This window comes from Durio zibethinus, chromosome 13 (assembly GCF_047325235.1).
Source record: "Durio zibethinus cultivar Kanyao isolate XHJ-2024 chromosome 13, ASM4732523v1, whole genome shotgun sequence".
Taxonomy (NCBI): Eukaryota; Viridiplantae; Streptophyta; class Magnoliopsida; order Malvales; family Malvaceae; genus Durio; species Durio zibethinus.
In genome coordinates this window covers 2,675,311-2,950,861 of record NC_143174.1, presented here as the reverse complement: position 1 = coordinate 2,950,861, position 275,551 = coordinate 2,675,311, and the positions used below count along the sequence as shown (strand labels likewise).

The 275,551-nt window shown below is 31.2% G+C and overlaps 22 protein-coding genes, 1 long non-coding RNA gene and 8 pseudogenes across 47 annotated transcripts; 19 read left to right on the top strand and 12 right to left on the bottom strand.

The window, feature by feature from the left end:
- Window positions 1-6,409: 6,409 nt before the first annotated feature.
- On the top strand, window positions 6,410-10,966 carry LOC111303798 (very-long-chain aldehyde decarbonylase CER1-like). Its single transcript, XM_022900242.2, has 10 exons — window positions 6,410-6,490; window positions 6,696-6,922; window positions 8,204-8,436; window positions 8,682-8,901; window positions 9,024-9,399; window positions 9,499-9,606; window positions 9,799-9,999; window positions 10,078-10,173; window positions 10,272-10,445; window positions 10,640-10,966. The coding sequence occupies exons 1-10, from the start codon at window positions 6,431-6,433 to the stop codon at window positions 10,802-10,804; spliced, it is 1,860 nt and encodes a 619-aa protein (XP_022755977.2). The 5' UTR covers window positions 6,410-6,430; the 3' UTR covers window positions 10,805-10,966.
- A 1,247-nt stretch (window positions 10,967-12,213) lies between these two features.
- LOC111303797 (alpha/beta-Hydrolases superfamily protein) lies at window positions 12,214-15,980 on the bottom strand. 2 transcript variants are annotated; one of them, XM_022900240.2, is made up of 5 exons: window positions 15,672-15,980; window positions 14,520-14,773; window positions 13,815-14,026; window positions 13,414-13,681; window positions 12,214-13,099 (listed from the first exon to the last, which is right to left on the bottom strand). In XM_022900240.2, exons 1-5 carry the CDS (start codon window positions 15,760-15,762, stop codon window positions 12,809-12,811), a joined length of 1,116 nt encoding a protein of 371 aa, XP_022755975.1. In that variant the 5' UTR covers window positions 15,763-15,980; the 3' UTR covers window positions 12,214-12,808. The 2 variants fall into 2 exon arrangements, with proteins under 2 accessions (XP_022755975.1, XP_022755976.1); XM_022900241.2 differs by lacking the exon at window positions 15,672-15,980 and adding an exon at window positions 15,403-15,566.
- Window positions 15,981-25,874: 9,894 nt separating this feature from the next.
- ATC (centroradiali) lies at window positions 25,875-27,569 on the top strand. Its single transcript, XM_022900915.2, has 4 exons — window positions 25,875-26,146; window positions 26,246-26,307; window positions 26,722-26,762; window positions 26,876-27,569. Exons 1-4 carry the CDS (start codon window positions 25,946-25,948, stop codon window positions 27,094-27,096), a joined length of 525 nt encoding a protein of 174 aa, XP_022756650.1. The 5' UTR covers window positions 25,875-25,945; the 3' UTR covers window positions 27,097-27,569.
- A 32,816-nt stretch (window positions 27,570-60,385) lies between these two features.
- LOC111303796 (zinc finger protein WIP3-like) lies at window positions 60,386-63,805 on the top strand. Its single transcript, XM_022900239.2, has 2 exons — window positions 60,386-61,135; window positions 62,922-63,805. The coding sequence occupies exons 1-2, from the start codon at window positions 60,500-60,502 to the stop codon at window positions 63,357-63,359; spliced, it is 1,074 nt and encodes a 357-aa protein (XP_022755974.2). The 5' UTR covers window positions 60,386-60,499; the 3' UTR covers window positions 63,360-63,805.
- Window positions 63,806-66,922: 3,117 nt separating this feature from the next.
- LOC111302680 (poly ADP-ribose polymerase 3) lies at window positions 66,923-70,299 on the top strand. Its single transcript, XM_089742671.1, is given in 13 exon segments — window positions 66,923-67,088; window positions 67,220-67,504; window positions 67,604-67,799; window positions 67,884-67,997; window positions 68,065-68,122; window positions 68,217-68,286; window positions 68,555-68,729; window positions 68,811-68,944; window positions 69,032-69,269; window positions 69,355-69,482; window positions 69,564-69,640; window positions 69,720-69,880; window positions 69,962-70,299. Coding segments are annotated over 12 exon segments (1,884 nt in total). The 5' UTR covers window positions 66,923-67,088; window positions 67,220-67,223; the 3' UTR covers window positions 70,214-70,299.
- A 1,205-nt stretch (window positions 70,300-71,504) lies between these two features.
- LOC111303795 (beta-1,6-galactosyltransferase GALT29A pseudogene) lies at window positions 71,505-73,432 on the bottom strand (annotated as a pseudogene). Its single transcript, XR_016327022.1, has one exon. The product of XR_016327022.1 is annotated as a beta-1,6-galactosyltransferase GALT29A pseudogene (transcript).
- A 4,020-nt stretch (window positions 73,433-77,452) lies between these two features.
- On the bottom strand, window positions 77,453-78,631 carry LOC111304368 (zinc finger A20 and AN1 domain-containing stress-associated protein 3 pseudogene; annotated as a pseudogene). The gene is made up of 2 exons (XR_016327021.1): window positions 78,474-78,631; window positions 77,453-78,234 (listed from the first exon to the last, which is right to left on the bottom strand). The product of XR_016327021.1 is annotated as a zinc finger A20 and AN1 domain-containing stress-associated protein 3 pseudogene (transcript).
- A 7,122-nt stretch (window positions 78,632-85,753) lies between these two features.
- On the top strand, window positions 85,754-92,047 carry LOC111303794 (protein SUPPRESSOR OF K(+) TRANSPORT GROWTH DEFECT 1-like). Of its 2 annotated transcripts, none has more exons than XM_022900235.2 (8): window positions 85,754-86,411; window positions 87,862-87,967; window positions 89,584-89,782; window positions 90,485-90,553; window positions 90,641-90,715; window positions 90,856-90,954; window positions 91,100-91,255; window positions 91,655-92,047. In XM_022900235.2, exons 1-8 carry the CDS (start codon window positions 85,928-85,930, stop codon window positions 91,778-91,780), a joined length of 1,314 nt encoding a protein of 437 aa, XP_022755970.1. In that variant the 5' UTR covers window positions 85,754-85,927; the 3' UTR covers window positions 91,781-92,047. The 2 variants fall into 2 exon arrangements, with proteins under 2 accessions (XP_022755970.1, XP_089598796.1); XM_089742670.1 differs by having other exon boundaries at window positions 90,856-90,974.
- Window positions 92,048-92,595: 548 nt separating this feature from the next.
- Window positions 92,596-96,193, bottom strand: LOC111303793 (Tetratricopeptide repeat (TPR)-like superfamily protein). Its single transcript, XM_022900234.2, has 2 exons — window positions 93,249-96,193; window positions 92,596-93,147 (listed from the first exon to the last, which is right to left on the bottom strand). The coding sequence occupies exon 1, from the start codon at window positions 96,045-96,047 to the stop codon at window positions 93,417-93,419; it is 2,631 nt and encodes an 876-aa protein (XP_022755969.2). The 5' UTR covers window positions 96,048-96,193; the 3' UTR covers window positions 92,596-93,147; window positions 93,249-93,416.
- A 160-nt stretch (window positions 96,194-96,353) lies between these two features.
- On the top strand, window positions 96,354-102,773 carry LOC111303791 (protein HIRA-like). 4 transcript variants are annotated; one of them, XR_016327020.1, is made up of 10 exons: window positions 96,354-97,047; window positions 97,265-97,540; window positions 97,956-98,207; window positions 98,287-98,684; window positions 98,819-99,836; window positions 100,206-100,410; window positions 100,551-100,791; window positions 101,041-101,163; window positions 101,310-101,491; window positions 102,121-102,287. XR_016327020.1 is itself a non-coding variant. In XM_022900230.2 (10 exons), the coding sequence occupies exons 1-10, from the start codon at window positions 96,940-96,942 to the stop codon at window positions 102,487-102,489; spliced, it is 3,096 nt and encodes a 1,031-aa protein (XP_022755965.2). In that variant the 5' UTR covers window positions 96,354-96,939; the 3' UTR covers window positions 102,490-102,773. The 4 variants fall into 4 exon arrangements, 3 of the variants coding, with proteins under 3 accessions (XP_022755965.2, XP_022755966.2, XP_022755967.2); XM_022900230.2 differs by having other exon boundaries at window positions 101,386-101,491; window positions 102,121-102,773; XM_022900231.2 differs by having other exon boundaries at window positions 97,260-97,540; window positions 101,386-101,491; window positions 102,121-102,773.
- An 18,499-nt stretch (window positions 102,774-121,272) lies between these two features.
- Window positions 121,273-127,381, top strand: LOC111304367 (fatty acyl-CoA reductase 3-like). Its single transcript, XM_022900914.2, has 10 exons — window positions 121,273-121,422; window positions 121,536-121,639; window positions 121,860-122,062; window positions 122,182-122,282; window positions 122,434-122,626; window positions 125,775-125,936; window positions 126,134-126,215; window positions 126,401-126,670; window positions 126,787-126,914; window positions 127,017-127,381. The coding sequence occupies exons 1-10, from the start codon at window positions 121,344-121,346 to the stop codon at window positions 127,168-127,170; spliced, it is 1,476 nt and encodes a 491-aa protein (XP_022756649.2). The 5' UTR covers window positions 121,273-121,343; the 3' UTR covers window positions 127,171-127,381.
- Window positions 127,382-130,836: 3,455 nt separating this feature from the next.
- Window positions 130,837-134,644, top strand: LOC111303790 (NAD(P)-linked oxidoreductase superfamily protein). Of its 2 annotated transcripts, none has more exons than XM_022900229.2 (9): window positions 130,837-131,256; window positions 131,567-131,651; window positions 131,772-131,888; window positions 132,568-132,632; window positions 132,723-132,811; window positions 132,926-133,005; window positions 133,302-133,413; window positions 133,870-133,929; window positions 134,091-134,644. In XM_022900229.2, the coding sequence occupies exons 1-9, from the start codon at window positions 130,923-130,925 to the stop codon at window positions 134,274-134,276; spliced, it is 1,128 nt and encodes a 375-aa protein (XP_022755964.2). In that variant the 5' UTR covers window positions 130,837-130,922; the 3' UTR covers window positions 134,277-134,644. The 2 variants fall into 2 exon arrangements, with proteins under 2 accessions (XP_022755964.2, XP_022755963.2); XM_022900228.2 differs by having other exon boundaries at window positions 130,840-131,256; window positions 133,870-133,989.
- Window positions 134,586-137,858, bottom strand: LOC111303789 (putative pentatricopeptide repeat-containing protein At3g23330). The gene has a single exon (XM_022900227.2). It carries the CDS (start codon window positions 137,667-137,669, stop codon window positions 134,745-134,747), a length of 2,925 nt encoding a protein of 974 aa, XP_022755962.2. The 5' UTR covers window positions 137,670-137,858; the 3' UTR covers window positions 134,586-134,744.
- Window positions 137,859-138,385: 527 nt separating this feature from the next.
- Window positions 138,386-142,683, top strand: LOC111304366 (uncharacterized). The gene is made up of 7 exons (XM_022900911.2): window positions 138,386-138,538; window positions 138,762-138,844; window positions 140,628-140,777; window positions 140,976-141,049; window positions 141,136-141,254; window positions 141,972-142,055; window positions 142,360-142,683. Exons 2-7 carry the CDS (start codon window positions 138,838-138,840, stop codon window positions 142,451-142,453), a joined length of 528 nt encoding a protein of 175 aa, XP_022756646.1. The 5' UTR covers window positions 138,386-138,538; window positions 138,762-138,837; the 3' UTR covers window positions 142,454-142,683.
- A 1,060-nt stretch (window positions 142,684-143,743) lies between these two features.
- LOC111303787 (large ribosomal subunit protein P2z-like) lies at window positions 143,744-144,798 on the top strand. Its single transcript, XM_022900224.2, has 3 exons — window positions 143,744-144,125; window positions 144,239-144,471; window positions 144,557-144,798. Exons 1-3 carry the CDS (start codon window positions 144,038-144,040, stop codon window positions 144,581-144,583), a joined length of 348 nt encoding a protein of 115 aa, XP_022755959.1. The 5' UTR covers window positions 143,744-144,037; the 3' UTR covers window positions 144,584-144,798.
- A 1,014-nt stretch (window positions 144,799-145,812) lies between these two features.
- LOC111303786 (peptidyl-prolyl cis-trans isomerase CYP71-like) lies at window positions 145,813-156,648 on the bottom strand (annotated as a pseudogene). Its single transcript, XR_016327019.1, has 14 exons — window positions 156,446-156,648; window positions 155,977-156,062; window positions 155,666-155,753; window positions 149,912-150,150; window positions 149,673-149,794; window positions 149,354-149,429; window positions 149,094-149,201; window positions 148,843-149,019; window positions 148,523-148,702; window positions 147,982-148,114; window positions 147,170-147,393; window positions 146,594-146,743; window positions 146,193-146,323; window positions 145,813-146,070 (listed from the first exon to the last, which is right to left on the bottom strand). The product of XR_016327019.1 is annotated as a peptidyl-prolyl cis-trans isomerase CYP71-like (transcript).
- Window positions 156,649-156,783: 135 nt separating this feature from the next.
- LOC111303788 (serine/threonine-protein kinase D6PKL2-like) lies at window positions 156,784-160,063 on the bottom strand. Its single transcript, XM_022900226.2, has 2 exons — window positions 159,492-160,063; window positions 156,784-158,006 (listed from the first exon to the last, which is right to left on the bottom strand). Exons 1-2 carry the CDS (start codon window positions 160,061-160,063, stop codon window positions 157,208-157,210), a joined length of 1,371 nt encoding a protein of 456 aa, XP_022755961.2. The 3' UTR covers window positions 156,784-157,207.
- A 4,361-nt stretch (window positions 160,064-164,424) lies between these two features.
- LOC111303784 (serine/threonine-protein kinase D6PKL1-like) lies at window positions 164,425-169,498 on the top strand. Of its 4 annotated transcripts, none has more exons than XM_022900223.2 (3): window positions 164,425-164,777; window positions 165,294-167,313; window positions 168,307-169,498. In XM_022900223.2, exons 2-3 carry the CDS (start codon window positions 165,581-165,583, stop codon window positions 169,178-169,180), a joined length of 2,607 nt encoding a protein of 868 aa, XP_022755958.2. In that variant the 5' UTR covers window positions 164,425-164,777; window positions 165,294-165,580; the 3' UTR covers window positions 169,181-169,498. The 4 variants fall into 4 exon arrangements, with proteins under 4 accessions (XP_022755958.2, XP_022755957.2, XP_022755954.2 ...); XM_022900222.2 differs by having other exon boundaries at window positions 165,272-167,313; XM_022900219.2 differs by having other exon boundaries at window positions 165,243-167,313.
- Window positions 169,499-177,039: 7,541 nt separating this feature from the next.
- LOC111303783 (uncharacterized) lies at window positions 177,040-182,487 on the bottom strand. 4 transcript variants are annotated; one of them, XM_022900216.2, is made up of 10 exons: window positions 182,333-182,487; window positions 181,314-181,452; window positions 180,948-181,092; window positions 180,722-180,849; window positions 179,675-179,746; window positions 178,762-178,885; window positions 178,561-178,685; window positions 178,328-178,369; window positions 177,867-178,079; window positions 177,040-177,361 (listed from the first exon to the last, which is right to left on the bottom strand). In XM_022900216.2, exons 1-10 carry the CDS (start codon window positions 182,428-182,430, stop codon window positions 177,293-177,295), a joined length of 1,155 nt encoding a protein of 384 aa, XP_022755951.2. In that variant the 5' UTR covers window positions 182,431-182,487; the 3' UTR covers window positions 177,040-177,292. The 4 variants fall into 4 exon arrangements, with proteins under 4 accessions (XP_022755951.2, XP_022755952.2, XP_089598793.1 ...); XM_022900217.2 differs by having other exon boundaries at window positions 178,561-178,682; XM_089742667.1 differs by having other exon boundaries at window positions 178,561-178,682; window positions 181,314-181,462; window positions 182,333-182,474.
- Window positions 182,488-183,219: 732 nt separating this feature from the next.
- HDA9 (histone deacetylase 9) lies at window positions 183,220-188,125 on the bottom strand. Of its 2 annotated transcripts, none has more exons than XM_089742664.1 (14): window positions 187,974-188,125; window positions 187,654-187,766; window positions 187,446-187,563; window positions 186,638-186,712; window positions 186,338-186,557; window positions 185,906-186,018; window positions 185,172-185,257; window positions 184,953-185,061; window positions 184,811-184,860; window positions 184,640-184,730; window positions 184,194-184,264; window positions 183,947-184,045; window positions 183,660-183,726; window positions 183,220-183,518 (listed from the first exon to the last, which is right to left on the bottom strand). In XM_089742664.1, exons 1-14 carry the CDS (start codon window positions 188,008-188,010, stop codon window positions 183,436-183,438), a joined length of 1,332 nt encoding a protein of 443 aa, XP_089598790.1. In that variant the 5' UTR covers window positions 188,011-188,125; the 3' UTR covers window positions 183,220-183,435. The 2 variants fall into 2 exon arrangements, with proteins under 2 accessions (XP_089598790.1, XP_022755944.2); XM_022900209.2 differs by having other exon boundaries at window positions 185,172-185,264; window positions 185,955-186,018.
- Window positions 188,126-188,274: 149 nt separating this feature from the next.
- LOC111303780 (cytochrome-c oxidase/ electron carrier) lies at window positions 188,275-190,131 on the top strand. The gene is made up of 3 exons (XM_022900213.2): window positions 188,275-188,433; window positions 189,502-189,658; window positions 189,788-190,131. The coding sequence occupies exons 2-3, from the start codon at window positions 189,503-189,505 to the stop codon at window positions 189,833-189,835; spliced, it is 204 nt and encodes a 67-aa protein (XP_022755948.1). The 5' UTR covers window positions 188,275-188,433; window position 189,502; the 3' UTR covers window positions 189,836-190,131.
- A 140-nt stretch (window positions 190,132-190,271) lies between these two features.
- Window positions 190,272-193,233, top strand: LOC111303781 (protein BUD31 homolog 1-like; annotated as a pseudogene). Its single transcript, XR_016327016.1, has 4 exons — window positions 190,272-190,926; window positions 192,097-192,197; window positions 192,322-192,510; window positions 192,975-193,233. The product of XR_016327016.1 is annotated as a protein BUD31 homolog 1-like (transcript).
- Window positions 193,234-195,380: 2,147 nt separating this feature from the next.
- Window positions 195,381-197,764, top strand: LOC111303779 (uncharacterized). 3 transcript variants are annotated; one of them, XR_016327015.1, is made up of 4 exons: window positions 195,381-195,784; window positions 196,250-196,451; window positions 196,691-196,771; window positions 196,882-196,930. XR_016327015.1 is itself a non-coding variant. In XM_022900212.2 (4 exons), exons 1-4 carry the CDS (start codon window positions 195,524-195,526, stop codon window positions 196,954-196,956), a joined length of 528 nt encoding a protein of 175 aa, XP_022755947.1. In that variant the 5' UTR covers window positions 195,381-195,523; the 3' UTR covers window positions 196,957-197,757. The 3 variants fall into 3 exon arrangements, 2 of the variants coding, with proteins under 2 accessions (XP_022755947.1, XP_089598791.1); XM_022900212.2 differs by having other exon boundaries at window positions 196,250-196,360; window positions 196,882-197,757; XM_089742665.1 differs by lacking the exon at window positions 196,691-196,771 and having other exon boundaries at window positions 196,250-196,360; window positions 196,882-197,764.
- Window positions 197,765-199,893: 2,129 nt separating this feature from the next.
- On the top strand, window positions 199,894-201,542 carry LOC111303777 (protein LURP-one-related 8-like). The gene is made up of 3 exons (XM_022900210.2): window positions 199,894-200,464; window positions 200,586-200,878; window positions 200,964-201,542. The coding sequence occupies exons 1-3, from the start codon at window positions 200,269-200,271 to the stop codon at window positions 201,342-201,344; spliced, it is 870 nt and encodes a 289-aa protein (XP_022755945.1). The 5' UTR covers window positions 199,894-200,268; the 3' UTR covers window positions 201,345-201,542.
- Window positions 201,543-202,998: 1,456 nt separating this feature from the next.
- Window positions 202,999-209,645, bottom strand: LOC111303782 (uncharacterized). Of its 3 annotated transcripts, none has more exons than XR_016327018.1 (7): window positions 209,310-209,645; window positions 209,001-209,122; window positions 208,686-208,751; window positions 208,486-208,567; window positions 208,139-208,162; window positions 207,792-207,913; window positions 202,999-203,133 (listed from the first exon to the last, which is right to left on the bottom strand). It is a non-coding gene; the product is annotated as an uncharacterized LOC111303782 (long non-coding RNA). The 3 variants fall into 3 exon arrangements; XR_016327017.1 differs by lacking the exon at window positions 202,999-203,133 and adding an exon at window positions 204,524-206,554; XR_002691785.2 differs by lacking the exon at window positions 202,999-203,133 and having other exon boundaries at window positions 206,569-207,913; window positions 209,310-209,642.
- A 667-nt stretch (window positions 209,646-210,312) lies between these two features.
- Window positions 210,313-215,105, top strand: IPT2 (tRNAisopentenyltransferase 2). Of its 2 annotated transcripts, none has more exons than XM_022900208.2 (10): window positions 210,313-210,654; window positions 210,751-210,830; window positions 211,668-211,736; window positions 212,218-212,290; window positions 212,361-212,482; window positions 213,037-213,111; window positions 213,349-213,771; window positions 214,277-214,352; window positions 214,460-214,623; window positions 214,751-215,105. In XM_022900208.2, the coding sequence occupies exons 1-10, from the start codon at window positions 210,414-210,416 to the stop codon at window positions 214,859-214,861; spliced, it is 1,434 nt and encodes a 477-aa protein (XP_022755943.2). In that variant the 5' UTR covers window positions 210,313-210,413; the 3' UTR covers window positions 214,862-215,105. The 2 variants fall into 2 exon arrangements, with proteins under 2 accessions (XP_022755943.2, XP_022755942.2); XM_022900207.2 differs by having other exon boundaries at window positions 214,748-215,105.
- A 3,600-nt stretch (window positions 215,106-218,705) lies between these two features.
- LOC149515230 (5S ribosomal RNA) lies at window positions 218,706-218,824 on the top strand (annotated as a pseudogene).
- Window positions 218,825-222,068: 3,244 nt separating this feature from the next.
- On the top strand, window positions 222,069-222,187 carry LOC149515229 (5S ribosomal RNA; annotated as a pseudogene).
- A 26,923-nt stretch (window positions 222,188-249,110) lies between these two features.
- On the bottom strand, window positions 249,111-250,457 carry LOC111304365 (uncharacterized). The gene has a single exon (XM_022900910.2). The coding sequence runs from the start codon at window positions 250,096-250,098 to the stop codon at window positions 249,199-249,201; it is 900 nt and encodes a 299-aa protein (XP_022756645.1). The 5' UTR covers window positions 250,099-250,457; the 3' UTR covers window positions 249,111-249,198.
- Window positions 250,458-253,486: 3,029 nt separating this feature from the next.
- On the bottom strand, window positions 253,487-256,790 carry LOC111304363 (2-carboxy-D-arabinitol-1-phosphatase-like; annotated as a pseudogene). Its single transcript, XR_016327014.1, has 9 exons — window positions 256,360-256,790; window positions 255,710-255,829; window positions 255,573-255,635; window positions 255,443-255,492; window positions 255,140-255,265; window positions 254,756-254,809; window positions 254,547-254,678; window positions 254,298-254,405; window positions 253,487-253,978 (listed from the first exon to the last, which is right to left on the bottom strand). The product of XR_016327014.1 is annotated as a 2-carboxy-D-arabinitol-1-phosphatase-like (transcript).
- Window positions 256,791-263,959: 7,169 nt separating this feature from the next.
- Window positions 263,960-265,662, top strand: LOC111303774 (arogenate dehydratase/prephenate dehydratase 6, chloroplastic pseudogene; annotated as a pseudogene). Its single transcript, XR_016327013.1, has one exon. The product of XR_016327013.1 is annotated as an arogenate dehydratase/prephenate dehydratase 6, chloroplastic pseudogene (transcript).
- The last annotated feature ends 9,889 nt before the right edge of the window (window positions 265,663-275,551 follow it).

Sequence of the window (275,551 nt, the reverse complement as noted above, 5' to 3'; positions counted from 1 at the left end):
GGCTTGTATTTTTTTCAACTTTTTTTCTTTTATTCATGTTATTAAGAGCCTCTAGAATCTTGCTTAGCTCACTTTCAATCTTTTTTTATACTTTTTTTTCAAATTTATGAGAATTTTTCTGCTCCATTTGCCTTGCTCTGAATCTTGTGTTGTATCGATAGGCAAGGTTCTTGCTAGATGAAGCTATCCTAGAAACTTGAGTACCATATCTTATGATTAGAAATGTTATGCTATGCTTTATGTATGATGCTTTGATGCATGAATGAAATGTATATTTTTCTAAATGAAATCTAGTATGAAATGGATGTAAATGATTGTGTTAAGACATGATCATGAAAATAATGCAGATGCATACAATCAGACAAACACCATAGTTAGTTTCATGGATGAAATGAAAGTGATACTGACGCACAATGTTACATATGATAATGAAAATGATGCACAAAGTTAAATAATCAAAATGATTAGATAAACACCCTTTTTATGTCTTAATTTCAGGGTATATCTATCATTAGGTAGAAAGGGCTCTATCCTAGGTTTAGGCACTCTTAAGGTTCACTATATGTGGTTTTAAGGTCAAAGTCTAAAGGTCCTCAAATTGTTCTTTACATCTTTGTCCATCACAGACTAGTAAGGCACCCTAATCCTCACCCATTACAGGCTACAAGCAGAAAAAGTTCAATTTAAGTGGGAGCATTTCGCTAGCCACTGCGGAGGCATTAGACCTCACGAAAGTAATAGGTACTTTACTCCCTCCTAGAGGGACGGAGCTCGGGTATAGAGCTCATGTTATGCACATGCACATAAATGACATAATTAACAAGGTAAATAAACATGAATGAATAATAACACATATATACAAACAGGTTCAATTTTATTAGGCTTTTGGATAACACAAATTATTTGCTGGCTTGACTCTCAAAGTCCCCAACGGAGTCACCAAGCTGTTATAACGTCTAGATCCGGGGATCTATCGCTAGACATTGATTTTTAGGGAGTCGCCACCAATCTTTTTTATCTAGGTGCGATTGGTCACCTAAAGAATCTGTCCTTTCAGAGAACACCTAAGTTCAAGGGTCCCTAAAAGAATAGGTTCAGGTCTTCTAACCAGAATAGGGTTCGGGAGTTCGGTTACGTGTGAAAAAAGTTATAGCACCCTCACAACACCCATCAAAAGATGGTACCAGCTTAAATTTGTGTTATCCAATGAGCCTTAAAATTTTACCGAGTAATTAATTATTGAAAATTATTCTCAATTGACTCTAATACTTTTAGCAGAAAATTGAAAAAATTCTCTCACCTCAAGAGTATGCAAAAAAAACTATTGTTTCACTTACAGAGGCTCCGTCGTCGGATTATTTAACATAAAAAAATAAAAAGGAATAAAAGAATGATTGTTTTTTTTGTGTAGGAAAAATTGATACTTTCAACTTTTCCAAAAAATATTCTTTTGAAACTTTAATTTCGAGAAAAATTGATACTTTCAACTTTTCCTCAAAAATTTATTTTTTTGAAAATTTATTAAGGAAAATTGATACTTTCAACTTTTCCTCAAAAATATTTTTTTTTATTTTTATTTAAAGAAAATAGAATAATGAAACAAAATAAAAATGAAAATAAATAAAAATAAAAAAATAAAGAAAAGTAAAACAAAAATAAAAATAAAATAAAGATAAAAAGAATATTAAATAAACCTAATCTAATAAATAAAATAAATAAATAAAAAAACAAATAAATAAATAAATTCAAAAAAAAAACTTGGAGTGGCTCGGAGTACGGCTCGGCTCGACTCGACTCAAGGAAGAGAAACGGCTCGGAGAAGCGGCTTGAGACCTCGGTTCGGCTCGACTATCGGCTCGGAGGGGGAAGACACGCGCGGGTTAGGAAGCGGGTCAACGCTCGGGTCGAGTCGGATCTGATCTCGGTAAAACGTGCGGATCCTCTGGGTTACTTAAGGCAAAAACGGCGTCGTTTTGAAAGGGTATATAAGCTCTGTTTTTCGACAGAAACCTTCTCCCCTCTCTTTCTCTCTTTTTCTTTTTTCCTCTCGCTTCTCTCTAAAAGGCCGAAAAACTCCGGTTGAATATTCATCGGATTCTGAGAAATTTCATCGGAATCTGGATTTTTAGCCGGAAGTTCATCGGAAGTTCACCGAAAAGTTGGTCGATTTCTGGTTCCTTCGTCGAAAACTGGGCAGCTCGTCGAAAACTTCAAAGTTGGTCGGAATCATCGCCGAAAAATGCAAGTTTCATCAAAAAATTCAACCGAAATCTGGAAATTTCCAGAAATTCCCAGAAAAAAAATCGCCAAAAATCTTCAAAAAATTTCTACTAACTCCCATAACACTTCTAAACTTTTTCTTAGCCTTCTATACTCTTTTATACGCCTCTTTTTCTCAAATCAGTAGCTTTTTGCTCACTGGTTTTCTATGTCTGTTTCTGTGTTCTTCGTTCTGTTTCAGAGGTTCTTTTTTATAGGGATTGATCAGAAGAGTTTCTGATCAATCTCAACTCCTCTTTGGATTGGGATTCAATCATTGAATCCAGCATGGACTCTTCTGATTGAATCTTAATCCAATTTTCAGCCAAATAAATCAAAGAAAATAAAAAAAAATTAGATAAATCAGATAAATAAAAAAAAATAATAGATAAATTAAAATTAAATAATAGATAATATAATCTGATATACATATAAATTTAAAAAAAATTAATAATAATAAAGATATATACATATTAATAAATAAGTAAATACCTAAGATAAAAATAAAAGAAAAAAAATATAAAAAAAACAATAATAATAATAAAAATAAAAATAAAAATAGAAATAGAAATGTGAAATACAAAAAAAAATAATAATAATAAAAAAATAAAAAAATATAGACTTATCTATTTAAATCAGATCCAATTGATCCGAACCTGGACCAAATTAAATATCTACACTAATAATCAACATTTAAGTAGCTCAATATTATAAATTATCTCTAACCATAAAGCTAGCTTCAAACAGTTTAAATTATCTAAAATTTTTCACCTTCTAATTATAAATAAAATCATCCAGAGATCATATAAATATCTTGCATTCTTCTACTTTTCATATTCTCTTTCATACTTTCTTCTTTAGTCAATTTTTGGCTTAAAAATTATATGATATATATCCATCTACATATCATTATCTACATCCAGAAAATCTTATGCTTCGGAAGAAATTTATACAATTTGAGAAGGAATTTTGATTGTTCAAAAAGAGGAATCTACTTCAACCGATATGCCCTTAGACACGCCCATACATAACATAAAAATCACACTTGGAAAGGGTGGATAATTAGCTACAACAACAGGTGCTGCAACGAAACTAATTGCAAAAGAGAGAAAATTTGCCACATTAAAATTATTTTATGGGAAGGCCCATTTGATATCCAAAAATTGCTCAACAACTGTCAGACAAATGGAGAATGTTAGGGTGAATAAAAAATTACGATAGAACTAGATCTAAATGTTAAGTATCGAAACACAAACGTTAAAAATATTTTTAATTTTTGCTCTTAATTATTCTCTCTTTTTTTCTTATAATCTTAAATTTTTATTTTTTCAACTCAACTCAGTATGAATGAGTAACATTTTAAATTTATCATTCATTTTATATACCCAACTTTCATTTTCTAATCCTAATTTTTATTTATTACATGCAATTTAAAATTTTATTATCTCATTATCAAGATGTACCCGTTAACCTTGTGAATTATAGCTGTATTTATATATATATATATATATATTTAAATTTATTAAAAATTTATTTTTGATTGTTAAAATTAAAAATTTAATACTCTTTTAATAAATTACAAATAAATTGCTGATTATCATAGCATTTTTCACGTGGGAATAGTTTGTTTTTATTCACGATAAATATGACTCGCAAATTTTTTGCTATATTCATCCAATTTCTAACACTTTTGAATTTCAAGGGAAACGCAATAATTGAAGTTCATTGTTTTTTTTGTTTTTTTTTTTTTGGCCTTGTCCTTTGAAGTCACATTAGTCCTCTGTTACATAGAGTCGTTTCCATGGAAAAAAGAGCTTGCCCAAAACAAGTAAGAAATGTTAAACAATTTCTTAATTATGGATTAATTAACATCTATATCTAAATTTATGTTATTTACATGTCAAAATCTACATTTCAAAATCAATTATACGATTTGAAAAATTATTTTTTTAATTTAAAAAATAATTAAGTTCAAGTTTATTTGTTATTATAATAGATTAAGCTCTCTCAATTTGATAATTAAAAAAATTAAACTTAAATTTTAATTATTTAATCAAATTTAAATAATTTATTAATAATTATAGTTTACACTTTATATAAAATAAATCATTCTAATAAATCATGATAAGATAATTAATTAAAATTTATAAATCAATGATATTAACACTTCAAATTAATATCCCTTAAAATCACATGATAAGACTCAAAAGGTCAATATCTGCATTTATCATCGATATAAATGAGTACAAATTATTGAGGCAGGCTTTTGGTATGGCATGTGGGCTATTCTTTTCGTGATTGTTTCTGGAGATATTTTTCAGTTTTCATGTGGACGGTGGATGGAGTTGAATAATAAGTGGTCGAAATTTTTTTTGAAATTGGTGAGACATATGAGTCAATAAAATTGCATGAATGATTGAGATGAATATATTTTTTCTTTTTTAATTTTATTTGTGGACATTTTGCATCTCATCAAACGGAACATAAAAAAAATACAATTTGATACGTAAAATTCTTTTTATTTATGAGTTTCAAAGAAAATTCATATTTTCATAAAATATATAATTAATTTTCAATCTCATATGAGATATCATTTTTAATTTATAATATGAGATATCATATTATAAATTCTACTATAATTACTTATCACTGAATCAATAGCTCGTTGGTTGCTCGCACTTTCCTTTGAGATATCTAAGATTAATACTTAACTAATTTAATCTGTAAATAAAAAATATTTTATAATGCAAAAAATTAAAAGATGAATGAATGAAAAAGGAAAATAAGCATTAAATTTTAGTATTATAAGTATATGGAATATTTACATTAATTGGTAAGAGTATTTTTTAATTATGAAGTATCAACACAACAATAAAAATATGAAGGGTGGCTTTACCTAGAGATATCTATATTAAAAATTGAATTAAATGTTGTGTTCTTTTTATAACTCTAGAAAAGAAAACGAAACAAAAGTCAAAGTTTTTTTTTTTTTTTTAAAATGCGGCCATCCCATTTCTTAGAACAAAACAATTTAATTTATAAGTTGAAAATTTTATTTTATCAAAAAAAAAAAAATTAGTTGAGTAAAATCAACCCAAAAAATAATTTTATGTGAAATATTAATTTATCATCTGCCTTTGTGCTAATTTTCACGATTTAATAAATAGAAATAAAGAGATGAACGAAAAAACCACATGGAATGAAACATTATCAATATGAATTTTTATCATCTCAGTAATTTTCTAAAACATGTAATATATAAGCTACCCACTTAACTTTATATATATATAATATACATATTAATTTAATAAATCTTATGTTTAATTAAATCTAAATAATAAAAACAAAAAAAAAATGACCTACCTAATTGAATGACAAATGTCATTCCGATTAGGTTTTAATTAATCCAATTGTTTCCTTAACTTTGCTTAACAACAGCTTTAATATATTTCTATTGCTAGCTAAATTTTATTAGAAATGTAATTACTAAAACTTTTAAATTTCTTGCATTATTTGCATATTATAGACACAATTAATTAATTCTAGCAAAATAAAATTTATTTTTTTTTCAAAATTTCATACACACGTATTTATATATATGAAAATTTGTAAAACATAAAAAAATTTACATTATTAAACTTATTTATATGTTTGACTCGATTTAGATCGATTTTTGAGTAAAAGTTTTCAATCTCATATCCAATTTGATTAAAAAAATTTTATTTTTATAAAAATATTAATTTTAAAAATAGATGAGATAAGAGAGTTTGGACCAGACATTTAAAAAGATCTCAATCAAGCTCGATATGTTTGGTTTGTTCGAAAAGGAAAGTTTGGAGGGGACAAAGCACCTACGCTGGCATTAATCCATAAAAGGGATAGCCGGATAGGGACACGTAATAGCTAGCCATATTGTAACCTCGTGAAACTAAAAACCTTGTTTTTTTTTTCCTTCTCTTAATAAAGAAAAAAAAACGTATTTTGTCTTTTCTAAAAAAGATATTAATATATCAGTCATTTTCATCAAATTAAATAAAAAAAAAATACAGTTATAATTTATGTTATATCTAATAAGCAATTCTTTTAGCTTGCAAATTGCAACTGGCTCTCTGTCTATATATATATATATGGTTGACAGAGTGCAAAGAGCAGAAAAGAGTGGTGAAGAAACATGGCTAGTAAACCAGGCATTCTCAGTGAGTGGCCATGGCAATCTATGGGAAACTTCAAGGTACGTACCTTGTCTCACCCTCCTTTTATTTCTTTTCCAAAATTAAAATAATAAAAAATTGAATCTTAATTATTAAAATTAAAAATTTAATATTCGCTGTTAATATAAAAACCCTTTTCTGTTATGATATAAGGTATGAATCTTAAAATTTCTTAAGTTTGTGAAAATAAGTTTAATTCTGCTTGAATAATTAAAAATTTTGCAGTATGGTCTTCTGGTTCCTGGGGCAATTTACAGCACCTACTCATTCATAACCTGCAAAGCAGAAAATGAGAGGAACCTGTTCATGTTCCTCATCTTCCCGTTTCTGGTGTTTAGATTGGTTCATTATCAACTCTGGATTTCTTACTCTCGCTACCGAACTGCCAAAGGAAAAAACAGGATTGTCGACAAGAGCATCGACTTCGACCAAGTTGACAGAGAAAGGAGTTGGTAATAATTTTTTGCATTTTATCTTTTTTTTTTTAACCTAAGAGATTATCAAGATTTTTTGCCAACAACGGTTAACAGAAATGGTAAGGGACGAATATTGAGTGAATTAGATCCAAATATTCCTATAGTTTCTCATCAGTAAACAATTTGTAAATTTAAAAAATTCACAGGTGAAAGTTCAATGAAATCACAGATCTAAATTAAATTAACGGCTTAATCATTTGTTTCTAAACTTTGTTTTTTTTGACAAAAAAATCACTTTATATTATATATGATTTTCTCTTTTTATATAATTTCAAATATTAATTATTTGAGAAATCATTTAAATTTTAAGTCTATCAAATTTTTATATAAGTATTTTTTCTTCAAATTACTTAATATACCATGAGGAAATTTTAAAATTCTACTGACAAACTTAGAGAATTATCATTTATCACGTACTGTATTAAGATATATAGAAAAAATTTTAATTATATATAAAAATACATAACAATTTTTTAATTTTGCTTTTGGTGTTTTAAAAAGTGTCCCTATAAGTGAATATATTATTAAAGATTTAAATATAAATTATTGAAGTGGAATTTAATTTTAAAATTTAAGGGTTCTTATTTTTTAAGACTCAAAGTTTGAATTTCTATTTTTAGAATCTCGTATATCTTTATTTGTCTAACAGGTTGGCATTTATGAGGCCTAATAGATTCAGATTCACAAGATAAACCTTTTATTATTATTATTATTATTATATAAAAGAAAATAATATACGTTTGTCGGCAGTCAAACGGTCGGACATCTTGTAGCACGTGCTGTAAGCTAACAGAATATAATTAGTTTTCTTCGAATTTTTTATCTCCAAACATTAGTTTTAATGACACGACAACTAATTCAAATATCAATCAATAAATAATTTTAAATTTTAAGTAAAATATTCTATGCATGTGAATTCAAAATTTAATATAATTAATTTAAACAATTATTTTTAAAAAATAACATTTCATAAATTTAAAATTTATATTCTTTTCTCATATTATCATGCAATGATATTTATTATAACAAAAAATATAATATGAATATAGGACATGATTTATTAATAGATATATTTAGCATAAAAATTATTATAAAATTTATTATAATATATATTTAAATTTATATTTGTGAGATATTTTTTATGAAATAAAATCATAAAATCTCGTATATTAAATGTGAGTATTTATATTTTCTATACAATTTGTATTCTAAATTCTTAGAAGGGATATATATATATATATATATATGTTTTGGCAGGGATGATCAGATTATATTGAATGGACTGTTGTTCTACGGGGCAGGCATAGTCTTAAAAGATCAATTTAACATGCCCTTCTTCAAAGCAGATGGCACACTAATCATACTGCTACTTCACTGGGGTCCTGCTGAGTTCCTCTACTACTGGCTTCACCGAGCATTGCACCACCATTACTTCTATGCTCGCTACCACTCCCATCACCATTCTTCCATTGTCACCGAGCCGAATACCTGTAAGCCAATTAATTTATCATTCTTCTTTGTTCCATCAGTAATAAATCTTTTACTATGCCTAAATCAAATTGTCATAAGGATCATGCAACCTTATTTGGATTTTTTTCAAAAAATTACAAATTAAAAGTTGAATCTGATCATTAAAATTAAAATTCCAATCCATATCGGCTTTGGCGAAATTAAATTCTTTTAGCCTCTTTAGCATATCCCTTTCTAATTTATATGTAAATATTTTGTTTGGCAGCGTTTGTCCACCCATTCGCAGAAGTACTTTCGTATTATGGGCTCCTTCTGATACCAACATTGACATCGGTATATATTGGAAAAGCTAACATTGTGGGAGTGTTTACTTACGTTACTGTTATTGATTTCTTGAACAACATGGGGCACTGCAACTTCGAGTTCATCCCCAAATGGGCCTTCACCATCTTCCCTCCTCTCAAGTATATTGTTTACACTCCTTCGTAAGTCTCTGTTCTCTAATTCTTCTCTAACATGCAACTGCAACGGATTTGGAACTTAAGCCTATTCATATATGGGTGAGAATCAAATTACATTCATATAATAATATATGATGGTCTGACAGGTTTCACTCGCTACATCACACTCAATTTCGGACCAATTACACACTTTTCTGTCCACTCTATGATTATATCTATGGCACCGTCGACAAGTCGACAGATACTGTGTATGAAACTGCTCTAAAAAGAGAGGCAGAGTCACCGGACGTGGTTCATCTGACTCATCTAACCACGCCGGACTCCATCTACCATCTGCCCCTTGGATTCCCTTCCTTGTCCTCCAAGCCCCAAACTTCCAAATGGTACCTCCTGTTTATGTGGCCTGTCACCCTCTGGTCTGTGCTCTTGACTTGGATTTTTGGCCATGCCTTTATTTCAGAGAGGAACACCTTTAAAAAACTCAAACTTCAAGCTTGGGTTGTTCCCAAATACAATATGCAAGTAAGAAACATGTTTTACTTGGATAGTTATCTTGGCATTTGTTTCTTTGAAGTGTTAATTACTTGTATTTTAATCTACATATATGTTTTTTTCCTATAGTATTTCTCAAAATGGCAAAGAGAAACTATCAGTAAATTGATTAGGGAAGCCATTGAAGATGCAGATAAAAAAGGAGCTAAGGTGCTAAGCTTAGGTCTTTTGAATCAGGTATGTCAAGTTTTTTTTGTTATTTAGGGTTATCAGATCAAAGATTGAATCTTAAATTAAGAGTCCAACACTCAACAACATACCACAAATGTAGCTTTTAAAATTTCAATGCCTACATATTTCTAACTCAAAGAATTATGTTTATTTTTTCAGAAACTTCTCAAATTTAACCCTTTTTTTTAAAATATTCAGCGTGAGGAGTTTAGCGGAAATGTAGAGCTGTACATAAAAAAGAACCCTCATCTTAAAATCAAGGTTGTAGATGGAAGCAGTTTAGCAGCAGCTATTGTTCTAAACAGCATTCCTAACGAAACAACCCAAGTACTACTTAGAGGCAGAATTTCCAAGGATGCTTGTATCTTGGTCCAAGCTCTATGCCAAAAGGGTATCAAGGTAAACTTCCAAACCCTTTGAAAAGCTATATGATCAAAGCATCAAATTAAGGGACTTGAAAGAATTTGTGTTCAGCAGGTGCTGACATTGCAAGAGGATGAATACAAGAAGCTGTTAAAGTATGATAACAAGCTTGAAAGTAATTTGGTGCTTCCAAAAAGATATGATGTGAAGGTAAAATGTCTAATTGGCTTAATCATTGAATTTTCCAATGGCCTTTTTTTTTTATAATATTCACATGCTGATTTTCTTGTGTTGATATATTTTTGCAGGTATGGTTGGTGGGAGATGGACTGACTGAAAAAGAACAGTCCCAGGCACCAAAAGGAACATTATTCATTCCATTTTCCATATTTCCACCAAAGAAAGTTCGCAAAGACTGCTACTATCATACCACACCGGCTATGGAGGCTCCTAAATCTCTGGAGAACATGCACTCTTGTGAGGTTAGTAGTTGCTTATTTGACAAAATTTTCTTATCCAACGGAAACTAAAAGGTTAATTACACAAAAACAACAGAGTCAAGAAATGAATTTGTTGAAGATGAATTCAACAGCATGGCCATTGGATTTTCCATTTAGATCATCCTTTCTATTTATTTGTATAATACATTTAACATTCAAAACAAAAAATGATACAGGACTGGTTGCCGAGAAGGGTGATGAGTGCAAGCCGTGTGGCTGGGATAATACATGCTTCAGAAGGGTGGGACGTTAACGAGTGCGGCGGCACCATTTTTAGCATTGACAAAGTTTGGGAGGCTAGTCTTGAGAATGGATTTCGCCCCTTGTCAACCTCCGCCTAATCAAAATCTAGGCTTGGTATTAGCCTATGGCTTTGGAGTAATTATGTAGTAATTAACTATGTATGAATATGAACTTCCATCTTCCTTGTATCTTATGAAGTCTAACAGGTTGATTTCCTTGTGTATGGGAATAATTTGCCTTGTATGGGATTATGTTTTTCATTTTCCTTTCTCTTGAAGCCAGTAGGATTCGGGTGCCTAGGAATTCAACATTGAAGTCGATCAAAATATAATTTAAAGTTCTAGACCAAAGATAGTAAAAACAAACTAATCAAATACATCTTGTGAACATGGAAATAGAGGGTTATTCTCCAAGCAAAAGTTGCCTGAAATTGCTTCACACGAACTTTTTTCATGAATCAAGTGACCACCATCAGGGGCTTCAAGGTACTACATCGAGGGTAGCTTTCTTGGAAACGAATCGTTGCAATTCAAATGGAACAACCTTGTCTTCATGACCTCCCCACAAGTAAACATAGGTTTCTTTGTTTGGAAATGGATTTTTCAGCTGCATTGGATCAAATTCCCAAGTCCCAAAATGTACTATCAGATCCACGTGAAGGGATTAGTAAACGCCTTGCTGTCGTTTCTTACGCTGTCCCCACACGATCCATTGCCATCCATGTTTATGGGTCAACCACCAATGTAACAGTCCAGGGAAGTGGTGTGCTGTTGAAAGCTTCACTTGTTCACTTTTAAGCTGTCTTTTTAAGGGAAGTGGCATAAAACTACCTACCTTTAAAATTGACTATTGTAAAGGGTTCCAAAACAAAATCGTCACTGGACAAAATTTGGAGGACCACTCGTTTAATAGCCTGTCACCCGAAAGCCAGAAAAATCACATCCCTCTCTTTCCCTTGCAGACATGTCAAAAGGAAGCCTATCAACTTCTTGTTACCTAAATCCATATTTGTGTTAAATTGGATGACCAATTATTCTAAAAGCTTAAGATGATAGGAATGAGTTCAACCATTCCATTAAAGTTCTAACATGAAGTTCGTATAAGAATCCATTAAGTGTAGAAAGAAAGTACAAGTTGAAATAAAAATTAAGAAACATTACATAGCTTAATGGACAGCAAGGCATTCGATGAAGAAATATTAAAAGGGAAATATATTTTTTGGATTCGAACTCGAGATTTTAGTATCACGTTAAATTAAATGCTCATTGATCAATTATCCTGAAAGCTTTGTATTTAAGTTCTAATGCTTTGGAACAAATGAGAGAAGGGAAACGAAAGAAAGAAAAAACAGGAAAAGATTAATTTAACAGATCTTCGAAGTATATAATGCGGATTGAGCATTTATAATCTTCTAGCTAGACTAGTGAAATTATACATGTGACATAGTAAAGGCTTCCACCATTCCCCAGTAAGTTTAAACAGTTTCAAATGAAAGCATCGGAGAGCGGCAGCAAATGCAACACAATTTCATTATTGAAAGTCATAAGGTAAACAACAATTATGGTGTCATGGAGCCAATTGAACTGGCGCAATCTTGGTAGATTTTTGACAAAATTTTGGAGGACCACCGACCACTTGCAGGACTCCAAGGGGGCCAGGGCCCAGGGGCTCTAGCTGGAAAAAACCTCATATATCCCTCTCTTCCCTTTCATGTCTTCAGACATAAATGTGTGGCGTAAAAGGGGGGGACCCCATCACCATGTCCTGACAAAAGATACTAAGCCCATGGAAGGAAAGGCTTGATTTTAGACATAGTTCGTCACTGAGATGCAAATAAGGCTTCAATTTCTATGTTAAACTCAAATGCCCGACATAAACTCGTTTCTTTTCAAGTTTGAGGAAGCAGTGTCAAACCCAAATGTCCCAACAAAAAGAAATTCAAATGAGCTCTCAATCCCTGATAAGCAGCAGGTGATCCAACCACACCCTTGAACAGTTCACTAAATAAAGAAAAATCACACATGCAAGAAATTGAATAGTTCACTAAACAAAGTACAACATTGAGTGCAGCACATATAGATCTTAGTATAAGATTTGAGTTCTTATCCGTGCAAAAGTTCCCGTAAAACAGCTTCACAGTTTTTGCTGTCAAAAATCAGAAGGTGCCCAGCATCAGGAACCTCATGGTAATGAATCCAAGAAAGCTTTTCTGAGAGATAACGATTTATTTGATATGGAATGATTCTGTCCTCATAACCTTGCCAAACATGGACTGAGCCCTCATTGTCAGGGAAAGGATTAACTAGATCCATGGGATCGAATTCCCACTTTCCATAACTGACCATTATATCTCGATGCAGAGATTCATAAACACCTTGTTGTCGAATCTTTTCCTGCAGTCAGACATATAGCTAAGCAACATCAGTTGGAAACACTTGCAGTGAGAATAAGCCAGTTAAATAATTTATGTATTCGAGGAACAAATGTCTAAGAAAGTAGCATTATAGAAAATCATGTGATTGTAGAATCTTGTTTTCATTTTTAGCCGCTATATGTTTGATGAGGAACAAATCCCTCTTTCGAGAAGGTTCTGCAATATAAGTCCGGTGACACTAAGCATCACATTACTCAAATATTTTAGGAATGCAATAATAGATAGCAGTTTCTGTCTTTCTTATGACAAATCAATTTATAAGAACTTAACAACCTGACCAACATTTGGGGCTTCTGACCACTTCTCCAAGATCTTCAAATCACTTTGGCTAAATATTGCCATGTTACCAGCCATAATGCTCAATGAAGAGAACCATTTCTGGGTCATCCACCAGTAGAATAACCAAGGGGTGTAATGGGCAACTCGAAATGACCATTGGTCCTGTGCAAGCAACCTGTTGAACGCCTCACTTGATAAATTGGCAGGAAGACAAGGCCACCAGTAGTGGACAAAAGGAACCACCAGAGAAGCTCCTGCCAATCTGTAAATAAGAAAAAAGTCATTGCCAGAGTAGCTCCTTACCTTTAGTATAATTAGAAAACAAGAATTCTGCAATGACAAAAAGAAGAAAAACATAGGAAGCTTGTAAGTTGTAAACAAATTGAGCAACATGCCTATGAGGTATGTATTTTAAGCAACTGTAAATAGGGTAGGCTCCCAATGAAATGCCAATCACATAAAACTTAGAACCGATCTGCAACTTGTCAGCTAATTCTTGAACATCATATGCTTCACTCTTCACTGAGCGTGATGGATTTGGGTCACTGTCTCCATAACCTGCTCTGTCGAAGAAGAGGAAATAGATCTTGAGGTCCTCTATAAGTTCCTGGAAATGAAACCATAATGCTAAATTAGCAACTAAAATTGTGTTCCATTTACTCTTCTTTTCATACCGAACCTTATCATCTGATCCTAGGCCATGCTCTACATACTGGCCCAGCAATCTTGTTGCCAGGCATAACATTTTGCTAACTCTTGCCTTGAGTAAAATCTTGTTCACTCTTCTTTTTTTGTCAGTAACTATTCAATCCCAAGCAGCTTGTTCATACAACATGCTGAATAATTTGGCATATGCTGTTGTTATCCAGAATGCGGATAAAATGCCAACCAAAATTGATCAAAACATTTGTGTTCCTAGCACTATTTACAGAGAATGGATAAAAGAGCTCATAAACATATTTTCTAGCCTGTCTTAATATTGCAAACTTGCATTCATCCTTCCATATCAATTCAGAAGTAACAAAGTAAAACTTCCAGCAACAAGTTTAGATAAATACATGATAAGGTGAGCAAAATTTTAAACAATCAAAAGTTCATACTTGAGGAGCAGGTAAATTCAGATCTTTGGAGCTGTCAAAGCCATGAATGACAACAATTTTGTGCTTTGCCTCTTCCTTTGGAACTCCGGCTTCCCTGTAAGCCAAATGCCTCCCATCACTGAACTTAACTCTAGGAGAAGTTACAGGAGGCCCATCTGGTGAGCCACATATCTTCGGAGGGGGTGGCTTTGTTGTCTGATAAGCCCATCCCAGGAGACCCACTGTCAAAGCTACCACTATAGGTGCAATCATTGCTGCAAAGGGAGAAAAAAACCATACAATCCATTATATCAGGAAGAATTTAACAAAGAAAGATAGAGTTACACTGTCAAAGCCAACGTTTTGTCCATCTAAGTATCTATCTTTTTCTTGTGAAATTTTAAAGCAGACACAACTCAGAGAGCGAAAGAGTCACTTTTGTACCCAAAACATGGATTGCTTTCCAAATTCTGGATCATATAGATTCAGCTAGCTCTTCACCGAACAAGGGGGTCTAAGGGGAAGCAGAGCGCTTATATGCCTAAAACATTGGTGATTTTCAAATTCTCTAGTATGCACAAACCTTGGGGCTTTTTTAAATATGTATATTTGAAACTCAGTTAACAGACAAAATCCGGTTAAAAATATCCATCACTAAAGTTTTCTTTTAGTAATTCCAATCTCAAGTGTTTCTATTGGATGGAGTCCTTTCTTCTAAATGCACAAAAATATTTGTTATCTTTTTTTTTTTTTTCTTTTTGGGATCAATGAAATTTCATCAACCAATACTAAACCAGGAACCTGCTAAGACTACTAGAATTACAGCAGAACATGAAAGAAGCAGCAAAAGCAACAGCAGCTGCAAAAGTATCAAAGCTAGCTGCAGACCAGTTCTCCAACTTACACAATTAGTTTGGAATCTGCCGAAATTTAGAGAAAGCACAATCATACAAATCCCTGTAATTCATATTACAATCCAAACTTGCATCTTCTAAATAACAACCAAATCAAAATAAAAAGTTTATTGAAGAGCCAGTAACTAACAATGGAAAAACATTCTTTGACTTCTCAAAGCAATGAATTGATCCCAAATAACTATATACCCAGAAATTCTTACAAACAGTTAGATAAAAAAAAAAAGCTGAAACAACAAAAGGAAATTAAAAACCCAACCTGGAAATGAACTGGATTTAGCTCGGTTAGTTCTGGTGTGAGCACTGGCAGATGCAGCTGAGATCTTCTTCTTGATGTGGCCACTTGTCATTTCTAGTTCACAGAGTAGAGGAAAATTTCTTGAAAAAGACACGTGCCAGAATCTGATCCACAGGGGCAGGGCTCACTGTTTTAGATAGTGCCAAATGATATTTATTCGAGTTTCCAAATTGCAGCAAGGATCGTGCACTGCATGCACCAAAAATAATACAACTACAATTAGTTTTCCAAGATTGTTGTACTTTGACCCGTTGTCCCAACGGTGGTAAGATTGGAGTAGTTGTTTTGAAGTTTAGAACTTTGAAGCATGTAAGATTTGTACCAGTTAGATAATGATTTCAAGATGATACATCATTTTAATAAAATTACTTTTATATATATATATATATATATATACATGAAAATTTGTTAAATTTTAATTATAAAATAGGGTAAAATGCAACTTGGAGGCCTCTTTCAATTGGCATCCATGACAGTGAAACCCGCCTATTGCAGAATGAGAATTAACGGTCAGCATGGAAGGTTGAAGCCCTGATTATGTGAAATGGGCAGATGAGGGCCTAGCCCATTTTGCAAGGAAAGAGAGATTGCCCAATGCTGAAACTCAATCAACTGCAACTTTACTTGCTTTCACGTGGAACAATTTCTCAAGCTGAAACACCCTTGAATCACTGTTTGCTTTGTCTTGTACATATTGTAACAGAAATTCCTGCTTTCTTTGGATAAGCTGATTGAGCTGAGCTAAAATAATAAAAAATTTTCTAAACTTTATCATATTATTTAAATAAATTTTTATATTTTTATTGTAGGCAAATAGCTTTTTAACTCTTAATTTATATCTAAATAAGTTTTTAACTTTTAATTTGTATTTAAATAAAATTTTAATTTTTAATCTAATCTAATCTAATCTAGTATATATATTATATTACAGAATACATGGATACCTATAAGGTATGCCACGTAGATACTTACATGGATAGCCTATATTTTTGACATGTAAGATAATAATTTAATTTAAAATTTTAACCAAATAATCTCATTCAATAATTATTTTATTTTTAAAAATATTTAAATATTTAAAAAATAGATTTATTTTAATATTTCATGAGTTTTATTTTAATTTAAATGAAATAAAATTTATCCAAAACTCACTTTTTTCAAATACATTTAGAATAAAATCAATAATTTTGTTATTTCTTTTTTAAAATGAACTATTAAATCATTTATATATCTTTTTTTAAATTTTAAAAAATATATAATTTAGATTTATCTCTAACAATCTAGAGGTATGATCTTTTTTTAAATATATATAAGTTAAATATATCTATTTTAAAATTTAAAATTTAAAATATAAATTTATTTTTATAAATTTCCTAATAAATTTTAAAAAATCAAATATAATTTATTTCACTATTTAATGGATGCCATCTTCCATCTTGATGAAATATTCTTGTGACGAATTTCTTCTATTACTCATTTAATTAGTCCATCAATTGCACATATCAATGGTATTAGTCGTACTTGTATCCAATAAAATATCATCTTATCTCTTTCATTCATTATTAGTTGCATATATATTTTTTCTTATTTTATTTTGAGAAATTATTATTTTGATTCTTATCTACTAGTTAGTGGTGGAAAGGGATGTTAATTACCAAACACCAAATCTAGAGCTTTGAGGGTTTTCGTTGGCAATTGATATTCTCTTTAAAAATTATCAGTGTGACAAAAATTTTCTTATTAATTTCGTTCTACTTGATCATTAATTATGGTTTTACCATTAATTTGTGAGATTTTTGTGCTACAATGGTCTTCTTTTAAAACTTACTTTTAGGAGTAATAGGTCCTATATTAAATTAAGGGAATTGGAACTTCAAAATCATGTGTCCCATCAAACAGAGCAACAATTTTATCAAGTAAAAATCAATAAAAATTGTAATGTTAATATTTAAATAGTCTTTTATTTATCTAGATTATTGTAAGAAATATGAATTGAGATATATTCGCTTTGATGTTAAAACTTAAAATGCCTTTAATCTTTATAATGTAACAATAAAATAATCCTACATGAGGTATTTTTTGTTTGTTTTGTATTGGCTAATGTTATATCCATGAAATGCAAGAGTGAAAAGATTAAGTTGGGGCACTCTATTGTGGTACAAGTAAAAAAGTAAACTATGAAAATGATATAAAATCACTTGCTTTTATTTATTGGAAATATTAATTTTTATAAGATGATACGAATATATCTTTGCTATTTAACTTTATCATCTTATATTAATAATTTAACATTGAGATGGAGATGAAAAGGTTTTTTTTTCTATGAGACTTTTGAAGACAATTATCTAAAGTATCTACAAATTTTTTATTTTTGAATCAAATTGTTATTATTTTCTTTAATTTTATAATATAAGAATTTTTTTCATTAAATATAGATATTTAAATATAAATGATAAAATAATTAAAGTGAAAATGAAATTTTATATTTTTAATTATGAATGATAATTTAATTCATTTGCATTTCATTATATTTTTAAGCATTATCCAATTATATCCTTAAACCTAAGAAAGTGTTTATTTTTCAAAACTGTCTATCATTTTGTAAATATAAATGCATTATTTTCAAGTTTAAATTTGATAATTACATACAATTTGAAAATAGTTTATGAAGATACCGGTCATCCATTTTCACTTAAAAAATTTTAAAAAAGGAATTTAATATTTTTTGAATAATACCTTTATATTTTGTTCATATATTTATTTAAAATTTAATATTATTTTATAATTATAATTTTAAAATAAATAAATAAATTAATTCGTGCATTGCACAAGTCACAAGCTAGTATATAGTATATTACAACCTATAAAGTTAAATGGTAAAAATTGCTTATGTGGACAGTTAGGTGGAAGGCTTCGTTTTTTAACACATAAAAAAATTTCTAAAATTTCTCTAATAACATGTAAAATATTTATTAATTTTAAGCTATTTATCAAAAAATATATTTAAAATTTTATTTAATTATCCAAAATTTTCAAATTTCAAATGAATAACCATTTCTTATATATTACTTAGTTATCCAAATATATATCTAGATGGATAATTTTTAAATTGTTAGTAACAACATCTAATTTAGATATATTATTTTTTAGGATTTTCTAATAATCTAAACATATATCTTTTTAAAATTAAAAATTTCATAGATATATTATTCTTTAAAATTGATTTATAAAATAATTACATTTAATAAATTATTTAAATTCAAAACAAAAATCTATGAAAATTTGAAAATTTTGAATTTATTTTACATTTTTAAATTTAGCCAAAAATTAAGAATATATATATATATATGCATTATAAATTTTAAATACATATCTTCACTAAAATTGATTAGATTTATTTTTTATTAATTTGAATTTGAAAGACATGTTTTATTGTTTAATTTCTTTATCATTAGATTGTTTTCAACTATGTATCTGAAATAACAATAAAAGGCATCAATAAAAATTTTATATTATTTCACTCATAGTCCTAATCACCCATCATTTTTTTTTGTTTGAGAAAAATTGTAATTTGTAACTATATCATTTATATATTTATGAAATAATCAGCTGATTTGTGTTTTATTAGATGATTCTAAGGAAGATCTAGAAATTTAATTGTTTAAAGTAAGAGGAGACTAAAGACTTCTTTTATATATATATATATATATATATATATATATATATATATATGTGTGTGTGTGTGTGTGTGTGTGTGTGTATTTACCTTCATATCAATGTCATTTTTCTATTTAATTGAGCGGTAATTGGATTATTAATAGCAACCAAACAACAAGGTATCATATTATATATAATATAAATGGCCTGTTAAAATTTTTTTTTGGTTCATAATTTTTTATATTTCCTCTTCATCAAAATCGTAACACTCATTTTATTAATAAAAATTGAGATAAACTGAAATTCAATTTGATTTATATCTTTTTTATTTTTTGGATTTTTTCTTTCTCCAATATTATTTATTGTATATTTTAAATTTTATTAATATTTTATCTAAAAACTATTTTTTATTATGACTTGATATCTTAATTATATTATTTATATTTTAAATATGTAAATAATTAAATAATATTAATTTATAATTTTATTAATATTTAAATAAAATAAAAATGGTCTGTGCATCGTATGAATTATAAATTAGTTTATACCTAAACAAACCTTAATATAAATTAATCTTTTATTTATTTCAAATAAAGGCTTATATGAATACAAACGCAAAGATAAGAGCTTATTTGAGTAAAATATAAAAAATTATTTCAATAAAATTAAATAGCTGAAGGACTTTTTTAATATTTTAATTATGAAATTATTAAAAAAAAAGGTACACAACCTTTTTATGTATGGTTAAACACTTTTATGGGCTTTTCTTTGTTCTCAAATGTGCTAAGCTTTTTTTTTTTTTTTTTAAGGGCTCTTTTCCTTGATCTCTCTGAATTTATAAGCGAAATTAAACTATTAATATGTATTTTATTATGATACAATTTTTAAAATTAATAAAAAAAATTATTAGATGAACAAATGGCAATTATATCTAATGTTATATGTGAAATTTAAAATTTTCAATATTAATAATATATAAAATAATAATATTCCTTAATAAATTATTTTTGTTGTAGTTTGGACAAGTGTTGCATTTTTTCTCTTAAAAGAACAAATGCATTATTCATTTCAATACCTTATAGTGAAAGTACTACTTTTGTAGTAATGATTAAAATATTTGTCACTATATTATATACTATATATGTAACTTTTCATTAGCAACAAGTACATATATGATAACATTTTAAAGCCGATGAATAATTCAAAGAAAGTGAAAAGGCTTGCTTTCTTTCAGCAAATATATTCCAAAGCAATTGGTCCCCAGTTTTCCATTGCACATCATTGATCAACATTTATCTTAAGTACTCTAAGTAATCAGTATAAGCATAATTAATTAATATTTTACCCACAGCTAGGGAGAGAATCATGGAAAGACAGCTAGGTCTCTAATCATAAATTATATATTACATGCATTAATTTATGAAGTGAAGTTGAGAAGAGAGAGAGAAAGAATTAAGGGTCCCTATAGTGCGTTCATCATATGAAGATTCGTATTCAATTTATGAGAAATTATTTATTTTAACTCAAAAATTTTATAATTTTATTTTATTAAAAATATCATATAAATATATATATTTACGTTCATCATATGAAGATTCGTATTCAATTTATGAGAAATTATTTATTTTAACTCAAAAATTTTATAATTTTATTTTATTAAAAATATCATATAAATATATATATTTAAATATATATATATATCATAACAAATTTTCGTAATATTTTGACGCGAGATTGAAATGTGATATATCATATATCAAAATCTCTATTTTTAAGAGTTAATATCGAGCAAGTTTTAGATTTAAATGGACCATGATGATTAGAACATTTGTTTAATTTATGCCGATGTGATCATGTTCAGTGATAATTAACTCCACATTTGCCTCAATAATGTACCTATACCTAGTATTACTTTTTGTGTATTTATATACTCGAAATTTCACCCATTTTCATTTTACAAAAGGTTCAACAATATTAAACCAATCCAAGAAATTTGTAAGAGAAGGCCCTCTGTCAAAAAGTTTTACCCGAAGATCTAAGATTCGAAATAGTATTTAACTAATCAATGAGGGTTGGCAGAAGTGATAAGGGATGAATGTTAGATACATTAGCATTCAGATTTGAATTCTCTCGATCTATTGTTGATAAATGATTCGTAAATTTAAAAAATTTATAAATGAAAATTCAATACATCCGTAAATCCTAATTGAGTTAGTATGTGATAATTTTTCCTACTCTTATACTCTTAAACTTTCTCTCAAAAAAGAAATTATTAACTATTCGAACAAAATTAAATTTTTACAAGCCACTCCTTAAAAAATGGAAAACCTAGAAAATAATAATACACATGAGAATATAGAAACACTGGGACAATGGAGGAATAGAGGTGCCATGCACAATTAATGATAGGCTTAATTATAAAAAGACAAAGGTAAATAAATAAAATATTGTCCACTAGCATTAAAGCTTTTTCCAATTCTCCACTGTTTGTCGCAGAAAATGTTGAAACATTGTTGCATGCAATGAATTAAGCCAAAAGCTTCTTAATTATCTCCCTTTTTTCCCTGCAGGGACGAAAAGTTTTACTAAGGTAATGTTCTTTTGTGTTTCCAAAAAAGAATAAAAAGGTACCATGCAAGGCTTAAATTTGGGTAGCTGCAGTTGCACCCTTTGGCCGACATATTCTGAAGAACAGGACTCTCTAGCAAATGTTCATGGGTCTAGTCTATCGTAGTCGGCAACAATTTTTAAAAGATTTATACGTTAATTTGATTGATGACATGTTTTAAGTTAAAAATCCAATCTAAAGGTTCATATTTAAACATCTAACTTAAATATTTTATACTCATTATGTTCATCGTGAAATAAATTTTTGTGTGGATTCAATGATTTCTAATGCGAGTCATCAACTATTAGATTTTTATAAAATTATGGTTCTTTTTGATGGAATGAAGATATTTTTGTTCAATAATCTGATGTTTGCGATAAGTTAATTAATTAGTAGATTTATAAATGGATTAATTCAAAAGTGTAGTCAGAAAATTTTTTTAATGGAGTCATATTTCAACTTTCTTTATATAATTATGATATTATATATACATTATATTATTGAAAAAATATTATATTAAATCTTATAGTTTTAAGTTTAGAAAATTACAAAATATATTATCTAGTTACTTTGTTAAAAAGTTAGTGTACATATAAAAGAGAAATCAATAAATAAATTATTAACAATCAATCAATCACCATAAGATAATATATTTAAAAAATGCTACATTTTATATTTTATTAAAATATTTTTATTAGTGGTCAAATTATACTGAATAAAAAATTTATAATCATATATATATATTATATAATATAAATATAAGACTTTTTAAGAAATTTTTTATCCTTCTTTTAGATTTTAACTAATTTTAGTGGGATCATTATGAGTAAATTACACAAAAATCTATTAAAACACTCATAGTAAATTAAGTTTTTTTTTTTTTTAAATTGAGTGAGATCAATTGACCCTCAATTTTATATGTGGCTACACCACTGTGGTTTATAGACTTATAGTCACAAATAATTCAATATTGATGAATATATGCACGTCTACATAATGTGTGCATTTAAGAAATTTTTTATCCTCTTTTTAGATTTTAACTAATTTTAGTGGGATCAATATTAGTAAATTACACAAAAATGTATTAAAATAATCATACTAAATTAAGTTTTTTTTTTTTTTTAAATTGAGTGAGATCAATTGGCCCTCAATTTGATATGTGGCTACACCACTGTGGTTTATAGACTTATAGTCACTTATAATTCATTATTGATGAATATATGCACGTCTACCTAATGTCTGCATGTGTTCATGCGCATGATTTCATTGTTGAATTATTTTTTCTCAATGTATATGTATGCCAAGCTAATTCTTTTTTTTTTTTTAATTTTCTCTTATTCTATTTTTTCTTATATATTTATTTAAATAAATAAATAAATAAATAGAAATGGGAGTTCCAAGGGAATGTGATGTTTTACTCGTGGCTAATTGCCCAATATATACTGTTGGAAGAAGAAGAATCACTGATATAAACCTTTCGGCAGAAAAAAAAAATGGTGAAAGGAATGGCAGAAGTGAAGGAAAAAGAAAGTGGAATAAAACGCATGGTTTAGGGTGGAATATAAAGAAAAGAAGTTTAAGGGTTTCCATTTGTAGAAACCCCACTCTCTTATCACTACTTATTCATATAAAGAAAATGAGAAATTGACACCCCAACTCGATCTCTTTCTTTACTTTGAAATGATCCTTCACCACTACAGCAATACCCTTTTGTGGTTGTGGGTTGTGGCACAATATTAATGTGAGTGGTGGTGGAGTTCCTTTATGCTTCAAAAGTCCAACCCTCATCCTTAAAATATCCCTAAAATCAGTAACAAATTCATCAGTGAATGGTTAAATTGGGAATTAGTCTGAAACAAACGCATCTCATGAATTTCTCCCTTTTTTTTTAACCTTTTATACAGAAGTCCATGAGTAGTACTACTAGTCCCTATCCCTAGCTTGGGAATGTTATATATATTATTAGCAGGATCATCAGCTGAAAATTCTGTCTTTCCATTATGTCAAAGAAGAGCACAAAAAATGAGGGGACTGCTTAAGTGGAGACCCACAATTACATTATCAAGCTTTTCAATTTCTCCGGGGGTTAAACTACACCAAACAAACAAATAAAATAACTACATGTATGATAGGAGAGACCCACATTATAGTTTCTTTCCAAAGATATGTACTTCCTTATGATTCCTTGTTGATATGGTATTTTTTGTGTGTCTTAGTTAGAGGAAAGTGAAGAGAGATTGAAAGTGAGATGACCCACATTTGTAGGTAAAAAATACGGTCAAAAGATATTAAAGTTGGTTTTTCGAGATACATTTCAATACTCAAATCATAAAGTATCTAGATTTTTAAGGGGAAGAAAGTGAAATGTGTTAAGGAAGCTATTATGAAGGGAAAGTGCTTAAATCTTAAGTTCTTATATACTTAGGTCTCATTTTTATCTTATTTATGAGATGAAAGGTGATGATTTAATTGAGATAATTAACAGTTAATGATAAATTTACATGGAGTTTGGAAATGTTTCACGTGGATTGTTGTCAATTGTATTTAATGATTTAAGATAAGCATAAACTATATTTAATGATCACAATAAATAAGTTGAAAGTGAAGTGTTCATTTTTTAAGTGATGTTTTGACGGGACACTAGTGAAAATGTTGAGCGAACCTTTCCTTGGCGAGGGGCAAGCTAGTTCTTGAGGTATTGTGACGTAATAGTTGGACGTATACTAATTAAGCAATTTAGAAGGTTGATTTCATTGATCGAGTAAATGGACATAACACTCCTAAATTTATTCTCAACTTATATATAAAAATTCTCCTTTTGTCTTTGTGATCTATTGATGAAATATTAAATTTTAATTTCAATGATCATGGTTCAACCATTTTAACCTCAAGTACAAAAAAAAAAAAATTCTCTTTCTGCCTTGAGTCACTTTATTGGGTTTCCCTTTCCTTGAGTCGAAGAAATTAATCAAACCCTTTGGCCTAATGTTGTCTGGATATCTATTTCCAAGGCATTGCACCAAGGAAAAAGAGGATCTGAGCATATAACGAGTATATACAATGTTGTCTAGATACATAAGCCATGTCCCATACGTACTAATAACCAATATTTCTCCCTAGAGGATGCAGTAGTGTGGGAGACCCAAAAAGAGTCTCTCTCCTATAGCGAGTTCTCAGTTATCAGTTTTCCTTGAGAGCATGCAACATCAGTGTGAGAGGGCCCTAATGAACATCCCATACTTTAAATTTCAGATATCTCTCTAGTTTTCTGTTAACAAAGGCAGCTATTCTATTCTGTTCACTTTGACTGGTGCCTGTTATAAATTGGTAATGGCCCTTTTTTTTTTTTTGTTATAAAAAAGTTTGTAGCTTAAGAAATAAGAGAAAGAATTAAAAGTGTTGGAATTCGAACCCAAAACCTGTTAAATATCATTGCGTGATTCCACTGAGATAAACTCTGAGTTCATTGTTGTAAGGCCTTTAGTACTTGAAATTTTGGTGTGGCTCATAGTATATGCACAACAAAGGTGCAGTGGGAAATGTAATACTAGGCACATCATTTGCATTAAATGTGCCAAAATTGAACTTATGCCATTAAAGAAAAGATTTTATAGTAATTATAGTAAAAGTATGTTGGAATGGCTCACCTTTGAGAAATTTACCCTAATAGTAAAGGTTCTGTCCTGATGGTATAGCTGAGTGTCTAGCTTATTAGATTACAGAACAGAACATTTAAACTTTTTCTCTTTTTTCAAGTTCCACTTTCTTAACCTCACAACCCAACTAAATGGATCTCAAGATAGTTTGAGGGTGCTTTTCAGCACTATAAATATGGGGGCTTCTACTTCATTGCCCAATAAGAAGCCTTCTAAACGATAAAAGAAGCATATAAGCTTATCCACTCTTATAACAACCAGTCTCCATTCTTCAGTCTGATCCACTCCCTGCCCCTGTTATCTACTAATCTCGGATGGCAAAACTGTCAGATCCTCTTGTTGTGGGGAGAGTGATTGGAGATGTTATTGATGCTATCTCCCCATCTGTGAAAATGACTGTCACTTTCAACTTCAACAAGCAGGTATATAATGGCCATGAGTTATTTCCGTCCTCAGTAACCAACAAGCCTAAGGTTGAGGTTCATGGAGGTGATATGAGATCCTTTTTCACCCTGGTAACTACACTTTTCGCTTCTTTTCTTTTGTTTTCTTTTTCATCTGTTTCTAGGCCATATGATCATAAAAGAGTCATCAATCATCTTTTTACCTTGCAGGTAATGACAGACCCAGATGTTCCTGGTCCTAGTGACCCATACCTGAAGGAGCACTTACACTGGTAGATAATATTTCCTTTAAAATTTTCTCTTCATCAAAACTCATACAAAATATATGAACCTTTAACGCCTTCTATCTTATACTCTATGTAAGTTAGGTCAGCTAACAAGGCATGATTCAACTGAGGCAGGAATACATAGAGAATTAATTTGGCACATTAAGCATGTACCTACAACTACAAATAATCCAAATCCCAAAACTACACACAAAAAAATATACTTTCCGTAGCGCAGTTGACACTCTATATATGTGTATATTGACTGTTATTTTTAGGGTTCATGATTTCCTGATTTTCAGTGATAAAGCTAAAACAAAGGTAACAAGTTTCAACAAAACAAGAAGAGAAAATCAAACTAAGACCACAAACATTTAAGCAATCTACTGATTATCTGTACTTGAAATGACAATCTCACAGGATAGTGACAGATATCCCCGGGACAACAGATGCTACATTTGGTAAGTCCCTTCATCCTGAAAGAGTGAGAGCATATGATAGACGATGAAGAAACAGGAACATGACTAACTTTTATGGTTATATATGTATATATGCTCTATGAATTAAACAACAGGAAGGGAAGTGGTGAACTACGAAATGCCGAGGCCAAACATAGGGATCCACAGGTTTGTGTTCCTCCTTTTCAAGCAGAAACGCAGGCAAACAGTGATAAGCACACCATCATCACGGGATCATTTCAATACCAGAAAGTTTGCAGAAGAAAACGAGCTGGGCCTTCCTGTTGCAGCTGTCTATTTCAATGCTCAAAGGGAAACAGCTGCAAGAAGACGCTAAAATAAGTGGTGCAGATGGATCGTGATGTTTGCCAAGTCTCTTCACTGTGCCAATGTGCCAGAATTAAAAGATATGTAGTCGTGTCCATGTACAATGTGGCTAAGAATAAAACACGGTGGGGGCTTTTGTTAGGGATTATGTAGCAATTTGACTGGAAATAATCTGATTCAAAAGACTAGGTCTCTGGTCTTCTTATTATCTCAAGGTTATGCTACTTTGTAATTTCAGTTGTTGGGAAAAACATTTAAAAGAAAGGTATCTTCCATTATATTTTTCTTTTTCTTTTTTTTTTTAAATTTATTCTCATTTCCCTGCCAAACGCACGTTGGTTAGTTATAATTTATGCTAATTTTTCAATCAACGCCCTTTGCCTCTTTTGTATTTGGGGAAAATCCATCTTTTCTTTGGCTTTGATTGATGTCTTGACTATCTATTATTAGGTGTCAAAGACTAAATATTTACCTACAAAAAGTAACCCCTAGTTTAAATTCCATTTGCTTTTCCAGGCTTTGGTCATTTGTGGTTAATTTTGGATTCAAGCCCAACAAATTTGACTTAAATCTAGTAAGATTTGCTGTTCTTTTGTTGTGTTATTTCAGAAAGGAAAAGGGTGATTAAAGGAATCTCCTGCAGAATAATCATTTGAGTCACTGAACATCACTTGGACTGTAATCCAAAGATGGAAGAACCACTTTACTTATGCATTAACTGAAGAACAAGAACCAACTGAAGTTTGTAGATTTTTCCATAACAAGAACTAGAAATGCCACTGACTGTAGTAATTCAACCTACTAAGAGAAACTCTCACGTTTTCTTTTTTTCTTCCAGGCTCTGGCCATGTGGGTTATGCCAAGTTTTATCATATTGACAAGACAAGCCCTGTAAATTCAATCTGAATGTGGTAAGAATAGGCTTACCTGAATTTATCATATTCTTTAGAGTGAAGAATGAAAAGAATAGATGTTTTCTGCAGAATAATCATTTGAATTCTCAGATTATTACTCGATCTGTATTGTAAATACTCGAACAACCAATTTACCTAGGAAACAAACAAACGCGCAAACACTTATCCACACAAATAAGAGAACAAGCTTAAAATAAAAATAAAAATAAAAATACATAAATATATTTATTTCAGTACAATTTAAAATGTCTTAATTCAAATCCAATTCACTAATAAAAATAATTTTTATAACTGTGAGATTTTTAGAATGAGAAAGATCATAAAAAAATTTTTTACTAAAAAACTTAACTGAAAACCTAATTATACTATTTTAATAACATACTTAACTATTTTTTTGTTGGTATCTAACTATTTGATATTACCAAACTAAAATCAAAGCATTTCATTTATAAGGTTGAAATCCCTTATAACTTTATTAAACTTCCCAAGATTTAAGACAAACTCTTAACTTTTATAACTTCATTCAACTTTCGATATATGATTAAAAGATTCAAGGCAAATATTAACAAATCTTCTATTGACTTGAATCTTCAAATATTTTAACAATATTTGCAAAATTGACATACTTACTCATCTTCTTTTTCGTCGTTATAGGAAGCACAACCACTGAGACTACATCGAACATGTAAAAGTAATTCTTGATCCTATTTCCTTTGTAAAACCACACTATCATTTTTGTACACTTTGCACCAATCATTTCGTTCATAGTATGTATATCAACGAGAAGTTAACTCACCCAAGTCAATTAAATTGTAGCTATAAGTTGGTACATACCTTACATGATGAAAATTTTTAACAACACCATTGTGAAATCTAAGGTGGATACTCCCAACACCTTAAATCTGTATTTTTTTTTGGTTAGAAACCACCATATTGCCACACTTTACATTCTCTTCCAACTTCATAAAATAACTTTTATCATTATAGATATGGACAAAAACAACTTAATTTAAAATCCAACCTTTATCATCCTTCAAAGTATGAGTTTCATTCATTCAAGTTGTCAAAAAGAAATCATCATCAAATATAATAGTAATAGTATCACTTTATTCTTCATCTGATTTTTTCTCGTCATTTGTCCTTTTAAAGACAGTCATATCCCTTTTCAGTTTCTTGCAACGCACTTGAATATGTTCATTCTTACCATAGTAATAACATTTTATATCTCTGTAATCTTTGTCACTTAACTTTGATATCTTTCTTAATATATCAATCCTCTTTTAAGTCTTTTTTAGATAAGAATCCTTTATAGTTAGTACATTCCTTCAAAGTGATAAGTTCTTTGTTCCTATAAACTTTTTATTCTCAAGTAATAGAGCAATCACATTATCCAATTTCAAAGTAAACATACTCACCAAAAAAGTCTGAACTAAAAGTTTATAGAACTTGGGTAAAGATAACAACAAAATTAAAACTTTTTTTTCATATTCTAACTTATCAATAGAAATAACTAATGATTGAGAAACTTGTTGGAAATAGTGACTCAAATCCCATAAGAGATTTGTTTGAAATTTATTAGATATTACTTGATGAATAAAAAGACTTGCAGAAGAATAATTTCAAGAGGAAAAAGATTTTTAATAGGCAAGTTTATATGATTATAAATAGATGGAGTCTTTATAGGTTTAAGTATTGAAAAAATATGTAAGAGAGTTATAGGATTTTATAGGTAAACACCTCATAAGACTATTAGAGATTTATATATTATGAGTATGTATGTTTGTTTGTGAATGGATTAGAGGAGACTGAGAATGTCTATATAGGTATGATGCATGAGTTCATATGGATATATGTTTGGTTGTGTCGAAAGATTGCATATGGGTTTGTGTTTGTTTGGGTTAAGAATACTCCGTAGGACTAGAAGAGATTGAAAGAGCCTATAAGTATTGATTGTTGAGTGAGATTGATTTGATGTATGTTTGTAATTTTTTACAACTAGTGAATCTTATTTCTCATCCATTGACGTAGGTCAATTAGATCAAATCACGTTAAATTATTATCTTTTGTGTATTTGATTCATTGTTTGATTATGCTTCTGTCGACTTGAATTAAATTGAGGTTTTTGACTTAACAAGTGGTATTCAAGCTGAAGGTTTAAGATGAGAGAAGAGCTAAACGTTCGAGTTATGAGAAGAGACAAGCTTAGAGGAGATCGATTCAAAAGAAGAGTTCAAGTTCATATTTTGAAAATTGAAGATCAGTTGCATGAAGCGTAAAAATACACAAGAGAAGATAATTATGAAACTTTCACTACAGGTGAAACCAAGCATGTCTAGCATGAAAATAGATGATTTGATGAAATTTGAGTCAATGTGAAGATTATTGAGAATAGTAACTCAAATATCATAAAAGATTTATTTATGATTTGTTAGATATTACTTGATAGACAAGAAGACTTACAAAATAAGAATTCTAAGAGAAAAAAGATTTTTAATAGGTAAGTTTGACTTGCAGAAGAAGAATTCTAAGAGAAAAAGGATTTTTAATAGGTAAGTTTGTATGGTTATAAATAGATGAAGTCTTTACAGGATTATGTATGAAAAAAATGTAAAAGAGTTATAAGATTTTATAGGTAGACACCCCATAAAACTATTAGAGATTTACGTCTTATGAGTGTATATATTTATTTATGAGTAGATTAAAGGAGATTGAGAAGATTCACATAGATATGATGTATGGGTGTATATAGATATGTCTTTGATTGTGTCAAAAGTTTGCACATAAGTTTGTATTTATTTGGGTTGAGAATACTTTATAGGATTAAAAGAGATTGAGAGGGCCTATGGGTATTGATTGTTGAGTAAGATTGATTTGATGTATATTTGTAATTCTCTATAACTAGTGGATCTTGTTTATCATCCATAGACGTAGGTCGACTGAATCGAATCAGATTAAATTATTATCTTTTGTGTGTTTGATTCATTGTTTGATTATACTTTCGCTGATGTGAATTAGATTGAGGCTTTTAGCCTAACAAAACTAACTTATCAAACCCATTTAAATGATTATGAAGACTTGTACCTTCTTTCATCTTCAGAGAATATAAATTTATCTTCAAATATAATGTCAATGACTTTGACATGTAAATGCTTCCAAACTTATCTTACAAATATTTAGAAATACTCTCAGTTAACACACTAGACTTTATCTCTAAGATTAGAGACAATATACTAGAACTAGTAGCTTTCTTTTGAATTTTATTTCAATTATTATTTGTCATTCCTTCAATTTTATTATTCTCTAATGCTTGATCTAACTCTTGTTGTACTAATAGATCTTGAATAATACTTTGCCAAAGTGTAAAATTCCTTTTTACATTAAATAAATGAATCTCAAACTTAGGCATACTAAACATACTTTTAGATATTTTGAGATACTTGCATTGTATTCATGAAACTTACTTGCATTGCATTCACGAAACTTACTTGCTCTATCTTCATTGAACTCAGATTCCCATTTTTAGGGTTTGCCTTTTCTCACTTCTCGAATCTCGCTCTTATATCATTTATAGGTATCAAACAAATACACACAACACTCACATACAAACAATAGAGCCAACCTAAAACAAAAATAAAAATATAAAAATATATTTGTTTCGGTTTAACTCAAAATGACTTACTTTAAATTCAATTCACTAACAAAATAAACGTTCATAGACTTTTAAAATGAGAAAAATTACTATAAACTTGTTACTTAAAACTTAACCAAAAGCCTAATTAAACAAATTTAATAGTCCACTGATTTAACTATTCTTTTAGTGTCTAATTATTTGAAATTACATGACTAAAACTAAAATATCTTATTTAAAATAACTTTACTAAACTTCTTATGTGAAATTTAAGACAAATTTTCAACTCTTATAACATCACTTAATTTTTGATGTGGAATTAAGAAATTTAAAGTAAACCTCATTATTTATGTACACATTGACTGAAGAACAAAAATCCAGTTAAAATTGCAGAAAAACAAAATTCGAACTTACTACAATAATTCTAGCCTAGATGAGCAAACCTCACTTTTCCTTTTTCTCTAGCACTGTGGTTTAGTGTAACTTTTTTCTTTGATTAGGTTTAACAAATCAAGCCAAACCTGTATTTATTCTATGTTCTACAGCATTTGAATTCACAAATTATCACTTGGTCTGTTTTGTAAATCTGAAAGAACCACTTTACTTACACATTGACTGGAGAACAAAGAGCCCGACTGAAACTGCAGAAATAAGACTGATCATCACAACAACAGTTGAAGCCTAGATGAGAAACCTTCACTTTTCCATTTTTTCTTCAAGGCTCTGGCATAGTGTGAAGTAACTTTTTCATCATGTTCGACAAGCCAAGTCCTGCAAATTTTACAACAATCAATTTGGTTTTATCACGTTTTTTAGAAAACGAGAAAAAAAGGGAAGGAACAGTCTGCAAGATTTCATATATCACTTGGGTCAGTTGGTCTATATTGCAAATCCTTGAAAACCCACCTTGTTTATGCATTATCTGAAGAGCAAAAACCAAGTGGATGTGTACATAATGTAAGTGACTAAAACAATTCATTGAAAAAGTTGTGGTGCATATTGCTGCTATGGCATGCATAGCCAATGACCCTAGCAGTTGATTGAGTTCATCAAAAGCATGTTTTGCTTGTATCGATCTTTGGACTTATTTCTTTTCTCTTCTTCCTGTCTGCTTCTTTTATCAAGAACACTACTAGTATAAGATTCAAAACCACATCCCATGCATCTGCTTGATATGATCTACACCATACCGAATCATGTCAGCAAATGACTGGCCGCGGGACGTTCCACTAATTTCAAACCTAAAACTCATATATACCAGCAGTTTTGTGAACATGAAAATACACATCAACGACAATATCTTAACTAATCTGTGACAGGGAGTCTTAAAAAATTAAACTAATTAACCTCACAACAAGTTCAAGGCATCTGAATAAAGTATGTATGAACTGATCAGCAAGGCATGCCTCACCTCATGTCAGCTCCTATTCCATGAATGAACCTAGCTAGCTATAGAAGCCATTGTATTAGGATGCAGATTACATTGTTTTAAAATAATATATCCAAGCCCCCGTTTGGGAAAACAAAGAGAATATATGATCATTCAGAGGATAATACTTATATTGATTTTTTTTTTATTTTGTAATTGTGGTATATAGAGTTAGAGCCTCTCAATGAAGAAGAATAAGAACCCTGTTATTTGATTTGACAAACAATGTTTATTGTAACTTTTGTCTGTTATATGAAAATAGTGTACTGGGGCAGTTTTTGTAGTACACGCCAAAATTGATGTTCCTTGGTTAAAAAAAGTGAACAAGTACCTAAGTGCTCAAAATTTAATTATAAATTCATTCCATTCCCATTTCCCACAGCCTGTAAAATTGTAAAAGGTGAGTTCCTAACAGAAATTAAGGGATAGAAAACTTTGACTAGACCTTCAATATTGTTAACACAATGTATTTCAGGCCCCTGGCAGATGGCATACAGGCTTTGTGAAGAGAAGTCTCAATCAACAAGTCTGACTTATCGGCCTACAAAATGGGCATGTGAATAAGATTGTGAACTAAAAGTATACTATATATATACACGGATTTTGTACCATCTTCCACAACTTAAACACTTTCATGTCTCCATATGTAAATTCAAGGTAAATTTTCATTAAAATCTGCGGTGTAATCCTGGGATAGACTAGCCTCCCCTCATTTAAACTTTTATTAAACGAAAAATTTTCATCTTAATTACATCCTCAAATCAATTTTTTTGGTATTATTACATCTCAAATTATGAATATATATGAATTAATCTCTATAGTAATATTTTCCATCTAATTAAGCAATTTAGTATCTGTTAGGACTATTTTTGGATTTAAAGGATAAATTAATTCTTTTTTTTTATTAAAGGCTATTAATATATAATCAAAAATATTTTTAACTTTTGAATCAATTTAACATATATAGTATCATGTTAACATTATTACATTATTATTTTACCTCACAAATTTTTTACTTTTTGTCTATAAATAAAATTATTAAGATACTATTGATTCATTTTATTTTTTCTTCTATTTTTCTCATTTTTCACTTTTCTTTTAATTTCTTATAGTCGACCTTTAACTTAAGCAACGTATTACAAATGCAAAAAATGCTATTTATCTTTACTTTTAATTATTTTTTTTTTCTATTGTGGATTTAAAATTTAACCCAACTCAGACACTAAGAGTATCTAATACTATATACCTTGAACTTACGTATTAATTCCTTACGGAGGAGATGGAAAATTTGCAGAAGATTTGCTAGCCTTTTATAGGTGAAGAAGTGTAGTCTTTCTTTTTCGGCCACCGAATAAGTCTAGTCTTTGACACCACCTTTTTTTCGCCTATTTTAGATATAGTGGACCACTCTAGGTACAGTTAAAATTATCAGTCAGGAAACCATTCTTTTTCCTTTGTATTTACTATTCCCTTGCAGCCTATATGTGCTGCCTATGGTTTTCTTTTTGATCTTTAGGATATTGACCGATCGGTATTCTTCCAAAAGGTAAAACGAGATTTCAGAAAAGATCTGCTACGATGTATCAAGACTTGAAGTTTACACATAAGATATTTACAAAACAACATAAGATATTTACAAAACAACAAGTAGATATTTGATTCGTGTAATCTTACATTTTGAAAAAAAAAAAAAATTTTTTTTTTAAAAAGTGTGATATTTCAAGTTTTTTTATTTTTAAGATATTTCATATTTAAATTCATTCATTTGATTGAGAGAAATCTACATATATTAAATTTTGAATAATTACTATAATCACCTTGATATATATATGATGATTGTTAACCATTTAAAAAATATAAAGAAATTATTTAAGGTTTTTTTAATAAAAAATACCTTAAATAATTTTTAATATTTTTTTAAAGGAGATTATTTAATAATAATTTTTAATATTTTTTTAAAGGGGATTATTTAATATATTTTTGATCAAAAATACTTTAAATAATCTTCTTTAAAATGTATCAGCGAATCTTTTAAGACATTTTTAGATTAAAAAATGCCTTAAATAATATTTTTTAATTTTTTTATTTGACTTATTTTGGGTGTTTTCCCCTTTAAAATATATCAACGGATTTTTTAAAGTATTTTTAGGCTAAAAACACCTTAAATAATACCTTTCAAAAAGTTAAAGGAGATTATTTATGATATTTTTTGTTATTAAAGCGATTTTGGTCCAAAAACGCCTTAAATAATACATTTCAATTTTGAACAAGCTTATTTAAGGTGTTTTTGAATAAAAAAGCGTTAAATAATTAATTTTATTACTTATAGGATTTAAGAGATAAAATATAAAAAAACTAGAGCAGTTCAATTAGTTAGAACATATGACAGTTAACCATAAAGTTTGATATCTCTCTCTTGCATTTTAAGCCTTTTTCAAGAAAATATTTAAGGTGTTTTTGCACTTTTATTTGCGAATCCCTTTGTTTAATCCTATAAACATGAGAATTATGTATTTTTTTTCTTATTTTATGGCTTGGTACGCCTCACTTTGTTGAATTATATCAAGATTTCTCCCTTACAATTACTTATTTGTTAAGACAACAATCCATGGGAAGGAAAATCTTATTATTATTGGGAAAATACCTTAAATAATCCATTGAAAAGTACTTAAAATGCTAGAGAAAAAAATTGAACCTATGACCTTATGGTTAATAATCATATGCTTTAACTAACTGAGCTACTCCAATACTTTTATATTTTATCTTTTAATTCTTATAAATAATGAAATTGATTATTTAAGATGTTTTTGATAAAAAAACACCTTAAATAAGATCTTTCAAAATTGAAAGGTATTATTTAAGATGTTTTTAGACTAAAAACGCTTTAAAAAATTCGTTGATATATTTAAAGAGGATTATTTAAGTCATTTTTATCGAAAAATACCTTAAATAAGCCAAATAAAAATTTGATGTGTATTATTTAAGGCATTTTTAGACTAAAATGCCTTAAAAAAATCCACTGATACATTTTAAAAGGGATTATTTAAAGCATTTGTTGTCCAAAAACACCTTAAATAAGGGATTAAATAATTTTCTTCAAAAAATCAAAAGGGTAATAGCTATTTTATAATTTTTTATTCAAGTTAAATTTAAAAATAATGCTATTTTTCCCTTGGAATCCTGGAATACCATAGGGAGAGGTATATTTTTTATTCTAGGACTTCAAGTATTGTTAAAAATTTATCAATTTTTCTTGAAATCAGATTACCCTAAATTAAACTTTGGAATTAAATACCCAATAGTAAGATTTCGAACGAAAATGTGTAGATTTCCTTGAACCAAATGCCCCTCAAAAGTATTGTCTTCCCTATCAAAGGAAGGAACAAATCCTACATGAAGTCATTGTTGATTTCAATGACTATGAACTCCATAAGAGCAGATCAAGTAGTGAGCTTAAGTTATTTGGTAGTTGCAGCTAGCTCTCCTTGCTAAAATATCAACAACATTTTAGCTTTTTAGTCACATTATAATGGTTTAACCTGCACTAAAGAGTTGCAGCATATCATTTATATATAAAAATATGAACTTCAAAAATATTAATAGTAATCAACCTAAATATTCTTATAAAATTTTAAATTAACAAATTTATTTTTAAATATATAACTTTTGTTAATTTATTTAAATTTAATTTAAATCAACTAAAATTTAAAAATAGAGTTTATGAGAAATTAGACTATTAAAATCTTCAAAAATTAATTCTAAAAGTATTAAAAGTGATTGATTAAAATATTTTAAATAAATTTTTTTATAAAATTTAATTTAAATGATTTTTTTTGTTATTAAACTTTTTTTTATAATTAAACTAACAAGTGCTAAAAGCGATTGACTAAACCCTTAATAAAATTTTAATTTCAAAAATTTTAAAGGTGACTAATTAAAATACAATTACTAATTTTTATAAAATTTAATTTAAATGACTTTATTTTTATTATTAATGTAGACACCCAATTTGGTCTAGGCCCGGATCAATTGGGCCTGGTCCAAATGGGTATGCCTGTTTTATTTTTTATTCTGGTATTTTTATTTTTTGTATCTTATTTATTTATTTATTTATTGTTACTATTTATTAATATATATATATTTTAGTATTTATTTGTTAATATACATATATATACTTTATTATTATTTATCTATTATTATTATTATTTATCTATTAATTAATATATTATCCTTATTATTATTTTTTTTATTTTATTATTTAGTTTATTTTTTTTTCTTCTTTTCTTTACCCAATTGGAGTTAGATTAGGATAGAAACTTGAGTTTTACCGTGAATTTGGGATTCAATCAGAATCCAGATTGGATTCAAAGATTGAATCCCAATCCAAAAGAGAATAGGGATTGATCAAAAACTCTTCTGATCAATCCCTATAAATAATGGCTAGAACAAAACAGAAGACACACACAGAGAAGAAACAGAAGCTAAAAAGCGTTTTGGTGCATTAGAACAGCTCTAGGAATCGGTGAAAATTTTTGGAGAATTTTTTTATGAATTTTTTTTGGAAAGTTTTGAAAATTTTCCAGATTTCGATTGAATTTTTTGGTGAAGTTTGAATTTTTCGGTGAATTTTCTAGCCAAGTTTGAATTTCCCAGCCACATACCCAGTTTTCGACGACTATTTCTAGAAATCGATCAGATTTTCGATGAACTTTCGGTGAAAAACCCAGATTCTGATGAAAATTTCCACAATCAGACGAGATTCAACTGGAGTTCTTCGTCGATTTAGAAAGAGAGGAGAGGAAAAAAGGGAAGAGAGAGAAGAGGAGAAGGGAATTGTGAGAAAAAACTGACTTCAGCTTTATATACCATCTCCAAAATGATGTCGTTTTTGCGTTAACAAACCCACAGGATCTGCTCGTTTTGCCAAGATCTGACCAGACTCGAGCATAAACCCACTTTCGACCCACGACTCCGAGTAGTTTCCCGAGCTGAACCGATGCCCCGAGCGACGTCTTCGAGCCGTTTTTCTTTCTCAAGTCGAGTCGAGCTGAGTCGTTAAGCCGAGTCGTTCTCAAGTTTTTTTTTATTATTTATTATTTATTATTATTATCATTATTATTATTTATTTATTAGATTAGAATTTTTTAATTTTTTTATTTATTTTTTTATTTTATTTTCTTTAAATAAAATTCAAAAAAAATATTTTTGAGAAAAAGTTGAAAGCGTCAATTTTCCTTGAAAATAAGCTTTCTAAAAAATATTTTTGAGGAAAAGTTGAAAGTATCAATTTTTCTTGAAAATAATCTTTCTAAAAAATATTTTGAAGAAAAGTTGAAAGTATCAATTTTCCTTGAAAATAAGCTTTCCAAAAAATATTTTTGCGAAAAAGTTGAAAGTATCAATTTTTCTTAAAAATAAGTTTTCAAAAATGGATTTTTGAAGAAAAGTTGAAAGTATCAATTTTTTCTGCACAAAAGTAATCATTTTTTTCTCTTTTTTTTATTTTCTTGATTTTTTTTTAATGTTAAATAATCCGACGATGGAGCCTCTGCAAGTAAAACAGTAGTTTTCTTGCATACTTTTGAGGTGATGGGATTTTTTCAATTTTTTGCTAAAAGTATTAGAGTCAATTGAGAATAATTTTCAATAACTAATTACTTGATAAATTTTTAAGGCTTATTGGATAACACAAAATTAAGTTTGTACCATCTTTTGATGGGCGTTGTGAGGGTGTTATAACCTTTCTCACACGTAACTGAATTCCTGAACCTTATTCTGGTTAGTAGACCCGAACCTATTCTTTTAGGGACCCTTAAACTTAGGTGTTTCCTAAAAAGATAGATTCTTTAGGTGGTCAATCGCACCTAGATAAAAAAAGATTGGTGACAACTCATTCAAGTCAATGTTTAGTGATAGATCTTCGGATCTAGGCGTTATGACAACATGACGACTCCACTGGGAAACTCTGAGAGTCAGGACAACAAATAAATTTGTGTTATCCAAAAGCCTAATAAAATTGAACCTTTTTGCATAGATTTTTTATTCATTCATGTTTATTTACTTTATTAATTATGTCATTCATATGCATATGCATAACATGAGCTCTATACCCGAGTTTCGTCCTTCTAGGAGGGAGTAAAGTACCTATTACTTTCGTGAGGTTTAATGTCTCCGTAGTGGCTAGCGAAATACTCCCACTCAAATTGAACCTTTTTCGCTTGTAGCCTGTAATAGGTGAAGATTGGGGTGCCTTACTAGTCTGTGACGGATAATGATGTAAGGACCAATTTGGGAACCTTTAGACTTTAGCCTTGAACTACATATAAGTGAACCTTAGAAGTGCCTAACCTTAAGATAGAGCCATTTTTATCCAATAATAGATATACCCTGAAACTAGGGCACAAAAGGGCGTTTATCTAATCATTTTGATTATCTGACTTTATGCGTCATCTTCATTATCATATATAACATTATGCATCGACATCACTTTCAGTTATCTATGAAACTAACTATGTTGTTTGTCTGATTTTGTGCATCTGTATTATTTTCATGATCATGTTTTAACATCCATTTCATATTAGATTTCATTCATGAAAATGTACATTTCATTCATACATCAACGTATCATACATAAAGCATAGCATAGCATTTCTAATCATAATTATGGTGCTAAAGGTTTAAGGATAGCTCCATCTAGCGTGAACCCTATTCATTGATACAACACAAGATCTAGAGCCAAACAAATGAAGTTAAAAAATTCTCACCGATTTGAAAAACTGAAAAAAGCTTAGGAAAAGATTGAGAATGAGTTAAGTAAAGTTTTAGATGCTCTCAACAAATTAAATAAGGGGAAATGAGTAGAAGATAACACAAGCTAACAAGGCCCTGCATCGTAAGAAGTGACTGACCCCCTATATCCATCTGGTTTTGGTCTACCTCAAGTCCAGTCTACATAAAAAGTTCCACCACAACACTTCACATATCTTACATATTCTGAAATGCCATCAACCTCTAATCCAAGGCATTATCATAGCTATGTGAACCTTATCTTTATTGAAAAGAAAGTTGAACCAATTTAAATCCCTAATCTGGATGAACTGAAAGGAAAAGACAAAAAAAAGATAAAAGTAAAAACTCAGGAAAACTCTAAAATTAATATGCTAGAACAAAGGCTACGGGCTGTGGAAGGAATTGGTTTCTATGGTTCAGTTGATGCTGCTGGACTTTGTTTAGTCCCTGATGTGATCATTCCTCATAAGTTCAAAGTACCAAAATTTGAAAAATATGATAACAAAATGCTTAAAAACTTATATTACCATGTATTGTCGAAAGATGGCAGCCTATGCTCATGACGAAAAGGTATTAATGCATGTTTTTTCAGGACATTCTTATTGGTTCTGCTATTAGATGGTATATCCAGTTAGATAGAACTCGTATCCATTCTTGGAGTGACATGGCCTATGATTTTATCAGTCAATATCGACATATCATGGATTTAGCCCCTGATCATTTATCTTTACAAAACCTAAAGAAAAAGATCAATGAGACTTTTAAAGAATATGCTCAGAGGTGAAGGAATATTGCTTTTCAAGTATAACATTTTCTGACTGAGAAAGAAACTACAGTACTGTTTGTCAGCACTTTGAAATCTTTTTATTATGAAAAGATGATAGAAAATACAACAAAGAATTTCATCGACATAGTGATCTCTGAAAAAATTATTGAAAGTGTCATCAAGAATGGCAAGTTGAAATGAGAAAAAACCAATAAGGCATCAGAAAAGAAAGAAATTGAAGCTCAAGATGTGAGCTTTGATAGACAACAATTCAGGGGTTATCAACCCTATCCACCCCAAGGTTACTCTTCATACTATCTTGCTGTGAATAATGCCTCATCCTACCCATACTAGCTAGCTCCACAACTACCTTATTCATCCACATATCGATCAATTTTTAGCCTTCAAGATCTTACATATAGCCTTAACATTCAAACTCCTGTAAGAGCCCAAATTCACTCTACTAACCCAGCAAGTGGTTCACGAGAGCAACAGATTACTCGAGAAAAACTTGTGTTTGATCCAATCCCCATGACTTATACGAAGTTATATCGAGAACTCTATAATAGCCATTTGATTGCCCTCAGTCATGTAGAGCCACTTAAGCCACCCTATCCTAAGTGATATGATCCTACAGCTCACTGCGACTACCACTATGAAATTGTTGGCCATTCTGCTAAAAATTATACTACTTTAAAGCATAAGGTGTAACGATTAATCAAAGATGAAATGGTAAGTTTTGATCAAGAAAAAACAACAACACCTAATGTTAGTGGCAATCCACTACCAAATCATAATGTTAATGCTCTGAGTGAAAATCAAGAACACATTAATCAGAAAAGGCTTGAAGTGCTATAATAAATCGAGGGACAAAATGTCAATAAAGATCTTTCACCTGATTGCATTAGGGCATAATTTTAGAGAATGAAGATAAGGCTGGTTGAAAGTTTTTTTATCATTTTAGGATTTTTTTTAGAGTAATGTTAGGTTTCTTTTAAGCTGTATGATTTCATTTGTTATCATTTTAATAAAAGACAATTTAATGCATTTCATTACATTTTTTTCTTTCTTTTCACTCAACCATTGTTTCATGCTTTGTCACATTTCATAATTTTTTTCATTTTCGTTCTTAAATTTCAGATGATGAATATTTAGACAATGATAACAATAATTTTGAAATTTAATTTTGAGAACTCATTCACACTAATATGAAGAGATGGTTTGAGTAAGAAAAAAAAAACTAAGATATTGCTAAAGGTGAAATAGATATGTCTTGAAGATGTGCAATCTTTTATACAGATCTATGAGCTTATTTTTCTTTTAATAGATGATGTTCGAGAAAAGTATTTGCAATTGAGATGAAAAAGGGCCATCTTTCTTTTACCATTTGAAAAACCATTCATTGCTACCCCTTTGAGCCTATTATTATTATTTTTTTTTTTAAAAGAACTCTGACCAAGGATCATCCTTCACATTTGAGGCATTTTTGAAAAAAGAAAAAGGAATAAAAAATCGTAAAACGTCTCAAAGAGATAAAGCAAAGCAAAATGAAAAAAATAGAGAAAAGAAAAATACCACAAGCAAATTGAGGCAAAGTAATAAGAATTTTTTGTGTAGGGAATGAGATAAAAAAGAAAAGTAATAAAATGATGTAGAGTGAGGCAAAATGCCAAGCTGCATCAAATGATGATCCTTTGGTTTTAAACCCTTTAAACATATATATTGAGCCTATTTTATCCATTTCTTTCATGATCTCACACCATGGCCTACATTACAACCTTGAAAAATTCATTTGGATCAAGTGTGAATGCTTGAATTGAATAATCATATGTTAGGCAAAAGCATGCTCATTATGGAATCATGTTATTGCCCTAAAGATTAATGTGTGAGAGATATCAACAATGAAAAAAAAAAAGGGAAAATGGATGAAAAAGAAAGATTAAAAGTGAAAAAAAATAAAATAAAATAAAAAATATATGAAAGGAAAAAAAAAAGAAGACTCAAATTGAAAACCCAAAAGGGCAATTTGGGTAGACCAAATCTCTGAGTTGAAAGTTGGATGAACAGTTCAAATATATAGAAGATTAAGGTATCTAAAGATCCTCCAAAGCTTGGGTAAAGTTTGATGAACTCAAAATGATTTTGACAATCAATGGAATGAGTTTTTGAAAAAGAATCTTGAATTAATGTTAAAAATTATCTGAATATTCATTTGTCCTAATGACATACAACCAATTTATTTTTTTCCCCATTTTTTTTTGCACTAAGACTCACTTCTCATTGATTGTTTTTCTCCCAATACACTATCTGTTATTTTGTTCTCACACCCCTAAAGTGAATCAAGAAAATATTTGATTGCATTGTATTTGTCAAAAATTGAAATGATAATGAATGAATAAATATATGTTTAAAAGAGTCTTGCATTCTTTTAAAAAGAAATCCAAGATGATAAAGAAAAATGAAGAGATCGTAAAAATCTAAGAAGGATGATTTAAGATAACACGAGGTATGATCAAATGATGAAAATAGTGTTGGGTTGATCAATAAATGAAAAGAATGCAAAAAATTGAAAAGGTGCTATGACTAAGTGATGAATACAAGGATAAATTAATCGACATGACTTACGAGTTATGATTGAATGATGAAAATAATCAATGGATAAAGTTTGATTTGAAATGGTTAATGCTGAGACACCTATGAGTAATGACTCAGTGATGGTGGATGAAACTTGTTCTGAAATTTGTTAGTGCTAAGAAGTTCATGAATGGTGGTTAAGTGATGATCAATTGATGAAACTTGTTCCAAACTATTGAGAAACTGAACAAGGAAGAAATATGAAATGGTAGAGTTTTGAGAGCCATATTACCATAATTATTTAGGATTTCATGACATTATTAATATCCGCATTATATATATCATGTTGGCATCATTGCTTGAATAGTACAAGCACATAATTTGATGAATTAAACTTTGTTTGGACATGCATGGCACTATGAGAATCTAAGCTGTTGCATTTGCATCATTAAGAAGACATTTGCATTTTTGGTCATAACATTCATTCATGCAAATTTTTGAGTCACTTGAAAAAATTATGAATATTTTTATGAGAATTTTTGAGAACTCAAATGAGAATCTTTGAGGAGTGAAACCCTAAAGTTCATCGAATTGAATCTTCGAACAAATAAAAAGTTTTGAACTTTTGGATGTAAATCTCCAAAATACAAAGCTTTAACTTTTTGGATATGAATTTCTAATGTTTTAAATGAGAACCTTTGAACTTAGATGTGAAACTCTAAGTTTTATTACATGTGAGCCTTTGAACTTATATGAAAAGCTTTGAATTTTTGGATGTGAATCTCTAAAATTCAAATGAAAAGCTTTAGATTTTTGGATATGAATTCCAAATGAGAACCTTTGAAAAGCCTTGAACTTTTGGATGTGAATCTCCAAAATTCAAATAAGGATCTTTAAATGTTGGATGCGAGTCTTGCAAGTTGCAAATGTAAATCTCGAGATATTACAAATTTGAATGAAACTAAAATTTTGAGAATCAAATTTCAGTAAATTCTTACGAAGTTGAAAGATTTGTGCGAATCTGAACTTCTAAATGTTGAACTCAAATTACGAATCTTTGAGTTCCCACTACAAAATTCCTTCAATCACGATCTATAACTCCTTTGAACATGATTGTTAAGAAGCAATTTATTTTTCAAAGTCGTGGTTGCCTCTATTTAGAGGAGCAATTTACTTTCCAAAAGTTACGATTCCTCTGTTTAGAGGAGCATTTATTTTTCAAAAGTTATTGAGCCTCTGATTATATGAGCTTTGGTTATATTTTTTAAAGTTATTGAGCCTCTGTTTAGAAGAGCAATTTATTTTTCAAAAGTTGTTGAGCCTCTGATTAGATGAGCCATTTATTTTCAAAGTCGTTGAGCCTCTATTTAGAGGAACAATTTATTTTTTCAAAGTGGTTGAGCCTCTGATTAGAGGAGCAATTTATTTTTCAAAAGTCATTGAGCCTTTGATTAGAGGAGCAATTTATTTTTAAAGTCGTTGAGCCTTTGTTTAGAAGAGCAATTTATTTTTTCAAAGTCGTTGAGCCTCTGATTAGAAGAGCCATTTATTTTTCAAAAGTCGTTGAGCCTCTGTTTAGAGGAGCTTTATTTAATTTCAAAGTCATTAAACCTCTGATTAGAGGAGTTTTGATCAAATTTTTAACACAAAAAAATGAAAAAAGAGGTCGAGTGGAGTCTTGAATGGGTGTCTACGTCTTTGAGCAATTTTTGTTTCACAAAAAATGTGCAAAAAGGAGCAACTGTAGACACCCAATTTGATCCAGGCCCGGATCAATTGGGCCTGGTCCAAATAGGTAGGTCTGTTTTATTTTTTATTCTGGTATTTTTATTTTTTGTATCTTATTTATTTATTATTTATTTATTGTTACTATTTATTAATATATATATATTTTAGTATTTATCTATTAATATACATATATATACTTTATTATTATTTATCTATAATATTATTATTTATCTATTAATTAATATATTATCCTTATTATTTTTTTATTTTATTTTTTTCTTTTTTTCTTTACCGGTTGGAGTTGGATTGGGATAGAAACTTGAGTTTTATTGTGAATTTGAGATTCAATCAGAATCCAGATTGGATTCAAAGATTGAATCTCAATCCAAAAGGGAATAGGGATTGATCAGAAACTCTTCTGATCAATCCCTATAAATAGTGGCTGGAACAGAACAGAAGACACACGCAAAGAAGAAACATAAGCTAAAAAGGGTTTTGGTGCGTTAGAACAGCTATACGAATCGATGGGAATTTTTGTAGAATTTTTTTGTGAATTTTTTCTGGAAATTTTTGAAAAATTTTCAGATTTAGGTTGAATTTTTCTGGGAAGTTTGAATTTTTCGACGATTTTTCCTACTAAGTTTGAATTTTTCGGCACATACCCAGTTTTTTATGACTATTTCTAGAAATCGATCAGATTTTTGAAAAACTTTCAGTGAAAAACTCAGATTCCTGTGAAAATTTTCAGAATTCGATGAGATTCAATCAGAGTTCTTCGTTGGTTTAGACAGAGGGGAGAGGAAAAGAAAGGAAGAGAGAGAAAATGATAAGGGAATTGTGAGAAAAAACTGACCTTCAGTCTTATATATCCTCCCCAAAACGATATCGTTTTTGCGTTAGTAAACCTATAGGATCCGCACGTTTTACCAAGATTCGACCCGACCCGAGCACCAACCCGTTTTCGACTCGTGTGCGACCAGCGTCTCCGAGCCATTTTTCTTCCTCAAACCGAGTCGAGCCGAGCAGTTCCCAGGTTTTTTTTTTTAATTTTTATTATTTATTTATTTATTATTATCATTATTATTATTATTATTATTTGTTAATTAGATTAGAATTGTTTAATATTTTTTATTTTATTTTTAGTTTATTTTTATTTATTTTTATTTTATTTTATTTCTTTAAATAAAATTAAAAAAAAATATTTTTGAAGAAAAGTTGAAAGTGTGGTGCATGTTTTTCTTCATTTAAAAAATTAGATCCAAATTGTCCTAAATCTAAATAAAATAAGTATACTTAGATATTTATAATTGTAATTTCATTTTAGAGATACTTTTAAAATTAATTAACTAATTTAACATCAAAGACAATAAAAATAAGATATTGAAGATGAAGAAAAAAAACTTAAATAAATAATTTTTAAATTGTTACAAAAAATGAATAAGAAATATTAGATTTTGATTAAGTTACTATTTTAATTAGGATTTTGATTATGTTAAATTATTTTAGGTTTTAAATAACTAATAGGTTGTTAATTTTTAAAATCAATTGAAATCGAGTCAAGTTAGTTTATATTTTATAATTGTGTATGTCATATTATTTTTAATTAAATTAAAATTTAAAATGGGTAAAAGGTTTATTTATACTCAATTTAAGTTTTCAATTGTTTCAGGTTTGAATTGATTAATTTATGTTATTTAGCTATATTTTTATGACACTGGTTATAAATTTCAAAAAAGAGTGAGAACACAAAACAATGAAAATTTTAGCATAAAAATATAGAGATACTAATAAAAATTTTAGAAGAAAATTCTTAAATCAAAGTTTTACAAAGATTAAAGGATAAATCTTTTTTTTCGAAGATTTTTATATTCATATTGTAGAAATTTTAATATAGATCAACAAGTTTATAACCATTCATTTATTGATCAAGCTACTGTTATATGGGTTGAGAGGAACAATTCAAACATTTCATTCAAACAATTCAAACATTTCAAGAAGACAATATAGAGTTAAACATTATTTGAATTGTTATGACTTCTTATAATATTCTTTACTCTTTCCAAATGTAAATTGATTGGCATCAAACTATTAAAAAGCCATTTTAAATAATGGTAATAACAATAAAGAAACAATTAAAAATATAATATCCTTTTGTTTAGAAGAAGAAAATTTTTATGGAGAATGCAAGGGTAATTATTATCAATGTAATATTTTTTTAATATTTTGGTTTGTTTAATTTTTATAAATTTTATTTAGTAAATTTGTTCTTATTACTTTATCACATATATAACAAAATTTTAACCGAAAATTATATACTTAAAGATAGAATTATAAGGCAAAAGTTATTACTTTTATTGACGACAGAACACTCCAAAATTTTTAATTTTTTTATATGTAATTGTACTTTGCTAATGGGTACGGGAGTATATACACTTAATAATTTAATCAAATCAGTAATAAAACTTATTTACTATATACTATTTTACAATGAACTAAAAATTTTGAAGAATACCTTAGAAATGTTGAATTAATATATATTGTATATATTTATTTAATTTAGTTTTAATACTTGCATTATATAAAAAGTTATGATTTTAACTTATTATTATGTGTTAAACTACTGATAATAAATTAAAAGCATTTACTCATGCTTTTTAGGTTATTTACATGTGAACTTATTCTTCTTTTTTTCTCTACCTTATAAATACATTATCTAGCATACATCGTGATTACTTTCTTTTTGAATATACATAAATCAATGATAATATAGTAGTGGATAATTAATAACTTAGTATTTAATAATTAAAACTTAAATGTAATTAGTATAATTTAGTAGTAATTATCGATAACTTAATAGTAAATTAGTAATAACTTAATAATAAATGAATGATAATTTAGTAGTCAAAGTTGATAACTTTTTAGTAAATCAATAATAATGCATAATACTTTAATGGTAAATCAATTATAATATATTATAAATAAAACATAGCGTAGTACTAAATTAATGATAACTTAACAAAAATAAATGATAACTTAGTAGTTAATTATTAATAACTTAATAATAAATTAATGATAACTTAATAGTAAATTAATGATAATTTAATAGTAAATCAGTTTCAGATTAATAGTAATTAATTAATAATAATAAATAATAAATAACTTAATAGTAAATAAATTATAAATTAGTAATAAATAATTGATAATTTAGTAGTTATTTATTGAAAACATAAAAATAAATCAATATAATTTAATAATAAATCATCGATAGTATAATAATTAATCAATAATAATTTAATAGAAAATTATACATAATTTAATATAAATCAATAATAACTTAGTAGTAAATTATAAAAAATTTAGTAATAAATCAATGATAATTTTAAGATAAATAATTAAAAATTAAGTAGTAAATAAATGATAACATAACAATAAATATATAAAAATATAATAGTAAATTATTGATAATTTAGTAGCAAATTAATAACTTAATAATAAATTACTAATAATGTAAGAGTAAATTATTAATAATTTAATTGTAAAACAGTGATAATTTATCTGTAAATTAGTAGTAAATCATCAACAATTTAATGGTAAATAATTTATAACTTAATAACAAATTATTCATAAATTAGTAGTACATTATTTATAGCTTAAAAACAAGTAACTGATGACTTAATTGTTAATTATTGATAACTTTTATTATATTTGAAGTTGCTAAATTGAACCATGGGTATTAGTAGAAACGAAATCAATACTTTTATTTTAGGGGTTAAGATAAACCTATCATGAACATATTCAATAAAAAATTAGTGAAAAAATTATAAACTTGAATAAAACAATAATGCTATTATATAAAAAGAAAATTATCTCATATATTATTAGTGAACTCTTAAATTTCATGTTTTATAATTGTAAATGCATAACAATATATTAGTAAATCAATTATAGGTTAATAAAAAATAAGTCATAATTTAATAGTTAATAATTGATAACTTAATAATAAATTAGTGATAACTTAATAGTAAATCAATTTCAATTTAATAGTAATCAATTAATAAACTTAGTATTAAATTATAAATAACTTAATAGTAAAATTAATAATAATTTAGTAGTTAGGAATTTTAAAGCAAAATCAATACTACTTAGTAGTAGTTAATAATCAATAACTTAATAGTTAATCAATGATAACTTAATAATAAATCATGGATAATTTAATATAAATAAGTAATAACTTAATAATAAATCATGGTTAATTTTGTAATAAATATGTGATGATTTTGTAGTAAATAATCGAAACTAAATAGCAAATAAATGAAAACATGTAGTAAATACATAATAACATAATAATAAATTATTAATAATTTTGATATAAATTATTAATAACTTAGTAGTAAATCAATAATAATTTAGTTGTAAATCAGTAATAATTTAATAGTAAGTTAGTTAATCATTGATAACTTTATAGTAAATCATCAATAAATTAATAGTAAATCAGTTATAATTTTATAACAAATCATCAGTAACTTGGTACGCAGCAAATCATCAATAATTTAATAATAAATTAATCATAATTTAGTAGTAAATCATTTAAAAATTAGTAGTAAATCAATGTTAATTTAGTAGTAAAGCATTGATAATTTAGTAATATATCATTGATAGCTTAATAGTAAATCACTGATAATATAATAATAAATCAATAATAATTTAATTATCAATCATTGATAAATCATTTTATATTTGAAGTTGTCAGAAATTGAATCTTGGTTACTAGTAAAAATGGAGCTAAAAATTTTATCTTTTAAACCTTAGGATAAATTTTATAAAAGGTTACAAAAATTTTCATCACAAGGTTATTAAAATTTTATAAAAAATTACCAAAATTATATCATAAATTACTAAAATTGTATAAGAAGTTATTAAAATTTTATCAAAAGCAATCAAAATCAAAATTATGTAAAAATTTATCAAAATTTACTTATATTATACTAAAATAAAAATTAAATTATTAGTGTTTATCATTATTATCATAGCATAAAAAAATTATTTATTAATATGAATTTTTAAAGATGAAACAAAAACTAGTTGCATTAAAAACATTACTCCCTCTATTCCATTTTCTTTATCTATTTTTCTTTTTTTTGAGATGCCCTAAAATTATATCTTATTTTCTTTTTTGAACATCTAAAACTCTTACTTTTTATATTTTAAAATTTTTTATGATTTTTTTTTTACTTTTTGACATTAAAAATCATGGAATTTTAATAACAAATTTTAAATTTTAATATTAAATTTGTTAAAGTCAAAATTTTTTTCTTAAACTCTGTAAAAGTCAATACATAACAAATATTTTGAGACAGAAAGAGTAAAAAAAGTTTTGTACATTCACATTGCAATTGTTGCAATTGAATGACTAAGGTTTTATAATTGTTTTAATACATATAAATACTTTGACAGCATTCATTATTTGGATTGAAAGAGTTTTTTTTAGATGTCATTAAATCGAAATTAAGTAATTTGGGGAAGACATTCATAGTGATTGTAGATGATTTATTACATGTATGGTTTATGGTAATATATATATTTATATATATATATAATGAGCAAATTTTTATCGTTCAATTCTTTTGCTAATATGATGTTTCAAATAAAAACATTTACTATAACATTATAACATTAACTCTTACTATTGGGTTTGAATATTACAAAGGAACATTTATATATATATATATATATATTCATACTTACAAAAGAAGATGAATCTTCGATGGAATTTTTTTTTGGGTTGATCTATCCCTTTGGTTGGAGAATGAAGGCCCTGGTAAACCCTTAAGACAATAGTAGCGGTTGCTAGGATCCACCCTATTTACCCTTTTGAGAGTTTTGTTTTGAGCTTTTAGATGGGATTGAGGCAAGCACCCATTTCATGTCTTGCATGGGTCTCGCACCACTCTTGGTTTTTGACTATTCTCATTTTCACTTGCCTATTTGATGGCATAAAAAACCTTTCTCTTAGTATTTTCATATTCGACAAATGATCAAGTTGTTAGGCAAAAAGCCCCAATCAATTAATTAAGCCATTCACACTAGTAGAAGCAAAACCAAACCATCAATCAATCTCACAAGAAATAATAATTTAACATAATTTGACCTAACTAACTTACGTTCACAGATAAGAAAAAAAATTTACTAGTTATAGAGAATTACAAACATACAATCAAATCAATCATTCACAATTAATACCAATAGACCCTGTCAATCTCCTCTAATCATATGAAATATTTTTAATCCAAATAAATATATACCTATGTGCACCTATACACCATACCTATATAGACCCTTTCAATCTCCTTTAGTTCACTCACAAACATTCAAATATATACACCCATAAGATGTAAATCTCTAATAGTCTTATGAGGTGTTTATCTCATAAAATCCTATAACTTTTGTACATTTTTCCTCATACTTAATCATATAAAGACTTCATTTATTTATAAGTATACAAATTAAACTTGCCCATTAAAATTTTTTTTTCTCTTAGAATTCTTCTTCTGCAAGTTTTTTTATCTATCAAGTAATATCTAATTAATCCCAAACAAATCTTTTATGAGATTTGAGTTACTATTCTTAACAATCTCTACCTTGACTCAAATTTCATCAAATCATCTATCTTCATGCTAAACATGCTTGGCTCCACTTGCAATAGAAGTCTTACAATATTTTTTTTATGTGTCATACTTCACAAAAATCAATCATCAATTCTTAAAATACGAACTCAAACTCTTCTCTTGAATCAAGCTTCTCTGGGTTTATCTTTTCTCATATCTTAAACTTTTAGCTCTAATTTAGCTTATTGGGATCACGATAGCTTTGATAACACTTGATAGGTAACAAGCCTCTAATCAATCAAGCCAGCAAAAGTAAAATCAAGCAATAAATCAAGTACACAAGAGATAACAATTTAACGTGGTTCGGCCCAACCAACCTATATCCACAGATGAGAAAAAGATCCACTAATTATAGAAAATTACAAACATACATCAACAAATCAATCTCACTCAACAATTAAGACTCATAGACACTTTCAATCTCTTCTAGTTTTATAGAGTATTCTCAACTTAAACAAATATATATCCATATGTACCCATGCACCATATCTATATTGACCTTTTTCGTCTCCTCTAGTCTACTCATAAATATTCAAACATATACACCCATGAATGTAAATATCCAATAGTCTAATGAGGTATTTATTTCATAAAACTTTACAATTATCTTACATCTTTTTCTTATACATAATCCTATAAAGACTCCGCTTATTTATAAACATACAAAATTACCTATCAAGAATTTATTTTCTTTTTGAATTCTTTTTTTGCAAGTCTTTTTGTTCATCAAGCAATATTTAATCAATTTCAAATAAATCTATTATAAAATTTAAGTCACTATTCTCAATACAAATCACTTACCATTTCAATACAAGATTTTTCTTCTAGTTAAATTATGAATATCATTAGTTTTTGTCTATTTTCATTCGTAATTTAAAATTTTTTATTTTTTTTCATCTACAATCTTTTAACTTCATTTCAAATCTATCAATATGTTAAAATATTTTAAGCAAGTACTTTCATTTTTTCATTGTGTGATGATGATGACAGATTCAGAACAGTTTTCAACAGTTTAGCTAAAAGGGCATTTATAATAATGAGGATTTTATTTTTGAAGTCTTTGCACTTGTTTGTAAAAAACAGGCCCAAAAGGTTTTTGTTTAGCAAATACTTATGTTGCTGTACTAACTTTGATATGGGGCTAATGGACAGCCTAGGGCTCCCATCTTCCAAAGATGAAGCTCATGAGGCATGAGACTTTTCAGTGGCCCATAAATCTTGTTTTACCAAATAGAAGTCTAAAACAGGAACTAAAACCCAAAAAGAAAAAGAAAAAAGAAAATGTAATTATATGTACATATATTAGAAAATCATTCCATCCACCCTCATATATAGTTTTTGAAAAGAAATTTGATTAAAAATTGGGTTTTATGTTATGTGAAGAATAATTCATTTGGATTAAGGAAATAATTGATATAAAAATGATGAAGAAAATAACATTTTTAAAAAATTTAAACCCTCAAGTGACTATTTAATAGAAATAATGGTTTTTTTCTTGTAATTATGTTGAAAATGGTTTTATTGAATCTACAAACAAAAGTATCAGATGACTGACCTTACAAATGCAGGAGGCATTCTTTGAAAATTATCTGTTAATTTTCTAAAAGAAAAACAGAACAAGCACAGGATTAGAAGGTTCTGTAACAAAAAATGAAGTAAAATCAAAGTAAATGCTTTAGAAGAAAAAGGCAAGTACATAACCCTGAATAATATGTTATTAGTCACGTGAGCAGTTAGTAAAATATCAAACTTTTAATTTTATTAATTGGAATTCAAATTCTAATAATTTTAAAATTATTATATTAAGATTGGGGGGTCAAAATTAAGACAAGAAACAGTAAAGACATAACCTTTCAAAGACTTTTGTAATTAGGTTTCAGGTGTTGAAATTATAACCCAAGGTTTGGTATGCTCCCATTTGGGATAGTAATCTCTCTTTCGACCCCTTAAAACTGCCATTTATTTGAGAGTAGACCCAAGTCAAGGTCAATTGCTTAGCTGAATATACAACATCATTTTATTTTTTGGGAGAAAAATTTAGCTACTAGCTTGACCAAGCAAAAAACAAATATTCTTTCCTAGGCAAAAAAAAAAAAAAAAAAACAAAAGGGTTTGTCAATAACCTCCCTGTTACGAATTGAGAAAGTTGTCGGGTAATTAAGGTGTTCCAATCACCAATCTTGGAAATGACTGACTTAACCAAGACTAAGCAATGCTTTGATTTGATGTCAACATTGCGTATAGAGATCTTTCAGTTCATTCATAATAGTTAATTCAAGTTTATCTTAATTAATTCCTAATATCGCTTTTAAAATGTGATATTTAATGAATATAAATAATTATGATCGTATAATAAAAAATATATATCTTTTTAATTTTTTAAGTGCGAATGTATAATGATACGTAAAAGATTAGCTGTAATAAAAAAAAATTGTTATTTAGTTCTATATAACAATGTGAATAAGTAACTATAATTGGCAATGATCAAATTAAAAAAAAAATAAAACTTTTTTTTAAAAAAAGAAACAATTATCCTCCGATTCACACCGCAATCATGTTAATAAATAATTCAAATATGAATGGATGAAGGAGTTAAATGACTGACGATAACATCTTTGCTCAAAAAAGTGATAAATTAGATTAAAGTACTTTCACGCGTTTTTGAAAATTGAAATTAAAACTCCATCGGGTTGATTGAAGAATTGAACAAATCTTAGTTTGACGAAGAACCAATTAAGCTCCCAATGTTGACTCTAATGGGGGTGGAGGGTGGAATAATGCAGATTCTTGTTCTACACTTGCAATCATCATAACATTATTTTCTTCGTCTCCCTCTAAACTTGGAAATCTGGTTTACATATAAATTTGACCATTGATTCAGTCTTGTTGAAGTGTAATAATCACGAAGATATAACCCGGTCTAAGGGATAGTTTAATATTACTATTGTTCCGGTGAAAAAAAAATTTTGATTTGAAAAAATTCGTTTGAAAAATATGGTTAGAGATTTCAAGTATTAAGTATTGTCGTGAAAAAATATTATAAATAATTGAAATATCTATAAAAAATTCATAAAATAACATATTAAAATTATAAATAATATAGTGTTTTTTTTTTTATTTCAAACTAATTTTTTCATTAAAAACACCATTTTTTATTGTTTAATGTTGAAATTCGATCAAAAGTAATTTTTGATAAAAAATTATTTTTAACAATAATATTAAACAAGGCCTAATAGTATGGTTGACGTAAGACTTACTTAGTGCCTACAAAATCATGATGATCAGTAGTGGAATTCAAGTTTATGATCTCATTTTACATTTTATATTTTTCATTTTTTTAACCACCAAATTCTTTTAATAAAAGAAATTAATTAATGATCAAAATCAACACATAATATATGACAATTTAATCTAAAATTAAAAACTAAATTCATGTATTAAAATACCTGAATTTAAAATTAAAAATTTATTAAATTTTGATTTTTTTTAACCATTTAAACAAAATCTTATCAGTTGTACTTAATTGCCTTATATGTATTCAGTAAAAGCAGTAATCATGATTTCAAAGAAGAAGTATAAGCTAGAGTCTCATTTCAAAGACCAATTATATCCGTCAATTTTCAAATTCCATGATTTCGGCTAATCAACCAAAATTTGCCAAGAAATCCCAAATAAATAAAATAAAATTCCTTTTGAAATTATATTAAACCAATACTAAATTTTTATTTTGGACACTGACATCATATGACTTCATCTACAATTTTTTTTGAGGATGACTTCCTCTGTAATTAATTTCAAAAGGAGATAGAGATGGGACATTTTTTTGTCTACGGAGTTGGAACATTTTAGCATATAATATCGGAGAGTAGCGTGAAATGTGGGTTCCAATTTTAACAGCAGTAACGTTTCAAAATCTAAACGCATTGATTAAGTTTATGTGAATTTTTTAACTAATTAATTTTATGTGATTTATTTTAACTATATACTAGAGTTTGGAAGGATCATAATACGATTAATTATTATTGATCCTTGATATTTAAATAATTTTATAATTATTATTTTTTAATAAAAATAAAAACAATTTGAAAAAAAAATTCATCATATGGCAATTAAGTAACAATAACTCATCACATGCCAAACATTAATAACTCAAACAATAATAACTTGAAAAATTGTTATAGCCAAATTCATTTTTTAAGTGGATGGTGCAAGAAAGATATCAAGAACATTAAAAATTATAGACTAAGAACTAATAAAAATCATTAAATTTCAAATTTTTTCTTAAATTGACATCTTGTGCACAACCTAAATAATACAAAAAAAATTGTTTTTTCCTTCTTTCATCTGTTACAAGAAAAATGGGGATTAAAAGTGTATGGATTCAATACAAATTTTCAAAACATTTCGTTAATCTTTGATTATCTTTGAAAAAAACGAAAGGAAGAAAGATCGGGATTAAAAATGTATGAATTCAATACAAATTTTCAAGACATTTCGTTTCTCTTTTATTATCTTTAAAAAAGAAGAAAGATCTCTAAGTCTATGCTCTGGTCTTTCCTTCACATCATGAGGGGTGATAATCTCATAGAAAAAAAGTTTTACATAGTAAAGTCATAACACGAAAAAAGTTGTCTACTAGAGTTTACCTAACTTGAAATAGCTAGAAGGCTTGGCTAATAATAGCACAAAAGTAATATTTGTCACGGATTTGGAATTTGGCAACTTGAAATGGCAATGGAAAGAAGCTGTGAAAGCAATTTACTGTGCTCAAAAGTTGTATGTGTATATAGTTTGCCTAAACAAAGACTTTGTGTTGAATTTTCTTCGTCAAGGAAAACCTAAAGGCTAAAAGCATACACAAAGAGGACATAAAAGATGTGACTCTAATTTGTAATTTGGCAATCTTTTATTATGGGCTCTTGTTTTAGTCACCATGAAGAGTAGTTAAATTGTCAATCAATGTTTTAAAAGGTGACCACGCCTATTGTTTTAATTATATATAATCAAATTTAAATCAAAGGGTGACCCTTCCTTTTTAGCTCTTTTTTTAGGCTTTTAATTGATTAAATAGTTAACTAAAGGTGATTTTGTTTAATGGTATTGGTTTGTGATTGATTGAAAAGGCTTTAGCCTTTTTTTTTTTTTTGACAAAGTAATCAAACATTAGCTTTGGGTGATCATTGATCATACCAATTTTTAGTCTAATCAATGAATTAAAAAATTATGTAAATTTGCCAACTACTAACAATCACTTGAATTATTGTAGAGTGCTAAATTCTTAATTAATTTCAATAACCAAAATTTAAACTATGATAATTTTAAGTACTTAAAAAATTTTGTAAATTTAATTAATGGGGAACAATGTAAAATTGAATTGTGTTCCACTTATAAGCTTTATGATTATACATCTATGAGTTAAATCAATTGTAAATTTGAATTTTTGCAGGCATCAAATAGTTTCTATTATGGGCGATCTATTTTCCAAAACCAAAATGTCGATCAAATTGGATAAATGTGTACAAGTTTTCATATAAATTAAATATCCATATATCTATTAGACAAAATATAATATTAATTACTCATCAAATTATTAGATAAAAAGTTTTATATAGAGGTGTTCTTGGGCAGGGCTCATAATTAATATTAATAGTTTATATACTTGTTCAAGCTGGGTCCGATTGAAAATTTCGAATCTTAAAATTTTTTCAAATCTGACTCAAATTAAAAAAATAAATCTCAAATTTTCTCATTAAACTTAATATATATAATTAAAAATTTAAAAAAAGTATGATTAAATTAAGTTTAATGAAAGTATATTTAATTCACATATATATAAATTAAAAATAAAAATTATATAAAAAAGAATTAAGTTTAATAAAATATATATAAGTTTTATTTTTAATTTATATATAATTTATATATATATATAAATTATATATGTGAATTTAGATCCGGCTGAGTCGAACTTGGACTTTAAATCATTTGTTCAAAGTTAGACTTAAATTTAAACTGACCTAAAAATTATGTCCGAACTCATTTAATAGATTTTAATTTTTTATCAAAACCCTCTCAAAATTTAGATGAATAGCTCGACCTTCGAATATGTCTAATTTTATACATGGCATTTAGTAAATCTGGATTTATATCTCAACATTTGCAATTTTTTTGGCTACTCTCAAATTATAATTTTTTTAAAAAAATAATTATTTATAATTTTTTTCTCTAAAATTATATGTGATAATTTATAATTAAATTTATGTTAACATGTTCAAAATAGAGATCGAGTTCAATTTTTCATCCTTATATTGTCCAACTATAAGAAGTTCGAACTTTAGACGTTAACGTAAGAATAAACAGGTTTAAAATGGAAAAAAAATTTACATTTATATTGGTTAAAACAAGACTTGAATCTTTGTTATATTATACTTAATTTTTAAGAAAATCTGATTAATCTATAATGTTTGTCAATGGTATAGATTATTTATAACCATAGTGAATAGTTTTTGTGATAATTAATTAATAAGGGTTGTTGAGTAGTAATTTACAAATGAAAAGTTCAATGTGATAATTAATTTAAACCCAAAGGTAAGAAAATGACTTTACCCTCTTGGAAACGAAAGTTAATTTTGTCAAAAATTGAATCTTTATTTTTCAATGACTAAGATCACATTCTTCCTTTCACATATTTTCTTTTTCAATTTGCCCAAACAACATAGCTATAAATATTATTTTTTTAGGATCAGAATTTGCAATTAAGATTTATTATGTATAAAACATCTTCCTTCATAGTATTGAAAAAAAAAACATCATTTTACATTTAATCTACAAACACATAATTGTTGACTGATTTATACATAAATTGACATAATATTGAAATTGATTTTTGAGAGTTACGAGTTCAAATGAGTTTATACACGTAATATTTTTTTTAATTAAATAAATATAAAAATAAAAAAATTAACCAATATTTTAAGTACTTGTTAACAAAATTCTTTTCTCTTTTTTTTTTTTAATTTTAGTTAATCTCTTGAACATAAGTGTAGTATGAATGGTTGAAATAAAAGAGTAAAGGATGGGGAGTTTGAAAACATGAGGAGGTGGGGCAAAAGAGAATCAAAAGGCATGCAATAAAAATACAAAAGGAAAGGGTTAAAGATGTTTTATCCCCTGAAAATCCGCTCAGAAAATCTTGTCGGAAAAAAAAAAAAATTGATAGAGAGAAGGCTTAAGCATAGCTCCAAAATACCTAGAGGAGTTTTCTTGCATAATTGGGGAAATGGGGCCAATCTTTTTTTCGTGTTTGTCTAAAGACCAGAAACACAAGCACTTCGTGAACGCTAATGCAGTTAAAATTTTGAATCCTTAAAAGATTTGTTTGTATAATATGTTCATGCACTCGTGTTAAACCTTTATAACTTATCTTTTAACGCCATTTTAATTTCAACAAATCATATGAATAATTTTCATAAGATCGATCTTAAATATTCGATACGACAAATAAATTAGTGTGAAAAGAGAGAATGGTAGGTGTGAGTGAAGACATGATTTTATTTAAAATAGATATCACTCTGTATTAACTCAAATGATTAGAGTTGATATCAACACCTATGGTTTTTTTATGGATAATTAATCCATGTTATATTCATTGACAAACTGAACTTTACTGAGTCAAATACTATACAATAAAATACGTGTGTTTCTCAATTTTTTAAAGCTATAATAAATGTAAACGCAAGAAATTTAATTTTAGCAGTAATTAAGTTTAATTAGGTCTAATGGCAAATTCATGTTTGTTCAAAATCATAGTTAAAATTATGTCAAGATGTTGAAAAAACACGGTGTATATCACACTGATTTCATAAAATCATATGTGGCAAAAGGGATTTTTCAGCAGCCCATGTTGAAATCATGCCTGCATACCTGTTTTAACCATACATGTATATAAGTCTAATTTTATTCAACATGCCAATAAAATTCTATTTTCCTTTGTGGATATTAAACTGAACTCATTTGAATATATTATATATTAATTTATAACATTCTTTTTCAAGAAAACATAATTAAATTTTTTTTTTGTTTACCTTTTAATATCGTTTTCCTATTCTTTTAGGTATTGACCAAATGCTTAATTTCCTCCTTTTATATAATTCCCTCTTCTTGAGGTTATTTATTCTAATGTCAATGTATTTTATGAGAAATGTGAGATTATTGGTCAAATTCCATCATACGCTGGAGGGAAAAAAGGCTTTCGTAAAGGAAAAACCTCAAATTAAGATCAACCTGTTGCTAAATCTTTTTTTCACACACATACATATATATATACACACACGCATACATGTAATTTGCAATTGATGCTAAATTGTTAATTAAACATTAATATTAAAATTGATAATTTTAAATATGATATAAAAATAATATGAAAAAAAAAAATAATATAGATTAAAATTTTGATAAAAAATGTATACGAATTTGGAAAAAATAAAAAATTATGTTTTCTATTTATTATACTAACACATGTTATGATAAAATAACTTTCATATTTTATACATATATAATATAAAAAAAATACAATATAAATACACAAATTATATATGTAGCAGCTCAGACTATTCTAGGATTCTCTTCATTTTAGGGGAGTCTGATTATTTATGCATGTCATTGTCTTTAAACCCCACCACTAATCTCTCCTTCATTTCACTCTCATACTCTCTCTAAATCAAACAACTGCCAAAGGTGGAAAAAAGATAAAGGGGAGAGGAAGAAGAAAAAGGATTACTTCTTCCTAAAAGACAAACCAAACCAACTTTCACAAATCAACTGCTATACTTGCAAGGCTTTTCCAACATAAAGTCTGGATATAAACCAACTTGAGGAGAGAAAATTAATATCCAAAGGGAGAAAAAAAGAAACCCTCCCACTGATGAAGATGGGTTTTAGGAGCTACCATGTAGAGGACAAAAACTTGTGCTCTCAAGCTCCTACTTTCATTGAATGGCTTAAGCCATCTTCATCACTATCATCATCCTCATCCTCTTCTTCTTCTTCTTCTTCTTCTTCTTCTTCTTCGTCTTCGTCTTCCTCTTCTTCTTCTTCTTCTGTCACTCAAGAAGTTCAGTTTATGAACCCCATGACTATCATGAAACTGCCGGTGGTCTCATTTCAACAGCAGCAGCAACAAGATTTTCATCAGCTGGGGCAGGAAACTATTCAATGTCTACCTCTTTTGAGCAGGCTCAATGAGAACAAACCATTGAAAGAGGAAGGTGCTAGAATAATGCAAAAGGAAATGGGTATTGGGAATGTTAAAGAAGAAAAGATAGAGAAAGTTACAGTTTCCTTGCACATTGGGTTACCTAACAGTACAACCAGAGATAATCCTGTTGTTGAAAATAAGATTTTTAAGGAAGAAGAACCCATCAAGAAAACCATCCATGGATGTTCTTTCAACACAGAGAGTAGGTTTTGGATCCCAACTCCAGCACAGATCCTTGTCGGGCCGATGCAGTTTGCTTGCTCTATATGCAGCAAGACATTCAATAGGTACAATAACATGCAGGTCAGTGTCTTTATCTTTCAAATTCTTTAATTTTATAAATTAAAGCATGTACACTTTTTTATAGATTTTTAATTTTTAACTACAAAGAGTTCAGGGATTATCCACAAAAGATGAAGAAACTTTTTCAATTGAAATGTATTCATGGCTCCAGGCATGGACATGATCAAGTTTTCGGATATTAACACATCCATTTTTTCTTGGTTTTGTTGATGCAAAAGTAATAAACTAATAAGATTAATCCTTCTTGCATTCAAAATCATTCTTTTTTAATCAATTTATCACTCTTTTAGATACCTCAAGGAGTAAGCGGTTTCAAATTACTTGTAACTAGCTACTAATAATCAAGGAAATTTTATGGTAGTTTCCTTCCTTCCAATGACTCGTATGGTCAAGATTTTTCTTTCCCTTTTTGGTTTATGAAAAAGGAAGATTTTTTAGCTTTATTTTCTTTTGTTGGAAGCATTTTCAAACAGATAGATATGCTTTACTTTGGATATATATGTAATTCAATGTAGCAAATATATTTGCAGTGCAACTTGATGCTGAATTATGTACTTAGCTTTATGTTCCTTTGTGATTTTGATGTTATTGAGTTCCAATCATATGTCAATTTTTACCATCAATCAATGTACACACTCGTTTAATTCACCTATCACCATGCTTTTTCATCCATTGGAATTTCATAGATTAGATAGAAATTAAGGAAGAAACAGCTAAAAAACAATAGAAATAATAATTGAGAGCCTAAAAACTCCAAATTAATCATTCTAAATGACTCAATAAGCATATTCCCACTCTTAATTAGTCCTACTAGATTGCACTACATCTTATCATTTTCTTTTCCTTTTAACCTTTAATTAAAGTAGTTTTATAAGAAGTGGCAACATTTTAAACTATTGGTTAATTTGCAAGCAACATTTGAAAATGAAAGTGTTTTAGACTATATATTATTGAGGTATAACCATTTTTAAATGAAAATTGAAATAAAAATTGGCCTATAGTGAATAGGAACGATACTTTCTTTACCCTCTCGTATAGATGATCTGTTCCCTTTAATTTGTTACGTGAATGTCCCTCCATGATTAAGAAGATTTAACTAATCCACATCCAATTTCTTTTGACTTTTGTCCTTGGTTGCTTCCTTTTTGGGCGGAAAGCTATGGGGGAAGAACGCAAGCTGGGGTAGGAAGAATTTTTTTTTTTTTTTAGATTTTAGTTTATAAAGAAGTGGAAGTGGTAGGAAATTGAAATTGATTAGGATAAAAGGGAGATCCTCGTTATTTATAAATTTCTCTTCTCAATTTCTTTTTAGATGGTGGCCTCCTTTGTATAAAAAAATTTGATTAGAAAGAAGAGGGGCCAGGGGTTTTGAGAGAGTAGTTAATTTTTTTAGCTTTGGATTCTTATCTTTAGTGCGTAATTTTCACTCTTTAATCACTTTAATTATTCAACTTTTAATTAAAAGACATAGCCTAATGATCCTTGTAAGAGTCAATGGTTAGCTTTTGCAAAGTAATGATATCCTATTCTTAAATATTAGTAGATGGATTATTCCCCTTAAACAAATTAAATACCCCAAATTCAATTTTTGAAAAAGAATGATTCACCTATGTTCTATAACTATAGCTGAAATGCAAAACATCAATTCTTTAATGCATGATTTTCTGTTTTTCACAATCTATTATATGAACTTTGAGGTATAAATTGATTAACATTTAAGGCAATAATTGTGTATTTCTAAATGGATCGAAAACAAGTAAAGGGGGTTGAAATTTTGTTGGTACAGATGCATATGTGGGGGCATGGATCTGAATATAGGAAAGGGCCAGATTCACTTAAAGGAACACAACCAGCAGCAATGCTGAGGCTGCCCTGCTATTGCTGTGCTCAAGGCTGCAAAAACAACATCAACCATCCGCGAGCAAAGCCATTGAAAGACTTTCGAACACTTCAAACTCACTACAAAAGGAAACATGGTGCAAAGCCCTTCATGTGTAGGAAATATTGTGGCAAAACATTTGCTGTCAAGGGGGATTGGAGAACACACGAAAAAAATTGTGGCAAGTTGTGGTATTGCACTTGTGGCTCTGATTTTAAGCACAAAAGATCCCTAAAAGATCACATTAGGTCATTTGGCAAAGGCCATTCTCCTTATCCTTCTCTTGAAGGATTTGAAGATGACAAGGAATGCATCACTGGCTCTGAAGACGAATTTGCTCACTAGATCACGTACTCATCAGATCGATCCAAGTATCCATTTCTCGAAAGCTTTGATTTTTAGCCTGTATGGAGATTTAGAAGAGTAGCTTTAAAAGTTTCTTAGGCTTATCCTATTAAGCTTGTGCTCGGTAACAAAAAATTCTCAAACAAAACATTGCATTGAAGGCAAAAAGAGGGAGCGGTTTGCTATGGAGCACTTGCTGATCAGGACTGAACCTCAGTAACTTTTTTAGAAACTTTGTGGTAGCTTCGTATATTGGGAATAAAATAAAAAGGGTTACCTCTAATGGTGAAGTAGATGAATTTTCTTCCCTTCAATGATGAAGATTTCATAAAAATTGGGTTCCTTTTTCCAAGGGAGAAAATTTATCCGCTTCATTGCTAACTGGTAATCTTTAATAGGATCGGATTGTATTGTTTTCTCTAGACAATTAATTATCTTTTCTGTTTCGTCTCTCTTGTCTATGAGTATATTGATCATTTTCAAATCTTTGTTCATTCAATCATGTTTTTATGTTTAATTTTAATTCTAAAGTTCAAGTAATTATATTGTTTACATGCGTAAGAAAAGTTATTCATGAAACTTACCATATGAGCTTCACATAAGACTATTAAATTGCCAAATCCAAAACTTTTCTTTGAATATACATGTAGTTCTTTTGGGTTTATAATTATGTGGTGATATAAAATCTCATTTTTATATAACTTCATAGATGTACAAAAAAGTTTTAACTTTATATAAATAAAAATTGTAAAAATGATGTTAAAAATCATTTAGCCAAAGTCACTGCTTACAAATTTTTCATTCTTATCTAGCAATTTTCGAAGGCCAGGTGGGGGAGAGAAGTCTTATTTGGAGGCTTTCCTCGAATCATCCAATAAAACTGATTATAACATCATACAAGAGAATATATATGAAGGTGGTTTAGTAGTGTTGGATCCAAGATTTATTATCGAGAGCCTTCATTTATAATATATATAATTATCAATTGATTTATCCATTTTATCCATAAACACCCTATCCAACAATATGAATCCGTCTATTAATGAATTTATTTATTAATTATTATATATATATATATATGTAGTAGTTCACATGATACCAAAAAAATTGAATAGGGTTTTGCTTTTGTTGTATGTGTGAAAAGAGGACTTTTGGTAATGACTTTTTTGGAAGAAGACATAAAAAAAAAAAAAAAAAAATCATAGAGACGGTTTGAAATTTAGTTCCTGTGCTGGTAGGCTTGAGCGAATGAAAAAGTAGTGGAGAAAACGCGAGGCGTATGATTTTTAGTTAGAAAAGGAACCATGCTTTGTCGGGTGTTAATTGGAATAAAAAATGAACAATAAGGTAAAAGTGTGCTTGATCTAATCTTTGGTTTAGTTGCTGGTTTTAGCTCAACTCCTACTGCTGGAATCCCCGACAAGCCCAAAGGTTAAAGAATCAAAGAAAGAAAGAAACATCCCCATAGCCGATCATTTGGATTTTGGCAATCGGCAACAGCAGTTTTTAGCATATTTTGAAAACCCTTTTTTTTTTTTTTTTGTTAGTTTGGGATAGGAAGAGATTTTATGTGTTAAATTTTAAATTTATTGAATTTTTTTTAAAATTATTATACAAATCAAGCATTCTTTGTCTAAATTTGGGTTATTAATGTATCGTTACTTCTGAATATTTGATTCCCAGCTGAAAATCATTGCTCTTTTTTGTTTAGCTAGATGGATTCGGTTGAACAGATAATATTAAACTTGATAATTTAAAATATAATATGATATTAATATAATTTTTAAAAATATATAAAAATGATAAATTTAAAATTTTAACAATAATTATATATAAATTTAATAAAATTAAAAATTTTATTTTATATTTTTACGTTAATATAAATTATGATATATAATTTTTTATATAAAATTTAATATATAAAATATATCAATTTTAATATTTTATATAATATAAATATACGAATCATCAAATTTATATATTAAATATTATTATTGTTGTTATTATCACCTAAAAAAATGTAATAATTACATGGTAAACGAAACAAATTTGGTTTAGTTGCTGGTTTTAGCTCAACTCCTGCTGCTGGAATCTCCAACAAGCCCAAATGTTAAAGAAACAAAGAAAGAAAGAAACATCCCCATAGCCAATCATTTGGATTTTGGCAATTGGCAACAGCAGTTTTTACTTTTTTTTTTTTTGTTAGTTTGGGATAGGAAGAGATTTTATGTGTTAAATTTTAAAATTTAAATGTATAAAATATTTTTTAAAAATTATTATATAAATCAAGCTTTCTTTGTCTAAATTTGGGTTATTAATGGGCAATATTGTTGCTTCTAAATAGTTGATTCTCAGCTGAAAATCACTCCTCTTTTACTTTGCTAGATGGATTTGAATGATAAGATATTATTAAATTTGATAATTTAAAATATGATACGATATAATAATATGATGTGAATATAATTTTAAAAAATATAAAAATAATAAGTCTAAAATTTTAATAATAATTATATATAAATTTAAAAAAATTAAAAAATATATTTTATATTTTATATTGATATAAATTATAATATATAATTTTTATATAAAATATGATATATAAAACATATAAATTTTAATATTTTATATGATACTAATAACGAATTATCAAATTTATATATTAAATATTGTTATTGTTATTGTTATTATTATCAACTCCGAAAAAAAGTAATTATTACAGGGTAAAAGAAACAAATTAATTATAGTATTTTAGATTAATCTGGAAAACTAGCCCAGTAGGAAAGCCCACTATAACGAACACATTTTCTGATTAGGCCACAAACCATGAAGTCCAATTTTCTCTTCAGATCAGGATCACCGAAAACATTCGGCAAAATTGAACCGACCCAAAATTTTATTTGAATTTTTTCAAGAAAAATCAAAAGAATAAATTGCTTTTGAGTCACTGAGACTCCACATTCCCCACTTTTCAAAATTTAACAGAAAAAGTGCTTAAATCTATCAAACACATCCAATCAAATCACTGAAAATTTCCCCCAAAATAAGCACAAAACTTAAAAACTACCGCCACATATGGAGATTTTTTTGCTAATGAAGCACCGAAACCCCATAACATTGGATTTTCTTGAATGGAAAATTTCTAGTAAATGACACAACATTTGATGAAAGTTACACCCTAGTTTTTCACACCTATAAACTTTTCAATCAAATCAGTACATTACCAATGATCATCATATAAACCATTTTGATTGCATGCACCATGTTGTGCCATGATGTAGCATTTTGCGTCTCCCACCTCCGAAAGTCCAGTGTCAGTCCAGGAAGAAAAGGAGCTGCCAAGTAGTACAAGGAAAAAAAGATCTGTTGGATTACACAGTTTAGATTACCACCTGTCAATGGTTTAGGCTGTGAAAAATACCCATTTGGACACGTGGCATTGAGATTCTTTGCATGAGAACAGATGTTTTGTTGTGGGCAAGACAGAAGAGCCCAAGAGAATTGCAAGAATTTCATGTATGTCAATGTGTCATTACATAATACAAGATTGCTGGTGTTAGAAAGGAGTGCCAACGATTTTATGCTTATGAAAAACCATGCTGCAATGCCAAAACTCTATTTCTTTCACATTTGAATCTTTACATCTTTGTTTTCAATCTGTTAAAATTAAGATTGTGCTGATCTTTTTCTCCAGCTTTTGTATAGAGAGTAACAAGGAAAAAAACCATGAAGGTTTGCAGCAGCATGCTATTTTGAGTTTCTAATACTTATAGCTCTAATGGCTTGTTTCTTGGTTTTAATTTAATGGGTCAAAAGTAAGGGCTTGTTTGTACTCTTATGCTTTATTTTTTCCTATTGTGAAGGTTCATGAAACAAGGTCTCATTCTCATGCATACGCAACTGGTGATGAAGAGAAAGCAGAAGGTAGACCAGCTCAAGAGTAATGGAGGAAGGGAATCTCCAAAGAAGGCCAAGGCTGAGGATGATAATGATCACTCTAATGGAAAATCTGCATCTGATGTAGCTAAAGAGTTTGAAGAGTTCTGTAAAGCTGTCAGAGAGCACTTATCTGTTGCACAACTGAAAGAAATACTTGAAGCTAATGGCCAGAATTCCTCTGGCTCTGATACTTCTGTTGTCATGAAATGGTTAGTCCACTTCCATGTTATCGCTTCATAACATGCAATAATTCAGCAACTATCTCCAGAGTTTGGAAACTGATGCTTTAAAATCTTTCCTGTTGACAGCCTAGATATGTTGTTCTATGGACCATTGGAGAAGTGTCCAATTTGCAATGGTGATTTGGAGTTTGATGGTAACAGCTATTCTTGCGAGGGATCTTATAGCGAGTGGTCTTCCTGTGTCTATAAAACAAGAAACCCACCAAGGAAACAAGAACCAGTCGAATTGCCTGATTCTATCCTGAATTCCCCTGTTGCTGATGTAAAATTTCATATTGAATCTCATTGATTTTATGTGTCCTAAAAAATTTAGTTACATTACTAAGCTCTGTCCTTCTTGCTGTAGTTGATAAAGAAGCATCAGGATCCATGTCACCGGCCTCACCGTTATGTAGGAGTTACTGACAAACCTTTCTTAGGAATGATGATTTCCCTGATGGGCCGTCTTACTCGCACACATGTACGTGAAATAATTTCACTATTGCTGATCTTTATCTTTGACTGAATGTGCAACTCTTCTAATTTAGCAATACTGGAAATCCAAGATAGAAAAACATGGAGGGAAGATCTCTAGCTACGTCGGGGGTAATTGTTTCCAGCCTTTCAAAGTTTCAGACTTGTGCTGCTCTAAGTTCTCTTGTTTGTTGCTTGATAAAAATTTTTGCAATAACACTGGCAGGTGTAACTTGCTTGGTAGCTTCACCTGCTGAAAGAGAGCGTGGCGCCTCACCCAAGCTGATAGAAGCAATGTGAGTATGGATACAACTTTCTCAAGATTGAAATGGCTATCTCTTATAAACAACTGGCTTGCTTATGGCACAAAAATTTTGACCTCTAGGCTTTGTCTATGGTGAATGTTTATAATGGCTTTGGCTTCCTACTGCTAGCTTTTATGTTTAAACATAATTAGTTTCTGAAAGTTTCTAAGACAGAAATTAGCTTGAGAATCATAATGACATTGGCAAAGTTTTAGGCGTTTACAGTCTTAGTTCAATGACAACTCATGAAACATTTCAGGGAGAGAGGCGTACGAGTGGTGAGTGAAGCTTGGTTACTTGACAGCATTGAGAAACAAGAAGCACAGCCTTTAGAAGCTTATAACATAATTTCAGATCTTGCTGTTGATGGCAAAGGAATCCCATGGGATAAACAAGATCTGGAAGAAGCAGCACTTGAATCACTTTCAGCAGAAGTATGCATTTCCCTTAAAGAAACTTTAAGAGATAGTAGATGCTCATGGTTTGTCTCAATTCTGTGATTTAATTGCTTGCAGCTCAAGCTATATGGAAAAAGAGGAGTCTACAAGGATACCAAATTGCAGGAACAAGGTGGCCAAATCTTTGAGAAGGACGGGATATTATACAACTGTGCCTTTTCCCTTTGAGACCAAGGACGGGGCATCAATGAGTAATCTAGCAAATTTTATTTAGTAATTGTGTATCCAAAAATCCGTATTCTTTTACATTTGCTGATTTCCAGGCTTCATTAGTACAGATATTGTATTATGCAACTGATCAAGGTACCAGAGAGTAATCTCCTCGTCTACTACAAGAAAGGGAGAGTAGGTGATGATCCTAATGCTGAGGAACGACTTGTGGAATGGAACAACGTAGACAATGCTGTGAAGGAGTTCGCCAGGCTCTTTGAGGAAATAATTGGTAATGAGTTTGAGCCATGGGAAAGGGAGAAGAAGTTTCAAAAGAAGCCTTGGAAGTTCTATCGCATAGACATGGTAAAATCTTGTTATATTGAAAATTTTTCGTTTTACATGTATCTACATGAGAATTTTTTCTAATGGGTTTTGTTGTAATAAATAGGATGACGGAGTGGATGTGAGACATGGAGGACTTGGAATTCGGCAGCTAGGGGTTGCAGCAGCACATAGTAAACTTGATCCATTGGTTGCAAACTTCATGAAGGTTTTGTGCAGTCAGGAGATTTACAAGTATGCTTCTGTCAACTGTGGCCATTTATCCATTTTCTTTTCGGACTTCTGTTTTAATCAGCATTATATTTCACTGGACAGGTATGCTCTGATGGAGATGGATTTAGATGCCCCTGATTTATCAATGGGGATGCTTTCTAATGTTCATTTGAAAAGATGCAAGATACCTTTCTTTCTCCCCTCCAGTTGACTTCTTTCTCTTTAATTTTCATATTTATCATATCATAATTTCACCAGGTGAGGAGGTCCTGCAAGAATTTGTAGAAAAAGTGAAATCAATGAAAGAGTCAGGACCTAAAACTGAGGCGGTTTGGTCAGATTTTAGCCAAAGATGGTTTACTCTGATGCATTCCACCAGGCCCTTCATCTTCAGGGATTATCAAGAACTTGCAGATCACGTAAAACCTGGAAACCCAACCTAAGTACCCACTCTTAGGTCTTTCTTTTCAAGTTACTAAATCACGGCTTGGATTTTGTAGGGCGCAGCTGCATTTGAGAGTGTTCGGGACATTGTTGTAGCTTCCCATGTTGTAGGAAATATGGGTGATGATACCCTTGATGACCCCTTGTCTGATAGGTACAAGAGAATAGGTTGCTCAATTTCTGCAGTGGATAAAGACTCTGATGACTACAAGATGATCCTCAATTATTTGGAAAAAACTTATGAACCTGTCAAACTTGCAGACATTGTAAGGCTTACCCTCAGGATTTGCATATTCTCTAAAGCTTGATCTTTCTTTTGACTTTTAACAAAGCATTATTTACTCGATAAATTTTGGTCACGAATATGGGATATCAGTTGACAACATTTTCGCTGTGGAAACTAATGAAGGCCCCTCTTTTGATGAAGTAAAGAAGCTGCCAAATAAAATACTGCTGTGGTGCGGTAAGGCCTTCAATCTTGATTCATATAAGGACTATTTCTTCTGCAAGTATGAGTGAGCATTTTTTCTATTTGATGTATTCTTTCAGGTACCGGAGCTCAAACCTGTTAAGGCATTTGCATGAAGGCTTCCTGCCAGCAAGCTGCTCGATACCAGTTCCAGGATACATGGTACAGAATTTCCAACTACAATTTTCATGCTGCAGTTTAACTACCGCTCAAACTATTTAATTTTCATGTTTTATGAAAGTTTCGAAAGGGCATTGTCTGTTCTGATGCTGCGGCAGAAGCTGCCAGCTATGGCTTCACTGCAGTAGACAGGCCCGATGGATTTTTGGTTCTGGCTGTGGTTTCTCAAGGCGAAGACATTATTGAGCTCAAGAACCCACCTCAGGTATATATGCTAGATAGGTTTCTTAATACTACTTTAGTCAGGACACTTCATCCTCATAAAACCCGGAATTTGTCACTGAACAGGATACAAAATCTTAAGAAGAGAAGAAGGTTGGTGTGAAGGGATTGGGGAGAAAGAAACCAGATGACTCAGAATTTATAGATTGGAAGGATGATATCAAAGTACCTTGCGGTCGTTTAATCCCTCCAGAACACAAGAATAGTCCTCCCGAGTATAATGAGTATACTATCTATGATCCCAAACAGTTATGTCTGAGAGATTCTTTTATCATTAAAATGTTCTGGTGATTTTTCTCTTCTATGAATTCTGTTTGCCATATTTTTTTGACAACAGGCGAGCATAAAGTTCTTGGTGGGAGTGAAGTACGAAAAAAAAGGTGTGGTGATGGACACCAAGGATTAAAGGAGAGAGCAAAGAAGGGGTTTTTTGTACATCTGCTCTTTACTCTTTTCTGACTTTCGCTATATGGATGGTGGGAAGGGGCTGTAAAGGGATGTTGATAGCTTTTGTTGTACATAATCAAACCTCTAAATCTCTGTAATAGAGGCAGATGAAGTATCAAGTAGTAAACTTTTTAATCTGTCTTCTTTTTAACATTCTTCTATGGGTTTAAGTTAGGGATTGGTGTTTTCTAATCACCAATAGATGCATGATGCCTAAAAGAAAAGGAAAGTTGCATCAGAGAACATTCAAAAATAGGCAAATCAGTTTCAACAAAAGCAAATGAAGAATTCAAATCTCTCTTCACATTCTTAGTTTCCAATTTTACATTTCGTATTACCCTAAACAACCTTTGATAGTATAGGGCCAGAATATGAAACAGAGATCTTCAGCAATTGTGTTTTCTTTGACTATCTAGTGGAAAAATACTGATACAACATGAATACAACAATTTAACCTTGACCAAAGACAAAATAAAAAATATTAGACCGGGTGAAATCATTTATAGATTACCACAGCAGGGAATTTGAACTTGTCTGAAATGAATGGTATTGCTTGTGGATTCTTCACCAGATCATGATAGAATGCATATTCTGCCTCATAGTCATGTAATCGGAGCTCAGCCTTCTGATTAGTATGATAGTGATGCTTTGCAGAAGTTGATTTGCCAAAGCCAAATACACCAACTTTGTCACAAATTCCCAAAGCTAGCATAACAGCTTGCATTCCAGAGGAATAATGAAACATAGAACCATCATGAGTAGATCCCCATTCATCCAATGGCTTCCCTGTCTCCTCCACAAATCGTTTCACTGAATAATACTTCACAATCCTACCACACAACATATCAAAACGTGGATCTGTAATCAACAAAGGTGCCTTGTGAGCCGAATTGCAGACCAGATAATCCATGAAATGAACCGGCTGACAAATGTACATAACCATGGGAACATTCCCTCCATAAGGATGACAAAAACACCCTTCCCTCACAGCACAACGATGCAGTATATTGCTATTTACAAATGAAATACTTGTTTTTGATCCCACATTCTTTTCAAAATTCTCAGTCCTAGCATTGTTTAATCTAATCACAACCTCATGACCATCAATCAATTTCCCGTGATCACTATCCAACAAAATCCCACTATTCCCCACAACAGCACAAGATTTATATTTTTTATCTAAACTCATTAAACCATTGTGGCTATCAATAGGGACCTTAACTAATCTAACTAAATCCATCATAATATCAGGTTGAAACACTTTTTTTCTTGCCCAATCCTGTAAGTTCCTCCTAAAATCTAACCAATACCGATAAAATTTTGGGGACTTGAGCATTACCGGTAATACATTAGATTTTCTGGCTTTGACATCTTGGTGATTGAACCTCCTCCAAGTTGCAAAAGTCCTGTACCTTCCTTGACTAGCAAAGTTCCCTTCCAGCAGCTGCTCTATTTCAAGCTTGGATTTTTCTTCACCTAAATCAGTAGCTGCAAACTTAAGCAAAGTAGAGTTAAAATTTTGGATTGGTAGGGGTTGGTTAAGGACCCTGGTGGACTCCTGCTCAGCTGAAACAGTAAAGACACCACGGCGGCGGATGGCAATCCGACAGCTTAAGGTTGCAGCCAATACAACAAGCATCACGATGCTTATCAAGGGTCTAATTGACCTCTTCATGGGAGCAATAAAATTGGTGGACCGGTAAATGGGGTTTGCTATATATGGCCAAAAAAGGTAAAAAGTACGGATCTTGAATATATCTGTATCAGATTCAGATCCATCTTCAGGTTCAGTAGATTTTGGCATGGGGGTTTTTAAACACAAATAGATTATAGATAGAACACTGGAGATAGGATTTAGAAGAAACAGCGAAAAAAGATCAAATCTTTCTCATGCTAGAACAAATATTTTCCTCTTTTTAAAAAAACCCAGAAAGGAAAGGAGACAATGATGAAATCTTGGATTAGAATATATTAAAAGAAAGTGAAATATGAATGGCAGATGAAAGTTAAAAACAGTGGTGAGATTGCTTGATAAGCTCAAAACTCATGATATTTTAGGGGCGTGTAAGAATAAGAAGTACAAACACAACTAAAACATAGCCACTGCAAAAATAAAAGCAAAAACAAAAAGATAAAGAAGCTGCAGACCATAGTATAGAGGCTTGTGGATGGGGAAACGCAGAGGTAAGGACCGAGGGCGGTCTTCACTTTCTCTGCTCCTCTGCTTTTCTGCCCATTTAAAATGCATGTCGTTTGCAGGACCGTTGGTGGGGCCAAAGGAAAAGCTAGGGTGTTTTTTTTTTTTTTTGGAAAAGATTATTTCCCTGTTTAAAAAATAATGGAAGTTTCGATTATTTTATTTATATATACAATTAAATTCATGGTAAAAATTTATTGATTTTAAATTAAAAATAAAATAAATAAAAATTTTGAATAAAATTTAATCATAAATTTAATTAAATATGCTTTTATTATCATTAGATAAAGTCATAAAATTTTTCTTATTTTTAAAATGAGAGAATAAAAAAAAATTAAAAATATATTGATTGTTTAATTTTTTAAATTAAAATAAAATATATCGTATTTAATAAATTAAAATAAATAATTATAATTCATGCAATTTTCATATTTTATTGTTTGGAGAGTGAGTTTAAGTGTAGCGAGGGAGAATGGAAGATAATGTCATAAATTTCTTGTGTCTAAAGGAAGAGGAAAAAAATTTTATTTTTGTTATTTATTAAAACTTTGAGATTTAATTAAATTTATATTTTTTTCAATGATAAATATATGTATTATCTAACCAAAATAAAATTTCAAGATTTTATTTGTAAATAATAACTTTCAATTAGAGTAATTTTTTTTTAATCATTTATTTATCAAGATTTTTATTTACAAAACTGAATGAGCTGAAAATTTTGTCGAGACTTATAATTAAACCTAAAACATCTAACTAATTATGGATTTGATTGTGAATGAAATGGATGGCTCTCAACTTCGGATTATTTAGTGAATATCTTGATTTTTTTAAAAAAATTTAACTATAATTTTTTTTGGAATTTAATGTTTCATTTGGCGGGGATTTTTTTTTTCAAAATTAACAGTGATAAGTTAATTAAACTTTAAGAAAGATAAACTTTTTTCTTTTATAGAGGTGTAGTAAAATGTTAAAATTTATTTTATAATTTTTTAATGAATGAAAAATAAAATAATTAATTTTATTAAATTAAATGATAAGTTATAACATAAAAATAAATAAAATAAAAAGATATTTTTATCTCAATAGAAAGATTAAACAAAATAAAAAATGAACGTGAAATAATATAATTTTTTATAATTTTTTGAAAGAAAGGAAATATAAAAAATAATTAAATATTAGTTAATAAAATTAGTACTTTTTGGAAAAAAAATTGATTTATAATTTGGTTTAAAAACTGCAACCAGTTTCTAAAATTTTAAGAAAAAAAACATTTTACTTCTGCAAAAGAGTAGGATAATAAAATAAGAAGAGAAACACCAATCTTTCCTCAATGTGATATTGACGTCTATGATCTTGGAAACATTTTAAATAAAATAAAAAAATACAATCTTTAAAGGGACCCACTTGAATGAACGGTGACGGGAGGCTTTGTCTGGTTTGACTGGTGATTATTCGAAAGAGACGGCCCGGTATGTTACTGGATCAGACAAATTGCGGAAATATTTATTTATTTATTTATAAACATGAAATTTGTTTTCACAAAATTTTTTATTGTAGCTTGCAGAAAGAGATAATAACTTAATAATAATAAATTCAAGATTTAGCCACTTATGCATATAATACTTTTAAGAATTGATATCTTGTAAATTCAAAATTATTTTTTATAAAAATTAACTTTTATTTTATCAATGCAATCAGTTTTAATTTTAATAATTAAAATTTAATCTATGAAAATTTTATTGTAAAAAATAATTAATTAACCTTTAACTTGACCTAGAATTCTGCGTTGCATGTAGTATGCGTCAACTTTGGAATCTTCATTTTATTTTTCTTGTCATGCTTGTGCGAGCTTAAGATCGAAACTCGTGACATTTACACCTTTCAATACTTTATCACAAAGAAAAAATGCAGAGGAACCTTTCTCCCTATTGCATCATAGGATTTTATTGTATTATGAAAGTGTAAAGACTCGGTGTATCTGTACACAGTTTAATATAATGATTAAGAGCTTTTATAGGGAAATACAATGGAGTTATGGTTTAATTAGGGTTTTAACTTCTTAAGAAAAATTATGATTTAAACTTGAAAGTTTCATATTTTTATAATAATCAAAATAATTTATACGAGTTTAGATTAATTAAAAAATTACCATTTTTGTTAATAACGTTTTTTATTTTTCAAAAATGAAATTAGAGAGTTACTATGTTTTAACTCTAAAAAGGAATTATTCCATTAGGTTAGATCATTTTTTAAAGTAAATTACAATGAGGGGAGTTTGTTTTTTTATTTATTCTAGAATTAGAGCATATCACAGTCAAAAAAAAGATTTATATTATATTTACACCAACAGAGATTAGTGATAGTAAAATTTAAATTTAAATCTTATAAGTAAAATATTTAAATTTTATCAATTTAATTAATATTTGAATTGAAAATAAAAGAAAGAATTATAGGTTTTGAAATTCGATACATAAATTTGTTGAATATTATTTTTTAAAAATAATTATATAAATCAATTAAATTAAATTTTAAATTTTAAATTTATCAAAATTCTAACTAGTCATGAAAGATAACGAGAACTTAAAATAAAGTATACAATCAATTTTAAAACATTTATTATTGAATCAAATGATGTGAAAAAGATAAATTTTTACTTAAAAAATATCCGTACTCTACTTTCTTCAAGGTAATTAATGAGATTTTATTTTATGAGTTTCCATCTTGGGAAGGTAAGGGTTAGTTACTTGAATTGGTTTTAGGTCATGGGGTGAGCTGTTTTTATGGCCAACCCCACAAGTTTGAAGAAATAATACTAATCTTTGCTTGTCTTGAGGTGCAGTCCATCCCTAAAGATAGGGATCTTTTGAATCAAAAACACATTTCCCATTTGAGGAAACTAACCCAAAACATCTTGGTTTATATTAAGCAAAATTATTTTTTACATGCAAGTAATGTGTTGTTTCTATTGTTACCTAAGCAAATATGATTGAAGGTTTATCAATCAAACTTAAATTTTATAATATCAACTACTTTTCCTTATGAATAAGTGTGGGAATGGGATCTCCTTCAGCTTAAGCTTGCTGCCTCCTTCTTAGATGAGTAGGAAAGAGACGATGAAATCATACTAAAACCTAAAAGGATGACAACATCATTACTTAAAAAACATTAAATAATAAAAATTTATATTTAATACATTATCAGTGTATAAATTTTATACATTATCAGTGAATTAGATGATGATAACTTATTAATGAATAAATATCAATTCTTAAAATAAATGTACATAAATTAAAATTTTTTTAAATACTTATTCATTAATGATGTGTTATTATTTGATTCATTTTATTAATAAATTGTTTACATTTAATTCACTAATAATGTATAAAATTTATATATTGACAACATATCAAATATAAACTCAATAATAAAACGTTAATAAAACCATATATAATAAGTAAATAAGAAAAAAAATCTAAATATTATATCTATTTTATAAATGACCTTATAAATCAATCAAGATATACTTTGAATTCCATTTCTTCAATTCCAACATCTAAAAACATCATCGTATTCCTTAATCCTTTGATTTGTAACAAATTTAGCGTAAATATTAACTATAACAATTAAAATTGTTCAATTTAAATCATTTAGTAAATATTCATATAAAAATATGCATTCCCAACGTCCATAACTCCCTCTGCAAGATTTTTTCCACCAAAAGTAAAATTGTCCCTAATGTTATTGTCATTTGTCAAATATCAGGTCTCTATGTTGAAACCTCGCATGCCTGGATTAACAGATGATTCAATTTAGAACCTGTCAATTTAGTTTTTTAAATTTTGATCAATCTTTTTCTAATTGAAAAAAAATTATATATTTAAAATTTTTCAAATTCGTAATCTTTTATAATAACATAGCAATTGATTTAAAGATTAATAAGCCAAGGTCGTCATTTTTTAACTTATTTGTTTCTCAAAGCGTAAATGTTTGGTGGATTATTGAATTATTAAGCCGTCATTTATGCCAATATAATTGAAATTAAACATTGACATTAAATTAAAATACCTTTCTTCTTTTTTTTTTAACATTTATCGACCCTACAACAAGCACCAACGGTCGGCTACAAAGCACCATCCAAGGCACACCCTAGTGGTTGAGCGGCCGCCTGTCCGGCGAGACCCGAAGATCAACCTAAATTCATTACTTTTTCAATGACCCAAATTCTCAAATTGACAACACAATCACAAACAAACCCTTTTTCCTTCCATCATTCCTTTTTGTCGTGCCTTCAAACTCATATTTTGTGAAGCTTCACACCCTTAACAACAGGATTAGCTTTGGCAATCTGTTGTTTTCCCATCCCTTTGAAATCAAAAGTACAACCATGTTGTTCAGGGTACCTATGGGTTCCACATAGAACCATCCCACACCTGCACTTGAACCCCGTGAGCCCTAGCCGTTTCCTGCAAGTCAAGCATCTATCAGGACTAACATGAACCTGAACCTGAACATCCTCCACCTTCACCTCTTGCTTCGTTTCCGCCAATGGTTCCTCCTTCACAGCTAAGGAAACCGAAAACAAGGATGACACCGATGGTAATGAAGAAGAAGAAGAAGACGATGGAACGAGGGTTTGATTAAGGGCTTGTTTGGCGGAGGAAGTTTGTTGTTCTTTAAGCTGGAGATCACGGTGACATTTAGAACAAAGATTTTGGGTCGCAGGGCTTCCGAAGAATCCACAGTTGTTTGTACATAGCTGTGGTGCTTGACATCTATGTTCTTCCGCCATATCTTCCTTCAATTCTCTTCCCAACCTGAAAAACCAAAACAAAAAAAAAAAAACATTTAACAAACCAAATTTCAAGACAGATTTTACCAAAATTAAAAAAAAAAATCTTAGAAGAAAATTTGCCCGAATCAAGAGTTTCAGAGAGTATAAAACAGATATGAAACCCAAATCTGAACTCTTATTAAAATCAGAAGAAAAAAAAGGAAAAAAATAAACGAGGAAAAGAATCGCTTTCTCCCAAGAAAAAAGGGGGAGAGGGGATGCCTGGCTGCGGTTGAAGATTCCACACCCTTCTTTTTCTTTTCTTTTTTTTTTTAATTTTACCAAAATATAATACTATTTAGCCGTTAAGCTGCGTTAAGTTTGCTATTTTTTTTGTTTGGTTTTGAATTGATTTGAAGACTCCAATTCGGACCAAAGACAAAGGCGGCGGAAGAGAAATGAAGGGTGGAGATGAGAGAGAAGAGGAGATGTGGGTCAGGGGTTTTGTTGATAATGACAAATGAGAAATCTGAAACCGTTGTTATTGGGAAGCGATGAAGCAAGGCTAAGGAACGAGGTTAAGCGAGGTAAGAACAAGTATAGGGTCAAATATGTAGGCATTCCAACAGGAAATCAACAGAGCTTGTTGCTGCCTCCAACTATATGAAAATGCATGGCAGAGTTTTTTCTGTTGCTTCTGATGATGAAACTGGATACAGACTATAATAATCCTCGTTTTCTGTTCCCAACTAAAGGAAGAAGCTCAAATAAAGCATTTAAGTTCGGGTTTTCTAAACTATAAACTGGCAACACAATTCAAACTTCTCTTTTCTACCCATTTCTTAAAATTTTCTCAACAATAAAACAGACCAAAAAAATCAAAATTTGGGGGTGAAGATTCTTTGTAACAAAGGAATTTTTATGGCATTTCCATTGATGGGTTTAAGTCATTTTCTTTTTTATCTTATTGTGATTCTTTTTACCGTGGAGATCCACATCCACTCTTAAAGGTATTATTAGTTTTACTTTAAAGGTTATTTTATTTTATAAAAAACATTTCACAATATTATAAGTTTTTTTTTTTATTAAAATTTGATATTCTCATTAATAAAAAATACATATAAAAACAAATATTACACTATACGTTAAATTTTTAAAAATAATTCTCATCTTATAACATTTAATTTTTTCAAAATTCTAAAAATGATTTTTATAATGCAACATTAATTATCTTTTTGATGGATGATTTAATTTAATTTATGAAAATTTATACTCAATTTATAAAATATTATTCTTTTAATCCAAAATCTTAAAATTTTATAATTTTATCTTAAAAAAAATACCACAAATATAAAATTAAATTTTTATTTGCATATGATTTCAGATTCAAAATTTTCGTTGGGATAACGTAGTTATTGTTGCTTAAAAGTGTAGGTTTCATCTCCAAATCATTATTATCATGTTAGGCAGTGTAATAAGAAGCACCTTTTATGAATTATGATTAGGGATGTAATCGAATCGAGTCGAGCCAATACAATGATAAGCTCGAGCTCGAGCTCGACTCTAAATTTACTATTCGATACTTGGCTCGAACTCGATTGAGTTTCATTTTTCTAGCTCGAGCTCGATTCGCAATCGAAATCGAGCTACTCAAGCTCGCTCGATTAAGCTCGATTAATATATAAAAAAAAATTCAATTTTTATACTAAAAAAAAACTCAATTATTTATGCTCGAGTTCGAGCTCGAGATCTTTTACAACTAATTTTTATCAAACCTAATAAATATTATATTTTCAAGATAATAACAATAATAATAGCAACAACAATAACAACAATAACAATAATAATAATAAAAACTTACACAACAATCAAATTCAAGCAAATAAAAGTCTCATTAAATGATTCAAATACAACACACAAATATAAGACATAATGAAACTTAGAAATTAAAATCCTAATTGAAAGATATTAAATATCCAAGCAAATAAGTTCACAAATAAGTTACAACAAACTAACAACAATACATATGCTACCTTCACAATATTATGTCTTCAAATGAACATTGGGCTCATATTGTTTTTCAATAAACCTACACAAAATAATAATTACAAAACAAAGAAATTATAATTAACAATAAGAATAATGGTAAAAGTACCCATGTAAGAAAAAGATTGTAATATTATTACAACGATCAATAACTTTAAATTTTTAACATTAGCATCAACATGGATTTTATCTTGTCAGTTGTCTTATAATCAGAGCAAAAAAATATAAACAGTATTTTGTCAATTACCTTAACATGAGTTTCTATCATTAGTTAACCTATGGTTCGTAAACTATAATGTAAAAAGCTCAATCTAGACTAGCTACTGCCTATTTTTCTTTAGTAATATTATGACAAATTAAAGGTATTTAATAATAATATTTCATACATGTATAAAAGACATTAGATATCCTCACTTTAGGGGATTTTGAGTGCAATCTCAATTGATTTCTTCTCTTTCTATATAGATAAAGTAAAAGAAAATAATAGTTAAAAATTAGATTAAAACAATGATAGTCGCCAAATAACAAAATAATAAAAAAAAATTCACTTTGTTCTTCTTCTTTACTCCATAAAGATTTCGACACCAATCTCCTCCACAAAGTAATGCTTGCACTATGTCAGGAGATAAAAAAGTACGATAAGTATCAATAACTCTACCTCATGCACTAAAGGTAGCTTCTGAAGCCACTGTAGTGATAAGAATAGCAAGTATATCCTGAGCCATCTTGGATAAAATACGATACTTCAAAGTGCTTGCTTTTCATCATTTCAAAGCATCAAACTTAGTGAAATCTCTTTCACAGATAAAACAACCCTCAGCTAGGTAGACATCTAAATCAAATTGTTGTGGTTGAGCAGTTTCAACTGATTTTACATAATTTACAAATTTAAACCAACCAGAAGAAGAAGCTTCTATATTCATACCACTAATACCACTATCATGCACTTGAGTTTCAGCATTATGCTCATTGCCAAATTGATACTCACAAGCATATTCATCATAAATCTCATAAAGGGCATATCGAACTTTAGCAATATTCTCTTGCTTCTCTATCAGGGTACATTCGAGGAAAGTAAAACTCAACCACCCTCATTTTGCACCTTGAATTTAAGATTGCTGCTATAGCCATCAACAAATGACATTATCCCCAATACTTATCAAATTTACTCTTCATCTTACAAACCATTGCTTGAACAAATTCATTTTCATCATTCATCTTTTTATCCAACAACATTTTCACATGATAAACTTCATTCAGAAACAGGTTTGAAGTTGGATAATCAATTCCATAGATGATTTTAGTGGCTGAATTAAAAACTTCTAAAATCTCATAAACTTTCTCCACCTTTTCCCAATCTTCATGACTTGGACAACATTCATAATGAGATTATCATTTTTTGAGCCTCGAAAATATTTTTTTGAATTTGATTGCAATCGATAACATCTCGAACGTCAAATTCCAATGTGTTTTACAATCGAGAATGAGTTTCCTATCAGGCAACTGTAACTGCTGTACTATGTCAGAAAATGAGTTAAGTCTTGTCTCATTTTGATTAATAAAATTGATACTTTCATGAACATCACCAATCACATTTTTAATCTCAGAAAGGCCATCTTGAACCATGAGATTTAAGATGTGCACACAACACCGAACATGAAATAATTTTCCTCCACAAAGCAACATCTTATTTCTTGAAAAAATGTCTTTAAGAATTCTAATCGCCACATCATTGCTTGAAGCATTGTCCACAGAAAGTGTAAACACCTTGTTTTCAATCCCTATTCCTTTAGACACTTAAAAATACAATCAGCAATCTCAACACCGTGACGAGGATGAGGTATGTGAACAAAGCTAATAACACACTTTTGCAATATTCAATTAGAATCTATAAAGTGTGCTGTAAGAACATGTACTCAATCTTTTGATTACTTGATTTCCATGAATTTATTGTCAAACTAATCTTGCTGACAGTCTTCAACAGTGCCTTTAATTTCTTCTTTTCTGTTTCATAAACTTGCATGCAATCTTTTTTAATAGTATTGCATGATACCTTTTCCCATACAGACATCTCATATTTTTGTTTCATGTTAAAACCTTTCTCTTCTATAATCGAAAAAGGATGCTCGTGCATAAGTATCCAATGTGCAGCTGTTTCTCTTATCTTTGCCATATCAAACTTGTCATCTGTGAGAGCAGGTAGTATCTGTACATCACCACATGTGTTTACTGACTAAAAATTGATCATTTGTTGTTGATTCTGAAAAATTTTTCTCTTAACACAAGTTATCAAGTGCCTCTTAAATTGAGTTATACTTTTACTTGTATTTATTGCTAGCTTCTTCTTGCAATGGACACACTCTTTTTTTTTTAAAGAGTGACTTCTTTGAACTCTAACCAAACAGCATATGTCTTTTGCCTCTTTTTCTCATTACGTTTTTCACACTCTTCAAGGTTAGCATCATCACATTCTCTATCATTGGCATCAATGACTGGTGTTTTATTTGTGTTACCATTAGTGGCATCTAAAGCTTCATTCATTGAATCATTACCATCATCTGACACAATTCGACTAGTAAAAGAATTTATTATCGACTGAACTGGTATAGAAGAGATATCCGGTGTGGTTGATGACATGTTTAGTTCCCTATAACAAAAAAAAAAAAAAGACAAATCAAAACAATAATTTAATTTGGGGATCAAAAAATAATGAAAACAAGTTGTTAGAAACATGTGCGATAAATTCTATTGCCAGAAACATGCTAAACAAGTTGCGAGAACAAATTATTGGAAGAGTATAAAATTTTATTCTTTGGAAAAATATACTAATATTGTAGAAATTTTAATAAATTTAAGATTACCTACTTTGATAATAATTTCAATTTCTAAAATCAATTTCTTAAAATGAATATTTCTTATTAATTTTTACAATTATACATGCCTATTTAGTATTTATATAACATTAACTCAATCTCATTAGAAATAAGTATCAGGTTATATTCTAACAAATCTAATATGCATAAAGAAGAAAAGTATTCACATTAAACAGTCCTCAATAAACTAGTGATGAACTATATGGAAGCTCAAATTATGATTATGACTAAAAAAAATAGAGCCAATGACCTTTTTTTCTGTTAAATAATATGAACCATCCAAAAATTTTTCTACTGATAAAGCTTATTGTGCAAGTCTTGAAGTGGCCCAAATTCAATTACTTTCTTGCTAGTAATACAAAGACTTTTGGTTTACAAAATTCAGTATTTAAATGCAACTTCACAAAGAACATATTGCTTTTCACAAGTTTGCAACAAAAATAAAAGTATAATGTGATAATGTTTGATAAACAAATCAGAATTGAGAAAATCAATACTAACAAATAGCTATAACACCTTGCCCCCTTTCATTGTTATTCTCGATCTGCATCCCCACAATATTCATAAGGGTATTTAATTTAGGCATTCTTATTTAAACCACTTTTTAGTGAGAATTGTAAGCTTAACATAAAAACATTTAATAAAAAAATGGCCCTAAAAAAGTATATCATGGAAAAATATCCCATACTTTTTTTAAGATTAAGAAAAAAAGTCCCCCATACTTTTATCAGTTACCGTAGTAGGGAAAGCAGCTGAGATAGAGAGAGCAGTTCCCTTTTAAAGTCTTTTATGGATTTCGAGTCGAGAATAGAGTAGTGGCTTAGATTCCCTGATCGAGTAATGGGGTTTGTTTTTCTCTCGTTCACATTAAGGGACCGGGTTCTGTTCAAGCTGCTACGAAAGAATTCGTCGAAGGGGTGGAACGAGCTTATCTTTTAGAGAGAGGAGAAATGGATTTTTTATAGAGAGCATTCGACATGATGAAACGGTACCTGATGAACCTATCGGTACTGGTCCCATCAACGTCGGGAAGGTCTCTTCTCTCTCATAGCCCTGCCCTAGTGGAAATCTCATATGTGAAATCCCAAATTTTCATGAAGATATTTGGAAAGGCTCTAACAGAATATTTTGATAAACAAAAAGACAGCACAAGATAACTTTGTAAAACTATAACTATAGGACAAATCAAACATAAAAATGGCAACACGCAGAAAAGCACTTACTGTGTAAAAGGGAAGCACGCAGCAGCTTGCTCCAACTTTGATTTGTCTTGGATTTGAGTTGGTTTTGGTCTAAGCTAGCTTGAAAGACAATGGAGTGGGACGCGAGAAGAAAAGGCGCCGCAAGGGTCTTCTAGTGAGTGAGAGAGACGTGGAGAAAGACTGAAAGAAAAGAAGGAAAAAAAGAAAATAAAATTTTAGGGTTTTTTAAGTTAAGGGTAAAAAAGTAATTTTATAAATAAAATAATAAAAATAAATATATAATAAAAAAGCTCAATTAGGCTCGTGAGCTATTCGAGTCGGGTATTAATATACTCGAATTCGGTTCGTTCGATAAGTCAAACTACTCGAGCTCGAGCTCGACTCGATAATTATCGAATTGAATTTGAATTTTAATCGAGTCAAATCCGAGTAACTTACGAGTACTAATATATCATTTACATCCTTAATTATGATAGCTTCTTTTTTTTTTTAAGAAAAATTTGAAGTGAAAAAGTTATTTAATTTTTTATATTAAAATAAGATGTGTTATATTTAATAATTTAAAATAAATGATTATAAGTTATATATTTAAAATAATTCGAACAAATAATTATTTATAAAATTCGAATCCAAAATTTTTTTATCAAATAAAATAATCTTAATTAATTTAACTAATCACTACAACTGCTTCTTTGTTTCTCGACTCTATTTCCCATTCTTTTTCACGCTTGCTTTGCCCGCCGCCACGCTAACAGCCTAAACATTAAACACCTCCCCGCTCTACAATTTTTATATAAATAATCAACTTTTTTATTTCTTTCTTTTATGGAATGAAAGTGCATAAAATTAATATAATAGAAAGATTCGAATATGAGTTTAATTAATTAGTTAATTCAATCATTTTTAAAAATAATTTTAAGATTTAAATTTTAATACTTATAATTTTTTATTTTTAAATTATAATTTTTATGAAAAAAATTATTATCACCATAAATCTTTAGATGTGTTTATTAAATGATTAAAAAATAAAAATTTTATAATTTTATATTTTCAATAAACTTCATAAATTATTTTCAAGAAATTATTTAATAAAATATTTAAATGAAAAAATATTAAAATTATTTAATGCATTAGATCAATTTTTATTAACAAAAATTATCTAATTACATTGATTCATATTTCTCTTTTTAATAATTTATTTTTTGTTTTTAATTTTTAACGATTAAAAATAAATCTGAAATTTTTAGTTCTTTTCTGACAAAAGATTAAAATTTTTTAAAATTAAAAACACAGATCTCTTCATAACCTCAGCGTAAGAACAAACAAAAACGGTGCAAAATTTTAAACTTTCCCAACCCATAATGCAATTTTTAGGCAAATAGAAAACAAATAAAAAAAAAAGTACACTAATTAATATTCCACACGCTTACGTTGGAGCTTCGTTTTGACGATCAAAAATCCAATCTTTCTCTTATCTTCTTCCATTCCTTCGGTCTCTCCTTCGATCCCTCTTTCTAAATCGCAAAACCCCAAAGAGGAAAATTTTAATCTTTTATCGATCCCATGCAATTCTATTGAAAAAATAAATTACCCAGAAAATTTTTTTTAAAAAGAAATGTATAGCAATTTCAAAGAACAAGCGATAGAGTACGTGAAGCAAGCGGTTCAAGAAGACAATGCAGGGAACTACAGCAAAGCCTTCCCTTTATACATGAACGCACTCGAGTATTTCAAGACCCATTTGAAATACGAGAAGAACCCCAAAATCAAGGAAGCAATTACCCAGAAATTCACCGAGTATTTACGCCGTGCCGAGGAGATCCGTGCTGTTCTCGATGAGGGTGGCCCTGGACCGGCTTCTAATGGCGACGCTGCTGTTGCCACGCGCCCTAAAAGTAAGCCCAAGGATGGTAGTGGTGGAGGAGAAGGCGGTGATGGGGAGGATCCGGAACAGGCCAAGTTGAGAGCTGGGCTCAATTCGGCTATTATTAGGGAAAAGCCTAATGTCAAGTGGAATGATGTGGCTGGGTTAGAAAGTGCTAAGCAAGCTTTGCAAGAAGCTGTTATTTTGCCTGTCAAGTTTCCTCAATTTTTTACTGGTTAGTTTTTTTTTTTTTGGGGGGGGGCTTTTTCATTGGTTTTTGGAGGATGATTTTGCGTATACATCTATAATATTGGTAGCTTTAGCTGGATTGTGGTAACTAGTAGTGGATACTGAAAAGGGTTAATTGTTGATTGTTGAACAATCGAGGAATTTTACGGTTTTATAGGCTTTTCTTGATAGGATTTGTTGAGGATGATTTATGTTTTTTAGCTATAAAGTAGTGACTTTTGCTTGATTTAGGCAATAGGTAGTGCATGTTGATTGTTGATTGTGAAACTGTTAAGAAAATTTTTCTTTGTTGACTGTGATATTATTTAGAAAAGAGGTTGGTTAGTAGTTTTAATGAGAAAGATGTGATTTTGGTGTTGATCTTTGATATTGTTAAGATAATTAATCTTGCTTGTTTGTTTAGGTTGACTCTGGTAATGGAGACTGCCTAAATGTGTTGCTTCATAAACTGATTGTTGAAATTTTCTGTTGCTTAAGAAATGAGATTGTTGTTCCTAAAATTGGCTTATGTTGTTATATATCTGTTGGACTGTTCCTGTTGAATGCAGTGAGACTTTAGCAAATTATTGATATGGCTACTTGTGGCACTCCTTGCTGCCATTTTTCTGGTAGTGCTTGAATTGTTTCATAGAACAAGCAACAAAGCAAGAATTTGCTTACTGATGAACCGTGTGATATTAAAGGAGTTAATTTGAGAATGTATAGTTGTTTCTGAAATCCCTCCTTCTGTTTTGTTGTTAATCTGATGATCATAGTTGTTAATGACAATAACCCTCCTAATACCACCGTCATAATTTAATGCTCAAGTTCCTGCAACACATAAATGTGACAAACAACCTCTTTCATCACCTTAATAGGACCTGCTTGCTGCCTCTGTTAGTGTCAATTTCTTGCTAGAAACTTTTGCTTGCACCAATATAGACTCTACCTCCTTTGCAGCTGTCACTGTGCCATTTTAGTCACATGATACAAAATTAATTTGGTTTTGAGAGTCAAATGCTTTTTAATGTATTCTATATTTCTGTTATAATTTTAGAGTAGGATTTCTTGAATTCAACTTAAAATTCAGCTCATTAGCCGTCTATCTGAAAATTTCTCTTATGATAGGTGTAGTAAATCAAAGTAATGTATGGGATTAGTTGAGGTTTTGTGTTCTGGTAGGAAAAGAGTTATATCTTCAGCCAGTCCGTATATTTGCACCCTTGTTCATATTGATGTGTTTGGTTATCCGCTTGGCCTTGTTAGAATATAAATTCTTTATGATTTGAACTGCTTTGGTTTAGGTTTGCTTGAACTGTTTTATTGGACGAAGAGAAACTCACTTAATCTAATGTGTATCCCCCTTTTCGCTGCTTTTTCATCCTGTTTCAACATTACATATGCAGGGATATAATTGGATTAATTTTGTTACAATTTTCCTACTTGTTCTCCTTTAGGAAAGAGAAGGCCATGGAGAGCTTTTTTGTTGTATGGACCACCTGGGACTGGGAAGTCATACTTGGCCAAGGCTGTTGCAACTGAAGCAGATTCCACATTTTTCAGGTAATTTAATGATTAGCACATATCTTTATCTGGCCATAACAGAATATTCACTGATCATCTGCTGAGTTTGAAGCCTTTTTCACTTTTTTTTTAAAATTTTTAAGATGCCTATTGAATCATGAAAACAAAGGGAAAAAGTTGATGCTTCACATGTTTGCTGATGTTGTATTATCTAGCCTTTCTTCTGTGATGCGCCCACCACTTTCCTTTTATTGGGAGAAAGGGAGAGGTGGCAGTAGTAAAGACTCCAATATATGTATCATTGGATTGCATCGGCAAATAGGTGGCATTTTTCACATATTGTGGTTATGACTTGTATCTGCTACAAAAACTCTTTGATCTATTAATATCTATTGGCTTTCTGTACTGCAAACGTCCCTACCTTATTTCTACATCTTCATTGTTCTGTTATTTGAAATTTATGGCCCACCCCTCCATCTTTATGTGATTTTATTTCCAAAATCTAGTATTTATATTAAGAACTCTAGGTATTGTGCAATTGAGGAGAGGAAGTTTAATTTACAGTCCCTTTAACCTAGGGTTCTTTTATTCCTTTGTTGAGTTTATATTAGTCTAGGAGTTTCTAGGCTTTGAGGTTGGTTTCTTGGAATCTAAGTTGATTATTTGATTGTAGTTTTCTGTCATGAATCCTAATCCTAGTGAATTTAAGAATAGTCTTGGAGTCTATAAATACCAATCTAATGTACATATTTATCTAGGCTTTTGATTATGTAATTGTGAGCATTTTGTTTTCCAAGCGTGGATGCCTAGGGTAACTGTGTTCTCCTCCTCTCCTGCGATCTTCGTTGTCTTTTCTTCATCTGCATTACTAAAGTCTTCATCAAAGTGCTATTTCATTCACTAACCCTAATTTGCTTTCTCCTACTCTGTAAACCTAGTTTTCCTCATCTCCAAGCCCAAGTCCTCCAAAATAATGAAGATGACTGATTACCCTAAATCTTTCCTATGTCAAGTAATATAGTAATTATAATACTTGACAACAATAATAGTAGTAATAATTGTACTAACAATGATAGGATTTTACAGTGTTTGATCCAAGAATGGGCATTGGGTTGTATACTTATTCTAGCCATACAATGTATAATGTCCACTGATGCAAAGGTCTACTATTATGATTTCATTTGCACATAATTTAAGGTTTTACCGTGCTAGTGTAGTTTGTATAGTGCAGAGCATCTGGGAGTCTTAGAAATGTTTCCATGGTTGCATCCTGCCATTCCATTATTATATTTTAGCTTACATCCAAAAGATGCATTGTGGGATTTGTGACTCCCTGTGATATTAAAGCATATGCTTCGAAATATATTATACTTTGGGAGTAAGGATCGTTCCTATAAAGACATGAAAATTGTGTTTCCTACAAGTTGTATGCTTTTGTTTTGAGATTGCAAACCTAGGCTTTCATTGAAAGTTGTTGATATTAATATATTATGATAAATTTACCTTTCCGACTCATGTTTTTATTATCTTTTCAAACATTTTTATGGTATTTAATCTTCTATGTACCTTTGCTCTGTTTATGTGCATGTATATAAGGTTTCTGCTTATTTCTATTTTAAAATTTAATCCCTCTTCCCCCCTTTTTTTTTTGCTAGTGTTTCTTCATCAGACCTTGTGTCAAAGTGGATGGGGGAAAGCGAAAAGCTGGTTTCAAACCTTTTTCAGATGGCTCGTGATAGTGCTCCTTCCATCATATTCATTGATGAAATAGATTCCTTGTGTGGCCAGCGTGGTGAGGGCAACGAAAGTGAAGCATCAAGACGTATCAAAACCGAACTTCTTGTGCAGATGCAGGTATTTATCAGTGTGGTGAAAGTGCTAAAAAAATTTTAAAAGTTTTAAATTTTTTTTTCTGAAAGATTTTCGAGATATTATTTTCTCATGATTTAAATTCTTGTAATCTCTGAACAGTTTTCAATTTTATCTTCAGTACTTGGTGTGGATTTGATGGTCTTTCTTTTATGATTTTTTTTAAAGGAAAGTTTGCACTTTATAAATATTTAATGCAAGTCCCAATAGGTTTTTCTTTTTTTTTTTTTAATTATTATTATAAAGTTTGTTTAAGTCCAAAATTTGAAGACCTTTTATTTTTGGATGATTACACATTCATTTTGTTGATATACAAATCATAACGTGAAAGCAAAAAATTTGAAGATCATTCATGAATCAACTCATTTACGGAAGACATGCAAGATAAGCAAATTACCTTGTGACTGTATAACACAAATTTTCTTAATTAATCTATGTGTCTTGAAAGACTTTCAAGTGATACTGTTGAGAGGTTATTTAATATATATTTGTGTAAGATAGTTTTTGTTGCTGTATTCTGTATGATGCTAGCATCTTTATGTTTAGAATTTCCATATTGCCTGTATTTGTATTACTCGGTGCTCATATCCTATTAATGCCCGTTCTAGATTGTGACAAATAGATATGAGTCCTTTCAAGATTTCAAGCTTAATATGAATTTTATACCTTGTGCTTTTGATGTTTTAGGGTGTAGGACATAATGATCAGAAAGTTCTAGTGCTTGCAGCAACGAATACTCCCTATGCACTTGATCAGGTAAAGGAGAAAATCAGCATAAATTTCCATATATTCATCTTGAATCAGCAGAGATGGATTTCTTTTACCAATCGATTTTTCTTACAGGCCATCCGTCGGCGTTTTGATAAGCGGATTTACATTCCTCTCCCAGATTTGAAGGCTCGACAACATATGTTCAAAGTACTTGACCTTATCCCTGATATTGTCCATCAAATTATTGAGAAAAAAGAAAGAAAATTCTTCTTTTTCACAATAGAATCATTCAATCCTTTTGGTTTTTTTGACATGGCTGCCTTGTTTGGTAAAATAAATTACAACAGGTGCATTTAGGTGATACCCCTCACAACTTGACTGAAAGTGATTTTGAAATCTTAGCTCGCCGGACTGAGGGATTTTCAGGGTCAGACATATCTGTTTGTGTAAGTGCAGCATCTGTATGGTATGCTTGATCATTACCTCTTCTTCCCCTTTCTCTGAATTCTGTCTTGGCTGTGAATCTTGTTATGAAGGGCCAATGTAGAGTAACTCACTTGTGTGCTTTTTTACTTGTTTATCTCTTTACAGGTTAAGGATGTTCTTTTTGAACCTGTACGTAAAACCCAAGATGCCATGTTTTTCTACAACACCTCTAATAATATGTGGATGCCATGTGGACCAAAGCAACAAGGTGCCATCCAAATCACTATGCAGGAATTAGCAGCCAAGGGACTTGCAGCACAGGTATGGAGTTGCTTGAGATAGAAAGTATTTGAGTTCTTACCTTTGTATCCCTCTGTTCCAATATACTTTTGGAGATTACCTTATGTCATGATTTTTTTAGTGTGCGTTTATCCTGGCTTTTGGAGATGGCATTGAGATGAAGTGTTTGGAGTGTGTTATTTGATATGTCTAAAATGTTATTATCTTATTTCAGTGTGATAACTAAATTAAAAATTAAAAACCACATAATTTAATAAACATGGAAAACAAAATCAATTACAGAAAGAAATTTCATCAAATATTCCAGAAGACACTTTGGAAGATTGTTAGCATTTTGTTATGCAATAAGTATAACTATTAAGCCATTTGTGACGTTTGAAGAAATTAAAATTTCTTTTTCATTGATTAATGCCTCTGCAGATCCTTCCACCTCCAATTTCAAGATCAGATTTTGATAAGGTGCTTGCTAGACAGAGGCCAACAGTGAGCAAAGCTGATCTTGAGGTCCATGAAAGATTTACAAATGAGTTTGGAGAGGAAGGTTGATGGATTCGATGAAATTGTCACATATATCTACTCGTGAGTGCAGTCTCTGCTATTTGTATTTTATTAATAACTGCAGGATCATCCAAGGAATATCTCTATTTAGCTTCATCTAGCGGGGAAGGTGACTACCTCCCATTTCCTGTATTCAGATAGGGTGAACCTTTGACACTTAATTGAATTGCTTGTTTTTTTTTACCATGTAAAGAAGATTACCGAGTAATTTGGCTTATAATGCTGGAATATGAGTTGTGCCCTTTTCTGCCTAAACTTGATGACCTGTTTTTTTCAGCCTAATTGTCTGGTTTTTTAAATGATTTGACTTTTCAGTATCATTTGGAGCATTTGCTATTGCTGCCCTACCTGTTAGGAGTTTGGTTGGTTGCGGTTGGGTTGGGCTGGTTAGGTTTGGTTTGGAGGGAAAATGGAGGGGAAACCGTTTTTTTTTTTGGGGGGGGGGAGGGGGTGGGAAGCGGTGGTTTGGTCGGCTGATGTGAACCTGGTCCCCGAGAGGCATATTTCTTAATACTACCATCTTGATTTATTAATGCCCTATTCCTATTGCCTGCTCTTTGGTGCAGAATACATTTGTATGCTTACCAGCAAGCATGAAATGTTTAAATAATTTAATTTTCAAAACCCCTTTTCTTCATAACCACGATGCTTGATAGCTTTGAGTTATAACTCACAAATTTCCTTCATCTTTTGACTTGGTAACATCAGGGATCAATGTATTTCAAAGTTCATTCAAGTTCAATTACCTGACGATAGGTTCAATTCAACAAACATGAATGCTGTTTGGAATCTAAAAATACAAATGAAGGGAATTGTTTACATATTTATTTTCAGTTATGTCAAATCCTGAATCAACTTTCTGTCCAAAGGTTTGAAAAGCTAGTTGAGTTAGCCTTCTCTATTTGTCATTTCAGACAAAAACAACTGTCAACTACTAAGAAAAGTCAAAAAGAATAAAGAGAAGGAAACAAAAAACAGTACTTACAAACTAGCATATAAAGCTTTTCCCATATGGAGTTGTTTGATGACCCATTTCTAAGATTCTATACGCGTTCTGAAAATTGAATGTTAATCTTCCATGGAGCTGAATGAAAAATTTAGCACCAGAGTTTTGTTTACCTTCAATCTTTAGCAGAATCAGCACCTTGAAATGTGACGGTAGAAAGACGTATGCCTGTCATCTTGGATCAGAAGGCATATTAAAACTTCGACGAGCACAGGGTGCCTTCAAGTGATTAATTAATTTCTCTCATTGTAACTTTATGCAAATGCAATAGAAACAACCTTAAGAATTTCCCATCCCATGACTTAATTCGTAGTTGATGAAGTCCCGGTTTACACTAATGAAGAATAAGCTGCAAATAGAAACATAAATTCACAATGACTGAAGAGTAACAATCAGGATAAAAAAAAAAAAAAGAAAGAACAAAAGCAACCCCAATAAATTGTCACATACCTCATCAAACATGTTTACAGCAAAGTCAGAAACACATGCAACCATCACTTGCCTCTGATAAATACGCCTATTGCTCAGCAACCCTCACATACCTAATAAATATCCCACCCCTTGCACCTAGATGACTGAAGTAACCTTTTGGAAGCTTCGGGCTGCATCGATCAATTGTTACCAGTAGTCACCACAAGAACAGCTGCCTGCTTTGAAGTGGTGGAACCGGTTTGTATCTCTGACTACTATATCTCTTCCTTCAATCAGTGATATTAACTTAATAACAGTGTGACAGTCTCCACACACTCTAAGGTTTTTAACAATCTGAAGAGCTGTACCAGGAGGAGTAGCAATCAATCCAAAAGCAATAGCCAGTCTCTCACTGTGTTGAGAAAGAATGGTTTCTTTGTCTTCATCAGCAATGTCCTGAAGTACATAATCAGTATCAGGTTGGTACCCCATGTCCTTTAGTCGAGTTTTTAACTCATCAAGCTTTGAATATATACGATCTGACATGGGATGAGAAAGATCAGCAGCCAAGAAAGAGTGAGTCTTGTTCTTAACTTCGATCCAGCTGTAGCCAGCCTCCTTTTTCACATTTCTGTTCTCCATCAATTTCCTTATCTTCCTTCTTTCATGCCAATTTCCTGCTGCAGCATAAATATTGGAAAGCAGAACATATGCAGCTGAGTCTTGTGGCTGAAGCGAAAAAAGCTGTTCTGCAGCAAGTTTTCCCAGCTCTAAATTGTGATGAACTCGGCAGGCAGCCAAGAGGGTTCGCCACACAGTTGTACCAGCTGGGAATGGCATTCTGTTTATGATATCCATGGCCTTTTTAAGCATTCCAGCCCTGCTATATAGATCGACCATGCAAGAATACACCTCCATTGTTGGAGAAATGTGGTGATTTTTTACCATCATGTTGAAGTACTTTTCACCTTCATCCACTAATCCAGCATGACTACAGGCAGAAAGGACACCAATAAATGTTATATCATCCATTTCCATGTTTTGTCTTTGCACTTCTTCAAATACCTTAAGAGCTTTATTTGCGTGACCATGCTGTGCATATCCAGAGATCATTGAGTTCCATGACACAAGGTCTCTTTCCCGCTGCCTTTTAAAAACTTGATATGCGTTATCTATATTCCCTCTCTTAGCATACATGGTAATAAGAGCACTACTTACACATAAAGCATCATTAAATTTTGATTTGATTGACCATGCATGAAACTGTTTTCCCTGTTCTAAAGGTGCCGTGGGTGCTGCACAGGCATTTATAACACTGGAAAAGGTAAATTCATTAGGTTTAATCCCCTCCTTTACCAGCCGGATAAATATTTTGCTAGCTCCCTCAGAGTCCCCTATTTGAGCATAACCAGCTAGCATTGCTGACCATGCGACAATGTCCCTCTCATCAATTTGTTCAAATGCTTTTACAGCTTCCTCAACATTTCCCAACTTAACATAAGCATCTAAAATAGAAGTTCCAACAGAAGGCCACTTCTCATAATTAGCTTTGATTACTTGCGCATGTATTTGGAAAGGAGAAACAGCAGGTTGAGCCGTAAGGATGGTAGAATAAGTAAAATGGTTTGGTCTGACACCTTCCTTGTTCATTAAGCAAAAAAGTTTAAGTGCCTGTTCAATTCCACCATTCTGCAAGTGCCCACTGATCATAGCCGTCCAAGATACAACATTTTGAGCTTCATGCATCATTGAGAACAACTTGAATGCATCATCCATTTCACTGCACTTACCATAAGCTACCATAAGTGCAGTTTTGATTTTAGGGTCAAAGCTAAAGCCATCTTTCAAAACCCGGCAATGAAGCTGCCTTGCAAAACCCAATTCTTTATGGTTAGCACATAACTTTATAAGGGGAGCAAAAACCATCTGAGTAAGCTTAACACCAGCAAGCCTCATATTGTAAAATGTTTCAAAAGCATCCAAATCAAGCCCATTTGTCACATAACCAGCAATCATACAATTCCATGTCACTGCATTCTTGGTTTCCATACCATCAAAAATAGCTCTAGCATCTTTATCCATCCCTGACTTCAAATACATATTAATCAAAGAATTGCACACAAAATTTGTAGTCTCAAAACCAAATTTTACAATCAAACTATGAACTTGAACACCCTTCTCTACTATCCCTTCACATGCCAAAGCTCCAAGAACAGCGGCAAAGGTGTATGGATTTGGCTTTATCCCTTCCATTTGCATTGTCACAAACAATTCCAAAACTTCCTCATTCATTCCATTCTGTGCATAGCCTCCAAGCAATGAAGTCCAAGAAACCACATTTCGTTCCCCCATATGATCAAAAACTCTCCTACCATCTTTCACATTCTCTGTTTTCATATACATATCTAAAAGGGAAGTCCCCACACTGACATCCTCAAGCAACCCAAGTTTCAAACATTGGCAATGAACTTGTCTTCCAGCTATCTCGTTAAACAAGCATCCACAGACCTTTAAAACACAGGAAAACGTTGACCCATCGACTGGTAATCCAAAACTATGAATACCCAGAAAGAGATTCAGAGCTTCCTTGTTTTTGTTATTGCGAGAGTACTCAAAAAGCAATCCGTTTTTTTGGGCAAGGACTGGTTGAGGACCTTTGTCAAACAGGTCAGGAGTCTGCTCTAAAGTAACAGATTTTGCGAAAAGCTCTGACCTTTGAGTGTTCAATTCATTGGTTTGGAAATGGGAGAGAGATTTGTAGAATGGGTTGTTGAGAGTTTTGAAAGAATGTTTTGTTTGAGTTCTTGTAAGAGCTTTTAAAGAGATGCTCAAACTCATGCTATCCTGTTATTAGTACCAGTTCACAAGTTTTGTGGGAGGGGTTTTTGCTGTTTATATAAAGGTTAATGAGCAAAAGGAAGACAAAAAAAACCCGAGTAATGGTAGGTCATGTGCAATTTACAAATTTTCAATTGAATACTGGTCCAAAAATCAGTTAAAAAAAAAACTTGTCTAAAAATATATTAATTCATCAAATATATATTTTTATACTGCTAATTGTTTTTGTTTACCAATAACGAATTATAGTAATTAAAAAAATTTTTAGTCTTTCGTATTTAGGAACCTTCTCACACTATATTCAAAGAAAGATTTTGACCGTTAAAAAAAGACCAAGTTTTATCCTTTTTGTGCGAGCTCCTCTTCGCTAGGGTTTTCTTTCTTACCCTTTGGCTTCTTTGTAATCGAAATTAGGGCTTTTTTTCTCACCATAAACAAAAGAAAACCCTCAATTATTATTTTCAGTTAAGTTTTAGAATAAGCTTTGGTGAAAAGACCTTTTTTGAAAATTTTTTTTATCTCTGTTTCTCTTCCCATTAACCATACTTCGACCTTTGTTTTTCTTTACTTCTAAGCACTCCAAAACCCTAAATTTTCATATTTTCCTTTCTGGGTTTTTCAGAAACAAGGTAAAGCTTTTTCTTTTTCTGGGTTTTGGTCATTTTCCACAATTGGGTTTTTTTTTTTTTTTTTTTTTTTTGGGTTATGGATGTTAAGAAAAATTTGGCTTTAAGTTTCAATTCAAGTTGTGGGTTGGTTTTTTTTTTTTTTTTTTGTTTCCCTTGTTGAGAAGCTATAAGCTTTACTAGTCTTTATTTGAGTTTTCACCCAATATAGTGAAAACAGAAGCAGAATTTGAAAGGGTTCTGTGAAGTAGCAAAAGAAGAGAAAAATGATTGCAGAGAAGCCAAGTTGGGTTAGGCATGAGGGAATGCAGATTTTCTCCATTGATGTTCAGCCTGGTGGTCTTAGGTTTGCTACTGGTGGAGGTGACCACAAGGTAAAACTTTCCTTCTTAATACTCTTTGTGTTCTCTTTTGACTTAAGTTTGCTACTGGTGGAGGTGACCACAGTTGCAGATTAGCATATGTATTCTACAATGATATGGCCAGAGATTATCTAAGTATGCTGACAAACAGATCTTTTATTAGTTTATATGTAAATTGGTATCTTTTGTTCTTAAATATCACTGTTTTTGCATCGTCTTAAAAGTGCAGGTTCGAATATGGAACATGAAATCTATTGGCAGGGACTTGGAAAATGATGAATCTACACAGAGGCTTCTTGCAACCTTGCGTGATCACTTTGGGTCTGTCAACTGTGTTAGGTGGGCTAAGCATGGTCGATTTGTTGCATCGGGGTCTGATGATCAAGTGATTCTAATCCATGAGAGAAAGCCTGGTTCGGGGACCACTGAGTTCGGCAGTGGAGAGCCCCCAGATGTTGAAAATTGGAAAGTTGTGATGACATTGAGGGGACACACTGCAGATGTGGTAATGATATTGTTCTTCATGTTGGGAGCTGGGGCATAAAGCCACTGATAAGATCTCAACTCTCTCTCCTGTAGTTAGTTTTAGTTTTATTATGCTGCATACTGATTGGTTTTTCATTCTCGAGAACGCATTTAAGTTTACCTTGAAACTCAGTTTTTGCAACATCTTTTTCTCACTACACAATTGATTTTTCATTCTTAAGGAAGCATATAAGTTTACCTTGAAACTCAGTTTTTGCAACATCTTTTTCGCACTACACATTTGCTAATGCCTGCACTTTTAAGTATGTGTTTATTTTGATTTGGTGAAAATGGAAGAGAAGAGAGTGGGTTGAGAAAGGATAGAAGTAGTGCTTTCTGATAAGCACTTGATATCGACCAACTGGGAAGTTTCTTTTATTTTGTGCTTGAAGTAGGTGGATCTTAATTGGTCTCCTGATGACTCAATATTGGCTAGTGGGAGTTTGGACAACACCATCCACATATGGAATATGAGCAATGGCATCTGCACAGCTGTGCTCAGGGGTCATTCAAGTCTTGTTAAAGGAGTTGCCTGGGATCCCATTGGGTCCTTCATAGCGAGTCAATCTGATGACAAGACAGTGATAATATGGCGAACAAGTGACTGGAGTCTTGCTCATAGAACAGAGGGCCACTGGGCAAAATCAGTATGTTTATTTGTGTTGATGGAATTTTGTTTGGTCTTAAATTCTGTTTCATTTTCTGATGGAAACATGTTCTTTTCAGCTGGGATCTACATTTTTCAGGCGGCTTGGATGGTCCCCTTGTGGCCATTTTATAACAACCACTCATGGTTACCAAAAGCCAAGGCATTCTGCACCTGTTCTAGAGAGAGGGGAATGGGCTGCAACATTTGACTTCTTAGGCCACAATGCCCCGGTTATTGTTGTGAAGTTTAATCACTCAATGTTCAGAAGGAATTTTGCCAATTCACAGGAAGCGAAAGCCACAACCGTAGGCTGGGCAAATGGAGCTGCTAAGATTGGGGGGAAAGAATCGTTGCCATATAATGTAATTGCAATTGGGAGTCAGGACCGCACTATAACTGTGTGGACTACTGCAAGTCCTCGCCCTCTCTTTGTAGCCAAGCATTTCTTCAGTCAAAGTGTTGTGGATTTATCCTGGTAAAATTTTTCATTTTAGTGAAAGATGTATGTGTTCTGTCTTTGATTTGCACATTTGTTCACATTGTGGTAGCCTTTCTCTCCTTATGCCATTTTTTCTTTATCTCTTAATGATAATCTCATTTCATAAACAGGAGCCCTGATGGCTATTCTCTCTTTGCGTGTTCATTGGATGGGACAGTGGCTACTTTCCATTTTGAAGTGAAAGAACTTGGCCACAGGCTAAGTGATGCTGAACTTGATGAGTTAAAGAGAAGTCGTTATGGTGATGTCAGAGGTCGACAGGCGAATTTGGCGGAGAGTCCTGCACAGTTATTGCTTGAAGCTGCTTCAGCCAAGCAAACCCCTAGCAAAAAAGTGGCTTTGGATGTTCAGCAGAACCAGATACCTGTAAAAACTTCTGTTGAGTTGGGGGTCACAAACAAAATCTCTGAGCCTCAGAATAACAATGGGAAGAAGAGTGGGCTTGCTGCTACTGACGAATTAAATAAAGTGGTGAGTTCTGCCCGGATTTCTAGTCCTGTGAAACAAAGAGAATATAGACGTGCTGATGGTAGAAAGAGGATCATTCCTGAAGCAGTCGGTGTGCCTATTCAGCAGGAAAATATTTGTGGCAGTGCTCAATCTCAAGCGCTAGACTTCCCTGTTGCGTCTTCTGATCGCAGAAAAAATGATAATGGCATAGTTCCTACTGATGATAGTTTGAGGGAAGCTTCTGTCAGGGGAACCATTAGCAGAAGCTCCGACTTAAAGGAGCGCTCAGGGGTCACTGCCAGGGCTACTGTTACAGACAGCCTGGTTATTGAGAAAGTTCCAGTCTCTACTGGCCAAGATCATAGCATCAATGTAGAACAGTCTGGAAATATGAAGCCTTCAGGTTCCACTGCTACCTCGACCACATCTCTTTCAATTAGGGTATTTGACAAGAAAGAAGGTGAGGATATGACTCCAGTTTGCTTGGAAGCTTGTCCTAGGGCACATGCTGTGAATGACATTGTTGGTGTGGGAAATGCATGTATGATGAAAGAAACAGAAATTGTTTGCACTAGAGGGGCTCAAACTCTTTGGACTGACCGTATCTCAGGAAAAGTCTCTGTTTTAGCTGGAAATGCAAACTTCTGGGCTGTTGGATGCGAAGATGGGTGTCTACAGGTAAGTAAGAGCTCTCTATCTTAACCAGGCAGAATTTATATTTCTTTATCCTGTAACAACTGTTCTGGAGTCATTGGACAATACTATTGGAATTTCTGTTCAGCAATTGTATGTTTTTTTTAATCTTTTTGTGTGGTATCTTGCTATCAAGTTCATGGTTTTCCTACTATTTTTTTTTTCCATTTTTGCTGGGGGTGTGGTGTTACCATAGTTTTGTGTAGGCATTTAACCATTTTGATTTCAAGAGTGGGCTTTAGACTTGGGCCTTGCATGTGCTTGTATGGTATCATTCCTGGCTAATCATTACAGTTAGATTTCATAAATTGTTTGGCAAATGAACCTTAGTCTTGTTTGGTTATGTTTTTGAAGGTTTATACAAAGTGTGGAAGACGTGCATTACCTACCATGATGACAGGATCTGCTGCAACATTCATAGATTGTGATGAGAGCTGGAAATTATTGTTGGTCACAAGGAAAGGATCTTTGTATTTATGGGATCTCTTCAATAGGAACTGTCTCCTCCATGATTCTTTGGCATCTTTAATCACTTTGGACCTTAGCTCGTCTGCGAAAGGTACATGTACTTGATATAATTTGTGCCTTTGTATGATGTTTGAAGACTTATTGTTTTGTAGTAGAAGGTTGACTGCTTATGATGTCTTGTTCATGTGGGATGTTGCACGTATTTCCTGACATTTTTATGTCTCTTTTCAGGCACAATCAAAGTCATATCTGCTAAGTTATCAAAATCTGGTTTTCCTCTCATTGTGTTGGCTACTCGGCATGCGTTTCTCTTTGACATGAGCCTCAGGTGTTGGCTGAGGGTTGCAGATGACTGCTTCCCTGCATCAAATTTTGCTAGTTCTTGGAATTTGGGTTCAATTCACACTGGTGAGCTCGCTGCCCTTCAGGTGGATGTCAGGAAATATTTGGCCAGAAAGCCAGGCTGGAGCAGGTTTGATGCTATTAATATTTTACCCTAAAATCCTGAAGCCATATCAGATTTGATTCTTGGTATTTGTTTGACATCTTATCTCTGTTGCTGGCATGAATTTCAGTTACAGTTTTCTCTTACTAAAGTTCCTTTTGACACAGTACCTGCTAAAGAAATAATTCTAAATAAATCCCAGTTTTTAATTATTTTAAGAAGCTCTTTTAACTGTGTTGTTCCTAGAATTACACCAGTGATCATGTTGTGCAACAGGGTAACTGATGATGGAGTGCAGACACGTGCTCATTTAGAAGCTCAGTTGGCATCATCTTTGGCTTTGAAATCCCCTAATGAATATCGCCAGAGCCTTCTTTCCTACATACGCTTCCTAGCAAGGTTTGTCTTTCTCCCCTACCAAATGCATTTTTGAGAAAATAACACTTATGGCTTCCTCAATGTAGGCTTATGTGTTTTTGTTACTAGATGTGAAGCTTGTATTCAGTGCATTGAAATATAACTTTCACATCTACGCATTTCTGCAGAATACTGTTCTCTCTCGCATATTTGGGCGCAAACATAAAAATAAATCATTGACAAACTATACATGCTCTTTTGCAGAGAAGCAGATGAATCTCGTTTGCGAGAAGTCTGTGAAAGTTTTCTCGGGCCACCAACCGGGATGGCTTCTGATTCCAAGAATCCTGCTTGGGACCCCTATGTACTTGTAAGTCTGTAATCCCAATTTCTTAAAAATAAGGCTCCATTGATTTTAGTGCATCTTTTTCCATCATAGCCTTGATATTCGAGGATTATCACTTCTTGGAAAATGCATCATCTTAGCTGCTTTATAAATCATATAATTCTTAAATTTTTTGGTTCAATCAGTTTTAAAATCTTTCTAGAGTGTTGATGTCCTCAGAAGGTAACAAAAGTATTGTTTCAAGGAATTGTTTTGTTAATTTTAATTTTCAATCAAAGCCTCTTTATCTAACACGAGACTCGTTACATTAGAGTTGTTTACTGGCTGGGCCGGCCAGTTCAGGCTTAGTTAGCTTTTTAAAATCCTGCACAAGGCCTGGCTTGGCCCTTCAGGTCTAAGAGGCCGCAAAATATTTAAAATATTAAATATTAATATTTTAAATATATTTTGGACTTAAAATTAAATAATATCTTGGGCTGGGCTGGGGCTTGGAAACCCATGTCCAAGGTCCATCCCGCCAGCCTGTGGTCAGGTCTTCGCCGCATATCCTGTTTCTGACATGCTAGCCCTCTACTTTTTTTTTTCTTTTTTTGATTTAGCCTCAAGGGGTTCCTGCAATGATTCATTCCCTTAACCTATCTGGATCTTTGCAGGGAATGAGAAAGCACAAACTTTTAAGAGAGGACATTCTTCCAGCAATGGCATCCAATAGAAAAGTCCAGCGTTTGCTTAATGAGTTTATGGATCTCCTCTCGGAATATGAAAGTGTTGAAAACAATCTAGAGCAAAAAAATCCATCTCCGCCAACTACATCTCAACCAACAATAGATCCGTTGGACTCAATCCCATCTGCGGCAGGTCAAACGTATTCCGCCCTGCTGGCAACAGATAAGAAGAAAAATCCTTCCCTTGGTATGGATCAAATGGATTATGCTCCATCAGTAACTGATGAACTGAACTTGGGCACCCTATCAACTGATCAAGTCACTCAGGCTCCAATATGCAAAGATGCTGGTTTGTGATGATTAAATCTTCAATAATCCATACTAACATGGTGTTCAACTTAAAATAGGGGAGTGCGCAGAAATAAATATATTCCATGCTGGTTAAACAAAGCTTCTCATTTTGGTGGAACATTATCTGATTTATCTTTTTTTTCTTCTTCTGAAGTTTTCTTCTCTGTGCATGTAGATTAAGAATCTCACTTGTTAGTTAAAAGTTATTTTTTTCTCACCACTGATGGAAACCATTCTCTTGTACATTTGAGCATAATACTAATCAAATCCTGTCTGTCTTTCAAGTGTTATTTTAGATTTTACAAGGGCTAATGGGATGACATATATTATAGTAAAAAAATTTTAAAAAATGGGATGCGATAATCTTTGAATTTCGCTTTTGAAGATAAAAAAAAAATTTTTTACTGTCAATGTATAAAAAATAACTTTATTTATAGTGACTTTTCTTCGCGGAGATTACTTAAAAAGTATTATAATTCAATTCAATTCAATTAGGTAAGGTTTGTTGATTACGTGATCGATGTATTCAGTTATGACAGCTTTTCAAGACTCGGATTTTAGACCCTTGTTTCATATTTTTACTTCATCTTTTGTTTCCTATATAGCTTTCTAAAAGACAAATTGATGCTTCTTGTTTACACATTCATTCTATAATGGTTTATTTTGACTAAAATTTCAAGGAATTGGACCAATTTGATGATACATTTATTTGTTTGTCAATGGGAAAGATAAATTAAACTTGTTAACCAAGGAAATGGCTTGTAGCTATCTTGCATGCCAATGAATTTTTTTAATGTAAAAAGTTAGATACACTGCCTGATTGAGGCCACGAAAAAAGCTTAGATTAAGTGTGAAACCAGCTAAGTCCAAATAATTAGAAATTGCAAACAAACAAGAAAAGTAATAAAGTTTATAGGGACAGTGAAAGCTACAGCATGTTTGGTTTTATAAGTAAGTTTGCATGGTTGAAATTTATGCCAAGTTTGCATGGTTGAAATTTATGCTATCTTTATGAGACCTAAATGTCTTAGGACCATGGTTGCAGGAAAAATCTTTGTATAATTAGATTTATTATTGGCTGTCCAAAAAATTTCACGACTTCAGCATAATAATGATCTATTCTATTAAGTAGTATGTCACTGCAAACCGCTTCTTCAATTAAATTAGATTTATTCTTTTTCTTATATTTATTGAAAGATTAATAATAAACCAATTTCGATATATATATATATATATTTATATATATATATACCAAGTAAACTTTTTTTTTTCATTTTTCTTTCAGAATAAAAGTCTACTAATACGTAGCAATTAACGTATATTTACCCCAAAAAAAAAAAAATCATAAAGCAACAAAAAGTTGAGGCAAATACTCACATAATGTGACTTAAATCTAAAATAAAATTTTAATAAATTAAAAATATAAATTACATACAATGTATTCATACATCACCTTGGCAGTATAAATTGATTGTATAAAATAATATTAAAAATAAAAATAAAAATAAAATTTTTTATGGGAGTATGGTATCACATACTGCTAAGCTCTCTTACCCATATTTACAAAGTGATTAGTAATTCTCAACCATAATGTAATTTATTGATAAAATATTATATTTTTAATTTTTATAATCATAATTTAAATTTTGAAAGTTTTAAGTACGAAAAAAAATGATTAATAAACAATACAGTAGCAAATATTTGGGAGTGCCCATAACTTATTCAATTCCCATATGCGGGTCTTTATTTATTTATTTATTTATTTTTTTGCTTCAGCTCAAGATTAATTTGATGCAAATTTCTATGTCTCCAAATGATTAATTTTTTGAATCAAATTAGATGCATAATCTTATCATGTTAATTGGAAATTCTACAATATTTTTTATCCAAATTAATATTATTCATAATAATGGTTTAAATTCTATAAGAGATTTATTTTAAATTGATTAGATTTTACATGATAAATAATAAGATTTACAAGAAAAAATTTTAAAAAGAAAAAAATTCTTAATAGATAAGTTTATATGTTTATAAATTAATAGAAAAAAATATAAGATAGTTGTACGAATTTTATGGGATAAACATCCTATAAGATTCCTAGAGATTAATGTTTTATGGGTGTATATATTTTAATGTTTATAAATGCACTAAAGGATATTGAGAGGGTCCACATAAATATGGTGTATAGTTGCATATGGATATATATTTGTTTGAGTTGAAAATACTCTATAGGATTAGAAAAAATTGAAAAGGTCTATAGATATTAATAGTTAATAAAATTAATTTAATGTATGTTTATAATTCTCTATAAATAGTGAATCTTTTTTCTCATATGTGGATATAGGTCAACTAGACTAAATCACGTTAAATTATTATCTCTTGTTTGATTGATTAATTATTTTGATTAATTGTTTGATTTTACTTCCGCTGGTATGAATGTTCAATTAGATTAGGGTTTTTTACCTAGCAAATGGTATCAAAGCTAAATGTTTGAGATATGGGAAGAAGCAAGCCTAGAAGAGCTCAATTCAAGAAAAGAGTTCGAGTCTGTATTTTGAAGATCGATTTGCATGAAGCGTAAAAAACACACAAAGAAAATTGTTATGAGACTTTCATTGTAGGTGAAACCAAGTATATCTAGCATGAAAATTGATGATTAATAAAATTTGAGTCAAAATGAAGATTGTTAAAAATAGTTACTCAAATTTCATAAGAGATTTATTTGGATTGACTAAATATTACTTGATGGATAAAAAGGCTTACAAGAGAAGAATTCTAAGAAGAAAATGATTTTTGATAGGCAAGTTTGTATACTTGTAAATTGGTAAAGTCTCTATAGAGTTAGGTATGAAAAAAAAGATATAAGAGAGTTATAAGATTTTATTAGATAGACACCCCTTAAGACTATTAGAGATTAACGTTTTATAGGTGCGTGTGCTTGAATGTTTATAAGTGGAATAGAGGAGATCGAGAGAGTCCACATAGATATGGTGCATGGGTGCATATGGGTATGTATTTATTTAGGTTGAGAATACTCCATAAGATTATAAGAGACTGAGAGGGTTTATGAGTATTAATAATGACTGAGATTAATTTGATATATGTTTGTAATTCTTTACAACTAGTGAATATTTTTTTCATCCGTTAACATAAATTAGTTAAGCCAAACCATGTTAAATTATTATTTTTTATGTGATCGATTAATTATTTGATTTTGCTTTTGTTGATGTGAATGTTCAATTAGATTAGGGCTTTTTTACCTAATAAGTGATATCAGAGCTGTCGTGATCTCTAACAAGCGGTATCAAGTTAAAAGTTTGAGACACGATAAGAGGCAAGTAAAGGTATAATGATCAAGTCTGAGTTGATACAGTATTAAACTCGGACTTGAACTTGATTTGAAATTTGAGGCTCAAAACTTGGCTCAAATTCGATCGTGTTTTATTTTTTAAACTCGAGCTCAACTTAAGATAGAAATTAAGCTACTCGAATTCACTCGATTGGGCTCAATTAACATGTAAAAATATGCTCGATTCTTATATTCGATAAAAGCTTGATTATTTGTGCTTGAGCTCGAGTTCGATATATTTTATTAATTAAAATAATTAAAATATATTAAAATATAAAAACTCAATTAGGCTTATGAGCTACTTGAGTCAAGTATATGAATGCTCAAACTCGGCTCGATTGATAAATCAAGCTACTCGAACTCGAGCTCAACTCGATAATAATCGAGTTGAATTCAAGTTTTATTTGATAAATTTTGAATAGCTTATGAGTACTAATATATCATTTATACCCTTAAAGGCAAGCCTAAAAAAGCTCAATTCAGTGAAAGAGTTCAAGTTCGTGTTCTGAAGATTGATTTGCATAAAACATGAAAATATATAAGAGAAGATGATTATGAGACTTCTATTATAGGTGAAGTCAAGCATGTTTAGCATGAAAATTGATTATTGATGGAATTAGAGTTAAAATGGAGATTGTTAAAAATAGTAGCTCAAATCCCATAACAGATTTGTTTGTAATTGGTTAAATATTGCTTGATAGATAAGAAAACTTACAAAAAAAGAATTCTTAAAGGGAAATGATTCTTCATAGGCAAGTTTGTATACTTATAAATAAATAAAGTCTATATAGAGTTAGGTATAAAAAAATATAAGAGAGTTGTAAGATTTTATGCGATAGATACCCTATAGCACTACTAAAAATTAGCATCTTATAGGTGTGTATGCTCGAATATTTATGAGTGGACTAGAGAAGACTGAGATGATCCACATAGATATGGTGCATAGTCATAAATGGATATGTTTTTATTTGGATAAAAAATACTTTATAGGATTAAAAAAAATTGAGAGGATTTACAGATTTTAATAGTCAGAGAGATTGATTTGATGTATATTTGTAATTCTCTACAATTAGTGGATATTTTTTCTCATCCATAGACGTAGGTCGGTTGGGTCAAACCACGTTAAATTATTTTCTTTTATATGATCGATTAATTATTTGATTTTGCTTTAATTGGTGTGAATATTTAATTAGATTAAGGCTTTTTACCTAATAAATGATATTAGGCTGAAGATTCAAGACACAGGAAGAGGTAAGCCTAGAAAAACTCGATACAATGAAAGAGTTCGAGCTCATATTTTGAGGATTGATTTGCATAAAAGCGTGAAGAAATAGAAGAAAAGATGATTATGAGACTTCTATTACAGGTGAAACCAAGTATGTTTAGTATGAAAATTGATAATTGATAGAATTTGAGTTAAGGTGGAGATTGTTGAGAATAATGACTCAAATCTCACAAGAGATTTTTTTGGAATTGGTTAGATATTATTTGATAGACAAAAAACTTGTAAGATAATAATTTTAAGAAGAAAGAGATTTTTGATAGGCAAATTTGTATGCTTATAAATTAGTAGAGTTTTTATGAAGTTAAGTATGAGAAAAAGATATAAGAAAATTATAGGGTTTTATATGATAGATACCTTATAGAACTATTAGAGATTAACGTCTTATAGATATATATGATTGAATATTTATGAGTAGACTAGAGAAGACTGAAAGGGTCTCCATAAATATAGTGCATGGGTGAATAAGGATATGTGTTTATTTGGATTAAAAATATTTCATAGAACTAAAGAAGATTGAAAGGGTCTATGGGTATTAATAGTGAGTGAGATTGATATGATATATGTTTGCAGTTCTATACAATTAGTGAATTTTTTTTTCATTCGTGGACGTAAGTCGATTAGCCGAACCATGTTAAATTATTATATCTTTTATGATTAATTAATTATTTGATTTTACTTTTGTTAGTGTAAATATTCAATTAGATTGAGATTTTTTATCTAATAAATGATATCAGAGTTAACGTGATCTCAACAAACATTTCTTAGACTAATGAACTATTTTCAAGCAATTTGTTTTATATGTTTACTACCAAAATTAACAAACAATACAGATTTTTTTAAGATATAATAAAAAATAAGATATGTGATAATTTTTTAATCTCATTTATAAAATTAAGAAAAAATTATAATCAATATAAAAAAAGAACTTTTTTATTGAATATAGGTTAAGAGAAGGGATTTATAAATATTTTATATGATGTACCTTCAACTCCTTCTAGCAGCATTTTTGCTTTCCTATTAATTTCTTTCTTAAATTTTCAACTTTCATTTTCGTTGGTTGACCACTGTTCCTAATAATCTTTATTCAATTCATACGGTTGGAAATTTATTTTATTTTATTGTGGAAACAGGACATTTATGATTTTTCTTTGCTTAACTGAAATCTCTGTGATAGAAATTCATTGTTGTGGTCCTAATTAAATAGCATTTAATTTTGTACCTATGTTGTGTAGCACTGATCTCATGCCTCATCAGAGATTTTTTCCACAAACAAATAATGCTCTGAGGATTGAGCAGACCTCAAGATATAACTAGCATTTTCCATATTACTTTATTCAATTCAACTTCATACATAGTCTAGTGATCATGAAATTTTCTTTAATTTTCTATGTTTAAAAGATTATAAAGCACAATTGAAATTAAATTCTTGCCTTTTTTTTTTTTTTTATCGGTAATGGTTTTTAGGTTTCGTCCAATACATCATCTCACCGGATTATCATCAATTTTTCATTACTGTAACGAGAAAGATATTAATTACATAATACATTAGTGAAATGAACTATTGCCACTTTCTCTACCAAACTCTAACACCTGAAATATGCCGAAATTTTCCCCCCTCAATAGCAAATTTCATGATCCTTCTCTGAAATTCATGCAGCTTTGAATGAATAACAGGAAAAAAGAAGGGTGAATAAGCTATGCAGTTTCCATATCTAGTGATATAGCTAGTTTCAATAACAAAGCACTCAACCCTGGACTGGAAGGCTGGAACAGCATTTGCAGTAATAGGATAGGGGGATGGCAGTTGGCACTTCTGCCTGCAATCTTACAGGAAGAACTTCCAACTACTTGTTTTCATTCTGAAGACTGTGACTCACTGTCAACTAAGCCAACCATAACGATTACTATATATATGTTTCAGATAGCAACAATGCTCCTTCAGATAAGTAGGATGGTGGCTATTTATTGATCAGAGCAGCTTCTTAATCTGCTTGTTCCTATAAAATATAATCCTTAACTTTATTAATTACATTTTAATTATTTTCACTACTTAATAGATTAATTTCTCAAACAATGGTTTCTTAAGAACAGTTTAAGATACTATTGTAGATACCGATTTTGTTAGGGTCTACTATTTTCAGTTCTCGTTTAGTATTATTAATAATAATTTTAATAATAATAATAATATTTGTTTAATTAAAATTAAAAATTATTAAAATTTGAAAAAATAAAAAATAATTAAAAAAATAAAAAAGTGGTAGAAAGCAGGGTGGCTAATGCCTAGCACCAGCCACCCTGCAACCACCTTTAGCCATCCCTACCCTACAGCCTTCTGCCACTACCTTACAGCCCCTTTAGGCTACCGATCAGCCTCCTGCAACCACCTTACCGCCACCCTACAACCTACCCTAGCCATATCTGCAGCCACCCTAATCCTTATCTACTTAAAACCATAGCTTTTTTCCTTTTCAATCTCTTGGATACATCTTCAGACACCTTCTCACCCCAACACCCATCTGGTCACTACCAGAATACTTCACTGAAAATAACCTCAGGCATCAGTCGCCTAAACCCCAGAGCCTCTGCCAACATCCAAACACCCAAAAAAGAACCCCCAGTTTCCATACCCAGAAACCCAAACTCTCATAAACCCAGAAACCCAAGCACCATACACAAAAACCATTACCCATAAAAAAAAAAAACAAAAAACATAGTCCTTCTCATATGGAGGAACCCAGTGCCAAGCCACCTGCAAAAAAATAAAAAATTTTGTCAATTTTATTTTTTATTTTAAAAAAAAGGGAGACCGAAAGCTTCAGGCCTCGATCTACGTCATCGGGGCTGTTTCTGGCAAAACGGACACCAAATCTAAAAAGATCATGTCAAGGTGAACGTTTGGGAGTTTTTTGTGTTTTTTTATTGTCATGACGACCCATTGGCAGCGATAAATGCAACAGCCGATGCGACAGTCAGCACGACGGCACGGATGTCGACGACTGAACGTCGACCGAGCCCTCAAAGCTCTTCTGGAGCTCTGACTCATTTTTTTGGGCTGAAGGGTGAGAATGAAGTAAAAAGAAAATTTTGGTTTTATATAGAAGAGCAAAACCTAAATGACATCGTTTTGGACTAAGGGGATCTGCACGTCAACTCAGATCCGACCCGGGATCTGTGCAACCCGACCCACGACCCATTTCAACCAGCTTTAAATCGGTTCATACGAACCGCCAATGAATTGGTTGAACTAATCTGAATTGCTGGACTGCCCGAACCGCTGATTGAACCGTCGAATCAATCAGATTGATCCAGACCAGCGTTGACCGGATTGTTGATCGATCCGGTTCATGTATTTTTTTAAAAAATTTTAAAAAATTTTTATATTATTATTTTTTTTAATTTTAGTCTTATTTTTAATATTTATACATGATAATTTTTTAAATTTATTAGAATAATTATTTGATTATTTTTATTGATAATAAAATGAAATAAAATAGGATAATAACTAAAAAAACAATACTAAAAATGCTAAAATAATAATAATAATAATAATAATTAAATAATATTATTTTATTTTATTTTTTCTGCCTAGATGTTGGAGGGAATAAAATATACCTTTAAAAATAATTTCGCATAGATGTTAAAAAATTATTATAAAAAATTAATTAATAAAAATGGTATAAAAAGGACGATAATAATAATAATAATAATAATAATAATAATAATGAACTTTCATAAAAAGAAAATACATGAAAACTTTTTAATTAATGTTTAAAAATTATGAAAATCGAACTTGCTCCAAAAATTTGTGTAGATATTGGAGATTTTTAAAGATGTTTTCTAAAACTTTTGGGCACAACTTTCAAGATTTTTGATAAAAGATTTTTAAAATTTTAAAGTTTCATTGCCTCTGATTAAAAGAACATTCAAAGATTTTGAAATTTCTAAGACCTCCGGGCATAATCTTTAAGACTTTCGGGCTTAATTTTGATTCTCAGTGTTATCCAGATCGAGTCTTTATTTTTTGACTTGTGGTGTTATCTCGATCGATTCTTTAAGATCTTCGGACATGATTTTTAAGACCTTTGGACATAATCTTTAAGATCTCTGAGATAATTTTGATTTATGATGTTATCCCGATCGATTTTTAATTTTTTGACTTGCGATATTATCTCGATCGATTTTGTAAGACCTCCGAATATTATTTTTAAGACCTTCGGACACAATCTTTAAGACCTACGGGCATAATTTTGATTCGCGGTATTGTCCCGATCAATTTTTAATTTTTTGATTTAAGGTGTTATCCCGATTGATTCAGTAAGACCTTCGGATGTGATTTTTAAGACCTTCGAGCATAATCTTTAAGAGCTTCGGACATAATTTCGATTCGCAATGTTGTCCCGATCGATTTTTAATTTTTTGACTTACGATGTTATCCCGGTCGATTTAGTAAGACCTCTGGACATGATTTCTAATACCTCTGGGCATAATTTCGATTCGCGATGTTATCCTGATTAATTTTTAATTTTTTGACTTGCAGTGTTATCTCAGTCGATTTTGTAAGATCTTCGGACATGATTTTTAAGACCTCCGGGTATAATCTTTAAAACTTTCAGGCATAATTTTGATTCGCAGTATTGTTTCGATTGATTTTTTTACGGTGTTGTCCGGATTTATTTTTAATTTTTTGACTTACGGTGTTATTTCGATCTATTCTGTAAGACCTCCGGGCATAATCTTTAAGATCTCCAGGCATACTTTTAATTCACAGTGTTGTCTTAATTGATTTTTTATTTTTTGACTTGTGGTGTTATCCCGATCGATTCTATAAGATCTTCGTGCATGATTTCTAAGACCTTCAGATATAATTTTAATTCGCGATGTTATCCAGATCGATTCTTTAATTTTGACTCTCAGTGTTGTCCCAGTCAATTTTTTACTTCTCGACTTACGATGTTATCCCGGTCGATTCTTTATTTTTCGACTCGCTGTGTCATCTTGATCATTTTCTTTATTACTTGACCTATGGTTAAAAGAAAACAAATAAAAAAAATAACAACAAAAGAAAAAAGGAAAAACTTTTGAAAAATCCACAATTTGCTTCCGGATAAAATCATTGTCTTTGTCTTTGCCCTATTTCTGATTCTTAGTAATGTGCAAAAAGGGATAGCAGTAGGCATCGATCTTGTCCGGGTCTACTATCTTCAGTTCTCATTTAGTATTATTAATAATAATTTTAATAATAATATTGGTTTAATTAAAATTATTAAAAATTTAAAAAAATAATTTAAAAAAAAATAAAAAAAATGACAGAAAACAGGGCGACTAATGCCTGGCACCAGCCACCTTGCAGCCACCTCCAGCCATCCCTACCCTGTAGCCTTCTGTCACTACCCTACAGCCCCTTCAGCCTCCCAACAAGCCTCCTGCCACCACCTTACCACCACCTTACAACCTACCTTAGCCATATCTGTAACCACCCTGACCCCCATCTACTTAAGCTCCAACTTCTTCCCTTTTCAATCTCTTGGATACATCTTCAGACACCTTCTCACCCCAGTACCCATCTGGCCATTACCAAAATCCTTCACTAAAAATAACCCCAGGCATTAGTCGCATAAACCCCAAAGCCTCTGCTTACATCCAAACACCCAAAAAAGAACCCCCAGTTTCCATACCTTGAAACCCAAACTCTCATAAACCCAAAAACCCAAGCACCATACATAAATCCCTTACCCATAAAAAAAAAAAATAAAAAACACAATCCTCCTCATAGGGAGGAACCCAGCTCCAAGCCACCTGTAAAAAAATAAAATTTTTTGTCAGTTTTGTTTTTTTTTTTTTTTTAAAAAGAAAGATCGAAAGCTTCAAGCCTTGATCTACGTCGATCGAGGTTGTTTCTGACAAAACGGACACCAAATCTTAAAAGATTACGTCGAGGTGAACGTTTGAGAGTTTTTTATGTTTTTTGACCATTGACGACGGCCCATCGGTAATAATAGTTACGATGGCTGGCATAATGACACGGACGCCGATGATCAAACATTGGCCAAGCCCTCAGAGCTCTTCTGGAGCTCTGACTCTTTTTTTTAGGTTGAAGGGTGAGAATGAAGTAAAAAAAAATTGGTTTTATATAGAAGAGCAAAACCCAAAACGACGTCGTTTTGGATTAAAGGGATCTGCGTGTCAACCCGGATCCGACCCGAGATTCACATAACTCGACCCACGACCCACTTCAACCAACCTTGAACCGGTCCAGATGAACCGCCAATAAACCAATCAAATCGATCTGAACTGTTGGACCTCCCGAACCTCTAAACCGGTCCAACCAACGCTGACCAGACCGTTGACAGGTCCGGTTCAGGTTTTTTTTTAATTTTTTATTATTATTTTTTTTTTATTTTTAATATTTATGCATGATAATTTTTTAAATTTATTAGAATAATTATTTGATTATTTTTATTGATAATAAAATAAAATAAAATAGGATAATAACTAAAAAAACAATACTAAAAATGCTAAAATAATAATAATAATCTAAAAATAATAAAAATAATAATAATTGAATAATATTTTTTATTTTATTTTTTCTGCTTAGATGTTGGAGGGAATAAAAATATACTTTTAAAAATAATTTCATCTAGATATTGGAAAATTATTATATAAAGATTAATTAATAAAAATGGTATAAAAAAGATGATGATGATGATGAGAATAATAATAATAATAATAATAATAATAATAATGAACTTTCATAAAAAAGGAAATACATGAAAACTTTTTAATTATAAAAATTGAACTTGCTGCAAAAATCTGCCAAGATATTATAAATTTTTAGAGATGTTCACGTTTTCTTTAAACCTTAAAACATCAAAACCCTAAAAGCAAAACCTTAAATCTTCTAAACCCTAAAACCAAAACTTAAAACCTCAAACCTCAAATCTCAAACCCTAAAATCAAAAACCTAAATCCCAAAATCTGAAACTTGAAACCCTAACCTTAAAATCCAAAATCTCAAACCCTAAAATCCAAAACCTAAAGATCTAAATTTTTAAAAACCCCTAAAATCCAAAATCTCAAACCCTAAAATCAAAGACTTTAAAATCCAAAAAACTAAAGACCAAAATTTGATATGCATTTTTGAATCTTCAAAATCTTGAAGCCTTAACCTTTAAAATCTTGGCTTAATCTCTAACCAAAACCATTTCAAAATTCCAAGGACACGTATAAAATTCTCACATGAAGTAATTTGTTCTCAAATGTCGCCTAGATAATAGGGTATTTAGGAAATTTTATTTCATTAAGTTTTTCATATGAATTCCTAATCCTCATTAATAATGGGGCTAATTAATAATAAAAGTACAATAATAAATTGGAATCTTAAATATAAACAGTTGCACTTAAGCTCTGCCTAGATGTTGGAGAGTTAAGGTGGTCTCATTATATTTAAGAATCCATTTTTTTTTAAATTGCATTTATCATCTGGCATAATATCCATGGGCATACATGCATCACTATATTATTGTTGACGTTCATTTCGTATTTTTTTGTCTTTAATTTTTATTTGTTACCTGACAATACCATTATTTACTTCCTTTTATAACATATTTTACAAGACAAATATATATATATATATATATATATATTTAAGTTGTGATGTTATAAAATAAAACAAAAATAACATTCTAGAGGAAATAATTTTTGGTATTCTGCCTAGATGTTGGAGAGTCACTAACAATTATCTTCCACAAAAAGTGCTATTTTTTATTTTAAGAAATATTATGTTAAATCTTAAGCAAAAAAAGTTATTTTAAATGCTGCCTAGATGTTAAAGAATTTTAAGATAATTCTTTAACTTAAAGATTTCTTCAATATTCCTAAAAAAAAAAATTAACCAAAATTTATTTTTTTAAGTAAAGGAAATTAGTGTTAAATTTCAAATTGAAACCATTTTTATCTAACACCGAAAATAGCTCATAATTAAATGGTACCAATTTATAGGTGTTGTGGGAGTGCTAATCATTTTTCACATGTAACCGACTCTCAGACCCAACCTGCGTAGACCGAAATTTATCTTTTTTATAAACTTTAAACCCGTTTTTATAGTTTTATTAAAAAAATAAATTTTTGGGTGACCAATCACATTCTAACAAAGATTGGTGGCGACTCTCTTTTTATTTTTTTTTATTTTAAAATTTTTTACGTCTGACGATTCCAAAACCGTTATGACAACTATAAAATAATATACTTCTCAATCCATTTGAATATTAGATAAAATTGATTTTGATAAGGTTAAAAACAATGATACTAATAAAATTAGAAATCATAGTAATAAAATTAAAATCATTGATAGAAATTAAAGATATGTGTTTAAATATAAATGTCGAGAAATTAGGTATAATAGTTAATTATCATAATTAAAAATGTTTTTTGTTACCGAAAGCAGTAGACTTGAAACAATGGCTCAGATTCCATCACATTGTATGTGTGGTGGAATCATACGAAATTTTTGTTATTGCCTTGATTTCATAATTGTTCAATAAAAAAAAAAAAAAAAACCATGAAGATCAAGAAATCAAGATCTCCTAATTAAAAAAAAAAAAAAATCTAAATAATTTTGAGTTATATAATAGAAAGCAACTCTATCAACGGATCTCATAAATTTCAAATTTCAAATTAAAATTTTCAAATTTTAATTGTTAAAGGATTACTTCCGTTAATTTGTCTGAATTTCAAGATCCTTACGTTAATTTGTCTCATGAATTTCAAGATCCAAACCACTCTCTCAAGATGATTTCAAGTGGTTTTGACCCAAAAAAGAAAAAAAAAAAAAAAAAAACTTGATCCTTCTTAACTCTAATAGGTGATTATGTAATGTCCTGCAGAAGACGATCATAGCTATCTTGTATAAGATATAATATATATAAATTGGCCAAAATATATTAGAGAACTCCAATTATTTGTCTGAATTTTGTTTTTGTTGATAAGAAGCTGAAAGATTGATGTAATAATACAACAATCCTGAATATTTTTCATAAAATTAACAAATTCAAAAGGAATAATAATTAATATTTCACGAATAATAACTCCTAATAATATAGCGTTGACAGAATAGAAACTACTTTTTCTCCCTCAGGCATTAAAAGTTAACTAATATTTTATCCAAACATTCAATTTAATAATTGATGTATAATTTTTTTAATTGAAAAAAAATTTTGTGATTTTTTAAAAAAACCTAACATATTAATTGGGAAAAGAATTAAGAAAAATGGAAAAAAAAAATGATTTAAACGTTTAGAAACCTTCTTTTCCTTTTTTTTTTTTTTGTTATTAAATTCTAATATGAAAAAAAAATTAAAATGGTTGAAAACAACTAAACAAGGAAAGAGCTGGTAGAAATGTTGAATTTGAGCATCAATTACAAGTTTTTCTCACTTTTTTCTTTTGAATTTTATTTAGAACCGAAGATTAGTTGCAATTCACTTCTTAAAACCATCTAGAATGAAATTCATTATAAATTTTTTAATTCTTAAGCTTTTTTATAATTAAACTAAGGAATTAAACATATATTTTTTTTAAACTGTTAAACATTTAATCTAAAATCAAATGATTATAAATAAAAAATTTTAAATTTAAATTTAAATTATAAAAAAAAATTAATGCTTAATAGATTTAGTGTAATACCATTTAATATCCTTCCATCATGTCTAAATAAAAACAAAAAGTTGTTTCATGTTAAACACTTTGGCCATCACAATCAAATACGAATGCTCGCATTAAAAGTGCCTTAGAACTTTTTGATTTAGAAAGTCTAAATTCAAAGCACTGACAAAAAATGAAATCGATGAAATAAAAAAAAAAAAAAGTAATTCAAGTTATACATGAAATAGTATGAATTAATTAGGCTGAACAACTACTAACTGCTAACGCTATTGTTCGCAGAGGCAAAATTTATGAAAATTGAAAAAGCGAGCAAATAATAAATTTAAGAGAGAAGAAGAGATCGGATATAATATCTGATGAGATTAGTGATAATTTTATAAAAAAAAATTAAAATTTTTTTTGAGGGAACCATGATCTCTGCTTGTCTCTCTTGACAGTGCCCCCAATTGGACGGATAAGATACATGTTTTTCTCCTATACATATTTTATAAGTCGAACCAGCATTTCAATTTTGTGCAAAGAGAATATAATATATATATGAACGACAAGAAAAGGAAAAGAGTTAATTAAAGGAGAATCAACAACAATTTGGGAGATATGATAATAAAAAAGAACAATTTAAACGTTTTTCGCAATCTTCTTCAAGCTTTCCAATTGTAGATAGGATAATTTAAATGACCATTTTTGGCTATAAACAACTAAACAAGCAGTAAGCAAACTGTTGATGTAATTCTTGTCCTAGTGATTGAAGAACTGGTTGGAAATTGAGCCACTGTGTTAGATGATGAGAAGATGAAAAAAGAAAAGAGAAATAGATAATGAGAGGAAGTAGGAAGAGGGTGGAGTATTGAATGCTTCACTTGTTTGGTACCATCCTACTTTTTACAGCTCTAATTACACTATTAATGTGACAGTTGATATAGCCACTTAGGGTTAGTATTACCTGCAATTAAATCTTCTACAATTTCACAATTTACCCAAATTGTATCTTCCAATTTGCCCTCTTCCTAAAAGATCAAATGAACCTTTTTTATAGTAGAGGTGATATGAATCCAGGCCCTTTGGTATAACACAAACCTTTTTAAATTCTAATTAAAATTTGAAATTAAAGAAGGATTTTACAAGTAAATTCAAACACAATAAGGTATTTGTTCCATTTAATTGTTTATAATTAAATTGAGGGATTAAATTATTCTTTTCGAACAACTCAATTTAATTTGCGGGATCAGTCATTACATGGGTATTTAGTAGGGATGGCAAAATGAATTTTTCCCTTGCTAAACGAGGTACTTTCATTTTTATTGGAAAAAGGAGATCGTAGTGGAGCAGGCAAAGGAAAAATATGGCAAACTGGGGCTTAGTTGCCATACGTGCCCTTCATAGGTATCATTTGTAAAATTCATATATTTTAGGTTTAAATTATCTAATTATTGTGTTATTAATTTAATAATGTTTGAAAACAATGGTGTTGTAATTAAGGAGGAATATTAAATCTTTTATAATTTTAGTAAGTGGTATGTTTTGATAAAAAAAAATCAAATTAAAGTAAATAAAATTAATAAAAAAATTGGAGCCACCATTGTTGAAATAATAATAATAATAATAATAATAATAATAATACTAGTATTATATTTTATAATATATACTTTATTTTTTGAATGTGCATTTGTATATCTTTAATTATTTAAAAATATTAATTTCACATTAATGTTAAATAACAAAATTTAAAAATGGATAAAAATTCCAAGATCAGAGTTCGGACAACCTAAATAAATTATTCGAGCTTGATTTTCTATCCAAAGACATCTCTCTAAACTGATTTCAAACATAATAAAAAAAAATTGTCCCATTGGAAATAATTAATACATTTTCACCACACACCAAATTACTAGTATTTACGAAAAAAGTGAAATAAACATGATCTTTTGTCATATCATAGAAAATTTTTTTCTAGTTATAAAATTTTATATCAAATTAGATATAGGGAATTAGGCAATGATTAAGGTTAGCAGCTCAATTCGAGTTTGACGGGTTTCAACTCGATCCAATCCAATTTCATAGAGTCGTTTTTTTTTTTTAAATCAAATTTCGGATCAGATATTATTAACAAAAAATCGATGGTAGGGTTGTGTTCGAGTTTTAGATAAACTCAATTTGACCCGATATTATATTAAAAATTATTTTTTAATTTTTTATTTATATAATTATAAAATTATATATTTATATTTAAAAAATAATATTTTATTAATTTCAAGTCGGGTCGAGATCGGATATGATTTATACAAAAATTTTGGGTCGGGTCAAGTTCGAATATAAAAAAATAATAAAAAATTTCAGATCGGATTGGATTCGGGACAAACAAAAATGCGTCCCGACCTGACCCGATGTCAACCCTAGCAATGATCTCCCGGACAAAATTTATATGAAGTCTTTTAATTAAAATTTGTGAAATTTTTTTTAAATGATTTAATAAAAACTTTAATAAAATATCTACTTCGATAGATTGATAGAGTTTAATGTAAAAATTAATAATATATAATAAAATTATTAAAAATGTTGTTTATAATTCAAATTTGATAAATTCTTATTCAACAATAAAAAATTTATCAATATTTTTACTAAAAATATCTATCTAAAAGTATATATTAAAATTTAGTATTTTTTTTTAAATTTTGTATACTTAATCAATATAATGAAATCTTTCTATTAATTTTTATTTTAATTTAATTATTTTTAATTAAAAATTTTACGAATTTCACTTAAAAACTTCGTTTAAATATTTTTCTCCCTCGTCAAGATTGAGTTTAGTTGAAATTTTGTTCATAACTTTGCCACTTTTTATTAATAATATTTCATTTAAAAAAAAAAAAAGAAATCTGATCACAAATCACCAACCCCATCGGTTGTGATCATTTGAGAGAAAAAATGCCAAGGTGCTTAGGTTTTTTTTTTTTTTTTGTTACTTATTGTGTTTTGAAACCATTTGCACTGAACTCCAAAATTACTGTAGATTTTATGCAATTTTTTTAAGAGGAAAAACATAATAAAAACAAAATTAATACGAGGAAGGTGGTGAAGAACAATTTTATCATGAAAAATATTAGAATATAATAGGCATAAGTGCTGTTAATAATGCAAAGACAACATCAAGACAACCATGCAAAACCAACATCAAGACAACCATGCAAAGCCAACATCAAGACAACTAATGCACGGAGCATAAATTTAAGTATCCACACAAATGTAGGGCAGCTCCATCTAACACCTTTCCAATATTATGTCAGCTTCATATTAAATTTTATAATTTAAAATATAATAGATAACATGATATAAAAATAAGATAAATAAAAAATATAAAAATAATAAAATTTAAATTTTTTAAAAAATTATAAATATAATTAATAAAATTAAAAAATTATATTTTATATTTTTATATCAATATTAATTATAATATATAATATAATATAAATATAATATTTTATATGATGTAATAACACGGATTATCGTATCTATTATTCATGTACATGTTCTGTGGCTGTTGTAGATCACATCCTCACCCAAGTGTTAAACCATAAAATACGATTAATAATTTATTATATAGTCCATTGTTAAACCTTAACCATCACGTCAAGGGCAACTTTGACGATCATTTCGAAGGACTTAACATCTAGCAAATCAACCAACCACATCATCGTGTCTAAGATATAAAAAGTAGAGATTTCTATTAATTTCGAAATCAATAAAAACTTTTAACAGTTCTGCTTAATGAAAAAAAACCTGTAAGATGGGAGAAAATTAAAGCGGACTTTACCATATTTTCATTAGAGATATTCCTTGAATTGAATTCGTTAATTTTAAATTAAATTATTTAAAATTGAATTAATTAAATTGTTTTAATTTATTTTTATTAATCTAATTAAAATTTTTAATTTTAAAAATTATTTGATTGAAATTAGTTCAATCAGTTTGAATAATTTTTTTAATTAATTAAATAATAAAATATATTAAATTATATTATATTTTAAAATTTTATTTTTATATGTAAAATAAAATAAATAAAATCATCTAATAAAAATATTCAAACATCAAAATATTAAATTAAAACTCTAATAATTTGAAATGAAATGGATAATTTTATATATTTTAAATTTTTTATATAGGTTTTATAATATTTCAATTAAAATTTTGATTAATTTCGATTGAAAATTGAATTAATTGAAAATCAAATTGTTTTAAAAATTATTTTTAATAATTAATTGAAATTAATTTGATATCAAGTGTTTTTGGGAATTAAATAATGAAGTGTGTTTTCTTACTCTTACATTTTTATAATGGAATATAGTAATAAGGGGCAACCCGAATATAAATTGTAATGCAAGGACAATTACCTCCCAACCACTTGCGTGTACTCCACCCCATAATTGCATTCTGTGTATCTTTCTCTGGCCAGGAGTAGCATATAAGAGGGGTAGGCCACTAGCATAAGCAATCGTGTGTTTATCCTCACTTAAGCACTGTTTTGTCTCATTTTTGGTTTTTGGTTTCTCTCTCGCTGTGATCCTTCCAATGGAATTAGGGAGTGCTCTTCAGTTTCTTGACAACAAGTCCATTCTAGTCACAGGTGCTACTGGGTTTTTGGCAAAGAGTAAGCATATCATTTCTCTTTTTGCTGCTGCTTCCATCTCTCTGTCTCTTTCTCTCTTTCAGAGTGAATGAAGTAAGGTATATTCACATGAATTTGCTTTCTTTTGAATCCAGTTTTTGTGGAGAAATTATTAAGAGTTCAACCCAATGTGAAGAAGTTATATCTTCTTTTAAGAGCAGCAGACCATAAATCTGCCATTCACCGTTTGCACAATGAGGTGTGTATTTTACAAATATACATGGATCTACTCATTGCAGCCATCATGATGATTATTGATTCCCTTTTTCCCTACTTTTAGCTGAAAAGTTCCTTTTTTGTATGAATGTTTATGAGTCTTCCTTTCTTTTCCTTTTTCAAGCAAGACATCTATTAAAACTTAAAACTGCACCATTTTTTTTTAACGCAAAAATGGGGTGGTGACTAATTTTCTTTTACAGATCATAGGGAAGGACCTGTTCATAGTTCTGAAAGAAAAATGTGGGGAAAATTTCAGTTCATTTATATCAGAAAAAATTACTCTAATCCCTGGAGACATCTCCCGTGAGGATTTGGGTGTGAAAGATTCTAATTTGGTAGAAGAGATGTGGAATGAAGTGGATGTTGTGGTTAACCTTGCTGCAACAACCAAGTTTGATGAAAGGTACGTATAATTAATCAATTATGAAACAATTTTATCAACAATAATATAGATAAGACAATAACATATATATGTAACCTTTTCTTTTCCATTTTTTTTTTTTTAATGTTTCTTCAATGTAGATATGATGTGGCACTTGGCCTCAACACATTGGGAGCTAAATATGTTACAAACTTTGCCAAGAAATGTGTCAAACTAAAAGTATTGGTTCATGTATCCACAGGTTGGTGAAGACTGATTTTTTCTCTTGCTTCTTCACCAATTATTTTTTGTTTAATATATTTACACATACAAAAGTATGATAGTGTTGAAAAAGTCTTCAAACATTAATGTTTCTATTTAATGTTTTTCTAATTGTTTTTTCCTTTTTACAGCTTATGTGTCAGGTGAAAGGTCAGGGCTTATACTAGAAAATTCATACAGCATGGGAGAAACACTCAATGGTGTCTCTGGCTTAGACATTAACTTTGAGAAAAAAGTGGTGGAGGAAAGAATGAACGAACTAAGCTTGCAAGGAGTTTCAGAGAAGGAAATTACTCAGGCCATGAAAGGTTTGGGCATTGAGAGGTTCGTCACAATCTAACCCTTTATTTTGTTTTATTGACTATTTCTAAATTTTGTTAAAATCTAATCCTTTGATTATATATATATATATATATATATAAATCTATCTTAAACATTGTTAATGAAGCATGCTAATATAAATATAGCAATAAATATTTACCATTCGTGAATATGAATATTAATTTAATTAATTCATATAGTTATTTTTTTATTTTCAACGTCTTTTTCTATTTTTAGACTATGATTTTTTTATTAAAAAAATAATTACTATTTGTATTTGTTTGACCCTACAAATTTTAACCCTAAAGTGGTCAAACTAAGATATGGAAATGCATGTGCAATATCTATTATGCATTAATGTTATGGGACACGAATGTTGTTGCTGGTGCCAGTAAGTTAAGTAGTTGTGACTTTAATTGTGAACTCTGGGAAAGATTCATGTTATATATCAATCCATATTTACACATCTTCCGGTGCTGGCTTCTTAATAATCAAAACTTGTTTGATTACATTTACAGAATTAAAGCTATTTCTACAAGCAACTGTTCTCCCCTATCGACATTCTCCTTGTTTTTTCTTAAATAAAGTATGATATTCTATAATATAAAGTGGGATAAATTAGTCATCACAATTTTTTTTTTTATGTTGGGAGATTAAAATTTAGAATTCAAAACTGAAATTTTAATTTATTTCATTCATTCAATTTAAAAAAATAATTTCTAACAATTTTAAAATTTAAATTTCTCTAACATGAAATTTTCATTTAATAAAGAGGATAAGAATAATCATGCATATGCTTGACATGACAATAATGAAGCAGATCCACCTACTCCCTTTAAGAGGGATGGATGAATAATTTTTGTCACGTCATTTATATTTAATTATTTTGTCGACGGCCTTAGGTCAAGTTGCCAGTTAACGTAGTATACTGAAAACAAAATAAAATAAAATAATCTCAAATAATAAATATTGTTGTGATTTGAGTTAAGTCGACCTAAGCTTGCATTATATTGTATGTAAATTGTCAAAAGCTTAATTGAAATCTAGAGTAATAATTGTTTGAAACATTAATTAGTAGTAATTGGCACCAATTTTAGGGAGAGATTTAAATGAAAATTTTTTAAAAGTTTATGAAATTTTTTATTAAAAATAATTAAATCAAAATCAAAATCAATAAATTAAAAGATTTCGTTAAATAAATTAAGTATGCAAAATTTTAAAAAAATTTAATAAATTTTTATATATATATTTAGTAAAAATATTTATAATTAAATAAGTATCAATCAAATTTGAATTATAAATAATTTTTAAAAATTTTTTTACATATTATTGATCTTTATTTTAAATTCTATTAATCCATCAATTTAAATTTTTTGTTAAAATTTTTATTAAATTATTTTTAAAAAAGAACTTCACAAATTTTGTCTAAAAAATTTTATGTAAATTTTGTTCCCAATTTTAACCAGACGGGCAACTATTTCTCAATGACCTAATATAATATTTTAAATTTTGACATAAATAAATTTATTTAAATTAATTTTTTAAAAATGTACAAAATAAAATCTAAAAATCTTTTATCACTTAAAAAATGTTATAAAAGATTATCTTTACATTGAAGGTTACCATATATATTAAATGATAATTAAAGAAATAAAAATAATTAATAAGAAGAATAAGAAAATTATGTGTGACTAGAGAACCCTTTTACTTATTTTTCTTGAATGCCATTAAAATTGGTAATTTAATTTTTATCTAAGGGATTTCAATCCTATTAGGTCTTATTAAATTGATTTTTTTAAAAATTAAATTTTAGATAAAATCAAATCGAATATTTAAAAAAAATTGGAGGTTAAACTTTATACAACTTGATCTTAATTTGATTTTATATATATTTTTATTATTTATTTAATTATATATTTATATTTAAAAATAATATTAAATAATATTTTATATTAAAAAATAACATTTTATTAAATTCTGAACAAATCAAATCAATTATAAATTTAAACATGTAAGAATTAGGTCGAGCATCAAAATTAGAGAATTAGCTCGAATTCAGGACCTACCATCCATAAATGCCATCATGTTTCCCTAAAATTAATGATTGAAAGCATATAGTACGATGTCCCACTGAAAAGAACATTTGTTGGTGAGAGGTAACGAATTGAGAAGCACATTTATTAACTTGGTCAAATTTCCACCAAACACAAGAGGACCTCAGCCGCCCCAATTGATGAAATTAATCAAATAAATTTCCATCATGTACTCTTCTTGTGCAGAGAGCAAATTAATTGATTAGATTGGTTAAACTTTAAAAATAACAGAAGTTATACTTTGAAGATAAAAAATAATTATTGATATTAAAATTTAAATAAAAATTTATTGAATATTAATTTTTTTTTAATAATGACTGGGTTTATATGGTAAAGATTGATTTGATTGCTGATAGAAATTTGTTTAGAACAGTGTCATTTGCTTGAAGTCTTACTGAATAGACTCCGAAAAATATCATAAAAATATTGGACTAATTTGTATTTTTTCCACAGGATGACTGAATTTTTTTCTTCTCTCCCTTAATAAAATCATTGAGAATTTAATTTAATTAATTTATATAATAATTTTAAAAATTGTACTTAATTATTCAATATTTAATTTTAAGTTATGATTTTTTTTATAAAAAAAATTGAGAATACCAAAAATTGAATGAGAATTTTGACTTCTAATGATATTCTCGTTAATTTTATATATTTATATTTTATTTTTTAAAGTCCTTTTTTTCTAGTTTTAAAATTTTATTTCTTTTATTTTTCTTCACTCAGCTTAAAAATAATAGAAAAAAAAACTAAATTGTAAGTATCCATGAAAACAAGACATTAACAACTGTGAAAGTTAAAAAAAATTGTGAAAAAATTACACTTTATGATTAATTTATTTGAAAAATAAAAAGGTTATGTGAGGATTAATTATATATAGCTATTCATATACAAAGAAGTAGAGGGGGGCCCTATTTTTTTTTTTTTTTGCTAGCTAGGGCATTTGTCAAAGTGGTTTCCACAAATCTCAAATTGGGACGTTATTGACCCAAACATCCCAAAGCTGAAATTCTAGTGACAATTAATTAAAGTTAAAATGATTTGTAATGATAAATCAGGGCAAGGTTTTATGGATGGCCAAACACTTATGTCTTTACAAAGGCAATGGGAGAGATGTTGATTAGGGATATCAAAGGAAATATGCCAGCAGTTATCATACGACCTACCATCATCACAAGCACTTACAAAGAGCCTTTCCCTGGTTGGGCTGAAGGAGTAAGGTTAGCTACAATAATAGAACCCTTTAAGTTATTTTTTGCTTGAATTCTTGAAAAAAAATTGGAAGAGAAAGAAATTATTGGAAAATTTTGATAGAGCTGAGACTCTATAACTAATTTTTTGCCTTGCATTATTTTTTTTTTTTTTTGTTTCTAATTTTCTTAACAACTAATTCTAGTTCTTTGTATGGCTATAATAGAACCATCGACAGCCTTGCGGTTGGTTATGGTAAAGGAAAATTGACATTCTTCCTTGGAAATTTGGAGGCAATTGTTGATGTGGTGAGTTCAAAGTTATCCTCCATTTTTATTATGCTTGAAAAAATTTTCGAGTACATAATTTAGATTTAGTCCAATGGTTCTCTGATTCATTTAAGAGATAAATTCTTGCAAAATTGATGCTTTATTAATTTTACCTAGATGAATTTTCTTTTCAAAAAATGAAATTTAGATGGTTACTTTTGCAGATACCTGCTGACATGGTGGTGAATGCCATGATTGTAGCCATGATAGCTCATGCATCACATGAACCATCCGAGGCCATTTATCAAGTTGGTTCATCAATGAGAAACCCTGTGAAATATTGTAATCTTCAAGACTACGGCCTCCGTTACTTTACCAAGAAACCTTGGATCAACAAGGATGGAAAGCCTGTTATCGTTGGCAAGGTTACAGTTATGAACAGCATGGCCAGCTTCCATAGATACATGGCAGTTCGATACTTGCTACTTTTGAAGGTGTGAAAGGGCCAGGCTATGTTTTTTAAACATTAAAGGAGCTGCTCAAAACAAAAAAATCCTCCAATTATTTCTTCAATGAACTAATTAATCATCATTCTCTTTTTCTTGTACAGGGATTGGAATTGGCCAATACAGCATTTTGTCGGTTCTTTGATGGTGTTTACAACGATCTCAACAGGAAGATCAACTTTGTTATGCGATTGGTAGACATTTACAGGCCATACTTGTTCTTCGATGCCGTGTATGCCTTCTAAATTTTTACGTTAAATCCTCAGTTAATCAATCTAATAATTTTAAATGTACAAACCTTTGACAAAAACTTTGTTTATCTGATTGGGTGCAGCTTTGATGATATAAACACCGAGAAGTTGCGAATGGCAGCGAGATCAAGCCTGGTGGAGAACGATATGTTCGACTTCGACCCCAAATGCGTCGACTGGGATGACTACTTCATGAACATCCATATTCCTGGCATCGTAAAATATATTTTCAAATGATTAAAAAAAAAGAGAGACAGAAACAATAGCTTTATGTTTCCTTAATGCATTAAATTGTTCATGGCAGCATGAAATTATATATAGCTGTCAGCGAGAGTGTTTTAAGAATATCATCAAAGTGTATTGATCGTAGTGTCTTTCAAATAGACATTGTCTTCATGGATATATGTTCAAGTTTGTCGAATTATAAAATGAAAGAGAATAGTACCTATATTTTTTCTTTGGTCGATCAACAAAATGGTGAAAACTAACCAAAAAAAAAAAATCTCACATCTGAACATTAGAGGACGTAGCGACTTGTCCTTATAACATTTCATGCAAGAATGCAAAATGTTCTTAATGATTCTTTTATACCTTCTTCCTTGAAAGGAATGATAGAAATATAAGAAGATTAATGTGCAGTACAAAAATGGTGTTACAAGTGATGAATTTGCTCCATATGGAAGATTGGAGGCTAAAACGGAAGATTATTTCGATTGGCTGAAAAAAAAAATACAATTGCGAAAAATTAGGCAGCTTCAGCTTGCCACTTATAAATAGCAGTAGCTGTGTGAACTATGAGGATCTCTCTTTCCTTTTATGATTGTAGTTTTATCTGGAACACCAATGGCTTGCCCTCATATGCTATTGCAGCTGCTGCCTATGTCAAATCATTCCATCCTGAATGGTCTCCTAGTGCCGTCAAATCTGCTCCCATGTCAACAAGTTAATCTCTTGAATGAACTAATTTTTGCAAAAAATTTCCTAAATGATACCTAACCCATTATTTATTTCTTCTTAAATTCAGCATCTGAAATGGAAGGTGGAGATGAATTTTCTGAGTTGGCCTATGGAGCTGGTCAAATTGATCCTGTAAGAGCTGTCAAGTCTGGTTTAGTTTATGAGATGTCCAAATTTGACCACATCAGGTTCCTATCCATGAAGGCTACAGCTGAAGACGTCTACGTTTGGACATTGATGAGCATGCAAATTGCTCAAGCATCCCCAAGTTTGGAGGCCAGGTGATCTAAACCACCATCCATGCTTTTGTTGCAGAAGGAACTTGTGTTCAGCTGTTTTCCATCGAACTGTTGGAAATTCTACGTTCAAGGCAATCGTGAAGGTACCGGAGTTTCTGGAGATCACAGTTACCCCGGACACACTGGTTTTCAATGAATTGAATGAGAAGAAATCTCTTACAGTTGAGGTCAAAGGGCCACCATTGAAGAGTAACTCTACTGTTTTATCAGCATCCTTAGAATGGACCGACTCAATTCACAGAGTGAAAAGCCCCGTCGTCATTCATCCTAGTTCTATAGCTAACAATATAGTAGTTTGAACTTTATTTTCTCATTTTTGGTGATTAGATTGAAATTTTCCAACTCATTGTTACATTAAGAATGCAATGATTCAGCTTAAAGTTGCACGGTAACAAATAATATCATATTACTTGTACAAGGTAAGGGCGTGTTTGGTTTTACAAACACTATGTTGCTTAATTTATTTATTTGTATAAAAAGTAAAAATGTATTTATTATTTTATTTTATTTTCTGACTTTCTATTTGAATTTTTTGAAATCTAAACTTACCCTTTATTAAACAAACATTTCACAACAGTTTTGTGTTAAGCTTCAAGCAACTAATCCCATCCAATAATCCCTTCACATTTTCTCACAAACAAATGTGGTCTAACTCTTACTTGTCAAGCCCAGGTCATCTGTATTGGGCTTCAAACTTTGGGCCCTGCTTTAGGGCCCAGTCAGCATTTAGAAGGAAAGCCTGAGATTAGAATTTCAATTTCAATTGCTATTCCTCTTTACTTCTTTTATAATCTTTAAGCCTCTTCTTTCTTTCATCTTATGATTTCATTTTTTTTTTGTGTCTAAATATTAAAAATTCGTGTACAAGCACTATAAAATTGTTATATCGTCTTTTTATTTTTTTTCCATTTTCAATAAATCTCTTTTAATTATTTATGATTTAAAAAAAGTTTTAGATGTTATTAAAAAATATTTATAGACTCAAACATAAATATATTTTTTAATTTAATTAGTACATATAATCATTATATCTAATTTAAAATTCAAATTTTAATATTTTCGACTTTCTTTTATTTTCAAGATATGGCATCCTATCTCCTATATAAAAAAAACCAAGATTAAAATTTAAAACCCGAAGCCCTTTTGTCCATTAGCCAGTTTTGTCAGTTATAATATGTTATTTTGTCTTCCCAACGGCCAGTTTACTTCATCTTTATAGCAGGCTTCATCTTTCTTGCTTTCCTCCTCCCATCGAGGATATGTTCCCATCAGGAAAATGGCTTTAGAACTTGCATCGCATTGGTTTCATGTAGCTCTTTCATTTGGAAGTGACTTTTTATTTGGGGTATTGTTAGTTTCTTCAATGTAAATAGAAAAATTATCAAATATGGAAAAAATAAAGGGTACAATCATTTTTTTCTCACTTCAAACAAAAATTCAAGAGACGTAAAATAAAGAAGAATTTTATTTACATCTCATTTAATATTATATACATTTCATTTTTATATACACCTTAAATTTAAAATTCAATTTTTTATTTTTACTAAATACGCTTCACTTTTATTTTTTATTTTTCATTTTTCATTCATATCTTTTCTCTCTTCACTTTTTATAATCGAGTTTCTTAAAATTAAATTTTTGAAAAATTTCAAAATTTTTCGAAAATAGATATCCAAAAATTTTTAAAAATTTTCAGATATTTATTTTTCAAAATTTTTAAAATATTTATTTTCGAAAAAACTCAAAATTTTTTAAATATCTATTTTCAAAAATTCTTGAGTATTCTCAGATATAGATATTCAAAAATATTTGAAATTTCTCGAATCTCTATTTACGATAAGCTCAATTTTATTTTCAATCATTGAAAAACCTTAATTGTATGTTTATGGATCCATTTATTTAATCATACGTAATAATGAAATTGAAATTTATATTCTCAACATGTAGGCATAAACTTGTTATTTCTTTTGTATCTCTAGAAAATCGAGAATACCATTTTTTTTATTTTGCATGGGTAAAATGGATTTTTTGATTTTTTGAGCTTAGAACAAAAATATTTTTATGTTCATACATGCTTGAGAACTAACATGTTTATTTTATCCACATATGTGATTAAGTAAAAATGAGCACGCTAATGACTTATGTGTGTGTATGTATGCTAATTCGAGCTTAAACACTTTATAAAATATTAACGCTGACAATATTATCAGCAGACAGATAAATCTAATAATATTTAATTTTTTGACTATCAATTTTTACTGTCAAATTTATTAATCTATTGATGCTATTTTTCAGTAGCTTAAAGATTAAAAGTTTCGATTTTTTCATTATCAAGAGTTTATAATTAAATATATATTTTAAAAAATTTTATATATTTTCAAAAATAAATTTTTAAAAATACAGATAATTATTGAAAATTCATTTTCAAAAACTCAAAAAATTTTCATGAATAAATTTTCGAAAGTTATATTATGTTTTCAATAATTTATTTATAAAAATTATATTATTTTTTTAAAAATAAATTTTTAAAAATACAATATAATTCTCAAAATTTTATTTTAAAAAATATGAGATGATTTTTTGGTATATAATATTTTTGTTATTTACTAAGGGTTTAAATTAGCATGTGAATTTTCGGTGGTGTAATTAGAGCACCCCCAAAAAAACCTTATCAGTCTGGTGTGGCTCCAGCAGTTTCGCCACTCTTTTGAGTTTTGAATCTTTTTACCAGAAATGGCCTCATCCACCGTCTTCACCGGTCTCAACATCTTCAAATGCAAACAACCTACCAAACTCACCACTTCAACTCGGTTCTCCAACTCCCGACTACAACTCAAGCCCAACTCAGTGAAATGTTGCTCAACAACAACCACAGCGACAACGGATGAGGAGGCTACTCGGCGAGTCACTGTGAAGAACGGGAACGATTCGCTCGACATTTGTAGGGTCCTTAACGGCATGTGGCAGACCAGTGGAGGTTGGGGCAGAATCGACCGAGACGACGCCGTTGAAGCTATGCTTCGCTACGCTGACGCAGGTCTCTCCACCTTCGACATGGCCGATCACTGTACGTTCTTGTTTCGTAAACGTGGCATCTTGTTATTGGTTTGTTTTATTATTTTTCCCGACCACACGCCAAGATAGCGTAGTAAAATCCACTTGTCCAGTTGTTTCACTCATTGAATGATTCTACGCAAGAATAGTTGATTGAGGAACAAGGTCTTTATGTGCGTAGTAGTTGATTGAGGAACAAGGTCTTTATGTGAATCTTAGTAATTGAGGTTTCTTACATTGTGTTAATAGTCTACGTGAGTTGTCTTGGTGAATATATGGGATTTGCTTTTTCCTGTCATTATTAAGTTTCCGTGATTTTGCAGATGGGCCTGCGGAAGATCTTTATGGCATCTTTATCAATAGAGTTCGTCATGAGCGTCCGCCGGAGTACTTGGATAAGATCAGAGGGTGAGTTATAGCCATATCTGATAGCAATATTTGTGTTCTTATGCTAGTTTAGTCTATGTGCTAAGTTATGTAATAACCTTTTATTAACTATATTTTGTCGGCTTTGTATTACTGATGCAGCCTCACTAAATGGGTGCCACCACCAGTAAAGATGACAGGTAGCTATGTCAGGGGGAGTATCGATGTCTCGCGAAAGAGGATGGATGTGCCTTCCTTGGACATGCTTCAGTTTCACTGGTACTAACATGTAGTGTTATCTGTCACACTTTCTGTCCACTTAGAGTAATTAGCTGCAGAAACTGAAGCCCTGCCACTAAAACTTGATACAATGATGCAATCTTGACTCTTAGTTTCATGGGGAACCATAATGTTTAGATGGGGGGTTTGCTGTTTGAATTGATTTTTATTTCTTCTGATAAGGAATTACATCAGGTAAAAGCTCATAGTATTTTATTTGTTAAAGAATATATTCAAGAATTCTGCAATGTTGTCTATTAAGGTAGACGGAGTTGGCTGAAAGCATTCGCTTAATTTACCTTCCTACTGTACGATGTATAACCTTTCTTAGAACACTATTTATCATTCAGTTCTTAATTATGTTAATAAACCTTGGACATCAACAAATCCTGTGTTGATTCTTGAGGAATTGTTTTTGTTTGATAAGGACTCAACAAAATATGGTTACCTCATTAGATGTATGCTAGACAAGATGGGATTTTATGAATTTCCTTCATAGATTGACTTACTTTATATCAACTAGTTTTCCAATGATATTTAATTTTAATTGCCTTTCCTTAATATGCAACCAAAAAGCTTGTCCATTATTTGATCATGCTCGGCTTGTTGAACTTTTTGTATACACTCTAATTTTGTTAATTCCTTACTACTAATATTTTCTGTATCCGATTTGAAACAGGTGGGATTATTCCAATCCCGGCTACCTTGATGCACTAAAACACCTTACTGATTTGAAAGAAGAAGGTTAGAATACATTCTTTGTTATTTTAGCACTGATATTGAATAGCCTGCAATTCTCGATTTGATCAAACTACTTTACCAATCAATGTGCAGGTAAAATTAAAACTGTTGCTTTGACAAATTTTGATACGGAAAGGCTGCAAATAATACTAGAGAATGGAATTCCTGTTGTTAGTAATCAGGTATTTATTTATTTATTTGGACAAATACTAATAAAGTGTTTATTCTATTGCTTTTCTTCGCTAATCTATGTTGTCTGTGGCATTGCTGATGATATATCTGGCTGGTTTCATCAGGTGCAACATTCAATTGTTGACATGCGCCCTCAGCAGAAAATGGCGGAGCTTTGTAAGCTTACAGGAGTCAAACTTATAACGTCCGTCTCTCTCTTTCTCTCTCTCTCTCTCTCTCACACACACACACACACACATCTTCTCAGCCTTTAGCTCAGGCATTGCAGACAATATTCTCAAGATAGATAGAACCAGCCAACCAGGATAAATTTTCCAATGACTAGTGAATTTCAGGCCAAAATGTATTCTCAATCAATATGGCTTTCTTAGATGATGGCCAAATTTGTTGCTCATACTGATTTTATGTTTACTGATCTCTATTAGACAACTAGGCAGTGCTCTACCTTATTACTGAATTTGAGGAGAGTTCCAAGTGCAGGTATGGAACAGTAATGGGTGGACTATTATCTGAGAAATTCCTTGACACCAACATAGCCATTCCCTTTGCTGGCCCTCCATTAAATACCCCCTCTCTCCAGAAGTACAAAAGGGTACAACACTTTTTCCCTGTTCTCCTTTTTTCTCTGTTCATATATTGAAATTCTAACTCTTAAATTCAATGGCATGTCACCAAATTGGAAACTGTGGAATGCTGTAAGCCCATTTACAAATTAGGGGTCTGTCTAGAAACACCTAAAATTCAAAATTTCTAAAATTCAACGAGAATTGTGATCACTGGACAAGAAATCCTTAAATAGTTGGACTTCTTGCTTTATTATATTGTGCAATAATTTAAGGATGAAGCTAATTCTGGAAAGAAATTTGTTTTAAGAAAGTATTTGTATAAATTGTCTTCTGTGTGTCATTTCTCAAAATTTCATCTGGTTTGTGACCACTTTGCAATCGTAAAACTACATTGACTGCATTGATAAATCTATCTTAGTTGTAATTTGTCTCTTGTGAGAGTGAACATTTTTGGTATTTTAATATTGATATGAATGTGGCAGATGGTTGATGCTTGGGGAGGATGGAGTTTATTCCAGACTTTACTTCAGACTCTCAAAAAGGTATCATCTAAGCACAGAGTCTCAATCCCAACTGTTGCTGTTAAATACATACTAGATCAGGTAACTACAAGGTTTTTTCTTTTTACTCTTTTCATGTGAGTTGTGGTCACTATGATGCATTCAAATATAATTGCCTTTCTGTTTGATTTACTGAATGTCAGCAAGCAGTAGCGGGATCAATGATAGGTGTCAGACTTGGTTTGTCAGAACATATCCAAGACTCAAATGCTATCTTTTCACTTGTGCTTGATGAGGAAGATGTGAACAGCATACAAGAAGTTTCAGAAAGAGGGAAAGATCTACTTAGAGTGATCGGGGATTGTGGAGATGAGTACCGAGGAGCATGAGATGCACCATTGGATGATTGTCTGTTACTGGTTCAAAAAAGAAGATTGAAATTCAAACCTTCCTTATCCAACTTTCTTCTAAAAACAGATTGTAGTATATCCACTGCATAAAGCAGTTACCAGGTCAGACTTAATGGAACATATAGAGGGCAGTTGCCATGTCCAACCACGTCTAATCAAGTCTTCTGCTGTAATACAAATCTCACCTTGTATGCACATTACATCAACATATAATCTTGTTGTCAGAAAGAAATTCTGTTCAGCCCTCATCTAAATCTCAACTTGGAAGCGTTTGCTGTGTTTGATGAGGAATCTGTATTACATTTTATGAGATGAAAAGTTATATTTGAATCATTTTGTTCAATGAATGAATAGTGTTATTTCGTACATTGATCACAAGACCAACATCAAGAAGATGCCCTATATATAATAATGTATATGTACAGTTAGATATTTCATTGATAGATGCTACCATGAATCTTGACAACTGCATTTGCCCTTTCTGAAGTGGTGAAAAGTGCAAGTGTCCTTGACAACCAATTCTCGATCTACAAAGGTTGACATGAACTTGCATGCTGAATGACAACCACCGCACATCCTAACACTCTTGATCACCCTTATAGGCATTCCGGAGGGTAACGATATGAGACCAAATGCAATAGCCTTCATCTCTGTATGACCAAGACCCGCACCATTATATTCTTCCTCTTCTGCATCATGCAGCAAATGGTTCCTATCTGCTACATATCCCAACTCCTCCATCTCTCTCTCTAGTTCAGCCAATTTGTAAGAGACTTCTTCAGTTGGATTTTGCTTTGAGACAAATTCATATATTTTGTTTTGCACTTCTATCCAACTAGAATTTGACCCTATTGTTTTAGTTTTAACTACAGCCTTTGATGCGTCTTTCCACTTACCGGACATCAGCAGGACCTTCTCAAGCAGTAGATTTGCAAAGCAGTCACTTGGATCTAGTTCCAATAGCTTCTCCAAAGCAAATTTTGCAATGTTCATATTACCAATAACACGGGCAGATAAAAGAAGTGTTCTCCAAATCGTTGTGCCTACTTTATCTGGAATAACCTCATTGATAAAGTTATCAACTTCTTCCAGCATTCCAGCTCGTGCAAAAGCTTCTACAACGCAGGAACAATGCTCTTCTGATGGCTCAACTCCATAAACCACTTCCATGGACATTAATAGGCTATGTGCCTCATCTACCCGACCCATTTGGCCATAAGCCTTCAAGGTTGATTTTAATGTGCTTGAATCAACTAATTTATTCCTCCTCCTCATATCATTAAATAAAGCCAGAGCTTCAGATGGATGGCCATGCTCCACTTTTGCAGAGATGATAGATGCCCAAGACATAGAACTCTTCTCAGGCATCAACTCAAATGCCAAATCTGCCTCTGCAATTTGTCCACATCCAGAATACATCTGAATGAGACTATTGCCACTTGTAGGATGTGAGAGAAGACCCCTTTTGGTCATATAAGCCTGAGCTTGCATCCCCATATGCAAAAGCACTGGGCTTGTACAGGAGTTGAAAATATCACAAACAGCGATCGGCTCAATACACCCAGAGCATGATTGAATCCTCCTGAGAAGTTTGTGAATCATTTCATAGTCGTTTGCTTTGAGGCAGGCCTGTATCAATAAATTCCATGAGATCTCAGCATCTGAAATCAAGGAACATAGCTTGAGTGCTTGTTGGTGATCTGATAATTCTGAATAAAGATTAATGAGCATGTTAACAACAGAAACATTTGATTCACAAGAAGTTTTGAGTATCTTGCAATGCAATTCTCTTCCCTTTCTAAGATCACCTAAAGCCATACTAGCTAGAATAACAGAAGTAAAGGTGAACTCATTTGCTTCAATACAATTAAACTGCATTTTCCGGAAACATGTTAGTGCTTCCACAAACCACCCATTCCATGAAAGTCCAGAGATCAAAGCAGACCATGTTGCAACGCCTGGATCTTCTACTCTTTCAAAAACCCTTAAAGCAGCCTCTGGCATCCCACACTTGGAATACATATCAATCAAAGCGCTTATAACATATGGATCAGAATCTACAGCAAGTTTCTTGGCCAAGGAGTGGAATAGTTTCCCATTATCAAGATTTGATAACATAGAGCACCATTTTAGCATGCTTGCAATAATAAACCCATTAGATTCTCCTCTTTCTAAGCCAACATACAACTTAAGAGGAAGGTTTTCCCAGCGATCTGAGCTCTCATGCTCAATGCACTCAATGTACATATCCAAAAGAGAGCACATTGCATAGTTGTTTGATACTAAACCCGTCCGAACTATATATCCATGAACCTGCCTGCCATAGTCCTTATCATGTAAACTAGAAACAGCCTTGAGAATACTTGCTATGGTGAAATCATCACAATAACAAACTTCATGCATTAAAACTCTAAAGTTCCTTAGAGCTTCAAGGTAATGAAAATTATGGACATAACCCATAATTAATGTGTTCCAAGAAACTAAATCTTTCTCATACAGCTGATCAAAAACTCGTCTTAATCCCTTCAAATCCTTACATTTTGCATAAAAATCCATTAAACTATTGTCCAAAAACAAACAACACCCCTTCCCAAATCCTTTCTTAACCATCAAACCATGAACTTGAATTCCCAAGTTTAAGTCCTCCAAATTTGAACATGCCTTGATAACCATTGAAAACACAAAAGCGTCCAAATCAATTCCGTTAAAAACCATATCAAGGAAAACATTCAAACCTTCTTTTTCAAGTCCATGTTTCACATAAGCACTTAACATTGAACTCCAAGCAACCAAACCAGGCTTCTCAATCCCATCAAAAATCAAAACAGCATCTTCCAATAGGCCACAACTTGAATACATATTTACCAGAGAATTCTCCAAAAACCCATCAAGAAAAGCCTTCCCTTTCTTCAAAACTTGGCCATGCACTCCTTTGCCGAACCCCAATTCTCTCATTTGCCCACAACTTCTCAACACAACCGCGTAAACAAACGAGTCGGGGCGCACCGTTTTATCACCAGACAACATCTCTTTAAACAATGCCAAGGCTTCCTTAGTAGGACCATGTTTGGCATAGCCTGACATGAGGATAGTCCAAGAAATAAGAGTTCTTTCAGGCATGGAGTCAAACAGGTCACGTGCTTCTGGCATGAAACCCGCATTTACATAAAGCTGAAGGTAGAGATTGAAGTAAAAAAGGGTTAGTTTTGGATTAGCATGGGGTTTAAGGAAAGAAGTTGGTTTCAGTTGTTTTAAATTGTGATTAGTAATGTGCTTGAGTGGAGGAAAACGGGATGCTTTGGAAAGTTGATTTTGCATAAAACAAGGAGGGAAAGAGGGGGTAATGGAAGAGCATGTCAGCAGGGATTGCATGTGGAATTTTCTGTGGGAGTTGGAGTTCTCTCTGTTTCTTTTTAGATACAATACAATGTGCTGCAAAAATGAGTTTTAGGCAAAAAAGTGCTGAAGCGGTGAGGGTAGGCTGTGAAGGGAGTTTTGGATGGTGGTCCTTAATTCCATGGATGGATAAGAGATTAAGTCTTTCATTTTAATCTACACATGCAAGCCATGATGGCAATGGAAAAGAGAAAAATCTATTCAGAATCATAATCTTTAGGTTTTGGTTTTAATGTAATAAAAAATCATACTAATCAAGTAGTAATTAAAAACCCTTCCTCATTCATTTTTGGATTTTTATTAATATATTTTCATTAATGATACAATTATTCCCTCATTTCCATTTTCTTTATTCATTTTTTTATGTGTAAAATTATATATATTATATATATTTAACATATAAAATTTTTCAAATTTAAAAATTATTTTTTTGTAATTTTTATTTTTAACATTAAAAATTATAATATTTTAATTTTATAAAAAAAATTTAAATTTTAATATTAAATTTATTAAAATTAATTTTTTTAATTTATTAAAAATTAATAATATACAAATAATTTGAGACGGATGAAATATATTATTATATTGTTAAAAAAATTATAAATTAGAAGAATTTTCAGTCTTATTTTATGAAATTTTAATTACATATACTTTTTCTTTTAATTACAAAAGGCCAAAGGGTCCCAGTGAGCCCTGTTTGCCTTTTCAGTTCACGCTCGTTTTTAGACTTACACTTTGTGGCTTAATTGGAGGTATTCAAGTTGGGACAAAAGGCCCTAAAATTTGCTCTTCTCGGTTCTCCCTCCCTCCTAGGCGCCCACCATTCTTGCGTCTCTCTCTCTCAAGTAAGCCACTTTTCTCTGGAAATCTAAGAAAACCCATTTATATCTACTACTACATTTCTCCTAAATATTCTTCTGGGTATTTTTTTCTTCACATTTTTTATAAAGTTCCACATTCAAAGCTGTCTTTGTTTCTTTCTGGCACTAGGCTTTGTTCTATCAAATATTTCAAAAATTAATTCTTAGAAACTTTATTGATTCTCTCTCATCTTTTCTTATTTCACAGGTTTTAACTGACTCTGGACAATAATCGAGTACTAAGTTTCTTTTTTGCTGGGTGGAAAGCTAACTAGAAAGCAAACATGGATGGTATGTGAAGATTTTGCTATTAGATGCTTATTATTGCATTTAAAGTAAAGAATTTGTTTGATTTATGGTTTCTTATGTTAAAAAGAAAAAAAACTTTTGCTCGTCATTTTACTTGAAGGGACGTGTGTTCACGGAATTTTGGATTTCGAAGGAAAGTGTGATATCCGGTGTTTTGTGTGATTTTTAGGGCATTTCATTTTCAAATTCAACTGTTTGGTTGGGAGAATATCCATATGGTAAATCATGTATATTTACCATAATTTCCTTGATAGTCTCCTTGACAACCTATAGGCAACCTCTCATTTATTTAAAAAAAAAAAAAAAAGAATCAAACCACAAATGATGCATTTATCATCAAATGAAATACAAAGATTTGTTATTTTTTAAAAAAATTAAATATACTCAATTACAGTGTTTAATTCACATTATGCCGTAATCGAGTTTATAAAAATATATAATTTGTATGATTGGAGTTTATATAAAAATATAAAAACCCAAAATTTTAATTACGGCGTTTAGTGGATATTATGCTGTAATTGAGCCTAACCAATAAAAAAAATCCTCAATTGTCGCGTTTCATATAGAAAAATGCCTTACTTGACTTGTTTTAAAAATTGAACCAAACTTTCAATTACAGTGTTTATTGCACATTATGCCATAATTGCTTCTAAAAATTTTTTAAATTTCATTATTTTTACACTTGTTTTGGAATTTATAAAAACTCACAAATTGAAAATATTGTTATGAGATAAATGATATGATATACTATTCTCTTAAATGCATATTTTCATGTTTATAATAAATTAGTATAAATCATTATTATCTTTTTTAATTCACAAAAAATTTCAATGCAATGGTCAGAAAAATTTGGAAAAGTTGCAATGATTATGGCTCGAGCTTTCCTGGAGGCCACTTTATTAATTTCTACTCAACTCTCTAGTCAAATACATCTGTCATTATTTCAAGCATCAATTATTATCTACTTTTGAAGCAATTACGGCATTTAATGGAAAAATGCCGTAATTGAGTTATTCAATTACGATGTTTCATCATTAAATGCCGTAATTGTTTCATTTTAGATTTCAAACATTTTAAATTACAGCATATGTTTAATAGAAATGTCGTAATTGTGAGTTATAGAATCTATGGTAAAACAAATTGCAAAATGAAACAAAATGAACCAATTATGGCATTTTGTTTGAACAAAACACTGTAATTGATTTAAAATAAAATTTAATTTCAGTTTAACACTTGCTTTTCAAAAAGGTAACATAGAGAGAGGAAATTTTTTATTTAGGTCAAATTTGGAAGTCAAGCAACATTCTGCCTGGAAACCTAAAATTCTATAAGGGTTTCTGATTCTCGGAATTGGGATATTGTTGGGAATCTTATATTTTCCCCAGGAATCGGATAATCCTAAACCAAACGTGAGGATCAAATAACCACAATCAAGATTTTGGGGGAAAATTTTTGGATGCCCTTGAACCAAACACCCTTGGGGGGTAAATGATTTTTCATTTTTGTTATATGCTGAAGTATAACCGAATATAGTTCTACCCTTTAACACTCTGATTATTATACATGCTTTAATCAGCACAGAGTTTTTAGCTATGCACTGAACAATAGCCCCCTATCAGTTAAAACATGTACCTAGTAATATAAACATTGCATCCGTGTCTATGCAAAGATATAGGAATATTGCTTACTGACAATTTGTGTTATTGTTTGAAATTATGAATGACTTGTACTCATGATTTTCTTGTTACCTGCTGTGGGGTTTCAGTTGATTCACAACCAACTATGGAGGAAACAATATTGGTTGGCGATGATCTAATGACGGGACCACCATCTCCTGTCATCCCTCAAGAAATTGCATCTCATGTGCTTGAAGGTGTTGAGTTATGTGATGGGATCTTACGGAATTTATTTTTGTGTAAGTCCTGTGTTTTTTACTTAACAATGTTATGTAAAAGGTAGACTATATATAGTATTGATTGGCTGATTTCATATGTCGATTCCTTTTGGTGACATGATTAATTATTTTCTTAATTGTACCAAATAATAGACCAAATTCTTTCTCATGTATTTTTTGTATAGCCATACATTCATTTATTGTTGTTGTATGCTATAGGTCTACAAATTAATGACATTGAGCCATTTTGTCAAGATGAGATTGCATTATATCGGCAGTGTGCTGAAAAGAGGGTAAGATTTCTAATGGTTATTTTTGGTTGCATGACTTAGTACTTCAAATTAGCTTTCTCAAGTTTGTTTGCAAATCTGGGTTTCAGGACAAGGAACTAAGGCAACGGCTTCAGGATTGCGAGAGAAAATTGGGGTTGTCAATACCCTTAGATCAGGCAAAGGAAAGAGCTGGTCAGCTTGAATCAGAAGTTACATCATTGGAGAGGTAATTGGTTAGAAATGCTGGATTTTTCTTTGGGTAATGAAGATGGACTTATGTAATTCTAGTCACTTAAAATTTTGTAATTATACTGTTGTCATAAATTATACCGATGCAAGTGATGTGCTGTAGAAGCTGTTCAATGTTTGTGTTTTCCCGTTGATGTCTTCCAAGTATGTAAATGTAGGAAAAAGGTGCATCTTTAGGTCATGAAGGCCTTGATATGATGATGTCTTTTGCAATCCCTGTATCTTTATAGTCCTGAAGTATTATCCTTTGTGCATTTGTTACTCAGGTTGTATCTAGTCAAGATTCTGGAGCACTAAATTGCAAAGCTAAATTGCTTTTTAAATATTGATAAAACTTTGAGTGGAAGCCTCAAATATCTGCCTTTCTGATTTTTTGACCCAGCTTTGAAATTTAAAGATCCAAATTATTACTCTTTGAAATACCTCATCAATGTTTTTAGTTTCATAATTGCTCTTCTGCCATTGCAGCATCTAGGATGAAAATAAACTTAAAAGAATAGAGAAAGAAGGAAAGTAACATGTTCCTATAGAAAAACCTTGTTGTCACTAGTTAATTGACCTTCACTCATTATCATCATTTACTTTTTCCCTCTCATCAACAATTTTATTTTGTTTCACAATTTGCAACAGTGTGATATTGAATTATTTGATCATCATTGGAATTGAATCATATGTTATTACATCTACCCTATAGGCGCATGATTCTGGCAAGTGGAATTGAAGGCATTGAAGGATATCGTCAGAGATGGAGCCTGCATGGTCGTCTTACAGATACCAAGTAATGTCTTTGATTTACGAAAATCTTTTATTTTATTCAGACAGCGAATGTTTATTAGTGCAATCCCATAAATGAAACCTTTATTATTCTGTTTTACTGATCTTTTTTTAAAAAATATTTTCATTAATCTCAAACACTGCTTGTAATCAGTAAAAGATGAGTTCTCTCTAACTTTAATTGCAGAGATCAATTAGTTAGCATTGAATTTAGAAAGAATGCCTCACTGAACAGCTGCCTGCCTTTTCCCATTTCTTTCTCACTTTTCTCCCTTTTCTCCCGTACATCTTACATTTAGTTTGTGCAGGAGAAGGCTGGAATCATTAAAGCTGGGAATGGAGAACAGAAAAGAGGATGAACCAAGCAAAAGTCCTACCGGGAAAAGATGGTTCTTTTGGTAAAATTGTTGCTGCATCTGTATACTGGCTTAAATTAGCATCTATCAGCAGCTTATAACAAGAAGATACATCTTCTATTCAAGCTGTTGTAAACATGTCATGAGATGCAGCATACTTAGAGAGACAAATAAAGAATAAGTGAACCATTTTTCATCGAGGTAACTTTGAACCTTATGATAAACAGATGTAACAGTTGAATATATATATATATATATATATATATATATATACATTTTCATAGCTTATATTAAAACCAGGGTTGATTCCTGGGTTGAATTCTAAGATCCAGGAAGGAAAAGCACACTCGATGGAGTTTTTCTCCGAAACTCAGAGACGTCTGCTTTACATTTAAATGAGTCAGCACAGGCACATTGTTCAGCTAAATGTGCAGCTTTGACCTGGGGCACAGCATAGCGCCATTCATCAGCCAGTAAAGCTGAGTCACGGCATAAATCCGGGTCTTTGCAATCGTTGCAGTGGCTGTCAAAAGATAATGCAAATCAGCATCAAGTTTGAGTTTCAAAGACGGTAAATTTTCATGCTAACGACAGTGCTGATCATCATTTCATGGTAAAGACAAAATGCAGATCCTCATAGATAAGACAAGGGGAACCATCTATCTATGAAACTACAAAATCAACACCATTCCATCCAAAAGCATCAAACTCAAGCAACTGCCTATTACCGTTAACAATTAAAGCAATTAATTAGTCTTATTAGAATTTAGTGAGCACAATTATCTAGATGAGTGCAGTCAAATATACAGATATTTATTGCCAATTTCTATACCCGCAAATTAAATTCGGTAAGATGAAATGACATGGTTCATGAAACTCTGCTTTTGGAGCAAACTCCCTAACACGTGCATATTTCACCAGATTCATCATGCAGAACATTATGGACATGCTTAATAAATTCTACTGCAGCATCTCCTTTGTTGTTATTACTAGCAAGCTGATGAACCCTATGTGCAGTCCGTTGATCACTTTTTTTGAGATCCGCTCAACCCTTTCATATGACGAACAATATCACCGACAATTCCTATAAGTTTTTCTGTGAAGTAAGAGCTAATCTGTAGAGCATGCACACAAGTAAATGAATCTGATTGAGAACCTACAGGCAACAAGAAGTCAAGGCATTAAACAAACCTTTGATCTCTATATTACCAATTCATACACAGAGGCACATCCAATAGCTTAAAAATTGAAAAAGAAAAAAATTTTCTTTGAACATCCCAAAAAATTTTTGAACACTCTTTAATAGTGATAAAATTGATAAATCCGTAATCAAGTAAACATTTCGAAAAAAATGTTGGATCCGCTTCATTTTTTGAGATATTTCACAACATTAGCTTCAGAACTCTCAGCAGCTATAGGCTTCGACCCATTTACCCATTTAGGGCCTAGAGCATTTTATGAGAAAAAAAAAATTTAAATGAACGGCCATGATTAAAATTAGACGGTTGTTACCTAGAACAAAAACCCTAGCAACATCGACACTTATCATCCTCTTTCTGAAAACCCTAGCTTTCTTCGTCGGCTGCTGGTTTTCCCCTCTCGCTTTCTCTGTTTTTTTATATCAAGTAAAATGAAGGTGATCGCCGCCTACTTGCTTGCCGTCTTGGGAGGGAACACTAGCCCTTCTGCCAATGATTTGAAGGATATTCTTGGATCAGGTAAATTCTCTCTTTCTCTTATTTCCCCAAATATCTGCATGGTGATTTGATAATTAAATGTTGGAAATTGTTAGGTTTTTCGGATGTGGGTTTGATGTTTTAATATAATGCAGTTGGAGCTGAGGCTGATGATGACAGGATAGAGTTGCTCTTGTCCGAAGTCAAAGGCAAAGACATCACTGAGCTAATTGCATGTGGAAGGGAGAAATTGGCTTCAGTTCCTTCTGGTGGTAGTGCTGTTGCCGTTGCTGCTCCTACAGCTGCTGGTGGTGGTGGCGGTGGTGCTGCACCTGCTGCTGAGGCCAAGAAAGAGGAGAAGGTCGAGGAAAAGGAAGAGTCCGATGATGTAATCATTTTTACACAGAAGTTGACTTGTATTGATTCTTAATTGGTGGTGTGTTCTTCACTAATATAATTTCCTTTTGATGCAGGATATGGGTTTCAGCCTATTCGACTAAGCAAGTTTTGCAAATATCAAGGCTTCTTATATGCAGTCAGTGCTTTTATTTGAGTGTTACAAGGTTTTATATGTTTGTTGCTCTGTAGTTGAACATGGTTTTAGATCTTCTTGGAACTTTAAGTTTTGTTTGGAAAATGTAGTTAAAGATATTACCTTTTCAGTTATAATTGTGGATTTTTTGGATTACCTGTTATGCTACTAATGGTTGAGCTAGATTTTTCGGTGACTGAATGAATATTGCATGGTGTCATACTGTCATTAAACCTTTGACTATGAGGATTCTTTCTGTTGTTCTTCTCTTTTGTTCCGAGTTAGGTCTTAAGTAAAGCTGCTCTTTCATGCATCAAGTTACACAATCTTTTAGTCAGTTGCATAGAGCTGGTTTGCTTCCTCTCTAGTTAGTCTTTTAAGTTTATACTCTCAAAGATTTTCAGGGTTTATGAATTACTAGAGACAATATCAATCATCAAACTGCAGAAGTATTGCAGCAAGTTTGGGCGGATCCATATTTATTGGTCTATAATCAGTTTGTTATTCTACCATATGGTAGAGAGAGAATGAAAAGATGCTTTCCTATTCATTTTAGATTGTCATTGCATTTGGTCATATGAAACAGTAAACCCTCCGTGTATCTGTTGTGCATTCTAGGCTGAAGAGGTTGGTTCTTCAATCTTTCACAGAACACATAATTTTTGTTGGCTGGATCCAAAATACAAAGTAAAAGTACTGGTCGGTCGTAGATTCGTTTGCTTTTGCATTATCCAAATGATATCTAATCACCCTTACAACTTCATTCTGAAGAAGAATTGAGTATGCATAAGCCTCACCGATAGCATATGCTAAGTCACTGGATAATGCATGATTTTATGGCTTTGGAAAAGTTGCCTCTCCCTGATGGTTTCTTTACTCGTTGGCCAGCTTCTTTCTTTACTGGTATCAGGACTACTAGCACGTCTAATCTTTTATTGTTTTGATCTGAGTTTTTTTTTTATCTTTTATCTTTCTTTTTAACTTTTGATGACTAGTAAAAAATTATTGTTTTACTTTATACATATACGAAAAATCTATTCAGCACTTTCATCCGCAGGTGATATTTTCAATGGATTTTTGTTTTCTGCATGTGGTAGCAATCATGTTGCAGATATCCCTATTTCTGCCGTGAAAGAATTTGAATGGATTTTTGTCTTCCGAATGTAGAAGCAATCAGATGCACAAACACGTCCACAGTTTTAGAGAGAGAAAAGACCCTGTCTAAATTTGGTGCCGTGAATATAGTATATCAATTCTACAGGGAAACTACTGTTCATTGTCCAAAAGTCAGAATCCAGGCAGGTTATACAAAACTGAAGATCCAGACCTCCTGCGCCTAACACTGCATGATGAGGGTAAAAAATTTTCTGATTTCAATCATGTGCAAGCCTGATATACCTGGCAGGCAAAGCAACACATGAAAAGTGCGCCAAGAGAAAATTTGAGCTATAAATCCTGCTAGCGTAGAGGTGGTTGAAACAAATTAGCACGTATATGTTGATGACCATTGGCAAAATGAAAGTTCTAACATGGATCAGCGAGAAGAAAACGAACAAAAAAAAAAACTAACCACTCGCCTGAGACAGTCTCTCTCACTGCCAATTGTCAATGCAGATAAAACTCCATTTAGAAAGATTCACCGCGGAAAAAAACTTTCAGTTCTTTGGCACAGTCAGCTTTTTCTGTCCTCACTTTCTCAATAGCCTGCCAACATTGCATGAGAATCACATTCGTCGGTCAATTGATATTAAACATCCCAAGGCACCACGCATTCTAAGGCTCCAAAGCAATTCACATGTGGATCTCATTAACCCAAAACCTCCAATTTTTATATATTTTTTTCAACTTTTCAAGAAAAGCAAAGTCAAGAAACATAGAGTTCTCTTGTGCGAGTGCATGTGTATGCAAAGATGAAAGAAGCAAACTACAACAGCGACAATAGCCAATTAGTACTGACTGCAGAGATGTATATAACTGCACGACATCCATTCCCTTAATGACTCTGCCAAATACTGTATGCTTATTGTCCAGCCATGGAGTAGCCACTGTGGTTATAAAAAACTCTGAACCATTTGTATTTGGGCCAGCACTAGCCATCGACACCGTGAAAGGCCTGTCATGTTGTAAACTGCAAGGGCAGAAATGTTTCATCCAACAGTCAGTTGAGCTAATGCACCTTAGAAATCCAATAAATAACACAGACCAATGAAAGCCATGAAACTAGTGATCCTGATAACCTTAAAAGTAGAATAGCAAGGAAGTAAAAGGGAACTTGCATCCTTGTTTATCATTTAATTCCAGCTTAATGCCAAATCAACCGCATTTATAGAAAGCCTATAGCATCACATAAGCAAGCTAATATGATCATGACTGAAGGCATACAATCAAGTGGGAGGGGGTACAAACAGGTTGGAGATCAAGACATAGGAACATCTAATCCATGTGGTCCTCCAACTAATGCACCGCAGTCACAACTGAAAATCCTAGAATGTTGTGAGAAGTACCAGGTGGAAATATGCTAATGCTTCATCTTGTAAAAAGCCAAAATGGATACCTTTTGTTAAACTCATCCTCAAATTCCCTTCCCCAAATAGATTGCCCACCAGTGCCATCTCCCATTGGATCTCCTGTTTGTATCATAAATCATTTTATGACACAGTGAAAGATGAGATTATCATAATAGCCATTCGGACAGTGTGTTGTAAAGTTCTCCACAGTTTTTGGACATTCTTCTGCGGAGAGTCTCATGTAAACATCACCCATTGTGGTGTGCAGTATCTGGAAGAACAGAAAGCTAATCAGAAAAGAATGCAACACACGCACATAAAGCAAAGAGAATGAGCTAAACTATCTCAGAGATGAGAAACTTAAAAGAACCCTACCCTGAAAAAAAAAAGGAAGAAAAAGGAGAATAGTAAAACTAGCATTGATTTTGGGATAACTATTTTCAAACCTTATTTTAAATTATTTTTATGGCTCATTTTCAGGAAAACTAGAAAATTTTGACAATATTCCAATAAAGATTTTATACTAGAAAATGTTAACCTTTTAACTTCTAGGACACCAATTAATTGGTTATGGCCTGGAGAAAAGAAAGAGGAAGAGAAAGGGAGGGAGGATATAAAGGAGTTCCTTTGGTCCGCTGTCCTAATAACTATTCTTAAAGAATTTTCAAACTAAACGATTATTGGATAAAGTTTAAAAATGTTTTTGTCATTATTTATGTTCTCAAAGATTCAAACAAAGATCTCATTTTTTTATTCACTTTTGTTTATTGAACTTTCTTATTTTTATTATGGTGAATGGAACCAAGTCACAACAATTTCTAGCCCCTTTCCAAGCAAATAAAACAGAAAGAAAACTCACCACATTGTTAGGAAGAGATGTTGTAACTGCTTTTCCAATATCAGATGCGGCCAGAGGCTCATCAGCAGGTGGCTTTTCATCAAAGACATCCCTTCCTTTTGTGGCATCTTCAGGTTCTTCTGGTTCTCGTCGACTATATAAACCATTAAAAACTATCAGAGTAATCAAATGCATTCAAAAGGTAAAACATAATTTTAACTAAAAGTAAAGAGGCACCTCAACTGTCGTGGTGAAATTTATTTTCAAAGGAACAACCAATGCAGAGGAACATAAGCTAGACATATAACAAAGCTTTCAATATAGATGACAATATTCTATGACACTTGACTTGTTATGAAAATAAATTTATCTATTGCTATGAGCCTATGACATCAATTACCCAACATCCATTCCGACTTCGATAACATGAGTAACTCAATGGTGATTCAACCTTGTAGCATTTAGAAGTCACCCTTCGTGGCATGATGCATATCACACAGAAAATTCTAAATTCAAACATGCTGTTAGAATTCAGTGGAAGTCTTGCAGCAGATTCTTATACCTGAATAAATATATCCTATGCTTCTTGAAAGCACAACACAAGAAACTTGGATCAGTTAATGGTTCTTTGCTCTTATTGAGCTTTGCTGCAGCAGAAGGAATTTTTCTTACTTTCTTGCTGCTTCGGTCAACCCACCTTTCCAAGTATTCGAGCAACTTTGTTGGTATGTAAATTTACCATCTATCAAAAAATGATATACAAGGAAATAAACAAGTATTAGAGAATGAATAGAGCACAAAAATTTATAATTATTGCTCATCCCAAAAATGGTTCAGCTAATTATTTGCTGTAGAATCTAATAGCAGAAACTAACTTCTTACTTTTATCCCCAGAAGAGTAGCATATATGAGGAAATTAGAGCTTTCATCAAAAACTGCATTTGGTTGTGGTGCAGTTTCAGTTTTTTCAATTTCCTTTTCAACAGCCATTCTTCTGCCAAAGTCGATTGCTTCCAGCCAATACATGGAAGCATCACTTCTCTGAAGATCTTGGGCCACCTAACGAAAGGGTTTTGAACATCATAAGAAATTTCAAAGCATCTATATAAAAATCCAATATTCATTAAATTTACCTCAAGTGATTAATCATAAACTTGCCTTAGTTTACCAGTTCTGAACCAAAAGACACGCATCCTTCGATCAAGTGATGTAATAGAAAATTGCTTACCATTTGGGCTCACCTGAATGGCAATAAAATGCAGTAGTCATATCAATCTCCTTTAAAACGAGAAAAAAGAATAAACAATTGAAAATTTACAAAAGCATTCAACAAAAAGATTATAGTCATAAATCCAGATACAAACCAACTTGAATGCAAGTGTATAGATTGTACCTCAATTGCAGAAAAGGTTGTCTTGCATTTTGCAATTTCGAAGAGATTTGTATCACTTTTCAATCTAAAATTGACACTGCATTCACCATATTTACCAATTAAGAAATTAAAAAAAACTTATGTTCATCTACAGATGAAAGGCTCATCATGTCAACACCATAATCAGCCTACAGTATTGGTCTTTAACAATGGAAAGAAGGTTTCTAGGGTAATCCAAACAAAAAATAAAGTTCATCTTTAAATGGTAGTTGAAAATGTAAATCTGCTCTGCAATAAAAGTACATTGTTAATGGTTGTATATGTGAAGATCAGCACATACTCGCTTTCTGGGAACTGAAGTGTGGCGGGGCTCCAATACTAGATAATTCCCTTCTCATCTGCAGATATTACACTGTCAAATACAGAATTGTACCTCATTACTTTCACTGGGCCCAGGTGTATCTGGAAAATGAGTCAAACAGAGAAAAAAAACAGAAATTGGTAAGCATATAAATAAATGGAAAAGTGGAAGAGTTTTAGAAATTCAAATTATGCAAACTTTCAACATAGTATAGATACCTCTCTTGAGATGATAGGTTCATTAGAACCAGCTCGTGCATCATATATATGCACAAATGATGAATTTCTATCACTAATAGCAAGCTTAGCTTTGACATCCCTTGCTTGTAGACCCATTCAACAGCACCAGGAACATAAGGTAGGCGAATCGTGACCATCATGTCATAATTGGCCACATCATATACCTTCACAGAACAGTCATTGGAAATTGTACAGCAAAGTAAACCATCTGCGCTAACCTGCATAGCTGAACAAGTCAAGCTTGATTACTGCACCAAAAACAAGCTCACAGAAAATAGAACAAAGAATGATAAATACTAAAGAAAGCTCAACGATGTGCTGCTTTGAATGAAAAAACTTTTGAATGTTAAAACAAATCAGGCAAAACAACAAAATGCACAAATATCCATAGAATTCAATCATTCACTTTGGAGAAATGTATCTTTCCCATCAAAGCCATGTATATAAGAACTATGGAGAGAGAGAGAGAGAGAGAGAGAGAGAGAGAGAGAGAAATGAGGTAAACTAAACCACACTGATCAAAAGTCTTTAATAGGACCTTTGAATTTTATGGCAACATTTGTTTTCATAATATAATAACATAATGCTTAAAAATCTTACTTATGAAGTTGGTGGTAAATACATGGCTCTTGAAGAAATGAATGATTATCTCTTGTGGGAAAACACTTATTTACAGCTGATTATAATCTTGTAATCTGTATATTTATATTTGTATTCTATTTTGTATCCCTAGAATTAAGGACAAAAAATTAGGATAGACAGTCCCTCAATTATAGGATCAGTTTTAGGAAGATTTAGTTTTCTTCTTCACCTACTAGTTAGTTGTATATAAATCTAAGGTGCTTGTATAATTCTTTGTGAACAGTTTTCAAATATACACTCAGTTTTACTCTTAGTTTTTCACAATTTTATTTTTTTAGTTTTTTCACATGGTATCAGAGCTTTAGGCTCTTACTGGGAAGAAAATTTTTTCAGCCTTTATTGCTGAATTCTATTTCAAGCCTTCATAGCCAAATCTTGTTAAATCTTTCAGTCTTATTTTTTCCTTCTTTGGCCTTCATTGCCTAGAATTATTTCTAGTTAAATCTTTACTATCAAGACTTGTTTCAATTCTAAGAAAGATAACCATACCAAAGATAGCAGAATCTACCACTACTACCCAATTTGAGGAAATGACAACTGGCAAAACCACCGAAGTACCGTAGAAGTCTCGAGAACAAAGAGAGTTGGACAGAAAAGAGATTGAGAAACTAAGAAACCCATTGAAAACTCTCGAAAAGCCTACTGGGGTATGTTCTTTGGGTAAACTCTATAGTTCAGGTAAAGCTTCTAGTTTTCATGGATTAAATGTCTCGGTTAAGCCTATTATGGGCTCTTGGATCATTGACTCAGCAGCCACAGACCATATGACATATTCTTCACAAAAATTTAGCATATATACCCAGTGTCCTAGTAATAAGAAAATTGTTGTTGCAGATGGTTCACTTACTACAGTGGCAGGATTAGGAGATGTTCAAATTAATCCCTCATTTGCTCTTAAAAATGTTTTTCATGTTCCTAGATTGTGAGAGAAAATTGGGGTTGTCAATGCCCTTAGATCAGGCAAAGGAAAGAGCTAGTAAGCTTGAATCAGATGTTACATCATTGGAGAGGTAATTGGTTAGAAATGATGGATTTTTCTTTCGGTAATGAAGATGGACTTATGTAATTCTAATCACTTAAAATTTTGTCGTTATACTGTTGTCATAAATTATACTAATGCAAGTGATGTGCTGTAGAAGCTATTCGATGTTTGTGATTTCCTGTTTGTGTTCCTTGATTGTCTACTAATCTTATATCTATACAAAAACTTACCAGAGATATGAATTGTGAAGTGACTTTTTATCCCTCTTGTTATGAATTTCAGGACCAAAGTTCGGGGAAAAGGATTGGACTTGCTAAGAAAAAGGATGGACTATACTATCTTGAGACATCAAACATCACAAGTAATATAAAAAATAGTTTACCTTTGTCATTTCTTTCTGAAAAATCTCCCAATAAAAACAAAATCTGATTTTATCATTTTCGTCTTGGACATCCTTCTTTTGGAACTTTGAAAAACATGTTTCTTTCTTTGTTCAAAGGATTAAATGCCAAAAATTTTCATTGTGATGTTTGTGAACTTGCAAAGCATAGACGTGTATCTTTTTCAGTTAGCAATAAAATAAGTTCTACTCCTTTTTACTTGATTCATAATGACATATGGGGTCCCTCTACAATTCCTAATATTTCTGGTGCAAGTTGGTTTATTTCTTTCATAAATGATTGTACTAGGGTCTCTTGGATATTTTACTTTAATCCAAATCAGATGTGAATAGTGTGTTTTTAAGCTTCCAAAACATGATCCAAAATCAATTTGGAGTGAAAATCAAGAGATTTAGGTCAACCAGAGTTTATCTATCTATTTCCAAAATGAGAGATTATCCATGAGTCATCTTGTGTTAATACTCCATAGCATAATGGAGTGACAGAGAGGAAAAACAATCATTTACTAACCACAACCCGAGCTTTACTTTTTCAAGTAAACGTACCCAAATCCTACTAGGGGGAAGCTGCTCTCATTGCCACACATATTATAAATAGGTTACCTTCAAGGGTTTTGGGATTTAAAACTCCTATGAAACTACTCTCACAATTCTATCCCAACTTTAATACCACAAACAACATCACACCTAGGATATTTGGTTGTATATCATTTGTTCATGTTCACAGTCACAATAGGAGGAAGTTGGATCCTAGAGCAATTAAGTGCATTTTTGTGGGATATTCATCAACTCAGAAAAGGTATAAGTGCTACCATCCTCCTACCAAAAAATTCTATGTGCTTGCAAATGTCACTTTTGAAGAAAGTAAACCATTTTTACTCAACCTTATCTTCAGGGGGAGACTTCATTCATGGAAGATAAGAATAAAGACTTTTTTTGCTTGATTTGACATCCTCTTCAACATTTTCACCCATTAATTCTTTTGAGTCGAAACCTGTTTCTTTTGAGTCAAAGTCAAACACTGAATTTGAGTTTGAACACATTCCAAACACAGAAGATGTAACAAAGTATAATATCGTTCTTGATTCTATGAATTACAGGTGTACTCAAGAAAGAAAGCTCCAAATCCTGAACCAATTCAAGTCTAAGAACCGGATCTTAACTCTGGAAATGAGGTAACTACAGTCTTTGACTCTGTTTCTCAAAATGAGCATGAATCTCCTAAAACTATAACTAGTGATTATGATTTGCCTATTGCCATTAGAAAAGGAACCAGAGAATGTACTAAGTATCTACTATACCCAATCTAATTTTGTATAATTTAAAAAATTCTCACCATCTCACAAAAATTTTCTTGTGAGCCTAAACACTATTTCTGTTCCAACTACATTATCCGACGCATTATCTAGTGAGAAATGGAGGCAAGCCATGAAAATAAAAATGAAGGCTTTAGAGAAAAATAAAACATGGGAACTGATAAAGTTGCCTAAAAGAAAAAATCTAGTTGGGTGTAAATGGGTTTTCATTGTAAAATACAAGACGGATGGTACTATTGAGAGGTATAAAGCGAGATTAGTGGCTAAGGGCTACACGCAAACTTATGGAGTAGATTATCAGGAAACTTTTGCTCCAGTTGCCAAGATGATACAGTTAGGATTTTATTATCATTGGCTCCAAACTACAATTGGTAGGTTTAACAATTTGATATAAAGAATGCTCTTCTACATGGTGATTTGGAAGAAGAAATATTTATGAAAGTTCCAGTGGGATTTGGAGGTCATCTAAAAGCAAACAAAATATGCAAACTGAAAAAGGCTTTATATGGGCTTAAACAGTTTCCTAGGACTTAGTTCGGGAGATTTGTCAAAGTGATGCTAGCAATGGGATATAAGCAGAGTCAAGGAGATCACACATTGTTTATCAAGCACTCTGATTTAGGGAGAGTCACAGTTCTATTAGTGTATGTTGATGCCATAATTGTAACTAGAGATGATGAAAAAGAGAAAAAATCTCTAAAACAATGTTTGGCTAGAGAATTTGAGATAAAAGAGCTAGGGATATTAAAGTACTTCCTAGGAATTGAAATAGCTCACTCACAGCATGATATTTTCATCTCACAACAAAAATATGTGATAGATCTTTTGAAGGAAACTAGGAAGCTCACATGTAAACCTGCAAATACCCCTATAGATCCTAATCACAAACTTGAAGAAACTAATGAAAATGCTGCTGTAGATAGAGAAATGTACCAAAAATTAGTTGGAAGACTTATTTATCTCTCACATACTAGACCTGATATAGCATATGCTGTGAATATGACAAGTCAATTTATGCATAGTCCTAAAAAAGTGTACCTACAGGCTGTCTACAGTGTATTGCACTATTTGAAGGCCAATCCTGGGAGAGGTATCTTATTTAAAAGAAATTCGAGGCTGGTTCTAGAGGCATATACAAATGCTGATTATGCAAGTTCAGTAACTAATAGAAGATCCACCTCAAGCTACTGCACTTTCCTAGGTGGTAATCTTGTGACTTGGAGGAGTAAAAACCAAAATGTGGTGGCAAGATCAAGTGTTGAAGCAGAGTTCAAAGCAATGGCTCAAGGAATTTTTGAACTACTATAGTTAAAGATTATCCTAGAAGACTTGAAGATCAAGTGGGATAGACCAATGAGACTCTACTGTGATAACAAGTCTGTAATAAGCATTGCATACAATCCTGTGCAACATGACAAAAAAAAAATTGAAGTAGACCAGCATTTCATAAAAGAAAAACTAGACGGTGAGTTGATTTGTACACCAAATGTATCAACCAAGGCTTAATTTGCAAATGTATAGCCCAAAGGTCTCAGCAGTGCAACATTTCAAGAAATTATTTCCGAGCTGGGAATGAAAAACACCTATTCACTAGCTTGAGGGGGAGTGTGGGAAAACACTTACTTACAGCTAATTGTAATCTTGTAACCTGTATATTTATATTTGTATCTCTAAAATTAAGTATTTGTATCCCTAGAATTAAGGATAAAAAATTAGAATAGACAATCTCTCAATTATAGGATCAATTTTAGGAAGATTTAGTTTCCTAGTTTACCCACTAGTTAGTTATATATAAACTTAAGGTACTTGCATAGTTCTTTATGAGCAGTTTTTCAAATATACATTAAGTTTTACTATTAGTTTTCCACACAATTTTATTTCTTAGTTTTTCCACATCTCTGCATCTTCAAACAATAATCATGGGATGAATATAAAGATCAGCACACCTACAGAAAGTAAAATTCACAGGATGACAGAAGATAACAAATGGACTGTGCAAAGCCCAGGTGGACTTGTAATCTAGAGCAATCATGGGCACATTATCCACTAATAAGAATGCACTATATAATATGAAAGTTGTAATACATGAAACTAGACAGGGAAATTAGAAATTATTTAACATAATTCACATTTCACAATGGCTGACATAACAGATCACATTAACACAAACTTTTACTTAAACTTTCCATAGCAGTTCAATATAATAACAAAGAGTAAACACTAATGGCAGGCCTATCAGCAATACACAATAATGTACATGTAAAATACCTACATTAAGCTACAGCCTACATGCAATAATATTATTACTTAAAGCAAGGATCAATTGAAAAAAGAAAAAGAAGTTTAAACTTTAACACAACATGCATACGGTCAAACAAGGAGGGAAACCTCACCGCTAGACCTTCAATGGAACCCAGGTGGATCTAAAATGCTTTGCAAACTCGATCCCAATAGCCTTTTTCTTCCAAAATTTCGAATGCCCTAGAGTAAAAATAAATAAATAAATAAAATGAAGAAGGATGAACAAGCAATCGACAAAAGTATAAGCTGGTAACTAAACTCCATGCGGAAAGCCTCAAATATTACTGATCAAACTTAAACCAAAAACCAATAGGAGAAAACAAGAAGCATTTTCACTTAAAGCAGACATTAGAAAATGGATCTTTTAGATATTGTTTATGGATATTGGCATCATAAAACTTACCATCAACACTTCCAGTAATGAAAAAATCTGCTGATGATACAGCCACATGAGTAACCACATCTCGATGCATATAGCTTTTCTCATACCTACAAAGCACAACAAAGACATAAAATCAAGAATTCTCTCAGCTCTATTCACAACTACAATTTGCTAACTTTACTTATATTACTAAGAAATTAAGACTTCTTTTGTTGTTGTCATTACTACTTGCTTGTTATTTTTTACTTCAGAAAACTAAAGGCAAAAGCTTGAATTCTAAAACCCTAAACCCCTAAGGAATGAAAATAATTTGGAATTTATAAAAAGCACGAAGCTTGAATTCTAAAACCCTAAACCCCACTTGAATGAAAACAATTTGGGATTTATAAAACCCTAATTAATCCATGAGAAAATACCAACATTCCACCAATAATTAGATAATTTGCTACAAAAAAAAATAGTTGAACAAGGGAAGAATGCGGATAGTTACATGTCGGCTGAAGGAAGGGAATCGAGATATAATTGTTCGAACTGGAGAGGGCGCTTGGGTCGGGCTCGAGGGGCGGGTCGGGGCCCTATTACCGCCTCCTCCTCCTCGGCGATTGTATTCAAATGTTCCATCAGCGTTTTTTCTTCACTTCTTTTTTTCCTTTTCTGATATAGCGAGGAATAGAGAGTGACAGAAGAAGAAGAAGGAGAGGAAAAAGCTCAATGGGTTCCAACATATGGGCCGATATGCCAAAATATTAGCCCAATGGGTTCAGCATTAAGCCCAAATGTGGAGGAGATAAGACCCATATGATCTTAGAATAATATAAATGGTGGCGAAAATTCCAGGGAGATGAAAGCAAGTGGAAAACAAATCTGCATGGAGATGTCAGTGTCACTTCCTTCTCTCATTCTTCTGAGGTGATTGTTTTTAAATTTGAAGTGAATGGAGTTCGTTTTTTTTTTGCATGGGCTAGGGCTTGAAGTTTCCATGTTGTCTTCAAAACAAAAACTACTTAGACATATGACCTCACATACGGACAAGTAGACATACTGAACAAAAAAAAGTATGTTTGACATGCATGCTTTATTCCCCTAGCCAAACAATATCTTGTCGCGATGAAGTTTTCATTCTTTATCTCATGTATAAGAATATATACAAATGTCCTGAGCTAAAAGACGGCCATGGCATGGCCCCAAATGGCGGCATAAGCAGTTGGGATTCTTGAATTTTTCTTATTTACTGATCATTTCTTTACTTCACCTAATAATAGTCCAATTTGGTCGCCGGACAGCCGTCGTCTGATGCAACTTCTCTACTAAATGGTGGAGGGACATATGGTGGGGGTGTACATCTTAGCAATGCCCAGTTGACCCCTTGGAAGAATGGATGGTGCTTGATGGCTGATGCTCCCATTGTGGACCCTAACCGCCTTGCAGGATCCTTAACCAATAGCTGAGATATAAGATCCTTGGCCGCTATGGGAACCGTGGGTTCTTTGGGGAACTCAAGGGCTCGAGCCACAATGTTAGCTAAGGTTAGTTCATGGTCTACACCCTTAAATGGTGTTACCCCATAAAACAGTTCATGCATAAAGATCCCAAGTGTCCACCAATCCACAGGGCTACCATGGCCCTCACCGGACACAATTTCCGGTGCCAAATACTCATGCGTCCCGACGAAAGACATGGACCGGACATCAATGGGCTCGGCCACAAACTCAGGACCACTGCGGTGGCAAGTCTTCTTTTTGCTTTTGTGTTTTGGGTGGAAACATGACACGGCAGGTACTATACAATTTGGAATAATGCATGGAGAGGAGGATGTGAAACGAGGATGATCAATAGGATAGTCGCTTTTCGGAGGTGGAACTGGTGATTTTTTATCAGAAATAATCTGGGGCGTTGATGTAGAATCATCACATTTTAACGACAGGTCAAAATCTGTGAGCATAATGTGACCATCTGATCGAACAAGCACGTTTTCAGGCTTTAGATCACGGTAAACAATCCCCAACATATGAAGGTACTCTAGAGCTACCACCACCTCCGATGCATAGAACCTGCAGACACCGAGAATTTAAAAAAAAAAAAAAAGATTAAAAAATACAACCAAACAATTACCTATAATTTTAATCACTTTTAACATTATCTTATTACGTTAATTGTACTAGCACATAATACAAGATTAATAATTAATATAACAAGCTAAAAAATTGATGGGATCATCATATAATCCGAAACTAGATTAAATTCAGTTAATTGTTCAATTAAAAAATTAATGACAATTTTTCTCTATGGGTCTTGTGATCGCATGTTATGACAGATTTTTAATTTGCCGTGTGATTGAGTTGGTTCTGAATTTAACAATTTTTTTTGTCCAGAAGATATATCGGGCGATTGAGAGAATATGATTCAAAATCAAGTTTTTATATCTCCATCAAACACCTTAATTATTCTTGGAGATTGAATCTAACAATTAATTTTAATCAATATGAATATTAAAATGACAAGTAAAAAATATAAAAATAATATAATTTAAAATTTTAATAAAAATTATATATATTTAAAAAATAAAAAATATATTTCATATTTAATATATCAACCTAAATTATAATATAATAATTTTTACATTTTATATTTTTTTATAAAATAAATACTATATAAATATATAAATTATTATCTCCATTTATCTGTGAAAAAAAACTCTTTTAAAATATTATCACCATTTGGCCAGCGAAGCAAAGGCACTGTACTTGATGCGACATTTGAGCACAGTGCATTAATGAGCCCTTGTACCCAAAAATATATTAGCGTGGCATTGATGCGAAATTTGAGTTACTAGACTCCAAAACTGTACTTAAATTCAAGTGTTGGCTGAAAAGTCAACTATCAAACACGTTTTGACCATAATACGGAAGCCAACCCGCCGGATCTACCCTCAATCATAACCAAAATAACGAAATGAATCTGATCCGATTTCCACCGAGTAACAATCACCTGGGCCACGAGGTTTCGAGCCCTTTACTTCCCATCCATCGCCTTCAAATTTTCAAAAAATAAAATTTCAAATATGTAAAAAATTTAAATTTTGTTTGATTTAAGAAAATATTTCTTGTTTTTGTTTAAATAATTTTTTTCTAAAAATGCATTTGATAAATAAAAATAAAAATTATTTTTAAATTATAAAATAAATAAAAGATTTAATTATATTATTATTAATAACATCTAATTATAAATATAATATAATTATTGATTAATTAATAATATTATAAAATATTTAAATATAATAATTTACAAAAATATAAAAATAAAAATTATATTTCTTAGTTTCATAATTAAAAATACTTTTTATTATTTTTATATTTTAATCTATTTTACTTTTATCTTTAAAAATTTTATTTTCATTTTTAACTATCAAATAAAATTTTATTCATATTTTTATTTTTAAAAAAATAAAAATAAAAAATAAATTTTTTTTTAAACGAAACATTACCTGAACTTTTTTTTTTTAAAAAGGACGTTAACGGTTAACGGAGAGAATGTACCTGACGGCGGATTCGGAGAAACGTTTGAAAGGTTGACATTGACGAAGGACGTGAAGGTCACCACCGGGACAAAACTCCGTTAACAAACAGAGCCATTTAGGGGAATCGATGGCAGCGTAAAGTGAGGGTAAAAAAGGATGGTCCAACAATTTGAGTATTTCCATCTCAGTCTTTGCTCTCTTTTCTTTACTCCTCGACGCTAGCTCTTTCTTGTCCATCACTTTCGCTGCAAAGACGACTTCGTTTTTTTTGTTGTTGATATTGTTACTGTTTGTGTTTGCGGCATTGGTGTCAGCAGGTGGGGGTTGAGACTTGAGTTCGGCTAAGTAGACGGAGCCTATGTCTCCGGAGCCGAGGCGGAGGGAGAAGCGGAGGTCGGCGAGGGAGAGGGAGCCGGAACGATGGGGTTTGGAAGAGAAGGAACCGTGAGCAGAGGGAGCGAGGGAGGAAGAGCCGGAGTTGGAGGCAGAGCCAAAGCTAGTGCTGCTGTTTATGGTGACGGTGGAAGCGGAAGTGGAGGTGAAGCTTAGGCTTTGGAGATCGTCGGCTAAGTCTTCGAGCCACGGCCCCATTTTTTACATATAGAGAGAAAAAAAAGAGAGGGAGAGACATAGAGTGAACGAGAGAGGCAGAGAGAGAACTATATTTGATATTTGGCTGATGGGTCGGGTTTGGTCTTGTGTTGAAAAGGGTCCCATATGATTAGTTGGATCTTGAATCTTGATTCGTTTCCTCTTCTGGAAATGGGGGCCCTCTAATTTAAAGCTACCTTTGGGAATCAAATAACTAGGTGACAGTCAATCCTAGCTAGGATTTAATTATTTTAGGTAAATATTTTGTTGTTATCGCTAAATAAATTGTATATTTTATAATTTTTTTAAAAAATTTATTTTGAAATTGATAACCCTTTTTACAATTTTTTTTTTCTTCTAGAAAATAATGAGGTAGCTAGTTAATTTTTTTAGATATAATAATTTATGTATTTATGTTATATTTATTTTATATTAAATATATATAAAATATAAAAATTATGATATAATAATTCATATCAATATATTAATTATTAAATATATTTTTTAATTTTTATCAAATACATACCTTCAAATAATCCTTTGACCCTCTTTGTACTTTTCCATTTCTCCCTTATTAACCTATAATGAGGTGAATTTACATCCATACGGGTTAATATTACTGGGATTTTAACTGAGATTTTGCGCACGAATAGTAAATAACTTCCTTTAATGAAATAAATAAATAAAATCACCTAACAGTTAAAAAAAAATTAAAGACATGCAATATAATATTTTCTTGCTTCATATTAATATTAAAAGATATAAAAATAATGTAATTTACAAAGAAATTTTAACGATTAAAAATTAAAATTTATTTTAAATGTTTGGAATTTAAACTTTGAGATAAATAAAGTAAAATTTATAAGAATGGAGGAGAATAAGGCTTATTCTGTAGTCTAATATTATTGCTTATTATGATATTAATTAAAAGGGATTGAAATCCTTTTTATGTATCGAAAAATTATGCGTTCATAATTTTTTTCATATTTAAAATTATTATAAATTAAAATTTTAATATTTTATATATTAACGAGATCACACGTACGTAAATTAGTATAAAAGTATAACAAATGTTGGCACGAATTAATGATGCAACATTAATAAGTCACCAAGGTCTATCCGTGGAAGCTATTTCTTCATTATCATGGTATTCTTGGCCATCATTACAACCGGCACAAATAAAGAGCGAGTTGTTGACTGATATGATATGCATTGAGTATATAGTTTGATGACCACCTTCTTCACCATTACTATCTCACCCCATTTTATTTTATCGAGAACCACCAGGCAATAACAGAAAGCCGAATGCCGATTCACACAACACCAACAACCACTGTTTCACATCAAAGCGAGATAGATATAACCCATGTCTAATTAATGGTCGATTTGATCCGCTCGGCTTGGCTGACTCTCATTAATATTTTTTAGCATTTATACAAGACGTTTCCCTATTACTTTCATTCATATTTATAATGAAAATGACACATGATAAATTGTTAGATCTAACATGTATTGATATAATTTTTGATCCAGTAAATTTAGAGTATGTTGAAGATTGAGCTGTTGATTGTTAGATCTGTAAAAATAATAAAATTAGGAGACGTACAAGTTAAATGCACTTCAATATTTAAGTTAATGGAGTTTCTTCAGAAAAAAAAAAAGAAACAAAAGAGAATATAACATAAGAAAATAGAGAAAATGTAAAATTGAAAAAGTTGCCCTTTTTTATATATTTTATAAACGATAATATGATTAAATGAATAGATAATTATCATTTTTAAAATTATATATAATAATCGATGATTTGACAATTAAGATATTGATAATGTAGCTATTTAAGTATAATATATCGATAAGATCTTATATGTAATTTGTATAATTAACATGCATGTTGAATATCAAAACTACCTGTAAAAGACCAAATATATATATATATATATATCATGTATCACAAGGCCCTTCCATATCATGTTTTCATGCAACATTGACAACTAAATAATGTGTGCTCCTCAGCATATTGTTAGCTGGTTTATTTTAAGTATTGGCTCACCTAATAAAAAGAGTTAATAAAAGGAGGGGCTTCTCTTCGTGATCCATTTGGCTTCTGTCAAGACATGCAATTGCTTCCCAAGAAAAAAAAAAAAAACTAATTAATTTCATGATATAGTACTTATAATTGCAATTGCTTACCATGCAAGTGTGTTGCCCAAAAAAATGAAACCAATTCTACAGCATGATTGATCCAGAGCCTTCTTTTCCAAACACGAACTCTTATTAAGTCTTCGTTCAAGAATTCAATGTATACTTTTCATTAATTTTTTATTGATATAAAAGAAATCAGATTCTGAAAAATAATAAGAGAAAGAAATTCGATCCCAATAAAACAATAATCTTTGATTTGCTTGATCCGTCAAATTAGAGTTCTATAATGATGGTTAAAACAATAAGATTTTATCTACCAAAACAAGTTAAAGCAAGAGAAACCCACACTGAAAATTATATTTAAATCTCTAAAGCAACATTTCCTCTTTCTTTTGTTCTTCTAGATTTTTTTTTTTTTGTGGGGGGTTGTTATCATTGTTAGAAGATAATCAAATTAATATTATATTTGGATGAACGTTGAGATTAAAATTAATAATAAAAATTATTATAATTATAATAAAAAAAAAATTAAATTGAAAAGACAAAGTTTAATGAAAAATTTATATTAAATAAATTTTATTGAAATTAATATTTAGATTTAACCGATGGTGCGATGAACTCAATTATACCACAACAAAAATATGATGAGCTCAATCACACCACACCATAAATGTAGTAGAATCTAAACTTAGTCTAAGGCTTTTTCATTGTAAAATATCATTACCTTCAAGTGTAATACATTTGGTCGATCACCAATCCATGCTATTCTTCTTGTGTCCCCTTTAACCATTTTATTCGCATGTCCTTCAACTTTTGTTTATCAACTTTTTGTTTATAATTAAGGGTGTAAATGATACATTAATACTCATAAGTTACTCGGATTCGATTCGAAAAAAACTCGAATTTGGTTCGATTATTATCGAGTCGAGCTCGAGCTTGAGTAGTTCGACTTATTGATCGAGCTAAATTTGAATATTTTTATATCCGACTCGAGTAGCTCGCTAGCCTAATCGAACTTTTATATTTAAATATATTTTTATTATTTTAATTAATAAAATATTTCAAGTCCGAGTTCGAGCATGAATAATTGAATTATTGTCGAGTATACAAATCAAACTTATTTTTACATATTAATCGAGCTTAATCGAGTGAGTTTGAGTAACTCGAATTGGATCACGAATCGAGTTTGAGCTTGAAAAATAAAATCCAATCGAACTCGATACTCGCCGAGTATCGAGCTTCGAGTTATGACTCGAGCTCGAATTTCTTACTATTCGACTCGATTCGACTCGATTACACCTCTATTTATAATACAATATTACACTCCGAAAAAATGCTGATAAAAAAGGAGAATTTTGCTGTGAAATGGTAAATTATTTGATTTTGAAGCCATGTCTTAAACCTGCAAATTTTTATATCATAAACCCTATAATTATATGCATATTTTTAATTAATTATTATAATTTAATACAAAATAGTGTTTTTTAGAATGTTATATGTCAAAGACGTATATAATTTCACAAAAAAAAAGTAGGAAATTATATCCCCTTAATTTCTTGATTTTATGAGTGATAATATATTAACTTTGCGTGCCTCTACCATGTATAAACCATAGCCTTTATAGGGGCTTCAACGTTTCTCGAATGGGGGTCAAGGACAAGAGCCATGCCGATAAATATCGTCAGAAAGGGGGCCTTCGCCCTTGTTGTGGACACACCTACCTACCTTGTATCCAAGGCCCATGGCCATATCCCAATTCAACTTCTCTAGTAATCGTCATTCGTGATGTAAACAAATAGATCTTTTTATGAATGATATGGAATAAAATTAATTTGTGTTTATTTATATTTTTTTATTAAATTTAATTAATAATTTTAAACCAAAATTTTACATTAATTTATTAAAATAAATACGAATAAAAATTTATTTGATTTATTTATATTAATTGTCAAATTAAAATTTTTTTAACTCATTTGTTAAAAATTTGTTTATATTAATTATTATTTAATAATATAATATTATTTTTATTTTTTATTTTGATTTTATTTTAAAATTTATTTATACTTATTTATAATTTATTTAATTATAATTTATTATTATTTATAAATATAATTATTCAATATTCACAAATTCATTTAACTTAATCAATCAAACATAAATTAAATACAAATATTTTATTATTTAAATATATCAGTAACAATGATAAAAAAGCAGAATTTCTGTCGGTAATTTTCTTGGTGCTTTAACACATTTTCTTTTTTTCCGCCATTACAGACGAAAAAGAAACAGTCGAGCAGCAGCAGCAGCAGCAGTAGAACAAGGGGAAACTTCTTGTGATTTGCATATCTAACTTTTCGTTTCCTTTCCTTCTCTCCATCTCTCTTCATTCACTCAATTCACAATTTTCTCTTATTTCTTCTCTTTTTCCCTCCTCTGTGCTAACCCTAACTATACCCTTTACCTGTCTCTAGCTGCCCAAATTTTCTTAATTTCTCTGCTTTTCTTTTTTTTTTTTTTTGGTATCTTCAAAGCCAACGCTCTTTTAGGCACTACGTATTTCCCAGTTTCAAAGGTACCCTTTTGATCATTCTCTGTTTTAATTTTTAATCTTTTTAACTTTTCTGCTTTGGTTTTTTGAGTTTTAGTTGTTACTGTGCTTTTCCTTTTGATTCAAGTTCTTCTGCTGTGATTTTTTTTGTAACTTTAGAGTTGAATCTTGGTATTTGTTGCTCTTGCTAGTTTTTGAGAGGAGATAAAGTTTTGTGATTCTGTAATAGTTATGCTTTTTAGGTTTGAGAGCTTAAGTTTTTATGCTGCTTTTAGGTATGAAAATTGTTGTTTGCACGTGGTGGTAGGTTGTTTTCATTAAGCCAAAACTCAAAAGCCATGATGATGAGATTTTAGTTGAAACTCAAACTTAAGAGTTAGTTCTCGATAGGGCTTTCAAGGAAATTCAATTCTTGACTACTGTTACACTTCTTTAATTTTGAAAAAAGTAAATGAAGTTTAGTCATTTCGTTAATTATTTTTAGTGCAGAATGGAATGAGTGTTGGTGGATTATACAGGTCCTTTTATGGAATTGTGCAGGATCGTGTTACTTCAGTGGCAGTTTTTTCTTTTGGTGGCTTCTATTTCTTTGAAACTTTGTGATCATTGTGGAATTTGAATGCTGTAGTTTGAAATTAAGAAGTGGTGTTTGACTAGCCGTTCAAATCTGAGAACCATTATGATCCTAGATAATGTTGAGGGATATTTGAAGTTGTCTTATTACTCAGTTCTACTCTATCTTCGAAATGCTTATTCAGAACTGGGCTAGAGTAAGTTTGCAAAGCCATAGTTCTCTTGTGTAGTCTTTGAGTTGAACTACAGAAAAGATGGATACTTTACCTAGTACTTCTGAAATTATTGAATCTGCTGATGAGTTAGATGCTGAACTGAAAATGGGAGAGCATGCTAAGAACCACTGTATTCCAAGATCAGGAAATAAAAATTCCATCGAGGACGATATTAACCGTCTGTTTGAAGCAATCGATATTAGGACATCTTCTAGGGTTTCTGGTTTCTCAAGTGAAATTGGGAGAGATGCTTTACGAAAGAGTGCAATGAAAAGACCAGTTAAAGTTGGTTCTTCTCAAGCTTCTGGGATTGGAATTTCTGAACCTGTGAGCTTGAAGCAGGCACTTAGAGGATTGTGCATCTCCCAGGCATCAGAGATGGCTGCTATGAAGAAGCGATTATCAAAGCCAGCAGGTTCTTCAGGGGTCTCAGAAGCGGGAACCATCAAAAGGTTGTACAGGGCAATAGTAGTTGAAGCAAATGGATCTGGTATTCCCCTAAATGAAGGTAAAGGGAATTTAGTGGAAATCTCCCTTATTCCGGAAAAGATTAAATCCAATTCTTCGTACAAGGTGCCTGAATTATTGCAAGTGCCAAATAAGGAGGTTTTCAACCAAAATTCCAGTCCTTCAGATAATGCAATGACAGAAAAGGCAATAATCACCAGATCACCATCCCCGGATCATATTGTTCCTCTGGTCACAGGGTCTGACAGTGAAGTATCAAAAGCGGAACTTAAAAAACTAAATTCTATATATTCTTCCTCTGTTAATTATGCTGCTGAGGAAGCCTTGGAGACGGGTTGTTCCTCAATCCAGGTTAGTGTTGAAATTCCTGTGCCTGGTAAGGAGCCAAAGGGTAAGTTGCATGCTGAATCTTCTCTGTCTGTTTCCAGTGCTGCTGGTAAGGTGAAATCTATTTGTGAAGCTCCATGTTTAATCAAGCCAGTCTTTAGGAACAAGAGCTTTATAAGGAAGAAACCAAAGTATGAATCAACTTCTGCTGTGAGCAGTTCCAATTCCTGTAATGGATGTCTCAGCGATGATCTTGGCCCTAGTACTAGTTATTCAGGTAATCGAACTGAGACACATGCTCCAGGCAATGGAAGAAAGGAAAGTATGAAAGTTTCTCCAGTTTCCTGCAGTACAAATCGCGGCATTGAAGTTAACTCAAGCATGGCAGGAACAAGTTTCAAATCAACTTTGAGTTCAAACTGTAATAACAAATCCAAAGCCCAGTTGACCAAAGATGATGACAGATCAAGATCAAGGGAAAAGAGAGAGTTTTCCCAGAGCTCTAAAAGTAGCATTGGGGAGTATAGTAATAGCACCACCACTAGTGAAGAAAGCAATATCAGTGGGTCTAGTGGGAGTGGTAGCAGACCTCACATGTCAAAAGATTTGAGGTGGGATGCTATTCACTCTGTTCAGAAGCAGCATGGAAGCTTGAGTTTGAGGCACTTCAAGCTCCTCAAGAAGCTTGGTTGTGGGGACATTGGGACCGTTTATGTTGCAGAGCTAATTGGTAAAAACTGCTTATTTGCTTTAAAAGTGATGGACAATGATTTTTTGTTGAGCCACAAGAAGATGCCTAGGGCACAAACAGAAAAGGAGATAATGCAAATGCTTGATCATCCTTTTCTTCCCACTCTATATGCCTATTTTGCAACAGAAAAACTTTCTTGCTTGGTTATGGAATATTGTCCAGGTGAAGATTTGCATGTGTTACGACAGAAGCAACCTGGAAGGAGTTTCTCTGAACAAGCAGGAAGGTAGCATCTATCTCTTAATGATGTTAAGATATGCTTCTCGTTTGGGATATAACACTGTTTTGGTGGAAAGGAATTTTTAGTGTTCATTGTCCCTTGTTTTTAATTTTATCTATTTCTGATTCTGCACAGCTAATAGAAAGACATGCAGGAAAATAGGGAAGAGAAAAGACTGTTTGTATTCTTCTTGGTACTCATTCTTCTCATCATTAGTTGTTTGTAATTTCAGCATATACCTACCTATCATATTTAATAAGTCACAACCAAAAAGGAAAAGGAAAGAAAGCAAAAAAATGTTGTCATATTGACATCTTAGGATGATTATGAATTGGCAGTTGCCGTCATGAGAACTCACGCACCTTAGAAAAGGATAGAAAATTTTCAATTGAGTGAAAGCATTGTAGATTTAAAGTGGTAACTTATATGGAGTAAATCTTAATGATAATTCCCAAATTGAGATTCCTTTGTATTGGTTGATGTTCATGCAGATGCCATTTGCTTGATTTTGATGTCCCTCAAAAGATCATGCAAGTTATGGAGGTTAAAGTCAAATTCATACCAATAGGTATCTGAGGTTTTAATCATAATTAAAATTGCTGTAGGTTAGAATTAGATTTGAATAAACATTATAATGGTCTTTTTAGACCTTGGAATAGTGAAAATTAGGTGTTCCTAGGATGTGGCTAAGGATACAATATACTTCAATATTTTTGATGTTGTAATTTGCATTGAGTTCAATATGAGTGCATGCATTGAGCAGGCTTTGATTTCCAGATTTTTCACTGCTTGCATGTTTAAGTGTGCATGTTCCTATGCCTTTGCTTCGATTCTTTCTATTTGGACCAGAAGCACAACTTCATCTCGAAGAGAGGACCATTTTGTCTATGTCTAATAGTATAAAATTGAAGAATATCCGGATGCTTTTTTCATCAACAATTTCTTATCCACCTGGTTTTCTGATGTTTTTGTTCCAATTTCTGGTTTTCATTTGTCCAGGTTTTATGTTGCTGAAGTCCTCCTTGCATTGGAGTACTTACACATGCTTGGTGTTGTATATCGAGATCTGAAACCAGAAAATATCTTGGTTAGAGAAGATGGTCACATCATGCTCACAAATTTTGACTTTTCACTCAGATGTGCTGTTAATCCAGTGCTGCTTAAATCCGCTTCACCTGTTGTTGAGCCTGCAGAGAAGATGTCAAGTCCATGCTCTGAATCCAGCTGTATTGAGCCTTTCTGCCTCAATCCTTCCTTTCAAGTCCCATGCTTCACCCCTAGGCTTCTATCTCTTGCTTCCAAATCGAGGAGGATAAAGACTGATTTAGCTACTCAGGTTAGCCCCATGCCACAGCTTGTAGTGGAGCCAACCAGTGCCCGGTCAAACTCATTTGTTGGAACGCATGAATACCTTGCTCCAGAAATCATCAAGGGTGAGGGTCATGGGAATGCTGTTGATTGGTGGACATTTGGAATCTTTCTGTTTGAACTTTTGTATGGTAAAACTCCCTTCAAGGGTTTAGGAAATGATGAAACGCTATCCAATGTGGTGTCACGTAGCCTCAGGTTTCCTAGTAGCCCGATAGTTAGTTTTCATGCAAGAGATTTGATAAAAGGGCTTTTAGTTAAGGAACCTCAGAATCGATTAGGATCTGTAAAAGGAGCTGCGGAGATCAAACGGCATCCTTTTTTTGAAGGCCTAAATTGGGCTCTGATACGTTGTGCAACACCACCTGAGATGCCAGGGTTCTGCGGCACTGGTATCTATGCACCAACTTCAGCTAGGCAGAAAAAGGACAGCTCCAAAGGCGAAGAACTGCCGGGCATAGAAGACAATATGGAGTTTGACATGTTTCAGCCAGGGTTTATCTGATGTGGGAAGGGAAGATGTTTCGGTTCTCTTTTTAACAGCGAGGTTTCTGATCCTGTTGTAACTGATGTATATATATATATATATATATATATATGTATGTATGTATGTATGTATGTATGTAGCATATAGTGTAAATTTAATTCAGAAAATTGGCGACAGGTTATTACTATGATAGAAATATACGGTAGAGCTAGGTAAGTCTTCAAAAAGTACAGCACCATCTTGATTTTCACAGCAATCATTCAAGCCTGCGAGCCCCACTGTTTCAAACTGAATGCTGTTGGAAATCAGTATATACATAAATACATCCATTTCTCAGGTCCTGCCTGTTTGATTTACTTGAACCAACGGTATGAAAGGTAATTTCTGTTCAGCGACTTAGATAGGAGCTTCTATTCTTGTTTTTATTTTTAACCCTTTGTAAAAATAAAATTTTTTAAACACAGTAATTTTACAGCATAGGTATTATTGTTACATCGATTTATTCTATTCGGTAATTTTCTCCTACAGGGATCGAAGGAAAATGCATCATGGAAAAGGTTGTCATAAACAGATATTGAAATGCATTCATAAATCATGAACTCTATAATTTCTATAGAAAGTGAACTGCTTTCTCCGCGGATGGAAAACATGTTTCTATAATCCATTCAGCCTCTAATTCAACATCTAAAAGCCTTGAAAGTAAATTTATCCAGCCAAGATAATCATTCAGTTGTAGAAGAACTCGTATCGGTATCAATAACAGCTAGACTATCATGTCCTTTACCTAAATAGACATGTAAGGATTCAAAATAATCTAAATTTAAGTAAGTATTTTTCTTGTTACCATCGGACATCCTCCTTCACATGTCACTTCACATATCAGGATAATGGGCTCATCATGTGGTATAAAACCTTAGAATAAGTAACCCTAACAACACTATTACAGTAGTTAAGCAAATAATTAGATAAATAAGCCAAATCTGCTTTGATATCATGTTAAATTTTACGATAAACATCCATGTTAAGATCAAATGTCAATAAGTCTCGAAGCATATTATTTTTAATATTGAGGATATCCAAAACTTAATAAATAATTTATTTTTATCTTGGTGTAATACCCGTAAAAAAAAAGAGAGACTATTTTAAGTATTTTTATAAGTGGGAGACTCTTTAATAAAGAATGAGAAATGCAGAATACTTATTGATAAACAACCTAATTTTTTATTAATAGAGTTAACTTTTCAGTTTTCAATTTTCAGTCCACGACTAATCGAAAGAAAAATAAAAATTTATTTCTCTCACGAGATGAGGAATCACGAGATGGGCCATATATGGTTAGAAAGCTTGTTAAGTCTAGTTTCTAACGCATTAAAAAGATTTTAATTCCGAATTAGATATCTTGAGTTATGATCATTTTAGTGAAAGTAGTGCAGACTGTCAGAATTAATTACTCGAGTTATTACTTGTTTAACTTAATTGTTTCGGTATAAGTGACCTAAAATTGGTTGATTAATTATTGTTATGTTAGAATTATCTTGAATAGGTCACTAAATTTTGAGGGAGAACAATTAGGTAGTAGAATCAGAAGAAGGTAAGTAGAATCTTACACACTTTGCTTGTTTTCGAAACTATGTATATATGTATGTTTCTAATTGAATGAATATTTTATTTCATTATTTTCAATGCATGAAAATATGATCAAGAATATGATTATTTTGTGTTTCTTTATATAAACGATGGATCATGCTTATGAATGAAATGAGAAAATGATTTATGTTTAAAGAATAATTTTATGATAGCTACGTTTTTACATCCTTGAGAAGTGAGATTATCGACACCAGAACTAGTTCTACGACCCTGGCTAACAGGTAATAGTTAGCAAAGATATGATCATACGACCCTGCTAACGAGTAATAGTAGTTAGCGTAAGGCCTTAGCTAACGGGTTATAATAGTTAGCAATGATCATGATGATGAAATTGTTAATACGACCAATGTCACGGGTTATAGCAATGATCGTAACTAACGATAAACGATTGATAATGATGATTTATGATTATGATGACTTATGATGATTTTAATGACTTATGATGATTTTAATGATTGATCCATGATTTGGTTTGATTATGATATTTGAACGATAACATATTTTACAATGATTTATAAATTTACGAAATGTTTGACAGAACGATGATATTGAGATGTTTTGACATTATGATTTGATGAATGTTTTGAATGATCTATATGACATGTATGAAACGATGTTTGATCCGGTAAAGTGTATGAGCCTTTACTTACTGAGCTGTGGTTTGCTCATTCTCTATTTTTTTTCTTTTACAAATGTGATAAATAATAAGTATGATTAACTTGAGAAAAACTAGAAGAATCGAGCATTAGAGAACTACTTAGAAATATTGGATTTTATGAACTATTGTTTATTTTAATTGTAATATTCGACTTTGAACTTTTGAAGACTTGTTATCTAGTTATGTTACTTAATGAGAACCTTTTATATTTGAGAGTTGTTTAATAGTTATGAATTAAGTTTTGTATTGTTTTGAGGTTTTATTTTAAAATAATATAATCGTGTTATGTCTCGATTGGAGCGTGACACTTGGATACGTCAAGTACATGTCTCATAAGGATCCTCGAAGCAATCTACTGAACCTATTTTCCTTCTGCTACGCAACCTTTTACAGGGCTAAACCCCGTGGGTTTGCAGGGCCAGCCCCAGGGCCAGGATCAATCTACTGAACCTTAGATGGAGGTTTAAATTTGATAGCCTTATTGATATCAATGATAGGTATGATTCTGGAAATCTAATTAACAAACTCTATCCCTGTGAAAGGAGTTCCCGCTTGAAGTTGTAAAGCAACATCACCAACAATCTACAATTAGCAAAAATAAGAGGCACAATCGTACTCAGAAATCAAAATTATACAATTAACAGAACAAGCGAAGAGAATGAGACAATACTTTAGACCAAAGCCTATTTCAAGCTTTTACTGCAATTTTCAGCATATAGGAAACAAGGATTTAAGCAGAATTGGATCAAATCTAGGCTTATGAGAGATCGTCTAGAAGAGAATGCTTTTATAATTAAAGATGAAATTCATTTTACTTTCAACGACCAAATCCTTTGATAAGATCCATACCTTGGCCATTGATCTAAAAGAATGTTCAGTAACGCCAGCAACATGAGGTGTAATTATAACATTCTTGAATTTCAAAATTGGATCATCAGGGTCAAAAGGTTCTTTCCATGCAACATCAATTCCTAAACCTCCCAGGTGCCCTGACTCAAGATGATGCACAACAGCCTCGTAGTCTAAAAGACCCCCTCGACCAATATTTACCAGAAGGGCTCCCTGAAATGACACAATATTATTAAGATAAACATCCACCAATATAGCACACTATTAGTGCAACTATTTCGAAAGAAAATTAAACACTGAAAGTTTATTGAAAACAATATATTTAACACACATGCTATGAAAACATGTGTGATGTGAAAAAATTTTCCCTAGTTTTATTTTCTGTTTTCATAACTATGATTACAACTAAAAAAAAAAGAACTTAAAGAACCTGAAACTTAGATCAATTAGTTCGTGCAACCATTTTTAAAATATGATATCTAGTAAATTTGAATTCAGATTCCAGCATCGCAATCCTTTTTTTTTTTTTTTTTGCCAGACTAGGGCTTTCTTTGTTAAAAAAAAAAATTAGTAGAGTTCCCTCCACAACTTTGGAGTGCATTTGAAACAAACCTTTTTCATTGAAGACATGAACGGGTTTTTTACAATGCCAACCTGAAAATTTGAGATATCTCAATTGTAGCAGATGCACACAAAAACATGGCCAGACAATATCATTTTCTGTGAAAGCGGATATGAACAGCCTTACTTTTCTTTATTTAAACTCAAGCAACAGACAACTATGTCAGCATTGCTGGCAAACTCGTAAATATCTCCATGATTTCCTTTCTTGTCAACCAAATCATCAACGACCCTGTTTTGAATTGGAACTGCTGAATATTCAAAACATACTGAATGAACATGGCTTCACAATTGAGCTCCACTATTTACTTAATGAATCATGTATACCTTTTGGGACAGGAACTTGCAAATGTGAGGCCCCGCTCCTTATTATAGCAACTATTTTAACACCGAATGGTTTCAAGCGCATAGCTAAATTAATTCCAATATTTCCAAATCCCATTATAAAGATCTGCACAAGCAGGGTATAAAAATAATAAGTAAAATATAAAATTAACACATGAAATCATGGACGCTATGGTTTGAAACATGACACATCCACCTTAATGGTGAATGAAAGATGTTAATGGAGTAATTTTTTTTCAAAAAAAGATAATCAGATTTCTGTGCCTAGAATTCAATTGCAAACAAGATCATCAGAGACTAACATTTCATTTCCAGATACAAGCGTCTAAATAAACAAGTTGAAATGTATTAATTCTCTTATTCACAGTTATCTGTTTTCTGCTCTCCTTTGGTATGCAAAATCTTAATGCGTTGGGGTAACATATGCAGGGATACCATAAATGATGTCCCCTAACATTGCAATTTCTAAGGAAAAACATGAGAAAATGGACACAACAACTGTAGATTGATTTTGCTTGTATCCAATGTTGAATGTCTCATCACAGACAATATTCCATTTCATGCCTGAATCAAGGTCAAAATTTTTTGGCTGTCTGGTTGTCTTCCTTCACCATGAAACTAAGCAAACTAGTTTGTATCATCTGTTACGCGAGAATGCGATGAAGTTTTTGTTTTTATTTTCTATTGAACTTGTCTAATAGTATTAAAACTATGAAGTTCGAGAATTCACTCATCGAGTATATGACTAGCAAAAGTCACCATAATGAAAAGCAAAAGAGAAGCACGGGTCTAATTAATTTTCATGAAAAGATTTTAATACAAGAAAGTGTCGAAGCAGGGAGAAAAGAATAAAGTAGAAACTGACTGTTTTCCCTAGTAGTGTTTCCCCAGCAGGCTCTCCGAGCTTTTTCTGCTTTACAGAAATTTTCATCATGATGGATGAAGTAAATTTGATGAAGCTTTGAAATTTTAATTTAGGATTGGCTGAAGGGATAACAAAACTACAGGAAAATTAGGGTGCTAATACAATTAGCATAAACTCAACTACTAGTCATGTATAACTAGAATTGCTTTACATATTAGAGAAGTAATGCAATTCTCAATTACCAAAATTAACAAATAAACCTGTTTGTGGAGAAGGCCCAGCATTAGATATATAGCCATTTCAGAACAAGATGCTACATTTCCAGTTTCATCACTGGGAATTTGGGCAACTTTAATCCCATGCTTTGAAGCAGCATCAATATCAATGCCTTCATGCAAAAGTACAACAAATTAAAAAAAAAATAAATTATTGCAGTACATTTAATGTGGCAGAAAGCTTTTAAGTTATGGAATATTGATATCTAATAGAAATAAGGACCTTCTATACCAACACCAAACTGCATTATAATCTTCATCTGATAAGCACGAGATATGACATTGGATTCTAACTGCATGCTTTTTACAATACAAAGATGATAAATCCTAATGCGATCAGGAACTTCCTTGAGGGGCATATCATCAACCTACAAGAAGTTCAATTACTTGAGAAGCTCAATGTGATATACAAGCATTCAACTTGCATTTGATTGGATCATTGGAGGGTTAGAGCAAAGTACCTGGATAAAAGGATATTTTTTCAAGTATTCTCTAGTATAATTATGTGAAGCCGGAAAATGTGGTCCCCAAAAGAGAACACGAATGGTGGGTTTGCTAATGCCATTGACCAAATCTCTCCCCTCCACCTTCGAAAACATACCTGCCATAAATGGACCTCCAAAAAAAAAAAAAAAAAACCCTGGATCATGAGAAGATAAAGCAATGCATTCAAAATTTCCTGAAGCATTTCTCTTAACTGAATATTGCCCAAAACGCCTATGAAGTAGAATAGAAGTCTGTCAACCAGGACTTACTGCTATTGAGGAAAACATTGAAAAATCAGACCAAGGCTGCCTTAAAAGCAAAATTGAACTACATTCATCGTTCATCAGGTCTGTAGTGGCATTCATTTCATCCGGTGGGTATTGCATATAAAACCAGTTTGGGCAGGAAATCAAGCAATCACATTTTTTCAAGTATTCATAAGTACATTTATGTTGGATAGTGCCCCTTGTCTGAAGAAAACAGGTACTCGCAGTCTCTCACATCATATCCAACATAAACACGAGGATTAGGACAATTCGATCAACGAAAAACTTTAAAATTCAATTTTTACTTTCAAGAACTTTTAAAAATATTTTAAATTCATGGATTCTCTTAATTAATTTTAAAATTATAAGGAAATACGTCACTTTAACACTACTTATATCCATACAGCATAAATTTTAACTCAACAAATCAGTTGAGTCCATTCTTTTTTATATTGAACATTTACGTGAACATACACTTATAAACTTATTCTTATGAGATAAATTTTATCAAACTTTTAATGATGATTGATAGAATATATATAAATTTAAAATATTATTAAAAAATAGTGAATAAAACTATTGAATTTTAAAAATCATACTAAAAATAAAACATTTCATAAAGTTTATGGATTTGTGATACAATTTATTTTATTATTTTTTTAATTTAAATAAGAAAATTTTAAATCTTACTTTTTGAACAAAAAATTATGTATCAAATCATCAATTATTAAATCAAATGTGGGAGTCACATAATAATAATAATAATAATAATAATATTATTATTATTATTATATAATAAAAAATATAAATAAAAAATTAGAGTGAAATGACAAAGCTGAGAGTTCTGAGATTTACCTGTGAATAAATGGAGATGTCAAACAAGTGAGAATGTTATTTCTAATAAAGGAAATCAACTTTTTTCCGACTACTACATGTATAAATTCCAATCTCCTCAAACCGGTTTGACCCATTGATTTTGGTTTAATGGTAGCAAATATTAATCTAAACTGTAAAGGTGCCAGACCAGCTGATCTAGGGAAGTTGGCAGCGGTTTTTTTAGCCCCAAAATTTAAACCCAAATTCGGCTCAGTTCAAAACATTGAATTATTAATAAAAATATTTTAATTACAAATTATATTTTAATATTTAATATACTATCTAAAATTTTTTTGATACTCTAGACCAACAAGCTGGGCCAAAGCTTGAACAAGACCATTAGAAAACTGATAGGGTTCGCCCGCGCGCAGCCCATGACAGGTTTAGACTCAATTACTTTTATTTTACTTTTTCTCATATATAATTCTAGTTGCCTTTGCAATTGTTGCTCTGACTAGTGCATATTCAAACTTAAATGTGTTAATAGTTTCATTCTAATTGAGTTTCATTTTTTTTTTTGTATTATTAGTATTTAATTTAGAAGGTTATTAACTCGATTTGACCATACTTTTGGCCAAGGGCAAATTTACCTTAAAACCTTATCGGAAACTTTTGAATGAAATACTTGAGTTCTTACAGGATAATTAATATTAAAGCTATTATAAAAAAAAAAAAAAATTTATCATATCATTATGTTGAGGATTTTTTTTTTTAGTAAAAAAAATTTGAAAATAAATAAATCGCTCAATCTCTTTAAGTTAAAAGCGAATCAAAATATATCATATTTAAACATTCAAAATAATCCCATCAAATGACACAAAACTCATACTTAAGATTTTTTCATAAAAAAAAAAACAAACCTTATCCAATTGAACCAATAATTTATTAATACTATTAGTATTATATTGTGGATATGCCTAAATATAATATCGGCTTCATTTATATCTAATTGGTCAAATCTATAATTAAAGATAAAGAAAGGAAGAATATTACTAACAATCATTGTACTAAAATTAATCAATCAATAATTTATTTTTTCTAAATGAAATATCAAGTTTCCAGTAATCTAATGAACCTCAAAGTAACGTGCTCAAGAGGATCCTCGAAGCAATCTATCTACTGAAGCTATTTTTCCTTCCTGCTATACAAGATTTTGCAGAAGGCAGCCCCAGGACCAATCTGCTGAACCTTAAATGCGTAGTTAAATTTGATAGCCTTATTGATAGGTTTGATTCTGCCCAATTAATTGACAAACTCTATCCCTGTTAAAGGATTTCCAGCATGAAGTTGTAATGCAACATCACCAACAACCTGCGAGTAGCAAAACAAGAGGGACAATCATATTTGGAAATTCAAATTATACAACTGAACAGGCAAAATAATAATAATAATAATACAATACTTTAATTTTGAAAGCCCTATGATTCATTGAGGATCCAAAACACCAGGCTGAGTGAAAAATGTGAAGAAAATGCCTCAATTTTTCTAATGTTTCCATTTTCCTTCATATTTTCCCCAAACCTTAAAAGAGCCCCAAGATACTCTACAGGCATACAGTTGGGGAAATCATTTTATAGAGCAAACAGCAAAGTAATAGAACCATTGTTGTAAAAAAATGTTGAGTAGTTTATGCTAGTAATTGTTACAAACAAGAATTGAAGCTCTCACTGGAATATTTCAGCTCATAGAAAACAATAACTTAAGCAGGAGGATCAAATCTATGCTTATTATAGACTGAATAGAAGAGAATTTTTTACAATGAAAAATGAAATTCATTTTCCTTTCAACAACCTAAACGATTTGATAAGATGCATACCTTAGCCATGGATCTATAAGAAGCTTCAGTAACCCCAGCAACATGAGGTGTAATTATAACATTTTTGAATTTCAAAATTGGATTTTCAGGGTCAAATGGTTCTGTCCATGCAACATCAATTCCTAAGCCTCCCAAGTGTCCGGACTCAAGATGATACATGACAGCCTCATAGTCTAGAAGACCCCCTCGAGCAATATTTACCAAAAGTGCTCCCTGGAATTACACACTAATATTAACATACACATCCAACAACATCACCCACTAAGAGTGCAACTATTTCAATAGAAAATTAAACATTGGAAGTTTATTGAAGAGATGTAGCATCATATAACACACATTTCATGAAAAGACACGTGTTGTGAAAAACTTTTCATTGTTTGATTTTAAGTTTTCATAGCTATGACTGCTACCAAAATTTAGGAGAGTTCCCTCACAAATTTTGAAATGCATTAGAAACAAACCTGTTTCATTGACGATATGAAGGACTTGTTTACAATTCCAACCTGAAAATTTGAAATATAGAATTGTAAGTGATTGGAGAATAAAATTTGCAGAAGATGTAAGAGATATGTTGACCTTACAGAACCCCAATTGTAAGAAATTGGATAATAAATTTTGTAGCAGATGTACAAAAAAAATTAGCCAAAAAATAGCATATTCTGTGAAAGTGGATATTTCTGGTAAACAGCCTTACAGTTTCTTTATTCAAACTCAAGCAACAAACAACTATATCAGCATCGCTTGCAAACTCGTAAATATCTCCATGACTTCCTTTCTTGTCAACCAAATCATCAACGACCCCATTTTGAATTGGAACTGCTGAATATTCAAGACATACTGAATGAAAATGCCTTCACAACTGAACTTCACTATTTACTTAATGAATCCTCTATACCTTTTGGGACAGGAACAGGCACATTTGAGGGCCAGCTTCTTTTTGTAGCAATAATTTTAACACCGAATGGTTTCAATCGCTTTGCCAAATCAATTCCGATATTTCCAAATCCCATAATAAAGACCTGCACAAGCAGGGTATAATACATAAATAATCAAATAAGTTATGAAATGTTGGAGACTATGATTTGAAACATGAGACTGTCTACCTTAATGGTGAATGAGTAGTTGTTAATGGAGTGATTTTTTCAAATGAAGTTAATAAGATTGCCTAGCCTAGAATTCATCAAAAACAAGACCATCGAAAGAACATTTCATTTTTAGAACCAAAAAGTCTAAATAAGGCTTGGGCTCTAAACACAAATGTCTGAATAAACAACTTGAAATGTATTAATTCTCATATCCAACCTTCACTATTTACTGCTTTCCTTTTAAATGAAAAATCCCAATTTAAAGAGGTATCATATGCATGAATATGATAAATGTTAAATAATGTACCCCTAACACATTACACTTTCTAAGGAAAAATATTTGAAAATGGGCAGAGCAACAGGATACTGATTTTACTCTGTACTTAATGTTGAATTTCTGATCACAGAAAATATTCAATTCACGTCTGAAATGAATCCAGGTCAAATTCTAGGCAGTCTGGTTATCTACCTTCTCTACAGACCTAAGCAAAATAGTTTGTCACTTGTTATGCCAGAATGAGATAAAGCTTTTATTTTTATTTTTATTTTTCCAGTAGTATTAAAACTATGAAGTTCAGCATTCACACGTCAAGCATATTCTTAGCAAAAGTCACTATGAAAAGCCAAAGAGAAATCACAAGTCTAATTTACATGAAAAGATTTTAATAAAAGAATCTTAAATAAGTGTTGAAGTAGAGAGAAAAGAATACAGTAGAAACTGACTGTTTTCCCAAGAAGTGTTTCACCAACAGGCACTCCAAGCTTTTTCTGCTTTACAGAAATTTGCATCTCATTCTGCAGGAGCACCACAATCACTCTGGTCATGATAATATCAAATATCATAACAAAATAGTGCAACGTGCAGAAAAAACAAGCTAAATTGAGTCCAGAAAATGGTAACAAAATACTGAAGAGAAGAGATGATAAAAGTTGGCACTCATGATGGGTATGAAGTAAATTTAGCAGAGCTTTAAATGTAGGATCAATTGAAAGGGACGACAAACCTACCAGAAAATAAGTTAGTAATTTAATAGCTATTCATTACATCAAGCACAAAAGTATTTAATCAAACAACATACTACCATAATGAGCTGCAATCTAGCGGAAATGGAAGAAGGAAAGTAATACTTTCTCTCATTAATTCAAATTGGGATAGAGAGAATGCGTCATCAAGCTCACTTCCAATTTGCTGTAACCACCATATAAGTGCGTTGTTGAATGGTTAATATTACTATATTAGGCACACAACATTAATTTCAAAGCTTGATGAAAAATTTCTGGCAATAGAAATGAAGATAGAACACATGTGCTGCAGCACTGCTTGTAACATCAGGGCTTAAGGCATGGCCAGCTGGTCAAGAGAGCATCTCCTAGAGATGCTTGCACTAGTTTTGTTGGCAAAAGTTCTTAACCATTCCAATTAGATTTGGTGGCTAGTCTAGCCTTGAAGCTTTAGATCTTAGAACAATTTTAAAGGCTATTATTCCCTTCCACAAATTGCTTAATTACCACATTTTGATCATTGGTTTATTCAACAGATAAACAAGTTCCATTGCAAATTCTCTTTTATTTTTCTATAACCTGACACAAGTGTATGCCACAACTTTGACCAAAAAAAAAAAGTGTTTGCCACAACTAAGACCAATAAGAAGATAGTGAACTAACCTTACAATTAGCATGAAGTCAAACACTTTTTATGTTTAACTATAATTGCATTAACAAATTAGAGAAAGTACTGCAATTCTCAGTTACTAAATTAAATAAATAAACCTGTTTCCGGAGAAGGCCCAACATTAGATATATAGCCATTTCAGCACAAGATGCTGCATTTCCAGTTGCATCACCAGGAATTCTGGCAACTTTAATCCCACGCTTTGTAGCAGCATCAATATCAACGCCTTCATGCAAAAGTGCGAAAAATAAAAAATTTACTCCAGTACATGTAATGTGGCAAAAGCTTTAAGTTATGGAATATTAACATATAAAGAATAAGGACCTTCTAGGCCAACACCATACTGCATTATAAGCTTCATCTGTTTTGCACGAGATATTACATTTGAATCTAACCTCATGTTTTTCACAACACAAAGATGATAGTTCCCAATATGGTCAGGAACTTCCTTGAGGGGCACATCATCAACCTACAAGAAATTCAATTGCTAGAGAAGCTCAATATGAGATATAAAAAGTTTAACTCCACACACAAAAAAAATTGTTAGGTTGCATTAGTCAACTTGCATTTCAATGGCGGGATTTGGCATATGCTTGTAGTGTGTTTGGTTAATGATAATGCATTAATATTTACGTAGGTACAAATCTATCAGCAAATAAGTGCACAAGCTTGAGAGTTTGAACAATGTACCTGGATAAAAGGATACTTCTCCAAGTATTCTCTAGTATAATTTTGGGAGGCTGGAAAATGTGGTCCACAAAAGAGAACACGAGTGATGGGTTTTTCATCGTCCAGATTGCTCCTCTTCTGTGTCGAAGACATAGCTGCTCTGAAGAGACCTCAAAATCAAAACAAAATACCCAGAACATGAGAAGATAAAGCAATTTAAAATAAATTATATGCATTCAAAATCTCCGGATGCAATTCTCTTACTAAATGTCTAATTGCCTATTGTAACAAAGACTAGAGAAACTGTCCTCCTATAGAATGATGAGAAGCAGGGTGAGTCTACCAAGAAGCAATTCCATACAATAGAAACACTTATTACTATTTGAAAAAACATTGATAAATCAAACCAAGGCTGCCTTTAAGCAAAAATTAACTAACTTCTTTATGTACCTAATGACATTGATTTCACCAGGTGCCATAGATAGAACCAGTTTTGGCAGGAAAGCATCAAATTATAGTCATCATGCGAACTTATATTGGATACTACTAAGTGACTAGCAAGGAAAAGGAAGAGAAGACGGACTCTCACAGCATACCAATATAAACATGATGATTAGGACACCATAATCAACGAAAACCTGTAGTGCAGTCTTACAATAAAAATAACATTTTGATCTTGATTAACATGGTAAAACAGAGTTCCCCTGTTGCAAGGGAAAATCTCATTGCTACTCTTACAGAGTACAATAGCTCAACTAGTATTGAGTTTATTCCTAGAACAAAAGTGGGTTCAACTTAAAATAGAATCTTTCCCAAGGAACATTCTTTTTCCCAGAAATTCCAGCTCAAACCCTTTGCTAGAAAGCTTATATCTAACAATCAAAACAAAGACTTCAACCTAATTCTGCACTTTTAAAGGACATTATTATTACATGATTATTATTATATAATAGCAAGAGAAAACATATATAAAAAAAAAAAAAAAAGATAGTTAAAACTTAATAAAGAAATCACAGAGCTGGAGATTTAGTGGGCTTTACCTGTGAAGAAGTGGAGATGTGAAACAAGTGAGACTCTGGACCAGATTTATATTTGCGCCTGCCCTAGCAACCTCCTTTCTGATACAATAGAGGAGCATTTCCGATTTAGATGATGACTTTCCTTTTTAGTTTTTACTCATATAATTTTTTTTTGTTTTGCTTTATTTGGTTTATATTTTATACTAAACCTACTTGCTGTCTAAAGGACACAGCACTGATTTGGACCCTTCATAAATTATTTTTTTAACTTGGTTTTGTTGAGAGAATCCTAAAAGGATTCGAATCTCCGCTCATCTATCAATGTTGTCAATTTTACGGCATATTATAATAATAATTTTGGTGAATCAAGTCACATGCGTTTAGTGCTTTGGTTGTGCCCTTTCTTTTTTCTTTTTTTTTAAGTTAATTAATCTTGGTTTTTCATGGCCCTTGTGGCCGTTGTTGACTTGTTGATACTTGTACAAATATTTTTAAAATTAAAACTTATATTTGATTAAAAATAAATAAATAGTTTAATATCATAAACATTAAATTATCGTTTTTATATAAAATAAAATCGTATATTTTTATTCATAAATATTATTATTACTTTTTACTCTTGCATCAATCTTTTATTTTTATATTACTTATTTTAGGATAAAAAAATTGCAACTTAAATTTTTTTTAGTGGGGACGTGAGAGAGAGATGGAGCAGCTGCAAAGCTTCTGATATTTTCATAACCAATGTCCAAAATGACAGGAAACAAACAATGAAATAATGGCTTGTTTGTTTAATTATGTAAAATACAAGTTGTTATCTGGATTGGGAATTGGCATGTGCTCACTGAGGGAAGATTGTTTCCAAATGGAATACATATTGAAATCTCAGAGAAGCTTTGAAGAAGAAATTCACCGAATAATGCTAAGCATTGTATTGGAACAAATCCGTGAAAGACCAGAGCCATAGACAATTTTGAAAATCAATATATGAACAATTATAGTGCGATTCCTTCCACCTTTTTTCTTTGATGAGGTGTTACCCATATTTCTGAATTTTGATTGCAACAAATCCTACACATGAAAAGCTAATACTCTACTACCAAACAAAAATGCTGCAAGTAACTTCACATGTCCATGTTTTGATCATTATCATTGTCTCCATCGTAATATTCATCGTCACGATGAATTTGCTTGTCTTGGGTGTGCTCTGTTATGGAAAGAAAAATGTAGAAAGGAGTACCATGAGAAGAAGAAAAAATAAGTTTAACAAGAAATCAAGTGACAAAAAGTGACACCGCAGCATGATGCCATAGCTCGGGGGTATGCATTATTCCGGAGTTCTACTTACGATCCATGCGCTCATCAGGATTTTGCTCATCTTCATCCAAATCAGGAATATAGAAATCAGGTGGAACCTGCAAGACAGATAATAGCCATTACACCACCAATATTTTGCTTACATTGCACACTAATGTTTAGCCACAAAACAACCCCAGACTCTCTGAATGTCCCTCTTTTCCTATTGTGATGAGGCATGGTTCAAACAGCATGGAAATCAAAAACCAACCACCTAGACAAATAATCTCGCTCATCAAGAGTCAAGAGTTAGTTGGCAACTAGTTGTGTGCAACTCACCTCTTGCATCTGCACACCCGGAGCATGTTGGATGCAACGAAGATTTTCCAACACTTGTATTTTGATCGTACTCAGATATGATTTGCTATTTAAATTCTCCTGCATAATCAACAGAAACACGTAGGCTTATGAGGGTTCAGAACTTCTTTAAGTTCATTGTTGCACAATGCTAAGTGCTAACTATATCAGACAGAACATACTTGCATTGAAGTTTATTGAATGATTTTTAATTGTGAAAAAAACGTACTATGTGCCCGTTTGGAATATTCAACAAGTACTCTGGTGCAAAATATTTGATATACTCATTTTCTGGGATTTCTGCACAAGATATCAAACTTTTAAGTAAGTTTTTCAATCTTCCAACCAGTGAACCATCCTAAAAGCTGCCCCCACCAAAAACACACACACAATAAATTCAAAAAACTGGCCAAAGACCTTTGAAAATATATCGAGCAGCTTATTCAATATCAAGCAGATCCACAAATATAGCAATCAACATTACATTTAATAAAGAACATCCCTGAGATTGGGGAAAATGGGTTATTTGCATTGGCAATTCATGGGTCAACATGTATGTTAGATGCTTTGTGAAACTAATTTACATAATCCCAGTTCTCATGCCAAGCTGAATGGGAAAAAATACCAATTTCATCGTAGCATGTCAAGAAAAAAGTGGGGATTATCTTGGCATACCATTAGGAAGTTCTGTATCTAAAAGAACTCCTGTCTCAACAGTCCAACACCGTGCAACATTTTCTTTTGTATATCCTCCACCTCCAGTAACCTGTAGCATAAAAGATTCCTCTTTGTACTTTAACCATGACATTTACAGCAGTTAAAAGGTTAATCAAACAAACAACATACCAGCAAAGGTAGGTTGAATTTCTTCACAATTTTAACACACTCAGCATGTCCTGCAAATAACATCAAGATCTCCAATATTCATCAATAATTTAAAGGGGGAAGGGATGGGAATAGTCCATAATTTACAAGTCAATTTGTGTACCATCAATTGAGAGATTGAAACAGCCCAAGCGATCCCCAGCAAGAGAATCTGCCCCACATTGAAGAACTATTGCACCTGGTTGATACATTTCAACAACCTTGGAGATAATCTACAAACGGTAGATATCGGACACAATGGTTTAAATACTACAACAGTTAAGTGCAGACAAAGCAATTATCTTTCTATTATGTTTTTTTTTTTTTGGGACTTGGTACTTACTGTCTTAAACAATCGAGTGAAGCTAGTGTCATCAATTCCATCCTTGAGTGGGACATTTATGGCATAAAACTTGCCTTCTCTTTCTCCTATATCCTTCAAATCAAGTTGTATCAGTATTTCACTCCAATATCAACTTGCCATAATACTAGCATTTATCAAAAAAAAAAAAAATTATGAAGAAAAGATTTCATAAGTGAAGCAGATAATAAATTCCATGCTTATACAAATTCAAAAGCAAATAGGTGAGAGTAACAGAAAGGAAGCAACTAGACTAGTTTTCTTTCACCAATAAAGAATTTTAACTTGGAAAGTTGATACACTTTGAAATGGTCTCACCTAAATTTGCAAAGAAAAAGCAACAAAGAAGACTAGCACAATGAATATGCATGACTCCTCGATAAGTGCATATGTAAAACAACATCATGGGTAATTTACTTCTTGAGACCTTTTACTTTAGAAAAATGCTGTAATTTTCAAGATTTAGTTTAATTTAAAAGCCCAATGAGCAACAATATGGGTTTCTGAAGAACAATAATGGCATAATGTCATATCCTATTAGTAGGGTGATATATACAAAGGATTAAAGGTATTTAACACTTGAAACCATGTGAATTGAAAAGTGGAAAACTTTATATAGGAAACAGAGCTGGTAAAATCGATATAATCAAGTTTAAGATAATCATGGCAGCCATAAGATGTCGACCATGCGAAAATATATTAACAAACAAATTTACCTAATGTTACTGCTACCAAAAAAACAACTATCAAAGCATTGAAAATAACCTTCGCATCACCAGTTCCAGGAAAGAACATATCTCCATACTTGTGAAAACTAACAGTCATCACCCTGTCATAATAGAGTTTCAACAATTTGATTAGAGATTGCATTCATCAACCCGTATTACTGAAAGTTCAACAATTAAGATTGCATTTGAGATGCATGAAAATATTAAGTCTCTTCTTGGCATGATAAAGTAACAGTCTACAAAGCTGATTTAAACCTTGCAAATGCTTATATGAACTTAACCCCCCAAGGATATAATTCTTCCAGCAGTGAATCACCAAAAACAGCATTTTTGGCTCCTTTGCTGTGATTCAAACTTTTGAAATGATGTATAATCCTGTTCCTAGAATAAATTCAAAATCCAATAACAAGATCAAACTACCTGTCAGTGAAATAAAAGGCTTCTTCAACGCCATCACCATGATGTACATCTATATCAATATACAAAACTCGGGCATGGTACTTTAGAAGCTCCAAGATTCCCAAAACCAAGTCATTGATGTAACAAAAGCCAGAGGCTTCGCACTTCTTGGCGTGATGTAAACCACCAGCCCAATTTATAGCAATATCACATAGTTGATTGTTCAATCTTTGTGCAGCATCTGCCAGCAAAGCCAATCAATTAAGGCTGAATATGCACAAATCAAGTTCAAGAGCAACAGACCGCTGAATTTGGGTTTACCTATAGTTCCACCAGCATAAATTTGGCAAAATTCAAACAAGTTTTCAAAGACAGGGCAGTCTTCTCCAAGATTGTCTGGGGAAGGAAAAAAGATAAAAAGGTGAATCTGAAACTATAAAACCCATATACATCAAATAAAAGCAAAACCTAATCAAACCCTAATCCATTTTCAGAATGATATTTGCATGTGCCCGAAACCGGATAGTATATAATCAATGTCAACCTAAAGATTACAAGTAAGAAAAAAGCAAACAGCTCTGCGAGAGAAACTGAAATTAGAAAAGTAAACAATATAACTGCTAGAAATACTACATGATTGCTATCACTCATACCAAATCAACAAATATGTTTTAATCTTAAAACAAGTGCAACCATCAATCTCGAACAAGGCATTCCATGGATGTTCTTTTTAAGACTTAGTTGACAAGATAAGGCAAATAAACGAACTGTAAAATTAGTATCACTGCATCAGCTTGAATCTAGTATTAACCCATTAATTTAACAAATAGAAACAGGTTACAATCCAGCAGAGCATTAAGAAGAGTAAACGGGTTTTTAAACTAATTCCCAAGTCCGAAGTTTGATAGCACAACATAAGGAAAAGGAAAAATCAATTCCAAAACTTTAACGACACCAAACATTCATACTTGAGGAAGTTATCTTTTCCCAGTCAGAACGCGTATCATAACAAATCCTTTCAGTTAAACAATCAATTATTTAATTCTCAGAAAATATTGGTAGCTCAAAAACTTATCTGTTTTAAGTGATTTAACAAAAACGGTAAAGCAAAAAAACATGTGATACATACATCTGGCCAATTCATTCGAGAACAAGTGCTGCGTATCCGGCGTAATTCGATGTAAAAACTCAACATAATCAGTTGAATGGAACTGAGCAAGCTCAACGGGGTAAGCCTTGTGAGGACGCTGCATTAAACAAAGGAAAAACATCAAAACATCGTCACAGAAAAGAAGAGAAATAAATAAGAGAAAAGTTTGAGTATTTGAGGAACTGACATAAATTTCCATTTTTTTATGGAGGTCATAGGCAAGGACCAAATGGTGAGTCATACACAGCCGATGCGGTTTCATCGGATGATTAGGGCCAAAGTATACACTCCCTACATCTCCTGCCAAACAACCAAAAATATAGTTAAAAATTGATTTTTTTTTGTTAACCAAAAGTTAGGGTTTTTTAAGATTTAGGGAAATAAAGGAGATTATAACTAGAGAAAGAAATTTTTAAATTGAGTAGAAAGAAATTAAAGGCAAAAGAAAGAAAAGGGTAGATGAATTGTGAATATGAGAGAGAGAGAGAGAGAGAAAGAGGAAGGTACCGTCGTAAAAGTAGGCTATTTTGTCCTTTGGACGCATTTTAGCGACCAATAGAGAAAGAAAAGGCTAAGGAAAAGAGACGGAGAGTGAAGTCTTTCGCTACGAAAAATCCGCCATTGTTAGAGCTTCAGAGGAGAGTTGCAGAGAAGACAGTAGTCAAAATTGTGTACCCTCAGGCATATGTAACTACATATGCGTCGTTATACGACACCGTTTGAGTAACCAAAATTTTATTTTTAGCAGGCCTAAGTAGGCCCACATTGAGCTCGTAAGTTGCTTTAGTGGCCCTGCCATCTAGGCCCGTGTAATTATTTTTAAGAGAGGTTTTTTTCCGTTGTCTTCCCGAATGATATAAGGACCATTTCCAGTAATCAATCGATCCCGATAGGCTCAGAGTCGTCTAGAATTTCTAGAGTTTTCGCATCTAAGGAAGAAAAAGAAGCAGGATCAATTTTCTCTCAGGTATACTCTTTCAATTTTCTCCTTTGAATCTGATCTTGAAAGTTGTTTGATATAATAAGGTGGAATTAATTTTTATCTTTCTTAGTATATCTGCTGGTTGAATGTGCTGAAGATTTTTTGGGGGAGAAACATTTCACTAATTTGGTTTTCTTTTGGGTAATTAGTTTGGGTTGATTGGACTAAATCTCCTGTCTTTGTAGCTTGACAAGATTAATCAAGCTAGCTTTCTCGTGCAAAATAATTAAATTTAACTCTTTTAAATTGGTTTGGTTAGGCATGGTATAATTGGTTAAGATTATAATTATATGAGTAATTGAAACCATTAAGCTAGATTCTAGTCGAAGATTCATAAAATTCATCATCCTCTAGATGCAAAAGAGTAGTTATATGCAGAGGCTTTTTTAGGAGTATTAAAGGTTTTTGAAGTTTTTGTAAGGTTGAATTCATTTCTGTATATGTGAAACCTTGCTGTCTGGGGCTTCTACAGAAGCCAAATTTCCCTTCGTAGGCTATTTTGCTACGGTGAACTTTATTCCACTGCTGAAATTTATTAGTTTTGCTCTGTCTCTTTCAGATGTTGCCTTAAGATCAGCTGCCAATGTTTTATTTAGCTTTCGTAGAAAGGGGGGACTTCCATGAAATTTTGAATCTTGTTAGGGTAAGGGATGTCTGCTTATTAGCATGAGTTCAAACCTATGGGTTGTAGGGGAATAGTAGGCTTGTGGATTCTTTGGAGTATGAAATTTCAACAATTTTCTTGGTTAACAAGGAAATTGTAGCTCATAAAAAGTGTTTTGGTGGGTGTACCAAAGAATTAGGATTAATCTAACTTACACCAATTTTTAGGGGCGGTGGTGGCCTGGTGGGGGAGGCTGCTTATGGAAAAGGGGAGAACAGCCCACCTATTGGACCAGAAAATGAAAAATAGAGGGAAAGAGATATGGAAATTTTAAGTGCATGGATGTGCCATTTTGGGAAGAGAGAAGAAGTGAGATTGAGGTTTTTTGGGAGCTTAGAGAAGCTTCTTTGATTAGATGATTTATAACTGGATTTTAACTTATGGTGCAGGATGTCGGAGCCACCATTCAGACCTAGGGAGAAGCTTCTTGAGAAGCAGAAATATTTTCAAAGCATCCACAAGCACACTTACCTGAAAGGACCTTATGATAAGATCACATCTGTTGCCATTCCTGTTGCTTTGTTTGCAAGTTCCTTGTATTTAATTGTAAGTTTGTTTCTACTTGTGAACATGCCTTTAACAAGTTCTAGGTCCTGTTTGTCAAAGAAAAGAGTGAGAACCTAGTTTTTTGGCATCTCAGTGATATTCCTCATATTGTGCTTGTTATTTTTCCAGGGACGAGGGATCTATAATATGTCTCATGGGATTGGAAAGAAAGAATGAGAATACTCATGCTTAGAAGACTTGTGCTCCTGGACTTTTGTGGTTTTTTTACATTGAAGTTACTTGTTTATTAGCTCTAATAATTGTTTGGTTTGCACACTATTTTGCTGCCAATGGAAATTTTAAAGCTACCTTGACATTTTATGTTCAGTTTGGTTTTTTGTTTGTTTTGAAAGCTACATGATTAGACCTCAGGATTCAGCAAGCTGTTTGATGTTTCTATGCATAAATTGGTGTTTGTGTTCTTGAATACTTGTTAAACCTGAATAATGTCAGTGGGATAACCATTAAGTGAAGGACTTTGAGTTTGTCACTTTGGGTGAATCTTGTGTGGCAGAGTTAGCTATGTTAAAGTTAATTGCATGTTCAAAAATTGAAGTACTTCCAATTTGCTCAGTCTTGGCTCCACACCTGGAAAGCATCCCTTTCTTCCGTAAATGCTGAGTAACTTATGAAATTAAAATCCATTAATAAGTTCCAAGAATGGGGAGGACTTTGTATATTTTATCTTATCTAATAGTTTCAAACTTGTGCATTCTGTATTTGGTTTAATAATATGCATGCATATTCATCAATTTAAAGTTTGTGTTTGAATTCCTCTCAGGAAAAATAACAAACATTGAGTTTTATTTTTTTTTTAAATAAAAAGTATGTATTTAAATATTTTGATTTCAATAGGGGTGTGAATGGAAACCATCACATTGTTTTGGAATTGAACTCTTAATATGCAAATTTTAGAGATAAATATAATATTGTTGTATGTAAATAATGGTAAAGTTTAAACCAAAAAATTTAATGTCTTATATTCAAAATTTTAAAAATTAATTCTGTTTTTGAATTATTTTAATTTGCATATCTTTTGGCAAAGTTTTCTCCATATTGTCTTCAAAACATTAATTAAAAAACCATTGGGCCTATGTTGGGCTTTTGGGAGAGGCCGGGAAAGAGGGGAAACCGAACCATCTTCCTTTTCTTACAGTGTTAGTCGTTGTTGAGACTGAGGTCGAACTTAGGTTAGGGAGGTTCAATTGCATCGGGTTTGCAGAGTTACTTGTGCCCACTACTCGTCTCGAGACAAAGGCCACTTGCTGGTATGCAGTTCCTCTCTCTTTGAGCTTCAAATCCCATTTCATATCACTATTTTACTTGCTTTTCCTCTTTCTGCCGCTTTTGTACACTTAAAACCCGTTCAGATTAGAAAAACCAGAACGAAATTTTGCCTTTTTTCGTTTCTTTTAAAAGTTTGCTTATTATGGGTTTGTAAAAACAAGGGCAAATCCCATTGTAAAACCTTATTGACATAATGTTGTAAGTGTCGTGCTTTTAGCTGATATGTCCTATAAACCCTTTTTTCTAAGTTACATTTCTACAAGCATTTTGGAGTGCTTGTTACGTTAGAGACTACAACTGATCCCTATTAAGAACCCAATACTAAATCCTTTTTTTACCACCATTGACCTGAAATGAGAGGTTGAAGTAGAAAGCTAAATGCTGGAGAGAGTGTAAACCAATTTGAAGAAAAGATACAAGCTTTGGGGTTTTGGTAGTGAAGCTCCATGACTGATTTGATACATGTGTTTTCTGTTTTCTTGCATGATTTCCGCATTCCTCCTTGTAAATTGTCTGAGATGTGCTTGAGGTAGGATAATTATAAAGATTATTAAAAGATTTATTGCTGCTTATTAAGGCATTTTATATTTAGGATTAGTTTCTTGCTCTGACATTTGAAAGATTTTGGAGAGTGTACACCTATGGCATCTTAAGAAAAGGTAGGAATGTATAACTTTTAACTCGGGAATTGATATATATAGGCTTGTCATTAGGAGTCTTGCAGTGTTATTGCCTCTCCCATTGTATATGCACCGTGGGTGATAAGTTGACAAACTTTTGGGTCTTTAAATTGTACTATAAGCATTATGACAGAGAAAGGTCTCACCTTCTCATGCACCATAAGCGCGGCTTTTTCCCCTATGGTAGTTTTTATAAGTTCTAATAGGTAAATAAAACATAAAGAGTTCATTTCTTCCTCAAATTGAAAATGGATTGTGCAACTGGAAATATAAACAAACTTTTAGTGTGCCAGAAAGCTTTTGAATAAGCAGATCCTCACAGATTCATATGTCGAAGTTGCATTTTGAATGTTGATCATGAATACCTGCATGTCACTGTTAGAACACTTTATATTGAGTTAGCATCACTGGTGAAGAAATTTGATAAATGTGCTGTTGACATTCTGACATATTTGAGTTTTTTACCTGCAGTTTAAAAATGCCTAAGGTAAGGACAAACCAAATCAAATATCCAGATGGATGGGAATTGATTGAGCCTACTCTTAAGGAGCCGGATGCCAAAATGAGAGAAGGTTGATAAATGATCATTTATTTTGATGCTGCATAATAGAAAATTAATTAGTTTTCTAGTATTCTCTTGTTAAGCTTTCTCATTATGAACTTGCGGTGATTTGATCTTCATTTGGCACCTGGCAGCTGAAAATGATCCACATGATGGCAAAACGAAATGTGAAGCATTGTGGCCTATATTCAAAATTGCACATCAAAGGAACCACTACAATTTTTTATCTTTTCTATAAAAGAAATTAAATATCTAAAGAGCTGTATGAGTGCTGTTGGGAACAAGGCTATGTGGACTGCAACTTAATAGCTAAGTGAAAAAAGGTTTAACGTAACTGTGCCTTACATAATAGTTTGGGCATTAGGCCATAATTAGGTATTGTTGAATAATTTGAAGTTAGCTCCAAGTCTTCGGGACATCTCCAACTTTGCAGATCATTATAACCAAAGCCCTATCATCTTCCAAACTCCTATCACTCTCCAATCTTCCACACTTCTGAGGTCTTACTTCATCTTCCTCTTTCATAGCTTTAAAATTATAAGAGCACCAAGTGAAAGTCAATAATCTTAAAATGAATTTAGAATGTCAATGCATTATTGAGGTCTTTACTTTCATCACTCTTTTATGTTAATCTTTTACTAACTCTTGAAGATGCATGAGCTGGCTTTTCTGGTTGTTGAAGGTTTAATTTTCCTTCTGATTGGTGGTTCATATAAAAATGCTACAAGAATGCAGTCTCTACAAATATTTTTCATCAATTTTTTCCCCATTTCGTTTGTTAATGCAGCCTGGATATGAATATCTCTGTTGCCTTCGTTGCATACAGCCACTGGATCACAATTTTAGCACACTGCTTGTGTTTGCCGAGTTCCCCAGCATTTAAGGGAAGAGAAAGTAATTGAGCGTGTGCATTGTGGATTTAGGGGCTGTGCTAGTGGGGATTGACTGACTTTTCTTTTTGGCAAAGTAGTGAATGTGTGTGTATTGTGGATGTTGTTCATCATTGCACTTATTATGTTAATACTTTGTTATACTTCTTTCTTTCTTCTCGTATGAGCGTCATTGTGTTACTATGTTATGTTTATTCCCGTTCTATGGAGTGTTGATTACATGGGTGCATGCAATCTGAATAAGATTTCAAGTTAAAAGTGAATACTAAAAGTTTCAAGTTTATGAACTTGAATCTAGCTAGCATGGTGCAACTGCAATAGGAATGGCTTGTAATATTAAAGTTCATTACCAAGAGAAGTGATACTAGGAATAAAAACATGAGCAGCTCATGTAAAACTAATTTTTTAGGGTTTCTGATAATATTCAACCTTGTGTACTGGCACTTTCTGTGTTTCTCTACTACTAGAACTCAGCCCTCCCATGTTTGTTGTCAGCTTAAAGCTTGTGAAGTCTCTTTGCTTCTTGTTGTCCTGAAGAGGTTCCATGGCTGGGTGTCAATGAAGGTAGAATGATGACACGTGGCAAGTTCACCATTCTGTTTATCCATGAAATTAGTTATATTAATTTTGCAGATAAATCAAAATAAAATTTTAAATTTCTAAGGCAATTTTTAATTTCTTTCTTCAAATACTGCAAGGCAATGAAAAAGGCCACTCAGCCCTAAGTCTCTGAAACCAGGGACAGTCTAAGCATTTCTGTTCTAACTTCATAGTTCATACATACCCTAAAAGCCAAACGCTGAACTAGCAAAGGCCGAAGGGCCTAAAATTGAGTACACTAGTTGACCTTGCTGGCCTGTCTTTGCTCAACCTAAAGCTAGTCATTCTCAACCATGTTAAAAGAATAAATATACCAAAAATCAAGGCTGTGCTAAAGAGTCGAGATTGCAGAGGTTAAAGATATGAATGATGCCCCATTAACAAAAAATTGAAGCACACAGTAGAGCATACATGATTCTGACAGTTTGCAACACCCCCAACCTTTAATAAATTTTTTTTGACATTTGCAAGAATTTGGTGAAAGGATTTTGAATTTTGAATCCATACTACAAAAATCCCTTGGGGGCTAACAGCATATTGGTTTCTGTAAGATGAAGAAAAGAATCCATCGTATTTATGCATGCAGCAGCATATGCTCAAATGTTTATAAAGTTGATTATTATCGACAAAATTAGGCAAATCAAATCCTCGGTGAAAAAATCAGTAGAATTTAAAGGTTACAGTTCAGATATCAGACAGGAAATTTGACACCAAACAATCAGCATATGAAGTCAAAGTGGACATTAATACGGAAATATGATCCTAAAAAACTTAAAACGAAATTGAACATTCTCGTGTCGGACACATAACTGTTTCGACATTCAAACTCACATCTCCAAAACCACTTAAACTTTCATCCTAAAGAGAAATAAGAAGGGATAAAAGCAGAAGATTAAGAGATTCCTTTTTAGAAGTCCAAGCTGGAAAGTTATGAATGCTAATAATATTATGTAATAAGGGCAGCTACAGTCCCTCCTACTCTGTCTTGTCTCTTAAGGCTTTCCTCCCCTGTCTTGTGTAGGTGACCACTTCTTGTCAATTCCACAGAAAGAAGCCTTCTTTTCTAAGCACTCCTCTTCAAGGGAAAAGAAGATTTACCAATACTCTTTAGGAGCCTTCAACCAATATATATCAATTTAAATGACAGCAACATTATTGTAAACTGTTTATATTTTGGAAGTAGGAAAATGATTTGTATACCAATAATGATATATTTCTTCACATATACTCTAGGAGGTGGTAAATTTTATAAAAAATTTTATACTTATGTGTATTTTTTATTAAAAAAATGTGTATTTCTTCTACACAAGTGAGAAGAACAGCAGTAGTTAACTGAACTTGTAAATAGGCCAATTTAGGCTGCATTTAAGAACCCAGGCTCTTACCGCATCAGAAGGTACGTTTTATGACTGGACCCTCCAGCAAAGCTAGCTTACCAAAGCAGGCCCATTTGAGTCCTCCTCCATTCCAGGCTTAAAACAATACAATTGGAAAGGTGTACAAGAAAGAAATGTACATGGAATTACTGATAACTTACTTCTATGCTAAAATTTGAATACAAAAATTGTACTGATGTTAATAAAGTTGGTGTTAAAGTAAAGATTGGAAAGAGCATTTGATTTAAGTCTTCGTTCAAGAAAGGTGAAAATCCTCTCTAACATCATGATTACAAATTATTTGTTTCGTGTTAAAGGAAGCTGGTTGGTTTCATAGCTTTAAAGCCGGCCAGCCTTGCATATAACCACCTATAGCAGAGGAAAGAGAGCCATCATTCTTAAGAAAAAGAGCAAAAGAAAAGAGAGGGGGTAAAAGAGAATTGTATGAAGAAAAGAAGGTGGGGTGAAAGATGGCATCAATGGCAACACCAAAGCAGATATGGGAGCAACAACAATCACAGATGCAGCGAGTAAAGAATTCGGGGATTATCAGTTGCAATGGGAGTCCAATAAAAGATGACAAGGAAGAGGAAATGGCGAAATCTGCATTGGCATTGTTTCGAGCTAAAGAAGAAGAGATTGAGAGAAAGAAGATGGAGGTGAGGGACAAGGTTCAGGCTTATATGGGACGCGTCGAACAAGCAACTAGGCGCTTGGCTGACATTCGAGAAGTAAGTTTCCGAATCGAATTTATTGGATCACAGTTTAGAAACTAGAATGAGGGAATTCACATGTAGCATCAAGTAGTATATATTAACTCTGGACTGGCCTAAAACATAGACATTTTTTTTTTATGAAAAACGTGAATCTATATGATATTAATGCAACATGACTTTTGTTTTAGAACATTGAGAAGTCTGAAAGGAAACAACATCTCGATTCAGCTCAAGAAAAAATCAATAAACAGATATTCTGCTACCTTGTTTAATATGAGTAAAAGAGTGATGCAGTGTAGCTAAGTTGGGTTCAAATGGTTGTTTTTGATCATTATTTCTCGGTTTCGAGATTCTAAGTAGAATCATAATATCTATAAATAAAATTCTTCCTTTTAAAGGGTACTTTGAATTGAAAACGAATATGATGTTTAACTGTAATGATTCAAATGTCTGCTTCTTTGAATTGATAAAATCTTCCAGGAGCTTGATGCCCTCATAGATCCAATGAAGAAGGAAGTTGCAATTCTGCGCAAGAAGATAGACACCGTTAACCGAGAGCTGAAACCACTGGGACAGAGCTGCCAGAAGAAGGTGCAAATATTATTTTCATTATTGATTATTACAATGGATCTGGGAATAGAAGAAATGATTTACAATGGATCTGGGAATAGAAGAAATGATTGTAAGTATTGGGATTTGAATTTTAAACCTATTAGATGTCATCTCTTAAAAATGACTTAATGAACTAACTAAGCTAAATCTGGTTCAAACCAAATGGGACAAGTAAATGCCTTTTAGCCGAAATTTCACATTTTCTAGTAAAATTTTTGTTGTCATTATATCATGGCAGCATAAAAGTTCAATATATATTCAAGTAGTAATAGTTTGTTCCTAGCCCCTCAAGAGTTTTGATAATCACAGGAAAGAGAATACAAAGAAGCCCTTGACGCCTTCAATGGCAAGAATAAGGAGAAAGCACAACTAGTTAGCAAATTAATGGAGGTGAATATGTGTTCTTGTTATCGATTCAATAGGAGCATTTATTTACTATGTGCAAACCTTGTTATGATAATTTCTAAGTTTCTTTTTCCTTTCTGTCAAATGGTGGTCAGCTGGTGAGTGAAAGTGAGATATTAAGGATGAAGAAGCTGGATGAGCTGAGCAAAAACATTGAAAACCTTGGCTAAATTGTGCTGACTACAACAACATAATGCGCTTTGTGTGCTGTAATGACACCCAGTTTTCTGATGTTTGGAACATTTATTGTTTCTGTTCATGTTATTCACTGGTTCTTCAATGGGGAGTGCTCTGATTTAGGAATGTAGTCACTGAGAAGGCTTGTCACCAAACAGGTCAACTTTCTTCCACTACTGCTACAAGTGTAGATGTGCTTGCTTAGCCATCATTGCCTAGTGAATTATTCCTTGTGTTTGTCAGCAAGCCACCTATCTAACTTAAAATGAAAAAAGGTGATCTGCCACTATAAAAACTTGGTCAATAATTTGAAAAAAATTCAGTTCCAATTTTATCCCATTTACAACTTGCAACTGAATCCATATTTTGATTCTTCCAGTTCCTAATCTATGTCTGGCTTGTTTTGCTGTTCAATTCCTTTATGACCGGTAAATATTAGTTTGTCTGTGTAAAGTTAGTATAAAATTGAATACGAAACTTAATTTAAGTTTGTTCATACAGTTGATAGATGGTATTATGTAGGTCTACAATTAAAATGGAAGTAACCCTCCTCATCATTTTACCTATCTCGAATGCGTAGACTTGAATCAAAGACCGGCCATGAGGTGGCAGGGTCATTAACCGGGCAAGCCAAGAGAATGAAATTTTGGCTATTTTGCTTAAAAAAGGCACATTTAAAGTGCTTGTTTTCCCAATTCTGAAAATATTTTTCATGGCAGGGACAACAAAGCTAGTTTAATGGCATTAAACTAAAATAGCTGATATATTACAACTTGTAACTAAACACTATGCAACAAGTTGTTTAGGTAACTAGTCATGCAAAACCTCCTTTTTTTTTTTTTTTTTTTCTGGTGATTATGTTTCTTGTTAGGTCAGCTAAGTTAACTTGATTATCAATTAATCAATCTCTTTTTTTCCTGTCAAGCAGTTAAATTTCTACAAACCATTTTCTATCTTTTACATATATATATAACTATATATATAGTCTTGAGCTTTTTGTTTGATAAGGTGGATAAAAATGAAAAAAAAAATGAAAAATGAAAAGTAAAAAGATGAAAAATATATATATTTTTCCTAAGATGCTTGGTAAAAAAATGAAAAATAAAAGAAAAAAGTAATTTTATTTTGCATTAATTGCTTGATCAAAAAATAAAGGTTTAAATATAAAAAATTAAATTTCAAATTTAAATTACTATCTTTTCTATAAAAACTTTTCAAATTACTATCCAAGTCATATATTTTTATTATAATTAATTAACTTTTCAAAATTTTATTTTTACTCAATTGAGTTTTTAATTAGACGGAAATGAATTAATAATCATCATAATCATGTTACCTACGTGGTTAATTTTGATTTAATTCAAAATTCAATTAAATAAAAATAAATGTTCAAAAGTTTAACTAATTGTAATAAAAATATAAAAATTTAAATGATAATTTAATTTTAATTCAAGAGTATTTTATATTTAAACTAATTAAAAAATGAAAATTAATATTATTTTATCATTATATACTTTATAAGTTAAAATAAAAAATAAATCTAACAAATGATAAATAATTTTATAAATATATATACTTATCCACATTTTTCTCATTTCTTATTTATTTTTTTAATAAAATAAAAAATGACATTATTTTAATTTGTGCAATTAAATAATTAATACTAATGTCAATGGCAACTAAAACTCTTAATAACCGCCCTATCCCAATCTGAATGATTTTATAGAAAAGGCGGCTGAAACCTTGCATAAAATTAGAGGTATCAAATGGTCGTGTTAGGCCGGTATAATTTATTTAAATATTAACTTATATGTTAATAAATAGTGCCAGTGAATCATTATCTTTTAATGTGTCATGTTAATATGGTTATGATGGCTAAGACTAAGACTTAATACGGCACATAACTCGTAATTTTTTTAGATTGTATTGTACCAAATATAATATTATTTTTCTTATCGAAATAGTCAAGTATAATTCATTAATAATTTTTAAATTTAATTATTTTTAAAAAATTAATCTATTATTGAAAATAATATGCAAAAATAAAGAAAAATAAAATGAAATAAAAATGACAAATTATTTATATGATTCAACAAAATATATACATCCAAAAATAGGATTAATAGAATCCACTAAATAAAAATATTAAAATTACAAACCTAATATTTCAAAAAACACATACATATAAAAAAATATTATAAGATACAAGATTATTATTTTATTTTTTATTCTCATATGATAATTTATTTATATAATATGTTATTTTGTATAATTATTTTATACCTTTCATCCTATAATAATTTACTTTATTAATTGAATTTGTACTTACTTGAAGTCTTAATTTATTTTTGTCATTTTTTTTACTAATCACTAGTTAAATTAAACATAAATTACTAACAAAATATTAAAAGAAAATATAATTTCATTGTAATATAATAAAAATATAAATACACTTAAAAGGTTAGAAGTTCATTTATAATAATAATAAGCCAACATAACACGATTAGTCTGTATATCATACATTTCAATTCATAAGCTTAAAATTTTTTAATTTAATACGACATGTGTGTATATATGTATATATATATATCATGTTTGATTTAATTCGATTACATAACAATAAATTAAATCAAATATAATCTATATTATATCAAATTATATTATATTATGAACCGTCTAACTTATTTCATAAATATGAAAATTTTGAATATGATATGATGATAAGATATAAAAATGATATAAATGAAAAATAAAAAATAATATAATTTAAAATTTTAAAAAACCCATAGATGAATTTAATAAAAAAATTATATTTTATATTTTTATATTAATACAAATTATAATATATAATTTTTATAAAAATATGATATAAATATAATATTTTATATGATTTGATAACATAAATTATCATATTTATCGTTTCGTTTGCGGCTCTATGTGAAATAATAATAGGAGATAAAGGGGGTCAAGCCTTTTGTCCTACCCTAAATACTTATGTTAAGGTTACTAAATAATAAATACCAGTGTTCTACTTATTAAAAAAATGAAGAGACGGTGAACGGTAACATCGTCAGAAAAATATCTAAGGAAGAGCATTGGGCTGACTGCTGAGTGTCCACTCTCCGCACCAATCGCAAATTAGTTATCAGCCACAAAATATAACTTTATTTAGTTATTTTAAGACTACAAAAACAAATTAATTAATATTTGCAGCCTTTGAAGTAAAGATTGGGCAGGCGTCGGCCTAATATATATTTTTTTCTAAAACAAAGCTTTTGGTCTTTATCATATGCATCGATGTCTCAATGGCCAATGCTGAGCATCCAAATTACAAGCCATCCCTTTCCCTTTCACTTTCTTCCAACCAAAAGATCGTTAGACTTTTTTACCCAATTGCTGCGCCTCTTTTCGTCTCTCAAACCCCATTTCTTTCCCCTTATATATGTTATGCTCTGATCTCTACTCTCTGCCTAACTCGGGCACCCAACCAGAGCTGGAAAGGTTAGCTTTGGATTTTTATTCTCTTCTCCTTTCTGTCATCTTTCAGACTCTACAGTTTGATCATAATGAGTTGAGTTGTACTATTGGTTGACTTGTAAATTGCAATCCTCTTTCCAATTAGAGTTGAAAAGGCTGGAACCTTTTACGCCGATGACAAAGGTTTATCCAAACGCTAGTTTTACTGGCAGCGATGCCATCTCCGAGAGGCCGTCTAAGCTGTTAGTAGCAGCTGACACATGGGAGGCTATTCTAACTGTCTGGAAAAAGTCGTTGTTGTTCAACTGTAACGGCTTCACGGTGTTTGATGGTAATGGTGATTTGGTGTTCAGGGTGGATAATTACATGGAAGGCAACAAGGGCGAGATCCTTCTCATGGATGCCACTGGCAAGCCTCTCCTCACCATCCGCCGCAAGGTTCGTACCTTTTCCTACGTGAGACTTTCAAAAATAATTAATTGCAAAATCGATGATGATGATGTTTCAACGTTTCTTTCGTCAGAAAATGAGCCTCGGAGATAGCTGGCTGGTTTACGAGGGAGAAACCTTGGTGAATCCCACACTTTCTGTCAGGAAATCACTGAACATCCTAAACAACAAGTGCTTGGCTCACGTTTTCGCAGGGAACACAAACAATCGAAATAACAACATCATGTACGAGATTGAGGGGTCATATTCCCAACGATGCTGTGCCGTGTACGATGTCAAGAGGAGGTTAGTAGCTGAGATCAAGCGGAAAGAGGCTGTTGGTGGAGTTGCCTTTGGAATCGACGTCTTCCGTCTTGTTGTTCAGCCTGATAATATCAGGGCGGACTTTGCCATGGCTTTTGTTATCCTTCTTGATCAAATGTTCGGATCTTCAAGATCAGGCTGCTCCATCTAACTATATTTTCTTGCCACTTTCTTCAGCAAGACTCTATCAATATATAATCATAGCAACAATTTCCAAATTGCAGCATCAGCATCTTTGGTTTATGAACTCCCCTACTATACCAAATCGTTTACTTTTGTAAAAAAAGAAAAGGAACAGAAAAAAAAACTTTTTGTTGTTAGCTCTTGGGGCTTGGGTTTTTCGTTTTAGATAAAAAACCAAGCTCCCAGTGGGGATGTATATACATTCAACAGTAAGAATAATTTCTGTTCCTCTATCTCTTTCCTTCTTTTTGGATGGTTGTATATGGTACAGATCGAAAATTGAAGCTGCTGCTTTGATCTGGGTTTTTCTTTGTAGAGGAACATTAAAAAAAAAAAAAACCAATTTCCATAGTTTTGTTAGCGGGGGCTGCAATTTTATTTACAATCGAGATGAAAACTAGCCCATGAAAAAAACATGCAGACAAAGCTCATTTGGACCACTCCAATTCATATCAGAACAAATTAACTTATTGTCATACTTCAAAAGATCTATCGACTACCATTAAGGAATTGAAAGCGAAAATTTTAGAGAAATAAATAAATAAACAGAGAAACGAAAAAGAAAGCGAAATCAGTAATCAAGGAGAGATTGCTGAGAGATGCAGAAAAATGTGCATGATCCACCATTTTGAGTATGTTAAAGTCATGTTCTTGTATATATGGTACGGGACTAAAGTTGACTCTTTTTTGGTGCTTTGATTGCATTAAATTTTGCTTAAGAGCATCCTTAGATTCTTCTCATAATTGCATCACCTAATTTAATTTTTTGTGATTGGATTTGTCTAACAAATCAAATTTACTTCACCGGTCTTGCGTGGATTTTCGCTTTGAAGTTCGCACCATCAAGCCTCTCTCAAATCTCTTTGAAAAGTATTCCAATGGACTTCATGGATACCAACATTATCTCCACCTTGAAATCTCACAACCCATATAAAGCTGACGTTGCCAAAATCTAGCCCAAGACGAATTTCCTCCATTTCTTCCTTGGAAAATAAGTAGTCACTTCAGAGGAAATTAACACAACTGAAGCAGGTTCCTTCTTGCATGCTGAGCCATTCCGGGATATATATATATACACGTATAAGCATCTTCCTTACCGTTGTCAGATTCTTGAAAAAAAGGTCCAACAGGACCTACTTATTTCCCTGGTAAAACAGCGATAAAATCGTTGTACCAAACTTTGATCATTTTTTATTTTTAGGGGCATATAATAATAAAAAAGACAGTTTTTTTTTTTTATTTTAACGTATAATAAGAGATATTTTAATCATTTGTGCTGACCTAACATTTCAAATTGATTTGAAATGGTTAGTGTTACCGCAATTCAACTCTATCTGAATTGTTCTTTTTTTTATCCGTATAACTTACTTATAAATATGAAAACTCAAGTATTATGAAGTGAGGTTCATTCAATTCATTTCTTTCTCTTTTTCTTATTTTTTCATTTTTTTTTTGATCTGATCCTTATTAACTTGCACGTCGGAGTGCAAATGCAAAGAATACCCTCTATTTTTGCCTTTTAACTATATTTCTTTTTTGCATTTACAAAAATATCTTCAGGTTGGAGGTCGGCACCAACATTTGGTGTGCCGGTAAGGGCAACATTTTCATATTAGCCGAGCATAAAATAATGTTACTATGAAAAAAAAACCTAAGAGGAATGATAGGCAACCGCTTCAGCTAGAACAAAAACTCACCAAAGTCAGCATTCTGTTCGCCCAACTCAAGCAAGGCCAATCATGGAGTAATTTCAATCCCTGACCAAGCAAATACAAGCCCTCAAACAGATGCTACAAACTATAACCCCACTACAAGTGCTAGACTTAATCACACTGGACTGAGAAGCTGTTATCGGACAACTAAGCTAAAAAACGGTGAAAGCCTTTTTGGCCTCTAGATAAATAGAACACACCAATCTAACTCATCACCACCATAGCTATAATTTTACACATACCATAACCTAAAAGTTTAAACATACAAACCATAAACTTCAACTGAACAGAGATTTGAAAGCTCGGATGCAAGCCATGGACAAAGAACTAAAAACTAAAATAGTAATATTTGAGGATAAGCTCAAGTTTCTGGAGACTTCACCCTTTACTGATGAGATTGACAAAACCATGCCTCCCAAGGGATTTAAAATGCCAACTTTGGAGATATATGACAGTACTTTTGACCCATTTGATCATTTAAAACTTTATAAAACCAATATGATGATACAAGAGGCAGATGAGGCTCTGATGTGCAAAGGTCTAGCTACTTCGTTGAAAGATCGAGCTTAATCTTGGTATAGCAATCTGCAACCAAAGTTGATCACTACATTTAAAGAGCTCAATCATTCATTCCTGTCCAGATTTATAAGTAGTCGGAGAGCTAAAAAAATGACATTGAGCTTGATGTCGATTTACCAAGGGCAAAATGAAACCTTAAAAAGCTATGTCATACGTTTTAATACAGAAGCTCTACAGGTTAAAGAGCTAGAGCAGACGATCGTTGTTGTTGTACTGACTAGTTGACTCAACGATAAAGAGTACCACTTAAAGTTGACATTATCGTTAGATCTATCCAAAACTTTGATCCACGTCCTACTAATAGTAGAGAAATACATCAACATTGAAGCTATAATGAAATTAAACTGAGGTGAGAGAGGCCTATCTCCATTCTTCGGTGGCTGAGTTCAGAAAGGCTTATCTTCATTTCTCGATCGTAAAAAAAACAAGAAATTCTATAATCTTCTTCCAATTGAAAGACAACATAAGGTTAGAAGCATTAGTAGAGAAAAAAGCTACATTGCATTGAATACCTGCTATAAGAGGATTTTGATGCAAATCAAAAGAAATTCTGACCTTAGATGGCCTAAACCATTGAGATAGAAAACAAGCTAGGATTTAACAAAAAGATATGCCTTTCACTAGGATATCGACCATAATATCAAAAATTGTGTTGACCTAAAAAAAGAGATTAAAGCTTTGATAAGGCGAGATCAATTGAAAATATGTATGGGATAAAAAATACATAACTAGTTTAGAAGAGACTACAAAAATGACCACAAAGAACTATCCTAGGACAAATAGGGAAGATCATATCAGGGAAGAAATGATGTCCTAAGAGAAGAGCTAAATTAGGAAGAGGTTCAAGTTGATAATAATAGGTCAATTGTCAGGGTGATTAACGTGATCGTAGGAGGTAGCTCTATCTTGACGAAAAGGAAGTTTAACCCAAGCATGCTAATTGTAGTAGACACATTGGCTAAGAAAGAAAAAAAATGAAAAGATGAGTCAATCTTATTCAGCTCAAAAGATTTTGAAGAGATTTAACACCCATATGATATTGTCATAGTGATCATAGCCTTGGTATACAACTATGTGGTCAAAAGAATTCTATTTGACAATGGGAGTTCAATTGACATTATGTACTATGATTGTTTGAAGAAAATAAGGATCGACGAAGATCAATTAAAGATGATCACCAAAACATTAGTGGGGTTTGAAAATGAACAAGTGTCCGTATGAAGAACTATCAAGCTCTTGATCTCCTTAGAGACAAAGTCAAAAATGATTTCCTCGATCGTAGAGCTCATGGTAGTAAATGTCCCATCTGCTTACAACATGATATTAGATTGACTTAGCCAATCTGTTATGCAGCTCATAGGCTTAATTCCCTATTTGAAAGTGGAATTCTTAACACCAACAGTGGTTAGAGACGTTCGATGAGACTAATTCATAGCATGGTAATGTTATGTCACAATGATAAAGGGTAAGATTGGGAAGTAGACAAGTAGCTCGATCGATATCAAGGTAAAAAACAAAGAGAAATCAATATAGAGAATTGACAAAGAGCAAAAAATCATTGATAAAAACATAAAATGTAAGATTGATATGGGAAAAGTGTACTCTTAAGCCGCTTTGAGCTTCTTCGCTCTGCAAAAGTTTAATTTTGTTTTATTTTTTTTAATTTTGAGGTAACAGTAAAAATGACTGAGCTCATAAGTGGATGTGAAAATTTTAATGTTACTTAGATCGAGCTAACACATCGGTCAAAATATAGTATTAAATGAATAATATACTTCACTTCTACTAATACATTTAATAAGTTGTTTAATAAACTAATCATCATGTCAGGATCTATTTTCATAAGAAATGATCCTGACTTAATGGAACAAAAAGAGATAATTGATCAAAACCTAAACTTGGACGTAAATCGACTCGACTCAACTGAAGACCTTATGATAATTTTGTTTTGGAACAACATTCTTAAAAAATACATACAGATTAGAGCCAAGCTCTAGTATATAGACCAACTGATTCAACTTATAAAAAATAAGGCCGACCTAGTTGCTTGGACATCATTTGATATGCCTGGGATTGTTATCGAAGTAATGGTCCATAGACTACATACCAATCTTGAGATTAAACCAGTTCAACAAAAAAAAAAAACTTTTGCCCTTGAAAGATAATAGACTATTGAGGAAGAGTTTGACAAATTATTACGAGCTGAGCCTTCTGGTACTATCTCTTGGATGAGCGTTATAAGGGTGTTATAACCTTTTTCACGTGTATAGCACTTCTGAATCTAAAATCTAATTTTATGGATCAAAATGTATTATTTAAATATACCTAAGTCAATCTTGAGACCAGTTTTTAAATGAAACAGATTTAGTTGGGTGACCAATTGCACTTAAATAAAAAAGATTGTTATGATTCCTAAAATCCATGTGCAGTAATAGGTTTATGGATCTATATATTATGATAGTTTGATGATTCCACTGGAGAAATTCAGACTCAGGTTAGTAAATAATTTTTTATTATCTAAGCCTAGCTAACCAAATAAGTTTAAGATTTTTTTCTTTTTCTTGTTTGTATTTTATTTATTTATTTATGTTATATATTTATCATTTATTTGCACATACATAACATGAGCTCTATATCTGAGTTTTATCCCTTAAGAAATAGTAAAGTACCTACGCCTTCATGAGATTTCATGTTTTTGTATGGGCTAATGAAAAACTCTAACTCCAATTTAATCTTTTTTCATTTGTAGCCTATAATGAGTGAGGATTAAAATGTCTTACTAATTTATAATAGACAAGGACATAAGAAATAATTTAAAAACTCTTAGACTATCAAACTTTTGAACCAAACAATCAACACTAATTGATGGATCCGCCAACGATACAAACTGTTAAAAATAATTTGGGTTAGCAAGACAGAAAATAACATATCATTATAGCAGATGCATGATGCAAAAAAAAAAATCATGTTGAAGTATTCTTAAAGTTTCACGGACTTAAAGCACAATAAACTTACAATTTTAACCTAAGACGAATATAGTTCAAATTTCATACCAACACGCTACTTAAATTAAGTAAAGAAATCAACTAACTACACCTTTCAATGCAAGCATGTAAGCAACATTAGATGGCACATTTCAAGATTCATGCCAATGTTTTTACATAAATTTTCTTAAGGTATATTCAGCAATCTCCAACAGTAAAATTTTACTTCAAATTTTCAAAAAGTCAAGCATGATATTTCAATTTCAGGAGTCTAACTACAGAAATTTCCCACTGCAAGCATATTCAGAAGCAAAAATTTTCTAGCATTTTTACGCTAGTGATTTAACATTGATGTACATTTCATAATACCAGAAAACCAACTTTCACCAAACAATCCATAAATCTGAGCAATAATAGATAACAATTTCGAGCATTTTTTAATTTATCTGCCCTTAAGATACATGTTAATGATGTAAGGAACAAAATAAACACTTATTTTCATCAAACAACTTAAAAATTAATGCAAAATTCTAGGATTTGCATGATCTTAATTGCATAAAACATATAGCTTTAGGATTCAAAACTTCACTCAATTAGGAAAATAAGTCAAAATCTAATTAAAAAAAAAAACTCACCGATTATACAAAATAGCAAAGAATTATAAGAATAACTTCGATCAAAAACTTTTGCTCTTGCCAGTCCAAAAACACAAAGAGAAGTCAAGAAAAAAAAAAAAAAAACAAAGGGCCTAAAATCTCTAACAAAATAAAGCTCACCTCAGGATTTTTGTATGAAGAGAGGCGTTCAAAGATAAGATACATTGAAAGCGAAAGTGTTATGACTAAAAGCACCCTACTTAAATTTGATAAAAATAATATATTAAATAAAAATTTACCTAATCCTAATAAATTTATATAAACATCTCGACCTAAAAAATTAAAATGAAGTCAAGTTTATTTTTATTCATCATCGATTATGTTCATTTTCATTTGGCCCAAAAGAACAAGACATAAGCTTGGCTGTACACCACCTCAAAGCCTTTGATATGGTTAAGAATTTAAGCAATCAAATGTTTCCCACCCAAAGGAAAATGAAAAAAAAAAGAAAAAAAGAAGGGGGATGTTACAAAAAGTGTAATACCTTCGACAATCCAACTCACTCCATGGCCTCTTAGGCGGTTTATGCACATCGAGATAGACAACATTCCATTTGTGAACTCCCATTTCCCAAGGCTTATTTCTAATATAAGCTGTAGTCAATATCTGTATGAAAACAAGAAAGCATCCAATGAAATACCATAAAAAGTGGTTTATCATCCATATTCATATATGAAAACTCACATTAATGCACTCACTCATGAGATGAAAAAGACCAGTGGCACTGAGAATGCTCATATACCAGTTAAAAGACTGATGAATATAAATTTTCTACCCTTTTATCATTTACAGTCATGCAATAACAACAGAGGAGAGGACATTAGTAATTACCTTATTAAGATTGTTACAAAAAGTCTGCAAAGGAGTGGGGAATATTGTTAGATGATATCCTTAATTGAAGTAATGAATTATGAATTCGAAGCTAAATTAATAACATTTTTCATACCATAAAATGAATGTTTTGAAGAGGGATATTTTTGTTTCTTATGCAATCTAGGAGGTTACCAAAACCCCTAGAGCCTAATTCTAGTTCAAAAAAAAAAAAATTCATACAGTTGGCTGCATTTATTAGACCTCATGTACAAATCTCAGACAAATGCATAAATATAACGTATACACCGCAACACAGTACAATCTCAACATTATTATATTTCAAAATTTCAATAAAGAAAGCATACCTTTTTTTTTCTCGACGAAAGTATCAAAACCTTGATTGAGATCAGCTTCAATATCTTCAGTAATAAGACGCTTAAAATGCCTCTAATAATGTGAATAAAAGAAATATATGCAAAATGAGCTAATGATGAGGAGGACAAAAGAAATCCTATATAAGCAAACCTACTGAATAAACAACTATATAAAACTCTAGAAAGATTACCAAGCTGCGATCATCAAAGTAGACCTCTCCACGTTCCACACAGCTATGGCAAGCAAGTTCACATGGCTGTTAAATTTAATTAGCACATTTAGCAATAAAGACACAAAAACAAGTACAGAAAGACTTGGGATAATACTTCACATTACTTCAGTATATCAACTCTGAAATATTTAAGAATCATTAAAAAAAAAGGAAAAATAATTTACTCACATCCAGAAAAGCAATACATTTTCTAGATAATTTTAACTTTTTAAAAGCTTTAGCTCAAAAACAAAACGTTTATCACAATGTCTGTTAGCAAATTTGGAGCCGTACCTAAAACCTTGCCATAGAGGATACCAGACAACCAAGGATGCCTGCACCTCTATCATTCTGCTAGCAACCACGTCCAAAACCCCCTCTACTTGGGTTATTAGTGTTACAAATAACTAGCAACACTGCAAAAGAAACAGTGAGAAAGAAGATTACTTACCATTAAAACAGGGAGCAAAAATTCAAACAAAGATAAATTCAATTATTTCATGTATATATTCCAAGAAATGCAGACGTCACTAGTGAGCTAAATATTCCTACATGTTACTGTTAGAACTTAAAAAACAAGCTTCCCAAAATTTCATCACCAACCTAACAAAAGCTAAGGTGGGTTCACGAGCGAGCGGTCACGGGCTCAAGGGCTCTTCATGGGTCGGCGACGAGGAACAGAGAAAGGAGAGGAAGGGAGATATGAGAGGAGTGGAGAGAGAAGAGGACAGAGAAACTGATGAATTAGGAATTTCAATCAGGGAAGGGGATTTTTACATTTAATTGACTTTTAACAATGGATTACCAATGGAATTTCCGTCGTTAATTCAAAGTAATTTTGACTTTTAACAACAAATTATCAACGGAATTCATTGGTAATTAAAAATTTTTTCCTCTCATTTTACTTCCAATTTTTTTATTTTTTTTTTCGAAATTTCTTTACGTACAGAAAATTATCTGTCGGTGAATATTTTAGTGACAGATTTTTTTTCGTTTGTAAATCCTGCGCCAAATTCTCATTTTGCTGTGCCGACTTTACTTACGAAGTACCGACAAATTATTTTTCATCAATAATTCTATCAATAAAAAAATTTTAATTTTTTTTTTTAGTTCTCTGTTGGTAAATTATCAGAAGTCTGTCAATAATTATAAATGAAAAAATTCTATCGATAAAAATTCATCAATATTAAAAAGATTTTTTATAGTATATTTGTATCTTAATAAAACATGCATATGAAATTTTGATTTTTTAAATATAAAAAATTAAAATATATATATTTATTTATATGAATGCATGGCTAACATGTATCCATATCCTACGCTCATTTTGAAGTCAAGTAACTTTGAGATTACAACCTAATACGGAATTTCTACGATGATACTGTAGAATGGACGAAGAACTTGAATGATTAAGAATTTATGCGAATCCTAGGAGGCATAAATATCATAGCCATTATTAATAATTAAGTGTTTACTGACGGGCTTCATAGCCTTGTTTGCATTTGCCTGTAGTTTATGGGCTTAGGAACTGAACAAAGCTGATGTTTGACTTAACGTCATCCCAAACCCATTTTTGAATTCCTTTGCGTTGGCCTGTTTGTGACCCTGCCCCTAAACAACAGGCCCACCAAACAGCTAGCTTCTTATCCAACCTCAGCAATTGCGAGGATTTAGAGACAAACAGAGAGAGGGATACCGAGGAGAGAGATGGAAACAAGCACTGAATTGTCTGCTAGAACCCTAAACCTAAACAATGGAGGAGAACCCAAAAGGGAAGAAGAGAAGCCGAAGGTGGTGGTAATAATGGGTCCAACTGGGTCAGGAAAATCACGTTTAGCTATTGATTTGGCGACCCATTTTCCTATTGAAATCATCAATGCTGATTCCATGCAAGTCTATCAAGGTCTTGATGTCCTTACCAACAAAGTTCCTCTCCATGAACAAAAAGGTTCGGCTTTTTATTTGTTTCTCTTTTTTTAAAAAAAAATTTTTTGGGAGGAAATTTTTTTAGATTTTTTCTTAATAGTTTATTAATTTTGTGTAGGAGTGCCCCATCATCTTTTGGGTGCTATTGGCTCAAGTGTGGAATTCACTGCCAAGAAGTTTAGGGATTCTGCAATTCCTGTGAGTTCATGTTGCTTTTTATTTTTCATTATGCCTGTTCTTTTCAGCTTACATGTTTGTGGTTTTTCCAAGGTTTTATATCTTGTGGCTTTTGTTACTTAGCTTTTTGTTTGCTCAAAAGTTGTAGTGAAGTAAAAATAAATGGTTGAAAGGAAAATCCTAATTGAGTAATAATCAATGAACGACTATTGCAACGCATTTTCTAACTCAATTATATATAAGGGAATCCATGCATTTTCTTATTTAAACAATTTTAATTTTTAATTTTTAATTCTTAAAAAATATGTTTGCTTTTGTATTCAATGAAAATTTATTTTTCTTTGTGATTCTGGAAGCAACATGCAAGTAGGAAAAGAAACATCCATATGGGAGCCTAAGTGTCCTAGAGCCTTTTTTATATGGAATATAATACACCATGAGACTTAAGGTTGACAAAATTCTAGACAAATTTTCTGTTAATTCAGATTACCGTTGCCACTCGTTTCCATTTTTTTTCCCCTACTATCTTAATTTTTTCCTGGCCAATTTATTTTAGATCTTCTTCTATGCTTGATTTTGGAGAACATTTTGGAATAAGTATTTATGGACATGCTTTCCCTCTATTCGTGCACTTTTTGCCACAGTGAGTGTATGGAGGTCAAGAAGCATCTAGTTCAATATTCATATTTCATGTTTCTTGACCATAACTTATAGTTTCAGCTTAAAAAATGCATGTCTATTGTCACGTTACATAACTCTCTTTTTTAGTTGTCTGGCCATTATTCATGCTAAATACTTTTTTATGTTATTGTTCACTATCATTTAATCTCTATTTAATTTGTGCTATTGTACTTTCAGATCATTAGTGACATATTATCTCGCAACTGTTTGCCAGTCATTGTTGGAGGCACCAATTACTATATTCAAGTAAGCAATTGTTACTTATGTGATTATTCATCTTTAGTAAAATCAGATGGAGTTTATAACACTGGCATGGTTTAAGCCTTCTTGTGTATGAAGGTGGTTTTAATCCTTATGACTAATAATATGCTATGAACTAAATATTTCTTTAACGAAAAAATGTTTTGCTTGTACTTTTTGTTCACTTTGCGCTGGGGCTTTAGATTATTTTGTTCTTTCCTCTAGCAAATTTGATGGTCAACAATGTTCTTCCGGGCAATGCAAACATTTTCTACCATAATATCTTGCCTAATGCTCGAACATAGCGAATTATGTCCAGTTCCAGGGGGAATCACGTCTCCCATTGTGTCTGTCTCTCTATTTGTGCTTCTTCTTTCTTTTCTTTTTTTTTTTTAAATTTTGTCTCTTCCTATTTATTTAGAGTACAAGCAAATTAGCTTTTGTTCTTCTCTCATTGTCAAATTTATAGTTTAGTCCTTGTATGTAGGCTCTGGTGAGTTCATTCCTTCTTGATGATTCAACAGAAGATATGGATGAAATATACTCAAGCGCCCTTCCTGGTATGTAGGAACCTCTTGCTTTGAATCATTCTAAATTACTAAACTATTGATATTGTTTAAATTGTAACAGGAAATCAGCAGACCGATCATAAGGCTGATTTCCAGGGAGACAGTTGCAATTATAGCTATGATCTTCTGAAAGAACTTGATCCAGTTGCAGCAAACAGAATTCATCCAAATAATCAAAGAAAAGTAGGGACCTATTTTTCATGTATTCTTTACTTATCGATATGCATAGAAAGTCTGCATTTATCATATGCTTATCTTGTTATGGTGCTGGGTTTTGTTATATTATGTTTTTGCTACTAATGCCTACCAAATATTGCTGTGTATCTTACCAAAATCAATTTATAATGAAAATTCAAATTGAGCTAAGTGTAAAAGCACAAGTAGATGATGAATTACATTTTGGCTTCTTGGAATTGTTAGTTTTTTTTCCAGAGCAGTTATTGGTAGAAAGCTCAGTTTCTTACTTCTTTCAGTTTAACTCATCTACTTAGATGCAACCAATAGCTTGAGAGTTCTAAACTATGAAGCTTATTAGACAAACTTGAAATTAAGGTCAACTTAGTCAGCTATACAAAGCACAAGTGTTAAAAATTGTTCTGTTAATGGAACTAAAATGGTTATTTCTTCTGCAAAAGGTTTCAAGGGTTTCTATGATGTGCTTGAGACTTGGTTGTAGAGTTACTTATCTAACTAAGATGTACCGTATATTCGTTCCTGACATTGGTTCAATTTCGCAGATTAAACAATACCTTAGTCTATATGCTCGTTCTGGTGTTCTTCCCAGCAAAGTTTATCAGGGAAAGGCTGCAGAGGTTTGTGATCCATAACTCATGTTCATGGGTCTTGATCTTGTGTACCATCATGAAGTTTAACTTTGTCTTCTTTGTTTTTTAAATTCTTTTATAAGACATTTAATGCTGTTTTGATTTAGAAAGACTGAGCAGAAATAATAATCATTATGACTAAACTAACATTTCTTGAGGGGGAGATGACACTGAGCTGATCTACTTGCTTTTCAATTTTGATAAATTCTGCATGTGGCAGGGCAGAACTGGGGCCGAGTTGATAATTCTAGATACAGTTGTTGTTTTATATGTGTCGATGCTGCCACTCCTGTGCTGGATCAATATGTGGAACACAGGGTAGACTGCATGATAGATGCTGGGTTGCTTGATGAAGTTTATGACATTTACAATCCAAATGCAAATTATACTCTAGGTCTGCGACAGGCCATTGGTGTTCGAGAATTTGAGAATTTTCTTGGAGCTTACTTTTCTGACAGCAGGGATGATGAGAGAAGTGATTTTTCTGGTTGGAATACCTTAAAGTGGTCAACGAGGATGGATGATAAATTGTTAAAAGAAAATATAAGGGGAATACTAAATTCCTCTAGTGATAACCTACAAAAAATTATGTTAGAAGAAGCCATTGACAAAGTAAAAGCAAACACCCGGAGACTTATTCGTCGTCAGGTAAGTCTATCTTGTCACATTGTTGATGATTTTGGTAGACCTGAATTACTGTTGGAAAGCTTTCAGTGCTGCTGGCAATTCAAATACGTTCATAAAACTAACAATTTTTATCCCTGAGATACCCATTTTCAGAAAAGTTTTCAAATTTGTTTTAGGATTTTGTTAATTTTGGTCTTTTCTTTGCTTTCTTCTGCCTCTTCCTTCTACAGATGCTTCTGACCGTGGATAAGTATAAATTACTGAACATTATTTGCCAATTGGCATTCAACTAATCTGATTCTATATAACTTTCAATATGACAGATTCGATATTGGTGACTTTAAGAATATTTTTGCAGATAAATAGTTCCACTAAGTATTAATTTTGACCTGTTCTGAAATTGAGTTGTTTCTGGCACTCAATTTAAGACCACACTCTGAATCTATTAAAATGGAAGCTATATGGCGGTTTGGTGGCTATAAGCCAATTTGTGGAATTTATTAGCATGCAAAATGTTGTTTTGCAGAAAAGGAGGCTCAATCAACTTCAGACATTGCTTGGATGGAATATTAATTATGTTGACGCAACGGAATCTATATCGAGTACACTCCTGCAGTCCTTTACATTCCTATTTATTTTTCAATTGAAAAACTCATCTTCCCTGTTCTTGGGTGAATCATCAATTTGATTGATCATTTCTATATTCCAGGCAAATCTGATGAGTGTTGGGCAATGCAAGTGGTTGTACCTGCTGTGAAAATCATTAAATCTTTCCTCAACGGGGATGATGGGACAGAGTGTGCTTTGAATGGGGAAAATAAAACTATAATGGACACAGTCCAAAGGGACTTGTGGACTCAATACATATGCAAGGTCAGCCATGGCTGAAACGAAACCAGTCTGATAATTTTCATTTACCTTTGTGTGTTACAATTTACTTGCTGTTAAGCTGAAGGTTCTGGTTTTGAAAATTTTTAGCTTATAATTTTTTTACCAGCAGGCCTGCGGAGATAGGGTACTTAGAGGAGCACACGAGTGGGAGCAACACAAGCAAGGCCGCGGGCATCGAAAGCGAGCATCTCGGCTCCGGAAGGCTAAAGTTTGTCCTTAGCAGCAACAAAAACATCTTTGGACAATGATGAAATTTCAACCATTTTTAAAAGTATTTATCTTGAACTTTTTTATGACTTGCATCATATTGGACTCTTTGGTTTGGCATGGGTTTTATTTTTCTTATAATTATTAATTATACATTTTTATTTGATGGGTTAATTTTATTTAATTTTATAATTATTTAAGTCTCTTGTTTGAAATTTTTGTATTAAAATAATTTTAATTCAAAGTCATTATAATTACTATATTTGTTATTTTTATTTGTAGGATTTTGATATATTATTTTACAAAATATCAATTTTAATTAAATTTAATTGATATTTATCTATTTTCAAATAATAATAGTAATAGTAAAAAAAATTTTAAATCAGCAACAAAATGCGGCTCTCATACTAGCATATCTAATAAGTAATATGTAGATATTTAATTTTTTTAAAGATATTTTATTTTTTTAATTTGGATTTGTTTCTATAATTGGTTTTTGATTATTAATTTTTTGGAATAATTAATAGTTCATTTTTAAGTGCTTTGATACGAGGTCAAACGTGGATCTCATATGGTGAAGATCATTGTATTGGTTCGAATGATATTCAAAAGAATGATAAAAGGTCTGAGAAATGTTTATTCTTAAAAGTTCATCAATGATATGTTGATGTTATTAAATGAAAATTTTAAATAAATAAAATATAAAATATAAAAAATAAAAAATTATTAAATTAATTATTAAATATAAAATATATAAAAAAAAATTTTGGCATAAAATAAATGAGTCCAAATGAAATAAAATGAAACAAATATGTAAAAAAAAATAAAGGCCAAAGTGACTCCAAATGGGAACTTTTTTCATGTAAAAAAAGAAAAAAAGAATAGTCAAACCATTTATTAGTTTGCATTAGGCTTAAAGCCTTTACATTTGTTACATACATAAAAAAGAAAAATAAGAAGAAACGGCTTGGATAATGTGAGAGGAAGAAAAAAAAAGCTAAAAGCCAAAAGTGGGAGGCTGCTAATTATTGAAACAAGAAACATGAAAATTGAAGATAAGCCAGGGTTCGTGGAAGGGTTGAGTAGAAAAAAAACTTAAAAAAAAAAAGCAAATAAGAACCAGTAGGAGGTAGAACAGAAAAAAATTGAGCAACTAAAAAAAAATGAAAGTAAACATTGAAAAAAGATTGGGCTGCCAAAGTAAACCAGAAAAGAGTAAAAAGAGGAAATAGTAGTGCAAAACAAAAAAACAAAAAAAAACTGACAGCTAGAACGTGAAAATAGGTAGAAATAGAAATTGTAAAAGATACCAAAAAACACTGGGCAACAAAAAAAAATTGAACAGAAGAAGAAAAATGTGGGAAAGGCTTTGAGAAGAAGAATAAAATCCAAAAAAAAAAAAGAAGAGAAAAGCGAGCAAGACGTAAAGTAGAAAAAAATAACAAAACAAAAGAGGTATCCAAAAAAACTAGGCATAAAAAGAAAGGATTGGAGGCTTTTATGAATGGAGGTGAAAAAAATTAGCAATAGAAAAAGAAAAAGGAAAAAGGAAAAAAAAAGAGAGGCCAGTAATAGGCAGAATACAACAACAAAAAGAGTAGAAAAAAAGGTGAATAGTAGAAAAGGAAAAAAAATTAGAAGTAAGAAGTGAGAACGGTGACAGTAAACACCAAACAAAAACAAGTAAAAAAATAGCAAAAGCAAAAAAAAGAGAAGGCAGTAAAAAAAATGAGCAGCAAAGAAGCAAAAATAAAAAGTCTAGCAAAAAAGGCTAAAGTTGTTTAAAGCAAACTTACTGGAAGAAGGTTCTTATGATTTTGTTGTTGAAGGGAACATTGTGCTAAGACTTCCTCCGTCAAACATGTGGCCTTAACATTTTCTGTAACTGCAATCGCATACAATGAAAATTCTCGAACTCTAGATATTGTGATTGATGAAACTTGGTTTATTGATCCTGTTTAGTGTAAGGGCTTAAAGTTTTGGTATGTAGTCTTAAAAATGATAGTTGAGGATGCTGCCTGGAAATTTTGAAAATAAAAGGGCCTTTTTGTCATTATCCCAAACAAATTAGTAAATGGACTTCACTTTTGCAAGGTATAAGATTTGTTTGATTTTTATTTTAAATTTGTTTACACTTCTTGCATATTTCATTTTGCGCTTATATGTCTTTTTAACCCGTTTATTCTCTTCTTTATTTTAATATTTGTTTATTCATTTTTGTAATTTATTGTTCCATCTTTTCTTTACATGTGCCTTGTTCTTATTTGCTCACTATGTATGTATGTCATTTGTCTATTTCTCGTATTATATATGTTTTATTTGGTGCATCACCAACTATAATGATTTAAATTGGCAAAAATGGTTATTGAAATAGTTTTTTTTATGTCTATTAATATTGTTTGAGGATTTCTAAGAATAATAATTGTAGTAATAAATAAAAATACAAATACTCTTGATAGGTGAGATCATACTCTTGATGGGTGAGATCATACTAGAATAATTTGCACAACAAATGATGGGTGAGATCATACTAGCACTAAAACATTGGATCTTATCAGAACTTCGCAGTTAAACGTGTTTGGGCAAGAGCACATGAGAGTAGTATTAGGATGGATAACCTCTTAGGAAGTCCTAGTGTTGCACTTTAATTTTTTTTTATTTTTCGCTTTCTGTTCATCATTATTACTATATGTTTACTCATTGACTACTATTCATAATGATTAATCCATGAAGGCATGAGAAATTGATCAACCTTTTTTAGGTGTAGTAAAAATTCTAGGGACAAGGGCCTACGTGGGATATATCGAGCAATATATAGGAAAGGAAGGATTGGATACATAATTTGAGCAACAAGTGATGGGTACAATCATATCAGTATTAAAGCACCGAAAGCACCGGATCCCATCAAAACTTTACAATTGAACATGCTTGGACGAAGGTAGTACTAGGATAGGTGATCTCTTGTGAAGTCATCATGTTGCACCCTCAATTTTTTTATTTTTCATTTTTTGTTCGTCGTTATTACTATATATTTATTCGTTGACTACTATTCGTAGTGATTAATTGGTGAAGGCATGAGAAATTGATCAACCTTTTTTTGGCATTGTAAAAATTTCGGAGACGGGAGCTTGCGTAGGATATATTGAGCAGTTTACAAAAAGGGAAGGGTAGGATATATAATTTGTACAACATATGATAGGGGTCATCATACCAGCACTAAAGCATCAGATTTCATCAAAACTTCATAGTTAAATGTGCTTAAGTGAGAGTAGTATTACGATGAGTGACTTATTAGGAAGTTCTTGTGTTGCACTTCACATTTTTTTTTATTTTTTGCTTTTCGTTCATCATTATTACTATATGTTTATTCGTTGACTCCATTCACAATGATTAATCGATGAAGGCATGAAAAATTGATCAACTTTTTTTTGGGTAGCAGAAATTTCGAGGATGGGAGCCCGTGTGGGATATATCAAGCAACATATGAGAAAGCAAGGGTCGAATACATAATTTGTGCAACAAGTGACATGTGTGATTAGACCAACATTAAAGCATCAGATCTTATTAGAACTCCGTCGTTAACGTGCTTAGATAAGAGTAGTATTAGGAATGGTGACCTCTTAGGAAGTCCTTGTGTTGCACCTCACATTTTTTTATTTTTTGCTTCTCGTTCACTGTTATTACTATATGTTTATTCGTTGACTACCATTCATAGTGATTACTCGATGAAAGCACAAAAAATTAATCAAAACTTTTTTTGGCATAGCAAAAATTTCGGAGATAGAGACTTGTATGGGATATATTGAGCAGTGTGTGGTAAAAAAAGGGTAGGATACATAATTTGCTCAACAAATGATGGGTGTAATCATACCAGCACTAAAGCACCAGATCCCATTAAAACTTTGTAGTTAAGCATGCTTGGACGAAAGTAGTATTAAGATGGGTGACTTTCTTGAAAGTCTTTGTGTTGCACCCCACATTTTTTTTTATTTTTCGCTTCGTTCATCGTTATTAGTATATGTTTATTCGTTAACTATAGGTTGTAGTAATTAATCGGTGAAGGCACGAAAATTTGATCAACTTTTTTTTTGACGTAACGAAAATTCTGGGGATGATGGCCCGTATGGGATATATCGAGCAACATACAAGAAAAGAAAGATCTAATACATAATTTATGCAATGAAAGATGGGTGCAATCATACCAGCATTAAAACACTGGATCCTATTAAAATTTCGTAGTTAAGCATGCTTGGACAAAAATAATATTAGGATGGATAACTTTTTGGGAAGTTCTCCTGCTGCACCCCACATTTTTTTTTATTTTTTGCTTTTCGTTCATTGTTATTACTATATGTTTATTTGTTAATTACCATTTGTAGTAATTAATTGGTGAAGGCATGAGAAATTGATCAAGCATTTTTTTGTCATAGCGAAAATTTCAGGGATGGAGGCTCACATGTGATATATCGAGCAGCATACAAGAAAGGAATAGTTAGATACATAATTAGCGGAATAAGTGTTGGGTGCGGTCATATAAGCACTAAAGCATTGGATCCCATCAGAACTCCATAATTAATCGTGTTTGGACGAGAGTAGTATTAGGATGGGTGACCTTTTAAGAAGTCTTCATGTTACACCCTAGATTTTTTTATTTTGCATTTTTCATTCATCGTTATTACTATATGTTTATTCATTAACTACTGTTCGTAGTGATTAATCGTTGAATGCATGAGAAATTGGTCAACTTTTTTTTAGCATAGCAAAAATTCCAAAGACGAAGTCGATCAACCTTTTTTTTAGCATAGCGAAAATTTAAGGGATGATGGCCCATATGGGATATATTGAGTAGCATACAGGAAAGAAAGGGTCGGATACATAATTTGCACAATGAGTGATGGGTGCGATCATACCAGCACTAAAACATCGAATCCCATTAGAACTCCCCAGTAAAGCATTTTTAGGAGAGAGTAGTACTAGGATGGATGACCTCTTTAGAAGTCCTCGTGTTGCGCCCTACTTTTTTTTATGTTTCACTTTTTGTTCGTTGTTATTACTATATGTTTATTTATTGACTACCATTCGTAGTGATTAAATGGTGAAGGTATGAGAAATTGATGAACATTTTTTTTTTACGTAGAGAAAATTTCAAAGATGCGAGCTCGTGTGAGATATATCAAGCAAGATTTGGGAAAGAAAGGTTTAGATACATAATTTGCACAACAAGTTATGGGTGTGATTATACCAACATTAAAGCATCGAATTTTATCAGAACTTTGTAATTAAGTGTGCTTGGGCGAAGGTAGTATTAAATGGTGACCTTTTGGGAAGTTATCATGTTGCACTCAACATTTTTTTTATTTTTCGCTTCTCGCTCGTCATTATTGCTATATGTTTATTCATTGACTGTCGTTCATAAGGATTAAGCGGTGAAAGTACGATAACTTGATCAACCTTTTTTTTTTTAGTAATGAAAATTCCAAAGACAGGGGCCCACATGGGATATATTAAGTATCGTACGGGGAAAAAAAGGGTAGGAGACATAATTTATGCAATAAATAATGGATGTGAGCATACCAGCATTAAGGCATTGGATACTATCAAAACTTTACAATTAAACATACTTAGATGATAGTAGTACTAGGATGGGTGATCTTTTAAGAAGTTCTCATGTTGCACACCATTTTTTTTTATTTTTCACTTTTTGTTCATCGTTATTACAATATGTTTGTTCGTTGACTACCGTTCGTAGTGATTAATCGATGAAGGCATGAGAAATCGATCAACATATTTTTTTGGTGTAGTAAAAATTTCAAGAATAGGGACCCGTACGGGATATATTGAGCAATGTATGGAGAAGAAAGAGTCAGTTACATAATTTACGCAACAAGTGATAGATGTGATCATACTAACACTAAAGCATCAGATCCCATCAAAATTTCATAGTTAAGCGTATTTGGACGAGATTAGTACTATGATGGGTAACCATTTAAAAAGTCCTCGTGTTGCACTCCATATTTTTTTTTTTTTTTTTTTTTGTTAATCGTTATTTCTATATGTTTATTCGTTGACTACTGTTCATAGTGATTAATTGGTGAAGCCACGAGAAATCAATCAATCCTTTTTTTGGCATAGTAAAAATTTCAAAGATAGAACTTGGGCGTAGGATATATTGAGCCGCGTACAGAAAAAAAAGGGTAGAATACAAAATTTATGCAACAAATGATAGGTGCAATCATACCAGCACTAAAGCATCAGATCTCATCAGAACTCTACAGTTAAGCATTCTTGGGTGAGATTAGTACTAAGATTAGTGATCTTTTAGGAAATCCTTGTGTTGTACCCAAAATTTTTTATTTTTCACTTTTCGTTCATCGTTATTACTTTATTTTTATTTGTTGACTACCATTCATAGTGATTAATAAGTGAAGGCACGAGAAATCGATCAACCCTTTTTTTTTTACGTAGCAAAAGTTTTAAGGATGAAGGCTCACGTGGGATATATCGAGCAACATACGAGAAAGGAATGGTCATATACATAATTTACGCAATGAATGATGATTGTGATCATATCAACATTAAAGCATCGAATCTCATCAGAACTCTGTAATTAAACGAGCTGGACGAAAGTAGTACTAGGATGGGTAACCTTCTGAGAAGTCTTCATGTTGCACCTCACATTTTTTTATTTTTCGCTTTTTGTTTGTCATTATTACTATATGTTTATTCATTGACTACCGTTCATAGCAATTAATAAGTGAAGGCATGAGAAATCGATTAACCTTTTTTTTTTTTTTTTGTAACATAAATTTTAAGGATGAACACTCATATTAGATATATCAAGCAGCATATAGGAAAAAAAATGGTGGATACATAATTTGTGCAACGTGTGATAGGTGTGACCATACCAGCATTAAAGCATCAGATCCCATCAGAACTTCACAGTTAAGTGTGCTTGGGCGAGAATAGTACTAGAATGTGTGACCTTCTAGGTAGTCCTCATGTTACACCTCATTTTTTTTATTTTTCACTTTTCATTCGTCTTTATTATTATATGTTTATTTGTTGACTATTATTCATAGTGATTAATCAGTAAAAGCATGAGAAATTGATCAACCTATTTTTGGCATAGCAAAAATTCCAATGATAAAGGCCAGTATGGGGTATATTATGCAGCGTACGGGAAAGGAAAGGTAGGATACACAATTTTTGTAACAAATAAGAGGTGTGATCATACTAGTAGTAAAGCACTGGATTCTATCAAAACTTCACAGTTAAGCTTGCTTAGGCAAGAGTAGTACTAGGATGGGTGACCTCCTTGAAAGTTCTCACATTGCACCCCACATTTTTTTCACTTTTTGTTCATAATTATTATTATATGTTTATTCGTTGACTACCGTTGGTAGTGATTAATCGGTGAAGGCATGAGAAATCGATCAACCTTTTTTTTGGCATAGTAAAAATTTTGAAGACTAAGGCCCGCGTGGGATATATCTAGCAGTATATAGGAAAGAAAGTGTCAGATACATAATTTGTGCAACAAATAATGGGTGCGATCAAAATAGCACTAAAGCACCAAATCCCATTAGAACTTCACAGTTAAACGCGCTTGGGCGAAGGTAGTATTAGGTTAGGTGATCTCTTAGGAAGTCTTCATGTTGCACCCCAAATTTTTTTAATTTTTACTTTTTATTCATCATTATTATTATATGTTTATTCGTTGACTATCGTTCGTAGTGATTAATCAGTAAAGGCATGAAAAATCGATCAATTTTTTTTTTTGTAGTAAAAATTCTAAGGATAGGGGCCTGTGTGGGATATATCAAGCAACATGGGAAAGGAATGGTTGGATATATAATTTACGCAATAAGTGATGGGTGGGATCATACCAACTCTAAAACATTGGATCTTGTCAAAATTCAGCAGTTAAGTGTGCTTGAGCGTTAGGTAATACTAAGATGGTTGACCTCTTATGAAGTCATCATATTGCACCTCAAATTTTTTTACTTTTTACTTTTCATTCGTCATTATTACTATATGTTTATTTCTTGACTACCATTCATAGTGATTAATCAATGAAGGCTTGAGAAATCGATCAACCCCTTTTTTGGCATAGTAAAAATTTCAGGGATGGGGGCCTACGTGGGATATATCGAGTAGTGTACGAGAAATGAAGGGTCAGATACATAATTTATGCAACGAGTGGCAAGTACTATCATACCAGTAATAAAGCATTAAATTTCATCAAAACTTTGTAGTTAAGCGTGCTTAAATGAGATTAGTGCTAGGGTAGGTGATTTCTAAGGAAGTTCTCATGTTGCACCGTACAATTTTTTATTTTTGGCTTTTTGTTCATCGTTATTACTATATGTTTATTCATTAACTACTGTTCGTAGTGATTAATCAGTGAAGGCATTAGAAATTGATCAACCCCTTTTTTGGCATAGCAAAAATTTTAGGGACAGGAGCTTGCATGAGATATATCAAGCCGCATACGAGAAAGGAGGGTAGGATACATAATTTGTAGAACGAATGATGAGAGTGATCATATGAGCACTAAAACATCGGATCTCATCAGAACTTTGTAGTTAAACATGCTTGGATAAGAGTAGTACTAGGATAAGAGACTTCTTGTGAAGTTTTCATGTTGCATCCAACATTTTTTTATGTTTCACTTTTCGTTCGTCGTTATTACTAAATGTTTATTCGTTGACTACTATTTGTAGTGATTAATCGATGAAGGCAGAAGAAATTGATCAACCTTTTTTTTTTAACATAGTGAAAAATTTGAGGACGAAGGCTCGAATGAGATATATTGAATAGCGTACCGAAAAGAAAAGGTCAAATACATATTTTTCACAATAAGTGACGGGTGTGATCATATCAACACTAAAGCATCAGATCTTATTAGAACTCTTCAGTTAAGCATACTTCGATGAAAGTTGTACTAAAATGGGTGACATTTTGAAAAGTCCTTATATTGCACCCCACATTTTTTTATTTTTCATTTTTCGTTTGTCGTTATTATTATATGTTTATTTGTTGACTACTATTCATAGTGATTTATCGGTTAAGGCACAAAAAATCAATCAACCCTTTTTTTTGTCATAATAAAAATTTTAGGGACGGAAGGCCGCATGGGATATATTGAGCAACATATAAAAAAGAAAGGATCGGACACATAATTTGTGAAATACATGACAGGTGTATTGATATCAACAATAAAGCATCAGATCCTATCAAAACTTCGTAGTTAAGCATGCTTGGGCAAGAGTAGTATTAAAATAGGTGACCTATTGGAAAGTCTTTGTGTTGCACATTGCTTTTTTTTATTTTCACTATTTGTTTGTCATTATTACTATGTGTTTATTCGTTGACTATCGTTTCTAATGATTAATCGGTGAAAGCACAAAAAATTATTTTTTTGGTGTAGCAAAAATTTTGAGGACGGGGGCTCACATGAGATATTTGAGCAGCGTACGAGAAAGGAAGGGTAGGATACATAATTTGTGCAACGAATGATGGGTGCGATCATGCTAGCACTGAATCATTAGATCCCATTAGAACTTTACAGTTAAGCATGCTTAGGCAAGTGCAGTACTAGAATTAGTGACCTCCTTTGAAGTTCTCGTGTTGCACCTCACATTTTTTTTATTTTTAGCTTTTTGTTCGTCATTATTACTATATGTTTATTCATTGACAGCCATTCATAGTGATTAATCGGTGAAGGCTTGAGAAATTGATCAACTCTTTTTTTGGTGTAATGAAAATTACAGGACGAGGGATCGCATGGGATACATCAAGTAGCATACAAGAAAAGAAAGGTAAGATACATAATTTGTACAACAAATGATAGTTGTGATTAGACCAACACTAAAGCATTAGTTCCCATTAGAACTCTACAATTAAGCATGCTTAGGTGATAGTAGTTTTAGAATGGGTGGCCATCTGAGAAAGCCCTCTTGTTGCACCACACATTTTTTTATTTTTCACTTTCCATTCATCGTTATTACTATATGTTTACTCGTTGACTACCGTTCATAGTGATTAATCAGTGAAGGCATGATATTTTCAAATGTCGTTGAGTCTCTACTTAGAAAAGCTTTATTTATTTTTCAAAAGTCATTAAGCCTCTGCTTAGAGGAGCTTTATTTACTTTCAAAAGTCATTTAGTATCTGTTTAGAGGAGCTTTATTTATTTTTTAAAAGTCATTAAGCCTCTGCATAAAGAAGCCTTATTTATTTCTCTAAAGTCATTGAGCATCTGTTTAGAAGAATCTTATTTACTTTTCAAAAGTCGTTGAGCCTCTACTTAAAAGAGCCTTATTCACTTTTCAAAAAGTTGTTGAGTCTCTGCTTAAAGGAGCTTTATTTTCTTTTCAAAAGTCATTCAGCCTCTGCTTAAAAAAACCTTATTTACTTCTCAAAAGTTGTGAAGCCTCTGTTTAGAAGAATTTTTATGTTATTCAAAAAGTCTGAGTATGTTTAAAATATATATATGTCAAGATGATTCTTGATTGGGTTGTTTATGTTTTTACACAATTCTTGTTTTACAAAAATTGTGCAAAAAAAGATAAATGTAGACACCTTAATATATCCGAGGCTCTACTTGTTTCTATTAATTAAATAATAAATAATAAAAAATAAATAAAATTAAGTGGTTGAGTTTAAATGAAACTATTTGTTTGGGTTTGGGTTGGACTTAAAATCTAAAGTTAAAATTTAAAAGGAATTAAAATCCTTTTTGGATTAAGGTTTTTTTATCAAAACTCTATAAATACATTCCCATACAGAAGGAAAAAATACACAGAGATTAAAAAAAAACACACGCGAAGGCTGTGAGAGAGCATAAAAATTTTTAAGAGATTTTTGGGTTTAAAAGATTTTTTTTGGGAAATTTTTTTGGAAAATTTTTAGATTCTAGTTGAATTTTTAGGCAATCTTTGAAGATTTCAATGACTTTTGTGAGATTCCTAGTTTTCGATGTCAGTTTTCTAAAAATCAATGAACTTCTTATGACTCAACTCAGATTCTAATAAGATTTTTGAAATTTGATAAATATTCAATCAGAGTTCATCTAAGTTCTAAAAAGATAGAGAGTGAAAAGAGAAAATGAGAGAGAAAGAGAAGAAAATTTGATGAAAAAAGAAAGAATTTGGTCATTTATACTACTATTAAACAATGTCATTTTAGGCATTTAAGAAATCCAGGATTTACGTGTTTGCTAGTGGGTGACTCGACCCATAGGGCTCGACCCACTTTCAACCCACGTCCCCGACTCCAACTGAGCCGAGCCATAAGCCACACCGTTTCAACTACTTTTCCTACCTGTAACCGAGCCGAGCCATTTTCTTGGTATTTTTTATTTATTTATTTATTTATTTATTAAGTATTTTTACATGATTAAAATTTAAGAAAAGTAAAAAAATATATAAAACAAAATAAAATAATTTTTTAAAAATAAATAATAATTATCCAATGATGAAATTTTTAGAAACTTCAAATGGTAAATTTTTATAAAATTCTTGGGTGATAAATTTTTTTCTAAATTTGTCATAAATGGTGGAATAATTTAGATAAAGTTTCAATAATAATAATTAATATTTATTTTTAATCAAAAAAATTAATTAAAATTTTGAAATTAAATACTAATTACTTAAGGATGAGATTCTTAGAAATTTTGAATGGTAAATTTCTATGAAATCTCTATGTGAGAAATTTCTCTAAATTTGTCTCAAATTGTAGAATAATATAGATAAAATTTCAATAAAAGTAATTGCATTCTTTTCCAAATAAATTTTTTTTGTTAAAAATATTTGACAATTATCCAATGATGAAATTCTTAGAAATTTCAAATAGTAAATTTCTTAAGAAATCTCTAAGTGAGAGATTTCTTTAAATTTATCCCAAATGGTGGAAGAATTTAAATGAAACTTTAAAAATAATTGCATATTATTTTCTTTTCAAAAATTAAAAAAAAATAAAAAAAATTCTAAATAGACCCAAATACTAAAAAATTTAGAAATCAAAAAGAAAATTTCTAAATAAAACCAAATTGTGAAAAATTTAGAAATCAAATAAAAAACTTTTTAAATTAGCCCAAATAGTGAAAAATTTAGAAATAAAACTTGTAAAATAAAAAATAAATCCCAATGATGAAATTCTTAGTAATCACAAATATATGATTATCTAAGAAATTTTTAGATAAGAAGATATTTCTAATTTTAGCCCAAATGGTGGATGAATTAGATATATTTTCAATTAAAAAAAACCAAAAAATGAAAATATAATTAAATCTTTTTCCAACAATGGAGCGTATTCAAGAAAACAAATGGGATTCTTAAATTCTCTTAAGATGATGAAGTATTTTTAAGAATTTTACCAAATTAATGTAAAATCTTAAAAATTATTTTCAATATCAAATTTAAGACCATTAAAATTAAGAGCTTAAGATAATTTAAAATAAAGTGGCATCGTCCTTTAGATGGGCATTTGGGAGTGTTATAACATTCTCAATATGTAACCAAACTCTTGAACCATGTTCTGATTAGCAGATCAGAACATATTCTTTAAGAGACCTTAGTTAAGCTTAGAAGCTCCTTAAAATGATAGATTTATTATGTGGCTAATCACACCTAGTTAAAAAAGATTGGTGGTGACTCATTTTATTAAGTTTAGTTATAGATTTATGGATCTATATGTTAAGATAAGATACATCTAGTTTTAGTATCTCAGTTAAAATGGTCCATTGCATACATTAAGGTTAAGTATGCAAACTAAAAATTTTATGCAATTAATTAAATTTTCTAGTTTGAAAATTTTTTTCATTTAATTAATAAATGCTTGGCTACCAAAATGGCTCACATATTGAAGTTAATGGAATATTTTATTATTCTAAGGTTACAAGATGGTTGCTAAATTATCTTATTCATTTACTTGCCCAAAAGGGGTTTATGTGTAGGATAACTTGTTTTGGAACATAAAGCATAATGGTTGAAGGTATACCAACCTAGAAAATTTGTCTACCTAAAAAGGATAGGTTTTCAAAAACTAAAACATTCCCATATTAGATTTATGTGAAAAGTTCCTAATCGCATGTTACATTCTTTGCCTAAATGAGAGTTTGTGATAATATACTTGGATCTTTCAATAATTGTTAGAACATTATGAATCATTGCTATACAACTTATGATATTACCTGTTGATTGATATTACATTTTATCTTAAATAGTGACTTTTACTGTCAATAGCAATCAACCTACTATCGAAGTACTTCATGGTCTAATTATAAGAGATTGAATGAAGTTTTAAACTTTGCTAGTGAGATAGATATTACCTTACGCTTTTCAAAGCCTATTGATCTTACTAATGAAAGTATTATTGAACATAAGAAATTTTTTACCAAATGGGAAAAGGCAAATCACATGTGTTTGTATGCCATTAAAAGTTCTATCTTTGAACACCTTTTAAGTTAATTGGATACTACTAAAATTACTAGAGATCTCTACAATGCTATAAACAATAGATATAAAAAATCAATAAGTATGAGGCTGAAGACCTTGTGAGTGAGCTTACGAGTATAAGATATGATAATGTAGAAAGTGTTAAAGATTTTATTATGAGAATGGTCCACATTTAAACCAAACTAACTTCTCATGAAATTGTCCTCCCTGACAAATTCATTGTTCACCATGCCTTTAACTGCTTATCTATTAAGTTCACCCATATCAAAATAGTCTATAATGCTATGAATAAAGTTTAGAGTGTTAATGATATCATATTAAAATATGTTTCTAAGGAGGAAAAACTTAAGAAAAAAAGTGAGAGTGCTCATCTTACTACCTACTCCAAACTCAATTACCAAAAAATTTATAGGAAACTTGATAGATATGTTCCTAATCCTCATAAGAAAGTTCAGGATGACAAAAAATAGGTTAATGGTTAGACTAAAGTGGTAAGAGGTCCTAAACCTAGCATTAAAAAGGATATCAAGTGTTTTTCCTACAATAAAAAAGGTCAAATGAAATTTGAGTGCCCTAAATATAAAGCTTGGTTAGAAAAAAAGAATAAACAAGAAAGTAATTCATTAGCTCTTGTTTGTTTTCAATCCTACTTTTTTAGTGCCCAACTGAATTCGTGGTAGCTTGATAGTGATGCAACTATTCATGTTGCTATTACTTTATAGGGGTTTAAAAGCAAACAGCAGCCAAGTGAAAAATAGGCCAAACTTAAAGTTGGAAACAATGATGAAGTTGATGTTAGTCATGTAAGAATAATAGGTTTAAATTTGGATTATGGCTTTGGATTTGTTTTGAAAAATATTTTTTATGTACTTTCATTTAGAATGAATTTGATTTCAATTTCTATTTTGGACAAACGTGGTTACTACTTTGGCATTGAAAATGGAAAAGTTGACTTAGTTTTAAATTCAAATGTTGTTGGTGAATTTAAACTTGTTGACAAATTATATATACTATGTTTGGCCTTTAATAATGAATATAGTTATAATAATGTTGAAAAGATAGTGTCTAAAAGTTCTTTAATTAAAGAAAACTCTTTCTTGTTGTGGCACAAAAGGGTGGGTCACATTTTTTATGAAAGAGTTCAAAGATTGATAAAAGATGGTATTTTACCATCCTTTACTTTTCAAAAGCTAAACATTTATGTTGATTGCATAAAAGGTAAACTAACTAAGACTAAGAAGAAAGAGGCAACTCGTAATTTTGACCTTTTAAAAATTGTACAAACTGATATTAATAGACCTCTTACATCTACTTTGTCTGGTAATAAATATTTTGTTACTTTTATTTATGACTATTCCCACTATAGGTATCTTTACCTACTAGGTGAAATTTTTGATGTTTTTGATGAAGTCAAAATTTTTAAGACTAAGGTAGAAAAACAATTAAGGAAAGTCATCAAAGTTGTTAGGTCTGATCGTGGTGGTGAGTATTATGGCAGACATGGTTAAACTGGACAATATGTAGGATTGTTTGCCAAATACTTACAAGAGTGTGGGATTGTTGCCAATATACTATGCTTGGTAATCCTGAACAAAATGGTGTGGCTGAAAGGTAGAATCACACCCTTAAGGATATGATAAGGAGCATGATGAGTGTCATAACGTATAAATTTGTAAACCTTTTGCTAGACATAAACTTAAAAAGTCGTCACCAATCTTTTTTGGCTATGTATGATTGGACACATAACTGAATCTGTCTTATTTTAAAGAGAAGTCTCAAACTTGATTTGGGTATCTCTAAAATATAGATTATGGTCTATAAAACCAAGACTAGGTCTAGGAATATGTTATGAGTGAGGAAGGTTATAGCATCCTCACAATTCCTATCAAATAATGGTTTTGGTTTGATTTCATGTTATCCAAGCCTCAAAATATCTTACCAAGTAATTAATTATTATGAATTATCTTAAAATTACTCCAATATGTTAGTAATAATTTTAGGACATTCCCTCATCTTCTGAGTATTCAAGAAAACTAGTGTCACATTTTGAAAAGGTTTTGTCATTAGATTCATTCAATTTTTGTAAAAAAATTTATTGGTAATTTTTGTGAGAATCTTGATATTGAAAATCTTTTCTAAATTCTCCAATATGTTGGTAAAATTTTAAAAAAAATTTTCACTTAAGAATTTACATAAAAGTTGTTATTCGTAATGTTCTTAATAATTCCATCATTGAATATTCAAAATTGATTTTTATAAAAAATGTTTTATTTAAAAAATATCTTCCAATATGTTGGAAAGACTTTTTGTCAAAATTATCCTATAATATGTTAGTAGGATTTTATGAAAATTATTTGGTTTTGGAATTTTAATTTTTTTGTCAAAAATTAATAAAATTTTTCAATATGTTGATAAAACCTTATATTTTTATATTTAAAAAAAAAATCACAAAACCCTCAATCATCCTTTAAAAACCTAGACCTGAAGTCAAGGCTGTAACTTTCCACTGTCGTTTTAGCTTTTTTTTGCCATTCGATCTTTCTAATTTTCAATATGCTATCATCATCATCAAGCTTTTCGTGCTTGTGGGTTTCCATCTTTTAAAATCCCACTGTCGTCACCAACCACCATAGCTAATGTCGTTGTTACCACTCCTCTTATCGTCAACATTTGTTTTTCTTCTTATTAAGGACTAGGAAACCCGAAACAAAACTCAAATCTTTGCAATTTTTTTTTTTTTGTATTTGTTGGATTTGTTTTTCTTCTTTTGCCTATTGATATTCAATGGAAGTTTGACAAGAAGTTAATGACGTCGAGTGCTGACTATTTTCTTTTTAAGTTTGTGTTGGTTGTGGGTTTGGTTTAGCAACTAGCCAAGTATTGTTTTTACTCGATTTTTCTCTATAATTTTTTGGTTTTAGGTTCTTTGGTGTAAGGGTTCGATTCTTGTAGTGATGATAATGAATAGGTTATTGAATGAGTTTAAGGTGTATGGCTAGTGAACTAGCAGCTTGAATTGGATCTTTTTGGATATTGGTTGGACAATGGTGATGGAAGTGGTGATTTGGGAATATAATTTTAAGGTTATGGCTGTAGTTGCTATAACGGTAGATTTCATGGTTGGGATTAGGATGGTGATGGAGGCGGCCAAATGGTGCTTTGGCAGAGGTGATGAAATGGCTGTGAGATGGTAAGGAAATGGCTAAGCTATAGTAGGGTGAAGGTGGTCATCCATAGCTACCAATGGTTGCCTACTCTGTCTGTTCTTCACTGATTTTCTTTGTGTAATTATTCCTATTTAAATAAGAATTGAATTGATATAGTCCATAAGCAAAATATAGGGTTCGGTTGAATAAGATTTTCATGCCTAATCCCTTTTTTTAAATTTTAGCCTCTATTCTAACAATTTAATCCAAATTTGAATTCAAAATCCTAATCTTATCATTTTTTGTTTATCATTTTTTTATAGAAAAAAAAACTAAAATAAATAAAAAATTCTAAAAAAAAAAAAACAAATGGACTTGGCTTTAGGTCTAACTATCACCTGAGTCCAAAACTCAAATAATAAACCCAAAACCAAAACAGGCTAAGCTCAAAGCCCATTTTGAACTAATGCGAGACTTGAGGGCTTTTTAAATGATCCTAGAGAAAATAGAATGTCTACAGTTGCCCCCATTTGTGCATTTCTTGTGAAATAAGAATTATGCAAAGACTTAGACACTCATTATATTTGGTTTAACTCAAAAGTAAAAAAAAATTAAAAGATTCTCATCTGAAATAAAGAACCATAATTTTTAATTTAAGAATTCCAACTTAAAAATCAATGGTTTACAATTTGAAATTCAAGCATTTGCAATTAAATTCAAAGGTTTACATTTTGATATTCAAAGGTTCGTAAGATTTCAAAAATTTGTCAGATTTCAAAAGTTTATAAGAACTAAGATTCACAAAAATTTCAAATTCACAACTACTAAAAAATTCTTAGAAACTCAAATTCACAAAATTTTTAGATTCGCAAGAACTCAAATTCACAAGAATTTTAGATTCACAAAAACTTAGATTCGCAAGAAGTGAAATTCGTAAAAATTTCATATTCGCAAGAATATTCATATTCGCAAGACTTTTAGATTCACAAGAATTTCATATTCCATTCAAGAGATTCACATCCAAAGTTCAATTCAAGGATGCGTATCAAAATTTGAAGGCTCACATCCAACATTCAAAGATAAACATTCAAAAATTCTAGAAATTCATACCTAAAGTTAAAGATTTTAATTTAAAAAACTTCAAGGATTCACTTATAAGATTTCAAAGATTCTCATTCAAAAAACTTTAGTGTGTCACATCCAATACTTCAATGGTTCCCGTTCAAAACTTTTAAAATTTCAAAGATTCGAATTCAAAAAACTTAAAAGATTAACACAAATTTAAAAGATTCTCATTTAAAACTCAAAGATTGTCATTTGAAAATTCATAGAGATTATGTCCAAAGGTCTTTACAAATCATTCTCAACATTGAAAATATTCTTTAAAAAGGCTCTACAACTTTAAAATTCTAAATGTTTTCCTTATAAAATAGTTTCATCATTTGAAGATTCACAATCTTATCTTAAAAGGCTTTCTTCAAAAAGTTCAAAATTCCTTCTCATGAAAATCTTCAATCTATCACCAAAGTCAAAATTTTGTATATAATGACTGCTACCATAATAATGCAAATACTTTCTAAATGATACAAATACAACAATTCAAACTTTCACTAAACAATACAGATGTTTGGTTCAAACAACGATGTGCAACATTCAAAACAATAATCTAGATACTCAACAATGAAAACGTAATACATGCAATGCAAATGTCACTAAAATCAATGTCATAAAATTTCAATTGTGGTAATAAGGTTCTCAAGACTATTATCTCATATTTTCCTTTTTAGCTACTCAGCACTAATAATTTCAAAACCAATTCCATCAACCGATCTACATTATTTTCCATCAATTGATCACAACTCATAGCTTATGTCAACCAATTCATCACCATATTAATCACTTGGTCACCCCATTTCCCCTTTCAAATCATCTTCTTAGGTTTCTTCTATCTTTTTCATTTTTTTTCCCTTGTCATCCTACATTTCTTTTCAAAAGAATACAAGAATTTTTTATGGACATTATCATTCATGGGTGACCTCCTGAGAAGCCCTCGTATTGCACTTCACATTTTTTATTTTTTACTTTTCATTTGTCTATATAGTTGTTCATACAATTATTTTTCCATCCAAAACGCAAAACATTTTTCTTTTTCATTTTTCATTTATCGATATTACTATTTATTTGTTTATTTATTTGTTGATTATCGTTCAGAGTGATTAATTTGTAATAGCTCGAGAAATCGATCAACTATTTAAGGCATAACGCGAATTTTGGAGACAGGAGCCATATGTGATATATAGAGCAATGCACAAAGAAGAAAGGGTCAAGAATATTATTTGCACATTAAGTGAAAAGTGCAATCATACTAGCACTAAAGCATCAAATCCCATCAGGATTTTGTAGTTAATTATGTTTAGGCGAAAGTAGTACTAAGATAGGTGACCTCTTTGGAAGTTCTCAAGTTGCACCCTACATTTTTTTTTTTGCTTTTCATTTTTTGATATAGTTGTTTATACAATTAGTTTTCCATCCAAGGGTCAAAGCATTCTTTTTTTTCACTTTTCATTTGACGTTATTACTATTTGTTTGTTTGTTTATTCATTTATTTTAGTTCAAAGTGATTAATTGGTAATGACTCATGAAATCGATCAACTTTTTTAGGCGTAATGCAAATTTCGGGGACGAGGGCCCGCATGGGATATGTAGAGCAATACACGAAGAAGGAAGGGTTATGTATATTATTTGTGCGTTAAATGTTGTGTGCGATCATACTAACATTAAAGTGTTGGATCCCATCAGAACTCTGTAGTTAAGTGCACTTGGGTGAAAGTAGTACTAGGATGGGTGACCATTTGGAAAGTACTTGTGCTACACCCCACATTTTTATTTTTTGCTTTTCATTTGTTGGTATAGTTGTTTATACTATTATTTTTCCATCTAAGGGTCAAAACATTCTTAGTTTTCATTTTTCATTGTTGTTATTACTATTTATTTGTTTGTTTATTCTTTGACTATCATTTGAAGTAATTAATTGGTAACGAATCGAGAAATCAATCTATTCTTTGAGACACAACATAATTTTCGGAGGCAAGGGCCCAAATGGGATATATTGAGCAACATACGAAGATGAAAGGGTTATGTATATTATTTGTGTATCATGTGATGGGTAAAGATCATACTAGCACTAAAACACTAGATCCTATGAAAATTTCACAGTTAAGCATCCTTAAGTGAGAGTAGTACTGGCATGGTTAACCTCCCTAGGAAGTCTTCATGTTGCACTCCACATTTTTATATTTTGCTTTTCATTTATCGGTATATTTGTATAAACATTTTTATTTTTTGCTTGTTATTTGTCATTAATAATATTTATTTATTTGTTTATTCGTTGATTATTTTTAAAATGATTAGCTAGTAATGACTAGAGAAATTGATTAACATTTTGATGCGTAATGCAAATTCAGGAGATGAGGGCCCACCTGGCATATACAGAGCAACACTCAGACAAGGAAGGGTTATGTATATTATTTACGCATCAAGTGATAGGTACAATCATACTAGAACCAAAGCACCAAATCTCATTAGAACTCCGTAATTAAATGTGCTTGGGTGAAAATAGTTCTTGGATAGGTGAATTCCTAGGAAGTTTTTATGTTGCACCCCACATTTTTTTTTTAAGTTTTCATTTGCCAATATAGTTGTTTATACAATTATTTTTCCATCTAAAGGTCAAACATTTTTATTTTTCACTGACCATTTATCATTATTACTATTTATTTATTTTTTTATTCGTTCATTATTGTTCGGAGTGATCAATTGGTAATGACACAAGAAATTGATCAACTCTTTTAGGCGTAATGCAAACTTTAGGGATGGGGGCCTGCATGGGATATAAAAAGCAACACTCAAAGAAGGAAGGGTTACGTATATTATTTGTGCATCAAGTGATGGGTGCAATCATACCAAAACTTAAGCACCGAATCCCATTAGAACTCTGCAATTAAACATGCTTGGGCAAGAGTAATACTAAAATGGGTGACATTCTAGGAAGTCTTTGTGTTGCACCTCGTTTTTTTATTTTTTTTCTTTTTATTTGTAGATATAGTTGTTTATAATCCATCCAAGGGTAAAAACAGTTTTATTTTTCGCTTTTCATTTGTCATTCTTACTATTTATTTATTTGTTTATTTGTTGATTATCGTTCGAAGTGATTAATTGGTATTGACTCAAAAAATCGATTAACTCTTTGAAGAGTAATGCAAATTTTGGGGACAAGGTCCCCATTAAATATATATATATATAGCAACACATGGAGAATGAAGGGTTATGTATGTTATTTGCGCATCAGGTGACTGGTTCAACCATACCAGCATTAAAACACCGATTCCTATTAGAACTCTGCAGTTAAGCACACTTAGGTCAAAGTAGTATTAGGATGGGTGACCTCTTGGGAAGTCCTCATGTCGCATCGCTCATTTTTATTTTTTTTTCATTTGTCAATATAGTTGTTTATACAATTATTTTTCCATCCAAGAGTCAAAACATTTTTATTTTTTACTTTTCATTTGTTGTTATTACCATTTATTTATTTGTTTATTTGTTGATCATTGTTCAAAGCGATTAATTGGCAATGACTTCAAAAACTGTTCAATTCTTTAAGGCGTAACATAAATTTTGAAGATGGGGGCCTACGTGGGATATATAGAGAGCAATGGGTAAAGAAAGAATGTTTATTTATATTATTGGCGATCAAGTGATGGTTGCGATAATACCAATAATAAACCACAAGATCCCATAAGAATAATGCAGTTAAACATGCTTGGGCAAGAGTAGTACTAGGATGGATGACCTCTTAGCAAGTCATCATCCTGTAACCCATATTTTTATTTTTTGTCGATATAGTTATTTATACAAATATTTTTCCATCCAAGAGTCAAAACACTTTTATTCTTCACTTTTCATTTGTTGTTATTACTATTTATTTCTTTGTATATTCATTGATTGTCATTTATACTGATTAGTTAGCAATGACTCGAGAAATCAATGAAATCTTTAAGGCATAATGTAATTCCAATGATAGGGCAAGCATGGGATATATAGAGCAACGCATGTAGAAAAAAGGGTTACGTATGTTATTTTTGAGTCAAGTGATGGGTGCGATCATAGTAGTACTAAAGCATCAAATCTCAGCAGAGCTATGCAATTAAATATGCTTTGGCGAAAATACTACTAGGATGGGTAACCGCTCCAAAAGTCCTTGTGTTGCACCCTACATTTTTATTTTTTGCTTTTCATTTTTTAGTATAGTTGTTTATATAATTATTTTTTCATCCATGGGTTAAAACATTTTTATTTTTTGCTGACCATTTGTCATTATTACTATTTACTTATTTGTTTATTTGTTGATTATCACTTGAAGTGATTAAATTGTAATGGTTTGAGAAATCGATCAACTCGTTGAGGGGTAATGCAAATTTCAGAGATGGAGACTACATAAGATATATAGAATAATGCATAGAAAATGAAAGGTTATTGTATTCTTTGTGCGTTAAGTAATGGGTGTAATAATACCAACATTAAAGCACCAAATCCCATCAGAACTTCATAGTTAAACATGCTTGAGTAAGAGTAGTACTAGAATGGGCTATGTATATTATTTGCACATTAAGTGACAAGTGAGATCATACCAACACTAAAGCATCAGATGCCATCTTAACTCCGTACTGAAGTGTGCTTGGGCGATAGTAATACTAAGATTGATAACTTCTTGGAAAGCTTTCGTGTTGCACCCTACATTTTTATTTTTTTCTTTTCATTTGTTGGTATAGTTGTTTATACAATTATTTTTCCATCCAAGGGTCAAAACATTTTTATTTTTCACTTTTCATTTGTCATTATTACTAGTTATTTATTTGTTTATTCATTGATTATCATTCAAAGTAATTAATTGGTAATGACTCAAGAAATTGATTAACTCTTTAATGTATAATGCAAATTTTGAAGACAGAGGCCTGTGTGATATATATAGAGTAACACATGAAAAAAGAAGTTTTATGTACATTATTTGTACGTTAAGTAATGCGTGCAGTAATATGAGCAGTAAAGCATTAGATCCCATCAAAACTTTGTAGTTGAGCATGATTGGGTTAAGTAGTACTATGATCGATGACCTTTTGGGAAATCCTCGTGTTCCAAGTCACATTTTTATTTTTTGCTTTTCATTTGTCAGTATAATTGTTTATACAATAATTTTTCCATCTAAAGGTCAAAACATTTTTATTTTTCGCATTTCATTTGTCATTATTACCATTTATTTATTTGTTTATTCATTCATTATTATTCGGAGTGATTAATTTGTAATGACTAAAAAAATTGATAAACTCTTTAAGGCGTAACGTAAATTTTGAGGACGAGGGCCTATGTGGGATATATCAAGCAACGCATGGAGAATGAAAGGTTACGTATATTATTTGAGCGCAAGAAATAGGTACGATCATACCAACACTAAAACTTTGAATCCTATCAGAACTTTGTAGTTATATGTGCCTAGGTAAGAATAGTACTAGGATGGGTGATTTTTTAGGAAGTCCTCGTGTTACACCCCACATTTTTATTTTTTGCTTTTCATTTGTCAGTATAATTGTTTATACAATTATTTGTCCATCCAAGGGCCAAAATATTTTTATTTTTCGCTTTTCATTTGTTGTTATTACTATTTATTTATTTGTTTATTTGTAGATAACCATTAGAAGTAATTAATTGGTAATAACTCAAGAAATCAATTAACTCTTTGAGGCGTAACGCAAGTTTCAAGATAAGGGCCCTTGTGGGATATATAAAGCAACACGTGAAGAAACATGGGATATATATATTATTTGCATGTAATTTTATGAGTGCAATCATACCAACACTAAAGAACTAGATCCTATCAGAACTTTGCAATTAAGCGCGTTTAGGCGAGAATAGTACTATGATGGGTGTCCTTTTAGAAAGTCCTCATGTTGTACCTCACATTTTTTCTTTTGCTTTTCATTTTTTGATGTAGTTGTTTATACAATTATTTTTCCATCCAAAGGTCAAAATATTTTTATTTTTCACTTTTCATTTGTCGTTATTACTATTTATTTATTTATTTATTTATTCGTTAATTATCATTCTGAATGATTAGGTACTAATGACTCGAAAAATTAATCAACTTTTTGAGGCATAAAGCAAATTTCGGGGATGAAGGCTCGCATGAGATATATAGAGCAACGTGTGAAAAATGAAGAGTTATGTATATTATTTACACATCAACTAACAAGTGCAATCATACCAGCATTAAAGCTTTAGATTCTATCAGAACTCTACAATTAAGCCTGCTTGAGTAAGAGTAGTACTAGAATGGATGACCTCTTAAGAAGTCCTCATGTTACACCCTACATTTTTATTTTTTACTTTTCATTTGTTGGTATAGTTGTTTATACAATTATTTTTCAGTCCAAAAGTCAAAATAATTTTATTTTTTGCTTTTCATTTATCATTATTACTATTTATTTATTTATTTATTATCATTCGAAATGATTAATTGGTAATGACTCGAAAAATCAATTAATTGTTTGAAGTGTAATGCAAATACTGAGGATAGGAGCTCGTGTGGGATATATAGAGCAACGCACGGAGAAGGATGTGTTAGGTATATTATTTGACCATCAAGTTGTAGGTGCAATCATACCAACTTTAAAGCACCAAATCCCATTAGAACTTCATAGTCAAGCATGCTTGGGCAAGAATAGTACTAGGATGGGTGACATACTGGAAAGTCCTCTTATTGCACCCCACATTTTTATTTTTTTTCTTTTCATTTATTGGTATAATTGTCTATATAATTATTTTTTCATCCAAGAGTCAAAACATTTTTATTTTTCACTTTTCATTTGTCATTATTACTATTTATTTATTTGTTTATTCATTGATTTTCATTCGACGTGACTAATTGGTAACGACTCGAGAAATTGATTAACTCTTTGAGGTGTAATGCAAATTCCAAATATGAGGGCCTACGTGAGATAAATGGAGCAAAGCGTGAAAAAAAAGGGTTATGTATATTATTTATGCGTGAAATTGCTAGTGCAATCATACTAGCACCAAAGCACCAAATCTCACAAGAACTCCGTAGTTATACGTGCTTGGAAGAGACTAGTACTATGATGGGTGACCTATTAGGAAGTCCTAGTGTTGCATCCTATATTTTTATTCTTTTTTCATTTGTTGGTATTGTTGTTATGCAATTATTTTTTCATCTAAGGGTCAAAACATTTTTATTTTTTGTTTTTCATTTGTCATTATTACTATTTATTTAATTGTTTACTCGTTAATTATCATTTGAAGTGATTAATTGGTAATAACCTAAGAAATCAATCAACTATTTGAATCATAATGCAAATTTCGGAGGAAAGGCTCATATGGGACATATAAAGCAACATGTAGAGAAAAAATAGCTATGTATATTATTTGCACGTCAAGTGATAGAAGTGATTATACCAGCACTAAACCATTGGATTCAATTAGAACTCCATACTCAAACATACTAAGATAGGTGACCTCTTAAGATGTCTTCGTGTTACAACCCACATTTTTATTTTTTGCTTTTCATTTGTTGGCATAGTTGTTTATGCAATTATTTTTCCATCCGTTGAAACATTTTTATTTTTTTATTTTCATTTGCCATTATTACTATTTATTTATTTGTTTATTCATTTATTATCATTCGGAGTGATTAATTGGTAATAACTCAAGAAATTAATAAATTATTTAAGGTGTAATGCAATTTTTGAGGATAGAGGCCTATACAGGATATATAAAGCAACGTGTGAAGAAATATAGGTTATGAATATTATTTGGAGTCGATTAATGGGTGCAATCATACCAACAATAAAGCACTAAATCCCATCAAAACTCTTAGGCAATAGTAGTACTAAGATGGGTGACTTCCTGGAAAGTCTTCGTGTTGCACCTTGCATTTTTATTTTTTACTTTTTATTTGTCGATATAATTGTTAATACAATTAAGCATTATTTCAATTTGTCGATATAGTTGTTTATACAATTATTTTTCATATGAGGGTTAAAACCTTTTTATTTTTTGCTTTTCATTTATCATTATTATTTATTTATTTGTTTATTCGTTAATTATCATTAGGAATGATTAATTAGTAATGAATCTAGAAATCAATTAACGCTTGAAGCATAACACAAATTCTGGGGAAGGAAGTCCATGTGGAATATGTTGAGCAACATGCAGAGAAAGAAGGGTTATATATATTATTTGCGCGTTAAGTAATAGGTGCGATTATACTAGCACTAAAGCATAAAATCTCATCAAAACTCCACAATTAAGCATTATTGGGTGACATTAGTACTAGAATGGGTGACCTTCTGAGAAATTCTCATGTTTCAACCCATTTTTTTATTTTTTTATTTTCATTTGTTGGTATAGTTGTTGTTATTACTATTTATTTATTTGTTTATTTTTTTATTATCGTTTAGAGTGATTAATTGCTAATGATTTGAGAAATTGATTAACTCTTTAATGTGTAATGCAAATTACGAATATGGGAGCCCAATGGGTATATTTTGAGCAACATGCGGAGAAAGAAGGGTTTTATATATTATTTACATGTCAGGTGATGTTTGTGATCATAGCATCACTAAAGTACCAAATCCTATCAAAACTCTACAGTTAAGCATGCTTGGACAATAGTTGCACTAGGATGGGTGACCTTTTAGAAAGTCCTTATGTTGCACCTTACATATTTATTTTTACTTTCCATTTATCGGTATAGTTGGTGTTATTACTATTAATTAATTTATTTTTTCATTAATTATTGTTTGGAGTAAATAATTGGCAATGACTCAAGAAATCGATCATCTTTTTTACAATTAATGCAAATTTCAAGTATGGGGGCCCGTATCAATGGTAGGTACAATTATACCAGCACTAAAGTATCAATCACATAAAACTTCACAGCTAAGAATGCTTGGCGAGTGTAATACTAGAATGGGTGACCTTTTAGGAATTCCTTATGTTACAACCCATATTTTTATTTTTTACTTTTCATTTGTCAATAAAGTTGTTATCACTCTTTATTTATTTGTTTATTTGTTAATTATTGTTCAAAGTAATTAATTAGTAATCACTCGAAAAATCGATTAACTCTTTGAGGCGTAATGCAAATTTCAAGGATAGGGGCCTGCATGTGACATGTTAAGCAACGTGCGGAGAAGGAAGGGTTATATAAATTATTTGTGTATCAAGTGGCAAGTGCGATTGTATCAGCATTAAACCACTGGGTCCCATTAGAATTTCATAGTTAAACATACATGGGCGAAAGTAATACTAGGATAAATAACCTATTAGGAAGTCCTCGTGTTGTACCTCATATTTTTATTTTTTACTTTTCATTTGTTAGTATAATTGTTGTTAGTACTATTTATTTATTTGTTTATTCATTGATTGTGGTTTGAAGTGACTAATTGGTAATTATTCAAGAAATCAATTAACTTTTTAAGGCATAATGCAAATTTTGAAAATGGGGCCCTGTATGAGATATGTTGAGCAATGTGCAGAGAAAAAAGCATTATATATATATATTGTTTGTGCATTAAGTTACTGGTGCGATCATAACAGCACTAAAACATGAGATCCCATCAAAACTCTGCAATTAAACATACTTGGGGTGAGAACAATATGATGATGGGCGGCTTCCTATGAGGTCCTTGTGTTACACCTTACATTTTTATTATTCACTTTTCATTTGTCGACAAAGTTGTTGTTATTACTATTTATTTATTTGTTTATTATTTGATTATCGTTCGGAGTGATTAATTAGTAATGACTTGAGAAATCACTTAATTTTTTAACATGTAACACAAATTCTTAGAATATGGGCTCACATGGGATGTGTTAAGCAATTTGCAAAGAATGAAGGGTTATATATTTTATTTGCTCTTCAAGTGATGGGTGTGATCATACTAGCACTAAAATATCATATCACAACAAAGCTCCTTAGTTAAGCGTGCTACTTGAATAGGTGACCTCTTAAGAAGCCTTTGTGTTACACCTCACTTTTTTATTTTTTACTTTTCATTTATTGGTATAATTGTTGTTATTACTATTTATTTATTTGTTTATTCATTTATTATCGTTCAGAGTGATTAACAAGTAATGAATAGAGAAAAAGAAATCAATTAATTCTTTGAGGTGTAATGTAAATTTCAAGGATGTGGGCCCGCGTAAGATATGTTGAGATTAGGTAGACATGAGTTGCATTTAGTGATCCCAACCAAATTGGATGCTAGTTGGTCAATTCTGAATTGACTACATTGACAAATTGTTGGTGGAACCTTGGGCGAGTCATTTTTTTGGTGAAGGGCGAGTCATTTCCTCAGCAAGTGACATGATTGTTTAGGCATGGCTCACATGGATGGCCCAATGACCTAATTGTGTTGACCATTAACCAATTGACTTGGATGTAACACAATTAAAAATTTTGAATATGATTTATGACTTTAAACCCCTGTAGATCTACACTACCTTGTTAATCTTTTGTTACATAAAAACAAGAAGTACAATTTTAAGTATAGAAATCATAGACAAACCATGAGAAAAACATTGAATTGTTAAAATCTAACATTGATGATTTTTCAATTAAAGTAATTCAAAAAGATAGAAAAAGAACATGGGTAGATAGATTTAAAGGTTTTGAAGCGAAATGCACAAAAGGGACATGAATTTTGGATACTAACTTTTAGTACCATTAAATCTTTCAATAGTTTGATAAAATTTAATTGAAAATTTAAATCTTCTAATAATTTAGTGTAATTACAATTTTTATTTTAGTTTGGTATAATTAAAACTTTTATTTTCAAAAATTTTCATTAAGTCTTTCAATAATTTGGTAAGACTTAATTCAAATATTTAAATTCTCTAATAATTCAATAGATTGAAGTAATTTTAAAATTTTATTATTTAAAAAATTAATTAAAGTAACTAAAGCAATTAACAATAAAATAAAAATGTACCAATAATTGGGTTAAACTCCAAATTGAAGTTCAAGGAAATTGATCTTTGAATAGGCCAAACTGAATCTCGATCCAAACTTGAAAAAATGTGGATGAATTGGGCTAAAGATTGGGCTTGAATTTTTTCCGATATGGCATGCGGGCTGGGACAAATTATTTCTGTTGGGCCAGACCCAAACCTGGTCACAGACACGGGTCTCAAAATGAGTCGGATGAACCCGATTCCTTAGTGCCCAAAACAACGCCACTTTAAACCACCGTATGTAACCCAACATCAACTCTCTCTTTTCATTTTTTCATATCCTGCTTCTTTCTCTTGCTACAAGTTCTCTACTCTCTCTAGAAAAGATTTTTCGACCACCACCGTCCTTCAAACAGCCCAGAAACCGACAAGGCTCCGCCGTTTTTGTCGACCCACCTCCATTGACACCGACATTTCACAGCAAACCTCCTTTCAGGCTCCTTGTCCCTTGTCTCATATCTGAGTTTGGTTTTTCACAAATTGTTCTCCAATGGCCTAGATCTGGAGCTGAAGTCGCAGCCTTTGCACACCCGTTTCAGCTTCTTTGTGTTTTTTTTGTTCCTGGATCCCGATCTGTGAAAGCTCACCTGTTGCCGTTGGCCACCATCGTTACCATTGCACTTGCCACAAACATTGTGGCTTTTCACCACTTTCTTCTCTTACACCAATTTAGGATCCCCAAAAAATAACCCCACAAATTCATAGTATCGAGCTCCAAATGATCGTTGCTAAAAACCCTTTTTTTCCTTACTTATGTCTTTATTTCTTTATCTGTGTTATTATTCTATTTCTTGCTCTGTGTGTGGGTGGTGTTTCTGGGTTTGTGGTGATAAATGTTAACAATTGGCTACTTAGGTTTAGTCTAGGACTCGACGATGGTAGGTTTGTAGTTTCAAGTTATGTGTGGCTGCCGCAGCTCAATTTTTTATGAATGATGGCAGTTTTTGAGTTGCGATAGGTGATTGTGATAATGCGTTTGGTGTATGGCGGTTCCGGCGCCGAACATTAGAAAATGGTATGCTTGTTCTGGCAGCTAAATTGGTGATAGGTGGCAGCAGAGAGGCTTAAAGGGTGGACTGTTTGGTAATGCTGTGGTAGGCTGTTGGCTTATGGGAATTGTGACAGTAGGGAACGAATATGAAGACTTGGTACAAAGGATTTGCTGGAGTTTGCTGGGAATTTACCGATCGGTGGGTTGATCTTTGCTCGATTTATCTCTGCTTGTTCATGTCTCCACTGGTGACTCGTGTATGTTTATATAGGGAGATCAACCCAATTGTGATAAGGGATTAGATTAAACTGGGATTTATCTTCAATAAATTTTAAAAATAATCCCAGTTTTATCTTCAAAAGAGTTGTGTCTAAATCCAAATTTTCAAAATTAAAGTTTATCTTCACTGTTTATTCGAACTCTTTTTTTTTTTTTTTTCTCTTTTTTTAACCTTTCCAAAACACTATATATTCGAAGTAATAAAAAAATAACAACTAAAACAAGAATAAAGATAACAGGAAAAAAAAAAAGGGAAAATCAAGCCCTTTGGTCCAAATCAAATTCAACTACTCACTTGAAACAAATTAACCGATCAGGCCCTTAATTTAAATTACACTCCCAAAACCCAATTAAAAACCCATAATATTCTTAATGGGCCAAAAATGAGTTACGAGTTAATGGGCCAAAAGTGAATTACAAAATTTGACAGTAACTCAAAAGATTGGTGTTAAGTCATGAATTTTAACTATCAACCGACACCCAACTCTTTGATTTACAAGAATGTAAAGTTTAATTTGGTTGGTTTATATAATCATTATTAAAAAAAATTATATTTAAAAATTTTAAAATTTAATTTCAATAGCTTTAATCTCTTTATCTATCTTCAAATTATGATATTTTTTATTTGAAAAAAATTCTTCAATTTATACCAATAGTTTATATAAATAACATTATGACAATTTTGTAAATGGGCTTTTGAAAGTTGAAGATTTTCTTCCATGAATTTGTGAGGCAATAATTTTTATAGTGTCTTTATTGCTATTGTTCATGTACCAATTCAAGGTTATTCATGAGCTTTACCAATATGCAAACAGGATCGAATAATACTAGCAAATCAATATATCATAGAATAATTCGAAAATTATTTCACGAAAAATTTATATATCTTTTTCTCCAAAATTATACCTTGGTTAAATTTATAAAGGAGGAGTCATATTCATAATTTGTGTGGTATTTTTATTTTTTATTTTTGTAAATAGCCAAAAGTTATCATCTTTTGCTCATTGTCAAACTAGTTTTGATATTGTCAACTCGGATGCCATTATGTAAGAGTTGGCGAACTTCCACTACCGAGAATGGACTTCTTGTGCTAAGTATTGGAGATGTATCAAGCCGATCATATGAAAGGAGTTTAAAATTTTAAACATTTTGGTGGGTAAATGATTTGCAAAAGCAAAACAAATTGAGGGACAAAAGTATAGAAGTTGAAAAGATTGCCCTAAGAACAATTTTTTTTTCAAGTCAGTCCAAATTTCATGTTCTTTTTATAAAGGGCAAAAATATTTAACTACAAAATCCAATGATGATGGTGATTTTATTATTTACCAATTTCTATGGCTATTGATGATTGGACTAGGGGGGATGTGTCCAAAGTGGTGTTATTGTTTGATGAAGATATATCTAATCTTTTGTAAGCTTTTATTATATTTAAAATGATAGAATATATGTATGTATTTTTATAAAAAAAATAATTTGAATTTTTTTTAATAAGTTGGTTTATTCTTCTTATCCAATGTTAATTTCAATATCAAAATAGATAACATTAAAATAATCAATAATTATATAATTTATTAATAAAATATTAAATTTTTAATTTTAATAATCAAGTCGTAAATTTGACAACCCGTATAAAAAAAAATTATGGCAGGTAATAAATGTAACTTGGACATGTCTTTACTCCATGATCTTTAGGTAAGGTAGTTTCAGACAAAAAAAAAAGAAATAATTGCTAGCACAAAAGGCAATCATGATAATAGTTTCCATGGGGCAATCTAATACCTTACCTTCTTCGTAAAGCAAAAGTGTATTTTCGTGTGGTTTTGTCCAACTGAGAGTGTTGACTCTCTCATGGGTTGTTCAAAAGAAAAGAAACCCACAAGGAAAATGCAAGAGGAGTTATGATACGTGGTCCTGCAACAGAAAATTTGCAAAACTGGTGAAGGATAGGTGGAATAATCAGCCAAGCCATTGGAAAAAAGGAATTTGTGGTGGAAAACCAAAGCTTTTTTTTTTTTTTGTTCTTCTAAATTCTAACACCAAAATGCATGCCAAAATGACCAAAACCCAAACCCATCATCATCTCCAATACAACAAGTCTGCTCCATCCATGCAAGGTAGCAGAAGTTCGAGGTCATTGCCTTCTAGAAACTCCTCCATGATTACAGAGGAATTTTTTGATGTCAAAAGATGGTAGAATACTGAAAGAACAATATTTGGTTATCCCAATTGGGTGACATTATTTCATTGACTTTCAATCTAATGAATTATTCTCAACAACCACAACTAATCCCAAATTTAGCGACTGTTTGGGATTCAAAAATAAAATTTTAAGTTTCTTTCATCATTCATATTTCATAACAATGACAAAAGAATGTGACCCTCAAGAATCCAGCAAAACCCCAATATATTCTTTTCACCCTTTGCCATTTTGTGGTTGGCTGTTTAAAAACACCTCCCCCGACATTCTCGTTTATGTACCATAAAGCAAGCTTGTCTTTCTTTTGGAACATTGATCATGGTGCTGGCCACCGAAATTTAAGTGTCTGCTTTTGATATCTTTTTTTTTTTTTTTAATATTCGAAGTTGAGGGATTTAAATTTTAATCATTAAAATTAAAATTTTAATATTTTACTGTTGGCTTCCACCCTAATCTTTAGAGAGTTAAGGATATAATGCATGTCCACATGATGGATAAGTGACCACGTTTTGGTTTATCTGTCTAATTCTGAGTTAATACAGATCACTAATGTAGCATTCAAAACTCGGAAACTTTTTCCGCTCTGTGAAATAATGCCAAAGGATTTATCAGTATTTCTTAGTTGTCTTCATTTAAATTTCGCAGGTACAAGGGGGTGGAGCCAAAGAATTAATTTTACTCTTTAGCAAGGATACCCTTTACTTCCATGGCTTCTGATAGTCCAATGAAGAGCCTGAATAAGGGTACCTGATGCCTAAAATTTTAGTGCCATCTCTCGGGAAAGTTTTGTGGACCAAATATTAATCCCAAAGGACCAAGGGGACCATGGTCATCGCTAAAGAAGGGTATGAGGGTCCTAGGACAAAATGGGTTACTATCCTTTGGTGACAGAAGGTATCAAGCATGCCAAGTCCAAGCTTGCTAAAAAGCTTGTTGGAACTTGATTTAATGCTGATGGAACAAAGCATGCGTGTTCAAAATTGTAACGAGCTATCCATGCGCAATAGTTTTCATAGCCATCCACAATTGTAAGCTAATCAAACTTGGTTTATAAAGCAAAGGATTAATGTAATATATGACCCATGTTCTTTAAAAAATTTTCGAAATGGTACATCGACTTCTAAACTATATAATGTGAAATATGTAATATCCTTTCGTATATCAATCCACTACTGAGACTAACATCATTAAGGGCTGAAAAAAATTTTGAGTTTAAAAAAATGCATTTAAAAATATTGTAAGAAAAACATGATTAAAAATTTTAAATGTTTAATATTATTATGAAAAAATTCTTGAATAATTAAAATATCTAAAAATATATAAAATATTAAAAATATAGAATAATATAATAATTTTATCTTTCAAAGGCACCTTTTTTCCCCTCAAAAGCGCATCTTGAATAACTCTTTAGTTTGAGTTATAAAATTATATTTTTCAACTAAAAAATCTTTTTTTTTTTTTGTTTTTAATATTGAGATCAGATCAAAAACGTTTTTTGATAACAAAAATTACTTTAAAAAACAACGCCAACTTTGGCCTTAGAAAAGATGACGACATGACTTTTAACCAATCATATAATGACATGTTGCATAATAATTGTCACATCATCCCTGAAAATTTTTTCAATTTGCTTATGTGGTGCACACGTTAATGTCATATATCATAATTTTAAAAATATGAAAGAAAAAAATAAACTCAAAACCTTCATTTTTTTAAATAAATATATATAACTCTCTATTTTTCAAAACTAAAAATGAATTTTTTTTTAAGTACAAGGATCAAATATAACTTTATCCCAAAGGAAATTTAAATAAATAAATAAAAAGTAACATCGTGGATAACAATTACTCTGCAGCAAGAAGATGAAGAAATTTTGTTAATTTTTGGCCTTGAAAAACAACCAAGCTGAAATGATACATTATCTTCCGAATAAAGATAAAGATGCTTAATATATATATATATATATATATATTCTTACTGGCATTATTACTGGATTGAATACACATCAATGTCCTACATTCACATTCTTACTGGCATTATTAAGATTAAATTTTGATTACCATCCTGAATCTAGTCTAGAGGAAGTAGATGAACAGTTCTGCAACTCAGAACTAAAATATTATGCTTTCTCATATGATGGAAGAACTCAGTAGAAAGGGGAAAAAAGAAGAGACATGAAGGAAGTCAGTTTCTCTATGTGCTCTTACAGGCATAAATCAATAACGAGAATTCAATTCTGTCTTGATCTTTCTGCTCCAACTTCTCCTCCAACCAAAGCTGGCTATCCAATCCACTTCTTGTCCTGAACATGAACACAGCAGAACCAGGGGCAGGATTGAAGAACCAGTCATGCACATCCCACATCAGATCAACTGGCAATCCATCAACAAATATTGTCTGGTTTCCTCTAAAATTCCACTGCAGTCTCTTTACGCTAATCACTGTCTTCTGATCGATACACACTGATAAAACTGGATGCTTTTGGCTTTCATGTTCTCCACTACATCTGATCAAAATATCATGTACAATGCCTGTATCACAGAATTGAGCCTTGGTGGAATAAAGTGTATTGCCTGAACAATGTTCTTGCCGAGCTATGACTGAGACTTTAGCAACTGTGGCGGTAGTCTTCAACTTCTTGGTGACAGCTTCTTCAGCCATATTACCTAGAATAAGGCCTATCTCTGAATCAACCATGACCAGGACATAGAATCCATCAACCGGTTCAGGTCCTGCATCATACTTAGCAGTAGAAAGATCCCAAAATACTTCGATCTTCGAATGACCAGTTTCAATCACTTTGCTGCCCTTCTTCTTCTTGAAAAACCTCAAATTCGTGTTGAGCTTGAAACATGTTGAAGGGTCATCACCAAATTTTATGCTTAGCCCTTGACCAGTTTGATTCTTGCACCAAGTGACTTTTATCAATAGCTGCTTCCCAGTTGAAAGAAAGACTTTGTAAATAACTGTGACTGCATTCTGGACTGAAGGAACTAGGCTTGGAGAGATACAAGCGTTGCTTGAATAGCTAGAACATGAATGAGAAACATTTACTGCGTTTTCACTGAAACAAGAAACAATTATATCGCTCATTCTAGTAGCTAGAGAACAATAATAAAGATATGATATATTGAAAACTGCAAAATTTGGTTTCTTGTTAGGAGTTCGTGACAGAAATGGAGAAAGACAGATTTAAAGAAGAAATTTATGTTATAGAAATAACAGGAAGACAGGCAGCAGCAAGGGAATTCAGGTTTTCTGACAGGTCCATATTTGTATTAAATATGAATCTCTCTATCTACCTCTCACGTTATATAATCTGCAATAAGAAAGGAAAAGTAACAGAAGGGAGATGCAAGAAATTATAATAAAAACTCAAACAAAAAGAAAGGGGAAAAAAAGCAGAAATAGAAGTTGGGTTGTTGGACCTGGTCTGAATACGAGCAATTGTCGTGACATGATCATGGATGCTTTTAATTCCCTACCGTTGGATTTCGTGATTATGAGTATTAGTCAATGTTACACTATATTAAGGTGTAAATACTATATTATAAATTCTGAATTTTAATTCAGTTGATTAGAATTTAAATTCTAATAAAAAAACTTTTTGACGGAGATTTTTTTTTTCCTCCAAAACTCTTTCGTTTATTCATCACTCTTTTCAAGTATAGAAATTTATTGAAGGATGACCCTGGTAAGTTTTAGAAAAGTTTTGGGGGAAGTGAAAACAGGAGGATCTGGAAAGATGGAATGTGGGTATTATGGGAGAGGATGAATTTTGAAGGCAGTGGGATGATTATGAATTATTTCTTGTCCCCTTTTCTTTGTTTATTTTTTTATTTTGAAATATTTTAAAATTGTGCCTTATTTTTTAAAATATTTAAAACTTTTATTTTTTATATTTTTATTTTTATATTAAAAATTATAAAATTTTAATTTTATAAAAAAAATTAAATTTAAATATTAAATATATTAAAATTTAAAAAAAAATTAAAATTTCATAAAAATCAATGACAAAGAAGAAGGTTAGACCCACAAAATAAATTTAGCCACTACGGTCTAGACCGACCAGCTGCAGCTGCTTCCAACACACCTATGATTAAAATCAAGGCATATGATGTGATAGCAAGAAAAACTTTACCATTTTTTATTTTCTATGTATATTTTTCCTCTTATTATTGAATATACTGACAATGGTTACTTCTAATCGTTTAGTGAACTTTCCAGTGCATTTTTTTATTGTCATCTTACTATTAAGGAAGATCGATGATCAGGCTTCCCGGTATCGCACAATTCATCTTCTAAACTTGGAACTCCTCACTTACACAGACAATTAGCCTGACATCCCTGCTATTGTCCCTATCAACGTAATCTCATCATAATTTAATTTATCTGAAATATTTCTTTTGTCTTATTTTCTTTATTTATTTTTTTAAGATATTTCAAAATTATATTTTATTTTTTAATATTAAAATTATATAACTTTAATTTTATAAAAAATTAAATTTTAAATTTTAATATGTTAAAATCAATTTTTTTTTTGAAATTTCATAAAAATTAATGTACGACAAATAATATAAAACGAAATGAGTATTAGATACAATTCACTTCAACTTATGTGAACCTCCTTTGAATTTTATATAAATTTTTAATCAATTGTTATTTACTTACATCATATTATTGTCTTATATCTCACATATATATATATATGATAAAAAGTGATCCAAATAAACTATTCTAAACCCTTTATCCTTAAATCCTTTGAATACATTCTGCAATTCATCTTCTTCCTTCTTAATCCTAAGCTCATACATTTGGCTGATTTAAATATCAAAACACGTCTCGAAAATTAAACTTCGACCTCACTTGGCAGTGTTTTCTTTACTATAAATCCAAACCGCTTCCAACTCAGTTTTCAATTCATCTTTCAACTCACCTCTACCTAAAATACCCTCAACAAAATATAGGAATCAACTAACAATAAAATAGTGTCACTATTTTAATTAGAGCTGGAGCCGGTCTACTTGTTATATCCTTTAATATAAAAATAAAATAAAATAAAAATATCACGTGTTTACAGTTAAGAAGACGATGGCCAGCAGCCTCATGAAATTTTTAAGGGTTTTGGTCAAGAGTCAAGAGTCCTTCTCTCTTAACAGTCATTTATGAGCTCGATTCAAAGAATTTAGATATAAAATGCACTTTTTTAATGCGATGAAAGTGTTCAAAGTTTCAAACAAATTGTGACTCTTGTAATTTTTCATTAAAAATTAAAATAAATAAATAAATACCTTCAATGAATTGAATGCTTTAAAAAGTTCAAAGAACTGAAAAAAGAAAAGGAGTCGCATGTGGGTTTTATGTCATCATCAGGTTTATGATCAATGTAATTAAGAAAAGTTTTGAAAGAGAATGGATAAGGGGAATCGGCATGGAAGAATCTGTCATGAAAATATAAAACAATTAAACAGTGAATTGGTAATGGACCCCAATCCCCAAAAGACTACTGGCCCCAGGGCATGTCCTCCCATTTGGTCAAGCAAACCAAAGTTGAGTCTGTTTATGGTAGGTTATGCTGCACTACAGAGACACTGAATCCAATCAAAATAAGTAGGTTAAAGGTCTAACTTTTGGCCTTGAATTTGAATTTGACTGTTGGAAAAATATATCAAACTGAGTCAATATTTCAAAAATTCGGCTGAAGACATTGCATTCAATAAAGTTAATCGCACTAATTAGAGAGCTGCACAAATTGAGACGGATTCATTGCAATTAGACCATTTTCAGCAGGCTTTCCCTCTAGATTTTGTGTAAAAAAAATTTAACATTTCCCTCTAAACGTGTTTCTAACATGTAGTGGCCGGGAAAGATTGGAAATGAAGTCAGAAAAGGGCAAGTAATTAATAATTTTAAGCGTCTGTTTGGCAGTTGTGATATCAATTCCAAACAAATTTTTGAAACAAAGGGGTCGTTGCTGCGTTAGAAGACAAAGTTTTGGTCTGACTTGAACTTCAATTTGCTTGAATGACCACGGGAAGAAAGCCACCACCAATATTAAAAATTCAGGGTCAGCCATTGAAAGTCCTTCCCCTAGCCTCGTCCAACAGGCCATGATGCCAACATATTTATAAAATAAAAATAAAAAAAAAATCTATTACCTCAGCAAATTCCATATCCTCCATTGACCAAAAAAAAAAAAAGAATGCTATAAAAAAAATTCATAAATCCTCTCCTCTTCAACATCTTCAAAACCCATTGACCAGCAAATCATTCATTTTTTTTCCTGGTAAAACTATTAATCAAATGTAACAGGCATGTTAAACTTTCAGTTTTCCAAGCTTATCTCAATTTAAAATGACAATTATAATAATACAATTTCGACCCTAAAAGGCCTTTGACAATGTCAGCTATTAACATAGAAGAGTACTGCAGCTGATGATATAGAGGCCCTGGATGGTACACGAGGCTAATGAAACAAGTATGAGACAAACAAGCTTCAATGCTATTAAATAACTATTAGTTTAATAATGTCTTGAAGATTCAATGTACAGGCAAATCAGCATTGCAAGTATCTTTCCGAGAAATGTGGGATCTATACATATTCACAAATGATTCATCACCCAAGGTTGATCTAATTGATATAGACCATCTCCCTAGATGGGCAGTGCAGTTTTTGCACTGGATAATGACTATCGGTAGGTGCATCAGGGAAATATACAACGCTGATTCTCCCTGCATCATGATGGAATGATCACAGCCATTCTTTTGTCAGGTTTAGGCAGTGTCCCATCAATGCTACGTGCGCTGCGGGATGAGCAACAGCAGCAATCATCTTTTCTTTCTCAGATTCTTCAGATAGTTCAGTCAACAATAAACGCCAGGCTCGCCCAGATTGCTCCCATAGTGTTGACATTACTCCATCATCCAATCCATTTAACCAACCGGGGCATAGAGACGAAACATCAATCGTATCCTGCAGAACAGACAAAGTGAATGATTAGAACCATTCTGTCAGAACATTAAAAGTAGAACTTCCTTATCACTCTTTTATAGCCCCAAAAAGGCTTTTGAGACATGAATCTATGACGCAGCATACAATGTTCATGTCTTCATGCTAAGCTCTTAGCTACAAACAAATGAAGCAAAAAGATCATTTTGCCAATATCATCTATTACATGACTTTATTGAACAGTTAATAATAACTAAGATTCCAAATTCTTTCCTCCCTATCTTTGTGAAGGAAACAGTAAAGACGTAGAGGTATCCTGTAATGTCAAGCTCAGATATCCTGCCTTTGTTGATTGCTGAAGGATTTCTGCAACATCAAGGTCCTGTATTTTCTTCATCTCTACATACTGGGGAACGCAATCAGCACCCAACCAATCAGCGGCCTCTTGCACCTACAATATAGAGAGTTTTTGAAATTTGTGGACAAAATGGACTCTTAAATGAAACTCAAAAACTTAGTAGCACTGTCTCATTTACATAGTTAAACGTTAAGAGTCAGCGAGAGGGGGCAAAGGCAGAGTATGACTTCTTACATATTGACCGAAAGACAATGAAGATATGGTTACTCTGGAGATAAATGTGGCTGTCTCAGCACAGGCATTCTTTGGGCTGCTAACTATGGCACTCACTTTCAGATCAAGAAGAAGCTCTGCAGCTTTTTGGGCCTGTTAAAAACCATTGAATAGATTTAGATAATTTGACTCTCAGCTATTAGTCCACATACCTGCTATCAATCTTATACCTGTATAACCCCAAGCATGTTCATTGGTTGATGACCTAAATTGGAAAAACTAGCCTGCAACAGAGGTAACAATTAATAATCCCAACATTTAAAAGAGATTTTAACCCAACATGCTGATAGAGTAATACAACAAAATGTAAATAAGTAGAAAAGTTTACCCATCATTCAGATTGCATTCCCTCTCAAATAGGAAATATTTCAAGTTTTTAACACTAAATCAACAAGGCTTCTAGGCATGCTCAAAATTATGCTAGTTCTAAGGACCATTCTCTGCTAGATGATATGAGCCTCAGGCTGCAAAAGAATGTATTGGAATATGAGATCACCATTTCATGCAAGTAATGGTTATGCATATCACACAGTACAAAATACGTGGTAATCTACCAAGCCATTACTCCATTCATCTCTTTCTTGTGTGGATCCCTGACTAATGAGTATGATCTGCTTACTGGTCTTTCTTCCTTTGGAGCTCCCAGCAGCAACAGGTGAATTTGGCATCTGCAACAATATCTAAAAGACACCATGACCAATTATATGACCTATATAGCAGGTATCCTCATCAAAGCAAAGAAATGTTTTAATTGAAAGAGACGTGCTGCAGTTGCATAAAGGGCATTACTTCTCATAAATTCAGAAGTTTAGCTCATTACTAACAACAGATCATGATGTATAGTCAAGTGCAGTAACCTGATTTAGAGTAGCATCCATTTGTTTGCGTATTTACAGTATGCATCAACCTACAAATTATTAGTATGTGAGGAAAGAGGGTGAAATTATATAACAAAAAATTCAAAACATCAACCAGCTGTTAAGTTACCAGAATCATTCTGGATTGGAGTAAGAAACCTTGGTTCTGCTATTTCCTATTTATGGGTTGAATCTGCCACATGTCAATGCCAGTAAGAAACAAAGTTTAAGAAGTCTAATAATTTTTGCAATAATTTTATATCATACCTGATTCAAACGATTGAGGCAGATACATGGAGACCTTCCCTCAGGGCGTTGGGTAAAAATCAAGCACACTTACACCACAATTGCTCTGAAGTAAAATCCTGAAGTATTCTGTTCCCAGTCCTGATCATCAGGAAAGGTAAAAGGATAAGAAAAGTAAATTAACATCAAGAGCCTGATTAACAGCATGTAACATGTGAAAAAAGTAAAATCTGTGAACTAACATGTAACTAATTAACGATAACACAGAAAGGGACCAGTTCCTATAGCTGTTGCAACTAGAGCCTGATTAACAGCATTGTGAGCAACCACAAGAACAGACTAGGTTTCATGAGCAAGGATTTTAGTCCAGCAGTTCCTGGCACACCCCCACAACTCTCTAACAGGATAATGGCCATCAATGTTGAAATTTGCAGCATCAACCTGCCATTGGCGATAAGCTGGACCAAACTTTGCTTTTCCCTCATGCTTTAAGAGGCCCTAAAATCCGCCAATAAACTGAGATAAAAAATAAAATAAAATTCACAAGACATTACCATCCATCCATCCGTTTCTTCCAAAATTAAAAGGTAAATAAAAATGAAAAGTATATATTTAAAAATAGAAACCAAACAGAATGAAAATTGAACTGAAATTTAGAAGGCAAAGAAGACCTGGAGAAGCAAACATCGAAGGAGTCATCGATGAGCATTTGGCGGGAAGTCTCAGCCTGAGCTTCGCCTTTCTTAGTCAAAACAGAGAACTTAGAGCTCCCTTGGATCATCCCTTCCTCGTTCCACGTGCTCTGTCCGTGCCTCACCAGCACCACCCTCTTCGCCGCCTTTATCGGAGGGAACGGAACAGGCGCGTAAAGCTCCGAGCTCAGCAATCCCTCTTCCACCGTCGGTGGGGATGACTTGTCAATCACTGGGAGACTGGCTGATGATCGAACGGCGAACGGAGTTCGACGTTGAGATGGAGGACTCGGCCGTAGAGAAGCAGAGGAGCTTGTATGATGGAAATCATTTTGGATTTTTCTTTTAATTTTTTTGAGGGTTTTGGTTGCGAGATTTTCGCGGCAAATATTGAAACGGATTTTCGGATTTTGTCTGGTTAAGCTCATGAGGGCATGACGTGTGGCAACAACCACCGCATAGAGATATTCAAAAGCCCAACCTACTAGCTCAAGCCCCGCTCAGTGACCCACATTATTTAACATAATAGTCCGTATGGATATAAATGATACATTAGTACTCGTAAACTATTCGGATTCGATTGAAAAAAACTCGAATTCGATTCGATTATTATCGAGTCGAACTCGAGTTCGAGTAGCTCGACTTATCGATCGAGTCGAATTCGAGTATTCTTATATCCGATTCGAGTAGCTAGTGAGTTTAATCGAACTTTTATATTTAAATATATTTTTATTATTTTAATTAATAAAATATTTCGAGTCCGAGTTCGAGTTCTAGCATGAATAATCGAACTCTTGTCGAGTATACGAATCGAACTTATTTTTACATATTAATCGAGCTTAATCGAGTGAGCTCGAGTAGCTCGAATTCGATCACAAATCGAACTCGAGTTTAAAAAATAAAATTTGATCGTGTTTAAACCGAGTATCGAGCTCCGAATTGTGAGTTGAACTCGAATTCAAACTTTTCATAATTCAATTCGATTTAACTCGATTACACTCTTAATAATCAGGCGTACGCAAGTTGGATTTTAAAAAACTGAAATTAATCCATTAAAGCCCAGTACTTTTAAATTATAACTATATTTTTATTAAAAAATCAGTAATATCATATCCTTTTAAAAAAGGAAAAAAAATTTTCTCAAAAAAATAAAAAAAGGAAAGATTGAAGAAATCTATTAAATATACAAATTTCAAAAGTTGGTATTAAACAACAATATATGTATTCATATTATGTAAAATATTAATAATTTATATATTTATATTATATTTTATATAAAAATTATATGTCACAATTTATGTTATTATTAAAATTATAAAGTATAATTTTTACTTTTATTAAAGTTTTAACTCATTTCATTTTCATACATTTTTTATATCATTTTCATATAATGTTATAAATTCTCAATTTTACATATTACTTTTTATTTATCCCACAATACAAATTGGGGCTTACAGCCAAAATCTACGCTTCCAAAGCGAGTCTTTTACACACCGTGAGCAAATGAATTTATTTATTTTCTTTATCACAAACATTAAAATTATAATAACTTTTAATTAGAGATATCAAAATAATGTCTACAATGCATTTTGATTTGTCTTAGTTTTGATATAATTAGAAATTTTTTTTTTAATTGGAGGTCAAATTAAAAATAGATCGGGTTTTTTTTTTTTAAATCAAATTCAGATTAAAATTGTGTTTAGTTCTATCACCTCAATGTGATTTAAGGCGTTACTTAATAAAAATATTATATTTATCTAAAAAAATATAATTTATATTAAGAAATAATATTTTATTAAAGTAAAATTATTAAATTAATTGTGATTTATAAATATAATAATCAAATTAAATAAAAATAATATTTTAATATCAGATTAAAATTAAATATAAATATTAAAAAATTAAATTAAAAAAATCCACCCAATCCAATTCTTTACCATCCTAATTTGAATAAACGTAAAATCTTATAATACAACTAATATTAGCATGTACCAAAGAATTTAAATAATTTAACAAACATAATCTTATACAACAGAACAGTCAGCAAAATACACAAAGTCACAAACAGCATTAAAAAAAAATCTCACTTTTTTTTTTTACATCATCCCTACTACCTCGGAAAAAAACTAAACCAAAACCAACAAGTAAAAAAAAAAGGCGATCTAAGTTCTTCTTCACCACAGTCTCAATTTTCTCGCCATCTTTCTCTTTTCTTGTCACTTCTCTCGAACTCGCTCTCACACTTCCCCTCTTTTCTCTTCCCTTTTCTTCCTAAACCAAACCTCATTTCTTTGTAAATCTTTTTCAATAAAATCCAAGAAAACGATGGCCTCTGGCATACTCCATTAATTTCATTGGATGCCTTTTGAGTGTTCTAGTTCACAACTAGCTGCCATTACATATTTTACCAATAAACAAGATCTTTTTTGCAGGTAAACTACATCATGAATACGTTGCTATCTTTACACATGTTAATATCATTCCTTGTGGCTGTTGTTAGAAAAATGAGATCAAATATCATGTAAGTAGTTTTAGATCAAGTAAAAGTCATGGGCTTTAATCTTTTATTTTACACAGAGTCTTAGTTACTTAATAAAAGAAAGGTGGAGTTGTTTTAGGTGTGTGTCGAAAATCAAGCAGAAAAAAAAAAAAGCTAGGAAAAGCAGAGATAAAAAAAAGAGAAGGGAGAGTTGATTAAACGAAAGTCGATCTGTAGTTCGATTGAGTTAGAACCTTATCAGGAGGTTTATGATTCAGAGTTTTATATTTTGAACGGTAAAGATCAGGTTTGAAGCTCTCTAGAAATAAATTTAAGGTGTATTTGTTGAGTCACTTATTTGATGAGATTTCTCAAATTGTTTCTCTAGTTGTTGATTAGCTTTAGTTTTAACTAGATAAAAACTTTGTATAACTATTATTTGATAGTGAAAATTTTTTTGGTGGCCCGTGATTTTTTTCTCTACACTGAAAGGTTTTTCAAATAAATTTTTATGTGTTTTTTTTTTTTACGTATTTAATTATTGATTGTTATCTATTATTTTTATATTATTATGATTATTACTTTAGACGGAACAGTCGTTATATTGGACGATACTGTACCTGGAAGTCAGCAAGAACGTGGGGTTTACATTTGGTCTGAATCTGAGGCTGCAAGAAGGGAACCTGCAGTCCTCAAAGACTATGAATTGCCCTTTTTTTAAGGTGGGTGAAGTGGGTTGGTCTCAGACAATTTTTTGTAGGCGTGTAAGCCATCATGACATCGTCAAGTCAAGGATCGCCGTTTATGGGGATGACTGCTCTGCACCGTGATTTTAGAGGTACACCCTCAGGCTCATATTGGCAAATAGATTCTGAACTGTTTTTTTTTTTTTTTTCATACATTTCACTTTTGCTGAAGACTTTTTTAGTTACCATTTTTTTGTATATTTTCCCATTATCATTTGATTAGCTTCTTCCCGGAGTGCTGGGTTCTCTTCCTTCATTGGATTTATGACGGTGAATCTCTTAAAGCTTTTTTAATGGGCTACTGGTTTAAACTTTTGTCGATATTATTATTATTATTATTATTATTATTATTATTGCATGGTCACTCTGAATAAAATTTCCCAGAAACATCGTCGCTTTATATAGTCATTAAGACCGTGGACTAAACGTTGTTCATGCGGAAGCCTCGTTGATTTCATTTTATGTGCACGAGTGTATATACCTCGTTTATTTCATTTTATGTGTACGTGTGGTCCAATTTTTTGTTTGTAATCAAGTTAGACTTAGCCTTGGACTTTTTATATACAAACAAAACATAAAATCGAAAAAAAAAAAAAAAACGCGTTATCATAATTTATATGAAAAAATTTTCTATCTTCAGAATTTTTTTTATAATTTTGAAGAAAAAGATATTTGAATTTATTTTTTTAATAAAAATAAATTTACTATTCTTTATACTAATTTTTAAATTTCACAATGAGAATTACAATATTATTGTGTATTTATATAAGTGTTATAAAAATTTATTAATTTCTTAAATATATTTTAATACACATGTTTTTCCAACTGATTTTTGAAGTTTAAAAACTCTGTCATATATAAAATAATTTTCCATATAAGATAAGAGGAAATAAATTTGGAGTACATAGTTGTTAGGAAGCGAAATTGGTGTCCACTATATTCCTCTCACCAACTCCAACCTTACTGCCGTCTGAAGTTGTCAAACGTTAATTGAACTTTATATAATTGAATTAGTATAAAAAATTAAATCCTTCAATTTCAAAAAAGCAAAGTCTTAAAGAATGACCAAAGAGAAGCTTTGTGATCTGGTCAAGTCAAAAGCTATCTAGAAAATGCAAATTGGATAATTAGTTCAGGAGAGACACCCAATTAATAGTGAATTTGCAACTTAATTACCTTAATAAACTTGATTAGTAGTAGGATTTTGCACTATAATCATTATTAAGGTGATCATAAGTGCCATGCCGAATTGGATTAATTTTCTGAAAATTTTTATTCTTCCAGAGATTTTGGGATAATTTTTTTTATATAAAAGAAATCATAATGTGAAAAATAAAAGAACGAGCTATAGATATTAAAATTTGAACTTCAAACTTATTATATATCATTTATTAAAAGTGATTATATGAATTAATCAAATTAAATTTTAAATTAAAACAAAATCTAGTGTACATATACGTGCCTCATCGCCACCTAAAATATATACATATAAGTTTAATGTTAACCTAATTAAGGTATCTAATAAGGGGAACTTGATTTTTTTTTCTTATATGTGACAAAGTTGGTAGGTAGGGGGGATTGGAAATTAGAGGGATAATCATGTTGAAAAATCAAAGATTGAATGTGCCTAATTAAGCCAAATGGTACAGTAATCAATAATTAATTTTGAGTCATAAAATTAATCTTTAGTAAGCAAATTAATCTTTTGAGTCCTACAATAAACATAATTTATACTTACCCTTTCTTCAGAAAAAGGAAAATAATTAAAACTATATGATTATCCACATATATATTATATGCTATATATAGTTAGATTCTTGATATTTAATTCCCCCCAAAAAAATCATGGAAATAAATGCAACATAAATTCAATAACAAATATTACTATTTTTTATAAGCTAAACTACCTATCATATACTCAAATGTCTTGTTTTAGGTTCTTGTTTAGCAAATACAATGAAATAGATGTGTAGAAATGGGTTCCACTTGAATATGATTGCCCTTTTCTCCCATTTTTTTGAGGTTTCACACCCTAAAAAAGCCCCTCTTTTTCAAGATATTTGCATATTGTTCATGTTGAAATAGTTAATTAAGCATTCAGAGACAAACATTTCATGATTAAAAGAAAACTGAGGATAAAGTGAAATTTTACTTGAATAAATTTCTCCAATATGTAATTTCTGTCGATTATTATGTGATATATTTTTCCAAGCTTCAAATTTTTCTTCATTTTTTATTATCTACCAACCATTTTGATTTAATATTAATATCAACTAATTCTTTGTCATTTAATGTTTTGAATTATTCTAACAATAAAGGGCAAATGAGCTGGGAATTGCTTCCCAAATTATCCAATTTCCTCAAAGAATCATTAAAGTTTTGATTTTACGATCTCAATCTCATAAATTTTTAATTAAACAAATGTAAAGATTTCATATTAATTTTTAAAGGAATCGAGTTCATGTAATCAAAACTCTGCCAAATTAATCTTAATTATTTTCATTTCTTGAATACTAAGATATGTAATACTAACTTAAGACAATATTAATTTAATTAAACTGTAAATTAATTATTAATTTGGTTTTAAAAGATCTTAAAATATGGGAAAGAGAGCATTAAAAAAAATTAACACCCCTATTTAAAAAACGAAAAAATGGAGGCTCCTTAGGTCTTCGGACCCTACCCTAGTAAGCCTGCAATGTGGCGGTGGTCCTGTGACTTTGGGCCATCTTTGGGGACACAATAGATTAGGACAAAAATTTTCCAAACTATACTAAGCATTGATGATTATGTGGCTCAAAATATATATATATATATATATTAATAATTATGGGTCCACAATTTCTGTAAAAACCTTAGAACAACCATTGGTGGTCTCCTCCCACCTAAAATGAAATTTCATCCTTTTTTTTTTTTTTGTAAAAATTATGAAGTTTTTAATTTTATGGACTATAGTGGAATTTTTAGACAAAATGGTATTTTTTTAATGAGATTTCATGGAACAATTTAAATTTTTATTCTTATACTTATGAAGAAAAACAAATGTATATAGGAGTTCAATATTAAAAATAAAAACAAGAACATTTCACGAGGGAACTGCGTGTTTTAAAACTTATGAAACATTATTTTTTCTTGTTCTATTTATTTTAATATTTTGAGAAATTGTTTTTAAAATTAGATTAGTAAGTAATTTAAAATAGAACTGTCAACCAAAGAATAATAATGAAAACTTTATAAAAGCAATCAAAGATTATATCATACTAAAAAGGAAGTTTTGGTTTGGTTTTACAAAATCACAAAAAAAATTTATATTTCTTTAAAATTTTCAAAGAAATTTAAGTCATTAGATGAGGTTCAATTCATTTGAACAAAACTTAGATAAGATTAATCGTACTACTTTAGATTTTTAGAAAAAAAATTATGTCACAAATAGAGATATAGTTTATAAGAACAAATTTTTCGTTAGATTCTTTATGTTTCTTTAAATTTTTGAAGAAAATTAAGTAATATAATTCATGAACAAATTTTAGATAAGATTCTTTATATTTCTTCAGATTTTCCGAGAAAATTAAGTCATTAGGTTAGACGTAATTTATGAACAAAATTGATATAAAATTTTTAATATACATTTTACAATTTTTGAAAAAAAAAAATCAAGTCATAGGCGTTAGAGGTGTTATTAATATCTAACCAAAACTAAAAGAAAAGAATAGGATATCAAATAGCAATCATACCTGTCAATGCCTTTTTATACTTTAGTGATACCGACCCTATTTGCTTGATGATATAAAGGTTTTTTGTAATGTTTAGCATTTTTGCCATATAAAGATTATCCATTGTTGGAAAATTAGAAAATAAATCATAAATTGATCAAGAACAAACGATCAAAACAAACAATAAATTGGTTTTATCTTTATTTATTTTTTATACAAAAAAATTATCATTTTTTTAAAAGAAAAAAAATTATCATTTTTTTAAAAGAAAAAAAATTAAGAGATAGATAAATTATTCAATCTCTTATGTCAAAATAAAATATGTCATATCTAATAAATTAAAATAAGTAACTGTAAGTTGTATATTCGAGATAACTTTAATAAATGATTAAGATTCAAACTTAAAATTTTTTTATAAAAAAAAATTTTAACCGAATAAATTAATTATTTATTGATATTATTTTTTATAAAGTCAGCATGTGCGTAAATATATCTAAATGTGAATATAAAAAATTAATCTAAATTTAATTTAAAAAAATAAGGGGGTAGGTGTGAGTTGACCGAGCCACGTCCCCACAGGCACCATCCTCTCATAGACTCTTCATTTCTTAATATAAAACGCCCTTTTGCACCTTTCTTTCCTCAGCTTGACGTTCCCTTCTCAAAGAGAACATCAAGCTTTTAATAAAAGCACACACTCAAAAATATATCCCTCCGTTTCCTCCTCTTTCTTTCCTCTCTAATTTTCGGTTGGTTGGTTTGTTTTGGAAGGAAAAACACTCAAGTTTTGATTAAAAAGAAATATGCAGGCGGTTTCTACTACACAAAGTGTTAACTCTTCAATAATTCGTCCGTCGAAGCCTCTTCTCAACCAACTGACTCGGTTTGCCATTCGCTGCGTTTACCGCTCTGACTCAGTCCAATTCCCCAATGGAATCGGTTCAAGCCGTGCAGATTGGCAAAGCTCCTGTGCTATTCTCTCTAGCAAAGTCTTTTCGCAGGATCAGTATTCCGGCGACAAATCCACGCCTTCCTCGGCCTCTGACCACCTCGCCGCCGCCGTTAACGGTACCAAAACCTCCATAGATCTCAACCTATTCCCCATCGACAAAAATAACAAGCCTCAACCACCTTCCCAGCCGCCTCCACAAAAACCGTTAACCATCACCGACCTGTCTCCTGCTCCGAAGCACGGCTCTCGGCTGCGTGTGGCCTACCAGGGAGTCCCCGGGGCCTACTCCGAAGCTGCAGCTGGAAAAGCTTATGCCAACTGTGAAGCCATCCCTTGTGACCAGTTTGAAGTCGCGTTTCAAGCAGTTGAGCTTTGGATCGCTGATCGAGCGGTCTTACCGGTGGAAAACTCACTAGGCGGCTCGATTCATCGGAACTACGATCTCCTTCTTCGGCACCGCCTACACATCGTTGGTGAAGTCCAACTCCCAGTCCACCACTGCCTCTTAGCTCTTCCAGGAGTCAGGAAAGAGTACCTGACACGTGTTATTTCTCATCCGCAAGCTCTCTCCCAGTGTGAACACACCCTCACCAAACTAGGCCTCAACGTCACGCGCGAAGCCTTCGATGACACGGCCGCAGCCGCAGAATACATCGCAACCAACAACCTCCGCGACACCGCTGCTATAGCAAGCGCACGCGCTGCCGAACTCTACGGACTCCAAATCCTCGCCGATGGAATACAAGACGATTCGTGTAACGTAACGCGCTTCGTCATGTTAGCACGGGAGCCAATTATCCCGCGCACGGATCGTCCATTTAAAACGAGCATCGTTTTCGCTAACGATAAAGGGATGAGCGTGCTTTTTAAAGTGCTTTCGGCGTTTGCCTTCAGGAATATCAGTTTGACAAAAATCGAGTCGCGGCCGCACCGCAACAGGCCAATCCGGTTGGTTGACGACGCTAATGTTGGAACCGCCAAGCATTTCGAGTACATGTTTTACGTGGATTTCGAAGCATCGATGGCGGAGGTTAGAGCCCAAAACGCGTTGGCTGAGGTCCAGGAATTCACCTCTTTCTTGAGGGTGTTGGGCAGTTACCCCATGGATATGACGCCTTGGTGCCCTTCGAGGGGAGATTAGCAAAACCCATGAAAATAAAAAATTATTTGCTCATAAAAGAGAAGTGGGGAAATTAATTTAATCGTACTTTTCAATTTTTTTATTACTAGAATATTTAATTCATCAAGCAAAAAAAAAAAATAAATTTGTCGTTGTTCGTTGTTGTTGGGTAAATATTTTTATAGTATGTTTGATTATGTCTTTCCGAATTTTTTTTTCTTGTTTTCGTGTAAGAATATGTCAATACTATCTCAAACTTAATCTTTTCTCTCTTTTGTTTTTCATTAATCCTCTGTTTTGAATGTTAATAATGGTTGTTGGAATATTGAAAGGAACTTAAAAACTAGAGTAGATTTATTGTAACTATGATTTAGTCAAGTGCTATGAGCTTCGAAGTTTATTTTTTCTTTTATTTTCATAATTTAATAAGTTATAATTTGAATACTTCTACATAATAATAATAATGCTTAATGACTTTTGAATTAGTTGATATGATATCGAAGTTCAAGTTTAAAAATTATAAATTTAAAAGGATTTATATTTTTATTTTTATATCAAATAAATATAAAAAATAAAAGTTCAATGATGGGTGAAGAATTAAAAAAATAATAATAATATGTCAGTTATCAATTTGATAATACAACAAAATTCAAAATGGTTTCAAGTTGTTAAACATTCAAGTGTAATTTTCAGTTTCCGCATTTAAAAAAGTTTTGCCAACCACATATATATTTAGTTAAATTTAGAAATTTTGAGATTTTAAGTGATTGTACTATGAGTTTAGTCAAATTTTATTAAATTCATCAATTTATGTGATCGTTCTCCGATTTATTTGTCTATTCGATTTAAGACAACAAATGTATTTTTTATTATTTTTAAATTTTCACCTACCAACTATATATGAGGTTGAAATTTCATGTTAAAGCAATAATTTATTTTCCCTCTTTACATAATTTCCAAATGCTTAAGTCATTTTCATTATGTGCCATACGTAAGTGAAAAACGAAAATGTATCTTGCTTGATATCATCTGCCAATGTTACCATTTCCATGAAACTATTCACGACAAATTTCAATCATATAGATAGTAAAGAGAAATTTTTTAGATTTTTATCACACCATAACTTAGATATTTACTCAACAAGATCTCTTAAGAAAAAAAAAGAAAGTCTTTCTTCAGTTAAAAGTTTGGAGTAACGTTCCATTTAAACCAACAAAACTGGAAATTAAGTTTCAAATAGGACGGATTCATTCAGGGAGAGGGCAAATTAATTACTACCATAACGCTAAAACACTATTATTTTTATAAACGCAATCTGTGAATATAAAAAAAATATATATTGTAAGTATTAACATTTAAAATTTAGATTTATTAAATATTATATTTTAAAAATAATTATTGAATTAAATTTTTAGTTCAATATTATATTAATCATAACAAGGAAATGGTTAATGAAAATTAAATTTGGTTTAAAATATGGTTCATGAGATATTTTTAGAATGAAGATGAGAAATAGAATATGATTATTTAAAATAGGAAAATATGTACCATTTATTGAATTAACTGTTCAAATTAATTAATGGATGTGATGATTTGGGTTTGGTGAAAAAAAAGGGGACAGAGCATGATATGATGGGAAAATGGGGTCAGGTTGGTAGAGATGTGGCCTTGCTTGCTTAGTAGTTGAAAGCTAATGCTATGCTATCTTTGCTAATGACGGTGGAATTGATTTTGACAAAATTAAAAAAATTAATAAAAATAAATTAATTATTATAATAATAATATTAAAATTAATAATAAAAATATATGTTTAGATATAAATTTAGTATTAAAAGTGATATAAATTATAAATAAAAATAATCATTAAAGATATTAAGTTAAAATTTATATGTAATGAAAATTTTAAATTATTTAATATTTATAAAATTTATAAATAATTAAAAAGTATTAAATTATTTTTATGATAAATAATAACTTTGTTTATTAAATAACTATTAAAATTTAATAAAAAATAATTAGTTTATTATATAATAATAAAATTTTGTTTATTAATTAATTTATTATATAATAATATTTGTTTATTATATCTCATAATTTTTAAATGCATAAACAAAAAAGGATAGCTTTGTATTTATAACATAAAATAAAAGATAAAAAAAAAAAGTTGAATTTCATGCCACTACTAAACCAAAATCCATCGTAGGGCAAACGGGAGTTAAAAATTTTTCCGTGCTGCTGTGGTGACATGCAAATGGAAGTCAGTTACCAATTGGCACAAAGTTTTTAGCAACCGCACCTTCTTCGTTAATTTCAAATGCCGACTCAATAAAGTTAACCCATGTTGATTTTTATATAAATTAAATTTTTAAAAAGAATATTATATTTTTATTTTTTACCACGTGAAATTTATGTGAAAGTATATCAAGCCAACCATGTCCGTTTTCTAATAATAATTTTGAAAAAAAAAATTTTTTCTTACCTCTCACAAAAAAATAATAAAAAATTTATTATTATTATTATTATTATTATTGTTGTTGTTGATATTGAAGCATGATACATCTTATAATATGTTGTTCAAATAATGCAACAAGCACCAATTATTGGCCATTGTTCTTCAAGAACGTAATAATTTTGTTTAAACAATGGTATCCATTGTTTAAATAATGTTGTTTTGGTTAGCGTTCATTTCATTATTTGAATAGATCATTATGAAAGGTTTATGTGTCATATCAAGTGTTTAAAATATATATATATATATATATATTAATATCAATTTCAATAAAACAAATCATTGAATGTATAAATGTTGACGTTGTATATTTTATTAAATTGATTTTGCTAGGAGAAAATATTGGTTATGTAATGCATGCACCAATATCAACATGAAAAATTAAAAAATAAATTTAATCTTTTTGAATTTGGAGTACTAAGGTTAATGATTGATTTTAACAAATGAGTGAAAAATGGCGTTCATGGTCTAACAACGAAAAGCTAAAGGATAATATGTGGTAATTTATCCATAATAAATTCTTACTAAGTTTCTTTCCAAGCCGTAGCAAACTATTAAAAGAAGCTATAGCAGTTTAATTAGCCATTAAAATGGCTAATTAATAAATTTAAATCCTGAAACGAGAAATTAGCATTAGTGCGTTCGACTATCTGTCGTTTTTAGGGTCGACAATTCAATCAGTCTCTGACGGGTTTCGACCCGATCTTATGAGGTCGGAGTTTTTTTCTTTTTAATTTGAATTTCAGGTCGAGTAATGTTAGAAAACAATCGTGGTTGGATCGGATCGAATTTTAGGTAAATCCGACCCGATATTATATAAAAATTTATTTTTTAATTAATTATTTAATTTTTTATTTATATATATTTATATAATTATATTTTTAAATATTTATATTTTAAAAAAATAATATTTTATTAATTTCGAGTCGAATCAGGTACAATTTATATAATATCGGATCGGGATCAAATTTGGGTATATAAAAACAAAAAAAATTTTGACTAAAATTATATTTGAATTTAATAACACATAAAATCGAATCAGATTCGGGACGAGTAAAAATCACTCCAAACTCGATTCGATGCCGACCTTAATCGTCTTTGACATGCATGTGCCTGAAAAAATAAAATTGTCTTTCTTTGGCTCCAATTTTTTTACCCTCCATCTTTTCTTTTAACTTATCCAAGTCAATATGAATTTCCTCACCAAAATCCAAAATGTATAGAATTGGGTTAGGTCAATTTTTCTTTCATGATCAATACGTATATTATTTACTTTGTTCTTGACTTTTTTAACAGCTAAGTTCTCTAGGCTTTTTGAAAAAAGTAGCATTAATCCTTCTCTGTCAGTCTTCTTCTTATTATTATTCTTTTCACTTTCAATGCTTTGTTCCTTTGCTTCTTCTTCTTCATCAGGTTCTAAAAGTCTCTGTCTTTTTCATTTGAACTTTGGTCTCTTCTTTGTCTAGCACTTATCTGATCCTTATTTCCATGAAACAACATCAAAAGTTTAATATCCAACAATGATTGTGTCGTGTCAATTACAATGTTTGATTTCAGCCTTATATAACCACTTTATCAATTTATGAACAATGACTTTTAAAAAAAAATTCGGAAAAACTTTCCAACTACAATTGCCAAATTTATTCATGAATTTTCGTAAGAGGAATATTCAAGAATGTGTCAATCGAGTCAGTGCATAATATTTATAGAATGTCCACAATTTATATTTTATTACAAATTCGAAAGTTACATCTATTTTCATGGTTACAATAGCTAAGACCCCCATGTTTTATATCCAATTATCCCTACAAATTAAACTTCTCATGATTGTAAATGAAAGGTAATAATATATATTTTTGGTATTAAAAATTATTAAAATTTGATTTTAATTACTAAAATTAAAATTTTAATATTCTATCATTAAATTACACTACTGTTATATATGATAATTAATTTCTTCAACTAAAACAATCCACAACGAATTAAGAAAGCAAAATTTTTCAATAAAATAAAAACAAAATTGAGTAGCATTCAGTCGCCCCAACTAGATCAAGATTTTATTTGGTTTCAACAACTTCTATGGAACTTTGCTTGAACCAACCATTCCTATTCTCCACTCATGAATTCGCTCCACCTTCGTCTCCTGAAAGCTTTCAAATTAAATATATATTCCGTCATCAGACACAAAGTTATTGCAGCAAAGAAATGCCTTACCTAAACTTGATTGTGAAATAATTAAGGGTCTTAATCAAAACTAGTTGATGGGATTTTGCCAAACTTCATAGATTGTTTTAACACACTGCTAATTAATGAAACTGTAATGTGATGGGAAGTTAGATTACACGGTCGTTGATTAACATATATGTCTACAGGTAAATGCATATATGTTTATATTTTTATAAATTCGCAAATATGTGTGAATATGAAATTTAATTTAATTAATTTGTATAGTTATTTTTAAAAGATGATATTTAATAAATTTAAAATTAAAATTTTAATACATATAACTCATTTTTTAATCTCCAGACTACAATTTCTTTTGTAAAAAAAATATGTATATATAGATATATTAATATACTTAAAACCGAAAAGAGAGTGAAAAAGATTTTTTTTAGGCATTGAAAATCAGATTCAGCCCAATCTGCTTTACTAAACTATTAGGTCCAAATCGGGCCGAAAGTCCCCTTCGCCCACAAATGATAGACTGCTACTAGCTTTGTGAAAGCAATTAGTAATTCCCATCAGCCAACAATCGGGTCCAGTAGTAACCTTTTCTCATTTTACTTACTTAATTTGGGCTTTAACAAGACCAACTATCTCCCAACTTTTCAGCCATTTCTTTTTTTTTTTTTCTTTTTCTTGATTTATATACAAAATAAAAATTTATTAATTTAAAACCTCGTCATTATTTCTTTGGCCAAAAAATAATAAAAATCTAATATTTCTAAGGACTTGCACGTTCTTTGATGAAATTAATGGGATTTGAATCATACCTTGTCGGACCAAAATCTTAATTTAGGACCATAAAATCTTTAGATCAATTCGGCCATCTCAATAACTATGTGCTAGTGATAGGATTTTTCTAATACTTTTTCTGTTTTATTTTATTTATTTATTTTTAAAGATGTTTTAAAATTATTTTTTTAGTATCTAAAATTTTTATTTTTTTTATTTTAAAATTATTTAGGTGATTTTTTTATTTTTTGAAATTAAAAATTATAAAATTTTAATTTTATATAAAAATTAATATTAATATCAAATATATTAAATTTAATTTTCTTTTTAAATTTCATAGAACTTAATTACTCTAAATATTTTTAGATGGAGGAAGTATAACCAAAGGCTACAGTCAGCAAACAACTTCCATAAAAAATCCTATATATATTTATATATATTTTGGCTCGTGTCACTCCAGCTGAAATGGAGCAACTTATTTTTAACTTTAGCAAAGCACAATGAATCATGGTGGTGTAATATTGTTTAGCCATATTTTTAGGAGTAATTTATATAAAATATTCACCTCCGGCAAAAGATGAAGAAACAGTAAAAACCAACTAATAAGTTTCGCAATCAGTTCGGCCTACCAACCCAATTGGGTGTCAGAGGAGTGCAAACTTCACTACCATTTTGCTTTGCACAGGAGACTCCATTGTCTCTTTAACAAGTGCACGAAAAGTTATGAGGACTGATATTTTGGCACCCAACAAACCAGCTTTTTCTCTCTTCAAATTACATATACATATTATATTGAGAGGAGTCTTCTATTTTATATTAATCGCACTGGAAATATCTAACCCAAAGAGACCACTAGAGTCTAGAATAGTAATACGTATCACTTGAGCTTTGAAGTCAGCTTGGATTTGACAGCACATTGGTGAAGTCTCAAGTATGGTGATTTGAGAATCTCAGGCGTAGAGTCATTTTTTAAGAGTATTTGAGAATTGAGAGACAGGCACTCGGCAGTGCAGTTGGTGTCTTATCTGTGCATGCAGTTGGGGTCAGAGAAATGGCCTAGGTGTTTCCACCCTCTCCAAGAGATTTTTGTTTCTAGTACATCTGCTGCACTATATTTTATAGTAGTAAGAAAGATGGATACGAACCTATTTCATGACTGTATATATCTTGGACTTGGTTCTTTGCTATCAAATTCAAATGCTACTTCATGACCACTAAAACTAGCAATATCTTTTGTTTTTGAAGTCTATGCATGGGGATAAAGAGGAGGGTCAGTCTTACTCTGGTTGGACATTTACATCCTACAGGGCAAAGGCCATATAAATGGGGTATGAAAGAATGACCATTTTTTTATACTATGTTGAGAGAGGGAGAGAAAGGAACCAAAAAGCCGGAAGATGGAGTGGGAAAGAGGAACTGTGGAGCACCAAAAGTGAAGGGGTTTTAGATTCGTGAGTACTGAGTACTTTAATTTTGATGGACTGCATTTAATGACTTTGATAAAGGGTTCAGTTCAAAAGCAAAAGCTACTCCATTTTATCCCGCTTCTGATTCATATAGTCACACTGACCCACCACAGACTTTCACTTTCCCTTCCGTCGTTTTGGCTTCTGCTTGTCTCTCTCCACAAGATACTGGCATAAGCTCCCACCAGGACCAGGGTAGATGAATTGTAATTTTCATTGGACGTCATTTACGTAGTGGAGAGTTTGGATACATTTACCATTGTAATTAGTGATGACTTTTACAGCTTTGCTTTTGAAAACTGAACTCTCACGAATGTGTATTTTAAGAGTGGGAATTAAGAGTTGCATTGCCGGTGCCTAGAAGTGGATTCAAATCTGAAAAGGGGGACCATGCACGCAAATAAAAAAGAAAGGCTTCTAGTAATCATGGCATCAGGTGGTGTTTCAAAGAGAAAGAAATCCCAAAGATCGAAGAAATTCTTAAAGGCTAGTAAGTGTGGTAAGTTCAGGGAATAAGGATTCAAATTTTAAATCTGATAAAAATTTGTTCGAAATTTATTTTAGATTAATCAAATATTGTTTAATGGTTAAAAAGATTTGTAAGAAAAAACTTTAAAAGTAAATAGATTTTTAATAAATTAATTAATAGGATTATAAATAATAAAAATTTTAACATAAAAAAATAAAATATTTGTAAGTTTCATGAGATAGACACTATAAAAAAAAATTAAAATTATTTATATAAGTGTGTCTATTGCCATATCTGAATAGTTTATAGGATTAGAAAAAATTTAAAAGAAAATAAGAAAGTTCATAAATATAGATATTTGTCTATAATTAATGATTTTTTTATCTGTGAATATATAAACAAATAAAATGTTAAATCATATTAAATTATTTTTTATGCGTAAATAATTTATAGTTTGATTTTGTTTGCAATGATTTAAAAGATCTATTGATGAAAAACTTTGTGCCTAACAACTATTATTAATGCTATCTTGATTCTTACAGGAAATACTGCTAAGCCATTATAATTCTCTTGTTTCTCTATTAAATGCATGGACCAACTATTGATCTTTATTAATATTGCTTTATATAAGAACAAATAACCGGTGAAAACAGCCAAATTTCGTGGGGAAAAACACCAAATTTATTGGTGAAGTTCCCGATGCATTGTCAGATTTAATTTCTATTTCCCAGTTCCCAATTTTTTTTTTATCGAATGTTGTTGGCTTTAAGACAAATGATTTGATTAATGGGTTTTGTTCCCCGTCAAGACGGAAGAAATGTGCCATCCCCTATCTTAATTTTCACTGTTTCATTTCTCTTCATTTCACCTTTCATTCTTTTTCTTTTTTTTATAAGATTTTTTAGTATTTAATAATCATTTTAAGTTTTGATTATTTTATAATCGAATCGAATCAAATTTTATAAAATAATAAAAATTTTTTAATATTTATTTCTTTTATTCATAAAATTTAAAATTAAAATTTTATTTTAAAAAAATTAAATTTTTTATCACTCAAATTAACATACGTTAATCATTCTCTTACTAAGGTTAATTTACAACTATCTCTTTCCTAGAGTTAAGGACGGAGGAAAAGAAAGTTGAAATGAGTGAGTTTGATCTTTGATTTTAGCATTGATTCATATCATTCTTATTGGTGTCTGAGTTTGTTATGATTATTTATGGTAAAGAACTTGTAAAATAAAATCGATCAAAGGTAAGAGTTGGTGTTTTTAGCTCATGTTTCCACATTTAAATCATTATTTCATAAATAAATGAAAAGTGAGGATGAAATGTATAATTAATAATTCTATTCACCCCAAAAATAAAAACACAGAAATTAAAATGCCATCCCCCTCATCTCAAAGAAGAAGAAGAAGTATTGTTTCAATGCAATGAATACTCCTAATCATTTTGTTTTGGCCTTTTCGACTGCAAGAGGGCAGCGAAGAAAGGCAACGATAACTGATTACAATGTTAAAAACAAAATATCAATAAGTAATTAATTTAATCTGTTAAATTTATTTTTTTTTATAAAAAAAAATTTAAATTCCAATCTTGTCAATGATCATTTGTTAAGAGTTATATTGAATGCATAACTTACAATCACTTATTTTAAATTATCAGATACGATATATTTTATTCTGATATAAAAAATTGAACAATTTATCAATCCAAATTTTTTTTTACAAAAAAAAAATATTAAAAACGAAATGCACGTTTAAAAATTTGGACCATATATTTAAATATATATATATATATATATATGCTACACAACAAAATCGACAAATTGATTGCAACATAAATCCTTACACTTTACAAAATTTAATGCCAGCAACCAACTATAGGGAAATTTTGTACTAGTAACTGATTTTTTTGGTTGCATTCACTCTGCCTTTTATCAAAAAAAAAAAAAAAAAAATCTAGTCTGAGAGTAAAGTATCATAGTTTAACCATTAGGACATTCTATTAAATACAGTTTTATATATAATATATCTAACAAGGACTAATTTACATTTCATACGGATAATCGGTAAAAAAAAACTTATCACACCATCACGTCCACTCTTGAAAGAAAATTCCCATTTTAATATACTCAGACTAGTCATATTTTCAAGATACCAAGTGCATTAGTCGTATGAATTTTTCCAAAAATGGTTATTAATTACCAGTGCCATGTTTGACAAACACACCAATGAGAACAATCAAGACCAAATCAACTAAACCGTAACTTAGCATTTCATAAGTAGATCGTAGTTATGGGAACAGTTTCTTTACAAACTAGCTAGCTAGCTGCATACTGTGACATGTTCGATGTATGTATGAAACATGAAATTAATAGGCTTTGGGGCATTTCTGCTGATGATAAGCTTGGCTTCAATCCACAAACAAATGCATACATAATCACTTCAAACAAATGATAAAGAAAAGAATGATACTCCGATGACGCTAGTCTTAAAACAAAATCTGAGCACATATTATCATTCCAAGTTAAAATTAATAAGGAGAGTGCAAAAGAATGGTTCCAATTCACTTAATGTGTTCTTATTTTAAAAGGTTAATATTACTAATGATCTTTAAATTATGTTGAAATATTTAATTGAGTATTTAAATTTAAAAAATTTTTAATGTGATATTTGAATTATGAATTTATTAATTAATGTGTTATTCACTCTTAACGTGAATAACTTCAAATAATAATATATGACGTATAAATAATCCTT

Coding starts and splice junctions, on each gene's coding strand:
- LOC111303797 (XM_022900240.2), bottom strand. CDS start 15,762: ATGACAAGTGGCCACATCAAGAAGAAGATCTCAGCTGCATCTGCCAGT. Junction 14,774..15,671: donor TAAATCCAGTTCATTTCCAG/GTTGGGTTTTTA, acceptor CTCCCTTTGCAG/CAATGATTGCACCTATAGTG. Junction 13,682..13,814: donor TTAAAATACATACCTCATAG/GCATGTTGCTCA, acceptor TCTTATTTACAG/ATTGGCAGGAGCTTCTCTGG.
- LOC111304366 (XM_022900911.2), top strand. Junction 141,255..141,971: donor GAAGTTACATCATTGGAGAG/GTAATTGGTTAG, acceptor TCTACCCTATAG/GCGCATGATTCTGGCAAGTG. Junction 142,056..142,359: donor GGTCGTCTTACAGATACCAA/GTAATGTCTTTG, acceptor TAGTTTGTGCAG/GAGAAGGCTGGAATCATTAA.
- LOC111304367 (XM_022900914.2), top strand. CDS start 121,344: ATGGAATTAGGGAGTGCTCTTCAGTTTCTTGACAACAAGTCCATTCTA. Junction 122,283..122,433: donor ATTGGTTCATGTATCCACAG/GTTGGTGAAGAC, acceptor TCCTTTTTACAG/CTTATGTGTCAGGTGAAAGG. Junction 126,216..126,400: donor TGGAGGCAATTGTTGATGTG/GTGAGTTCAAAG, acceptor TTACTTTTGCAG/ATACCTGCTGACATGGTGGT.
- LOC111303787 (XM_022900224.2), top strand. CDS start 144,038: ATGAAGGTGATCGCCGCCTACTTGCTTGCCGTCTTGGGAGGGAACACT. Junction 144,126..144,238: donor GAAGGATATTCTTGGATCAG/GTAAATTCTCTC, acceptor AATATAATGCAG/TTGGAGCTGAGGCTGATGAT. Junction 144,472..144,556: donor AAAAGGAAGAGTCCGATGAT/GTAATCATTTTT, acceptor CTTTTGATGCAG/GATATGGGTTTCAGCCTATT.
- LOC111304365 (XM_022900910.2), bottom strand. CDS start 250,098: ATGAGCGATATAATTGTTTCTTGTTTCAGTGAAAACGCAGTAAATGTT.
- IPT2 (XM_022900207.2), top strand. CDS start 210,414: ATGGAAACAAGCACTGAATTGTCTGCTAGAACCCTAAACCTAAACAAT. Junction 212,291..212,360: donor ATACTCAAGCGCCCTTCCTG/GTATGTAGGAAC, acceptor AAATTGTAACAG/GAAATCAGCAGACCGATCAT. Junction 214,624..214,747: donor GGACTCAATACATATGCAAG/GTCAGCCATGGC, acceptor TTTTTTTACCAG/CAGGCCTGCGGAGATAGGGT.
- HDA9 (XM_089742664.1), bottom strand. CDS start 188,010: ATGCGTCCAAAGGACAAAATAGCCTACTTTTACGACG. Junction 187,564..187,653: donor ATAAAAAAATGGAAATTTAT/GTCAGTTCCTCA, acceptor TGTTTAATGCAG/CGTCCTCACAAGGCTTACCC. Junction 185,258..185,905: donor TTTGGTAGCAGTAACATTAG/GTAAATTTGTTT, acceptor TGAAGGATATAG/GAGAAAGAGAAGGCAAGTTT.
- LOC111303780 (XM_022900213.2), top strand. CDS start 189,503: ATGTCGGAGCCACCATTCAGACCTAGGGAGAAGCTTCTTGAGAAGCAG. Junction 189,659..189,787: donor CAAGTTCCTTGTATTTAATT/GTAAGTTTGTTT, acceptor TTATTTTTCCAG/GGACGAGGGATCTATAATAT.
- LOC111303784 (XM_022900223.2), top strand. CDS start 165,581: ATGGATACTTTACCTAGTACTTCTGAAATTATTGAATCTGCTGATGAG. Junction 167,314..168,306: donor TTCTCTGAACAAGCAGGAAG/GTAGCATCTATC, acceptor TCATTTGTCCAG/GTTTTATGTTGCTGAAGTCC.
- LOC111303788 (XM_022900226.2), bottom strand. CDS start 160,063: ATGGGGCCGTGGCTCGAAGACTTAGCCGACGATCTCCAAAGCCTAAGC. Junction 158,007..159,491: donor TTCTCCGAATCCGCCGTCAG/GTACATTCTCTC, acceptor CGGTGTCTGCAG/GTTCTATGCATCGGAGGTGG.
- ATC (XM_022900915.2), top strand. CDS start 25,946: ATGGCAAAACTGTCAGATCCTCTTGTTGTGGGGAGAGTGATTGGAGAT. Junction 26,147..26,245: donor TGAGATCCTTTTTCACCCTG/GTAACTACACTT, acceptor TTTACCTTGCAG/GTAATGACAGACCCAGATGT. Junction 26,308..26,721: donor CTGAAGGAGCACTTACACTG/GTAGATAATATT, acceptor ACAATCTCACAG/GATAGTGACAGATATCCCCG.
- LOC111303791 (XM_022900230.2), top strand. CDS start 96,940: ATGATTGCAGAGAAGCCAAGTTGGGTTAGGCATGAGGGAATGCAGATT. Junction 98,685..98,818: donor AGTGTTGTGGATTTATCCTG/GTAAAATTTTTC, acceptor TTTCATAAACAG/GAGCCCTGATGGCTATTCTC. Junction 99,837..100,205: donor GCGAAGATGGGTGTCTACAG/GTAAGTAAGAGC, acceptor ATGTTTTTGAAG/GTTTATACAAAGTGTGGAAG.
- LOC111303779 (XM_022900212.2), top strand. CDS start 195,524: ATGGCATCAATGGCAACACCAAAGCAGATATGGGAGCAACAACAATCA. Junction 195,785..196,249: donor GCTTGGCTGACATTCGAGAA/GTAAGTTTCCGA, acceptor AAAATCTTCCAG/GAGCTTGATGCCCTCATAGA. Junction 196,361..196,690: donor GACAGAGCTGCCAGAAGAAG/GTGCAAATATTA, acceptor TGATAATCACAG/GAAAGAGAATACAAAGAAGC.
- LOC111303796 (XM_022900239.2), top strand. CDS start 60,500: ATGAAGATGGGTTTTAGGAGCTACCATGTAGAGGACAAAAACTTGTGC. Junction 61,136..62,921: donor ATAGGTACAATAACATGCAG/GTCAGTGTCTTT, acceptor TTGTTGGTACAG/ATGCATATGTGGGGGCATGG.
- LOC111303783 (XM_022900216.2), bottom strand. CDS start 182,430: ATGCTCCTCTATTGTATCAGAAAGGAGGTTGCTAGGGCAGGCGCAAAT. Junction 178,886..179,674: donor AAACACTTCTTGGGAAAACA/GTCAGTTTCTAC, acceptor CTGCTTGTGCAG/GTCTTTATTATGGGATTTGG. Junction 178,370..178,560: donor TGAGTTTGAATAAAGAAACT/GTAAGGCTGTTT, acceptor TCAAATTTTCAG/GTTGGAATTGTAAACAAGTC.
- LOC111303777 (XM_022900210.2), top strand. CDS start 200,269: ATGGCCAATGCTGAGCATCCAAATTACAAGCCATCCCTTTCCCTTTCA. Junction 200,465..200,585: donor ACCCAACCAGAGCTGGAAAG/GTTAGCTTTGGA, acceptor CTTTCCAATTAG/AGTTGAAAAGGCTGGAACCT. Junction 200,879..200,963: donor TCCTCACCATCCGCCGCAAG/GTTCGTACCTTT, acceptor TTCTTTCGTCAG/AAAATGAGCCTCGGAGATAG.
- LOC111303793 (XM_022900234.2), bottom strand. CDS start 96,047: ATGAGTTTGAGCATCTCTTTAAAAGCTCTTACAAGAACTCAAACAAAA.
- LOC111303789 (XM_022900227.2), bottom strand. CDS start 137,669: ATGCAATCCCTGCTGACATGCTCTTCCATTACCCCCTCTTTCCCTCCT.
- LOC111303794 (XM_022900235.2), top strand. CDS start 85,928: ATGTATAGCAATTTCAAAGAACAAGCGATAGAGTACGTGAAGCAAGCG. Junction 87,968..89,583: donor GCAGATTCCACATTTTTCAG/GTAATTTAATGA, acceptor TTTTTTTGCTAG/TGTTTCTTCATCAGACCTTG. Junction 90,554..90,640: donor CTCCCTATGCACTTGATCAG/GTAAAGGAGAAA, acceptor TTTTTCTTACAG/GCCATCCGTCGGCGTTTTGA.
- LOC111303790 (XM_022900228.2), top strand. CDS start 130,923: ATGGCCTCATCCACCGTCTTCACCGGTCTCAACATCTTCAAATGCAAA. Junction 131,257..131,566: donor CTTCGACATGGCCGATCACT/GTACGTTCTTGT, acceptor GTGATTTTGCAG/ATGGGCCTGCGGAAGATCTT. Junction 133,006..133,301: donor ACAGGAGTCAAACTTATAAC/GTCCGTCTCTCT, acceptor TTCCAAGTGCAG/GTATGGAACAGTAATGGGTG.
- LOC111303798 (XM_022900242.2), top strand. CDS start 6,431: ATGGCTAGTAAACCAGGCATTCTCAGTGAGTGGCCATGGCAATCTATG. Junction 6,491..6,695: donor AATCTATGGGAAACTTCAAG/GTACGTACCTTG, acceptor AAAATTTTGCAG/TATGGTCTTCTGGTTCCTGG. Junction 6,923..8,203: donor GTTGACAGAGAAAGGAGTTG/GTAATAATTTTT, acceptor ATGTTTTGGCAG/GGATGATCAGATTATATTGA.